The following is a 288358-nucleotide window of genomic DNA, read 5'->3' as shown; positions in this document are numbered from 1 at the left end:
TAGGTGACAGACAACGCAAGTGGTACTTCCCAGCTGCACTAGTCAGGGACGATGCTTCAAGCAAGGAATTACGGGAGGCTATTAGGGAATTTTTTGCTCTCAACCCGGTATCCGACACGTCGATATCCACCACCTGGGACGCCTTTAAGGCGTCAGTAAGGGGCACTTGCTTGGCTTGCAATGCTAACCTCAATAAGATGCGGCGAAAGGAACAAGAGAAGCTGGAGATAGAGCTTGCAGCCCTTGAGCAAGCACACAAACTAAATCCTTCAAGATTGACCCTTCGCCCCTTGATGGCGGTTAGGGGGAAACTAAGGGCCCATTACAACAATAGGATTTAGAAAAGGGGGTGGTGATGAACAGAGTGTCTGAGTTAAACAGACCACTCTTACCCAGTCCAAAGATCAGGGCTTGATCCATCACCGTTATTTATCTCACTGCCCCAACCCAGCTCAGAACCTGGCTATATGCAAATCAGTCTGTCCCTGGCCCAGTGCATCATGGGAACAGGGCAGACTAAACTACCAAGCCAATTCTTCACCAGAAAGGAGACAAGCTACCGGGGACCGGTTTCTGGCATTTCAGCCTTCTTCGGCCCGGCTTGCTTGAATCCTGATGGAGCAGTGAGAAAGGGACTCATGTCTGAGCATACCCTGCCACACCTATAGTGGCCAAAAACGATTTAGAAAAGGGGGTGGTGATGAACAGAGTGTCTGAGTTAAACAGACCACTCTTACCCAGTCCAAAGATCAGGGCTTGATCCATCACCGTTATTTATCTCACTGCCCCAACCCAGCTCAGAACCTGGCTATATGCAAATCAGTCTGTCCCTGGCCCAGTGCATCATGGGAACAGGGCAGACTAAACTACCAAGCCAATTCTTCACCAGAAAGGAGACAAGCTACCGGGGACCATTACAACAATAGAGCAGAGTTCACCTTGTTGAGGCTACTGCACCTCTCGTATTCCCAGGGGAATAAGGTGGGGAGACACCTGGCTCGTCAGCTTCGGGACAAGAGGGAAAGGGACTACATAGGAGGTATTCAGGACTCGATGGGGGATCTGCAGCACCGTGACAAGGTTAAGGCCGATCTCTTTGGCCGCTTCTATGCTGTGCTCTATGCGGGGGACACACTCAATTCTGAGGACCAGCGGGAGTATCTACGGGATCTACCCATACCGCAGGTCTCTACGGAATGGAACGATCTGCTCGCTGCCCCGTTCACTAGCAGCGAAGTGCTTGATGCCATTAAAAACCTGAAGCTTCATAAAGCTCCGGGACCAGATGGCTATACCGCCCTTTTTTACAAGACATATGCGACCGAAGTATGCGACTTTCTGGTCTCCCTTTTTAATGACATGGCTGAATCCGGCGCAACGTCGGGATCGCTGGCTGAGGCCGTAATTTCAATTATACCTAAATCGGGGAAGGACCCCACTCAATGCTCTTCGTATCGCCCGATAGCCCTCCTCAACATCGACGCCAAGCTGTACTCCTCGATCATTGCAAGTAGGCTCCAAGATCTGATGCCGGCACTCATACATCCGGACCAATCTGGTTTCATTAAGGGCTGTCAGACCCATGATAATACGAGGCGGGTTGTCCACTTGATAGAGAAGGCTAACAGATTCCAGATACCAGCAGTGCTACTAGGCTTCGAGGCTGAAAAGGCTTTCAACCGCGTGAACTGGGGCTTCCTGTTCCACACTTTAGCTGCCTTCGGCTTCTCGGATAAGTTCCTCTCGATGGTGAAAGCAAACTACAGCAACCCCTGCTCTAGAGTAGCGGTAAACGGCTACCTGTCTGCATTTTTCTCGCACTCCCGTGGCACCAGGCAGGGCTGTCCTCTTTCCCCCCTGCTCTTCGCCCTGAGCATTGAACCATTGGCGTTAGCAGTGCGGGAACATGAGGAAATACGGAGTCTTCCCTTTACCGGAGAGCAACACAACATTTCCCTATTTGCGGATGATGTTCTACTCTCTATTATGGACCCGGCACTTTCTCTACCACACTTCCAGAGGGTGTTATTGCGCTTCGAGGAGGTGGCCGGCTTCAAGGTCAATTACGAAAAAATCCTATGTTCTAAATCTCACGCTTTCACCTGCGGAGGTGGATCGAGTGCGGCCTCTCACTCCGTTAGCCTGGGCCCCCAGCTCCATCTTATACCTGGGGGTCCATTTGATATCCACGATTGGGAAGCTGTATTCCGCAAACTTCCCACCATTGCTGGCAAAGACCCGGGAGGACATGGATCGTTGGAAGCCAAAATATATATCGTGGCTGGGCAGAATTCACGCAATTAAAATGGTCCTCCTCCCCAAATACCTGTACCTCTTTCAGGCGCTCCCTATTAAACTGGACGTAGACTTCTTTCGACGCCTTAAAACCCAGATGCTCCGTTTCGTCTGGCAGGGGGGACGAGCGCGGTTCTCCTTCGCAACCTTGCGACGGCCACGGGGGGAGGGAGGTGTGGGCCTTCCTGATATGCATATGCATTACAAAGCTGCACAATTACGAGTAATGGTGGAATGATCCCAACAATCCTCAGAGAAACACTGGCTACATATGGACAGGAGTGTCGCAGGGAGATCAATCTGGGACCTGGCTTGGAAACCCAAGAAAGACAGACCCAAGAACGCCTACATTAGTACCCCCACCAGTACCACCCTGAGGGTCTGGGATACGTTGGCCACTGATGACCGTTGGACTACGTTCCCTTCCCCGTTCACACCTATACACTTTAACCCGGCCTTTCCACCGGCGTTGCGGGAAGGCCCTTTCAAGGTATGGAGGGAGGGGGGGCTGTAGGGCTTTAACCCACCTATTTCACGGCTATACTCCACTTTCCTTTGATAACTGTACGAGGGACTTCGGAGTCCCACCGTCAGAGCGATTCCACCACGTCCAGCTGCTCCATTGGGCCATGTCACCTGGGGTCCTCGATGCGGCTACAAGACCTCCCTCGCCCTTTGAGGCCTTCATCCTTTGGACCTCTGCCATGAAGGGTGTCGTTTCCTTTCTTTACCCCGCTATATGGGACAATGGGAGGAGCTCTTGGGGCAGGACATTTCAGACAGGGAATGGTCGGCCCTGTGGCGAGTTATTGCTACGCACAATCATTCGATGGACTTGAGGGAGGCCCACCTTAAGACGCTCATGGATTGGTACTTGTACCCAGCAAATCTCCACCGCATATTCCCGGCCTCTTCTGATAGATGCTGGAGGGGCTGTGGTCTGCTTGGGGATTTTCGCCACATTTGGTGGGACTGCCCAATTATCCGCCCATACTGGGAAGAGATTCTTTCCCATATTAAAGAAATCCTTGGTTACCCGGTAGCGGACTCTATGGCCCATGTACTACTGGGTCTCCAAGATCCCATTCTTGAACATCAGACGCGTGCGGACAAACAAATCCTGTGGCTCTGTCTCGGGGCTGCCAAACTTACTCTAGCGGCAGCCTGGAAAAAAACGGAGACCCCGGCGATCTCCCTGTGGCACGCAAAGCTATGGAAACTGCTGAGCATGGAACGAGTCGCGGACATCTTCCTGGGCAACTTCAAGATCTTTCAGTACCGCTGGGGCCCCTTGGTCCGCTTTCTCTCAAAAGGTTTACCATCTGCAGTTTGCCCATCCTCAGTACGAGCGCTCTACCTATTTCAGGTCTAGCAGAGGAGCTACAATGAATGACTGATGTGTGTTGTTGTCACCACCACTAAGGAGGGGTGGGAGGGGTGGGGGGGGGGGGGTAATGTACTTTGTTAATTACCTTTTTGAGGCACCCTCACAGATGAACGATGCCTTTCAAATCCAGACACGATAAACTATGTGTGTACATGCGGCTACTCCACCTTTGCTGCACTTTCCAACTGGGTGGGTTTCTGGTATTGAGCCCACGCCTTGAACTGCTCCATTGCCCTATGGCACTGCCCTTCTGCGCTGTCCGGTGGCAGCTTGCTATTACTTGATAACATTGCTATTTGACTCTACGTATGCCCCCTGCGTGGGAAGATGTGCGGGATTGTCGCTGTTTTCTCTCTCTGTTCTTTCTAATAAACTAAAAATAAAAATTAAAAAAAATAAAAATAAGTGTAATATCACTTTTGTTCAAGACAAGGAGCACAGTGTGTAACAGGTCGGCTAAATATGTTAGAAATTGAGAGCCTTACTACAAGAAAGAGATTCATCGCGGTGCCGCAAGCCATTTTGCTGCGCCGCACTGAGTAACTTTCAAAGCACAGGGATACGTCATATCTACAACGATATGACAGATCCTTGTGCTCCCCCTGCGTTGGCGCACAATTGGCTGCCATGCACCGAAGCAGTCAACCTTGCACCGAGGTGCAAGAGTGCATGCATTGCAGGGAGAGGTGTTTTCCTCTTTCTATGTGTGCTGCATAATGCAGCATGCATAGAAACAGAAAAATCGAGGAGAAATTAAAATATTTCTCCTCTGGCACATTCCCAGGTTTACGATTTCTCGTAAATCTGGGAATATGTCAGGTTCCATGGGTGTTGCGTGGAAACAACCACAGCAACATCCAAGGACTGCATTAAAATGGGCCGTATTTACAAGGACATGAAAAGCCATGCAGGGTGGCTTTAAGTGTCCTTTAAATATGGGGCACAAAAGTGCGCCGCCGGTGCTTCGCAATAAGTGCTGCACTGGTGGCGCACGGGGCTTGTAAATATCCCCGTGAGTTTTCAGTAGTTGTTGGATCTCAGAGGTAGAATGGGCTGTTTGAAGAGTAAATGTCTCTGCCACAGATGTCAATGGTACCTCTTCCTGAGTTAGGATTGCTATGAGCTTTTTAATTTATCACCGAGTATTCAACATGCCACTATGTGGAAAAGTAGTTCTTTAAAAGATCAGCAGCAGAAAAAGGCATGCTCTCTATCTGATCGACCGAGAAGCTATAGAATGCCTCTTCGATTTTCTTTTTAGAAATCGTTATCTGTCATGCAGTGAGATTGTAAGAAAGAAAAATAGATGCAAAGACGTGATCCCAAAAGAAAATCACTCAAATCCACATAAGATTTGTATGTTAAGCAGTGCACCCCCAGCCACAATTTTGTGTTAACAAGTCAGTAAAACCAGCCCACTTTTCCCCCCACTTCCCAAGCAACAGGGATATTCTACATCACAGGGTGCTCTGAGACAGCAGTAATCTGCTGTGTGCTGTTTACACTATATTTAATAGGGACTGTGCACTTTTTTTTGGCCAGGAGAGGGAGCAAAGTTGTATTCAAACAGTATTGTTAGAGGACAAGTTTGTTAGGTCCTTACCTGCAGAAGTCCAAAGTGTGGATTGAGCCGGTCTGTCTCCTCTGAGACTTCAGAAGAGAGCAGCAGCTTCCAACTCCCTGGCTAGCAAACCTTGTCTGAGGTAGCTGGAACCTTATATAGTCTGCTATTGTTTTGTACATGTATACACTGATTTGTGGTTGTATCTGGTGTTTCTATTGGATTAGGGTTTGTGTCCTCATTGATTGGGTATTTGAGGGCTCTGATTGGTTTCTGGGTTTGTGATTCAATCAATGTAGGGTTGGGACTAGGGCTAGGGTTAGGATTTCTGTTGGAAGTAGGGACTAGGTCTTCCTGTGTTATTGGTTATTGGGACTAGGGTGGGGCTAGGGTTAGGCCTTTAATTGGAAGTAGCGATTAGGGCTTTTGGTGTAATTGGTTGCTGAACTGGGTGTGGGACTAAGAGTAGGGTTAGGCTTTCTATTGGAAGTAGGGACTAAGGTTTCCTGTGCCATTGGTTGCTTGGACTTCGGTTGGGAGTACTAGTAGGGCTAGGGCCTCTATTGGACGTAAAGATCAGGGTTTTTCAACTGATTGGTTGCTTGGACTAGGGCTAAGATTGGCTGTAAGGTCCTGGTCTCCTACTGGTTCCAGATTTTAGGGGTAGTGTTGTGATTAGATAGTGTTACGGTTAGGGTTCCCATTGGCTGAAGGGGTCACCTGATTACTAGGGCTATAAAAGGCCAGGGTTAGGGCGTCTCAGCCCGGGTGTCGATGCTAAGGGCGGAGAGGACAAGGGCAGTTGCCAGTTTGAGCCTGTTAAGGGCGGAGAGGACAAAGGTAGTTGCCTGTTTGAGCCTGTTCGAGACTGGCCGGGACTAGGACCAAAAATGCTGGCCATGTTCACATACAGTAATACCCACCCCACACCATCCACATCCACAAACATAGTAACACACTCACGCCAAATGTTCACCACACACAACCCTATACACAAACCAATGTACCAGCATACACTACAAAACCAACAAAACCAAAACTAAACACCCTTCTATCCCAACTACCATACATACCCACCATCACCTACAAACAGTACACAACTCTACCCTATACCACTAACCAATCAACTCATCACTAACACAACTCCATTCAACACCAAACATAACTACATCCCATGCAGACACCCACTCCCTGCTCCAATTACTCCTAACAGATCACTTTTATCACTAACAAACATATAATCAGCCTTCCATCATTTGTCTTAACCAACACCCTCCTCTTCCTTCTACCATAATAACACTAACACACGACACATACACTGCACACCACCACACTTTTTAACTCTTTCAACAAACCAGTCGAAGACAAACACTCTTACCTCTATTTCATTGCCTCGAACACACAACATACACTCTACTCATAAACACATAAACACATAAACACATCACCACACCCTCTACCTTACAACCTCCTCTCACAAACAATACTATACAACCAAATCCAATGCATGAAACAAATACACCAGCACCCCTTTTTACTACTCCTCAAAAACAAAACATATCACGCACACCAACTCAAGATCCCCAAAGCGCAGCACCTCATTATACTTATCATCACCAAATAAAAAAAACATACAGGCACCTTTCAAACCACACAAAGGAACAAACTCCAATGCCAATCTTTCTCTCTTCCACCACACCTAACACAGATACAGCAACACAGCAACTATCTTCTAACTGCCTCTCATCCATTGGAAACTTTAGAACCTTACTACATGACCCACATTCTGCACCACCACCCTTGACTCATACATCTTCTGCCCTAAACACATGCAAACAATATAAACAACGTGCCGCACCTCACAACTTTGCTTCCCCATGTCTACTGCACAACAATGTAACACCACGAAAACAACACAGCACACCAACTCACTCTCAAACACCATCGCCACCACATACACACATAGATCCATCAAAATGCCTTCTTAGCATGCTGGATGAGGAAAATTATGCAGAACAGCTACACAATTGCTATCCTATTACAGCTAATGCCAGCACTAAAAAACAAACCTGCTACAAATCCACACAATACTGATCACTCTTCTACAAAACAAAGTCTCACTATCACCAAAGGCCATTCTCTAAACGGTCTACTAATAAACGCTTGATCCCTCTCTAAAAACAAACAACACTTCTACGACCTTCTCACCGATGCAAAACCAGACATACTATTCATAACTGAATCATGGTTGGGAGATAATATGGCTCCAGTCCTGCATGAAGCTGTTCCTCTTGGCTATCAAACGATCACACAAAATCGTATAGGCTAAAAAGGAGGTGGTCTAGCTGTTGTGTTCAGGCAAACATTACATATAACTAAAATTGATGACATCTCCATAAAGAAATGTGAAGCTCTTCTAACAAGATGCAATCCTACACCTCCATCCTAGACGCACTTCTAGTGTCAGTTTTTAAACCTGATAACAATACACTCCAACCTATGCGTTCTGGGTGACCTCAACATTTGGTTTGACAAAACCAATATGACCCATCCCAAAAAAATAATCACTGGCCTAGATGCACTGAACCTGCGTCAGATTGTCCACAAACCCACACACATCACTGGACATATCCTAGATGTAATTTTTGCTAATACTGAACGAGTAACCTTTCAAACTATAGGGTCGTGACTTGGGGCGCGGCAAGATGGCTGCGCTGTAGAGCAGCTTGGCCGACCGATGCCTAATATCCTGCATAATCCTACATCCCGCATGGCCATCGGGGCTCATACTGTGGTGGATTTGCCTCCCAGAGTCAGGGGGGAGCAGCTAACTGGCTTGTAGGGGCACTTCCGAGAGGTGAACGGCGAAGCCCCGTGGAGGGCCTGATGAACGATAACAGCACAAACTGGCGGTGAGCATTAAAACCCATTGCCCATGTGCCCGAGAGACCTGTGGAGACACACTTACCTAATTACACGGTTGGAGTGACAAGATGCAGGAAGGAGGGTACCTGCCTCTGTGGACGGGCTGCTGCGGGGCCACTGACGGTGGCGACTATTTCAACGGAGAGCAGACACGGCGATTTATCCCCGGTGGCATCCTGCTTGGCGACAGTGCGAGAGCCACTGTGAGTGAGGCCTGAGGAAGCTGAGAAGGCAGGTTGTGGGCGCTGGTTTTCCCATCAAGGTGGCGCACTCGATCTATACAGCCCATCACTGGCCTGGGAACACTAGTTGCACGGTGCAGGTATCGCCCACTCCCTAGCCAGGCTTCCATCCTGCTGCAGCGCCTCACCTGGGGACTATTCATTGCTGGGCACTGAGGCCTGCCCACACAGCATAACCAGTGAGGGAAGGGACTGTGCGAATTGCTCCAGTGTTGAGCCGGGCATAGTAAGACTCATTATAAATACACCACACAGAGTGTAAACGCTAACTCTACCATCTCAACAATGGGGAAACCTGATAAATCACAATCTTGGCTTACATTCGAGCAGAAGAAGCCTGGCAGATCCGGGTGGGGTGCCACCTTCGACTCAGAACTAGAAGCACCTACGGAACCTGCCTACACCATGGACAATGCGATAAGAACATGTGGTATCCCAACTGGTATTATTCAAAGGCAATTAGTAAGGATATGCATACACTATTATCCAGAAGGAAGCAAAGAGACTCTATTTGGTTATAGTATGTGCTCATGGCATAATTTATATAGATAATTGGCAAAAGGAAGCAATTAGCAGTTGTGACAGCACTGCAATATACAAATAAAACAAATGAAAACAACCCAAATTGCACTTGGTGCTCAAGGTGTGTGAGTGAAAACCACGGTAGCGACGCAGGTGACAAAGTGATCAGCGTGGACGGCGCATGGTGACTGGTGCATGCATATATACAGTGAATAGTTGACACAGTGTAGTTCCAGGTAGTTTTAGAGAGTTTGGTTCTGCTTTGGTTTGGTGTTTTGTTCGTGAACCACTTTGTGTAGAGCGCCTATGGTCGCGCTGAACGGTCGACGGCGTTTCGATCCACATAACTCGGGATCATCATCAGGACTGGGTTGGGTCAAAGGCAGTGTTGGAATAGAGGAAAAGAATGAGTGGATCCAGGGTCCTATTCTTCAGGAATGTGCAAGGAATCAGGTACATCGTGTGAATCACCGGATGTCAGGGAGCGGAATCCAAGGGATGTCGTCAAGAGCTGCGGGCAATTACGCCTCCATTGGGGGCCCAGGCGTGGATGCACTAGACACCGATCCGGCAGTGATCGGTATGGAGAGAATAAATAAAGATTTAATAAATACCAAGTGCAATTTGGGTTGTTTTCATTTGTTTTATTTGTATATTGCAGTGCTGTCACAACTGCTAATTGCTTCCTTTTGCCAATTATCTATATAAATGATGCCATGAGCACATACTATAACCAAATAGAGTCTCCTTGGTTCCTTTTGGATAATAGTGTATGCATATCCTTACTAATTGCCTTCGAATAATACCAGTTGGGATACCACATGTTCTTATCGCATTTCCTACCCCAGTCCCAACACGGTTGACGGGTTTTTGCTCCTGTTATTGACACAAAATCCACCATGGACAAGACATTGTTAGCTATACAAAATAGTCTTCAATGTATAGATGAGCAAATTGAAGCCCTTAATACCTGCATGGAGCACATGTCTGCCAAGATGGATAACCAAACCGTCAGAATCGGTGAAGCAGAACAACGCATATCAACTACGGAGCAGGGTCTTCAGCAGATGTCGTCTAAAGTACTGAACATCGACAAGGTTCTAGCAGTGATCCAAGCCAAGTACGAAGACCTCGCGGCTCGTTCGAGGCGCAATACTCTGCACATTACGGGCCTACCCGAGTCAACCAATGTGGGCCGCCTAGAGAAGTATGTAGAGAACATGCTTCGAGACACCTGTGGCGCTGAGAATCTATCGCAACTCTTAATTGTGGAAAGAGCCCATCGATCATTATCGAATTGACCGCTGCCCGGGGCTCCTCCCCGACCAATTATTGTGCGACTACTTAAAGTTAGAGACCGAGACTCAGTCCTTCGCATCACCCGACAGAAAGGCACTGTCAGGGCAACACATTGGCTTTTTTCCATGATTTCATGGCGGCCGTTCAAGCTGCCAGGAAGGAATATCAGACAGTGAAAAAGATGTTGATTGCAGAAAAGTTCCCATATGCCATGTGGTATCCCGCGCGGCTTCGCATTGGCACAGATGAAAAAGTCAAGATATTCACCTGTCCAAAGCAAGCCATGGACTTTGCTGAATCATTTCGACGTCAGAAGACGCATGTCCAGGATGACTCTGAAGAAGACATCTAAGATATACTGTTATAAACACTGTGTGTTACTGCATGTAAGGTAGTTTAGTTAGAGATGCTGGGATTCTTGTTTTATAGTTGACATGATTACTGCGGATTTATCCCACCTGACCGGTACTGATGGGTTGATCACGAGTTGGATTGCTCTTTCTATGTGTGCTATAATACAGATGCCCCCTTTGCTTCTAAGATTTGTTCAGCACTGCCACCTTGTTTATACGATGCTACTAATCGATGGTGGCGCGGGAGGAGTAAACTGAAAAGGTGGTCGTTCACCTCCCTTATCATCCGGGGACTGAGTAGCGCCACTGCGTTCCCCCTTGGGTGTCCCCCGCACTGTTCTGAAGTTATGTTTTCTCTAACTGGGAAATGTTTTTTTTAAAGGATGGCTTTAGCATGTTGGGTTTGCTGAAGTGGGTTAGGGTTGGGGGTTCAGACAGTTGGTAGATGGGTTTATTTTCATGTGCTTGTTTAGATCAGTGAATGGTAATGCTTTGACAATCACCTTGCTGGTTGGATAGAGGAAATACATGAATGTCTTTACTCAAAATGGCGATGGTAAATGACAAGTTTGCCTGTTTAACTTGGAATGTATGAGGGCTGAAATCTCCTAAGAAAATTAGACAGGTCTTTGCCTATTTAGACAGGCATACCATTCAAATAGCGCTTCTACAAGAAACGCATCTCACGAGGCAATCGGATGTGAAGATTGCGGCTTAATGGGCTGGGTATAAACATGCCTCGTCTTATGCGAGGGGGGTTCTTATTTTGATTAAACGTGGTCTACGGTTCACCCTACTTAACACCAATGTAGATGATGAGGGACGCTGTGCTATGGTGCACAGCACATTGGGTTTAACGTTGTTGATTGTTGTGAATATGTATGGTTCCATTGCTGATGACCCTGATTGTTTCACTAAAATGTTTAATGTACTGCAGGAATGGCAGGAAGCAGAGCTGTAATGGGGTGGGGACCTTAATACACATTTAGTCCCAGGAAAGGATAAATCTGGGCAGCAGGGTGCGTGTACCCCTAGAGTGGCAAAATGTATAATAGATGCAATGGTCGAAATTGGGCTGGTGGATGCATGGCGAAATCGACACTGCCAGACACGGAAGGGCATGCACGTTACACCAGCACATGGCAGTTGGTCTAGATTAGATTACTGGTTGCTGAGTGAAGGGGCAAATGCATGGGTCACTGAGATAGACTTTCTTCCCCGCACTCTATCAGATCATAATCCGAGTTGACTTGCTACCTCCATCCCCACTAACATGCATCGCCCATTTATTTGGAGATTCAGATCAGAGGCACTGTTGGATCTCGTGTATGCCGACACTGTCAGGAACGAAATTGTACAGTATTTTGACAAAAATGTGAGCACAGTAGACAGCACAGCTATGCTGTGGGAGGCCTTTAAGGTTACTATCAGGGAGGTGTGTATAGGCACTACAGCGGGCATTTTTAAAGATCTCAGAGGGCAGCTTACAGAAACCGAGCAGGAATTATCACGTCTGGAGCAGGAATATGCTGCAGCCCCCAGTACTAACACTCTTGCGTGTATCCACAAACATATAATGCAATATAGTACATTAGCTGAGACAGAAACAAGATATATCACCAGATGACACATTGCCCGCGCTTATGGTGAGGGGGGGAGGCCGGGGCGTAACCTTGCTGAGAAGCTTGGATTCCACTCACATCACCAGCACATCGCGAAAATTGTAGATGCGCAGGGGGAGGGAGTCTACATGCCTCAGGCCATTGCTGAACAATTTAGGGTATATTACGCTGATATGTACACTTCAAGGGGAACCAGAGGGGCAGCAGAACTCGCAGACTATTTATCGGAGATGGCCTGCGCATGGCTTGCAGATGGTCATCGTGAATACTTTAGTCAGCAGATAGAAGCAGCTAACATACAGGCAGCTATCAGCTCTCTACCAGATAAAAAAGCTCCAGGCTCGGATGGCCTCACAGCCGAATTTTACATGGTAAATGCAGATCTACTGACTCCTTACCTATTAGAGGTATATGGAGAGGCACACGAATCTGGTAGTTTGCCCCCATCGCTTTGACAGGCAAAGCTCATCGCTCTTCTTAAAAATTATAAGCCGCCTACTGAATGCGATTCATACTGCCCCCTCTCCATTATCAACTTTGATTCGAAAATATTAGCTAAAATACTGGCCACACGACTTCAGCCCCTGATGACTAGTCTGGTGTTGCCTGATCAATCTGGTTTCATACCGGAGCGCTCTACATCTCATAATTTGCGCACCATATTCTCTATGTTTCATGGGCTAGATCCCACATTGCATGCAGCGGCGGTCCTATTGGATGCTGCGAAAGCATTCGATTCCATTGAGTGGGGATACATGTTTAAGTTATTGCAGATTATGGGGTTCCCTGCTGTTTTAATGAACTGGATAAGGCTCCTCTACACTGACCCATCGGCGAGAGTGTGCATTGCTGGCAATACTTCCAAACTATTTACTATGGGTCGAGGCACACAGCAGAGTTGCCCCCTGTCGCCATTGCTGTTCGCTCTGGTGCTGGAGCCCCTACTCTGTATAATTCGGTAACAACATAGAGAAACAGCTTTAAACTTGCTGCATCGCCCAGTCGGTATCTCATTGTATGCCGATGACATGGTGTTGTTCATACGGGAGCCTCAACAATATCTATCTCAAATACTCTGGGAATATATTCGATTCGGTCTCTTTTCTGGGCTGTCTATTAACTGGGGGAAATCAGTGATAATTCCCCTATCAGCAGCGACCACGCTTCCATCCATGCAGTATCCTCTGATATGGTCTACTGATCCAGTTAAATACCTGGGAGTGTTGGTACATCGAGACCTGGAGATAGTGGTACGAGATAATTATGGGAAGGCAGGCACCTCACTGGAACAGAAGGTTGAGAGATGGGTGACATTACCCCTATCACTGGCAGATCGTATCGCTCTCATCAAAATGATAATTCTCCCTCATTTTTTATATTTTTTTAGTAATATCCCTATAAAACCTACCGCCCAGTTTTTTGCCACTATTCGCTTGCTTTTGTTGAAGTTGATTTGGGTCGGTAAACAAGCAAGGGTGAGCTGGGATACGTTAACACTAGACTATGCCGAGGGGGTTTTGCGCTCCAGATTTTTATATTTATTACCTCTGCGCCCAGGCACAATACGCGTACTATTGGTTTAGGCCACATGCTTTCACACCACAGGTAGCAGTAGAGGATGGGGATGCGCATCCTGTCCCACTTGCTGGCATTATCACACACTCAAAAAGAGGCCCACCACGACAAGAAATTAACTCAATTGAGACCACCGTCTCTGCGTGGCAAGACATTTGGAAACTAACAGTCGAGCACCCACTGCATGCCCCTGCACTGCAGCTGGCTCATCACGCGGAACTCTCAGTGACGCAAGAGGCGGGTCCTATGAGATCACTGAGGGAGGTGGGCATTGAGGTGATGCACGACATCTATCCAGAGGGGGAATTTATTAGACCAGAAGAGCTTCAATAAATATCCACTCCCACTATGATGTTTAACTTTGCGCTTCATAGACTAAAGAGAGCGATGAAGGCACATTACCCATGTTCCCCGCAGAGCATCCTGTTCTGCAGGCTCTGCAATTGCTATTAGTTGCACCCTCATGTCGCAAATTAGTAACAAAACTGTATAGAACAATACGGGAAGAGAAGACCTATGCTAGTGACAAAAGCCTCGCCCGGTGGAATGTTAGACTTCTTCCCCTACTCACACTGTCACAATGGGAACACATATGTAAACTCACAGGCTCCCTCTCACCCAACGGCAATTTAAGAATTATTCCCTTCAAATATATCCTCTAAATCTACCATACTCTTCTGAAGTTGCATAGACTGGGCCTATGCGACACAAGTCAATGTAAGAGGTGTGGTCAATGGGAGGCTGATTTCTGGCACTTAGCTTGGGACTACGCTGAGGTCTATAAATATTGGACTTCTGTTGTTCAACACATTCACACCATGACAGGGGTGTCCTTTCAATGCCTACTGCAAATTGGCCTATTGAGCTACGTGCCACAGTTGAAAGGGGTTATTGGAAAGTTTGTCCATATAGCACTTCTGATGGCAAAGCGGCGAGTGGCAATGACCTGGGAGAGCACGCTGGCACCACTGGTAGAACACTGGGTTAAAGATTTAGTATACTGTAGGGAAAACCTGGAGTTGTATGCGGAGGAACTCCCTACCTCCTCCAAACCGAAAGACATTTGGAAACCTCTACAACAATTCCTTATCTTGCAAACTCAGGATACTGTAAACACTGAGATGTTATTATATGTTTGTATGTACTGCTATCAACCAAAGATGTAGAAATAAGATAGGTAGTGTCTAGCTGAATGATTCAGGAACAACTGCACATATATATCATGTTTTCTTGTTGTAATTGGCGTTACCTCCACGTTGGAGGTGACGTGATGATATGTATTTAAAAAACATCAATAAAGAGATTTTTTTTTAAACAAAAACTTTCAAACTATAACTCCAGTCACATGGTCAGACCACCACTTGCTTGCTAAACAACGTAAAACAACACTAAGCGACTCACCTAAAACTACCTTTCGGCCTTGAAACAAACTCAATTTGGAACACTTAGAAACCAAACTAACATCCAGAACAAATCTGGGAACAATACATTTTGCTCAAAATCTATACGAGTTGCTACAGGAAGCTTTTGATATCCTGATACCACTCAAAACCATACAACAGAACAAAAGAAAATAAGCACCTTGCAGAAACAGGAATAAAAGACATAAAAAAACAAATTAGAAAGCTGCAACGTACCTGGCCAAACAAGACAAACTTCACCTACAGAAAATTAACAGATTATACAAGTCAGCTATCAAAAAAGCTAAGAAAAGGTACTATTCAGACAGAATACAAAATGCTAAATGTGCAAAGTAATAGACCCTTAGTAGTGAGGGTTATAATTCTAAGTAGACTGGACTACTGCAACTCGTTATTTTTGGGATCACCACAATCAGTGCTGCTGAAGTTGCAGAGGATTCAGTCTATAGCAGCCAAACTGTCATTAAATAGGCAGCATAGGTCTTCATCAATGGCAGTATTATAGGACCTCCATTGGTATGTCGTCAAGGAGAGATTTTTATTCAAATCTCTCTGTATTGTGTTTAAAGCAGTGCATGGTCTGGGCACAATATCCATGCGGGAGAAATTCACCTGGTATAAGCCCGGGAGAAATCTCAGTTTTTCCAACGTATGTTTGGTAACTACCGCCAGATTTAAGAAATCTAGGACGGGCGGTAGAGCTTTTGGGATAGCCGCCTCACGAATCTGGAATACTCTCCCCCAGCATATTAGACAGACTAAATTGTTGCTCCCATTTAGAAAGAGTTTAAAGACATGGCTCTAGGGTTGAGTAATTTGAGCTCGTGGAAACAGCGTATAGGATATCTGTTCTGCCTAGTGTCAACAGGGCAAGTTGCAGCGCCAGGATACCGGCAGGGTGACAGTTTTGCGCTATATAAATTCAGATACAATACAATACAAATAAAGAATTCTGTAAAATACTCAATGAGTTTCGCAAACCAAATTGCCTAGAAGGAACTCATCCTGTTACTCAACATTTCACAGACAAACTGGCAAATCAGTCCACGGACAAAGCAGACACATTGGACTCTTACTTAAAACAGAAACAAAGCACCAGCACTAACCCTTGTACAAAACAACAATCCAAGAATACTCTAACCCAGCCTCTCCGTTCCTTCCAACACATCTCACGCAATGAATTTATGGACCTGGTCAAAGCAAGCAGGCCTGCCGGCAACCCTTCTGACCTCTGTCCACCACAAACTTGCAAGACCATTCTTTTAACATCCTCTGCTGCCACTCCAGTAAGAAGAATCATCGATTATTCCTTAACTACCAGAATATTTCCAGAAGAACTTAAAAAGTCACACATACGCCCTTTACTGAAGAAAACAAACTTCTCCCTCGGTCCCGGTCTCGAGTTGGTTGGTAGTACCAACTCGAGACCGGGACCGAGGGAGAACGCACACGCAGTTCGTGATTGAAAACAAGATAATCACGGACACCACACAAATGGGTTGTAGATAATGAAAATAAACTTTCCTGATGGCCTATCGACTATGATGTATAGAAGGATTTGACTGCTGTCCTTTATAATAAGGCCATTCATGCCTCGTACACCTGAAGCCCTGAATATAAAAGTCTTGAGAGAAAGGATTTGACTACTGTCCTTTATAATAAGGCCACTAATGCCACGTACACCTGAAGCTCTGAATAAAAAAGTCTTGAGAGAAAACCATTTGACAAAACGTCCTCAATATCTTTGCCCTGAAGAAGTCCTTCGGACGAAACGCGTTGGCTATGTTTTTTACTTGAAGACTTTGAATAAAAGCAAGAAAGAAAACTTTAAGTCCTACTGAATTGTTTTTCTTGATTACTGTTTTGACTACTATTGTCAATTGTACACTGTGTGGGGTGCTGAACCATTGTGTTGGACTATATAAATGCAAACCTTTTTCCCTTTTCTACCCCTCCCCAACCCTTCTCAATCCAAATAACTGACTAACCTATCCACTACTCAAATTAATTTCATGTTTCACCATACTAATTCAACACTAATCCTTATGGGTTCCGGAATAGCGTGCTACTTGCAAAAAAAGCGCTTCAAAACACCATCGGGGTAGCAAGCGCTATATAAATACAAACCTCTTTCCCTCTTCTATCCCGTCACCTAACCTTCTCTATCCAAATAACTGAATAACATATCCACCACTCAATTTACTACATATTTCACTATACTAGTTTTCAACACTAATCCTTTATGGGTTGCGGAGTCGCGTGCTACTGGCCGGAAAAGCGCTTCAACACCCATCAGGGGTAACAGGTGCTACATGAATCCAAACCTTTCTTCCCCTTCTATCCCTCTGCTATCCTTCTCAATCCAAATAACTGACTAATATCCACCACTCAAATTACTTTCATATGTCACCATACTAATTCACCACTGATCCTGTATGGGTTTCCAGAGTAGCGTGCTTAAATACCCCATCATGGGCAACACATGGTATATAAATACAAACCTCTTTTCCTCATCTATCCTTCTGCTATCTTTCCGAATCCAAATAACTGACTAACCTATCCACCACTTAAAATGTACTTGCATGTTTCAATATACTAATTCAACACTAATCTTCTATGGGTCCCAGAGTAGCGTGCTACTCGCCAAAAAAAGTGATTTGACGCCTCAACAGGGGTAGTAAGAGCTATACAAATGCAATTACAATACAATACAATACATCACTTATTTTTCACATATTTATTTACCGCATTCACGCTAGATCATGTCAGCCAACTTGGACACAATTTTCCTACTCTACACTAAGTCACTGTCATAGGAGAATAAGTATTTTACCTGCCATCTGATCTGTTTGCTGCTGTACCTGTAGCTTTAGACAGGAACATTGACATACACACATATCAGTATCTTCTGGCCACAAGGCTATCCTATCCAAACCAAACAATATTAAATTGTAGGTTTCGTTCTGAATCATCTCATTTAATTCATTATCAGTAATGTTTTGTCTTCTTTTCCAATCTACACATTTTTTTAATTGATTTTCTGAAGTGATGGGTTTTTTAAATCTGAAAGGGAAAAAAATCATGCACATTGTTTGCTGAACAGTCATGTAAATGATCATTTCTCTAGGAATCATACATGCTCTAAACAATGTATCAGTGTCTGAATTGCTGCAAACTAGTTCTGCAACAATTTTCTCTTTCATTATTTATTTTGCAAATGGTGTGACCTCCGTCTAGAAACTAATCAATGAATTATGGTTAATAGAGAAATTTATTATGGGGAATCAAATCAATTTTAAAATTTTCAGTCTCTTGGAAATAATAAAATGCAAATGGGTCTGATTTGTCATCGCTTTTAAAATAGAACAATCTTTTATGAGGACTACTAGGAATGTTAACTGGAGGTGTCTCACAATGCTGCCACTTTGTGAAATTATATATTTCCCTCAGGCTGTTCAATCGATGAATGCAGTGGTGATCACAAAGGTAGGACCAAAACAGCTCCTGATGATTCTCTGAACAGAGATATGGATATTCATTGTCCAATGAAACATGCAAACTCAAGCCAGTCCAGCAGTTATTTAATAGCATTTATGTCCCATGTACTTGCAAAAGGACATGGAGTGACAATGTCATCCATTGTGATTCTCAAAACCTATGGAATCAGACTCATTTTTGTAGTGTATATCAAAAAAGAGGGAGGTAAGACAGTTGATCAATTGATCAACGGACACGATTTACCACACAGAGTGGTGGAAGGTCCAGTAACAGCTTGTGTCCGTATCTAGCACTAGGAATTCAATAGGGGGTTGCTGAACTGTTCCTATGGAGAGTTAGGGAAGAATCAACTGGCGTGACCAAAGGTGTTAGAGTAACACCCTGGGGCATCCATTTTGTTGGATGTAGTTGCCTCACACACCCAGAAGGGTGTCATGCTTCATCATCGGCGGTTGCTCCTCGTCGGGGAGGCGGTGCAATCCCCGACGGGCTCACCTCAAAGAGGGGCTCTTTGGCGGAGATCTTTTTATCCAACAGCCTTATGGTGAGGTGGGGGTGTGTGGGCAGGGCTAAGTGTAATGGTGTGAGGGATATTAAAATGTAGCAAGGGGTACCGGAATTCAGTTTATTCTGGGGGTCCCCTGGCTGCAATTAAAAAGAGGGGTTAGCTCACTAAGTGTCAGCAGGTTAGGTCGGGTGACCCTAGATGAGACTAAGAGTGAAGATGGTCGACATGTTTCTCGCTGTGGGTATAGTCACCCGCGATTCATCAGGACCTTAACAAAGTGAAGGGAAACATGCTAGTGTCATGTGTGTGATTACTGTTACCTGTTAACTGTACATCTACTCGAGCTCGGCGGAGAAGGGTAGGTCTAACAACGCGGACACAGGAGCATGGAGCTAAACCCTTGGGCTCATCCCTGATGTTTTGTCCCGCCGACCCCTCATGTGGCACATAGTCCTTGACCATTAGGCATAGGAGAACCCACAGAGGTAACAGTAATCACACACATGACACTAGCATGTTTCCCTTCACTTTGTTAAGTTCCTGATGAATCGCGGGTGACTATACCCACAGCGAGAAACATGTCGACCATCTTCACTCTTAGTCTCATCTAGGGTCACCCGACCTAACCTGCTGACACTTAGTGAGCTAACCCTTCTTTTTAATTGCAGCCAGGGGACCCCCAGAATAAACTGAATTCCGGTATCCCTTGCTACATTTTAATATCCCTCACACCATTACACTTAGCCCTGCCCACACACCCCCACCTCACCATAAGGCTGTTGGATAAAAAGATCTCCGCCAAAGAGCCCCTCTTTGAGGTGAGCCCGTCGGGGATTGCACCGCCTCCCCGACGAGGAGCAACCGCCGATGATGAAGCATGACACCCTTCTGGGTGTGTGAGGCAACTACATCCAACAAAATGGATGCCCCAGGGTGTTACTCTAACACCTTTGGTCACGCCAGTTGATTCTTCCCTAACTCTCCATAGGAACAGTTCAGCAACCCCCTATTGAATTCATTTTTGTAGTGTCCAGAATTTGAAAAGGCATATTTTCCTAGAGAACACCATCATATAGTACACAGTTATCTTGACAGCCTGGTAATCCCCTTTAGCTCTGTCAGATTAACATGGCGGCGATTCCTGAGCCAATGGTGGTAAGCTTTCAGGAAGATGGCACCATCAGTAAATTCAGCATAAGGCACAAAAATGACACTGCAGCAAAAATCCAAATTCAGCTGCGGACCATACATATGGGTGAAGGGGCTATGCTCCCTCACCCTTTTTTAGATAAGAAGAGTGTTTGTAAGGGTGAGCAAAGGTCAGCCTGACAGGCACTCTCCGTGTTCAGGTCAGGCAGCCAGGAGCTAGACATACGCTAAATACGCAGGCTCCTGGCTGCCTGAGCTGAACTTAACCAGGCTGTGGATTTCAAATCCCTGTGGGAGGGTCCACCTCAGCTTGGCAAAAGTGCCTCGAGGCCCTCCCCCATCGTGACGAGGGAGAGCATCATGATTGCCTCAGACCTGGGTCCTTTCAGGTTTAAGCCCTGAAGTGCCAAAAGTCAAGACTCAATCAGTGACACCTCGTCACAGAGTGGGGTGGGGTCAGCAGTCTCACTGACGCCTTCCCATTCTGTGACGAGTGAGGGCCTGCTGCCTTCCCTCCTTGGCCACCCAATGAGAGAAGGCAGCAGTTCCAAACCTCCTGGGACCTCCGAGGTTTTCCTCTCCCAGAGATGCAGGGCAGTTACATTTTATGTATCTGAATGTTTTAGCATGTGCATGTATGTATGTATGTATAAATTGTGTATTTGTTGTCAGTGTTGTTAATGTGAGTGCATATGTGTGCGTGTGTGGCCCACACGCCGTCCCCATCACTGCCAATTTATCAGCTGCCACTGTCCACATGTAGGAACAAAGGTGGGCAGTTGGAGTGGTGTGGCTCACTGGTTAGAGGTGGCAGACCCGGAAGCAGAGGACAGCCTGGGACCAGGGTTCAATTCCCGACGATGCAGGGATGTGGACCTGGGTCAGCGGACTCGATAATTCTCGCCTCGGTGCCTACTCTAACCAGGAATCACACTTGGCAACTCTGGGCATTAGCTTGCCACATCTCCACAACGGCCCCCCACATACGCCGGGGATGCCTGGTTTCACCTTGGAGATACCCAGTAGGGACAATCTCACAGGGACAGCCAGGACGGGTTCCCCAGCGTTCTACAGAGCGGAGATACCCCATGTGGGGTGATTCATGCGCTTTACAAGACATCATTACATTACATATCCTATCACAGCCCCGACAATAAGTAAGAATCCACCTGTAGCATCGACTTATTGCAGAAGTGGACGTTTCTGGTGCTTCTTGGAAAGATAGAAGAACAACAGCTCCTGTGTGTGTCAAGGTCTGAGCCAGGCTTGTTTCCAAATAGCACCATTTCTTGCACTGGTATCATTTCAGCCGATGTAGATTCTTTCTATGGTTCACATAAGATTGCAGTTGCAGGAGTAGCAACCTAGCTGAGGCTGCAGAAGATTCACTAGCTGAATATGATGCACGCACAACATCAGCACTTGATGATGGGGGAAAAACAGGAGATACAGTAGGCTCAACAGTCCCTGGAATGGGGCCAATTATTTCAACTAGGCTGTACTCTTGAGGCAATTACAGTATAGGGAGAGGATGTACTGGACTATTCAGGGGGTACTTCGGTGTCAGCAGTGGACCACTGAACAGAATCAGCCACATAGTTCTTTTTGATATTTTCAACAACGCATTTCACTTTTTCATTGCACTGGGAAGTAGAGACAGAATTTCAGTGTGTGTGCTTTTTACGGCCCAATAACTGGAACAGATGGTTTGTAAGATGGTCCAAAGACTTGCTTATCAGGGATGTGTTCCTGAACTAGCTCCCCCACTTTGGTGTTGGAGCAGTCCTTCTTGATTCTTTTTAGGGCTCGCCTATCCCATTCCGCAAGGAATGGATAGGGGAGAATTTTAGTGGGCAAAATAAGTTCTCAAACCATCGGGCGGATTTCCGACAGTTCGCGTGAACACAAGCAGGCGCTTTTCCCTCGCTCCCGAACCGCCTGCCTCAAGAGCTTCACTTCAAAGGGCTCCCCCGCCCACTGCTTCACACTTCACAGCCACCAGGCCGTGTCTCGCATTTCTTGTCCCCCCTCCCCACAGCAATGCCAAGAGCTTGTTTTATTTTCTTTTTCTATTTAGTCCAGTGCTTCACAGCTTTGGCAAACAGCACGGGCAAAGTCAATAGCTATGGTTGATCCAAATGTGAGACATACTGGATTTGAAAATGCTTTCTCTTTGTTTCTTCCTGTCTTTCCTTCTTTCACTTTCCCAACTTCCATTTCTGCTACCCATCCCCCCAAATTTTACCCGTCCCTCCCACACTACTCCCCTGTCGCTCCCCCTGCTTCGCCTCTTAAAAGTGACCCTCTTGCCAGTGGAGACGATGACTTCAAAGAATTCCTCGCTGGCATGTGCAGTAAAATAAGAAAGAAGTGAAGCATCTGGTGGTCGCAGCTGCTGTTCCGTGTTGTGAGTGGCAATACTGCCATTTTGCTGCAGAGGGCGCTGCTCCCATTCCGGGTTGAGGTATCCACGCACCTAGCAACAACAGCATATAACATAAACACATTCTTCCGGGCATAACTTTTCAACTGGAAGTAAAACTGGAACCTCGCGTATGAACTATGTTTAGGATACATCTAAAAAGTTTAAAAGAAACCGCACTACCCATCAAGGGTCACTCGAACCGTTTGCAAAATGAGCTTGCAGCAAGCGTCTCGGGACTGCTGGATCTGTAAAAGATTAACGTTCTGCACATGCTAACTACAGCGGTGTTTTACAATAATACATCATGCTAAATATACCAAAGGCCACCATTATTTGTTTATAATATGGATAGGAAGGTTAAGCGATTTGCCTAGAATCACAGAATGCTGAACAGCAGACGCCGAGCATCAAACCCGGCTATCTAGGTCCGAAGGCCGCAGCTTTGGTGCCAACGAAACACCCAGCCACGAGGATGAGGGAAGGAATGCTCAAGGCACTTGAAAGCTCGGCTCTCTCTGTGGCTCGAGGTTCCAACAGGACCTGGAGCTGAGCCAGAGAGATGGTTCACACAGATGTCTGAACAAGTTCCAAACTGCCGCTATTTTCAGAATGAGTCTTTTTGTTTTCGGCTATCTGCTTCGCTAAAGTGGCCAGGCGCACTTTTATTTTGCTGTACGGGCCTACTTTCAGTCTCAGGTCGACCTTGATGCCACAATTGGGAAAAGACAGCAAAAACATTTAGAAAACCGGGGGGACTTGATTTGCCTCTATACTGAGATTCTTCTCATGGGAAAAAGTGGCACAAAGCACTCTCTGGTAGCAGAGAACTGGGGTAAGAAAGAGACAAAAGGATTTTATATTTTGCATAGCGCTTCCCACACCCGACGACCTGACGAGGCATTGAAGCACTTCCGGTGGTGGGGTGCATGCTACTCCGTAAATTCTGAAGAGATGAGGGGAGAGAGGAATTAAAACAGCAGAGTTAAACACAATTAAACGGAAACGTGCTGTGAAGGGCTGAAGCGATAGCTCCTCGCGAGCGGGGGCGTCCATTGTTACATAACAGACAAAGCAGGATGTTTTCACAGAGAACGTGCATTCTGAACACCTGGTGCATCCATCTGTGCAGTTCCCGTCACTGTTCCCAGGGGCCTACCAATAGGAACCAAACTGTATGTGTTCGTCATCAGAATTGCTTTGATCCTTTCTCCACATGTGCTCTGGAAGATGGCCTGCCTATTCCTTGTTAACAATTTTGGCCATAAGAATTGTAGGCAGGCAAGGACGTTCACAATGCGCTTTACAAAAACGACCCGCTTTATGTGTTGAACTGAAACGTTAACAAAGCGCTTTATATTTTGAGTTGAAACAACGTTACAAAAGCGCTTTCTGTGTTGAGGTGAAAAACAGTTAAAAACAAACATGGATTACATTAATCTTTGGAACATAGCATTTCAACAGGAATATAATAGCAAACCTACAATTTTGAAATATTTTTTCTGCTCTAAAAAAACCCAGAGTAGATTATTCAAAACACAGGTTGTGATATCGCCCCCTGCTGCCTCCTCCTTTTTAGATTTTAGTATTACTTTTACTGTTAACACCCACCCCTCCCATCACCTCAAACAGCATAAATTTTCTTAAACACATATTGCGATTCCTGCAGAGCGATTGCAAGTGTCGCCTCCGACATTTACATATTCAAGTGGATGAAAGGGCGCAGCAATTCACTGGATCAACTGTCGCTGCCTTCCCCTCGCCTGCCGCCACATGCAACAGCCGCCCAGTGACTGGCACGTGCAGGTTTTGTGATCACGAAATCTGTACGAGGGAAGTGTGCAGTGCTGCGAGTCCCTTCACTTCACTATGTGTGTGGCCTCACTTAGCGCTCCTGCCAGCACTCACAGTTATTCCGGGGCTTTCTTTGTACTGGTGCCACACCATTTCAAATAAATGAAGACTCACATTTTTAAATCGGTACTTTAAATAAATGCATTGCCAAGAGAATTGGTAAATATTTGGATGTAAGGGGGTGGGGCCTTTTAGAAATACCTTTATAGATAAATCTTGAAATCACGCAACTGTTTATAATGTACAACATGTTAAAGTCGTCATGATCAGTCAATGCAGTAAAAAGTAAGTTTTATACAATTACAGACTGTGCTTGTATGTACAAATGTGCCCTTGTTTCTCCTTTTATCTGCATCGTTCTTCCTTTCTAATTCTCTTTTCTCAAGCAACAGACATCCACAAGCATCAGACATCCACAAGCATCAGACATCCACAAGCATCAGACATCCACAAGCATCAGACATCCACAAACATCAGACATCCACAAACATCAGACATCCACAAGCGTCAGACATCCACAAGCGTCAGACATCCACAAGCGTCAGGCATCCACAAGCAACAGACATCCACAAGCAACAGACATCCACAAGCATCAGACATCCACAAGCATCAGACATCCACAAACATCCGACATCCACAAACATCAGACATCCACAAGCATCAGGCATCCACAAGCATCAGGCATCCACAAGTGTCAGGCATCCACAAGCGTCAGGCATCCACAAGCGTCAGACATCCACAAGCGTCAGACATCCACAAGCATCAGACATCAGACAACCACAAAAGTCAGGAATCCACAAGCATCAGACATCGAAAGGCATCAGGTATCCTCAAGCATCAGACATCCAAATGCATCAGGCATCCTCAAACATCAGACATCCAAAGGCATCAGGCATCCTCAAGCGTCAGGCATCCACAAGCGTCAGGCATGCACAAGCGTCAAGCATTCACAAACGTCAGACATCCACAAGTGTCACACATCCACAAGCAACAGACATCCACAAGCAACAGACATCCACAAGCATTAGACATCCACAAGCATCAGACATCCACAAGCATCAGACATCCACAAGCATCAGGCATCCACAAGCATCAGACATCCACAAACATCAAACATCCAGAAGCATCAAACATCCACAAGCATCAGGGATCCACAAGCATCAGACATCCACAAGTGTCAGGCATCCACAAGCGTCAGGCATCCACAAGCGTCAGGTATGCACAAGCGTCAGGCATGCACAAGCGTCAGGCATGCACAAGCTTCAAGCATTCACAAACATCAGACATCCATAAGCCTCAGACATCCACAAGCGTCAGACATCCACAAGCATCAGGCATCAACAAGCAACAGACATCCACACGCAACAGACATCCACAAGCAAGCAACAGACATCCACATGTATCAGACATCCACAAGCGTCAGACATCCACAAGCGTCAGACATCCACAAACATCAGACATCCACAAGCATCAGACATCCACAAGCATCAGACATCCACAAGCATCAGACATCCACAAGCATCAGACATCCACAAACATCCACAAACATCAGACATCCACAAGCATCAGACATTCACAAGCGTTAGGCATCCACAAGCGTCAGGCATCCACAAGTGTCAGATATCCACAAGCGTCAGGCATCCACCAGCGTCAGGTATGCACAAGCGTCAGGCATGCACAAGCGTCAGGCATGCACAAGCTTCAAGCATTCACAAACATCAGACATCCATAAGCCTCAGACATCCACAAGCGTCAGACATCCACAAGCATCTACAAGCATCAGGCATCAACAAGCAACAGACATCCACAAGCAACAGACATCCACAAGCAACAGACATCCACATGTATCAGACATCCACAAGCGTCAGACATCCACAAGCAACAGACATCCACAAACATCGGACATCCACAAGCATCAGACATCCACAAGCATCAGACATCCACAAGCATCAGACATCCACAAGCATCAGACATCCACAAACATCCACAAACATCAGACATCCACAAGCATCAGGCATCAGACATTCACAAGCGTTAGGCATCCACAAGCGTCAGGCATCCACAAGTGTCAGACATCCACAAGCGTCAGGCATCCACCAGCGTCAGGTATGCACAAGCGTCAGGCATGCACAAGCGTCAGGCATGCCAAAGCTTCAAGCATTCACAAACATCAGACATCCATAAGCCTCAGACATCCACAAGCGTCAGACATCCACAAGCATCCACAAGCATCAGGCATCAACAAGCAACAGACATCCACAAGCAACAGACATCCACAAGCAACAGACATCCACATGTATCAGACATCCACAAGCGTCAGACATCCACAAGCAACAGACATCCACAAACATCGGACATCCACAAGCATCAGACATCCACAAGCATCAGACATCCACAAGCATCAGACATCCACAAGCATCAGACATCCACAAACATCCACAAACATCAGACATCCACAAGCATCAGGCATCAGACATTCACAAGCGTTAGGCATCCACAAGCGTCAGGCATCCACAAGTGTCAGACATCCACAAGCGTCAGGCATCCACAAGCGTCAGGTATGCACAAGCGTCAGGCATGCACAAGCGTCAGACATGCACAAGCTTCAAGCATTCACAAACATCAGACATCCATAAGCCTCAGACATCCACAAGTGTCAGACATCCACAAGCATCCACAAGCATCAGGCATCAACAAGCGACAGACATCCACAAGCAACAGACATCCACAAGCATCAGACATCCACAAGCTTCAGGCGTCCAAAAGCATCAAGCATCCACAAGCAACAGACATCCACAAGCATCAGACATCCACAAGCATCAGACATCCACAAGCATCAGACATCCACAAGCATCAGACATCCACAAACATCAGACATCCACAAGCATCAGGCATCAGACATCCACAAGCGTTAGGCATCCACAAGCGTCAGGCATCCACAAGCTTCAGGCATCCACAAGCGTCAGACATCCACAAGCGTCAGACATCCACAAACATCAGGCATCAGACATCCACAAACGTCAGGAATCCACAAGCATCGGACATCCAAAGGCATCAGGTATCCTCAAGCATCAGACATCCAAAGGAATCAGGCATCCTCAAGGGTCAGGCATCCACAAGCGTCAGGCATGCACAAGCGTCAAGCATTCACAAACGTCAGACATCCACAAGCGTCAGACATCCACAAGTGTCACACATCCACAAGCAACAGACATCCACAAGCATCAGACATCCACAAGCATCAGACATCCACAAGCATCAGGCATCCAGAAGCATCAGACATCCACAAACATCAAACATCCAGAAGCATCAAACATCCACAAGCATCAGACATCCACAAGCATCAGACATCCACAAGCGTCAGGCATCCACAAGCGTCAGGCATCCACAAGCGTCAGGCATCCACAAGCGTCAGGCATCCACAAGCGTCAGGTATGCACAAGCGTCAGGCATGCACAAGCGTCAGGCATGCACAAGCTTCAAGCATTCACAAACATCAGACATCCATAAGTGTCAGACATCCACAAGCGTCAGACATCCACAAGCATCCACAAGCATCAGGCATCACCAAGCGACAGACATCCACAAGCAACAGACATCCACAAGCAACAGACATCCACAAGCATCAGACATCCACAAGCGTCAGGCATCCAAAAGCATCAAGCATCCAAAAGCAACAGACATCCACAAGCATCAGACATCCACAAGCATCAGACATCCACAAGCATCAGACATCCACAAGCATCAGACATCCACAAACATCAGACATCCACAAACATCAGACATCCACAAGCATCAGGCATCAGGCATCAGACATCCACAAGCATCAGGCATCCACAAGCGTCAGGCATCCACAAGCGTCAGGCATCCACAAGTGTCAGACATCCACAAACATCAGGCATCAAACATCCACAAACGTCAGGAATCCACAAGCATCAGACATCCACAAGCGTCAGGCATGCACAAGCATCAAGAATTCACAAACGTCAGACATTCACAAGTGTCAGACATTCACAAGCGTCAGACATCCACAAGTGTCACACATCCACAAGCAACTGACATCCACAAGCAACAGACATCCACAAGCATTAGACATCCACAAGCATTAGACATCCACAAGCATCAGACATCCACAAGCATCAGGCATCCAGAAGTATCAGACATCCACAAACATCAAACATCCAGAAGCATCAGACATCCACAAGCGTCAGACATCCACAAGCGTCAGGCATCCACAAGCGTCAGGCATCCACAAGCGTCAGGCATCCAAAAGCGTCAGGTATGCACAAGCGTCAGGCATGCACAAGCGTCAGGCATGCACAAGCTTCAAGCATTCACAAACATCAGACATCCACAAGCATCAGACATCCACAAGCATCAGACATCCACAAGCATCAGACATCCACAAGCATCAGACATCCACAAACATCAGACTTCCACAAACATCAGACATCCACAAACATCAGACATCCACAAGCATCAGGCATCAACAAGCAACAGACATCCACAAGCAACAGACATCCACAAGCAACAGACATCCACAAGCAACAGACATCCACAAGCAACAGACATCCACAAGCAGCAGACATCCACAAGCATCAGACATCGACAAACATCAGACATCCACAAGCATCAGACATCCACAAGCATCAGACATCCACAAGCATCAGACATCCACAAACATCAGACTTCCACAAACATCAGACATCCACAAACATCAGACATCCACAAGCATCAGGCATCAGACATCCACAAGCGTCAGGCATCCACAAGCGTCAGGCATCCACAAGCGTCAGGCATCCACAAGCGTCAGACATCCACAAGCGTCAGACATCCACAAACATCAGGCATCAGACATCCACAAACGTAAGGCATCCACAAGCATCAGACATCCAAAGGCATCAGGCATCCTCAAGAGTCAGGCATCCACAAGCGTCAGGCATGCATAAGCGTCAAGCGTTCACAAACGTCAGACATCCATAAGCGTCAGACATCCACAAGTGTCACACATCCACACGCAACAGACATCCACAAGCAACAGACATCCACAAGCAACAGACATCCACAAGCATCAGGCATCAGACATCCAGAAGCATCAGACATCCACAAACATCCAGAAGCATCAGATGCCCACAAGCATCAGACATACACAAGCATCAGATGCCCACAAGCATCAGACATCAGACAACCAGGAGCATCAGACAACCAGGAGCATCAGACATCCACAAGCATCAGGCATCCACAAGCATCAGGCATCCACAAGCATCAGGCATCCACAAGCATCAGACATCCACAAGCATCAGACATCCACAAGCATCAGACATCCACAAGCAACAGACATCCACAAGCATCAGACATCCACAAGCATCAGACATCCACAAGCGTCAGGCATCCAAAAGAATCAAGCATCCACAAGCATCAAACATCCACAAGCAACAGACATCCACAAGCATCAGACATCCACAAGCATCAGACATCCACAAGCATCAGGCATCCACAAGCATCAGGCATTCAGAAGCATCAGACATCCAGAAGCATTAGACATTCACAAAGATCAAACATCCACAAGCATCAGACATCCACAAGCATCAGACATCCACAAGCATCAGGTATCCACAAGCATCAGGCATCCACAAGCATCAGGCATCCACAAGCATCACGCATCAGACATCCACAAGCATCAGGCATGCACAAGCATCACCCATCAGACATCCACAAGCGTCAGGCATCCAAAAAGGGTCTGGCATGCACAAGCATCAGGCATTCACAAGCTTCAGCCATCCACAAGCATCAGCCATCCACAGGCGTCAGCCATCCACAAGCGTCAGCCATCCACAAGCGTCAGCCATCCACAAGCGTCAGGCATCCACAAGCGTCAGGCATCCACAAACATCAGGCATTAGACATCCACAAGCGTCAGACATCCACAAGCATCAGACATAACAGCTTTTCTGCCGGGCCTTCCTTCCCTGTCCATTCTCGTCTCTGAGCCCACAGCAGAAGGCGTGCACTGTGTTTTATTTATTTTACTGTCCATTTCAAACTGACTTTGTTGGTCAAAAAAGGATAAGTGTCTAACTCGCCCGACTGGAATCAGACCCCAGATACTTCTTGTTGCACGCAGAAATATGTGGTGTAGTTAACTTGCTGAGGTGCCTTCACTTCATGGCTGGATAGAAAAAAAACTGTAAGGAGGCAGTCAAAACAATGAGCACACTGGTAGTCCGGCTTCTCAGCACTCACTGTGCCCGCCCGCTCAGAAAGCACAAAACTGTCAGATAAGACGCTTTGCCTATGTGCAGGAACTAAGATCTGAACTCAGGTTTTGTACCTTTGAAGCCAGAGGCCACATGTCCGCCTCCTTTTGTTTGCTTACAGTGATTAACATCTGCAAATTCATTTATATTAGTAGCATAACACAGGTGCTCGAGGGGACGCATTGAAACGTTGAATCAAAATTAAAATTGCACACAGTAAATTCCTCGAATACGGGATGTTTACTGTCACCCTCTATCTATCTATCTATCGCACTCACTCTGTCAATCTATCGCACCACCACAGCATCCCTCAGGGGCACCACAACATCACTATGCGCTACCACAGCATTACTGAACGCCACTGCATCACTCGTCGCCACCATAACATCACTCAGCGCCACCACAGCATCAATCTGAGCAATCATTCAACAACAACGGGTTCAAATATATCGTCTCAATGTTTCAAGCTTTATTACAAATGTCACAAAAAGATGTTAATATTTCACTTCTGTTCTTGGATTTTCGTCACAATAAAATACACTGAACATAATCTTCACAAAAGTTATTTAGAAAAGTTTAAGCTATTGCCATTATAAATTACGATAACTTTTAAGTATTAATTATTTTTAAAAATTAAAAGCCATTGTTATTTCTAATATCAATACATGTAAGTCATGTAAATACAACACATATTGCATTACAAATGCTATAGGCGTCACATTTTTTAGTGATGGCTGCTGCATTGGATGCACTACTCTGAGCTCCGACAGAGGTCCCTGACCCTGACAATCCAGCAAGTATCCTGCAGAGCTGACCGTCGCCTGCTGATACCTCTCTGTCCTCCCCCTGATGTGTTGGCTGTGTGAGGGGGGAATTGTAGGAGGGAATTGTGAGCCATGGTTACAAGTATGCTGCTTGCCCTTGTGAGAGGTGCAGCAGCAAGCTGAGGCGCTCAGCCTGGATTGCTGTGGCTGGCCAGCATGGTGTCTGTGTAAGTGCAGGTGCTGGCCTGATTTTTGTGGATTGCTTGGAGTCCACAGTTGCTGCCTGGGGCCCATGAGTAATGGCGGTGCTCATTGTCTTGACTAGGCTTGGATGCAGTCCTGGAGCTTGTAACACAATTGTGTCTCCCAGATCCTGCCACTGTATGGGAAGGGAGATTGCTGCTGGACCTTTACCAGATCCCTTGGTGGCACCCCTTTAAGGGAAGTGGCCTGCTGTTGAGCCAGCCAGGTGGTCTTTTGGACTTCTGCTGCCTGTGACACATCTAGGTCCCATTTGGACACAGCAAGTATGGACTCAGGGCAGCCCCCTCCTCCCTTTTGTAATACCCTCTTGTCTACCTTACCTATAGGCCAGCCCGGCCACAAACAATTTGAATTTTGACCCCCGCTGCCTGTTTTGTTATTGTGGGATATGACTGTGAGCTGGTGACCTTGATGAAGGCATTGGGCTCACACTGGTGCCCACTGAGGCGAGCCGGGATAAAGCAAATGTGTACCTAAGAACAACTGAACTGCTATTGGGCAGGCAACATGGGGTATAATAGCTGTCATCACTAATCCCGAGCCCAAAACAAATAAACCTCTACCTTCCATGGGCAAAGTGGAGAGGATTCTTGTTTGGATATTTGGATATTTGGAGGGGTATTTATAGAGCGCTGCGTTCGCTCCGGAAGGAGCATCATGGCGCTGAAGGTCCTTGAATCCAGGTCATGGAGTGGAAGGGGGGAGGTTAAATGGAAGCTTTGGTCCAATCATCGGGAAGGTTGAAAATCCATGTTTTAAGCATTTTTCTAAAAGGCTTCTCAAGTGTCTGAAGTCTTAGGTGTCTGGGCATACTATTCCAGGCTTTGATGGCCAGGGTGTTAAGGGTTTTACCGCCTTTGGATTTTAGGTTGAACTTGGTGGAGGTCATGAAATTTTCTTGGGATGATCGGAGGGAGCGACTCGGATTGTAATGAGGGAAGCGTCTTGTAAGATAAATGGGGCCTGTTTTGTTGAAGGCTCGAAAGGCAACAGTGAGGATCTTGAAGAGTATTCTCTTGTGCAGAGGAAGCCAATGTAAGGTCTTTAGGGCCGCGGAGATTGAAGATTTACGCGGTAATTTTAGGACAAGGCGGGCAGCAGTGTGTAGTACACTTTGGAGTTTGGAAAGGGTGGACTTCTTGGTGCCTGCCAGGAGGCCATTGCAGTAATCGACCCGCGAAAGAATGAGAGCTACAGTTACCGTCTTTCTAGAGTCTAGAGGGAGAAAGTTAAAGAACTTTCTCAGAGATTTGATAATGCCGAAGCATTTGCCGGCTACAGTCGTGGCATGATGATCAAAAGAGAGATCAGAGTCAAAAAGGACCCCAAGGTTTCTTGCAGTGGTGACAGTCTGTGGGGGGGCGGCAGAGTTGTCAGGCCACCAGAGGGCAGGACAGAAGGAGGCATTCTTTCCAATGGGGAGGATCTCAGTTTTGTTTGAGTTGCACCGGAGGTGATTTGAGTCCATCCATTGGAATACAGCAGTTAGGCAGTGTTTAAGGTTGAGCTCTGCCTTGTTGGACTTATCGTCTAGGGGGATGATCAACTGAGTATCATCGGCATAAGAGGTGACAGTTATGCCGAATGATTCTATCAGTGTCAAAAGAGGGATAAGGTAAATGTTAAAAAGGAGGGGACTGAGGATGGACCCCTGAGGGACTCCGGAAGAGACCGTTTTCTCAGTTGATTGAAAAGGGCCCAGAGTGACAGATTGGGACCTGTCACTAAGAAACGATCTGATCCATGATAGAACTGGGCCAGAGATGCCGATATCCTTTAATCTGTTGATCAGGATGGAGTGGGATATGGTATTGAAAGCTGCTGTGAGGTCAAGAAGGATCAAAATGGCCTTCTTCCTTTGGTCTTGTAACATTTTGATGGTATCTGTTAGTTCAATTAAGGCAGTTTCGGTTGAATGTTTAGGCCGGAAACCAGACTGTTGGGGATGAAGTATGTTGTGGGTTTCCAAAAAGGTTTTAAGTTCTTTATGAACTAGCTGTTCTGTTATTTTACCAAGGGCGGGGAGAAGGGTGATAGGACGGAGATTGGTCAAATCCACTGGGGATTTATTGATTTTTTTCATCAGTGGTTTGACAACACCTTTTTTCCATGAGCGAGGAACCGATCCAGAACTAAGAGACAGGTTGATAATGTCATTGACGATAGGATTAATCTCATCAATGATTGTGTGGAGAATCCTAGGGGGACAGGGGTCGGATGGGGAGCCGGATTTGCAAGAAAGAATTGCATCTTTGGTTTGAACCAGAGTAACCGGGGTGAAAAGTTTGAGACAATAGGTGGTTGAACTAGGTTGATCGGAATGGGGAAGTTTATGAGTAGTAGGGGGAGGGGGGAAGTTTTTCTGAATGGAGGTAATTTTTTCGTCGAAGTATTCTGAGATCTTATCACATAGCTCTTGGGATGGGGGGATTTCGGGTTGGAGAGCTTTGGGATGGGTGAAGGTTTTTACTAGCGTGAATAGAGTTTTTTGCTTTTGGCTGGCTTCTTCAATGGCCTTTACATAGAACGCTTTCTTGGCTACTTTGATGGCGGCGAGATAGTGTTTCCTCTGGAGTATATAGGCGCTGCAGTCGTCGTTATCGTAAGTTCGACACCATTTACGTTCAGCTTTCCTGCGGAGTAGGTGTGCGGTGGCTAGATCAGGTGTGAACCAGGGAGCATTGTTTTTAATTTTCTTCAAAATTCTATCTTGATGATTAGAAGGGCTCCGTTTTGCAATTTCTTGTGACAGCCAGTTGTGGAAGCGGTCAGCTTCTCTGTCGATGTTTCCAGATAAGGAGGGGGAGTAGGTTTGGGAGATGGGATTGAGAATGAGATTTTTCTCAACGATTTTCCAATTAGTAGCATGACCATGGTGGGGATTGCGTTTATTGCTGGTTGGGGGCGGCCGCTGGAGATGTGGAACGGAATCAGGCAATGATCGGTCCATATCTGGGGTAGGGGAGGCAGGGTGGTGAGAGGAGGGAAATTGGAACATACACCATCTAGGGTATGACCAAGTGAGTGGGTGGGTAGCGTGACACTTAGTTGTAGATTAAAACTTTCAAGTGTCTGAAGAAAGTTTCTTGTTTGAGAATCGGCGGAGGCCTCAAGGTGCAAATTAAAATCACCTAAAAGGGTAAAGTGTGGGTAACGAAGTAAGAAGTGTTGCTATTGCTCCTTTGCGTCATGCGGAATCCACTGTGAAGAAACACACAGGGAAATTTGATGCAAATCTACAGGCCATATTGGGAAACAAAAGCGCTCTGGAGACAAAAATAGATGCAGTGTCACTCAAAGTTAATTTACTCAGAGCTGACCCTAACAAATCAACAGAGCAAGTGGATGACACTGGATCCGCAATTACCTTGATGCGCCCCACTATGAAGGAGGTAGAAGCCTTTCTACAAACACTGAAATACGAAGTGCACAAGCTAAAGTTGAGGACTTCGAAGGATGCTTGAGTCGTAATTATATTAGGCTGGTGGGTTCCCGGAACGCTCCGAGGGTTGAAAGTGGAGTTGTTTGTTGAGGACTGGTTGAAGGAAATGGCGGAGATGGTCCAGACATTTTTCCTCAATTGAGGGAGCACATCAGGTCCCCCTCTGCCTGGGGCTGCCCCGCACCCTATCATTGTCAGATTGCTCAATTATAGAGACCGAGACCACAACTTGCAGTTATTAAGAACAAAAAGCCGATAGGTGTATAATAGCAACACTATACATGCCTACCCAGAATATACTGCAGAGGTCCAGAAGAGGCGCCATGTTTTGGACGTGAAACAACTGTGGTGCATGGGCATAAAGTATGCCCTCCTGTTTCCTGCGAAACTCAGAGTGGTCTAGGGCAATAAGACACACTTTTTCCTATCACCAAAGGAGGCCTAGTCATGGTTGCAGACGAACAGAGTGCTGATTTCGGCGATATCTGAAGGGGGCTAGCAGAAATGTTGGACTAGGGGGCATGAAGAAGGAGTGTGCGCTGCCACCCCGCAAAAGGACAAGCATCCATGGAACGGGTAGGCACAAGTGGTAGTTGATGTTCTACAGCAAAGTAAAAATGCATTTGCATCATAAAATGACACAGAGCTCAGGGCTCTGCTGATTTGGACATGAAATAGTTGTGGAGTCATAACCTCATGCCCATGGTGGCAGATATTATTTGACTCATGACTGCATTCAAGGTGAGGAAAGTCTGTGGCTTCAGGTAAAGTAGTTTCCCTAAACTCAATGTGTAGAGAATAGGGGGAACTGATCTACACTTCTGCCCGTCATACCGAGGCCTCACTAATTGGAGCATGGGGGCTCCAGAGTCATGATCCTCACAACCAGTTGAGGTACACAAATCATCACTTCAGTTGGTTTTTCTGTACTGTCTATAATGTATTGTTGAGCTTTATGATGAGTAATGTTAGTAGGACAAATGTAGTGTTTCTTACCCGGGTCTGAGAGTTGGAGATTTATCTGATAACTCAGTGGTTCTTCACTAGTGGTCCGAGACCCCCTGGGGGTCCTTGACTATCTTACAAAATGAAATATTATTAAAATGACTACATTAAAGTTAATACAGTATGTACAAATAAAGAAGCAAATTTAAAATGTGAAAGCTTTTTTCTATATTTGATTGTGAATTAAAGAAAATATTTCAATATTTGAGCATTTATTTGGTGTATACTTGTAATTGTATTTTTGTGTATTGTTTTGAAATGAACATCATAAAAAACATTTTAGGCCGGGGTCCCCAGCTTCTAATAATGACTCACTGTGGGTCCCCGGAAAGGCAAAAGGTCAAGAACCGCTGTTATAGTTTTTAAGAGTACATGTTGTATTGGAACATATGAAGCTGCTGGTACACAGGTGATGAAACATAATGGGCTCATGCACACACTGAGTAAGGAAGCCTTTATTACTGGGCTCCATGTTGGGGACTTGGGAAAATCACACATCAAATATGACCTAATTACCTGGAATGGGGGGGGGGGGAGAATCCCTTCAAGTAACATCAAATTTATACTTACTGTAGGCACAAATATAGTATTTCTTCAGGAAACATATTTATCTCTGTGGAAATGAAAAGGTTGACCAGACAATGGAGGAGGCAAGTTGTAGGTACAACTTACTTGCCATATTCTGGAGGTATTCTCATATGAATATTGCCAGACGTCTCATTTGTTGTCAATCACAAACAAATAGATATCAAAGCCACATATGTGATAAAGGAGGGGGCACTATATGCTCCCAACAGCAATCATTCCCTATTTTTAGATATAGTTATGTCTACTTTGAAGCGGGACTTCACAGCATCTGATATATGGAATAGGGACTTTAATTAAATGCTGTACTTGATACAGCCACCCCTCCCAGGTATACAAAGTGTCCAGACCTAGCGCATATTTAGGGATTGGATAATTAGCAGTTACATGAAGTGTGACGCCTCATGCACCCAACGAGTGCAGAATACTCACACTATTTCCCAGTGCATATTACATTAGATATTTCATTGCACTGAGGGGTTGGGTGACAAGATTGAGGATAAAGTACTTGGGAACAACACTTTAAGATCATAACCCATTAATGATGGTGTTAGCATGGGCAGACGACAGGACCAAATGGCAACTGCGCACATTGGCACTCTTACATGTACCATTTAGAGACACCATAGGTACGCATATTGATCAATACTTTCCGAGAATGAAGGGACAGCCACTGACTAAATACCAGCGTGGGATGCTTATACGGTTGCCCTGCAAGGGTAATGTATTACAAGACAGCGCTAAACACACATGTTATGTAGTACGCGCAGCATAGGAGAAGCAGAGTTACAGATAGGGTAACCACTGTCGAGGGATTGAATCTAGTAGGTCTGAGGAAAGAACACTTGTGACTTGGTGGATACGTTAAGAAAGCTGGACTATCGGGAATATTTTGCTTGGCAACACTCGGAGGAAGATAGAGCAGAACAAATGCTGGGCTAGTTCCTTCATGCAGAGATCTCTTGAATCCCTATTGGAGTGATACTAACACATAGGGGTGTCCTAATTAATACACAAGAGGGCATAAACAGAGCCTTCATAGATTATTACAAGACCTCATATGTGCCACTGCAATCGTGGATGAACCTATCTCTAATAATCAGATTGTATGAAATAAAATCCAAGGAACTAGCGGCTTCCCTACCAAGTTCTATACCACATATGTAATAAAGTTGGAACCGAAGCTCTTGCAAATGTATCAAGCTGCTAAAAATAATGGTAGACTGCTGGACTCAACAAGGGAGGCACTGATAATGGTGCTATCCAAGCCCGGCAGAGATACCCTTGATGTCCTATCATATAGGCCCCTACTGCAACTTAATTTGGATTATATCACAATTAAGCAAAATACTTGCAAATAGAAGAAACCTGATAATGCAACCTTTGATGCATTTGGATCAGAAAGGTTTTAATGTGGTAGGAATACATTCCTGAAATTGAGATGTCTGTTTCGACTGATGGAAGATACATCAGCTTTTCACAGATTGCAGTATTCCCTTGACATCAAAATAGCTTTCGATAAATTGAGATGGCCATATCTGATGAAGAATCTGGACCAGATGGGACTGGGGTGGAGTTCGTGAAATGGATCAGTTTACTATATATGGATCACTAGGGCTAGAGACCGCACAGGAGCACACATTTCTGGACAGTTTACTATAAATAGGGACACCAGACAGGTAGGCCCACTATCACCAAATATATTCACACTGCCTGTGGAGCTATTGGCGTGCCTGTTTAGAACACAGGGCCCAGACTCAGGTGTTCCTGCAAATTATAATTTGAGGTCATCTTGATGTATCAGGATGATGCATTGATTTACCTATGTGATTTACAGCACGATTCGCCATCAGCGATTACTTTGTTGGATGACTTTGGAGAATTGTCTGGGCTAAAAGTTAATTGGCTAAGATCAATCATATATCCCCTCCAACAGATGTTGGAAATAGAGCAAGCTGTGTTGCTGGAGTCAGGTATAGAGTGGAAATGACACTTTTAGATATCTATGGGGTTAATGAAGATCAAATTGCTGATGGCCTTATAGAAGATAATATGGGGAAAGTACTTACTAAAACGTGATGATCTATACACTTTTGAAAGTCCATTTCCTTCCCTGAGGGGTTAGGGTAGAGATGTGGGTGCTCCTGAGATTCATGTAATTTTTCTCACCATTTTCAGTGATGCTACCTGTGGGGTTCTTTAATGAACTCTGCACAATACTTTCTGAGTTTATATGAGATGCAAGTAGAAGGATGGTGGTCCTTTATAAATTGAAACTCTCAGGAGGTGGGGGATCTTGGAACCTACCAGTGCAAATTTCATTATGTGACTGCCCAATAGTTGATACAATGGTTGTCAGACTCATCAAAACTGGAGATAAAGGGAATCCTCAGTGGGCTTCAGGGTTGCTCATTGTTGGACTGGCCATTGGGATCCAAAGATGGGAAGAGAGTGAAGCTGGGTTTTAAAATCATAGTATAGAAGTTGGGATACTCACACTAATAGACATGCTGTTGTAATACTTTATTCGGTACTTGTATCATAAAAGTACAAACATAAAAAATACATACAAAAGTTTCGAGTATTACAGTTCCTCCTAAAAACATTGCATCATTACAAACAATTAAAAACTGAAAGGGAAATATCATAATTAGAGTTCATATTAAATGATGATCTGCCTAGGAACGGGACAACAGCTTTGACCGAATAATCCAGGCGCTAGACAAAAACTTGGCAACCCCACAAACAATAAACATACAGGTAGTGTTAGTTAAAATAATGCGGAGAGCTGATCTATGGTCCCTAACTCCTAGCATTCTACAGACTGGCTTCAGCCATTTATCTCTGGCCTGCTTATATGCTTTACATGCAAAAAGAAAATGGCCTAGAGATTCTTCCGGACATGAGCAACCTGGACATTTTAGATCCTCTTCCCTCCTGTCCTTCCACCCCGTCATAAAGTTTTTGAGTGGGAGAATGCCGTATCTTAGTTTCAAAAATAGGGTTCTGTCTCGAGGAGTTTGTATAAAATCCAAAAGTGGCTCTAACTTTACAAGAAGTTTGTGTTCAAAAAATGTGTCCGTTAATGGACCCCAATTTGGGTTAAGCAGAACCTTGGCCTCTACCCACTCCCAATATAGTTTTTTTACTGTTTGTTTAGGAGGGGGGATTGGGAGGCCCATGAGTCACTAAGGCCTAAAGATACCACAAGCTTCTTTAGATTGGTTAGCCACTTTATTTTGTTTGAAACGTTCAAGTTAATTAGCTCGTCCAGCACTAAGGCATATTTTGCTAACTCCGGGGTCCTTCTAAGTCGCACCCAGAATAGCAATGGTCGGAGTTGAACTATTTCAGAGATAGATCTTTTGCCCATATCAGAAAATAATGGTTTCAAAGGGGTCGAGAGAGGGAGTGAGACTAAGTCTCTCATAAACTTATTCTCTGCCACTGCCAGTGCTTTGGTGTTCTCAGCGCCCCATAATTCGGATCCGTAGACTGCAGAGGCTAACGCTTTCCCCTCATAGATTGCTAGAGCAGGGGCTATTGGTCTACTGATTAAAATTCGTTGATTCTTTAGTATTGCACCAGAGACCCTTTTAAGATTTAAAACCGTTTTACACAGATGGGAATCCCAGCTCATATTATTGCTGAGTCTAACCCCAAGATAATCAAATTCATCCACTACCTCTAGAGGGGACCCATTCAAAGAAAGATAAACCTTCCTATGATTCCTTTTTGCAGACATGACCATCAGCTTCGTTTTCGCAGTATTTACCGTTGGGGGTTTTGGACATCAGGAGGGTGTCGTCAGCAAAGAGGAGTGTAGGTGTTTTCTCCCCAGCAAGGACAGGGGCATCCGCTGGGTCTTCTCTCAAGTGGTCCACCACCCCGTTTATAAAAAGGGAAAACAGGGTCGGGCCATCACACATCCCTGCCGCACCCCTCTACTGACTGGGACCCTCCTGGTTAATTGCCCCTGGTTCCCCCATCGGATCGTTGCATAATTTCCTTCGTGAAGCTTAATAATAAACTGTAACAGGTAACTAGGGAACCCCATATCCAAGAGGACCTCCCAAAGTTTAACACGTGGGATAACGTCGAAAGCTGTTTTCAAGTCTATGAAAGCCAGATATAAACTACCCCTGGTAATAGACACTGACTTCCAATAGACTGCACAGAACCGAAAGACCTGGTCCATGGCGTCAACATTGCGCCTAAACCCCGCCTGGAAGTGGGTCAAGATGTCGTATTCCATTAGCCATATCTCTGTCCGGATTATGATCACCCTGCCAACTACTTTTTGGATGGTGTCAATTAGACTTATTGGTCTGTAGTTGCCAGGGTCCTCTCTATCACCTTTCTTAAATATGGTAATGACCTCTGCACCTTTCCATGATTCAGGTACAGGATGACCGGACTGGATTAGATTCATTAACATAGCTATAAGGTCTGCCCATAATTCGGGTTCATGCAATAATAGGTCCCCCGGCAGGCCATCAGGGCCAGCCACCTTTCCCGGGATTATTTTAAGGAGGGCGTCCTGAACTTCTCGGGGTGAAAAAGACTCCTCATTAGCGCTAGTCTCGCTCTCGATAGCCGTGAGTGGGGGTTCTGACTGACCCTCAACACTAACCTCGCAATACAGTTTTAAAAAGTGGGAGTACCATTGGTGTTCAGTTATATGATTTAAAATCTGCTCTGTTCCTCTTCTATCAAGAATATTAATCAATTTCCAAAAAAGAATGGACTTTTTCCCATAGGCTGCAACCTTAAGCTCCTGCCAATGCTCCTCCTCCCAATCCTTCTTAGCTGCTGTTATGCTTTTATGATAGTCTTGTCTAGCCATTCTCACTGCCAAAGGGTCCTTGCTTTTTATGGCCAGCGTAATGGCTTTCCTCTTGTTCCTGCAGTTTGACGTGTACCAGGGGTTGCCCTTATTAGGTTTTTGATGTGTGGATGACAACCCTGAAAGTTTTTTAGTAAAGAACTGTCCTATTTTCTCTGTTAAGTTCTTATACACAACAGGTAAAATTGATCCCGAAGGATGAGAGGCTGCTAAAGCAACAGAGGCCAAGCCACGAGTTTCAGCCATAACTAGCTCTTTAATAGTATTGAGTTTCCCCTCTTCGCACCTGACTGCATTCCACTTAAGCTTACGATTGCAGTTTGAAGGGAAAACCTCTTTAGTGATCATTTCTGGAGTTCCCCTTTTGCTGTTCCCGTTTTCCCAATGCATTTCCATGCATAAAGGATTGTGGTCACTATCTGTTGATTGCCTGACCTTCATATCCACAAGATTGACCCATGACTGAATGTCCAAAAGGATATAATCAATCCGAGATTGGCAGCCTAACCTATTAAAGGTCATCGCTCCATCGCGATCAGAGACAGTTCGCCCATTCAAGGCCCGTAGTTTATGTTCTAAAACTAGAGCATTTAACTGTATGGCTCTGGCAGTCCATTTTTTAATAGGGGTGAGGGCTAGGGGTGGTATAATCTGTCTCCAATCCTCGGAATTAAAACCTAATGACTCTTCATCGTCCAGGGGCTCAAAGGTACAGTTAAAATCCCCCCCCCCCCACTAATATTTTGGATCTCGAAGGGAGGGATGTTAACTTCCTATCTAGCAGCTCAAGTGTAGACGAAATTTGGCCACCCGGTAAACCTCTAGCGTATACACAGAAGAGTTCTAATATAATACTACCTGATGGGCTTTTTATGGAGATATGCAGAATGTTATTTGAGTTTGTATTGTGGGTAGTGGCAACACAGTTCAAATTTATCTTTACCCAGATATGTAGACCACCAGAGGGACGTCCTTTCCCAGTCGTAACTGCGGGAATATAGAAGGTTGAGTACCCATTTTTATATTGTGGCAAGGTACACTATGTTTCTTGGAACATGCATATATGGAAAGTATTTATAAAATCATTCCAATCGGGATTATCAAGATTTTTTTTTAAACCCGCTATGTTCCAGGACTGGATATTAATAGAGGTATGGGCTGCAGATGGATCCTTCGATGTATTAGGTATACTAGATTCGATTTCTACTTTGCCTGGGCTGGTGGTGACCATACTGGTTGGGCCATCCCTACTGATGTTAACTCGTACCCCCGAGGAAGTGGGCATCACTCTCTTTCCAGATTGTCCAGGGGACTGTGTTAAAGTCAGTCCACCCCTTCCAGTCCACTGTAACGATTATAGCAGGGAAATAAGGGATGATTAAGCTGTGGGCCCAACCAGTCCCCATTAAACTGTTGCTCACCCAAAATGGGTCTCCCTGCTCTTCTTCGTACTAAGTTCCAACCTTCCTCGTTATTCCCACCCCACTTAGGCAATGACTGATAGTTCGAATGCTCCCTCCTATTCCTCCCTCTCCCGATAAAGGGGGACCTCAGCCAGCTCCACCTGTTATCATGGTGTTCCGTATGCATATAAAAGTGTGACAGGGGTTTAGCCATGATCGTGGTGTTGTTGTCACATCGGGGGACAGAACAAATGTATTCCACCAATCGCGGGTCCTCAAATGTGACAACAACACAGTCTCCCTTTAAACTTTTCTTTTTCTCATCTACCCAGGGGGCTCGCTCCACCATGAGCATTTTATTATTTATTCCGGGAGGTGGAGGATCATTTCTGTCTAACCAATGACAAATTTTATTTTTAATAGCCCAGAATGGTTCATAGGTGGCAGTGGCAAGTTCAGGGACGCATGTCAAAACTATCACATACGGACAAGCGTCTGGTGGTAAACTGATGTTCCGGCGTGGGTTTAGCTTCTCACGGTGGGGTAAAGGGGATTTAGGGGCTGGGGTAATAGGGTCAGTTCCACTCTGAGAGTTAATGGAAGCAACAGAAATTGGCTGGTTAGTACTAACTTTGTTGCCCATAGGGATTGGTATTTTGGGCGGGCGGGTCTTGGGGGTGGGATTATCCCCTGCAGAGTGTTTCTTGGAGTTGGTCGGGAGGCTACGAGCAGGAGGTGGTGCAGTAGAGACCTTAAGGGCATGGTTAACTTCCTTGGGTTGCTGTGCCTGGAGAAGGGCCTCGAGCTGATGTTCTATGCCCTGCAATCTGGATTCCAAGGGCAAAAGTAGGGACTCGATAAGGTCAGATAAAGAGTTCAAGAAAGAGGCGTTCCTATCCATTAGATCCACTGAGGATTCGTCACAACTGCTGTCATCAGGGATGCTAACCAAGCTACTGTTGGAAATAGTATTGTCTGGAATACCCATTGGTAAAGGATGAGATACACGTTCGGCCCTATCACTCCCTGCATTGTCAATCGTACCTAATTGGTCCCTCCCTTCTTCGATGGTAACACTTGCACCTGTCTTACCATCGATATGTCCCAACGTCTCTTGCGAGACTGTGTTGATAGTATTAACCTTGTGAATTGTTGGTATTGTTTTGGGGATTGCACCTTCCAAACTGCCCCTTTGGGATCGATTGATCTCATGATGCACTATAACAGGTATCGATAATAGGTTGTTAACCAAAGGAGTAGTCGAGGTTGGTGCAGTCACAGGTAGAGAGTCGAGGGGAGATATTAGGGAAATAGTTGGAATATGAGGCCTAGCATCTGACTGGGTAGGTTGGGGATCAGAGCTATTTCAAGCTTTAGTCGGAGAGCGTGCTAGGTCTATATTGCCTAATGAGGACCTTTTAGCTTGAGCAAGGTCCATCGAAACCCTCCATTCCATAAGGATTATTCCCTGATCAATTAAGGAGTTGGTGCGAAGAATGAAGTTATCCAAACTACCTGTTAATTTTTTAGATTTTGCACTTGCCGCAGTCTGACTGCGGGTTTCACGGGCAGACATGATTTTTCCAAATGTGACAAATGATGGCAAAAAATTAAGTACAAATTGGTATCAAATTCAAATTAGAATAGCAGTGCCTAACATTGGTGGACATCACTAAATAACCAGGACTGAATACGCAAAAGGGATAATAGTGAAAGGATAGTACCAGTAGAAATCAATGGCGTTCAACTAGCACAACAGCGGGATGCAGGGGCGGATAAAAAGGAAACAGGAGTCCGGGCCCAGTCCAGGCTCTACAGGCCTCTGAGGGCCCGCCCTTTGTCCGGGCTTCGTCCCGGTCTTCGTCCCGCACACGCGTCCCGCTCACGCGCAGTAAGTCCACCTATAATACAGGCAACAAGCTGAAGGGGAGGAGACACGGGAAGAGGCGGCAGGTGTGCGGGATGTTGAAGACGCACTGCCTGGTGGGCCTCGCAGTCCCGGTCTCCAGCTAATGACCAAAGTTCCAAAGGCAGGTCTCCTCCAACACGATGGCAGCAAAGCAGCAGAATCCTAAAACCGACTGCGAGTGGCTCCCGCGGAGCAGGGGCTGCGAGTCGTGTTTTAAAGGGCCAGGTAGCAATGAGAGCAGAGGGGAGGAGACACGGGAAGAGGTGGCAGGTGTGCGGGATGTTGAAGACACACTGCCTGGTGGGCCTCGCAGTCCCGGTCTCCAGCTAATGACCAAAGTTCCAAAGGCAGGTCTCCTCCAACACGATGGCAGCAAAGCAGCAGAATCCTAAAACCGACTGCAAGCGGCACCCGCATAGACATGTATATATGCATCAAACCTGGTTAACATTTAAAGATATTCTTGATAACTTTGGGTTAGGCCTTGGACGTTTTCTAAAGTATTAGTAAACTCCCTAAGGCATACATGTGGGACAGACCAGGGTGGATCTCAGGTATGTGGTACTGCAGTTGCTATTAAACCATGGTAATGGGCACAAGGGGATCACAATGCTATCTAGTACATTAACACCACAATGGGAAGTCAACACGTAAGCTCAGTGATCAATGGACAGCAGCTCTTGGCCAGGAACTCAAAAACAACCAGTGATAAATCTCTGTGGAACAGATTTAGGTGGTAAGAAAGCCCAGACCAAAATTGACTCCGTTTAATTACCGGCATCGGACATACCTCATCCCCACTTAATAGTGTGATTTGTTCCCAGGTATGGAGACCAACTGCCTCAAGTACAAGGACAGAGAGGCAGCCTTTCACCAAAGCGTATAGTTATTCCCAGAGATCACAGTGTTCTGGCGCAAGGTGAAGGAAATATCTGATTTATCAAAGAAAGCGCTAGCGGTAGACCCAATCGCATGTCTGCTGAGGGTTATACCCAGAATACAACATAATAACTATGTAATGAAGTTTGTGGACTTGGTATATGTCCTAGGCAAGAGTAGCATATTCATGACATGGAAGTCGCCGAGGGTTACGGAGTGAAACATCTGCATGCAGGATTTGAAAACAAGGGTTGTTGCTGAAACAGACACATGGGCTGCTCTGCTTAAGCAGGGAGTAAATGAGCCTCCAGAGGGGATATGGGACACATATGGTGGACCATTCCTTTCCTGCGTCAATTACTATGATCTCACAGCCAAATATCTAGTGATGTATGCTATAAAAAGATATAGTCAGTATCCATGAATCCTGCTGGTAATAAGTGCTATGCTTGCAATACTATTGTAGCTTTTGCGAGAAAGGTATGATGCTTGAAAAAATTATGACATGACCCAAATGTTTAAACTTTGGATAAGTTGCACATGTTTTTGTTACATAAGAATAATATGGTAGGTCATCGATCATGGATCTATGTTTTTGTAAAACATGATGTGCCTACTCTGATCATGGTATAAAATTGAGGGATAAAACAAATATATACTGGGGGAAAAAGGCAGTCTCTCCAGCTTCTTGAATGTTCTGCAACAAATCCAGTCATGACACAGGGTCAGATGAATCAATTTTAGGCTCTTCCATTCTCCCAGGGAGATCAATGATCACATACCTACTTTGGAAAACCAAAGAATATGGTAAGCAGGTCGGCCACGTAATACTCTTTAGGCAATTTATTGAGTGCTTGCTGAATCCTACACAGCCAACACTCTACAGGCTTGGTCTACCACACTTCAATTCCAGAGAGAAAAGGTGCAGGAACAGAAGTCATACTCCCATGCTCCGGATGCTATAGACACAGCATCCGTCTTTTATGACTGCTCTTTTGTGGCCACATTCAGAAGAATCTACAGCAGGAATCAATCACAACCCAAAAATATTACCTACTGAAAATGGGCCAACATGATCAAAGAAAACAACAAAGGATTTATTGGATTTGCAGCAGAATGCTTCCTTTGTTGAGGAACTGCCCATACTTTGGATTCTTATGTAAGTAAGGTCACCAGTATCATTGTTGTAGCACTAATACTACAGCAGTGATGCCAGCATGAGCTGAATCTAAACCTTCATGAGCTGCACAAATCAGACCTGATCTCGTTTGCTCACTAAGTATTCGCTTATCCCAACACAATGCATGATAACAATAGCAAAAATTATTTTGGGTGAAGCTATAACAATATTTTTACGGGAAATCATGAAAAGACTTTTCTACTTTAATGCTTCTTGTATTGTCCCTAATATGCTGCAACAATCTTTGTCTGCGATGAGTCACATTAGCACTGCTATCTTCACAGCTAAGTCAACCGCACAGTTCTTTTTAGCGTGAATTCCTTTCCTTTAAAGGGCCATGATATGTTGTACATGATTCAAAGGGCGTTTATCCTCTAGTACAGTTACTTTTACCCAAAGCTTTTTTATCAATTTACCTTTTGAATCTCTGAATGCATTCAGATGCCGCGGACATATAGACTAGTAACGCTTTACCTTGTTTTTATTGCTTTTACAATGTGCCTCAGTTGTACGCTTTCATGATGTATTTGAGTTTTTAACGCCCAATGCTTTGAGCTGCACTTTACATTGTGTATTTTTTAAACTGCTTGGATCACGTTCCTGTACTTCCACCTCGCTCCCCGCTGCCTGTGCTTTATCGTGTTTTGCCCGCTCCTTGTTCCACTGTGGGTTTTCCCGTTTGAGTGGATAAAGCAGGCTATACTAATCAATCGTCGCTTCCAGCCGGGAGAGAAGCCACAGGGATTAGCACTCTAGCTGCTCCTTAGCTATTTAAACGGACGGCTCTCCCAGCGCGCCTAAGGGAAGCCCGTCTGCTCCCAGCCATCGCCAGGAGCTAGGACCCCTGCATCTTTCAGAACAGATACCGCTCCCTGTTTAGATATTTGGGCAAGGAACTCCTAAACATCAGAGGTCTGTACAGAACACATTGCGCAAATAGTTCCTGTGGTAGGTCAACAGTCCCTGGTAGTATGGGGTTTCTTTTTCCTGCAGATACTGCCAATTTCAAAGTGTTGAGCTAATGCAGAAATCAGGTACTCAGCCCATCCCTGACCTGACAGCTAGGAATTGTATTACTGACACCTCTTCCTCTTCTGACACTATACTATCCAGGTCTACTAAGATTTGGAAATGCTTTTGGAGTAATGTTAGAGCTTTGCCTAAACATGCTCTAGAAATTTGGGACTTACTCTCCTCAGAAACACCTGACCTTGGGTTCCTCACAGAGACGTGGCTCAAACCCAGCTCAACTCCCTCTATTACTGTGGTACTTGCTGAGAACTATCGCTTACAACGGATTGACAGGGCAAACCAAGTGGGTGGAGGTATTGCCATCATTCATAAAGACTCCATTAAGGATTCTTTACTTGAAAACTGTTCTAGTGACAAGATAGAGATCTGTGTCTTTAGAATTGATTTCTCGCCTCATCATTGCTGTAAAGGTGCCTTGCTGTACCGCCCCCTGGACCCCTCTGCAATTTTACATCCCATTTAATGGATCTGATTGCCCCCCACTCCATCTCCAGCAAAAACTTTCTTCTGTTAGATTTTAACATACATAGTGAAATGCCTCCAATGCGGATGTCTCTATATTCCTGGCTGATCTGGCTACTATAGGACGGGATAACCAGGCTGGCTTTAGGACCAGGACGATCGAGCAGGTGTTTAGGCTATTGCTTATATACTGGAAAGTCGTGGTGATTGGCAAGGGCAGTCTCTAACTTGCATTTAATGACCTAAAGACTGCCTTTGACCAGAAATAGGTTGTGGCAGATCCTTAAAGATATGGGCATGCCTCCTCTAATTCTCAAATATTGGTCCGGCTCCACGAGGGCAACTATGCTCAGGTGAGATGGGGGACCCAAGGTCAGCTAACGGAGCAGATACTCGTTGGCAGGGGAGTCTGCCAGGGCTGCGTTATGGCTCCCACCCAGTTCTCCTTATATGTAAATGGGGTGGTGTGCTTCCTTCAAGAAGATCCAGCTGATGTCCCAGCCCTGGCGGGCGACAAGGTACCGTCCCTCCTATTTGCCAACTACACCATGTTGGTGTCGAAGACCCCAGTTGGGTTACAAAAATTATTGAATAGATATAAATCTGTCTGTGACTCTCGGCGGTTAGTAATCAACACCTCTAAAACAAAGCTCAAGATATTCAACCCCCACAAATCCTTTAGGAACAACATTATGCTGAATGGTACCCTCCTGGAGAGAGTCATCAAATTTGATTATCATGGCATCCGACTCTCTGACAAAATGCTATGGAGGCCCAATATAGCCAAAATGCTTTTGAGCCATAAACGTGTGGTTGGGGCTCAAGGCAAAGAACATTGATCCTCGTACAGTAGGCCAGTCGTCCTGGCCCTCGTAGTTCATGATGCGAAGGCAGGTAGCTTAACCCTGTGTGGAGAAGCGTTTTTGAATTTTTTTTTATTATTTTCAATATAAAGCAAAATATATACTACTTATAGCAGAGTTTTGGGGGTTTGATAATGTAGATGACATCTGTAGATCCGAGCACAAGTTTCAAAGGATCTGGTGATGCTCCTCTGCAATGCCCCACTAACAACTCTAATGTATGACATGGGCAGGTGGTCGTTCAGAGGCATTGCTAAGCTGCGCACATTGCTCTTCTGGGCCCGTTTAAGGCGTACTCCTGAACTAACCAAATACGCCACAGCACTAAGTTGATGAGCTTAGATGTGGATCACAGAGTCAAATGGATTTTAAACGTTAGGCAAACCATGACACTACTGGGCCTCAAAGAATCATGGGATAGACAAAAACCCACAAAGAAGATAGAGCTTAAAAGCATATATTGGGATGGGATCGACAACCAAAGTCCAATGTGGGGAAACTAACAGAAGAATTCATTAACCACAAGCAGATCAGAAGCCTTGAGCCTTACCTGGATAGGATCCAGGTCCCATGTGACAGGGCATTATACATTCATTTGAGGCTTGGTACACTCCCAGTCCATGCATTAACATGAAGATGGGGTCTACCCAAACCCATAACAGAAGGCGGCCCTTGCTACAGGGCCTCGTTGGAGAGCGTTGCCTATCTTACGTTTGCCTGTTTAGCTAAGAACATCGCGAGGACCAAATGGCTGAAACCGATCTGCAGACAGATGGGCACCCACAACCATCTGGTTGCCCCGTGCATTTTGAAATCCGATTCAAGAGCTCTTTTTGTTTGTGGGGTGGCCACGTTTTAAAGCCATGCATGGTCAGTTAGGGAAAAAGCTTTGTGAGGGGTGCCTTCATTTTATGTTCTATTGAGAGGTCACCTCAACCCAACAAAGCTTAATTATATGCAAATGCACTGGCACTTTATACAAGCCCTCTGGTTTGTATCAACAAGTTTTTATACTTTTAATTATTCATATTTATATTATATACGATTTCAGCAAATAACTTGCAGAAAATTTTATTGTACAGCTTTGGCGATAATTATTTTATGTCTTGTGTTCAAATAACATGTTTAAATGCACCAAGTAAGCATCATTTTTAGATGAATCGTGTACCAATTGATTATTTGTACTTTCTTAATTCTCTACCTTTTGTATAGAAGTTGCATAATGTTTTTATGATGCAAGATTTCGAAGTAAAGCAATTGATGATGATTGGAATCTTTGGACAAGACTTTGCTATGGTTCTCCAACTTCCTATGCCATCGTACACAGACTATTAATCTTGGACCTTTTCGCTCTCGGACTATGAAGCTTAACAAGGGAGAGCCACAGTGATCCTGGTTTAGTCCCACTTTATTTAACATTTATGTGGCTCTGCTTGCTGAAATAATCAGAGAATTCGGATTCACTCCATTCTCATATGCTTATGACACTCAGCTTCTACTTTCATTTAACAAGTATACCCCGAATATCCAAGCTGGCAAAACCGAGAACAAGCTCTTTGGTGATGCCCTCTTGCTTTTGTCACCAGATTGGTGGCCTGCTGAGATGGGCATCGCCCCAGTAGTTAAGAACTGGGGCTTCCGTTTAGACCAGAAACTTACCATGAAGGACCAAGTGGTGGCCACCGCTGGTTCCGGTTTCCATATGCTGAGACTTTTACGCAGAATCTTTCTTCTCCTTTCTCTCTCTGTGAGTAAGACGCGTATCCAGGCACTAGTGATGAGTCGATTGGACTACCGCAATGCCCTTCAGACTGTGGCTAGAAACTCTTCTCTGAATAGGCTACAGGTAGTACAAAACACAGCTACCCGTCTTGTTAGAAATTTACCACCTAGAACTGCCTGCCTCCCTCTCCTGCGACAAATTCCCAGGTTATCAGTTTGCAAGAATCAAATTTAAGATATGTTGTATTGTACATAAAGCCTTCAATAGCAGAGGCCCTGGGTATTTAACTGAGAACCTTATTTCTTACTGGCCAAACAGATCCCTTTGTGTAGGAGATATATAACGGCTTGTTACTCCCCAGTGCAGGAAAGGTGGTAAAGCATTTTCCTATTAGGCCCCCTTTTTACTGGAATCAATTACTGACACATCTTTGAAAATGTTCAGAATATTTTTCTTTTAGAAGACTTCCTAAAACAAAACTCTTCTGAGTTATGGTTTTCTGGTCTGTATTGTCTGCTTTTACTTCCTATACCGCAGAGATATCCCTGTGGGGGTGAGACATGCACTTTATTATAACTCTTTTTATTAATAAAGAAGTGAAATTGGGTGGTCATCATGTACAAGAATCACAGATTATACAGAGTGTTCATCATATATACATTACAGGTAGATCGTGGCTAGACGAGATACCATCATATCAGAAGTCTTTACATTGTGATTAGATCGTCAATGGGTACAATAAGTGGGGTTCACATAAATTGCCACAATATTCATTCCAGGTTGACCATATGCCTACCCATTTCCGGGGGCAGACCGATCTACATAAACTGTCTTTTCTTGGCCCATGCACCAGTCCATATCCTTCTTCCAGGAGCGGCGCTTTGGAGGTGTTGCCGCTCCCCACAATCATGCTATGTTCATTTTAGCGACTGCAAACCCTAGTGTTGCCCATGTTTTACCCTTGAACGAGAGATCCGTGGGCTCCCAAATATTCAGAAGGCACCTCTTGGCTTCCGGGCGCAGTTCCACCTCCCACACACAATTGAGCACTCGCCTCCAGTAAGTTTGCAACACGGGGCATGCCCATATTATGTGAAAAAATGACCCCCTCTCCCCACATCCCCTCCTGCAAAGCCCATCTGCACTGCGACCCATCAGCATCATCCTGGTGCCAGAAATATACACTCGATGTAGTATTTTCAACTGTATCAATCTCAGTTTAGCTGAAATAACTATTTCTTTGGGGTATGAAAGTGCCTCTCTCCATTCTTCACCTTCGATTTAGAGTCCATCCGCCTCCCACTTCTCCCAAAGCGCCAGCATGGAGTCTGGGGTGTGATTAATCAGCTTCTTGTATGTAAGGGAAATAGCCCTTTCTGGGATGTGGTCATCCGAGGGGGGAGGATTCCGGGAGCTGTCTCCCCGGTGGGATGTTCACCCGAAGGGCATGCCTAACCTGCAGATATCGAAAGTGCTCCGTGTGCGCCAATTCGTAGGTGTGCTGGAGCGAAGCGAAGGGACCCACTCCATCAGGGCCCCAAAGGTCTTTTATGTGAGAAAGCCCTATTAGGTCCCAGTTATGAAAGCCTTTAGTGCGGTTCAGTGTACCCAGTCTTTCAGAAGCCCACAGCGGAGAGGCCAGTGTAAGCTGTCGGCCCATCCTAGTTTTCGGTTGGAGACATGCACGTTATAAATTTAAATAAAAATAAAAAAATGTGACAAGCTCACATTGTACACAGAATGCTGAATCGGACATGATTATTGTGGGAAGTGATGGGTCAGCCTTCTGAAGGGCATGAGGGCATTGATTTCTGTTATTTGTGCAATGAATTCCCCTCAAACTTGAATGTAACGCCTTGAAGTCGCTAACTCCAAAAACTCCCTATACTGTAGAACAAGCCGCTGAGTATTATTATTATTATTGCATTTATTGAGCGCACAGCTACCCGGAGGTTTCCCGGCGCTTGCCTTGGGAACCCGTCCTGGCTTTTCCCTGTGAGATAGCCCCTACAGGGCATCCCCAAGGTGAAAGCCAGGCATCCCGCCGCGGGGGGGGGGCGTTGTGGAGATTAAGCAAGCTTAATGCCCAGAGTTGCAGAGTGAGAACCCATGATTAGAGCAGGCACCGAAGCGAGAATTGTCGAGTCCGTGGACATTTGAGCTCAAGACCCTGCCGCGTCGGGAATTGAACCCTGGTCCCGGGTCTGACCTCAGCTTCCGGGTCTGCCTGCCCTACACCGTGAGCCACACTTCTCTTAGTGCCAATCCAGAGCAGCATAGAGCCGCAAGTATAAAACATGCTCTTGTACTCATATTTTGCTAAGATACCATAAGCAGGATTATTTATACAGTAGAAATATTTGTCACTAAAGTGTCAGATTGTAGTCTAACTTTACATCACTCACCTTTTGTGTCGCAGCCCACTGCACCCAATCTACGTGTAGTGCATGTGCATTTGGTATGCGTGCTTTACTAGCCTTCTCAAGCATATTAGAAATTCTCCAAACATGCATCACTAAGAGCATGGAAAAATTAAAACTGACATTACATGTGCCTGCCATGTATTATTTTTATATAGTATCTGTGACAATCAAGAAGCTGTGGAGACACCCTAACCGCAGTAAATGACGCAAGTGGAAAGAAGACACTTTACAAATTTTCAAGGTGCAGTTTTAGCATCTGGGAATATTCATATAAAGAATCTGAAGGAAGGAACATTGATTGGAAACAATAGTACATCCAGCTGAAACAGACAAGAGGCGAACACTGGAATGAATAGTGTCACTTGCATATATTTTTTCTAGTTTTACATAGCGCAAACGTAACCCAAAGGTATCGTGTATCAGAGCGCTTTACATTAGTACCGGTTGCGTTACACAAGGACACATTCATTTTTGTTAGGCACGGGGAGATACAGTGATTAGCCCAGAATCACAGGAGGTTGAGCATCATTGCTGAGACTTGAACCCAGTTCCCAGATTTGAGGTCAACCGTCCTAGCTGTTGGACCACATTCTCTCCCCATATATTGATTTGTACATTATATAAGGTTAACACATCAGGATGTTGGTCTCAATGTTAGGATCTAGGCAGGTGTCATTAGCAAAGGTATTTTAAATAAAAATAAAAAAAGAACAGCAAGTAGCTGCCCTTCACGTCTAGTACAGTAAATGCTCTTTCTTGAGTAGCTGGGGTGCTTTCCTCTACATTGAATGAGCATCTGCTCTGTCAGGCAATAACTTTTTTAGTATCTATTGATTTTTTTGTGTTTTATTTTTCAAACATATACAGAAGACAAATGTTCAGGATAGTGTTTGCCTGTAAACAAGCATGGTAAGGGCACTATTCGAAATACAGCACCGAATTCTGGCTACTAATTCACAGGCTGCAGGGATGAGTGCTGATTTCTTTATCTTGTGATGATAAATGCGGTTCTCTTTTAGTATCCAATGATGTTACTTATCTACTCACAATCGGTTTAGTGGAAACCAAGCCACTGCAACCAGCCCCATACAAGTCCTTAAAAACACATCATTAAGATGAAACAGATTCCTCCATAGACGCCCATTGAAGCTCACTAAACTCCTAGCTAATATTATGGTTGCAAGAAGACTCATTTTTTAGAAATGTTATAAATATGCACTGGTTTAAACATTTGGGTCGGACAATGTGTACATCTCGGGAAGTGGAAGGCATTATAAATAGGTTAAAAGGCTTTTAGGACCCTCCGGGAAATCTTTTATATAATTCAGTGCCTTTAGATGAATGTTTTCCTATGCAGTAAAGAAAGCCAAGCACACTTTAAGGGACATAAACAAAGGCAGATTTAACCAAATTATGGAGAGAAGGCAGTATTGCAACTTATCAACAGATACCCTGAACTACATGCTTCTGCAAGAAGCAGATTCAGAATATATTCCACTAAAGGATGCAAAGCTACAAGGATTTTTATTTTTGTAGTCATCTAGAAAGTTCAGATGGGATACTGCAGATAAGGAGCCATGTCTTCAAACTTGGTGACAAACAAATCTGTGTGGGCAATTGTGAAAGGCACTTATCACAAAGATATGTCCTGAACCACAGCCTCCTATGTGGTTGGGAGGTTAGATGGAGTGGGTCTAAACCCTTTGCTTGTGTCAGCCATTATGGACCACAAAGGAATCCATGGAAAAGAGGTACTGAAGGGGGCCACCTCCTCAGAGAGGCTGCAGATGTTGGCTCCTTATCATTTCATAAACGCATCGGTTACAAAGAACTGTACAGAGTTCTATGAAACTTCATGTCCTGGACCACGTGGTTCATCTCTGTTTTTCTTCTGCTTGACCCACAATGCATCGGATGGAGTAAAACAACAAACCAGGTCTACAAACCTATAATAGATAAGTGTCAGACCCCTTTAAGGATGGCAAACGACACAAAGTCAAGTCTTTATAGTGGCATCATAATGGTCTCACAAAAGCTGCAATAGCTTGCAGGCATAGCACTTGTTACCAATAGGCCTACAAAGGAGAAACATCTGACTTGGAGGATTATATTACTTACCCTGTAAGCATCTGTTTGTGGCATGTAGAGCTGTAGATTCAGATGCCGTGCATACTTCCACCATCTAGTATTGGGCTCGGACGTGAACAACCCATTTTTCTTCTAAGGAAGACTTTGTATCACAGTATCTAGTGACTATCCATTAGTGGTAATAAGCATGGGCATTTGCTCCACTGTTAAATTTTCCCTCAGCCTATGGACCACAAACAGTACAAGGGGAGAGGCAGAAAAGCACAGGAAAATATCCCAAAGTTCATCCATAGTGCCTAGATTTGGGCTGTGGTTGTCTGGTGACAAAGTTTAGTAGTTTGGGTGTGGCGAGCACGTCTATTTGCAGAACCACCTCCCCCCGCAACACAGGAAGTACAGGAGTAGGACCTTGGTGAGGGTTCCCATTTGTGGACTTGTTAATGTGTCCTGCTGAGCATGTCTGCCAGATCATGGTCTGGAATGTGTTGGATGAGACGATGTACTCTTGATTTATCGCCCACTGCCAGATGCTCTGGGCTACAGTTAACAACTGTAGCAAGTTGTGCCCCCTGGTCTTTGCAAATAAATCATGGCAGTTGTGTGGTTCTTTCTAAGACTGTTTTGTCCTGGGAGTGGATGGAAGGCCCTGAGAGCGGATTGAAGGCCCTGCGAGCGAGTTGATGATTGATGTGGAGGGATTGCTGGGCAGATGTCCACTTCCCCTGAGCGGTAAGGTAATTGATATGTGCTCCCAGTCTGTGAGCAAGCCATCCGTGGTGATCGTCTCTGCAGGACCAAGTCTAGGAAGTGCCACCCCTGCAACAGGTAGTTTGCAGTTCAACACTGTACTGAACGATGCATGCAACCCCAAACCAACACTAGATCCTTTAGACAACACTCCACTTGAAGCCATTATTCTGTTTGGCACTATTGCAACGGACATGTGCAGTCTGGCTTGAGGCACTAGGACTATGCAAGATGCCATCATTCTTAGCAGCAGCAATACAGTTCTGAATGTTATTTGGCTTAAATAGAGGTAGCAGGTTTTAAAACGCTTGCACTCAAGATGTACTGGTGTCCTGTGGCCTCAAGGAAGGGCTGCATTTGAAGGGGCCGCAGAAGGGATTTGGTCATAAAGCCTAGACTGTGCAAGGTCTAAAAGGTGTCTGGGTGTGTGCTAAACCTAGTTGCTGCATGGCGCCTATGATTAGCCAGTTGTCCAGGTAAGGAAGCATGTGGATGCTGTTCCTCCTAAGGTTACCTGCCACCATGGCCAGACATTTAGGAAAGACCCATGGGGCTGTGGTAACCTCAAAAAGAAACACTGAACTGGTAATGTTGTCCACTCAATACAAACCGCAGGTGTCTGATGCGCTGTGTGAATGGATATGTTGCAACAGGCGTCCTTCAGATCAAAGGCGATCATGAAGTTGCTTTGCTGCAGTAATGGTATGACATCTTGGAGTGTCACCACATGAAAGTGCTCCGACCGAATGCATTTCTTGAGAAGTCTGAGATCAAGGATGGGTCAGAGGGAGCCTTCCCATTTGGGGATGAGGAAGTACAAAAGATGCACCCCCTTTCTGCAGAAGCAGCTCTATACCCCCCGCAGCAAGGGCCTGTATCTCCTCTTTTTTTTTTTTAAACAATTCTTTATTGATAATTTTTTGATCATTCTTTCCCACCCAATTATAAAAACAACCCCACGCAAACAGGCAATGAATATAAACAGAAATATTTTAAATAAGGCGTTATGCAAACAATAAGAGAGACAAGCAATTAATCAGCATTACGAGTCTGATCTCCCGATCCATTGTGCAACGGGATACCATATTTCTAACCCTTTTTTTTCTTTTTAAGGCCCTTATGTTTGTATATGGCTATTTCCAAGCTATAGGTAGCAAGGTATCGTGCCCGCCATTGCTGGAATGTAGGAGGGTACGAGTCCAACCATGCAGATGTTAAGCAGATTCTAAGTACCGCCATTGAGATAAACAGTAATCCCTGCATGTTGGCGGATCTAACGTTCCTATCTACCCCCAGTATTATTTCCGCAGTGGTGATCTCAATATTACTCTCAAATATTCCTGACAGAAACGTTGATATATCTTGTCTGATAGTATTTAGGGTTTGACATGTAGCTAACATGTGTACCAGATCTGCTTCGGGCTTCGCACATCGAGGACATAATGTGCCTTTACCGGTACTCCATTTGGATATTCTAGCTGGTGTATAATAAAGTTGAAAAAACGTCTTGTAAAATTGGGCTTGAAGTTTGGTTGACATTAATAAGCAATTTGAGATTTCTAGAGCTTTTCGCGTAAGAGGTTCTGTTAATTCTAATTTGTTTTGCCAATGACCGATATGCTTGTCTAAATCATCTGGGAGACTTGCAACTAAATCTTTATACATTTCAACACTATTACTGCGCACCACTGTTTCGATTGCTGGAATTTTATTCATGGCCCTACTGCCACCCCCCTTTTTAGCAATAAAATCCCCAACTTGCAAATATTTAAAAAAGTCACGCGATTCTAGCCCAAATTTAGTTTTTAGGGATTCGAATGAGCGGAAGCCCGTACTGTCATATAACGAGCCAATCTGTGTGATTCCCGATCTTACCCATCGTGTCATACAATAATCTGTAAAGATCTCAGGGAGATTGGAATTTCTAACTAGGGTGGTATAGTGGGAGAACCTACCGAGCCCCAAGAGTTTTTGCACATGGTTCCAAACAATATAAATACCTATAAGTGTTTTAAAGCGGACCTTTTTGAAATGACAGTCATATGTTAACCTCCACAAATGATCACTTGTCTCTTTGCCTAGAATGAGTTCCTGTGGGGTTGGGACTAACATATCTATATTGGGCTCTTGCCTGGGGGTTAAGAGAGCTCTACTGTATTTAAGGATGGTTGCCCACCAATAGATTTTAAAGTTGGGAAGCGCCAGACCCCCTCTTTCCCTTGGTAGGATAATATATTTTTGAGCTCTACGTGTTCTTCCATATCCCCAGATAAAACAAGAGAATATATTATCCATATCTTTAAATATTGATGGGTCGAAATTTAAACAGATGGTCCGAAAAATGTACACGAATTTCGGAAAGAATAACATTTTAATAGGATTACATCTTCCTATGATAGATAAATATAAGTTATGCAGGCTGTTTAAACTTTTCTCAGTCTTTTTAAGAAGTGGGTTCAAATTGAGACTTACTAAATTGTTTAGATTGGAGGTGATATTGACACCAAGATATAGTGCATTCTCTACCACCCTGTCGAAAAATTGATTTGACTATTGGTTACAATCTGGGTTTTGGTTTCGTTCAATTTATACCCTGATATATCGCCAAACTTTTTCGCTTCTTCTTCCATTTGTTTTAGTGTTTCCTCTGGATCTGCAGTAACTATTGCGATGTCATCTGCAAAAGCCAAGGTCTTTGTTTCACCATTGGCTGTTTTCCTGGGTTGTATTAAGTGGTTTGATTCTAGCCTTGAAATAAATGGATCAATAAAGATGGCAAATAATAATGGGGAGCAGGGACAGCCCTGCCTCGTACCTCTAGTCACGTTGATGGCATCTGAAAAATCCCCATTAACCATTACCACTGCCTCGGGAGTGGTATACATCGCCTGAACAGCTTTAATAAACTGGTCACCAATCCCACTTTTCGACATGGCTGTCGATAGATACTGCCAGGAGACCCTATCGAATGCTTTTTCGGCATCTAGCAATATCAAGACCATAGGGTCTCCTGCCACTTCAGCCATGTCGAAAAGCGTGATCACCCTCTGAATATGATCTGTGGTTGATCTCCCTGGGGTGTTGTCTAATGGATACAATTTTATGGATTAAAGGTGACAATCTACAGGCTAATAATTTAGAGTATATTTTGGAATCATTGTTGATTAATGTGATGGTCGATATGCACCAAGTTCCATAGGATCCTTATTTTTTTTGGCAAAGACAATAATTTTCGCCCTGGCCCAGGATGCCGGAGGGAGTCCACCTTGAAAGATATGAATCATTAAGTTAGTAAGAATATCTTTCAGTTTGTTACTAAATCTGACATAGAATTCGGTAGGGATTCCATCAAGGCCTGTTGCTTTACCCGACGGAAGACTATTCATTGAGAGTACAATTTCTATCCAATCAGGAGTAACCAAGAGAATATCTTGATCCGATTGAGATAAACGGGGGCGTGTAGTCAATTCTAGATATTCATCAATACTGACCTGGCTATTACCTAGCTCAGTATAGAGATCCGAGTAATACCGCTTAAAAGCTTCTCTGATTTCTTTGGGATCATGAGTTACAGGACATTTAGTAAAGACCCATGGGGCTGTGGTAACCTCAAACAGAAACACTGAACAGGTAATGTTGTCCACTCAATACAAACCGCAGGTGTCTGATGCGCTGTGTGAATGGATATGTTGCAACAGGCGTCCTCCAGATCAAAGGCGATCACGAAGTTGCTTTGCTGCAGTAATGGTATGACATCTTGTAGTGTCACCACATGAAAGTGCTCCGACCGAATGCATTTCTTGAGAAGTCTGAGATCAAGGAAGGGTCAGAGGGAGCCTTCCCATTTGGGGATGAGGAAGTACAAAAGATGCACCCCCTTTCTGCAGTGTTTTTTTTTTTTAAAACCTTTATTGCAGCACTATAAAAGTACAAGTACGGGCCTACAACCTCAGGGGCAGGCCGCTAGTCAGAAATGTAACCAAACAACTCACAGTTCAACACAGCTCATCAGCCGACAACCCTGAGGTCCAGCAGCGATTCAGGATAACGTTTATCTTGGAGTGTACGAATAGAGTACAGAATATAATAAAGGTTTCATTTTATATTATAGAGATAGACTGATCAGGTGCCATACAATCAAGTTAAAGGAGACGGGGGACAGGTTAAGAGACAGGATATACGTAGAAACAACAATATGAGGGACCCTGGCGCCAATACCTATACAGCGAGATAAACAACAGTACGGGAAACAGTTCCATAAGCGCCAGTTCCCAGATCCTGCTCACACGGACTATCGGTTAACCTAGAAAGCACTAAATTCCAGAACACAATATACAGAATAGTTCACAGACGATACTGACCCGAAGAGAAAGAAAGGGAAGGGAGAAAAAAGGCCATAGAAAATAAAAAAGGCAAAATAAACCCCCCCCCGTCCAACCCCCCACCCTGCACCCCTGCCTATGGCTATAGCCTAACCCCACTAGCAGCGTGCTGTCGCCCTAAGAACTAAAACCCCTAAAAGAAGGAAAAGAAAGAGAAAGAACGGAGGAGGGCCTAGTAGTACTTGCCCCAGCCCCTTACTCCGCCCGCCAGAAACAGGCACCCCCTATCGCAAAGAAACGGATGTTACACAAGCCTTATAGAAGTAAATGGGGGGGAACCATGATACACCGCCCAGCCTCTGAACTCAAATCAGCATAAGTCGAACAGTCACAATAGCATTTCAATCCGCCCCGAATGAAGTAATCTCACTCCTGACCCTTCCGGACCAGCATACAAGCCCTCCCCAACGAGACCCAATGGCATATAAGCAAGTCATAGAGGAGAAGAAAGTCACTCCGTTACCACTTGCAGCGATTGAGTCCACAGGAACTTCATGTACAGAAAGCCTCCCTCTCCCAACAGGACAGTCTCGATGTTTCTTGCCCCGGGGTCGCAACATTTCCAAAATGGGAGGGGGGGGGGGCGGGGGAGACGATCACCAGATGGAAAAGGGTCCACAACACAAGTCTCCGGGGGTAGAAAGCCATTCAAGTCCTGGAAAGTCAATAACATTGGAAGGTGCAGAGGCACCCGCACTACCTCCAGGACCCCATCATCCAGGGCTACGTCCGGTGATTCCAATAATCGCGTCTCCAAGAGGTCCTCGCAGTGAGGCAAAATGGCCGCTGGTTGAATGGCTACCGGTGGTAGTACAAATAGTGGGGCAGGGTCCGGTACAATATGCAAAATCCCCGACAGGCTTGCATCCAGTTTATTCATGGAAATTGCCATTTGCGATCAAAGCACCCAGAGTTCCGCCAATAATGGCCTCAGCGATGGCTCGGACACATTTCGATCCATCCTTTCAGCAGTGTTGCTGCAGAAGCAGCTCTATGCCCCCCTGTGGCAAGGGCCTGTATCTCCTCCTGAAGGAGACGCAAATGGTAAGAGGACAGTTTGTGTGTTGGCTGGGCGAGGGGTGTTCAGTGGTCTATGTTTGAGTTCTAGTTAGTACCAATCCTGTATGATGCCCAGGAACCATCGGCTGGCGGTGATTTCGGTCCAACGGAGCAAAAATCCCTGCAACCCTCCCTTAACAGATGTTGTATGGTTGGAGGAAAGAGGAGCAGCCCCTATGCGCCTGTGCCCTTTCCTCAGACATGCCATGGTTATCCTTGTACTCTGCCCTTGGACAGGGATCCCTGCATCCACACACAGTAGCCCTGTGAAGGGGACGGCTGTGTGAGTCTTGAAAAGGAGTAAATGATTTCCAGGGTGGGATTTCTGGCTGCACTGTGGAATTGGGAGCAGCTAAATTAACCACTGGGAATGGGTGTCTGCAGAACACCCATAGTTTTGGAGGTGTCTATCTTTCACGATCTTTTCTAGCATCTTGTGGACCAGAGAGCCAAAAAGCTATTGGTGTCCATAGGGAACATTTAGAAGGTTCTCCTGGACCTCTGGGTTAAAGCCAGACACACATGGCGGCGCAAAAGAATACTCATGTTTATGCCATGAGCATCTGTGTCTGCCGCATCCAGCGCACACAGCTCATGTTGAAATGAGCCTGCCTCAGACACCAGCTCATGTCCCCTTTGCGGTACTGCTCTGGGAGATTCTGGACTATCTGATCGCAGTGGGCGTGGTAATACCAGGAGAGTAGACCTTTAGAGTTAGCGATACGCCAAGAAGTAGCATACTCCTCCACTACCATTTTGCCCCCAATATCAATTTCTTTTACTCTCCAGTTCCAGAGGGGGTGCATTTCCTGGGTTTCAGCTTGCTTTCTGCTGTATGAATGACAAGGGAGTCAGGTGGTAACTGGCCCCATATGTATGGCGAGTGAAGGGGGACGAGGGAGTGGAGGAGAAAGACTAAGAGAAGGCAATGGAGATGGGGGCCTGTGGTCTCGCTTAGGCTTCTTGGGAATGGGTGCCACAGGAATATGGAGAACGCCCTGAAACGTTTGCTTCCTCTTGTGAGGAACAGTCTAGCTCAGCACATGTAGACGCTTCGGCAAGATCCACAAAGTACCTGTCTGGATATGGACCCATTGCTGGTGTTTTTTTTTTTAAACCTTTATTGCACCTGTATAATACACAGCGGAATGCCTACAACCCTGTGGGCCGGCCGCTAACACAGTTAGGAATTCAAAATGCAGCATTTCAAAATAGTCATTGAAACCATCAGTCTTTGCATAAATCCAAATAAGGCCGCTGCGAAGGAAAGGTGCATCTCCGAGATCTGTATCGACGCTGGAAGAGGTTATGATTTTTCTTTTTTTTTTTGAAAAACAACAACATTCAACTTCAAACGTTAGGAATAGTATTACGATCTTGCTTGAATCAACACAGTGTGAGTTACAAGTACCTCTTGTGAGAGGCCTACTCGAGTCCCGTGCCCGTTTACTCGATCACTTCCCACCAATCTTACCATTACATCCACCCCCTGCCTACTCACTTAGTAATTCAAATAGGAGATCCAGTGCAGTAGCCTCGGCTTCTTTTCTCCCAGCAATTCTCACTTAGCTTTACCCCTCTTCCTCTTCCTCGTCAGAGACATCTTGATCATCTTCCAGCAAAGGGTCAAAAATGTCCCCCCTGTACATATTCCATTTCGTCCAAATCTTATTCCACTATCCCGGGCAGGCCCGGTTAGAATATACTGCCCTTTCCGTTATCACCCTGTCCATATTTAGACACCATTGTGACTTGGTCGGCACTTCTGCCACACCCCAGCGCTGTGCGATGTCTCGTTTTGCCACAATTAATCCTACTGTGACCCAGAGCTGTTCATATCTGGAGAGGTCAGTAGGCTCCCATACGTTTAGCAAGCACCTCCTTGGGTCAGGCAACAGCAACAGGTCCAACGTTTGCGAGATTGTGCGGAATATCTGTTTCCAGTATTCCCGAATCTTGGGGCATTCCCATATGGTGTGAAAAAATGTTCCTTCCTTCCCACACCCACGAAGGCAGTAAGGATGTGGTATCCTGTGGATATGGTGTAGGATGGTCCTAGTGTAGTAAACTCTGTGTAGTATCTTGAGTTGTACTAGCCGCAGTCGGGCCGAGATGCCTACTTCCTTAGGGGACCCAAGCGCCTCATTCCACTCATGCTCGTCCATTTCGTTAGTGTCACCCTCCCATTTCGCCTTTAATAGGAGTGTCGGGTCTGGGAAGTTATTGAGCAATTTCCGATACGTGAGTGATGTTGCCCTTTCCATCATAAAATCAGTGAGGAGGCGGTCCTCTAACGGCGAGGACTCGGCCAGTGTTGTGTCGGGGGGCAGGGCTGCGAGCAATGCATGTTGTATCTGGATGTACCTATAAAGTTCCCTTTCACCCAGGTCATATAATACTTTTAGCCAGTTGAAGGGTATCACCCCGTTCCTCTCCCAGAGATCACCCACCGTGGAAATCCCTATAGTGTCCCAGTATGCAAAGCCCTTACTGTTTCTCATGTTGCCCAACATCCGAGAATCCCATAGCGGGGTCATTTTGGTGATCTTCCCCTTCCAACCCAGCGCTGCTGTTGCTGTATGCCACATCTGTACCGTCAGTCTAGTGGGCCCCAGTAAGGCGCGAACTTTACGGTGATCATATAATGGACCCAACAGGCTGTTCGTGCCCAGTTGCGCCCTGTCAGACTGGAACGCTGGCTCAGTTTGAGGTGCGTGAATCCACTGGTTGATCGGCTTAAGATGTGCTGCCCAGTAGTACAGTCGTAAGTTGGGTAATGAGATGCCACCGTCGTACCAGCCTCTGTGCAGCTTGGATTGTGCAATGCGTGCAGGGAGGTTCCCCCATAGAAGGTTAGAAACCAGCGCTGCCACTTTTTGGAAAAACCTAGGGGCCACAGGATAGGGTGTATTTTCGAGGACATATAAAAAACATGGCAGCGCCATCATTTTATAGAGTGCAGCTCTACCCAGGAGTGTTAACGGAAGACCCGACCAGAACGTGACATATTGTTTAAGTCTATCCAGGTGAGGCTTCAATTCTTATCCATGAATTCCGTTGGGTCCCTAGTGACTTGAATGCCCAGATATTTGAACGACGAGCCCGCTATCGCTAGTGGGCACGCCTCGCCAAGGTTCGGGGCCTGTCCCTGCAATACATACAGTTCCGACTTATTCCAATTCAGCGTATATTCACGCTGCCGTGTGTGTCACAAATCTGCAATAAAGCCGGCACCCCGCATTCGGGGTCTGTTAGATAAATCAACATATCGTCTGCATATAAAGACAGTCGGTCCTCCCATCCCTCACTCCATGATATGCCTTTGAGAGGCGAGGTCCTTATGAGGGTCGCGAGGGGTTCCAAGGAGATAGCGAACAGCAGGGGTGACAAGGGACAACACTGCCGTGTGCCCCTCCCCAGCGGGAACGTGCGCGAGATATGTCCATTAGCTACCACGTGTGCCACCGGGTCAGTGTATAAGAGTTTGACCCACGCAATAAAACAAGGCCCGAAGCCCAATCGCTTCAGTGCCTCAAAAAGATACGCCCATTCCACCAGATCAAATGCCATCTTAGCATCAAGTGCTAAAATCACCGCTGGTGCGCTGATAGAATCTGCTCTAGCCAGCACACCGTGCAGCCTTCGCAGATTCAACGCTGTATTTCTGTGTGGCATAAATCCGGATTGATCCGGGTGTATAATCGACGACAGATGGGGTAGGATTCTGGTCGCTAGGAGTTTAGCCAAAATCTTAACTTCGGCATTTAGCAAGGATATGGGGCAATAAGAGGAACACTCATCAGGTGGTTTGCCCGGTTTAGGAATAGTTACAATGGTCGCCACTCGCTGGTACGGCAGAAGGGAACCCTTCTCTAGACATTCCCTAAACATTCCCAGTAGATGTTCACTGAGGGTTCCGGGCACTGCTTGGTACCACTCAATGGGTATGCCATTGGGTCCCATTGCTTTGCCCGGGTTTAGTGCCTGAATCGCCAGTTGGATTTCATCGGCGGTGATGTCCGCTTCCAGCTCATGTGATGCTTCCGGTGACAATGTTTGGACCTCGATCGGAGCTAGGATATCCTTGGCCATCTCAGGTATGATCACACGCTCCGGGGTGTACACCCGTTCAAAATAGGTCGCGAGTAGTTCCAAGATATGTCTTGGGTCTGTGTGTACCGCCCCTTGATCGTCTTTCAAGCGTTGGATCGTCCTGGAATTACCCTCACGTTTATCAAGCCATGCCAACATTTTCCCGGCTTTTTCACCCACCTCGTAGATTCTATTTCGAGTGTCGGTTATGTGCCGTTGTACTTGGATGCGCAGGTAATCGTTGTATAGTTGTTGTTGAAGGGTAAGTGCGTGAAGGGTTGATGGAGAGGGGTGTTTTTCATGGGCTGCGGTCCGTTCCTGTAAAGCCACCTCCAGATTAACTAACTCCTGTGACAACGGTCTTTTATGACCCGTGATGGAGTTAATGGCTTGTCCCCGCATGACCGTTTTATAGGCTTCCCAAAGTGTCTCGGGGGAATGCACTGAGTGTATGTTTTCCTGGAAGTATTGCTTTGTTGTTTTCTTAAGGGCCTTGCGAACCCGTGGAACCTTAAAGTAGGTAGCGTGAATGGGGTAAATGCGTGATCTGAGAAGAAAGTGTTAGCATGAGTGGCGAGTGGTCTGAAATCTCTCGAGGGTGAATTGCCATTGCGTCTATATGTTGGAGGCCTTCTCCCAGCGTCAGGAAGTGGTCAATGCGAGAGAGACTGCCGTGCACAGCGGAGTGAAAAGTGTACCGTTTCACACCAGGGTGCAGATGTCTCCAGATGTCAGTCAGTCCCATGGCCGTTACAAACCGCTGGAGGTAGGGGACCCCACCCGCATGAACCGGTGTAGGGTATCTATCAAGTTGTGTGTCCAGAACTGCATTAAAGTCCCCCCCCCAGGATGATCTCGCCCTCGGGGAGAGTCAGAAGGAAGTCACCTAATTTTGGGAGGTGAACCGAGTGCAATGCCGGTGGGATATATACTGAGACCAAATTAAAAAGTTTCCCTTCCCATTGCCCCTGCACGGCCGCGAAGCAGCCCTGGTCATCAGTCTTAGTCAGCAAGGGGATGAAACGTGTGTTTTTCTGTATCAGGATACCAGTCCCCCTGGAACCGGATGTGAACTCAGAGTGGACCAACATTTTATAGCCTCGTCTATCCAAGGCCTTGGTAGCCCCCCCTACCAGATGAGTTTCTTGCAGTAGTGCTATGGTGGGTTTTTGTCTTTTAATTGCAGTCAGCACCAACCCTCTTTTGACCTTGTCCCCAAGACCTCTCACGTTCCAAGACAGTAAACGTAAGGAGGGGCACTGTGACTCAGGGTCCACTACCCCCCTTACCGGGACAGAATTTTCAGCTATTAGGTACTATGGGATTCATGGTGAATTGGCCAAGAAGTGGATCAGGCATGATGGCTATGCCGGCGCATAGCGAAGGGCTGAGGGACATCATGGGGGTTTATGATCGTTGTCTATCCCACCCATCTTGCATTGACTCATACAGAAATTCAAACATTGTCCTCGACCGCATATATACATTCCTAACTGTACCAATACAACCCCCCCCCCTGCTACCCTGCCTAACGGACTTTCAACTGCCCACCCCCCCAACTGAACAGAGTGCTTAACCCATCCCGTAACCAGAGTACTTGCGTGTAGGGGGGAGAGCGTCTCCCCGAGCAGGCGGCATCCCTGCGTGCCGTTGGGGTGGTCGTGCCAGTGTCCAATTGCAGCTATAAAACAGTGTGTGAATGGTCAGCGATTGCCCTGTTCATAAGAATTGGAGTATGGGGTTCATTCTTCACCGCCGGCCCCCACGAAACCACGGGATGGAGATCCTTCCGCTCCTCCACACCCTGACGTCTGTGAGCCAGTTCTGCTGTTGCCTCTGCGATCCTGGTTAGACCTGTGTCGCCTCCGCTGCCGGTCCACAGTATGCCACCCCTCAAGCCAGTCCCGGGCCGCCTCAGGAGAATCGAAAAACCACACTTTTTTGTCGGCCACCACTCGCAGCCGGGCCGGAAAAAGCATCGAATACGGCAGTTCCTTTTCTCTCAAAGTTTTTTTTACCTCCAGGAATGTTCTGCGCTTCCTAGAGACCTCTGCCGTGTAGTTTGGGATGAAGGCAATTCTCGAGTTCTGTATTTGGATCGGCGGCGCCACCCTCGCGTCCTGCAAGATGGCGTCGCGGTCTCTGAAATTGAAAAGTCTTGCCAGTATAGGTCGAGGCTGACCACCTGTCTTTGGTTTTCCCCCTGGCACTCTGTGGGCCCGCTCCACTGAAAAAAAGTTTGAGAGGCCTTTGGGCTGAAGTCTGGTTTTAATTATTTCTTCCACATATAGGTCCATGGCACCCTTGTCTTCAGATTCCGGCACTCCTAAAATTCAAACGTTATTGCGCCGGGAGCGCCCTTCTTGGTTATCCAACTTTTCTCGGAGTTGTTTGTTATCAGTTTGTAGCCATTCCATCGCCGTTTGTAACTCGGACACGTCTTCGACTAATGATTTAGTGACAACCTCCACCTGTTTCACCCTTTCATTCATTCATTTTCTGGAGGTCTGCCCTTATCAGGGTGACCTCCGTGGCTGTCACTCCTACCGTTGCCTGCACCTGAGCCAGCGCCGCCAGAACGTCCTCTAGTGTGGCCTTCTTCGCCCCCTCGGACGTTTTCCCCGCATTCTTGTGCTGATCTTGGGGAGGAGTTTGTCTCTCGTAGGCGAATTTGTCCAATTTGGCCTGAGTAGTGCTATTCCTGGGGCCTCTGTTGGACATGGCTTTGATCTTGCGGTCTTCTCGGACCAGCGTTAGTCCGTGACCAAATCAAGGAGGGCCGGTGCTGCGTTGTCCTGCCGTCGTCTGTGGGTGGACACAGTAGTTGACCGTTTCAGTAATAGCCACCTGGGAGGTCTCCAAGACCACAGGTCTTTATCGCTCCGTCATGGCGGGCGGCTCCGCGGGGATGATTGCTGGAAGAGCCCGGGGCACGATGTGTAGCCAATGCCCAAGATGGCGGGTCTGGTTGCCCGAGACCCGGTACTGTCCACGGCGCCTCCAGGCGTGGTCACACGAGTATCTACCGCCACTGGCCGTCTCGGGGCCCCGCTTGTATCACCGGGCCGCCGGAGGATGTTTGCGGGTTGTTCTGGCAGTGCGTCCCGGACACCGGTACATCCGGCCAACCCCGCAGCCGAAAGTTTCCGGCCGGGTCCCAAGTATACGCAACTCCGCTGCCTCCAGGAGAGCGCTAGGCCCCACCTCTCGCCGATCTCTGCCAAGCGATGGCGCACTATTTCAGGGTCTTCGCCGCCGTGAAATTGGACCATCGGGTGCTGCACGGCCTCTGGGTCCGATCCACCCTTTTAAGCACCTCGAAAACCAGGATAAATATCACAGATTTCAGTGGGAAGCCGCCTCGTCACGGGAGCCTCTCTAAGCTGCGGCCGCCATCGTAGGCTGCTAGCCACGCACTCCCCCGACCCATTGCTGTTTAGCGTTGAGGTGTTCTTGTAGCAGCTGAAGAAATGGTTGTTCAAAATCCTCAAAAGCGGTGGAGGACGCAGCTGCAGATGGCGGTCTGGATGGAGCCCAAGAGGTTTGACATCCAGATGGTGCAGAGGTCAATTTCAGCTCTGAATGCCTCTGCACCTACTGCTTCAGGTCCACACATTTCTATTCAGATGGTGACTGAGCTTGCATCTTCAGATGCAGAGCTGAAGCGGGGGTAAATGTGGATGCTTCGAGGAGGACTTCAGCACAGTGTGTGGCATGTGTGTCAGGTCCAGCTTGGAATAGGGGTTGACCATGGCAGAAGGCAGTGGTACACCAGAGACCTCAGAGGTAGCCCAGCAGGTCGAGCTGGCACCACTTTGGTGAGTAGGGGAAGCGATGGCACTCACTGTGGTCTTCGGCACGCAATGGGTCCGCGGACGTTCTTCTGCAAAAACATACGCCTTGACTTCAGCTGCTTGAACATCCAACTATTCAACATCAGACTACTCTATTGCTGAAGAGTCCTGAGGTGTCTTCCACCTCCCTTTAAAGCGCACCATAGAAGCCGAAGCGATGTGACAAGCTCTTTGGTTCAGAAGGGTATTTTTGCTATGGAAGGCAAGACACACCGCACAGGAGTCTTCATGGTGTTCGGGGGACTAACACAGATTATAGACTTCGTTGAAGTCTATCCTTAAATACTTTGCGTGGCAAGCTGGGCAGAACCGAAATGGGGTCCTTTCCATCAAAGGGCCATCCTCAGTAGCATTCCAAGATGTCTAGAACTGAATCGAAGATCACCTGGTGGTGGAGACAGATGAGTTCGCATAATTGTTTCCACTAACAAAGAGGAACAGATTTGAAGACCTGGCGAGAACACCATATGGTGCCGAACTGGAGCGGACATGGACATGTCTGAACCCAATGGCAGAGGAAAAAACAATTTAATAATGAAGCCAATGCCCATGTGCATTTCCACTAATAGGTGGAGTCATTATCAAAAGACTTCCTTAGAAGAAAAGAAGTAGTACATGTCCAAGGCCAACATTAGATGGTGGAAGTATGTACAGCATGTGGATCTACAGCCACACATGCCACAAACACCGTGTCTGGTAAGTAATGAGACAATAGCTTCCCAGCTACAATGGGTTGCTAGTGGCGAAGTAATGTTCAAAGTTGGGCACCACTAGGCCACCCAGTTCGGTAGGCAGGTTTAGTTTCCCCATGGATACTCTATGGCGTGATGTTCCCCATATAAAGCCTATCACAACCCTTTCCCATTGCCTGAATGGGGGGGGGGGAGATAAGGGGTAGAGTGGCAAAATAGTAAAGAAGGTGGGAAAGAACTACGATTTTAATGAGCGCAATCTTCCCGGAAATTGCCAGAGAAAGTCTTCCAGAAACCCATTTGGGACCGAATCGCGGTGACGGCCCGCAGTACATTCCTGTCAAAAATGTCAGCTTTAATGCAGTTAACTCGCACCCCCAAATAGTGGAAAGGATCCGCACACCAGGTTACCGGGGTCCCCCCAGAACATATCCCGGATCAGGAGTCTCCGTCAAGAATGGTGAAAGTATAGATTTCGCAGCATTAACTTGAAGTCCCGAAGCACAAGCAAAATGACTGAGGGCCTGATTAAGTGTAGGGGGATGTTATGGAGGTCTTGGGCATATAACAGCAGGCCGTCCACGTATAACGAAATGGGGTGTGCGCAGTCTCCCAGCGCAATCCCCATGTCAACGCGAGTGCGAATATGAACCACCAGCGGCTCCACTGCTAACACAAACAAAAGCAGGGGGGGGGCGGGGGGATGGGGGAGCGAAGGGTTTAAGAAGTTTGTATTTTTTCTCAGATTTTTTTATGGATATAATAGAAACACAGTTAATTGACTCACGCTACATTGTTTTACCAGTTGGCCGATAACGAAATGGTTACTTACCAGTAGTAGTTTTGCAGCTTTAGGAGTTCCTGGATTCAAGTGAGACCTGTCCGCCTCCCCGGGATGAGCAACTTTTCAAAACATCTGAAGATGGCTACTGAGTATTCTAGAAGGTATGTCTGACGTCACTGAGGCTTAAAGCCAAATGGTTGACATTTATAAAAATAAAAAAAAGGAGGGGGTGAGGCAGGATTCTGAAAGTACAATAAAATGACCTCAAACTTTAACTCCATTGTTACTCTGTTTTGGTAATCCAGGGTGGAAGCGTCCCTTGAGATATTGGAAAGTAGATATCCAAACTGATGCGTGTTGGTTGCCAAGGATGTGCTACTGAGAAATTGGTGAACTCTTTACTCTGCAGCTCCCGAATAGGACTTCTCATACATTTAAACTATGAGCAATAAATGTTTCTTACATCACTTATTTTGTAGGTGTTCAGATCGGACATCTTTTGTAGTTCTAGAAGGAGCAAGATGGCAGGGGCAGGCACAGTAAGACAAGGCACAACAAGTGTTTGTACTGCTCTTGGAAAACTTGGCTTTTCAGGTTACAAAGAACTGCATAAAGTCTTCTAAAGCAGGGATGGGCTGAAGCTACTCAAGCTCAGGTTCTACATGATTTAAAGATAGTTGAAAAGTTACAATCCTCTTATACAACTTTGCTTTTGATTTTGGGTACGATCAGCTGATATCCAGGGAAGACCGAAGTCTTCCAGCACCTGTAGAGAATTCGCCAGGATCCACTAAGTGCCCAGCAAGATACTGATCTGTTGCTGCTTAGCATCGAGGTGTTCTTGTAGCAGCTGAAGGAATGTTTGTTTGAAATCCTCAGAAGGGGTGTAGAACGCAGCTGCAGGTGGCAGTCCGGGTGAAGCCAAAAATGTAGCACATCCAGACGGCGCAGCGGTCAATCTCCGCTCTGAATTCCTCAGCTCCAAATGCTTTGGGTCCATACGTTTGGCGTCGGATGGTAGCTGAGCCTGCGTCTTCAGATCCAGTGCCGGGATGGGATATCAAATCCCTGTGTGCATAGGAAAAAAAAGTAGGGTACAGTGACATCAAGAGGGAAGTATCGGAGTGCCTCAGTGTTAATTGTAAAAGAATCATTAGTGATCGAAGGAAAAACCTGGTGCTTTCAAGAAGATAATTGCAGAATGTGGGAAGATTTTTGCTCCCTTGCCCTTTTACAGGAGACTAAGAAGTGACCCACCTCAACAGGGTTTAGTTGTGTAGTCACACTTTTCCTCTGCGCCTCAGCCTTCTGAATCTCTACCTACATTGTGCACTCTTAATGAAAAGCTGAAAAAAAGACATACAAAATGGTGCCTCAAGATGATGTTTGGTGAAACAACAAAACATTTCAGTCAAATAACCTTAAACGAAACCTTTTTAATGAGGGTGAGACAGGGAGGGGGAAGGAAGGGAGGGCGGTAGAGAACACAAATTGTCTGTCTACCAATCGGGAATGAGTGGGCAGTCTTCGTTTTCATGCTCTGTTAACTATTGCATTTTTAAAAAAAGTCTGCATTATAAAAATATATATATGAAAAACAAATTTGAAAAAAATGTCTACAGACATGTTCTGTTCATTTGAAATAATAACAAAACGTGTTCTATTAACAACATATGTAGGTTATGCCATTATTTATGGACACTGGGAAGGAACCTTATGGCATGGAATCTCAGCTTACACTTAAACGATTTATTTATTTTATTTATTTATTTATTTGCTTGTATAGCGCAGGATTCGACCCCCGAAGGGGTATCTCCGCGCTTGTGTTCTTCCAGAGAGCCAGGCCAAAATCATGAAAGATGCAAAACTACGCTGTCAGAAACAGGTGTGTCTTTAAAGACTTCCTGAAGGCTTGGAGATTAGTATTTTGCCTAAGGGTGAAGGGCAACGTATTCCACAGAGTGGGACCCTTGTAGGACAATGCTCGACCGCCCTGCTTTACCCTCTTGACACGTGGGACCTGGAGCAGCAGTTGGTTACTAGAACGTAAGGAACGACAAGGTTTATAAAGATTGAATTTTTCTACCAAATATTTGGGACCTTAACCAAACAGGCATTTATGGATTATGCAGCAAACTTTAAACTTGACCTGCTGGCGAATGGGTAGCCAGTGGTGTTTGTCCAGAAGGGGGCGTGAGGAGGGGGGGGGGGCCTGGCTGGAGCATTAAGAACCAGTCTGGCCGCGGTATTCTGGGCCACCTGCAGTCTGCTAAGCTGTTCTTCATTGGCAGATATAAGAAGCCCGTTTTAGTAATCGAGTCTGCTAACCACAAGCGTCTGGACCAGCGTTTTCCTATAGTTGTCGGCCAGAAACGGGAATACGCGCCTCAGGAGTCCGATGACCCTAAAACAGGATCCAGTTACCTGATTTATGTGCACCTTTAGTAGCAACGACTGGTCAAGCCGTACCCCTAAGTTTTTCACTACCTGCTTAAGGGCAGGGAGCTGGTCCTTAATCCAGTGGCCACCATTCAGGTGACCACAGGAGAGGGGCCTCCCCAAAAAGCATGACCTCCGTTTTGCCCATGTTACATTGTAGGCAATTGGAGGCCATCCAATTGGACACTGCTCTCATACCTGCGGCAAATGCGAGTCTGGTTGCCGGTGTAAGAGTCTGTAAAGGAAACAAAAGCCGAGTATCATCAGCATATGATACTGGAGTGAACCCATATTCTCTCACAAGGTCAGCCACATTAAAGAGTTTGGGGCTTAAGCGTGAGCCTTGAGGGATCCCCTTGGTGAGCTCCCTAGAGATGGAATGATGGGAACCCAATCGAACACTTTTTGAGCGGCCAGAGAGAAAACTCTCAAGCCAGGACAGAGCCAAACTGCCTATGCCCACCTTCTGCAAACGACCGAGAAGTAGATCATGTGATATTGTGTCGAAGGCAGCGGACAAATCCAACAGCACCAGAATCATCGAGCCTCCTCTATCCTGTGCCATCCTGATGTTAAATCGGTCACGGAGAGGAGGGCTGATTCGGTGCTGTGATTAGGTCTGAACCCAGATTGCGAGTGGTCCAGACCTCCCACTGCCTCGATGAAATTAGACAGGTGGGTGTTCACATGCTTCTCGGTGATCTTACTTAAAGAAGGCAGAAGGGAGATGGGGCGGAGATTGGAAAGGTCTGACCATGGTAGGGCTGCGTTCTTCCGAATAGGGATCACCATTGCTTTTCCCCCATTCCTGAGGTACTTGCCCTTCCTTGAGGGAAAGATTGATCACAGTTTGAAAACCAGGTAATAGCAAATTACCTAGAGAAGCAATCATTTTCGCAGGCAGAGTCCGTAGGGGATCCTGTTTTAATTTGACTAAACAAAGAGGTGACATCAGATGGACTGACTTCTGGAAACGAAGTGAGTAGGGTTCTTTTATACATGGATGACAGAGGGGGAACTAATGGCATTGCTCCTGAGATTCGCGGCCTTTGTGATTTTTTCATAGATGAATTCTATTTTATTCTCGAAAAACAAGGAGATATCATCACACAGAGCTTGGGAAAAGTCATCAGGGCTCTCGCAGGCCACAGGTTTTACAAAGGACTGTACGATCTTGTAAAGTTCTCTGGAAGAGTTGCCAGCTTCAGCCAGCTGTAAGGCGAGACGGGCTTTGTTGAACTTGATTAGGCCAGACTCTACATTATCTATATCTAAGATGGTAGGTTCCTTCCATACCCTCTGTAGCTCATCCGGTGTTACTTTATGCCACTATCTACGCCATACGGCAGGGAGGAGTTTTTGGTGAGGCATGTCAAGGCCAAGAAGAGCGAATTCGACCAAATAATGGTCTGACCAACACACTTGAGTCGCTAACCGACTTAATTTTAGGACAATTAGAGAAGATAGGTCCAGGGTATGTCCGCCTATATGCGTAGGGCCACTGTTCTGTATTTCTAGCCCTAGCATAGAGAGGTCGGATAACAGGGATACCGTATCTGGATGCTGATCGACTTGGGTGTTGAAGTCTCCAAGAAGAATAAAATCTTCCTTGGCTTTCAAGTGTGGAGCCAGTAATTCCATTAAGGACAGTGAAAAACCTGCACTCTGCCCCGGGGGGCGGTAAACTAGTGCTCCTTTCCAATGAATCTTTGAAGTGGGGCTGATCTTAAAGATCATAATCTCCATCATAGAACTTCTTTGTTCAAGTAAGGAGACCTTCAGATCCTCTTTATAGACCACAGCAATACCGCCTCCAGTTTTAATTGGGCGGTCAAGTTTAAGAATCTTATATCCCATAAGGAGCCCTAGCATAGTGGCAGGAAGAGTATGGGGCTTCAACCAAGTTTCCGTAAGGAAGCAAATGTCTGGTTTTACAGTGTTTACCAAGTCCCAGAATTCAAGGTGGTGTTTAGGTAGGGAGGGAATGTTAAAGCTTTTTAACCCAAAAGGTGCTAGTTTCCCCAGTATTGCTACCAGTGATAGGAAGGGTAAGGGATGCCTGAAAGCGACAGCGAATGCAAGAAAAAGGGCCTTCAAGACACGGCCAAGAGCCTTGAGCACAACTTACCAAAGGTGCAGGCTGCAGATTTTTTAGTGACTGGGCCGAGTACTGGATAACATGTTTCCCATTGGAATCCGAATCCCTTAGGGTAAAGGCCATAGCCCCTAGCCCCGTCCTGTCACGGACAGGCGCAGACTGGCTTCTCTTCGGCTTGTCTTAGGCGCGTCCTGAGGCGCACCACAGCGCGCGACCGCTGCGCGCTCGGAATATTGGCAGGGCAAAATAGCTTTTTCTGAGGGAAGACTAGAACGCTCACCGCTAATGCAAGCGGAAGTGTCTGGCTCTTACCTGTTCGCCCTCCGCTCAACGGCTCCAATTGCCGAGTCGGACCAGGGCAGGCAGGCTGTACTATCGAGCGCAGACTTCCCTGTGCATGGATGGGCTCCTGTTACCCTTTGTGGCACCAGGAGGGCGGCGTGAGAAGCGTGAAAATTAATAAAACTGAGTGACAAGAGATTTAAAATTTATAATTGCAGCGAGATTTTTAAAATATATATTTTCTGACTTCAGGCAACCAAACGCATCAGTTCCTAAGTGTCTAGCACTCGAGAACAGCTTGCTGGCGTCAAGCGTGTCGGGGAGACTGCCACAGTCCTCTCTGCCACAGTCCTCCCTACCGCGGTCAGCCGGCAGTTCCTTGCTGTCTAAATAGCCCTTCCTGAGGGAAGACTAGAACGCTCACCGCTAATGCAAGCGGAAGTGTCTGGCTCTTACCCGTCTGCCCTCCGCTCAACAGCTCTAATTGCCGAGTCGGACCAGGGCGGGCAGGCTGCAATATCGAGCGTAGACTTCCCTGTGCATGGCTGGGCCCCTGTTACCCTTTGTGGCACCAGGAGGGCGGCGTGAGAAGCGTGAAAATTTATAAAACTGAGTGACAAGAGATTTAAAATTTACAATTGCAGCGAGATTTTTAAAATATATATTTCCTGACTTCAGGCAACCAAACGCATCAGTGAATAAGTGTCTAGCATTCGAGAACAACTTGCTGGCGTCAAGCGGGTCAGGGAGACTCGGCCACCGCCCTCTCTACCGCGGTCAGCAGGCAGTTCCTTGCTGTCTAAATAGCCCTTCCTGAGGGAAGACTAGAACGCTCACCGCTAATCCAAGCACATTCTCAGCACTGCTAGATTATTCATAGATCTCTTTTCCTTCTCTTCCACGTCTGGATTTCCTTTCTTCGATCAGCATACCCAACATATGAAACACATTTGAGATATATTGAATACAACTTTCACAATTGAGTGGCTTTACCTCAGAATTGGCTCCATGCCTAGCTTCACATTTTAGACTTCCATTTAACCCCTTCCATGCTGGTGACGAACCCCAGCCGTCATGCACTACGGTGCTCGTGTGCTGATGACGGCTGGGGTTCGTCATGGCCCGCCCGTGTTCGTCCGGCGGCCGCACACGGGAAAAATCGCGGCCGCACGGAAGGGGTTAAAGTATTTCCAACACCACTGGAAGTTCTTTTTACAGATATTGACATTACTGCTTTTTCAGAAAGAGATGCTATCAAGAGGTTAGGACAAGAAATGTATGTAATTTAACTAAACTGTCTGTTAATCTACAGCCAGCCCGAAGGTGCAGAGAGAGAGAGAGTGCACAATCCTCCAGAAAGACAGTATGTGGCACAGAACGTATGTGGAGAAAGATACAGCAGAAACCAGCAAACAAAATAATTCACTACAGGCATGGATGCCGACCAAGAAAAACAGCTACAAAGGCATGGAGTAGAATAATCTACCATCTGCTTGGAGGAGATATGAAATTTACATATTTTAAAGAAGAATTTAAAAAATCCAGAATAAGCAGCAAAAAATGATTCAAGCCAATTCAAAACCTTGCAGCACATGAGAATAGTTCAACAGATTGAAAAGCACCAGCATGGACACAAGTTACTGGAAATTGTTTTAACAAACAAAAATGTCCAATGTCAAATCACGGTGTATCTATACAGACACCACAGTTTAAGTTTTTAATTGACTCAGTCACTACAACAGATTGCATAAATGTGTTACATATTTATTGTTCTTGTCAAACAGATACCAAAAAGCACTGGTTTGTTTGACCAATCACAGCTATTTAAACACACATAATTTCAGCAGTCTGATGTTACCAACAATGATTTTTTTCCAAGAGCATTACGTGCTTATTAAACATGAAAAAATTGACATTATTATATACAAGAAATAACTATTTTAATAACATTCTGGAATGCACATCTTCATAGCTGCGGCAGTCCCATCGACATCACTCAGTGTATTTCCCAAGAATATCGGAGTCTCGAAATAGGAAATATTCCTGTAAAGGAAGATTCAGAAATCAGTTTTTCCAGGAAAACGTACACATTTAGTATTTTAAAAAAAAGGAGTAAAAAAGTAACATGCACAAACCTTGTCATCCAATACAACTTTGGTGCCTCCATATTCTGGCAGCAGAATCTTGTCACCGACTTTAACACTTACTGGTTGCATTTCCCCGCTCTAGATTGAATACAAGATTAACAATTAGCATTATGGTCCGTGCAAGAACCAAACATTTAACAAAACACATCAGACTTGCATACTGATGGTGAATAGCAATAAGAAAATTGGCAGTGTATATTTTCGTACAGCAAAACTCTTTTACCAATCCCCATCAATCCGATCAGTCGAGATAATAGTGGAAATGTCCCTAATATATCACTGAAGATTACAATGCCAGTTCAGTGATTCAATTCTACCATCATGGTTTTGCAAACGTCATCAGCGTTATTTTATGGTTCTGAGTCTGCGGATGTCCCTGAATGTTTTTACTCATTAATGCCTTCTCCATGCTCAATTTTACTTGGCTCACTGTTTACCAACACTAGACAGGTTTAACCCATCTATCCAGTTGTATAGAGAAAATAACTACGGTCAGGGTCACTGTATTTAGCAGATCCCGCAGCTGCTTCAAGAGCTGTGTAATTATGCCACTAATGAATATGACATAATGCGGTACATTTTAAAATGTAAAAAGTGTTCCTAGCACAACTGGTAAAGGGTTACTAAAAACAATGATTTTGAAATACAAGAGCTGTATCCACTTTTTAGAGAAAAGCAGTCCCTTACCTCGTGACTGCTTTTTCCAGTGACTAAGAGGCGAATATTTCAGGGGACTTGGCTTTCAAGATATACAAGTGCACATAGTGTTGTGTTGCTCCAACTCTAGTATTCACCAACTTACATTATTCTGCATGTTGGCAACCATCCTGAAATATGGACACAGTCTCAAAGAGAAGAGATTCTGCAATCGTCTATGCCTGGCTGGTGTTAGAGTTGCTGCAAAATGTTGCTAAAGGCTGTTCTGGATAGACTTACCCGAGGAGCCGAGTGAATGCTTCTGCAAAACGGCACAAGACCAGAGATTTGGTTCCTGTGACTAGACTTATCTAACAGCAGCTCCAAAACAGAAGTAATTAGAATGGAGGCCTAGGTGAGAGTGCCAGTCATAGTGCAGTCAGACATTTTAGCGATAGGAAGCAGAATGCAGATAAATCCCTGGACTGGAAGGCGGCGCAGCGCAACGGCAGAGACAATGACCCAGGGAGCTGCACACACAGGAAATACAGTAAGGGCTGAGGTCCCTGCCCGTGCACACGGGACAGGAAATCCATTTGGTGTTCGCACCAGAGGGATTTCCCTTTTTTTGGCCTCAGGAGTTGGGTGGGGGGGGAGAGGGGAGAAGAGCTCCCCCAGAAGCCAGAGACATTTTTTTCCCCTGAATGTAATGACGATTGGCGCGCATGGTGTGTTAACGTCATTACATGGACAGTGAAATTTCACTTTCACTGCTTCGGTGCAATTGTGCATATCTCCTGTGCACTGAAGCATACGGAAGAGGTATCACTGGAAAGGAGACAATCTCCCCTTTCCAATGGTACTTTTCCATAGTGAATCAATGCTTGGGGATCACCGCAGGAAGATTATCCCAAAGCAGGAACCCACTCTACTAGCCACCAGGGGGAGCAGCTTTTTGGGCAAGGGTTATTGGGGCATAATTTTTGGGGAAAAAAAACAAACATTCTCACATTTCTGTGAGGGAAATTTGTGGGATGACTGGGCAGGCACAAATTTACTAGCACTTCCCCAAGGTCTCCTGAGAAAAGATTACCTCGTTTGTGCGGGTGGGCCAAATGCCCGCGACAGGGAAGGGACCAAAACCTATTGTGGAGATATCAAAATGATCTATTACAAAAAGACCTGCTTTTGCAAGGGGAGCACCTGCATTTTCAGTCCTGCGCTTATCAGCCATCTATGGAAACATATCAAACCCAGACATTTCTGAAACCTAGACATGCGGAGGAGTTAGGGAGGTGTGGCTTGTGTGGATTCCCCAAAGCTTTCTTACCCAGAATACCCTGTAAAGATGTAACGTTGTATAAAAACACTTTCTATGCATTTCTGTTACGTAAACTACAGTAATGTGCAGGGTTCCACAAAATTCCTACTACCCAGCGTTCCCCACTTGTCTTGTGTGCCTGGCCCTAGTGCCCACGTCAGGAATGGATCACACCAGGGTCAACAATAGTCCTCATGCAAGGAACACCATTGGCTCTTGTGTGATCCACTCTTGTCATGAGCTCTAGGCCCAGGCACACAAGTGGGGGAACTCTGGGTGGTAGAAGTATGTGGATCCCTGCTTAATCCTGTACTTCACGTCAGAGAAATGTAAGGAAAATTTGTGTTTTTATTCAAAGTTTCACCTTTGCAGGGTATTCTGGGTAAGAACACAGATTGGTGGGGGGGAATCCACACAAATAACATCCCCTGGATGTATTTTCAGAAATGTCTGCGCTTTATAGGTTTCCCTACATGGTTGCCAACCCCAGGAATACTTGGGACACCTACCACAGTTACCATCACAATATGTTTTAAGCAAGTTCCTGCCACAGACTCTTGGCCCACCCATACAAGCGAGGTACCATTTTCATTGGGAGACTTCGGGGCGCATAGGTTGGACAAAATTTGTGTCAGCCTGCAGCCTGGTGATTCGACAACTTTCCCCACACAGAAATGTGAGGAAAATGCGATTTTAGCTACATTTGAGGTTTGCAGGAGATTAGAAAACATTGGGGGATCCACACACCACCACTCTTGACTTATCTGGGTGTCTAGTTTTCAGAAATGTCTGTTTGATAGGTTTCCCAAGATGGCCGCCGATCTCAAGACCAAAAATGCAGGTGTCCCATATGCAAAACGAGGCAATTTTATCAATCAACTTGACGTCACTACAATTCTTTTTGGGCCTTCCCTGTCATGGCACTTGGCCCAACCACACAAGTGAGAAACCATTTTTCTCGAGAAACTTAGGGGAACGTAGGGTGAAGTAGTGTGGCTCACTGGTTAGAGGCGGCAGACCCGAGAACAGAGGACGGCCCGGGACCAGGGTTCGATTCCCGGCGCGGCAGGTTTCTGGACCAGGGTCAGCGGACTCGATAATTCTCTCGCCTCGGTGCCCACTCTGATCAGCGATCACACTAGGCAACTCTGGGCATTAGCTTGCCTCATCTTCACTAACGGCCCCACCAGACCGCCGGGGATGCCTGGTCTCACCCTGGAGATACCCATTAAGGAACCATCTCTCAGGGAAGCCAGGAAGGGTTTCGCAGCGGTCGAAGCGCCTTGGGACCCTATGGTTAAGTAGTGCGCTATATAAATGCCAATACATACATACAACGTCGGGTGCTAGGAAATTTGTGGTTCCATGCAGATGCCAGGACTTACTCACAGAAATACAAGGAAAATGTGTTTTAAGGCAAAATTTGAGTTCTGTACAAGTTTCTGGGTAAAAAAAAAAAAAACAACCCTGGTGAGAGCCACGCAAGTCACCCCATCCATGATTTTCCCCAAGTGTCTAGTTTTTAGGTCTCGGCTATAACGCGCTTTCCGCGTTCTCGCCAGAGAACTATTGTCGGCGTCTCAGCAGTCTGAGACGCCGAAGTGAGACAAGACCTGGCCGCGCGCAGCGTTTCCCCATAGGATAACGTTGTGCGCGCGGCCAGGTCTCGTCTCCACAGCTTTGCAGGGCAGACAGGATCGCGTTGCGCGCCTCTCTGGAATGCAGGGAGAGTCTGCAGAGGGGCGCGCGGCGCTGATAAAAGCTTCGCGTCTATGGTGGGCATCTGCTGCGCACGTGTACGTCAAGAGGCTCTTCTCCCGTGCATTCATTGAATACTTTAGAACCAACGGGAAATCTTTGGTCACTTCCACATTTCTGCTCGTTTTTTACAGACCGGCGTACTCGGAACAACGCCATTTGTGCACAGAAAGTAAAAACTGCACTTGAAACCGCAATTCATGCCAATGTTTACCACCGATTTTATATGAACTGGTTTAGGAGTTGTGTGGCATGTGCTGTAAACGGCTTTTCACTAACCGCAGCTTTGATGTGGTTTGTTTGATAAATGTCTGTTGTTGAACCGCATCGTTAAAATTGCCTTCCGCACCCCGAATAAGCAGCAGCCGTTCGCCTTTGAACAGTCAACGCTGCAAATATATACACCCTATTTCTCCAGAAGCTTTTTTTTTTTTAACAGTTCCTTGCAACTTAGTTGGGCTGTGCAGCTGCGCTTTCAGAATGCTGAATCTTCAAAACCCCGCAGGGGGAAGGATGGTTTTCTAAAAAAAAAAAAAAAACATTTGCAGGTGCCTAATTTCACAATGATTACCGAAGGCATTCCAAAGCCATGGGCAGGGTAAAGATAGGGAGATAAGATTAAAGCACAGGGGAGGAGGTGCGAGCCCATGAAATGGTAGGTGCGCTCAATTATAATGCCAAAATCTGCTCTCACATATTAGCGCAATATTTGGGAATTGTACATGCCCGGCATATACGAGTGGAAACTGAATTTCGAGGGGGTTACATGGAATTCGCGGTGGCATGCTGTCCGCTCCAGAACGGAGGTGCAGAAATCAGTTCCGTGCTCAACTTCCGGTTTCCCATTGGCGTCCTACCTTTGCCTCAGGAAGGACTGCCATACACTGCTGACAGCTGGCGCACCTGCCTGTTGATGAACACGTGAGCATCATGTGGACCGGCGATTAGGGATTCTTTCTTTAGATTATAAAATCATGAGGTGTATACCACTTTCCCTTTTGCCAGGGAGGGATACTATCTGACTATCGAGTATTAAATATTGTGCTACTAAAATATAGCCAGACTGTTGACTATCAAAATATTGTAGGAGCGGAGATAAGATAATCTACATATATCAATATATACTGATTGAGTTAGAGAGATGTGGTCTGCAGCCAATAGAATTTGGGTAAAACCTTCATTTCAGAGGAGTCCTGAATTAACCAAAAAATTATAACAGATGGTCAAAATCAAGTCCAACATGTATACGAATGCACAAACTATAGGTCTGAGGCTTTGTAAGCTTATGTATAGGTTCGAGCCATCCTGACCACGTCAATTGTATGCAGGTAAGATGCATTTAATGGTGCGTCCCATTGTTCCAAAAGCCGACTCTAGTAGTAACTGTGTGGAAAAACACGTGGAGTTAACTGAAAAAAATCAGAATTTCACAATCTTGATTAAGGTCTCAGCTATGAGATCTTAGGAAAGCATGTTAACCTTCATGACTATTTCGGACCCTCATTAAAAATATTTCTCTTAGCTGGTCTCCAGGAGTGCGCACATTTAGGGCTTGCTTTGGAGAAGGGGTGTAAGAAGGTTTGTCAAAAATGGTGCATCAATCATTTCCACCTCTAGCTTTAGAACTGTCCTATGTGGAGTTGCCTACCCGACTAGCGCCCATCTGGTCAGGACACCTCTGACTCCACCACGGGAACAGTTGCGGCTTAATATTCACTTGGCAATTATTTCAAGACTGCTACCATTTTTGGTGGAATACTCAGTGTGCAATACCACAATGCCAGATGCGGCGTACTTTCACAGAAAGATGCATATTGCATCAGTAATACGCTGGATACCTCTGAGCAGGTCATGAAGACAATAAATGCAGGTACTGAAGATGTACCTCCCATTTGACACTGCATTTCTTTTGCTCCCAGGGGTCGTAAAATTGCATCATTTAACATCAGCATTGGCAGATATTCTGTCAGATTGTTTCCTAACAATGTGGCCCCTCTCCTGGCTACAACAGACCCTTTGAGGTAAAACAATCACTAGCGTTGAGGAGAAATGAAATTATGATGGAGTAACCACTATTTGTAATTCACGGGGAAACAACTGCTGTACTAGAAGATGGGAATTCCTCTACTAAAACTCTGCATCACCCTAACAACTGGGAATGGCTGGTTCATATTATGCCGGTTAAACTATTATGCCATGAATGTCAGTAAAAAAATCCAAGAATTTCTAAACAACAATAAGATCCAAAGGCAGAAATAGAGCCTGTGTGATAATTAATATAATAATGGCACTACTAAAGAAAGGCCAGTATAGCAAATTCATCGTGCATCATTTGATAGACTAGATTTCCAGTGCATATCTGAGCCTCACCGGCAAAGTTGCAAATCATATGGTTTCGTGTTCTCTGGCTACCCTGATGTCAATATAAGTGCCCCCGTATCAGTCTGAGTGTGTGCACATTTACAGCATGACAGCATAAACTGTTAGACCGAGGTGGTGTTTGACAGCATGTTTTTTTGCCCTATAACATGTATTGTTATTTACTCCATTATTATTCCCAGGGAGTATCTGACTGACAGCGTTCACTGTTGCGAACACAGAGATTCAGTAAACCTCCATTTTTATCCCACAGGGAGTAACTCACACCATGCATTGTTACCCCCAGGAGTAACTCTCAGAATACAATGTCATTTATTTAAGATTTAAAACAATAAATAAATAATGAGCAATGCCAATAGCTCTACCTTTAATGCTGCAGAGACCACTGCATTGTAAATGCTTGTTTAAAAATTTAGACGTTTGGGAGGTTTCCCTAAAGCTAGGGCCCAAAATACACAGCTAGCTAAACACTGCAAAAAAAAAAAAAAAGTCAGTTTTTAGTGGAAAAATGTAAGGTATCCATGTTGTGTTTCGGGTCGGTTTTTGTTGTTGTGGTCACTAGGCCTACCCACACAAGTGAGGGACCATTTTATCAGAAGACTAAGGTAATACTGTGTAGAAGGTAGTTTGTGACTCCCCACAGATCCTAGAAATTTCCATCCCAGCAATGTGAAGAAAACGTGTTTTTAGTCAAGTTTGCAAGGGATTCTAGGCAAGAAAAGTTGGTGGGAGGACCACAAGTCATGCACCCTGGATTCTCCTAGGTTTCTAGTTTTTTAAAAACGTACAGGTTTGCTAGCCCAAAATCCACAGGTAGGCCCAAAAAAAAAAAAAAAAAAAAGTCAGTTTTCAGTGGAAAACTTATGTATCTAGAGTTTTGGGGCCTTTCCTGTCATGGGTACTAGCCCTGACCACACGAGGTACCATTTTTATCAGGAGACTTGGGGAACATACAATTGGTAATATCTATTCTATTTCTCTGCATACGTGCCTTCCAAAAGTAAGTCAGTATGTAAGAAAGACGCCATTTTGAGAAACTTCCTCAAATTCACATGCTACTCTGGGTACCCACAAATTTGGGGTTATGCAAATGAACACTGCTTCAAAACTGTATCTTGTGCCCATTTTGGATAAACATAGGTTTCATTTTTAATTCTTTATATTTTTTCTATATGAATTGCACTACACCCGGTACAAAATAAAAAATAAAAACACAGCAAGGCGGCTTAGCAGCGAGAGGGTTAAAGTACTGGCAGAAAAGGAGCAGAATGAACAAGCACAAAAACCTACGAGTATGTTACCATGATAGATTTATAGATACTTCACTTGTATCAAAATGTAAATAAGAGTAGGGAGAAGCTTATGCACTTAGCTGTCCGAATGAAGAATGGCTGCATGAAATTGGTCTACATTCAGCCACCTTACACTGGTTCTACTAGTCTCTAAATAACAGATCTCAATCAGTGCAGAGGTCTCCTTTTACATCAAGTCCCAAAGACCTGCATTGCGGAGTCCCGCAGGGCTCTTTGAGCCCTACAATGTTCAATATATATATTTGACACCACTAGCTAATATTGTGGGGGAAAAAAAGATTTGAAGTCATCCCTTAAACCAACACTGACCGAATTGCACTGGCCAAAAACCCACACATCCAAAGAGCCAGAGCAGGTGGAAGATCCTTCTCACATTGAAGCAAAGACCTGGAACGAGCTACTGGCAGACATCAGACACGCCCCCTCCATGAACACCTTCAGGAAGACCCTCAAGACCTGGCTCTTCGGCTAAACAGATCTGCGAACCCCTCCCCCGCCTCCAAAGCACCTTGAAACCCTCACGGGTGAACTTATTTCTATTGATAAGTGAGGTGAAATAAGGAACAGTTTGGCGGAGTGCTTGTCGGAGGTAGCAGAATGGTTGCATGCTCAATGGCTGAAACAAAACGTGACAAATCTGAAGTTTTATTGTTTGGAGGTATTGAAAAACTTTGGAATGAACTATGATGGCCAGCTAAATTGGGCCTGGCACCTACACCCAAAAAGGTGGCAAAAAAATTGGGTTTTCTTACTGATAACACATAGTCCTTACCAGAACAAGTAACCAGGGTTCGAGGGATCAGTTTCAGACTATTACACATTATCAGGAAACCATTCCGATGGATCCAATTAGCTTGGAGAAGAAATATAATCCAACCTTAAATTCCGAGTAGGATTGACTATGACAATGCATTATATGTTGACAAGGCTGATTATTTGTTCTCAAGCCTCCCAGCTGTTCAAAACACAGCTTTCAGACGAATTTGTAATAAAGACACACAGTTCAGCATCACCTTGCCTTGGCCAGCTTCATTCGTTACGAGTCCACAAACTAGCCATTTTTAAGCTATTATGATAAAAAAAAAAAACGCACAGTGCACTTCATGGAATGACCCCATGATGTTACTAAACAAAGTCAACTTCTATCAACTCAACCGGAATCTTAGATCAGTCACCAAGGCATTGATAGCTTTGAATATATATATATATATATATATATATATATATATATATATATATATATATATATATATATATATATAACACTAACACCTTCGCTGCTGCGGTTATTCTGCCGCAGCGCTAAGGGGGCAGGGGGTGGGGGGGCTGCACTACGCGCACATGCTGGTGACAGAACCTCTCCGTCACCAGCCGCAGTTGAGCTGTGCTGATGACGGAGCGGTTCAGTCATGGCCCCGCCCGCTCAATAGAACGCCCAGCGCAGGCGCGGAATCCGCGCAGCGCAGGCGCGTCATGACGGAACCGCTCCGTCATCAGCACAGTGCCACCGCGGCTGATGATGGAGCGGTTCCGTCATCAGCACGGAAAGAGTTAACCTTTTAGTCTCCACCCATTGGAACAGGCTCCCTCAGGGGCTGCTTATTCAACTCAATTTTGTGGACATTCAAAACTTTTTTTCAGGACATTGCTGTATTCTTTTTATGTCTTTCAGATCTAGTAATTGACTGGATAGCACCACGATACCCCTTTGGAGAGGAGTTGTGCACTTTGTAAATTTTAAAATACAAATAGTTAGCCAGAAAGGGACAAAAATACGGTTGATGGCTAGGAATTGACTGGTCATATAGAATTTTTTCAATCCTAATTTTCTACTAACAAAAGATTGATAACAGGTCTGAACTTAACTGACAAAATGGTGAAGGATAAACCACCCAGAATAAAAAGATAATGCATTACACTTCTGCATCACGATAAAGAGAAAAGATTAAGGTGCTAGCTCTTAACCATCTTAGTTGATTTGATTGGTGTGGTGCTGCACTGGGATTTAAAACTGACAAGATCTCTATTGATAGGACTTTGCTGACAGCCAACTTGGGTAAAGTAGCTGATAGAGCGATGGTGACAGGCAGTGGAGGAGATCATAATAAAAATAATGGCAGAAATGTGTGACACTACCCTGTGACTACGGACTACAACACGGGCCCCTTCTGCTGAACAGAAAGATGGTGGAAAGGAGGGCCCGACTGAATAGAATAAGCTCTGCTGTCCAAGATTCACAAAGATGGCTGAGGTTCTTTAGGTGGAACTCTTGATAGCTGGATTCTCAATTCTCGGGAGCCTTAAGGATAGTCAATCTAATTCTCAGTTAAGAGAGCACATGGAGCCGATGCCTCAATAAAACCAGGGACGCCTGGTTTAGCTGAACCTTGGTTTGCGAAAGTGGATTGTGGATTGAGACAAGAGGCTATGAGATTCTGGTATAGTTATTTTACTGTTCTAGAAGTATTCTGTTGATGGGTTTGTTGGGTAGGGGTACTTTACAAGAAACATTTATGGAGGAAATGTTTTTTATTAAGGTCTATGGTAGAGCAGGTTGGATTATTACTTAAATATCAAGGAGACTGGTGCTTAACTGTGGCTATTAATCTCCTGATCACCCTCTATTGAGATTAGAATATAGATAGCCCTGGGATTCCCACAAAGAGTTTCACATGGATGCTCTTGAAAATACAATTCAAATCTGAAATTGCGTAAGAAATACAATCCTACTTGCAAATATATTGGGCTACAGTATTGAACCTGGCCATTGAATAGGGTTTACTGAGGGGTATAATACATGGATTTCACTTGGGAAAGCTAGCTGCATTGCATCAGCTCTTAGAAAGAAGTCAAAGAGCTGGAAAGTAGACTTGGGTAAAACAGAAACTAAGAATAGACACTTACAGGGAGGCGCAAGCCGGCTGACAGAAGCCGGCGATTGCTTATGATAGACTACATTTTTTCATATGTCTTACAGACACATTACACAGAGAAGAAAAATCTGCTAGTATTTTTGCATAAAAGGGGGTGGTGATGAACAGAGTGTCTGAATTAAGCAGACCACTCTTAGCCAGTCCAAAGATCAGGGCTTGATCCATCACCGTTATTTAGCTCACTGCACCATCCCAGCTCAGAACCTGGCTATATGCAAATCAGTCTGTCCCTGGCCCAGTGCATCAAGGGAACAGGGCAGACTAAACTACCAAGCTAATTCTTGACCAGAAAGGAGACGGGAACAAACTAATTTGGATCTAGCCCTAATCTCTTGACTGGGTGAGAGTATTCTGCTTAATTCAGAAACTCTGTCCATCACCACCCCTTGTTGTTAAATATTTGTCCACCCTAAGCGTGGAAGGGTATACTCAGATGTGAGTCCCTTGCTCATTGCACCATCAGGATTCAAGCAAGCCGGGCCGACGACGGCTGAAATGCCAGAAACTGGTCCCCGGATGCTTGTTTCCTTCCCAGTGTAAGAATTGGCTTGGTAGTTTGGTTTGCCCTGTTCCCATCATGCACTGGGACAAGAACAGACTAATTTGCATATAGCCAGGTTCTGAGCTGGGACGGTCCAGTGAGCTAAAAAACGGTGTTGGATCTAGCCCTGATCTCTTGACTGGGTGAGAGTATTCTGCTTAATTCAGAAACTCTGTCCATCACCACCCCTTGTTGTTAAATAGTATTTTTGCATAGCGTCTAAAATAAGACAAGTAGATTGCATATGGTAAATGATGTATGAAAGCAGTTGAAATAAGGGCATAAAAGACTCCTCCAATGATATGTATCTGAGATATATCCAGGATGGCTGTCTCCTACATGGGAAAGTGCTGAGAATTATTTAAGAGACCCATCCCTTTCACACTGGTCAGATGAAAACTTGCCTCTTTGGTGCCCCGCCCATGTAAAGAGAAGCTGCTAGAGGTCATTAAAGCCACAAACTGCAAGAAGACTAAAGAAATGGACAGTCCACCTGAAGTAGTATAACAAATATGCAGGTCTCCTGAGCCATAAACAACTAGAGGTCAACGAAGAGGGAGGAGGGACTTCGATAATCTTCAGTGAGGGAAGTACGGATAGTGGTTGTGACTAAGCCAGACAAGAACTTGAAACCATGCTTATCTGATTCCCCCACTCGCCCTTAAGCATAAACACAAAAATATTGAGCAAGGTATTGCCACTGTGGTTCAGGCACTGGCGTAACATGACCAGTAGGGTTTGTGCCTGGAAGCAATACCACGTTGAATCAGAGGACGTTGATCCATGTAAAACAATTTGTGGGATCAACAGACAGCGAGTTTGCATTGGCCTCCTTCACCCTGGAACTGGTATAGTGTGCTGGCTTATTGCTGAACTGTTACAACTTTAGTTCATAGACCAGGTTTTCTACACAATGTAACCATCCAGTGCATGTCTGCGGTGTGGTAAATTGGATGCAGGCTTTATACTTTTGGGATGGTGATGTCATGATGCAGAAATACCGTGAGGTGTTTGCAAGCTTATGTTTAATAGTCCGTTGAATAAGAATCGCAATTGGCTGGTTGAAGGAAGGTATCCCAGTGGTGAAAAACAGTTAGGGTATACAGCGGAATGGTCAGGTATTGAGGAACTGCACATTAAGAGTAAATATGGCTCAGTCTCTGAGGATCTAGTCACATTGATAGGACTGGTAAATTCCATGCCCACTTCACCCAATGATCTCCCAGCAGAGGCATGGCCAATTGTTTCGAATGGCAGTAACTAACAGCAGTACGGTAACTATTCTCAGACGGATGAAAAGGGAAGCAGATTGTGTGAAAGATTTACTTGACCCTTAAACTACACAAAGGTTAATATATCTATGGAGATTTTCCGTCTTGCTACATACAGCACTTCTATTCAATGGATACGATGTAACATGTTAATTTGCTATTTAGTGGAAAATAAATAAAATGTATACGTTAAGAAAGGAGACAAGAATTTCAGCAAGGTGGTGCGAGTATTCTAAAAGGTATCTACAATAGAAATCAAATTTGGTTGGAAATATTAATTCATCCATTGCAACAAACATTTTAATGCACAATCTTCATGTTTCTCTCAGAGCAGTAGTTATTTCAAAAAGGCACTCAAAATATATAATACTCCCAAATGTTTTGTGGGTTCATAAGCTTGAATCCTAAAATTGCCATTTAATGAATGTGTAAAGATTTCTTGCACAAAAGACATGTTCCAGAACACAGACTAAATTCAACACAGAGCTACAAGTGACACTAATTACAAAATAGAGGAGGGGTGCAGAATAAGTCACAACAGTTAATATTAATAAAATGGTAGATTTATAGAGCGCGCGGCTGCCCCAGCCAAGGGGCCTCCTGGCGCTAAAAGCATTGGACGGGCGACAGGCAGCAGAAAGAGCAAAGAGCAAAACAAGAACATACGAGACAGACAAAAATAAAGTGAAAGTAGCAGAAGGAGGCCTATAGTGAAGGGAAGAGGTGGGTCTTGATAGCCTTGCGAAAAGCCAGATAATTCTCCATAAAGAAGGTGAAAGCAGCAGAAGGAGACCTATAGTGAAGAGACGAGGTGGGTCTTGACAGCCTTACGAAAAGCCAGATAAGTATCCATACTCTGAATATGTAAGGGGAGAGAGTTCCAGAGTTTGGCTGCCAATGTGCGAAAGGAACGCCCACCAGCACGTACCCTCCTAACTTGGGGAACAGCAGCCAAGTGATGACCAATTGAGCGGAGTTGGCGGGTAGGGATATATGATGAAAGCAAGTTGGCCAAGTTGCCAGGAGAGGAAGAGTTTAGGATCTTGAAGGTAATACAGAGGGATTTAAACTCCACTCGTCCGGCCACCGGCAGTCAATGCAGCGGACAAATCGCCCTTGAGATGGAGCAAATTCTGGGAAGCCCAAGAGGCATTCTGGCAGCAGCGTTTTACTCCATCTGCAGTCACAGGATCTCCCTCTTACTATCCCCCAGGTAGAGTGAGCTGGCATAGTCTAGTCTCTACAAAACTGAGGTCTGGACGATCACCTGCCTGATGAATGGATCAGAAAAAAAAACCAGTGGTTTGAGCCCCCGTAATATAACAAAACACGTCGCTGCCACTTTCTGAGTTTTGAACTGAAAGCAGAGAGCCGAGTCGACCCAGACACTGAGGCGCTTCACCGCCTGTTTGGGGGCAGGAGCACAGCCCAGAGTGGGAGGCCACCAGCTTTTAAACCACAACTCTGGGTCTATCCCTACCAGCAAGACCTCAGACTTGCTGGCATTAGGCTAGAGGCAGTTGGCAACAATGGCTTCTATGCCTTACATAAGTTGTGCACCATTGCATGTTTTACATGTGGTAAACTGCTCCACACAAGAAGCTATCTACTTTATTAATGTAGGGATTTTAGTAAAGTTATACATGCTATCTTCTGGAAACTTCTGGGAGGTGATTTCACGTAGTAGGGCAATCATTGGAACAATGCAACTTTTCGGATTATAATTGAGCGTTTAAAATGTAGACTGGTACATAGCTGAGGCCGACTGGTTAATGCGGGCCTCCTTGAATGTAATATGAAAAGTCAGCCATCACTCCTCAGTTCACACTACTTTTATATTACAATCTTAGTTATATTTATGTGACCAGAGACTTCGTATTTAATTGTAATTTAACACCCTCATTAGAGAAACTAGTACCAGTCTCGCAAAAACACAACTGTATTGACTCTTTAATTTTGTGACCCAAGTGATCTAAAAAAATGCTTTTTAATCATTCGATTGGTACCGCCCAAATCATTGTTCTTTTTTTAAAATCTTTTTAGTGCCAAATTTTTCCCACTTTTACGTACATACAGGGCACGACAATGGGCTATACAGTACACATAGCAAGGCATATTAACAAAGAAAAATACAGTATTTTCAAATTACATAGATATCAAACAATATTAATGCATTCTATCCAGATCAATACAAACCATGTTAAACAAATAATTTAATTAAGCCTTTCAATCCATACTCTCTTCTTTCCAGCGAGTAATAGGGCCCCAAATCGGTCTACCAATTTTCCTTCCCTTTTTCCCTTTCCTTGCATAGATCTCAATCTCCAGATTATAAGTTGTCAGTAATTTAACCAGCCATTGATGAAATGTCGGTGGTTTAGGATCTAGTCATACCGATGCAATACAGAGTCTTAGTACCGACATAGCTAAAAATAAGAAATATTCCCCTCTATCCTTTGCCCTGGTGTTACTCTGCTGTTGTCCCTCCTCCTCTTTTTCCCCCAAAAGAATAGTTGAGGGAGTTAGAGTATCTATTCCTAACCCTCGGTTTATAAAGCCCTCAATGTCTTTTATAAGTAGCTGCAAATGAGGGCATTTTGCAAATATATGTGTTAAGTCTGCTTCTGAGCCCCCACATCTAAAGCAATTAGTTCCAGTTGTGCCGCCCCATTGGGCTATCTTAGCAGGCGTATAGTAGAGGTGATACAATGTTTTATAGTTTTGTGCCTGTAAAGGCGCTGAACATAACAATGTGTACCCCATTTCTAAAGATATATAAAAACTTTCCTCATTAATTTCCAAATTACGTTTCCACTTAGTTGCCCATTTCTCTATGTCATACTCTTTTGAGATCAATAACTCTGCATAAAATCTCTTAATGGTCCAATCCTCCCCTACTTTTATTACTTCCATAATTGCATTTTTATTAAACCCTGATGGACCACCTTTCTTACTATAGAGAAAACTCCTAATTTGTAAATACTTAAAAAAAATGTCTTTTTTTTCTAATGCAAACTTGATTTGTAGTTCAGAGAACTGGTAGACTCCTTGCTGCCCCAAGATGTCTCCCACCTTTCTAAGCCCTTTTCTTTCCCATTCTGCCAATATGGGCCCAGAAACAACTTCCGCAGATAGATTTGGGTTTCCTTTCAATCTCGTGTATGTGTTATACCGCCCCAGCCCGAATCTTTTAGTGAAAGCTTTCCACACGGTATGTGCTGCAGTGAGAGTCTTAAACCGTGTCCTTTTGTAGTAGCTGGGTTCAGTGTATTAAAAAAAATAATTCTGCTTCTGGCCCCAATAGCAAGCCATAAATTGCCAGTGATCCCAACTCGTCCCCCCCCCCCTTCGCCTTCTCCACCCTCCCACCAAGCCAACCATATTTTGTAAAGCTGCTGCCCAATAATAAAACCTTAAAACTAGCAGTGCCCACCCTCCCCTCTCTCTTGGTAATGTCATAAACCTGAGTGCTCTCCTGGTTTTTCCCTTTGCCCATATACATCTATTAATCATATTTTCTATCTTCTTAAATAGGTTGTTCTCAAATAATAAAGAAATTGCTCTGAAAAAATAAAGAAACTTAGGTAAAACCAGCATTTTTACCACGTTAGTTCATCCCACAATTGACAGGTGCAGGTTGTCTAATCTATCCAGATCCTTCCATACTTTATTTATTAAAGGAGCTATATTTGTTTCCACTAAATTATCCAAATCAGCCGATATAATCACTCCCAAATATGTTCCAGAAGTAGTAACTCTGCTATCTGCGCAGGGGGTATGCGATTTTTTAATTATCTGGGTCTTAGCAGTGTTAAGCTTATAACCCGAGATTTCTCCAAACCTCAGAGCTTCAATTTCCACTTGAGCAATAGCCTCAGTTGGAGCTGGTGTAATTACTGCAACATCATCGGCATACGCCAATATTTTACAATGCCCAATTCGTGTAGGTAATGATTTTATTAAAACGCTCATCTCTATTCTCCGGATTAGTGGGTCCATGTACATTGCAAATAACAATGGGGAACAGGGACACCCCTGCCTCGTACCTCCTTATCCCAAATTGCGTTGTAACCCCCGCAATCACACGCACCGAGGCCACGGGGTTTACATATAGCGCCTAGACTGCTTTGATAAACCCCTGTTTGACTCCTGATCTTTCCAGAGTATACCACAAGTAGTCCCAGGAGACCCGATCAAATGCCTTTTCTGCATCTAGTAACATGATCGCCATCGGGTCCCTTGAGATTGCTGCAGCATCAAACAGTGTTATCACTTTACGCGTATGATGGGTGGTGCCCCTTCCAGGTATGAAGCCGTGTTGATTTTTGCTCACCACCCTATCTATTATCTTAGCGTATCTTGTCGCTAATGCCTTGGAGAAGATTTTAGTGTCCGTATTCATCAACGTAATAGGCCTATATGACCCAGGTTCTTCTGCGGGTTTCCCTTTTTTTAATATTATAACTATTTCAGCACCTCCCCATATCTTAGGTATTGAATTACCGGCTTGCGCCTGCTGCATTGTCCTAAGCATGTCAATTTTTAGAGTATCCCAGAATATTTTATAAAACTATTGGGATCAGGTTCGGACCTGCAGCTTTTCCAGATGGGAGGTTTGATATAGCATTTTTTATTTCTTCCTCCTGAAAAATCTCTTCTAGACTGTCTGCCTCCTCTCCCGTAAATCTAGTTACCGGAATTTCCTGTAGGTATTCTCTAATTTTCCTGGCATCTCCCCTTATCGGCTCCTCATATAGCTTTACGTAAAAAGATCTAAAAACTTCCCTTATTTCCTCGGTCTCTGTGTGTATCCTACCAAAAGTGTCTTTAATCTCCCTTACAGTACCTAATGCTTCTTGTTGTCTTGTTCGAACTGCTAGAGTTCTTCCCACTGTTTCACTACACTCATGACATTTTTCTCTTTTAGTAATGTAGAGTTTTGCAGCCCTTCCGGCAATGTCTCCCTCAGCTTCACCTTTCGCTTTTAGTAGTTCCAAATACACATTTTCTAAAGGGGTTCCGCTCCTGATACACTCCTCTAGTTTCTCCTCGGCTTTAAGTACTGCCTCGGCCAATTCCGTGTTTCTCCTCTGTTCCCGTTTTCTCTTATAAGAGCTAAAGCTCAAAGTCTCCCCCCGTACCCCCGACTTGAATGCATCCCTTACCACCCCCACAGAAGAGCTATCTCTATTGTTCTCGAAGAATTCTTTAATCCATGATTTCATATGCTCCACATATTTTTCTTCCAGCAATAATCCTCTCTCAAAAGTCCATTGTCTTTGCTGTCTAGTATTTATTGATTTTTTTAATGCGAGGATTAGGGGATTATGATCGCTTAGGATCCGGGGGTCTATCAATCCTTGATTCTGTTAATATTTCATTTGAGACAAAAAAGTAGTCCAATCTCACACAGATTTTATGTGGGGCGGAGTAGTATGTGAAGCCCTTATTCCCTAACCTTTTCCCCCAAACATCAGATAAAGCATTATTTGCCACTAATTCCTGTAAGGCATGACACATTCGTCTTTTTCTACCACAATATTTACCAAATGAACCTAAGCCTAACCCATCAGCACCATTAATATTCAAATCTCCTGCCATTATAATTCTGGGAGCCCAAGTAGCTAATTCCACATCTAAGAATTGAAAAATCGCCGGGTCATCCTCGGTTGACCCATATACACTTATCAACGTTGTCCACTCCCCATCTATCATACATTCAACCATTGCCCATCTCCCCCATTGATCTTGTGCCTTTTTTCTCAAGCGTACTTTTTTTATCTCTGGATAGTATAGCTACCCCTCTTTTTTTAACATTTTGCTGTGAAGTCACTAGTACTTGAAAACCCAGCTGTTTCAGATAAAAGTCTTGTGAATTCATAACATGTGTTTCCTGGATAAAAATAAAATCCACATTCATTTGCCTTAATAACAATGAGACCTTTAGCCTTTTTTGAGCATCATTCAACCCGCACACATTCCATGTCACATATCTAGTCCCCATGGGTGGTTCCTTATATTACTGTTATGCGTACTACTATACTTATACTTCTACAATTTCCCATTGTGTCTTCTTTTCTCACCCCTATCAAGTATATTTCTCCTTCTTTTCAACCTCATATCTCTTATCTTATCTCGTTTTCCTCCCACCTCTACCCTTGCTTCTGTGAATGATTCTGTCTTTTGCTGCCGTGTCGTGCCATGTCCCCTCCCCTCCACCCCCCCCCCCCCAGACCCCTTCCCTCCCTCCCACCCTTCCCCTTCCCTACTGGCAAAGAGGTCAATGTTGACCTCTGTCTGACAGCCGAGCCCCCCCCCCAGAAGGCTTCTCCACTCCCATTCTCCCGAAGTGTCAATATCCTTTTATAAAACCTGCATCACCGGTACTATTTATCCATGCTGCTCCCACCCTTGTTACTTTGTCTTCTTTCGTTTAATTTTTTTTTTTTTTGTGTCACATACTCGGTTTGCCTTATGGCTGCAGCCCTCTCGTTTTGTGCTTTCCCATCTCTTTGTGCTTTCCCTTCTTTTAAGTAATTCAAGTATTCCTGTGCTACTACTTCCGAAAAGAAGACCCTAAATTGGCCATTATAGCCAACTTTGAGTCGGCAAGGAAACATTAGGTATACTTCACATCCCAGATTCTGAAAGGGTGTTATTAGTTGCCTCATGCGCCACCTTCTCTCCACAGTAGTGTGGCAAAAATCTGGGAGGGGTGAAAAATGTTATATCCTTATATGAACGTTTAGCCATTGGCTTTGCCTTAGTAATTACTTCCTCTCTCAGCAAGAAATTCCCCATGTATACTAGAATAGCCCTTGTTTTCAGATTTATGTTTTTTTCTGCGTTAAGGGAAACCTGTGTGCGCGCTGCACCTACTTGTCCCAATCCTAGTTATCGAGCTCTGGAAAAGCCCCCTTCAACAGTTCTACAACAAAGGCGCGTATGTCCGACCCTTCCTCAACCCCAAGCAGTCTTATGTTGTTGCGCCTTTGCCTATTTTCAAAGTCTTCGAGTTTCCACAAGACATCAGATGATGTTTTTTCTTGCTCTTCTCTGTACTCCTGCAATTTTACCATTTCGTCCTCAACTTTGCCTGTCCTCTCCTCCACTTCCGCCAACCGACTGGCCATTTCTGTATACATTTTATCAACCTTGCGGAGAGACCCTTGTATTTTTTTGTTTGCATGCTTAGCTCTTTGGCTCTCCTGACGGGCCTCTCCCTGGATCTGTTTTAAGGTCGAGAACAAAAGATCAAAGTTTGCTGCATAGCTATTTTCCTGTGTCTGTGACCGTGTCCGTGTCTGGTTTTGCGAATTGTTTGGTTGCTCAGAGCCACCAACTGCACCCTCCTGATACAACTGCGAAGTGGCTGCATAGTCCCAATCCAGTTTTTTAGCCACCCCAGATTGTATTACACTCCCCCTTTTCTTTGTTCTTCTGCGAGTCCTTCCCTTAGCTCCCTTGTTTCTACTTGGTTTAGACTCTAGGTTTCGTTTTAGTATAGTGTTATGCTCTGGATCTGACTCAGTCTCTAATTCGGAGGTATCTGTCTGAGATGTCTCTGAGTCACTTTCCGTAGATATTGATGTGACATCCATATTAGTGGATGAGTTATGACTTAAATCCGACTCTTCAGACTCTTCAGTCTCGACCTCTTCCTTATCATCATTCCCAGTAAAGAAACAGTCATCGCTGGGTGAGCCAGTAGCTGCTGGGAGGCAATCGGTATTTTTGTCAGCATACTCTTTATCTATCCCCCCCCATTATTTGTTTGAGAGCCATCTGGAATGCCCTCCGAGATATTATTGATGGCATTATTAGCTTTATCGCTTTTACGCGCTAGAATGACTGCAGGGTTATCTTTTGAAAAAACTGGGCCAATCATACATACCATCTCCTTATTGCTATTAAGTTGTTGAAGCACTTCAGAAGTGCTCTTAGTCGCTTGGGATTCCCCCCCTTGCTCCTTACCCAGTTCAGCTGGAGTCTGTAGCGTGATTACTGCAGGCAATACTGTAGGCTCTGCAAAAGCCTCTCTCATATCAGTTTTATCGTGTGTATCAGTTTCACCCGTTTCGCCTCTGACACAGCCCTGCGGTTCTATGCTTGTATTCGTTTGTGTATTCACGTTTTCCAAACCTGAGCAGGTGTTTCCAGTATGATCTTCCTTATGCGTTGCTGCAACATCGCAATCCACAATTAGCTCCTTATTTTCGGTCGTCCCTTTCTGTGGGCGGCGAGTGTCTCCTGACACACCGTCTCGTTCTTCCGCCTGACTCAGGGCGGCTGTTTCTTCAGAGTGCTCCACACTCCTTCCATCATTGACGTCATCCTCCGGTCTCATTGCGGACTCTGAGCGGTCAGCCTCTGTTATATCACTCGCTCCGGTTAGCTGCTCTGTAATCCCATCCAAGCCGTCGCAGCCACTCAGTCCGCTAACATTAGCAGTGTCTGATATGCCCTCGGTTCTCAGTCCCGGGAAGGATTGAAACAATGTCTGCTGCCGGAGGGAGGCTTACTTTGATGATTCAGAGCCGGCATCTATGCTCTTTTTTGACTGTTTCTTTCTTCTTCTTTTTTTCCGTATCTTTGTCCTGCTTTCTCTTTTCTGCAACAGATAGTTTCACTTCTTTTTTTTTTTTTTGAAAACCTTTATTCAACATTTGCACATATATACAAAACCGGGCCTACAACCCCCAGGGCTGGCCGCTAAGCAGTTCAACATAGTATCACAGTCAGTTTCAAAGCAATTGTCCCTGGGGATCATAGTAGCTCAGAATACCAAATACAGTGGTTGGGAGTGCAGTTCGATGCGAAACAGGATAGGAGGTTTTCATTTTCGATACAAAATAGAAAGGATCAGGTATCATATAGTGTCTCGGACCATGTGAATGGGGGCGAACAGGAAAACGATGCGTCCATACCAAAGTCGCTACCCTAGCAATCAGCGGCGTTTAAACATGCGACATCAGGATAAACAGCACATCATCAATATCCACACCGTCCTTGTCGTCCGCCCCCCAGCACCCAGGCCCCGGAGAGGTATAGGCACAGGTATAGAGATGAGGTTGCAAAGAGAGCCGAACCCACTACACTAACCCGGAAAAGGAAAGAAAGGCAAGAGAAGAGAAGAAGAAAAAGAGGCCATAGAACAAAGACAAAAACGAAACACCCACCCCCACACCCTGCACCCCTGCAAATGACTACGGCCACCCCCACGCAGCGTGCCTGTCGCCCAGCAACCAGAGCCCGAAATATAAAAGAAAGGGAAAGAGAAAAAAGTAAGAAAGCCCCACTCGAGAGGGGAAATCGGAGGAGGGCATAATGCTACGGACTCCCGGTCTCCTTCCCCCCAACCTAGCCAACCCTGCCCCGGAATCCGTTAGGACAGTGAAGCAATCCAGTCAACCATAAATTCACCTCGATGAGCCCAGACAAAGATCTCAACCCTGACCCCTACGATCAAATGTACTGAAGACGGTAGTTAAGGGAAGTCCCTTACACACAATGTCCCATAAGTCGGCAGAACAGGAGCGCAGAGATGTTGATTGCTGGTACCACCATCGCCCCTCCTCATCTCCGAGGCCAAGCTTCGTCTCATCCGCCATCTTGAACGACCGGTGGAGGAGGGGGATAAACAAAGTCCAAAACCGCATAGAGTACAAAGTAGAGAATACCACAGTGGGGACGTATAAATGTTCCGAAGGGTGCAGGATCGAAGGTTCCAACAGTTCAATCGGGTGTCCAGGCACACTCCAGTCTGGCAAATCCGACACAATAGGGGCAAACACTGTTTCCACCGCCGGGTCTAAATACACCTCCGAAGCACCCATTGCAAAGTGGGCTGGCTGCCGGGTCGCAAGCGTCGAGTCAGGGTCTGGTCTCGAGCCTGTGACTTCATCCATCGCAGACAACAAGGCATGAGTCCGAGCTTTGATAGTGCCCTGAAGCGCCATAAGTGCCTCCATCACCGTTAACAAAGACGGGCCAGATAAAACCCGCTCCTTTAAACTTATTCTGTCCGCAGGCATGGTGACCCCAACGGAGAGGCGCTTTCCCTGGGGCAAAGTGAAACTGAGCAGGAATATGCTAGGAGGGAACGGCGGTCAGCAAGCAGTGGTACGCGGCGAGGCGCCGATCCGGGGGGGGGGGGGGGGGGGGGAAAATCGGTGTTATGGATGCCGGATCCCCGGTCGGGGACCCTCACAAGACAGTACCTTGCGTCACTCGTCGCCTCACACGCTACAGGGCACCAGGCAGCTGATGGTAGCAAAACAATCGGTAAAAAGTTCGAATGGACCGGAGACCGGGCCCAACCGCATGCAGCAGCCCGTTGTTGTTCAGCTCGGACCCGGCAGGGCCAGCACTCGAGATCCCGGCCTCCCCAGCAGGTTAGGCCTCAGTACGTTCGACGTATCTACGCTCCACGACGGCGGAAAAACTCCGGGATTGCACCACTGGAGTGTGGGACGGATCACCCACAAGGATCCGGTTCAGGAAAGCAGGATTGTCAGCAGGATAGTGAAGCGTAGGACGGAGGTCAGCGGAGCCGGGAGACTAAGCGGCCATCTTAGTTGGTGTCGTAGCTCCTCCCCCGATAGTTTCACTTCTTCGCGTGCTTTAGCAGCCTCCCTTCGTAGTTGGGCTCTATGTCGTGTCTACGCTCTGAGTTTTACAGTTGGATTCTCAGCCTTGCTTGTTTGCGGATCCTCATCCTCTGTACCGGTCATATCCTTAACTGCTTTTATTGGTTTCAGAGCCATATGCCGCTTCCCGACTTGCCACGTACTCTGGAGTCGTTGTAGCGCCTCTTCGATCGATGTACCAAATGACTGCCACAGGACACGAGGCTCTTTCTCAAAGCTGATGAATACTTGTAATGTGGGCCACTCTATGGAAATAATCCAACTCGCTAGGGCCTTAAGCATCCTGCTATGTTGCGCCTTGAGCCTCCTTTTCTTACTCCACTAGTCACTTCCTTCTTCCACAAGTCCATTAATTCCCAGCAGATCTTGGGTAGTGTAGCTTATCTTCCCATCTTCAGATCAGTCTCCCAATCTCAGCATTTCACTTCGGGAGAGTGTTCAGGAGCTGCTGCCTCCTACGGTCCGTCGGCGGCCATCTTGCCCCACCGCTGGATCGTGTTCTAATGAGCTCCTGCGTTGCCCAAGCGCCCAAATCATTGTTCTAAGTGAGTTTACAACTGTACTGTTCGATGCCCCAACCTTGCCAATAAGTGCGCTCTACCTTTAGTTTCAGAACATACTCTACTAGGTTCTTATTATATCCCTACTCCTCTCAAGACAAAAAGGTTTTCCAATTTCCCAATACACTATATTAACTACACCGCTTATCTCACATCCATCCACGCCTCCTGCCACACAACTTAAAAACGTGTTCCTTCAATTAATTTTGCCTACAGAAGACCTGTCTATATCTGGAACAAAATTAGACACCTCCACCACTGTGCTCTAAAGAGTAGTGCAATGCTATCTCCAAGATCTGGATTGACTATAGACAAACAATGCAGAAGTCTTTCACACTGAACTTGACATTTTTCCATGCATCAATCAAAATTGGCAGAAATTGTCTGGCTCACCAACTCTATCAAGATCCCACCTACCCATACAGTACTCCCCCAGCCTAACTTTTTAACTACTACTAGATCTATCATCCATTTTATCCTCCTTGTTATAGTCAATTATCACCTATCACTAGCTATCAAGTCATTCTGTGAGGTTCTCGGTATAATCATCATTAAATCATTATCACCCTCGTCATTTCCTGGGACTTCAATCTCAACATAATTAATAAAACACTTCTCTTTTTACCACATGCACCCATCACGTAAACTCCACTTTCTCCTACAGACTTCTCATTTAAGATCTCATACAACAGAACAAGTCTAGCTAAGTTTCTGGGTGCCACTTCTCTCCAATGTCGCATGACAACTCCAAATAGTCCGCCAGCCTATGCTACCAGCATAATTAATCCGCACCTCGACACTTAAGTCATCCTGTCTTCTATCTGAGCCGACCAGTCAACAAACCGTTAAACGCATCCTTTCTTGACTTGCACCGTCTTCATAGACTTCACTCTTTACTCCTAGTTCATTCACTTACAAACAGTACTTTAAGTCAGCAGTGGGAAATGCACCACTACTACAAAAATACGTACTGCTGACTCTTGTACAACCCCCAGAAAGGCTCCAATAGACCTTTACATTTTCATGGGCTGATCACCGCACATTGTAGGAAAGTGCCCCTTTTTGACAAGGTCACCCTCACTTTGTAGTCATGCCACTGACCAACCCATACTCACAAAACAAAGACATGGCACAGGAACATAGATGACATCTTCGTGAGTTGGGAGGGAACACAGGATGCACTAAACATCTTTCTCACTGGGCTTAATGAGTGTGAATTAATCAACAACACCAGTCCTAGTTCCTATGGCAATATTCATTTACTAGACTGTATACATCCATGGTCGAAAATCGTTATCCAAGGGATCTCTTTAGTCTCAAGATAATCCTAAGATGTTTCAATCTATTGCCTCTTTAAAACAACAACCTCTCTGATCTATACAGACAGGACAGCACAAACAAAAAATGTGTGAAAAGCGAGATGGCACCTCACGGGCGCACCACCAATGGGACCCCTGGTTGGTACTCACCAGGATGGCCCTGTTCTCATCATCGGTGCCATCAAGCTAAAACCAAAAACGTGTCTCGAACCTCAAAAATAAAAAGACAGTGGATGGTGCAGTGGACACAACTTATATGTGACACAACTAACAACATGTAACATTTAACATATAAGTCACTGCGCAACTGGGACAATAAACTTTACTTTCATTCCCTTCTTTGTTGCAAAACAGTGAACACACATATACTAAAAAAGGAGAGAGTAAATACTACCTATCGATTCACTCTCTACTTACAGCCGACATGTTTCATTGCCTTGGTTTCTATCAGGCAATTTCTTCAGGGCAATACACTTTAAATGCCACTGCAAGAGACACTGAAGCTTGGGTGCCTGCATGCAGTTTTGCCTCTCATACCAGTTATGAAGTTATGATAAAATCGGATTCCAGCTCCCTTAGGTGAGCATGGTCCTTACTCCCCGTTCGAGAAAGTTACGGTGTCAGAGTAGCGGTCGGCGTCCTCTCAACCCTCGAGAGGTTGTTGTTTTAAAGAGGCAATAGATTGAAACATCTTAGGATTATCTTGAGACTAAAGAGATCCCTTGGATAACGATTTTCGACCATGGATGTATACAGTCTAGTAAATGAATATTGCCATAGGAACTAGGACTGGTGTTGTTGATTAGCTTTCAGAGTGGAGGGCGTCCTAGTTCTGTTTGTCTTTCCCTCTAGACTCCCATTTTTGTAGTGCTTAATGAGTGTGACCCTTACCTATGATTCACGTGCAACTCCAGTGCCACCGAGCTGGCCTTTCTGGATTCAACATTACAGCAGAACAAGGGACTCTGCGCACTACCACCTACTTCAACCCCACAGCTAGGAACTCGCTGTTGCAGTTTGATAGCTTCCACCCCAGACCCTTAAGAGAGAACCTACCTTTTGCGCGGATCCGCAGAAACTGCAGTCACCTAGCGGACTACAAAAGTCAATCCCGCACCTTATCACACAAACTACAGGAGCGTGGATACCACAATGCCATTATTGCCAAAACCAGCAAAAGGGCCCGCAATATAAAACAATTGTTACTGGAAATGGTGACAAAAGACCAGGAACCACCACCCATTACCTGTGTCACCACCTAGAATACAGCGTCAAATCAAGTAACTAGTATCATCCTCAAACATTGGAAGATAAATCAATTCAGGCACCAGAGAATGGGAGACCACACGCTTTGCATTTAAACGTGCTAACAACCTTAAAGACAAACTAGTGTCAACACGACCACGTGCCAGTCCTAAATCAATGGCCAATTCAGTCCTCAACTGTTGGGGCCTCCCCAAAGTCACTGGCCATTACCCATGTAACAACTGCAGTGTGTGCCAACAACTGCAGTGTGTGCCATCTTACTAAACCAACGAAAACTCTCAACCTTGAAAAACCTGGACACAATGCCAACACATGAACTGCAACTCCAGCAATCTTGTGTACCTCATTACATGCCCCTGCGGGCTTCGTTAGGTGAGCACGACGACCCGCAAAATCAGGACTAGAGTGGTTGAACACAGAAGCACAATCAGGTGTGGCAAAAAGATCAGCAGACTGACAGAGCATTACCTCACGGCACGCCACACCCCAATGACATGTCCTGGACGGTCATTGAACAATTTGACGTTAACCAAACAGACAATGACCGGATCCTCCATACAAAAGAACAGAGATGGATCTATCGCCTCTCCACCCAGCAACTGGGTTTGGGCTTGAATGACTCCATAACGTGGAGCTCGCTGAAGACATTACTTTTTTCTCCCCACATAAAACACACTCTTGATTCCTCTCCGTGCTAAATGTCCCTCTGTTCTATTAGCTAGTTATAATACACCTTGCCGCCCAACTTAACGCTACAGCGCTTTTTTTTAAGACCTTTTTTCACTGTTAGCGCTCTTTATTTCTCAACCGTTCATGCTACTATACCTGTACACTAATCTGTGTACAGCTTACAGAGCCACACCCAATGCGCAGGCGCCGAAAATTGGTACCGCGCATGCTCTAGGCAGAATACACTACTCTCCCGCAGATGGGCATGCTCACAGCAGGATACACTACTCTCCCGTACATGCTCAACATAGCCATGATTCAGCGTGTCCCCGCACATGGGCATACTCACAGCAGGATACACTACTCTCCCGCACATGTGCAGCATTGCCATGACTCAGCGTGTCCTCGCACAGTCTGTTTCCCTGTCCTTCCCCGCATAGGTGTTTCAAATGATGCAGACTGCATTTAAGCCACAAATACGGCCCAGGACAGACTTACGAGGCCGCAGAGCCAACAAGAGGTTCAACGCAGACACTGACCGAAAGTTTTGTGAGTAAACCGAGCGATTCAGCTACGAGCGGGGTAAGCTTTATCTCCCCGGGTCCCTAACCCCCTGAGGCCCCCTTTTTCTTCCCAGGGTCCACTCCTCTGCCGGACTACTCCATGGGGCTAATTTGGCAACAAGCCAACGTGAGGATAATCTTCCTTTCATGCACCTACCACCGTTTTTTGTGTTGATGTGCTTACGATGTTTAGACCACCACAAAACTTCATGTATATATGATAACTTTTACCTTAGTCATACCACCAATATGGCTACACCATTTGCCGCCTATTTATCGTCTACACAGCACAATAGATATTGGCAATTAAACTGTTTTGTGAATATGTTACCATACTAAGACTCTCCCCTGTATGTGTGTTTTGTCATACTTGTATGTCCAGTAATGCTCTAAGAGGGAACCCCCCTCACACACGTAAAGCACCTTAGTGAGTGCTACACATTTTCAAAATTACACAATCACTTAAAAATAAGTAATCTGCACCTACACACTTTGGTCCTGAGGAAATCCAGTTTTAATCATAAAGGCCTGGCTGAAACATGTAGACCACACCTGGATGTAGGAGACCCTAATTAACACTCCTATGACATCCAGCAGCCTTTTTTTTAATGCTAACAGTGACCCAGTTATTAAAATATTTTACCCTCGGGTACTGGGATCCCTGTATAGCTTTTAAACTTTCAACTTCACGTCACTACACTGCACACTCAGAAACATACCTGCTCCGCTGAATTCAGCGACAAAGCACACCCGGGACACACTCGGTGTCACTGGGTGGGGCCGATGATGAAGCACGCCACCAACCAGGTTGGTGGGTGAGTGAGTGCTTCTTGAACGAACAAACAAAAGGGTTTGTACCCGGTCTTACAGTCTATGCAAATTCACAAATAGGCTAGTCCTTATTGATTTCACACCCTCACTTTGTGCCTGGTTTTGGAAGCAATTTTGACAGAAGTGCTCTGGGTTCCTCCCACCAAGGTCCCCAGTATCAGATCTCTTTCCCTAAAACTGTGCAATTGTTCCCCCAATTGGCAATACCTTTAGCACCCCTTGTAAGTCCCTAATAAACAGACCCTCTCATACCCAGAACAAGGAGGCTAAAGAGACACCCCAAGGGCTGCAGTGTCTACTGTGACTCTAAGAATCCCCACAGCACCAACATGCAATCTGCCACTGCAGGCTGCATGCTATGGTGCACAGAAAAGTGAAGACACAACATGGTACATCTCCTGTGTGCCATGCTTGCATTCTCTGCACGCAGTATAGGTAAGTCACCCCTACAGCAGGCCTTACAGTCCTTAGGCAGGGTGCACTATACTACATCTGTGGACATACCTGCATGAGCAGATATGCCCCTGTGATGTTCAAGTCGATTCTTAGATATTACAAGTGAACGGGGAAGCCATTTTTAGTACATGTGCTGGACACTGGTATTTACAAATTCTTCAGCGACATGATGGCTTTACTCAAACATGAGAACGGTTGGTATCAAACATCTTGTAATAATAATAATCCCACACTGATTTCAGTGATGGTTTATTAATACATACATCCAAAGGGCACTGTAGAGGTGTCCCCATAAAACTTACAGACTACTAGTGTGCTGCCGACAGGTATAGCCCAGCCTGCAACCACCGACAGCTTTCTGACCCACTGCAGGTGAGAGCTTGCGCTCTGAGGGCAGCAACAATGCCAGCTCCGGCCAGAGAGGTCACCTCCTCCAAGCAGGATGGCTAAGTGATCAGCATATCAAGGCAGGAGGCTTGAAAGGCCTCTGCTACCTTTGATATGCAACCTAAGGCTTTCCCAGACATGCAAAATGCATCCCCTATCCAAGGTCCAGTTGGCACCAGGACAGGCCAGAAAATTAGCTAGTCTGGAGGCTTGTCCCCCTCTCAGGCTGGTTCCACCCCTAAGGTGGGCTACCTGATGTGGACACTACTTTTAGAATTCGACCATCTTCATTTTAGAACAGGAGATTTGCTGTGGCCTTTTGGTGCCAAACCCTGCCTGCACCAGTCTCAATAATTGTAACCAGTGACTCGTCCTGCAGCTAAACCGCTTCTTTTTTTTTTTAAAACATTTTATTGACTTCATTTTAAGGAATTACAGCAACATGGTGCATATCATATATCAACGCAAACTTCTCATGTCGGATTTATACCAATATTAGGTAACCACCACAGCATAAATGCACATAATATATACGTACATCAACTGGACAATACTATTTAACAGCAAATCCGTGCACGTCTGGTGGCTATCCCCCAACGTATTAACTCCTCTAGTCTTCCCTTACTCCCCAACCCTTTCCCACCCCGGTCTCTCTCGTACACCCACTGACTTATGCATACATAGTGAGCGGTCTAGGCCTGACACTAAAACTCTCATACCTATCCATGTACATCCTTTATGTACCCCGGGCATAGTTACAGGTGTTCCTCTGGGCGTATGGGTATTCAGCATGTGTCAAGTCTTACTCGTCCTCCACTGCCTTTAAAGATTCTAGCATTGTGTCCCACTCCAATGCTATGGATACTTTCCGTAAGCTCCTGAGATCTTCCCTACGTAACTCGGTACTCTCTGCCGTGCCCCAACGCAGCAACTCAGTGTGCCAATTTAGGACATCCGGGGGTTTCCATGACTTCCATCTCATGGTGATGTTTCTAGTAGCTAATATTAGTGCTAGACCCACGAAACGGTATCGCACTTTATACTTGGACATTTGCTCGCGTAACCCCAGAATGCACTCCTCCACCGTGTTTTGTATCTCACGGTTTGCTGCTCCTCCTATGTGTCTGACGGTGTCCCAGTACCCCCTCAGTTTCAGACAGGCCCATAACATATGAAGTAGGTTTGTTCTTTCTAACAAACATCTCGGACAATAGTGTTGTGTGTGAGGGAACATTCTATCCAGCTTGTGCGGAGTAAGGATAAGCCTTGTGTAAGACCATATTTTGTATAAACTTTAATTTCACGTTTCTCGATGTCTTCCTTGGGTGCTCCAGTACTTTTAACCATTCCTTATCGCCGAGGTCCCTATCGATGTCTCCCACCCATGTAATTCTCAGTGTATCTAGGGTGACTGAGGTATGGAATCTAAGTCCCGTATAAAGCCATTTAATAAGATGTCTGCCTCTACCCATGTAATGTACCATTTTTACCAGGGCGTTAGTGGAGGGTTCCTGTCTGTGCGGAGCCCAGTGTTTCTTTATGTATTGCACCAGTGCAGCGTGAGTTAGATAGAATTGTGCAGGAACCACAGTTTCATTTACAAAGGTGTCATGATCAAGTAACAACCTGTCTCCAAATAAATCAGACATTGTGCTTACCCCTGCCTCTGTCCACCTGCAGCTAAGCAGCTTCCAAGAACCTCGGGAGCCTGCAAGCCCTTCGCAAATTGCCAGCAATCTCCCTTGGATTAGAGAAGCTACTCCCCTGCAGTCCAGAGGCACTAAAAATGCAATATCTGGTGTACCGGGCTGCCGCTCCCCGGACAGAAGTCTCCAGGACAAGTACCCTGTGTTCCTGAAGGTCAAATCTGCCCACGCCCCAAGCCATCCCAACCAAGTGAGAGGACACCAGGACCAACCAGAGCCTCACACAACTAATACCTGGGGTACCAGACCCCTTGCGGCAAACAGAGCCTGAGAGTCCAATTCGGACTCCCATTACACCGAGCAGCAATCTAGGGACATCAGCACCAGAGAGACCTAGTCCTGGGGTTGCCCAGCTGTCCCGATTTTGCACCCTCAACCAGCGAAAACCGACAATTGCAAGACCGTAGGGCGCACAGAACCCAGTTGACCTTTCCACTCTGCACCCGAGTGGCCTGGGTACTGACAAACCAGATGTGCCCTCTTGTCCCTCGGACCCTTCTGACCAAAGCCCCCCGTTGGGAGCTCCTGGACTTGTCCCCAAGTCCCCCTCTGCAGCCTGTTTCTAGATGCCCACCCTTCATTTCACTGGCATAGCACGCACAGCTACCAACCCAACTAGCACCTCAGCATCCAGACACCCCAGAGCAGTTAACTTGTTACTGCTGGGGGTACTTTGGACCTTGGCCCCCTAGGACCCTGAACCCCAAAGGAGACCCCCATAAACTGTTTGCAAATAACGGTCTGCAACATATGCCTTTTTTCCCATAGGGAAGCACTGCTGTATGAAGACAAATTGAACAATTTCCTGACCTGTAAAACATTAATTTCTGCAAAAGTACTTACTTGATAACGAAGTTCTTGGTATCAAAATGTATATAAAATAGGACTCCTTCTAAATTTGTCTTGGGTTTATTTTTGAGTGTGTCTCATTTATTGCCTCTGTGAGTACCACAAATGTTTAGCACTACCCTCTGATAAACCTTAAGTGCTTACCCACACTACCACAAAAGAGCGTTTAGTGTTACCATTTTGCCTCTGTAAAACAATAAGGGTTGCCTGGACTCTTTACACAGTGTACCTAGTTTAGGTTCCCTATATTAAAAGCCAGCTTACTATATCTATGTCTGGAGGAGGTTATATGGATCACTAATGGTCCAAACTCAGTCTGCATGTAGGTGAACTAACAAAACTGATATACTGTGCCACCATTTCCCAAAAATTTTTTACCAGCATAAATTGTCCTATAACTAGTCTCTCAAATTCTATCTACTACGTGTTAGATATAGTTCTGTGGATCACATCTTCACCCTCAAGGAGCACTGTATTGCCTCATGCCATATACAATTAGTACCGTCTTAGTGGGTATTGTAGGAAATGGCTCTTTATAAGATATACCAAAATTAGGTATATTGTGCGTAGAGTCCAGGTATTCACTTACTATACGAAAGGGACTTCGCTCAAGCAATCCCAAGGTGCTCTTCTAGGGGGTAGTGTGGTTGAGCAGCCCTAAGCTTATCAGAGAGACATATGAAAATGACACACAATCAAATAATGCACACAACTCAATAAAGAGATCCACACCAATTTATAAAAATAACATGAATTTTTATACATATTTAGGCACCAGAATCAATACGTTTCAAAATAAAGTAGTTTGCATTTTCAAAAGTCGACACTTCGTGCAATTTTCAGTAGTTGCAATGTCATCTTATGGGTAGATAAACAAATATGGCATTAAGGTAGAGAACAGCAACTTACGAGACCAATCCCCTTGACTTAAGGTAAGTACTGGGCAAGGTCCAAGGCAGCACCAAGAGGTCACAACGGGCGGCACTTGGGCAGCCGGTTGCTGAAGAGCAACACAGCGTTGGATGCCTAATGTTTGATTATGGGGATTGGTTGTCATAAAAGGAGGCTGCAGGTTTGAACTGGAAGGCCAGTTGGGCAGAACTAACAAGTTGGCTCAGCTCTCACAGTGCTCAGGGACACCTTTGGCCCACTTCTCCACAGGCCATGGGCGATGGGTGCAGAGGTGTCCTTAGAAGTCAGGTATATAAGAGCATCATTTTTTTTCTCCCCAATGTGGGTTCTTACTCTGATGCACCGAGCGTTTTCTTTTGAGAGTCTACTGGTAATACAAATTGAACAAATGGAGTATATGTTTGATCTCTGCAGTGACAGCAAAGGCAAATACTGTTGGGTTCCACTAAAATGGCAGCACTCTGAAGATATTCTGCACCTCAAATGAAGACTGTCCTACTCTATTTGGACTACCCCTTTGCCCCGGTATGCAGACGATTGCAGATTACATAATGGTCTAACCAGCTTTCTAAAACATGCCAAGGAAAGCAAAAACATGTACAGCGTGGGGGTGGTGGTGGGACCATATCCATCTGTGCTCATCAACCGCACCTCAGAGCCTTATTACACCCATACAAATGAAAACCCAGAAATGACACTCCTAATACTAGTAAGTTACAAAATTAAAGAATCTATGTGAAGCATCACCAAAGTTGTAAAGTCAGTGTCTATGTCATAAGTGTCCTATAATCTTGTCTGTATAGTCCTTTTCTGTCAGAAATCCAATATTAATTAAAAAAAAACAAAAAAAATTGTTTTGTCATTATAGCTCACGTGGAAGATTTTTTTCCAGTACTACAGCAAAAAACAGATTATGCCAAACTTTGCACACACGCCATAACTCACGATTGCTTCCATGGTTAGTGTGCCACGTGGCCATTGTCACAGGAAAAGGGCTCTCTAACATGCTGAAAATATGGTGGGCGAGAGTGATGTGCTTGTTGTGTACCATAACTGTCAAATTTCACGTTTGGAGGGGGGGGGGGTGCTGGGGGAGGTTGTATTTGCTGAACATAACTACCCTTCACCTATGCTGTTTTCTGTGAATATACAGAAGTGTGCACTGCCAATAAAATGATGAATTCAGAAATATTTTACCTTTCCTTTAGAGCCTGTTCCAATTGCCATCACGGTTGCCTGCAATACTTTCCCTTGAGATTTTTCTGGAAGCATTATTCCTCCTTTCGTCACAGTCTCAGCAGCAAATCTCTCAACCAGAACACGATCGAAGAGTGGAAGAAATTTCTTAAATGCCTGACCTGCCTGTTGACAAAAAAAAAAATACAAAGCCGATTCATATACCCTACTCCAGTAACAAGATACTTAATGTTCAAATTAAGAGCACTGACTTTACAATAACATGATAATGCTCCTCCTCTAGGTTGGTTCAAGAAAGGTACACCACTTAGTCAGTATTTTCTACTGATATACTATGCAAGAATCAGGTGTGCAAAAGCTTACCTTAGCCTATGTTCACTTCCTAGCCCAAAGATTACGTTTCAGTCAGCTAAACAAAAATGTAAGGTTTTTAAAGCGGTAGAATATAACACAAATGTTTCTGCCAGGACACTAGGGCAGACTGTAGCAATCCATCCCACTTTTACAGTTGGATCTCAACGCATCACTGCACTGATCTTCAATGACCACCAACCATGCTTTGATCTGGCTTTTAGGTTACCATATTATGTACAGACACTCATGAACACTATATATATATATATATATATGTCAGTTACTGGAAATGCCCTCGTTTCGGGAGGAGAAAAGATTTTCTCTGAAGAGAAAACGTTGCTTTCTATCACTATTGCACGAGTTAAAACTACCTCCTGGTAAAATTCACATTTTGCGTTAAACTTTCGTAACATTTACAAATTTACTCTTTGCAAAGTTTGGTAAGAACATGTGGCGGAAACATTGCAAATTTCGGAGGGAGAACTCTGAACATCAAAGATTTTACCCTGATAGGATGTATGCTACAAATAAATACACACGATTCTGTAACAGAAAAGGAAAAATTACTAAAGCGCATAAGCAGCATCAACCTACTCATCCTCACTTTCTGCACTAACCATTATAAAGCACCTTTCTCCATAAGTCACGTACACAGAAACAGATAGAAGTGCACTTTTAAGAGGATCAGAGGAGGAAAAAAAAAATCTACAATATGCAATCCTTTGCTGCCAAAAGGCAATAGCTCCGACTATATTGCACCTACCTACACATTAACAAGGTTTAATTCAGTAGGCATAAAATATTTCTCTTACTTAAAAATAAAGTTCCTAATAAATTGTTCAAGTAAGAACAAATGTGTCCACTTCTTCTGGATAAAGCTCTGGATAGACCACCAATTACTGACCGTACTGAGCAGAGGGCACATTATTTATATGTACCACGTTTCAAGAGTCATTTCATCAGCCTCTGGCTTCACCTCTGAAGCCTACTGGTAAGCCAAATTAACGCTAATTCTTGAATTATTCTATTCGCCAGTAAGCACTTTAGTCGAATATGGATTCGTTTTCCAATTAGACAATTATATCTGGCACTACAACATGAATAGCCAAGTCATTGCAACTCAGATATGTTATGCACGACCATGAATTCTCTTACATCTGCGGTGTAGGTATTTTATGGTAGCATTTGCATAGCACTTACAATACGTATGTGGAGTGCTAAATCGATTACTAACTCGGACAGTAAGCTACACTGTGTAGGGTGTGTGGCTAGGAGGGTGTTTTCGTTTTGAGCATACATAGGAAGACTTATCATACCGATGTGGGCGAGCCACTGAAAGCTTGAACTAGGCTGAAGCCTGGCTCTGCTGAAGGTCCTTGGAAAATCGAGCCCATAACGAGCAGAGCTTTCATCCACCCTCCCTCTACCCAGGATTTGTATCGTTGTTCCGCTTTTGTCTGTCCTGATTAACTGCCTGCAGTCTGCCCCGCTTGCCGCTTTGCTTATTTTACATTTTTAAAGCGCGTTTGTCATTGTGTAAGCATTATTGTTGTATTTGCGCATTCCGCCCCAAGCGCTCCGCTCCGCTGACCCCTCCGCTGCCATTTTGATTGTTGTAGTCCTTCGTGGCCCGCCCCGCCTCCCAGCTGAGACGCCCTCGCCCCTTCCCCTCCACTATCCATATATGACAGTTGTACCCGCATGCAGCGTTCACGCTCAGCGACCGCGCCCAACCCGCGCCGAAGGTGCGCCAAAGGTAAGCCCGTCTACGCCCGTCCGCGCGCCCAGCGCCAGACCCCCTGCCCCTCGCGTTTCCCAGCCCTCCCGCATTGCCTACGATGCCACCGCCCTCCTAGCCCTTAACCCCGGTCGCGCCCCCAACTGCGTCCAAGCCGCTCCTGGTCACACCCATGGACCTTTCTCTTGCTACTCCTGCAAATTCAGCGGCACCGACAACATCTCCGCTACGATCACACCACAGACTCTCGATCCCAACCACCTACAATGCATCCTTCTCAACACCCGATCGGTCCACAGACACGCCATCGACCTATGGAATCTACTAGACACCATCTCTCCAGACGTCGCCTTCCTAACAGAAACATGGATGAACGCTTCCTCCGCCCCAGACATCACCATTGCCATCCCTGAAGATTATAAGATCACACGCAAGGACCGTACCAGCCACACAGGAGGAGGAATCGCTATCGTCCATAAAAAATCAATCCGCATCTCAACCAGCTCTGACGCCAACCTCGCCAACTCTGAACACCTTCACTTCCAGATCCACATCGACCCCAAGACCACACTCAGAGGCACCCTCCTCTACAGGCCACCAGGACCCCGCGCAAAATTCAGTGAAGACATCACGGACTTCATCACTCCACACGCGCTCCCCTCCAAAGATTACATCCTTCTGGGAGACCTCAACTTTCACCTTGAAAAGAACAACGACCGCAACACCACCACCCTCTTGGACAACCTCGCCAACCTCGGACTTAAACAACTGGTCACCTCCCCCACCCACATCGCAGGTCACACACTCGACCTCATCTTCACCTCCAGCAACCATGTCTCATTCAGCCACACTACGGATCTCCTCTGGACTGACCACAGCTGCGTTCACTTCACCTACAACAAGCCGAAACCCACCAACCACCTCCAACCAACTCTGCAAAGAAACTGGAACAAAATCACCATCGACCAGATCTCCTCATCGCTCCTTCTAAACACCCCAGCCCACTCTTCTAACCCAGACCAAGCCGCCGCCAACCTCACCCTATGGCTATCCAACACCACCGACATCCTAGCACCACTGAAAAAACGTCAAAGCAAACCTGGCAGCAAGAAGGCCTCATGGTTCAACGATGATCTTAAGAAGTCCAAGAAACTCTGCCGCTCTCTTGAGAAGGCCTGGAAAAAAGACCCAACCACTAGCACCAAGGGCGCCTTCAAAAACGCCACCCGCACACACCACCAACTAAGCCGAAAAGCCAAGAAAACAGCATTCAAGGAGCGACTAGACAACAACGCCCACAACAGCAAGGAACTTTTCAACATCGTCAAGGAATTCACCAACCCCTCGGCCAACTCCAACGACATCACCCCCTCTCAAGCCCTCTGCGACTCCCTGGCTTCATTCTTCCACAACAAAATCGCAGACATCCACAACAGCTTCGACAACCAACCCGGAGACCAACCCACCCAACCATATGCTGGACATTCTCCCCCCTTGAACACCCTCAACGAAGGGAACCCAATCTCCACTGAGGACACCATCCGCCTGATGAACTCCATCCACTCAGGATCCCCCACAGACCCATGTCCTCACCACATCTTCAACAAAGCTGACTCCGTCATAGCACCGCACCTCCGAGACGTCATCAACTGCTCCTTCAACTCCGCCACCTTCCCGGAGAGCTGGAAACACGCTGAACTCACCGCCCTTCTGAAAAAACCCACAGCGGACCCCAACGAACTCAAAAATTACCGCCCCATATCGCTCCTTCCTTTCCCGGCCAAAGTCATCGAGAAAGCTGTCAACAACCAACTCGCCGCTTTCCTCGAAGCCAACAAATCCCTCGACTCCTCACAATCTGGCTTCCGAGCAAAACACAGCACGGAGACCCCCTCATCGCAGCAACAGACGACATTCGAACTCTACTAGACAATGGAGACACAGTCGCCCTCATCCTCCTCGATCTCTCTGCAGCCTTCGACACAGTCTGCCACAGCACCCTTTTACAACGCCTCAAAAACATCGGAATACAAGGAAAAGCACTTGAATGGATCACCTCGTTCCTCACCGGAAGAACGCAGAGAGTCCGCCTTCCACCATTCAAGTCCGAGGCCACTGAAGTCATCTGTGGTGTACCACAAGGATCATCACTCAGTCCCACCCTCTTCAACGTATACATGAGCCCCCTTGCGGCCATCGCTCGCCAACACAATCTCAACATCATCTCTTACGCGGACGACACTCAACTGATCCTTTCTCTCACCAATGACCCCAGCACCGCCAAAACTAACCTACATGAAGGAATGAAAGAAGTTGCCGAATGGATGAAACACAGCCGTCTGAAACTGAACTCAGATAAAACAGAAGTCCTCATCTTAGGTACATCCCCCTCTGCATGGGATGACTCTTGGTGGCCGGAAGCCCTTGGAAAAGCACCCATCCCGACAGACCACGCTCGGAACCTAGGCGTCATCCTGGATTCTTCACTCTCAATGAACAGACAAGTCAGCGCCGTATCCTCATCCTGCTTCAACATTCTTCGCATGCTCAAAAAAACATTTCGCTGGATCCCCACCGAAACCAGAAAAACAGTCACCCATGCTCTGGTCACGAGCCGACTGGATTACGGACACACCCTCTACGCAGGTACTACCGCTAAAATCCAGAAGAAACTCCAACGAATCCAAAACGCCTCAGCCAGGATCATACTAGACATCCCGCGAAACGAACACATCTCTGGCCACCTGAAAGACCTCCACTGGCTGCCCGTCGATAAGAGGATCACTTTCCGACTGCTGACCCACGCACACAAATCACTCTACGACATCGGACCAGAATGCCTCAACTCTCGACTGTCCTTCTACACCCCCTCCCGCCAACTTCGCTCTTCCAGCCAAGCCCTCGCCACTGTACCCCGCATCAACAAGACCACTATGGGAGGAAGATCCTTCTCATACCTTGCAGCTAAAACATGGAACTCACTCCCCACTTACCTCCACCTTACCCAGAACCACCTAGCATTCAGAAAGCAACTTAAAACGTGGATATTTGACAAGTAATCCTCCTCCCTTCCCTAAGCGCCTTGAAACCCTCTGGGTATGTAGTGCGCTATATAAATTCTTTGACTTGACTTGACTTGACTAGACTGTGGAATTTGGGAGAATGGTTAGAGTCTCTGCTTCGGCTCAACATCCTATGATTCTGAGCGAATCACGTATTCTTCCAGTGCCTATAAAAAAACATGAATGTGACTTTGCGTAATGTAATTGGTGTTCATAGTAATACCTTTGGGCTGAGTTTGCACTATACGAAAACTGCAGAAAAATGCACAAAGTGGTAAAAATAAAGCTTTAACATAAAAAGCAAAGACAAAGCAATGCCCATGTAGTGGCTGATTTGTACAAACAGAAAACTGAAAAACTCGATAAATCACATCTTCCCCCACTTAAATTATGCTACCTCACGCAATAATTAAAACTACTTATTCTTTATCATTGCTTATGAAAGCCCTTCCAAATATGTGAGCTCTGTATATCAGTAGTACAAAAACCTTTTGTGTTTGCTTTTAGAGTGTATATAATGTTGCTGTATTCAACTCGGGCCACATACAGGGTTTATATGACAAATGACTTGCCCCTCAGTTAATTATTGGTTCATGATTAAAAAGGGTCATGTTAAAGGAGTAATTATTAACAGTGGCGTAGCAAGGTCAGGTGGTACCCAATGCGGAAAATTTCTGGTTACCCCCGGCTTAACAAAATAGCAAAAATGTGTGTTTAAAACACATTTTTGCCATTTTGTCGCCCCCCTCAGCACCTGGCCCGCACCTCCCCCCTTCCTATGCTACTGATTATCAATGCATTGTTATAATGTAAAGTATTAATTTCGAAGCTTCCATGTTTTAAAGAAATATGCTTTTTTATTTTGGAGAGTTAATCATATTGTATGTGATTTGTTGTAGAATTTACTTTTTCAGTGCTCTGCTCGTGCACTAAGAGCCAAGCCAGACCTTTGGCTCAGCTTTAATCTCCTTGTTAATTTGTTGGCTTGCTCACCTCTATCATGCTGTATATGATGACAACAAAGGTGCATTTGTGCTATGGGACTCAGCTCCTAGTAGTACAACGGCTGAGGATACACGAGAAAGATATGCACATTACACTATGGACTAACCAGTTACCAGAGGGGCAGTGGATGCTGGATATCCATACACCAAAAAAGGCGATAATCAGAAAAGGCAAAGTAATCCACACAGTGTCATGCGCTGGGCAAAGCTGCTTTTGAAGTAGTAAAAATATTCCAAAAGGGTAATAATGGGAACTGGCGGCACAAGCAATATACATGAATCATTTTACTTTATTTTTGGAGGAAGGGGTAATATCTATTGCTGAACAAGTGCTTCCCACGAGGTAGGAAAGATATGGAAGAATAATCAAGGCTGGCAACTGGAGCAAAAACTCTACAAACTTTAAAAGGCCCTGATTCAACCTACTCCTGCTGGGCTAAAAGAATCCAACATTTAGAGCAGGGATTCACACCCCTACCCCGGTTAGGCTCTCAAATGTGGACGAGCTAAAGTTGAAAGAGCCCTAGACGGGTTGTAGCTCAGACCCTAGCTAGAGGCGCAAAATAAGAAGGGCTTGGTAGGTTGCTGCCATGACAGCACAAAGCGAAGTGGCTTGCCTTGTGTTACCCTGCTGTCCTCATCCCTCCAGGAACACCCAATATTTTTCATAGATCTCAGAGACTCTCCTTTCCAATATACATAATGAGGAATCCTCCTGGCCTTCCAGAATTTCTTCCCAAAACAACGTTCACTTTACTACTATTGAATTACATATCAGAATCCCTCACCTCTCCCCCCAAAATAAAGAATATCGTGAAAGGAGTATTGCCCTGCTTCCACTATTTCGGTTAGGACAGTAGGTTAGCACTGATTTTGGAAGACCTCAACGTGTTCAATCTTTGCCCAGCTCTTCTTTGACCTGCAATCAATCTTGCAGTGCTTGTATAGCTCGACGTATCACTCATGATGGTATCCAGGCGCTGGGCTGCAGGTTTTGGGCAAAGAGCCAGGACTTGAGTCACTTCCTGAAGTCTGTCAATGAGGGTGCTGTTCGGAGGTGAAGGGGGTTCCTGGACTTGGAGGCAAGGTGGAAGGACAATCTTCTGGCGCAGAAGCGGCGGCTGCGCAGCGTCCATGCGAGGGCAAGGTGAGCGGAGTTTTCTGGGTGGTCAGTGGAAGTTCAGGCGGTGGTTTATGTATAAAGGTCCATGGTCATGAATGGCTGTGTAGGTGTGGGTCAGAAGCTTGAACTGGATTTTTTCTGGATAGGGAAGCCAGTGGATGTCTCAGGTGCTGGGTGTTGTGGGTCCTTTTCGACAGGTTGAGAATCAGTCTGGCGGCTGCTTTCTGGATCGTCTGGAGTCTTGTCATGATTTGCTGGTAGTGCCTGGAAAGAGTGCAATGCAAAAGTCCAGATGGCTAGTGATTTGGGCCTGCGTCATTGTCTACCTGGTGCTGATGGGTAGCCATTTGAAGATTTTATGGAGAATGCAGCGAGTGTGGAAGCAGGCTGCGGAGATGTCGTTGACCTGTTGCTTCATGGAGAGTCCAGAATGATGCAGAAGTTGCAGGTGTGGTCTTTCGGAATGGGACTAAGTCCAAGTTCCAATGGCAACCAGGAGTCGTTCCAGAGGGAGCTGTGTCTGCTAAAGATCAGAACTTCAGTTTTGTCCGTCTTGAGCTTCAGGCAGTTGTCCTTTTTCTAGGTTGATACGTTCTTCATGCAGTTGTGGAAGTTGGCTTTTGCCGTGGTGGGGTCCACTGAGAGCGAGAGGACAAGCTGGGTTTCATCAGCATATGAGATGATGTTAATGTCACTGTTTCTGACTATGTCCGCTAACAGTGTCATATAGATGTTGAAGAGGGCTGGACTGAGGAACAAACCTTGAGGGACGCCGTAGATAGTGCACTTGGTCTGCGAGGTGAAGGGCGGGAGCCGGATTTTTTGGGTGCGACCCATGACAAATGAAGCCATCCATCTAACAGGGTCGTCCTTCATTCCGATCTGGTGCAGTTGATTGAGGAGGCTACAGAGAGGTCGAGAAGGTTCAGGGCAGCTGATTCTCCTCTGTCGAGTAGTGTGATGATGTTGTCTGTTGCAGCGACCAGGGCAGTCTTGATGCTGTGGTTGGCTCTGAATCCTGATAGTAAGGGGTCGAGCAGGTTGTTTCTCCCCAGATGTTCGGCTAGTTGAAGGGGGATGGCCTTCTCCAAGACTTTGGCAGCAAATGGGAGCAGTGAGATGGGGTGTTAGTTCTGGAGATCCCTGGGGTTTGCAGTGTGAAAAAAACACTTCCTAAATGTTAAGTGCTTGGAACCTTTAAGAAGGGGTACTGAGATCAAGTCCCATCACTAGACTACTACTATGTATAAGATGATACTGATTTTACTTGTAAGTGGCGAGAACCCGTGGGAAAGATGGATCCGAGTGGGAACAAGTTGACGGGCAAGAATTTAGTATGAGAAATCTGTCAAAATAATTTTTCCGAAGAAAATGAATATTTGGTTGGATCTGGAGCAGAGGCCAGGTGATTCATTGCCAATTCTAAAAATTCCTGAATCATTTCAAGTGAGGTTTGGTAGACTTTTGCATATATATTGAGCCACATTAGTGAGCAAGGGTAACACGCCCGCCTTGCGGCATGGGAATAGTAATGCAGCCCTGCCAAGTGCCACACATCAAGAATTAGAGTAGTGCATTTTAGGGTTGTATCAATTTTTATTATTGGAGAAGAAAGAAAAAGGAGTACAGATCATTCGCCTACAACTAGTGGCCGGCGAAGGGGGGGGGGGGGGGGGGGGGGGGAGGGGGGGCGAAACAAATGTTTAACTTTAAAGAAAGAAAACATGAAACATTACAAATCATGCCCGTTTGCTATGTGAGGACGTCTGTATCGTTCCGCTCCACCCATGCTACAGTTTAAGTGTTGGGTTGTATGCCATCTTTAAGGCGTAGAATTCGTAAGTATATTAGGCAGGTGAAATCACCGAAAGTGTTGAATAAGTATTTTAAACAGGGAACCCAAGTCTTCTCAAATTTAGGGAGCAAATGATTTACTACTGCAGTTAGCTTTTCCATACTTAACAGATTACAGTGTTTGTGTATCCAGTCTGAATGGGTGGGTGTGGAGTCAGTTCCCATCTTGACAGCAAGGCTGGTTTTGCACAGTAATGTCCCTCCCTCTGGGGGATTGGAGTGGGTATGTCAAAACATCGGGGGTCTTAGTAGGATGTAGCTAGGGAAGCTGCGCAGTCCAGTCTGAAACATTTGGTCTATATCCGCAAGTATCTCTTGCCAGTACTGATGCCGTTTGGGGCAGTGTCATAGCAAGTGAGATAATGTGCCAGAGTGACCGCAGTGTCTCAACATTTGCCTTCACATCCCCGTTTCCACCTAGATAGCCAGGAAGGTGTGTAGCACCAGTAATGCACTAGCTTAAGCAGTGTTTACCTTCCGCCTGCACTACAGGCCGAAGTACGGGCCCGATGCAAGATGTCAGTCCATTCCTTATCTGTGAAGATTCACATTCTGACGCCTATCGTGTTCTGGCTGGCGAGAGTAGAAGGTGAGCAGAAATGTTTAAAAAAATTATAGACATCTCACAGCAGGCGCCAATAGCCAGCGCTAAAATGATGTATGGGGTCTGCTTGCGTGGGGGCATATCTCAGGTTGAGTCACCCAGTGGTAGTCAGCTGCATATCGCCACCGCTCCTGGTCTGTGAGCCCGAATTCTCGTTGGATTCCTTGAGAAGTCCTGCAGTTCCCGTTCATCAGAGAGGTCCCCCAATACGCTTACAATTGACCTCTTGCCACCGTGAATATGTTGAACCAAGCATAAACCGGAGGAAAATCTGCATTCCCTATGATCAGGGTAAGGGGGAGATCGGAGTAGATAGACCCTTAGGAACACTACACTTAGTTTGTCCCAGGCCCAATTTGTGGCCCTGACTATCGGGGGGAAATGTACACTCCCGATAGACTGTTCTTACACAGAATCCAGGGTATCTTACAGATATGAATACCAGCAACAGCCTGGTCCAGGAAGCACCAATGTTTCTCTGTGAATGGACGTTGCCACTCCACTAGAAATCTTAATTGTGCCACCTGATGGTGGCGCCTCAGGTGAGGTATCCCGTATGCACGCTCCATAGCCGAGCAGCGCATTTTAGTGCTGGTGGCTGCATTCCTGCATTACTATGCATTAGTCACACTTTATAGCTTCTTTGATCTCCTGCATGTGCGAGGAGGCACTGTAAGAATAATAAACACAATACAACACAACTGGTCACGCTCAGGCTTGCTTACCACGTTTTATTCTAACACAAATATACTAGTTTTCCTGCATTTGTACCTATCACTTCATATTCATGAAAAAAAAATACTTCTGCTGACTGCTGTGAGCCAAGATGGTGAGCTTGATATATTTCTTAGGTAGAAATGTGCAGCTATAGAAAGCATTATTTGGAAGAACTTACATAGTGGATAAAAAGTCACAGCTCTTTTTACTAATCAAAATGTTTTAAGTCCTGTGACAGTATGTGTCCTAGGGTGAGGAGCAGCTGGCTGAGAGTGACAAATTGGAGGGAGGAGTGCTTGAATATGGAGGTCAGCTAAACCAACGCTAAGCATAATTGACATCCTCCCAGAACAGGCCTTAACGTACTCCCTTATTCCCCACCCAAACAGAGTTGTCATCATTAAGAGGAATGAGCACAATAACACAACAGACAAGTTTCAAACATTTTTGCCAGACTCTGAAGCGTGGCAGTATAGTCTACACAACCATTTCCATTGATTATAATTTTTAATACACTACTACTAACTGCAACAGTTTCCCACTTACGCTGCTGGCCCTTAAGTTTCTGGCAAGATTTATGTGACGCAGTCCATATGACAACTTCAGTAAGTCCTAGCTTTTTTAACAATTACTTAAAATTTGAAACTGCAACTATGTGATCTATAAGCAGTGCTAAAAAAAAGGTATGAATACGGTGCCAGATGGACTGTGAAACCCACTATTAAAAACAATCATACAAATATTCACATCTTTAAAAAATACAGAAATAAAGTAGTTATCCGAGTCTAATGGGATATGGAAAAACTAGTTTCAGTACCTAGCAGCCCGTCCTTCACAGTTACTGTGCGTGCTTGGTTAATGTTAAGGGTTTCAGAGTGATCACAATTTGGGATTACATTCAGGGACCACCTCCAGATTACACATCACATATCCTATTAGTTGATAATTTTCTTAAAACAGATCAATAACAGTCAGTCTAATGTTCAGCATGGTGTTGATTGGGTCCATGGACTCCACGAGTGCATGCCTGCAGGACCTACTTCCCCGTTCAAGGAACTCCCGTCTTATTAGAACTCTTCGTTGAACCATCAACGAGGGACAAACACAGACGATGTGAAGCAGAGATTCAGGCCCCTGATGGCATAGACGGCAAGACTGGTCTTCACTTTGACCGGACATCCTTCATTTTGGCATGAGGTCTAACATGGGTATTTCTCCAAATCTTGGGGCCAAAAAAGACTGATATTTCCGGTTTTAAGGCGCAGCTAGCAGGGCTGATTCCCTTAAAGTGGAATACGATTTCAACACCAGGAACGCGTGGTGATGTTTTGACAAGGTATCTTTGTCTGCTATTCAACTTTGCAATTTTGTAGAATTATTTGCAAGCTTCTTAAATATTTGCCCAGAGATATTAGAGTTCCAAAGGTCACCCAGATCAAGCGTCGTAATGCTGTTTTATAAAAAGGTCTTGTAAGCACATTTGCAAGTTAATTTCAGTCCAGACTAGATTTGCCAGTGTTTTCTCCTGCTCGCAAGTTAAAACATAGCTTTACGAACGCCGCCGGCCTAGCAAGTGCCTGTTTTGTAAGCAGATATTCTAGCCACATTTGGCCGTCTTGTAGAGCCTAAAAATGTGTTTGTTTATCTGCTCATCGCACATAGGCACACTAAAATTCTGTAAGTGTCACACATAAGAAAGCTGAAAACTTGCCAGCTGTTGTAAGATCGTCTTGAGTGTCTCGTTGCTCTAATGGGGGTATTTTCGATTATGTTTTCCTCGTTTTCACTGCTGAATTTTGCTCATGAGAATGTGTCACTCATAGCCCAGGAACGTCACTACTAAATGCACTAAAAATTATGAAAATGTCACACATACGCAAACTGAAACCTTGGAAGCTATGTTGTTGGATCACATGACCTGAAGAACATTAACGGAGTGCCACTGCAGTCTACAGGAACGATGTAGTGAGAAGAGATCATAGGGGTGGGGACAATCCACCACGATATTTAAAATAAAAAGCCAAACATTCGACACAGTTGATCAGCCATAAAATTGTTACTTCGTCGCAGAGCACAGCACTGGAAAGGTGACTTTGGTGGTAACATTTTCAAACCTTAGACAACAGAATACAATGTGCATAAAATATTTAGGCAGCTCTTGAGAAAAGTACGCTGTTCGTCGAACCGAATTGAACAGACACACAAAACAAAATTAAAGAAAAAAGCATTAAGAACACACGAAATCAAGGACACTTACCATGGTGATGCTACAGCGTCTCGACCCCTGCACACAGTGATCAGAGTTGCGCTACAAGACAACACGTGTGTACCCACTGCGCATGCGCTCTCCTACCCGCGAGGTTAGAGGTCACGTATGCCGGTATTTAATTTACAGAAAACGGCTTGATTTTTGCTACCAATTTATGACTCCTACTACGCACACAGAGTCAGGTAGCTCGTGCTTTTTATACAGTTAATAGAGGCTCGTTTCACAAGGCGCGGTGCCACGAACTCCAAGAATTTCGCAACATCGCCTCTGACCTTGGCACACGCGAGACTTCCAGAAAATTCTCGAGTTCGAAGCCCCGGACCCGGCATAACGTATAACCTCATGGCAATGAGGAAACCTCTTTTTGACATTTACCGCAAGACAACTAGACTACGCAACAAGGTTTCCAAGAGCAGCCTTGTTTGGCTAACAATGAGTCTATGGTATACTGTTACACAATTATCACTTTACCGTATGTAACATAACGAATGCCTCTGCAATCTGTTGCTCGTGTAACGTTCTCAGTTTGTATCTTTTCTGTTCCTATTGTGAAGCGCTCTGACACCTTCGGGTAAAGTCCGCGCTATATAAAATTGCATAAATAAAATAAATAAATAAATAAATACTGTGAGAGGGTCCATTGAAGTACTATACCCAACATGGCTTGCGCCGTTAAATAAAGCTATCTGATTGACTCGTCCATTCTTCTGATGTACTAGGCCGGGCATTTGCGTCATTGGTGGGTGATGTCGAGGGCTGGCTACGCTTCCAGTACATGTAATTGTTTTGCTGTTTTATTTGACTGATTAAAGTAGATGCATTGACTACGTCTAGTGTACAAAATGTATTTGATTTTGAACAACCGCGTATTCTTTATTTTGGAAAATAAAGGAGGAATACAGACCGGGCATGGGTTTCCTGTATACGTATATTTTTAAATAAATGTAAATTTATAATTATTTGTCGCTCAGTTCACTGTTTATTTTTTACAAAGTATAATATTTTTCTCCAAGAGAGTAAAGATCTTATTTGTTTAAAAAAAATTCTTGCTATCACTTCAGCAGTACTAACTCCCACTCTAAGATGGCGATTTGGCTAGGTGGGAGGAGTGACGTTCCCCATTGGCCGAGGGCGGGCCAGATCATGCTCGTTGCCGGGTGGCACGGCACATGTGCGTTGAGCCGGGTATAGAGGTCTCTGCATTCAGCGCCACTCTACACTTCATCTTAGATTCTTACCCTGTCAGTCCGCGCCTCCAGCTAAGGTAAGTATTGACAGGCGTGTGCAGCCCTCGTTATAGATATATATTATAATTTGAGGTTAATGATAAAAACCAATTAGCAAAGGTAGAGGAAGGAATTATTAATACATAGCAGGAAAAGGCCAACGCAGTAAGTTACCCTTGGCATTTCATTAACGTTTCTTGATATTTCAAATAGTGTGTATTTGGTAACTGAGCTAGTTAAAGATGCGTTCATTTCTTAGTTTGATTGACGTGCTTGTATAACCTTTTCGTATTAAGGTACTTAGATATAACATGAGGTCCACTTTGCGGGGTATCGATAAACCTTTGAACGAAAAAGGAGAATGTTTACAGGTAATGTGCCATAGTTTAAAATCTACACTCTTACAAATTATTAAAACATTCTTGTGTCCGAGCATTTCTAAACCTCGCAGACATTAACTCGTGCGTATTTCAGGTTGGAAGGTACCGCAATTTATAAATCTGCTTGTTTTTTTGCACGGGAGGTGGTGATTCACGGGATCTTGGTTAAATCAAACCAACTACCGTTGGAGAACTTGACTGCTAAAATACCTTATGTAAATAAGATTTTTTTTTTTTTAAGCAAAACGGCGGCGCTCTCTTCAAAAAATCGCCGTTGTTGATTAGAAGCGGTCTTTCATCTGAATGGCTGTCATTGCCCCCAGTGTTACCTGCTTTGGCCACGCCCTCCTCCGTTGTATGCTGCATTAGTTTTGTTTGACCTTGTCACATGTCCTGATGGAAGGCACATGTCCATGGTCTATTGGGCGGAGCAACTCGCAATGCGAGTATTGCTGTACGTTAACCCACTCTTGCTTTTAGGCCCTAGTCATAGCTCGAGTTGTAGTTTATCTGTGCAAACTTGACCAAACGCCAATGCGAAACGTTTCACTGTTTTTTCGAATGTATAGTTTCCACTTTGTATTATAGTATTAAAACTATGCAAGTAAGTAATTCCTACCGTGGACAAATACAGGTTATGGAATGATCTGCTGGTGCCGCAGTATATAAATATGATCGTAACTTTCCGACACTTCTTTAGCACGTTTTAAGATTTGAAACAGTAAAATGCTGTACAAATAAACCTTTTCATGTACGCGTGAGTAAGTTATCCCAATATCAATTTTACATTTACAGTAGATGCTCATGTCCTGTTGTAAATATGTAGTTCTTACAATATTTTTGTTAACCGTTTGCAGAAATGTTGCGTTTACCATCAGTTCTGCGCCAAATGCGCCCAGTATCCAGAGCACTGGCTCCTCACCTCACACGCTCGTATGCGAAAGATGTTAAGTTTGGTGCAGAGGCTAGAGCCTTGATGCTCCAAGGTGTGGACTTGTTGGCAGATGCTGTGGCCGTTACAATGGGACCAAAGGTATGTTTAATGTGCTTAACTTCATTTTATAATCTACTGTTTTTGAAATGTCCGTACATAGATAGCGCTTTAACGTTAAGTTTGGAATAGGTGTTTTTAGGGAAGACATTTTTAAACTTGTACAACATTTTTATTGATTTCATGGATTGTGGCCATACAGGTAACCGGCGAAAGTAAACCTGGAGACAAGCGATTACATTTGAATATGCCAAGAAAACATAATTTAAATGAGTGCAATGCACTTTAACCCATCCATTAAAGTGTTTTAAATATGCTACTGTTCTTCAGTGATAGGGCAAAAATGTATGAATGAAGCCCCTCTCCCGTTCCTCCTCCTCATCATCATTATCGCCTTAGTTTGCAGGTCACACTACTTTTCACAAGTGAAGTTTTTGTTATCTTGTTGAGATGAAATTCTTGTTCATGTCTTATAAACGCTGCAACACCAAGTTCAAGTTTAGCACCTGTATAGCGCACTACTCACCCAGAGGGTCTCAAGGCGCTTGAGGGAGGGGGGTGCTTTACTTATCGAATATCCAAGTTTAGTTGTTTTCTGAAGGAGAGGTGGTTCTGTGTGAGGCGGAGGTGGGTGGGGAGAGAATTCCAGGTTGTGGCCGCTAAGTAGGAGAAGGATCCCCCCCCCCCCCCCCCCCCCCCCACCCCCATGGTGGATCTATGGATGCGTGGAATTGCGGCGAGGGCTTGATTGGACGATCATAGTTGGCGGGTGGGGGTGTAAAAGGACAGGCGCGTGTTGAGGCATTCTGGTCCTAGGTCGTAGAGGGCTTTGTGTGCGTGGGTGAGGAGACGGAACGTTATTCTTTTGCTGACGGGGAGCCAGTGGAGGTCTTTCAGGTGATCGGAAATGTGGACTTGGCGGGGGATGTCTAGTATGAGTCTGGCTGAGGCGTTTTGGATGCGTTGAAGTTTTTTCTGTAATTTGGCTGTGGTTCCGGCGTAAAGGGTGTTTCCGTAGTCCAGTTGGCTTGTGACCAGTGCGTGGGTGACTGTCTTTCTTGTTTCGGTGGGGATCCAACGGAAGATTTTTTTGAGCTTATGTAGGATGTTGAAGCATGATGATGAGACGGCGTTGACTTGACTTGTCTGGTCATAGAGAGGGAGGAGTCCAGGATGAAGCCCAGGTTACGTGCGTGGTCCGTAGGTATGGGTGCGTTTCCCAGGGCCGGTGGCCACCAAGACTCGTCCCAGGCGGAGGGGGATGAACCTAAGATGAGGACTTCCGTTTTTTCCGAGTTCAGTTTTAAACGCTGTTCTTCATCCACTCGGCTACTTCTTTCATCCCTTCGTGTAAGTTGGTTTTGGCAGTGTTTGGGTCTTTGGTGAGGGAGAGGATCAGCTGGGTGTCGTCTGCATAGGAGATGATGTTGAGGTTGTGTTGGCGCGCAATGGGGCTCATGTATACGTTAAAGAGGGTGGGACTGAGTGATGATCCTTGTGGTACGCCGCAGATGACTTCGGTGGCCTCTGATCTAAAAGGGGGGAGGCGGACTCTCTAGGTTCTTCCGTGAGGAACGAGATGATCCAGTCCAATGCTTTTCCTTGTATTCCGACGTTGCTGAGGCATTGTATAAGGGTGCTATGACAGACTTCAGTGCAGTAGGCCCTCTGTGATTCACATGTTTACAGTATTTATCAGCAAAGCATAGCCCTTAAAACAGTCACCCAGAGGGAAGCCGCAATAGTGGCTGCCTTATCCTAGCCTTTGAGGGCACTGGCAGTGGTGACTGCCTGATAGTACTCCAAACGTCGCTTCTGAAAGAATATTTACTACAATGAACATAGAAATCAAATAATTTCTATAACAACTTTAAATTGAATCAAGTAATGCATGAATTTAATAAATACTGAAAAGAAACACATGAAGAGTGGGAAGCAAACAGGACAACAAACTATTAGATTAACAGAACTCAAACATATACATAGTAACTCCACACATAGTAAAGAGTTGGTGGCACTTATTTTTTATATGGTACCAATGCTATTCTTAGCAAAATAAAGAACATTTGCAATAGTCTTGGTACTGTGTGGATGACATTTCGATACCTCTTTAGAATATGGGGGCCATCATCAGGACTTAGAATATAGGCCTGAGAGAAGAAAATGCCTGTTCAGGAAGAAAACAAGAGGAGTACAAAAAGTGGGTGTGGAGAAAAGAGCAAAACAACAAGAGAATCAATAGTAAAATAATTAAGATGAAAAACGGCGGCCTCTCATGCCATACACGTACATGGAAGAATGACGTGCATCCCAAAGATTATGAAGGTGAGAGAACTGCTCTTGCAGCGGAGGAACATGCCCAATCGTGATTAACATGCCCTGCTGTGAGCAGATTGGTGTCCGGGAGGATGGTCTGTTCAAAAAAGGCCTTGTGGGATTGAGGGGTCATGAATTAATTACGAAGGTGACGAGAAAGTGGGTCAGTAGGCAAAGGTAGCCGCATGTGGCAATTAGTCTTAACCTAGTCGGGCTGAATTCTGCAGCAGCGAAGTTCGGTACCCAAATAGCTATCATAGCTGAAGGGAGGCAACAACTGCAGTGAGTGGCTCCCTCCTCCTGCAGCTCCGGTCAGCTAAATCTACTAAAGGTCGCAGAATCGCAGGCCTGGGTCGTTTCCCACTCGATGCATTTTTTTATTTATTAAATTCATGCATTACTTGATTCTATTTAAAGTTGTTATAGAAGATATGGGGGGGGGGCAGAATGGTTCCTAAATGGAGTGAAGCTGTCCTGATCCCACAAAGACCTGCACTGGGTCTAATCTACATGGAGTACCTGACCAGAGATTCTGTGTTGATGGTTCAAAGTACCAACACTTCCCAGGAGCTGTGAGTCCCATGCAGACTGGCTGGCTTGGATAAGGAAGACCAGTAATGCATTGCTTGGGTCAAGAAACTGAAGATACATTTTGTCTCCAGTGAACTGGTTAATCCTCCATTGTCCGCATCCACCCATAGAATTCCTATATTTGCATCCCTGTGGGTCCGGGGGGGTGTCCAGCCGTCTTCAGCCCGGCTTGCTTGAATCCTGTGGCAAAGTGAGCAAGGGACTCACGTCTGAGCATACCCTGCCACACTTATGGTATCCGGGCTGAAGACGGCTGGAATGCCAGAAACCGGTCCTCGGAAGCTTGTTTCCGGTCCAGGGAAGACATGGCTTGGCAGTTCAGGCTGGACTATTCCCATGAGGCACAGGGTCAGACTGATTTGCATATAGCCATGTCTGAACTGGGGTGGCGGAGTGGGCTAAAGAACGGTGATGGATTAAACCCAGATCTTTTGACTGGGTGTGAGTGTTTGATTCAGATGCTCCGTCCATCACCACCCCCTTTTTGTATAGGAAAAAAGCTGACACCATAGTTTCCAAAGAATAACCATGGGCCACTGTTGTATAAAATCGAGTGCTTGGGTGAAATATAAGTACTCGTTATTTTCATTGCATAGCTGTGAGAAGGTGGCCTGATATGCAGTGCTCACTATTCTAGTGAACACTATGTATCAGTCCAGCAACCCTTATTGATGATTGGTTGTAAGTCAACCTTATAGACCAGCTATCCTAGTAGCGTGGATACGAGCAGTCTAAGGCTAAAGACTCGAGAGGGCGTGTTAAGCCAGCTGTTTACCACACATATACCCCTTGAATACCAAGTGAAAGGACACCACACAAGTGTTATGAAAATAAACAGTTATTTATTAAGAATCACAACAGCCCTGTACTCTTTATGAGGACAGGGTACTAAGCACAAACCAAAACTCTTACAAAAATACTTAAGTTAGCACAGTATATACAAATGCCCGAGGGGCACGGAAAACCATATACTCTGAAAGTGGAATGCGAAATTACTAGCAGGTAAGTACAGTACTAATAGGCTTTGGAATCGCTAGGACTTGACTATAGAATCGTTAGATTACTTCTAGGAGACCCAGGGGAGTCGGGTGCAGTGTGTGCACTCTCACGCGTGATGCGGGACAAAGTCTATGGTAGCTAGGAATTGCAAAGTTAGTGTTCTCGGGCGAACCCGACCTGGTAGGAGGAAAACGAAAGTGGATTCTGACCCTTGGATAGTGAGGCTATGCTGGAGCACCGAAATGCCGAAGTTACCTAGCCCAGGGGCTGCAGCTGCATAGGACTCAAAGGACGTCGGGAATCCTCGTAGACGGACCAGGAGCCTGGAAGAAAGAAGTTGCTGGCAGGCGACCAGTGAAGAAAGTTCGGTGGATCCAAGCCTGGATCGATGGAAGATGACACCTGAAAGCAGAGGGGACCAAGTTCGAGACTACTAGCCAGTAGTCAGTGGGCACCAGGAGGGCACCGGATGGTAGCCACCTCGACAAGGTGAGTGGGTGACGCTGTGACCGCAGATCTCACGGACCAGGAGGCGTTGTCGGCGACCAGGATGGAGGAGCGATCTGTCCCACGATGGATGAAGCTGTCGGCGTCGCTGGACCCAGGATTGGGCAACAACGCCTTGGCAAATTCAAGCCCACGCGGTGGACCTAAAATGGCGTCTGGAGTGGACCAGGAGGGTCCGGGGTGCCTCTCTTGAAGAAGGAAGCCAGGGCCAGTCTGGAGCAACCAGACCAGCAGCAGTGATGTCGTCGGGCGTCGTGAAGAAGGCCACAAGCCAGCCGGCTAGTAGCCACACAGCGCGGTGAGCACGCAAAAGCAGAATGGCCCCACGCAGATCGTGGAGATGCTGGAGGGCTGATCTTCGGTGCTGGAGCTGCTCAGGGTTGGGGCTTCTCGGACCCCAAAGCACTCACCAGTGGAGCACACGGTGGGCTTGTTACAAAGAAGTCGTGCAGTCTTGGCGATCGTCGGTCCCTCGAGGTCTCGTCGCACTCACGGTTCTCAGCTTGGCTGTAGAGGTCGGAGGTGCCAGGGAAGCCGGGTCTCGTCGAGCTGGGTCGTCGGATTCGTGAAGAAGGACTTGCAGCAGACCGCAGTGTTCTTAGGATGGTGCCTGCGGATGCAGGGTGACTACTCCTTAGCCACAAGGGAGAATCTTGAAGAAGAAATCTTGATGTCCTTTCGTAGAAAGTCGTGTCTTGATTCCAAAGATGATCTAATTTGAACAGGGGGCCCGCTCCCATCTTTATACTAAAAAAGGGGGCTGACCCGGTGACTAGGTCCTGCCTATGGGTGGGACTAGGAGGGGGGTGGTTACACCCCTCTGCCATGCCGGACTTTCCCCAGGCCAGGGGCTGGTGTGCCCCTGGAACTGGTTCTGACCGGCCTATGCGTAGTGAGCACAGGGGTGCCACTCAGCAGTCACCTTCCTGTAAAGCCCTGCCTACCCAGGATACACAAAACCATGTCTGGGACGGTGCTAGCACCGCCCTGGACAGGAAACCCTTTGTCCAAGCCTCCCTCGCTGGAAGGACTCCCAGCAGCAGGAGGTCAGACTCGTGTCTGTGGTGGCAGCATCCATTTTGTGGAGCTGAGGCTTTAGTTAACTTTAACCGGGGTTCACAGTTACATACATGTCGTGTCCCTCTAGAAGGGTGGAATGCTAACCCCGTCGCCAGAATTGGCGAGGGGTTAGTATTCCAATTCGTATGACACCTTACTCGACATGTTTTGATAAAGCAATACCAAAGTTAGCATTTAATCGCGAGGATTATAATGCACTTAAGAGTATATGGTATGCGATATCATGGAACAGCTATTAGGACTTGGTTCCGCAAGCTGCAGACAGGCTCAGCTCATGCCAGAGCACCATCTCACACGATTCCAAGCACTCTGCCTTCAGGATTGTCAAGGCCTGCCATAGGAGTGACTGATAGGAATCTGTGTGTCCATTTTAGGGTTAGGTATAGGTATGCTACACCTATAGCAAAGGGTGATTACACGACTTTGCCCCAGCTGTCATGCAGCCAGTTGTGTCAAATTTAGGAGACCAGCCAGGGGTGGCATAATACATGCTGCAGCCCTGGGTACACCTATGCCCTGAGTTACAGGGTCTGATAAGGTGGCCCAGTACCAATTGGAAATGCACCTAGGGTACATGGAATCCATTTTACAGAGAGAGCAGTAGGCCTGGGGTCCTGATTGGCAGGGCCCCAGGTCGACTATGTCAAAAACCAGCTAAAACACAGGGCAAAAAGTTGGGGGCAACCATAGTCAGGAGGTACCTTCCTACAATAGCATTATACCAATTCTATTTCCTTATCTCTAAATTATCACCATTTACCTTTGAAAATCTATCATCGGTTCTTACTCTGTAATACCTCATCTGAGTTGCTAACTCCTACCACCCTCTAGTGCAGAGGTATTCAAACTTTTCAAGGTTGAGCCCCCCCAGCTGAATTCCCCCAGATGTTGGGCCCCCCCACCACCCAACCAAAACCTCGGGAATCCGGCACACCACATGATCGACTGCAACGCGCACACCACGGGCCATATCCAGCAAACAATGCTCAACACAACAAGAGTGCCTAGAAAACTGCAGGCCTGTGAGTGGGTGTGGCGAAACGACAGAGGCGTACCACACAGCTCAAAACACAATCCTCCAAGGCAAAGGAAGTCATCACAACCCTCCCCATCCATCATGTACACCTTGTCATCCACCAACTCCCCCACCATTCATTCCTTCCCTCCATCTGTGCCCCATCCACATCCAAACCACTTGCAAACCCATCCACCATCCATCCATCCCTCCATCCATCATCTCACCCATCCATCCCTCCATCCACCCCTCACCCATCCTTCCATCATCCATCCATCCCTTCACCCAATCCATCCCCTCACCAATCCATCCACTCTTCCACCCATCCATCCACCCACTCATCCATCCAACCACTCACCCCTTCACCCAAGCTATCCTTCCACTCATCCATCCACTCCTCCACCCATCCATCCACTCCTCCACCCATCCATCCACTCCTCCACCCATCCATCCACTCCTCCACCCATCCATCCACTCCTCCACCCATCCATCCACTCACTCATCCATCCAACCACCCACCCTCTCACCCATCCAGCCATCCCCCCACCCACTCATCCATCCACCCAGGCACTCATCCGTCCACCCACTCAACCCCCACTCATCCATCCACCCACCCATTCATCCCTCCCGCTCTCCACCCTCCCCCCCTCATGCATGCACTCTCTGACCCATCCATCTCCATTCTCCTCTCCTCACCCATCTATGCACACGCCTGCCCATCCACTCTGCCAATCATTCATCCATGTCCTCACTCATCCATCCATCCATCCTCCCCCTCTCTCTCCATTCCCCCCTCACCCAGCCACCCATCCCTCCATCCACCCTTCACCCATCCACTTACTCATCCATCCACTCATCCACTCATAAATCCATCCATTGACCTCTCACCCACCCCTTCACTCCTCCATCCATCCATCCCCCCGTCCATCCACCCTCCTCAATCACCCATCCATCCCCACATCCACCCCTTCACTCATTCATTCATTCACCCCTTCACCCATCAATACATCAATCCATCCATCCATCACCTCTCTCATCCATCCACCCACTGACTCGTCCACCTTCCACCCCCCCATCGGTCCATCCACCATTTCACTGATCCATCCATCCCTCCACCCATCCATCTACCCTTCCAACCATACACACATCCATCCACTCCCATCCATCCCTCCACTCATGCATCCATCCTGTCTCCCACCATCCATCCACCCCTTCACCCATCCATCCATCCCCTCACTCATCCATCCACCTCCCCACCCATACATCCACCATGTCAGCCACACATCCACCATTCCACCCATCACTCCACCCCTACATCCACCACTCCACCCATACATCTATTCACCCACATGGCAACATAACAGACGTCTGGTGGCCGGCTCCACCCGACATCCCTCTCACATTTGATGATTCAAATTTGAATCTGCAGACCACCATCCCTAAATACAGACACTTCGGTGCCCCACACAAAGATCCTCATGAGTTGATGACCGCAGACCAGAGCCCACCGTCCCGATTCATGGCCCAAACCCGGATTGCAACCTCTCCCTCCCTTCCCAAAATAACTGAAGGACACCCGCCCCCACACCCTCCCCCTCACTCCCACCCCCCCTTGAAAGGCTGGGGCCCTGGGCCAGAGCCCACCCCGCCCGTGCCTCAAACCCTCTAGGGCACAGCTTTCCAAACTTTTCATGGTAGGGACACACTTTTTGGAGATGCATCATTTTGGGACACAGCAAGGCAGTATAGCGAACAAGCGTAGTGTAGCGAGCCCGAAACACAGGGGAGTTTGGGGGGTTCTCATGCACTCGGTCTCTCTCCCCCTCTCTCTCTCCCCCTCTCTCTCTCTCCCTCCCTCTGTCTCCCTCCCTCTGTCTCCCTCCCTCTGTCTCCCTCCTTCTGTCTCCCTCTGTCTGTCTACCTCCCTCTGCCTGTCTCTCCCTCCCTCTGTCTACCCTGGACTCCCTCCCTCTGTCTCCCTCCCTTCCTCTGTCTCCCTTCCTCTGTCTCCCTCTATCTGTCTCCCTCCCTCCCTCTCTGTCTCCTTCCCTCTGTCTCCTTCCCTCTGTCTCCTTCCCTCTGTCTCCTTCCCTCTGTCTCCTTCCCTCTGTCTCCTTCCCTCTGTCTCCTTCCCTCTGTCTCCTTCCCTCTGTCTCCTTCCCTCTGTCTCCTTCCCTCTGTCTCCTTCCCTCTGTCTCCGTCCCTCTGTCTCCGTCCCTCTGTCTCCGTCCCTCTGTCTCCGTCCCTCTGTCTCCGTCCCTCTGTCTCCGTCCCTCTGTCTCCGTCCCTCTGTCTCCGTCCCTCTGTCTCCGTCCCTCTGTCTCCGTCCCTCTGTCTCCGTCCCTCTGTCTCCGTCCCTCTGTCTCCGTCCCTCTGTCTCCGTCCCTCTGTCTCCGTCCCTCTGTCTCCGTCCCTCTGTCTCCGTCCCTCTGTCTCCGTCCCTCTGTCTCCGTCCCTCTGTCTCCGTCCCTCTGTCTCCGTCCCTCTGTCTCTGTCCCTCTGTCTCTGTCCCTCTGTCTCTGTCCCTCTGTCTCTGTCCCTCTGTCTCTGTCCCTCTGTCCCTCTGTCTCTGTCCCTCTGTCTCTGTCCCTCTGTCTCTGTCCCTCTGTCTCTGTCCCTCTGTCTCTGTCCCTCTGTCTCTGTCCCTCTGTCTCTGTCCCTCTGTCTCTGTCCCTCTGTCTCTGTCCCTCTGTCTCTGTCCCTCTGTCTCTGTCCCTCTGTCTCTGTCCCTCTGTCTCTGTCCCTCTGTCTCTGTCCCTCTGTCTCTGTCCCTCTGTCTCTGTCCCTCTGTCTCTGTCCCTCTGTCTCTGTCCCTCTGTCTCTGTCCCTCTGTCTCTGTCCCTCTGTCTCTGTCCCTCTGTCTCTGTCCCTCTGTCTCTGTCCCTCTGTCTCTGTCCCTCTGTCTCTGTCCCTCTGTCTCTGTCCCTCTGTCTCTGTCCCTCTGTCTCTGTCCCTCTGTCTCTGTCCCTCTGTCTCTGTCCCTCTGTCTCTGTCCCTCTGTCTCTGTCCCTCTGTCTCTGTCCCTCTGTCTCTGTCCCTCTGTCTCTGTCCCTCTGTCTCTGTCCCTCTGTCTCTGTCCCTCTGTCTCTGTCCCTCTGTCTCTGTCCCTCTGTCTCTGTCCCTCTGTCTCTGTCCCTCTGTCTCTGTCCCTCTGTCTCTGTCCCTCTGTCTCTGTCCCTCTGTCTCTGTCCCTCTGTCTCTGTCCCTCTGTCTCTGTCCCTCTGTCTCTGTCCCTCTGTCTCTGTCCCTCTGTCTCTGTCCCTCTGTCTCTGTCCCTCTGTCTCTGTCCCTCTGTCTCTGTCCCTCTGTCTCTGTCCCTCTGTCTCTGTCCCTCTGTCTCTGTCCCTCTGTCTCTGTCCCTCTGTCTCTGTCCCTCTGTCTCTGTCCCTCTGTCTCTGTCCCTCTGTCTCTGTCCCTCTGTCTCTGTCCCTCTGTCTCTGTCCCTCTGTCTCTGTCCCTCTGTCTCTGTCCCTCTGTCTCTGTCCCTCTGTCTCTGTCCCTCTGTCTCTGTCCCTCTGTCTCTGTCCCTCTGTCTCTGTCCCTCTGTCTCTGTCCCTCTGTCTCTGTCCCTCTGTCTCTGTCCCTCTGTCTCTGTCCCTCTGTCTCTGTCCCTCTGTCTCTGTCCCTCTGTCTCTGTCCCTCTGTCTCTGTCCCTCTGTCTCTGTCCCTCTGTCTCTGTCCCTCTGTCTCCGTCCTTCTCTCCCCCTCTGTGTCTCCATCTCTCTGGCTCCCTCTCGCTCTGTCTTCCTCCCTCTATCTCTCTCTGTCTCCCTCCTTCTGCCTGTCACCCTCTGTCACCTCACCCCAGCTTACAGGGCACACACACAGCCGCACCGAGTACTTTGCAGGTACTTTCACAGGGTACTTTCCTCTGTCTGACACTTGGCTGGGTCTTTGTCACACGTGTGTCTATATCACCTATTGCTCTCACCTGTCACAACTTTCACACCTGAAGTGTGGCCAATCATGAAAACACCAGCAGGTTGTTCAATGAGTAATTCTGGAGTAATTGAATAAGTATACGTTATACAGAAAATTAGCCCAGGAGTGCACATCCAGGTCCAACGACTTCAAACTTCAGGGCAACGTGGCCCGATTGCCGCCACCAAATTATCATGCCAGCCTGCATCCAAGCTGATGGGAAGGGGGGAAACATGATAGCAAAGAGTTCTGATGACCCTGATGAGGTGCACTATGAGGCACTGTCCAGGAATGGCGCGAGGTCAGGCTGTGCGGATAGTATGGGTGCCTTTGAGGGTCCCAGGAACAAGAGGACGTGGCCCTAGCGACAGACCTGCAGACTCTGGCAAAAGAGAACAAAATTGGAGTCTCTGGGCCCACACCACATCCTTGGATTTTGGCCAAATCACAATCTTCTCGTGCCTAAAAACAAGAATGTGACCTTGTGTAATATATGTTAAAGCGATCCAATGCATTCGGATCGAGTTTGCTCTATATAAAAGTGCAAAATTAGAGCAGCTCTGTACCCGTGGTCTCACAGCACGGTGCAATATGTCAGCTTATGAAAGGAAGGTGCTTGGGGGGCGGTATCCACAGACTGACTTTTCCCGGTAAATTAAAATTCACGTCCGTTTTTTCTTCAGGCAAGAAATTACACTCCGGGCGTGGAGAGACGCTTAGAAGCAGTGCGGGGCAGCTGGAATGATACAGGCAGTTGTAAAGGGAGATAGGAGTAGTGTCTGGGTAAGGGGGCAGGGCATTGGTGAAAGGCAGTACTGAAATGGCAAGAAAGCATGGGAGAGACTGGCGAGCCACTCAGAGACGGAGGGTCAGAGAAGCATGTAAATTTGGGGCAGAGCAGTTAAGACACCGCATCTCCGCAACACACCCACACATGGCAGGCGAAGAGCTAACTCTCCCAGGAGGGGGCCAATTCACGGAGTCGACAGCTTCAGCTGCAGTGGGAGGCAAGGGGTCTCCTCTGCAAAAGCTGAAAGCGTGTCTGTTTGTTTGCTTTCATTTTTAGCATAGGAGACTCCTTGCCTGCACTGCAGCCGAAGCTATTGACTCCATGAATTGGCCCCCTCCTGGGAGAATTACCCAGAGGAACGGGCACAAAGGGAAGATCGGAGTGGAGCGCGGGCCCCCCCTGGGATGATGCCACGCCCCCCCAGGGGGGCGCGCCCCACAGTTTGAAGAACCCTGCTCTAGTGTAAGCATTTAGTGCTTAACTTTGTTTCAAACTCGGGGGTACCAATACTGAACCTGAAGTAATGAATAAGTTAATAAAAACTCAAACTTCAAGATGCCAGCCTTGCAGTAAGTCATTCCTCTGATAGAGGAAGTTAACTACATGGCAATCATAAACCACAAGGGCGCCTTTCTGCACACACCAGTGAGCAAATGTCAGACAGTTTCTCAGATTTGTAGTGATCAAGACACTACCAATTCAATATGTTAACATGTGGAAAAAAATCGGCACCAAGTGTTAACGAAATGCTTAGCTGCAGTAGCAGTGCACCGAAGAGTCAGGGAGTATGTCTACTCTTACTTAGACGACTGGCTGGTGAAAGCAAAGCCAAGCTGTCAATGCAAAATGAACATAAACACGGTGATAAAGACCTTACACTCGCTACGTATTTCCATACGCTACGAGAAGTCATCTCAAACATTCTTGGGGGCAATCTTGGATTACCAAACAGCCAAAACTAGATTAGTGGACAAGAGGATCGAAGCAATCGAGTAGTCACCATTACTAGAAGGGGCAACGTCTGATGATGAGCAGTGGGGGAAATGATGGGCACGATGGTTTCCTGCAATCTCCTGGTCCCAAATGCAAGACAACACATGAGACCAATACAATAATGGGTCCAGCAGAACAGGTCGCAGTCAGCCAGGAGTTGAGCTGATCTAGCGGCTGTTACAGACCAGGTTTAAGAATAGATGCAATGGTGAAACCGCAAAACGCTAACAGTGGGGAAAACCATTCAAACCACAAACTCCCACCACAACAGATTCATACCCCATGGGATAGGGTGCTCATATGGGCAAGCTGAACTTCCCAGTTATCTGGAACCTCAAACAAGCAGTACAACATACGTGTGGAAATAAAAATGTTTTTTCTAGCATTGAAGTAGTTTAAAGAAACTTGTGACAGGATGGACATTCTTGACTCTGACAACCCAACGAGAGTGCACTACTTGAACAGGTGGGACAGGATCCTACCCGCCATCAACCATGGCTCAGGACATATGTAGAATGGCAATGGCAAACAAATTATCAATAGTAGCATTTACACCTACCAGGAAAAGAAAACACAGAAGCAGACGGATTAAGCAGGAAGGAAAAAACTTGATATAAAATTGATGAGGTGGCAACTACGCAACTCTGGCATTTTGTGTTTACCCTGGCAAACTTGGGTGCTGGGATCTTGTGGCGCCGGGGTAGTACAGGTCCGTTGCAGTGGCCTCCTGGCTGAGTCTCCAGTGATCTGTGACACTTTCTGGCAAAGTGACAATTTATCTTGGTGTACACAGTCCAGGTATTGTTGCATGCAAGCAGGTTCTTTCTTTCCCCAGTTCACAACAGCAGAACATCTTTCAAGGTTCCAGTTATAAATCTAAAGGGAGAGCAGCAACCCAACCAATTTAATCCCCTGGCAGAATATTTGTTATGATAAAGTTGACTTGTGTGTTCAAAGTTGCAAACAGTCCAGATGAGATCACTTCTTTTATAGGACCGTGACCAGCATATCCATAGAAAGAGGGTGTGGGTGGGAGAAGCCCACTCTAAATGTAAAATAGCTCCATCACCCAGAAGGGTAGAATGGTTTCAGGTAGTAGGCCATAGGAGAGGAAAGTGTCATTTTCCTTTGTTCGCAGAGCTTGATAAAGTGGCAGGAACAGTGCTGCCTTACGTAGCCCTTCATACCATCTTCAGATGAGCACCACCATTGTATTGTGTATGTATTTTGCATCTATGGAGCACGTCATACCCCTGATGATAAAGGACTAAAGAAATCACAATCGCTTATATGTTACGAAGTATACCTTAGAAGGGCCCGATAGGAAGAATTGTTTTTTTTTTACCTCTGAGGTGTTTTGCATGATTAACAGAGGGGTGCTCTCTTCTTGACATCGGTTGCTGTGCTTAAGTGGGTATGTGAAGCTGGCTCTGTATATACTATACCTAAGGTATAGTGTGAACAGAGTGCAGTGGATTCCTAAAGGTATAGCAAAGGCTTAAGTAGATAATACTTTACTCTCTCATGGTTGAGCAATAAGGTTTATCAGGGGGTAGTGTTATGCATTTGTTTTACACACCCAGGCAAGAAATGATGTCTCACACGCAGACTAAATCCAGATCAATTGTTGTAAAAAAAAAAAAAAAAAAAGTTGTTACTTTGTTGTTTTTATTACTAGAACCAAGATGTACTCTGTATTGAAAGTATCACTTATCTGCTACTACGATATTCTTTCAGATAGTCTGTACTGGTTTTGTAGGAACGTACACATTTCTTTGCGTTCAAGAAAATGGGTGGTAAGCTGTTCAGAATACTGGTAATTACTAAAGATTACTTTTTAGTTACATTTCTACTTTTGCACAGAACGAACTAATCGCACAGTTTGGGCATTGTAGTACATTAGCAAGCAGGCTATCTCATTTGAATAATCGTAAGTTACTTTTGTTGCATTACAAGATAAAATCAACAGAACAATTTTCAGAGAAAACCCCACCATGCAGCTCTATGGAATAAGTAGTGTTAAGTTTAAAGGTAAGTAAACTGTTTAATAACTTAATGTTGGGGGTGGGCAGGACCAAGGCTTCTCATGGTTCGGCACTCTAGGTGCACCACCAGGGGCACTAGAGCGACCGGGTCCAGAGCGCCGGGTGCCAATGGGGCACCCCTCTCAGTGCCTGCTCACGGGCAGGCCACATGGTTTTGGAAGGCAATAAGGGCAAAAGGGGTCCCAGGTTAGCACCAAGTCCACACCACCAGCGGTGCCGGGGCTGCTTGGTGCAGGGTGCTTAGGAGGTGTTGGGAACCCAATGGTTTCCTATAGAGGTAGCCAGTTGAGGAAAACGATTACAGGCTGGAGCCAGAAGACTGGATGAAGGGAACCAACAACTGGGGGGTAAGAGGGGGGGGTGAAGTTGGAGAGTTGCTAGACACCAGGACACAGTCTGTCAGGAAGTTCATGCCGCAGAGGTTGCTGGTGCAAGGGTGTCTTTTTGTGTCTCGTTCTGCTCACCAATTCCAGTCAAGGGGACCCTTTGGGAGAAGGCTGCAGGTGTTGAGGAGAAGGTTTGAAGAGGTAGTCTATCGCTGGATCACAGGTCTGGGTCACCAAGAAGACCGTTGTGGGGTGTTGGGCTACTTGGCCTTTGGCATTGGGTGTCGGGGTGGAGTGGTGAGGACTCTCAGTTAAAACTGTATCTGTGGTCCTGGCTTGGGTTGTTGTTGGACAGATGCGGTGTCCATGGGAGATTAGAGTCTTGGGAGGGCAGGTCCATGTGGTTCTTGGAGGCTGCTGGCTGCAGGACTATGCAGTTTCACCTTGCAGGGGTTCCAAAGCAAGAGACCGGCCAGTAGGGCTGGGGCCAAGCAGTTGTCGCCGCCTTTTTCTCTGCAGCGTGGCTTTTTGGTCCTTCTTGTCAAATCTGAATTTTGGGTTTAGGGCTGCCCCCTAAATACTGTATTTAAGTGACATTTTAGGGTTCTCTAGGTAGTAGCCAATGGGCTACTGTCCTTAGGGTGACTACACCCCTTGGGGTGCTCACCCCACGTGGGGGAGTGGACACCATCCCGAACTATGATTAGGGGGTGCCTGCCACCTGCAAGATGGTGGGCGCTAAAGAGTGGGCTTCACCTCACCACGCCTCTGCTGCCTGAGAGCTGGGGTTGGCAGAGGTGGGCCCACCCTCTGGGCTGTCATGATTTTTCCCCCCACCAATGTTCTTATCGAAAAGGGGCGAGACAGGAAGGGGGCCTGCTCCTGATAGGAGAGGCTGTAGGTCGTGTTGCAAAGAAGGCCTCAGAAGGGCCCCTGCCACAGATGGCTCTTCCTGACCTGGAGGAGGTGTGAACACCTCTGCCCAGGAAAGGCTTCGTTTCTGGGCCCATGGAGCAAAGGCTCCCACCCCAGGGGTACAGAAACTTGACTTGTGGTGGTAGGCTGGTGTTCACTAGTCGGAAACCCACAAGTTGTTGTTTTGGTTCAGGGGATCCCCCCTAGAAGGGACCCCTGAGTGCAGGGAATAATCTAACTGGAATCAGTGCAGGTTTTTTTCTCCTGAGCTGTTTGATACTGAACATCCCAGGATTCGGTAAAGCCATAGTGGTGCTGGGAAACTCGTAGTGACCAGTTTCCAGTCAATGTACTCAGTATGGCTTTACTGGGCACTTCTAATATCTAAGAATATCCATAATTATTATAGTTACCTGTCTGCTCATGCATTTAGGACCTCACATGAGATATAGGGCCCCCTGTCTTAATGGTGACTTCCCTAGGCCTCATACAGTGCTGGGCAGGCATGGCGTATCGACTCTTCACTTTTAGCTGCACCACAACACGCAGGCTACAATGGCAATGGTGCATGTTTGTTGTGAGAGAGCTCTGAGGGTGGCATTCATGCTGCAGTCCTTGGAGGCCTTTCCCTGGCTACCATTCCCTTGGTACCCTTTACAAAGGACTTACTGGTAGGCCAGAGTTGTGCCAATTGTGGAAACAATGGTACAGGTTAGGAACACAGGCTTTGGGAACCTGAATGGCGGGGACCCAGGGCACACTCAGTCAAATTTCATCTGGTATCTGGCAAAAAGTTAGTGGGCAACCATGCAGTGGGCACTTTCCTGCAGCGTGGAGTTAGAGTTTGAATGCACATTCTCTCAATTTATTTTACATTAGGTTTGAATGGTTAACTTGGTGTTCTGGTGTCTGTGGGAAATGTCTTGCTGTGTCTGCGGAGGGATGGAATTCTCGTTACACCGTGTCTAACTGTAGTTCTGCTGAGCGTGAGAGAAAGTTACGGTTTTACTTTTTTTGTGGGAATGGTCCAGAATAGTCTGATTTCATTGTTGGTGTAAGGAACTTATTGATTATTTAGGCAATTACAGTTTTTTCACATGCCCCAAGCATGAGGCAATGGTCCCCAATTATGGTGATTAGGTAAACTGTCACTGTAGAGAGAGACGTTGTGGCCTCTCTTCGTGTACAAGTAAAAAGGTCTGTATCCCTGAAGTATTGATCTCTGCCAACACAGCCAGCCCCCTCAGTCTTAAATGAGACCATTATCATAACTCTCTCTGTGTCTGTATCCTGGGTGTCTCGCTTGAATCTGAGCCAAGCTGTGATCATGAACAGTAAAGCTAAAAGCATAACTCATTAGCTAGCATGATAGGGCAGCCCTTTGTAAAATAAATTGAGGTGTAGTCCTGGAGTAAAAAAAAAAACAACAAATCAGACTGAGCTCATAACATGCATTCTAGTGCTCTCAAAAGACTTTCTCAGTCTTTAGTCCGTCCTACGCATTGTTTAGTTTTTCATCCTAAAGTCTGGATATGCCTTATAGAAAGTCTTTTATGTGCAGCATTTTTAGACCCTTAGTACCTGGGCTGAACTTTCTTTTAATTTTTTTTTAAACAGATTTTGTTGTTAAATACACAAAATATGCAGAGCCCTGCCATCCAAAGTCTACTGCTACAATCAATGTATCTGAATCATCGTCAACAGTGTGTAAAATGAGCAATAGCACCCACCACATAGAAGTAGCAGAAATAAAAGGACATGCAACCACCCCTCCCCCCAACACCCCCGCGCGCAGCCGCTGCCCCACTAGCTCTTTAGACCAGAATAGATCACTAGCCATATGCACCACACACAAAGAGTGACATTGCACAGTCCAGCACATCAGGGAGTTGGAAGGGTGGCCTCTTCAGGTGGCGGGTCCAGGTCCAGACCCCGATAGTCCGCCCACCTCTTCCATATCTTGTAATGTTTGCGAGGACAGCCCCTGGCAACAATCACGGGCTGCTCCATGCCATACTAAAGTCCAGGCCATTCTTCCAGGCGGCAAGTGACGGGGCCCGGGGCGTGGGCTGAACATTCTTGACTTTTTACATGTTTTCAATAGATCACCCCTCATATCAGATGTTTTAAATTAGCAGTTTCTGGGCCCATTTTGATACCTATTGGCCAAGCTTGGGGTCCCTTGTGAACTTTTACTGGAACTTCATTCTGAGTGCCTCTCGACTCTTGTTCCTATACATGAATGATAATGTGTTACTTTATGATGCAGAACATATGTAATTTATTCCTGGCACTCACTTTGTGTATACGGGTGTGTGTTGGATTTCAATAAAATTTTTCAAACTAGTAACCAACCTGCACTGTCTGTTCCCCCATGGCCAGTTTGAGAGTACACTCAATTTATCTTTTCTTCCCTTCTACCACACTTGGTAATTCTGTCTCCTTTTTTTGAAGGTCTACATGGCTTTTATGTTCCCAAGATCCGATACCTAATCTCAGTCTGCCAAATCCCATTTTTATCCGTTATTCCTGATGAAATGTTTTATTACATTACCAATAGTCGGGCACCCTGAATTTATGGACAACCATATCACCCCAGTTTGCTTCATGTCCCTTAACCGTGATTTATTTTCCTAAAAGGGCTGGTGATTTACCATGTCATAACCATTTCATACTATATTGGGCTAGTAGATTATTTTAACTAATTTGCAGTATAGCACAGGATGCAAAGATGTAAAAACGAATGTGTGTGTATGTGTATATATATGTGTGTGTATATATATTCACGTAAAAAAACATAGGTTTCAGGCCTTATATAGTTAGGAATTGGCATTTTAAAAACCTTGCAAAACCACTTCAAAAACCGTAGTTTTTTTTCAATAAATGTCAGAGGTTTTGTGAATGCTAATTCTATTAGCGGATAACGCTTATATGTTATTATCCTTCTGGGACCACCTGAGCAGCCATTGTTTCTCAGGAGAAGTGAGGCACGAGCGCAAAACAAGAGTGGAAAATGCGAAAAGGGGGCAGGGTAGAGACCCCCTAGCCCTTCTCAGGTGGTCCCAGAAGGACCACCAAGTGCAAAAAAAAGTGTAGTTTTTTTAAAATCGCAGGGTACGCGTACGGTGTGCGTACCCCTCTTTTTTTTTTTTTTTTGCCCTTCGGGGTCCTTCTGGGACCCCCTGAGAAGGGCCAGAGGGTTGGGGGGGTCTCTACGCTGCCCCCTTTTCGTGTTTTCCACTCTTGTTTTGGTCTCTCTTTTGCCTCAGATGGGGGTCAACACTTCCTGGTTTGGAATGTTGAGTCGACTGCCAGCCAATCAGAAACTTGCACACGTAAGGTGCACGTACGCGTACGGTGAGCGCATATAGATATATAATTTGCTCAAATTCAATTTTCTCAACAACTACTGGAGGGATTTTCACCAAATATAGAAAAGGCACTACTGCATACCTGTCCCTACCATTTTGCCAAGTTTGGTGTAATTCCGTTCAGCCGTTGGGGCTGTGGCCGTGTCTAAAGGTCCCTATAAAAATTAACATGGGGAAAACACGTTTTGGGACCCCCCTTTTTTTCTCGGCCCCCGCTTGACGAATCCCCCCGAAACTTTCAGGGAAGGAGCAAAGCAATTTTAAGGAAAATTACACGCAGATTCCTTAATCGGCGCCAAAGTTATTCCCAATAGAATGTTGGGGAATTCCTATGGTAACTAGGTCATAACTATATATACCTACTGGCGACTTTAGCACCAAGTGAAACTCAATGGGCTTCCAGAGGTTGTTCCTGTGAAGGTAAATAGTGCATAAACTAAATGGTCTGTGACAAGAACACACACAGTTCAATAATTTATTGCAAAAACAGTTATGCAACATATGTCTGATTTGGTAGGGATCAATGTTCAAGGTTCTCTTTTCCTGAACTGCGTTTAGCTGCTGAATTTAGTCACTCATAAACCTGTTCTACCCACTCTAAGTTGAGTGTATTGCCGATCTAGAGTTGCTCGGCTTACCTACGTGAGTGTTGTGTAGCATGTGGCACTACTGCACAATATGACTGGTTACCATGTTCAGCATTAGCTTTGCCACTAAAAACCGGATTTTCAAATTGGTTTGCTGCTTGTTACCAAGTAATGCAGGTTCCGCATTGCCTCTGACGTGTTTTTGAGGGCTTTGCTGAGAACTCGGGTAAATACTCTTTTCTGTACTTATTGCAGTGTGTATTTTAGTTAAGATAATGCTGTAGCGGTTTGGGCTTCTGCATCTTAGACTGGATTGTAAATATTTTTTGCATGCATATTCTTATTTTTAGGATTTTGCATAGACGTGAAATGAACAATTCAGTCTTCCCGTAAATATATCGAATAGGATTAAAAAAATGTGTTAATCTTTGCAGGGAAGGACAGTCATCATTGAACAAAGCTGGGGAAGTCCAAAGGTGACTAAAGATGGTGTCACAGTGGCCAAAGCAATCGATCTGAAAGATAAATATAAAAATATTGGTGCAAAACTAGTACAAGATGTTGCAAATAACACAAATGAAGAGGCCGGAGATGGAACAACCACTGCAACTGTACTAGCACGTTCCATTGCCAAGGAAGGATTTGAAAAAATAAGTAAAGGCGCAAACCCAGTGGAGATCAGGAGAGGTACGCACTAGTACATTTATTTTATTTATCTTTACTTTCCCTATCAATTTTATTTTGAATATATTTTATGTAAAGAAATGTGGACTAATAGAGCTTTTTACACACCCCTTTAATTGTCTATTCATGAAATGCTGCCTCATGGTGAGGGTTCTGTGAAAACATTTAACCGGAAATTACACCTGAGGCTAATGCGGAAATTGAGTCGTTCGAGTGATATAACACAAGACTGCATATGCTACTCTGGAGACGGTGTTTCTCGTAACTTTTCAGTCTAGTAGAATTAAAACTGAGTTGGTGTTGGTACTGACCCTGTTCTTGTGCCCTTTCTTCTGCCACTGGAAGGGGTGCAGAACCATTGTAAAGGAAACCTTTGGTGCTGGGGGAAGTAGCAGCTTTCTATATTCTTGTAGTAATATCTTTAATTTGTGGCTCATCCAAACCTTTCTCCTTCACACCCTTCTTTTTCATGATATAAGTAAAGTGCCTCCATATTTATTTTTCAGTTGCATGTTTAAGATTTCTTCAGCAAAATCACTTTTTATGTTGAGGTTGTGCCCAGTGAAATGGAGACTGTGAAACGTTTATAAGCAAATTAATAACTTTTGCCCTTCCCAACTCAAACACAATACCTCACTCCTGAGACATTACGAATCATCAAGTTGGTAAATAAGGGCTTTTATTTATATTGCTTAAAGTGGAGGTGTATAACGTTCTCTATAAAAGGAATTGTGTGGTTGCATTCTGACACAACTTAAATATATACGGTTTTAAGGTTCTGATTCCCAGTGATACCAGGGTGTAGTCTGTTTTCCTCCCCTTAATATATTATGTTGCTTGTAAGAAATTTCCTTAGTTAGGCTTTTCAGCCGTTGTTGAGTTTTAGAGTATCTTAGCTTACGCTCCCTGGCTCCTGGTGGTATCGTTACTCATCCATTGACTTCCGACTATCTGTGTGTCTGTAATTTAAATTGTGCATTTGTAATAGCGCTTCTGGTGATTTATCAGTCTGCTTAGTTTGTGCCACTTAATAGCGCTACAGCGTTTCTGGTGTTCTGCATTGCAGCATAGTTTGTGCCACTTAATAGCGCTACAGCGTTTCTGGTGTTCTGCATCGCAGCATAGTTTGTGCCATTTAAACAGCGTGACGGAAACGGAGCTGCGCTCTATCTGGGCACAATAACGCTGCCTGTTTAAAAGCGCTTGTAAATATTATATCAGTGCCCCAGCCTCACTCGACTTTTCTCCGCCTCTATTTTGTTTGTTGTTGTCTCCCTGAGCCCTTCCTCCTCGCCCCGCTCCCGCCTCCCTGCTGCCCCTCCCACCCCCCTCAAAGTCCTTTTAGTGACAGATGCACCCACGCGCAGCGTCCACACGCTGCGGCCGCGCCGAAGGTGCGCCAAAGGTAAGCCCGTCCGCGCCTGGACCGCGCCCAGTGCCAGACCCCCTGGTCCGTGCAATGCCCAGCCCTCCCGCATTACATACAACGCCTCCACCCTCCTATCCCTTAACCCCGGCCGACTCTCCAACTGCGCTCAAGCCGCTCCTGGACACACCCATGGACCCTTCACATGCTACTCCTGCAAGTTCGACGGCACCAAGATAAACTCCTCATCCACCTACACACAACAGATATCTGACTCCAACCACCTAAAATGCATCTTGCTCAACACCCGCTCAGTCCACAGACACGCCATCAACCTCTGGAACCTACTAGACACCATTTCTCCCGACGTCGCCTTCCTAACAGAAACATGGATGAACGCCTCATCAGCCCCAGACATCACCATTGCCATCCCGGAAGGATACAAGATCATCCGAAAGGACCGCACCGACCAAACAGGAGGAGGCATCGCTATCGTCCATAAGGACTCAATCCGCATCTCAACCAGCTCAGACGTCAACCTTGCCAGCGCCGAACACCTTCACTTCCAGATCCACACCGACCCCAAGACCACACTCAGAGGCACACTCCTCTACCGACCTCCAGGACCCCGTGCACAATTCAGCGACGCTATCACTGACTTTATCACCCCACACGCCCTCCCCTCCGAGGAATACATTCTACTGGGAAACCTCAACTTTCACCTGGAAAAGAGCAATGACAGCAACGCCACCTCCCTTCTGGACAATCTCGCCAACCTCGGACTCTAACAACTTGTCACTACGCCCACCCACATCGCATGTCACACACTCGACCCTATCTTCACCTCCAGCAAACATGTCTCCTTCAGTCACACTACTACTCTCCATTGGACGGACCACAGCTGCGTTCACTTTAGCTACAATAAGACCACAACTCACAACCATCCTCAACCTACTCTGCGAAGAAACTGGAACAAAATCACCATCGACCAGATCTCCTCATCGCTTCTTCAAAACCCACCTGCCCACTCCTCAAACGCCGACCAAGCAGCCTCTAATCTCACCCAATGGCTATCAAACAGCGTCGACATCCTAGCACCGCTGAAAAAACGTCACATCAAACTAGGCAGCAAAAACGCCTCCTGGTTCAATGATGACCTAAAGAAATCAAAGAAACTCTGTCGCTCCCTCGAAGGCCTGGAAAAAAGACCCCAGCACCAGGGACGCCTTCAAAAACGCCACCCGCACACACCACCAACTTATCCGATCTGCCAAGAAAGCCGCATTCAAAGACCGACTAGACGACAACGCCCACAACAGCAAGGAATTATTCAACATCGTCAAAGAATTTACCAACCCCAACGACCTCACCCCATCTCAAACCCTCTGCGACTCCCTAGCTTCATTCTTCCACAACAAAATCGCAGACATCCACAACAGCTTCGTCAACCAACCCGGAGACCAACCCACCCAACCATCTGCAGAACCTTCACCCCCCTTGAACATCCTTAATGACTGGAACCCAATCTCCACTGAGGACACCATCCGTCTGAACTCTATCCACTCAGGATCCCCCACAGACCCATGCCCTCACCACATCTTCAACAGCAGATTCAATCATAGCACCACACCTCCAAGACGTCAACTGCTCCTTCAACTCCGCCACCTTCCCGGAAAGCTGGAAACACGCAGAACTTAGCGCCCTTCTGAAAAAACCCACAGCGGACCCCACCGAACTAAAAAACTAACGCCCCATCTCGCTCCTTCCATTCCCGGCCAAAGTCATCGAGAAAGCCGTCAACAACCAGCTCGCCGCCTTCCTCGAAAACCAACAAATCCCTTGACTCCTCACAGTCAGGCTTCCGAGCCAAAAAAAAAAAAAAGCGATGGATTTGGGCCCAGATCTTTGGACTGGGGTGAGTGTGTGACATTGATCCACATCGGTCCATCACCTGTTGTTTTTGCATATTCCGCCCTAAGTGCGCTGGGGATGCCCAGACGTGGGTCCCAGGCACTCCACACCACTGGAGTCAAGCTAGCCGGGCTGATGAGAGGTGTTACCTCGAAACCGGTCCGGTCCTCGGATGCTTGATTCCGTTCTGGGAAGGACATGGCTTTTGTAGTTCGGACTGGACTGTTCCCATGGGGCACAGGGTCAGAGCGGATTTGCATATCGCCATTGTCTAACCCAGGGTGGTGTGGAGTGCAAATAAACGATGGATTTGGGCCCAGATCTTTGGACTGGGGTGAGTGTGTGACATTGATCCACATTCGGTCCATCACCTGTTGTTTTTGCATATTCCGAGCCAAACACAGCACGGAGACCGCCCTTATCGCGGCAACAGACATTCGAACTCTACTGGACAATGGAGACACAGTCGCCCTCATCCTCCTAGACCTCTCCGCAGCCTTCGACACAGTCTGCCATAGCACCCTTCTACAAACACCGGAATCCAAGGAAAAGCACTGGAATGGATCACCTCGTTCCTCACCGGAAGAACCCAGAGAGTCCGCCTCCCACCATTCAAATCAGAAGCTACCGAAGTCATCTGCGGTGTGCCACAAGGGTCCTCCCTCAGTCCCACCCTCTTCAACGTATACATGAGCCCCCTCGCGGCCATCGCACGCCAACACAACCTCAACATCATCTCCTAGGCGGATGACACTCAACTGATCCTATCACTCACCAAAGACCCTAACACCGCCAAAACCAACCTACATGAAGGGATGAAAGAAGTAGCCGAGTGGATGAAGCACAGCCGTCTGAAACTGAACTCAGACAAAACAGAAGTCCTTATCTTAGGTACCTCCCCCTCCGCCTGGGATGACTCCTGGTGGCCAGAGGTCCTTGGAAAAGCACCCATCCCGACGGACCACGCACGGAACCTGGGCGTCATTCTGGACTCCTCACTCTCTATGAACAGACAAGTCAACGCCGTTTCATCATCTTGCTTCAACATTCTTCGCATGCTCAAAAAAACATTTCGCTGGATCCCCACCGAAACTAGGAAAACAGTCACCCACGCACTGGTCACGAGCCGCCTGGACTACGGAAACACCCTATACGCCGGTACCACCGCAAAACTCCAGAAAACTCAAACGCATCCAGAACGCTTCAGCCAGACTCATACTAGACATCCCGCGTAAAGACCACATCTCTGGTCACCTGAAAAACCTCCACTGGCTCCCCGTCAATAAGAGGATTACTTTCCACCTCCTAACCCACGCACACCAAGCACTTTACGAACTTGGACCCGAATGCCTCAACGCACGACTTTCCTTCTACACCCCCTCTCGCCAGCTACGATCCTCCAACCAAGCCCTTGCTACCGTACCCCGCATCAACAAAACCACTATGGGAGGTAGATCCTTCTCTTACCTGGCAGCTAAAACCTGGAACTCACTTCCCACTCACCTTCGCCTCCCTCAGAACCACCTAGCATTCAGAAAGCAACTTAAAACCTGGATATTCGACAAGTAACTCCCCACCCTTCTCTAAGCGCCTTGAGGCCCTCCGGGTATGTAGCGCGCTATATAAATCTTTTTGACTTGACTTGACTTCCTTGGATGCTTCACTCCACTTAATGAAAATGGTTTCTGAACGCTTCCTAGCATCCAGCGGTGACTGGTCTGGACGTTCAGGCATTCGTGGAGACTCCAGTTATAACATGACCCAAAGTGACTTCTTTGTGAGTGTCTATTGGAGAAAGGAATGTCATGCCAACAGAAAAAAATAGCCGTGAATATCGGTCCTCTCGTAAGATGTACCTGGACTCTGTTGGAGAAGTCTTCCTTATATGTTGAAACATATTTTCATATTGCTGTTGGGTGAACCTTGCTTTTAAAAAAAAGTGTGTGTGTGTGTGTATGTGTATATATATATATATATATATATATATATGTGTGTATGTATATATATATATATATCTCCTGTTGAGGAGTGTCAATCCTCTATATAATCCAAACGAAAAATGCACTCTACCTCCTGGAATGTGTAATCGGGCCCAACCACTGTGCTTAGTTGAAAAACTCCTTTAATGTGGCCGTAGTAGTAGCATTACACTAAGTTTTAGTCGTATACAAATGTTGTATAACCACCACCTGATCTAATTTATGTCCGGTATTCAAAGAAAGTGACGAGGAACAAAGTACACACTTTCAAACGGCAATTCAAAAGGCTCAAGGTGTGACTGCAATTTATATGTAAACTTGTTCCTAGCTTAATTGAATAGTTTGTGCTGGCTCAACCATGGGATTAACATGCAAATTTTGGTTCAATTCAACATTTGCTTGAAATTTGAGGTACAGTTGAAGCCTTGGTTAACAGCAACTCTGTTTTGACTTTCAGGAATTTTAAATATATTGTGCATGTACTGTATTGATAGAGAAAATAGCAGAAGCCATCAGAATGAATCTGTATTTATTCTTTAGTAATGCGGGTTATTAAAGATGGAGGTTTTTTTAAGCCGGAAGTTGCAGCCACATGGACTTCCATGGAAGAGTTTTCGAGTCCCAAAGATGCCAACTGCAGGAGCTATTGCAGAATTTGGTGAGGCTCTGTGAGGGGTTTAATTCCTGCTGCAGAACCAACATACAGAATCTTTTCGATTTTACGTTAATGGGTTTCACAATTAGAATGTGCTTGTGCTCAAACTCGAATGGTATGTCCAAGGATCTATAAGTCTTGGCTGCAGGAGAGCCTAACAGTCTGTTGCCGTTGGTGTTGTTGCCCCTGACTGTATTCCTTAGTCGAGGTATAGGTACTTTTGGATCATGAACCGCATTAGATATATTTTCATTACTTCTGTCTGCTAGTATTTTATTGCTTGTATAGTAGCAACGAGGCTACGTGAAGGTCTTCGCTTTAAAAACAGCCCGGTAAACCGAGGAATTGGGAGAAGAGATTAAACTAATGACCTGGACCATGACTTTTAGATTTTAGCTCTCTGAAGGGGTGTGAAGTTGTTAAAATATGAAATCTCCTTAACCTGATTTCTCTCCCCCCACCCCCACCTAGTCTCTAAAAGAATTACATGAGCCATGTGAGAAAGTGCCTATTTTCCATGGTTAGCACCCCACTTTTTGCCTGGTTTTGATGTGTGTGAGAAAGTGCCCTCTTTCTGCATGGTTGCCCCCACTTTTTGCTGATGTGCTGAGGGTGCCCTGGGTTCCTGCTAACCAGGTACCCAGGGCCTTCCCTAAAACTGCATTGTAGCCTAGACCTAATTAGCATCTCTGTCCACAGGTCAGCCCCTTGTAAATGGTACCACAGGTACCCACAGCACTGTGACCAGAGAAGGACTCTAAGAGCTGCAGCACTTTTTGTGCCAACCTTAGAGGTCCTGTACCTTCACACTCTCACACTGCCTTGGCAGGCTGCATGTTTTGGTGCAGAGCAAAGTGAAGAGTCGACGTGGCACACATCCCTGTGTGCCATGCCTACAACCCACTGCTCTGGCATATATCAGTCACCCAGCTGGGTGCACTATACCAGTGGTGAGGGTACAGGTGCATGAGCTCTGTTCCCCTACAGTGTCTATGTCCATTCTTAGGCATTGTAAGTGCAGTGCTGCCATTAAGAGTACATGGTGCTGGGATGTCATTATGAACTCCACAGCACCATAATGACTACATTGAAAATTAAGAAGTTTGGTATCAAACTTCTCAGCTCATTAAACCCACACTGATGCCAGTGTGAGATGTAATGAAACATGCACACAGAGGGCTTCTTAGAGATGCCCCCTGAAAACTAACCTACCACTAGTGTCCAGGCTGAATGGCTGCTTTCAGCTGCCACCCCCAGACATGTTTCTGGACCCCTGGGTCGAGAGCCTGCTGCTCTCAGGGGGCCTGAAACCATGCACATTCTTGAACTAGGTGCCACGCCTCCTCCTCCAGGATGGACAGAGTCCACAAAGGGGAAGCTTCAAAGGTTTGCCGCCTTTGTGAGCTTCCCCAGGCCACTTGCTGCTTTCAGCAACTTTCTCACTGGTTATAACACACCCCGCCCCCAATGGGCGGGAGAACTGGTTGGAAAAACAAGGGAGGAAAAGAGGTGTGCCCACTCCTGCCAATTCCACCCCTCAGGTGGAGGAAGTAAAGCACAACGCTCAGCCCCCGCTATCTTGCAGATGGGTGGACTCTGCCAACCAGGTAAAGGCTTATTCCCCCCCTCCCATTGGAGGGTATCCACCCCAGGGAAGGGGCCCATTAGTCCCAACCTTTTACCTACCTGTAATGCCCCTAAATCTAGTTTTTAGGGGCACCCCCGAACTTTGCTTCCTCAGACCAGAAGAAACTACAAGGAAAGAAGGACTGAACAGCCGTGCTAAAGCTAACAAGAGGAAGATGCCCACTGACTTCAGGGCTTGAAAAATCCCAAAATGGTACTAGTCTTGCAGGACTAGTACCAAAAAAAAGTCCTCGACCTAACTGCAACCTACTTGACCTCTGTCTCTGAAAGCGGAGCAAATGTGACAAGATAACAAGATTTAAAGGCATCTTTATTGCTCATTAACTTTGTGAGCAATAAAAATGCCATTATATCTTGTCACATTTGCTCCGTTTTCACAGACAGAGCACAAGTTGGTTTGCTTTCCTACTCGCCAGAAAGGGCGAGTAGGACCTAAAAACAGCTCGACCTATTAAATTTAGCTCAACTATGCGAGCGGTGTAGTGGAATTTTCGAGCCCTGGACTTGGCCCCAGCCCTACCGGCCTGTCTCCACCTCGAACCTGCTCCTGCTAAATTCCGGAGTGTCCTGCAGCCAGCAACCTCAAAAACCCCGGAGAACCTGCCTGCCTTCAACCTCAAAGACTGTGTCTCCCGTAAACACCGGATTTGTTCATCTCCAACCTCTGGCTCCGCCGGACACTGTGAATCTGCACCCGCCGTCCACAACCCGAGCTAGAGTAGGCAAACACCATAAGAAGGTCTCCCCAGTGATCCTGACTTGCTTCAAGCCTCCAGCTGACGCCTGCAGCCTAAAACCTGAATGCCCCCGAACCCCTTCCTCGAATCCCCCCCACCGAGTCCAGGAGCTGGTAAGAAGATCCGACCATAAAAGGCACCCCTGCACTCTACGGCCTTGGGTGGCCAAACCGACTGTGCCTAAACTACCCCCAACTTCTCTCTCGAAGTGGTGGTCGCACCCAGAAGACCTTCATCCCCGAGCCTGCAGTGCCTTTGCAAACCGGAGGTTCCCCATTGCAAACAGGGTGCTCGATTTCGAAAGCGCACCCTTTACCCGTCCGCCCTAGTGCTGCTGAGGTGCACCTTTGGTGCTACTTTGTTTCCCTATTTGCCCTGAGCTTTGCTCGCACAACCAAGTGGCATACTCCTAAACAGTCACCACTGGAGGCCCCCTATCCCGCATTGGATAACCTTGGGCCTCAGCACTCTGCACCCGGCCGCCCGAGTGCTGCTGGGGGTGTAACAAGAGAGCATCCCTTACCCTGTGTCTACCCCCAGAACCTCAACTCCTATTACTGAATACTTACCCTAAAACCGATAACACTATTTTCCTCCATAGGATAACATTGACTGTTTTTCTTGGAAAAGTTTCTCCGTGTGGAGTTTAAAACCTAAAGAAATTGTACTAACTACCAAAAACGATTTTACTTACCTGTTTACAGGAAATGTTCCAGTGTAGTATCTAGGTATACTACACAGTGTAAGAAAATTAATCTCAAAAGTTACCTGTGCTAGGCTTGCTTAGTTCTAGGAAATAAAATAAAATCACTAAAAGAATATTTTCATACAAAAACAATTGGTCTGAAGTTGTCTGAGTGTGTGAATTCAAATGCTGACCGAGTGGGTATAACAAATGCTTAACACTGTCCTCTGATACTGCCTTACTGCTCGTCCACACTACCACAAATAGAGTGAGGTGCTATTTAACTTTACATCTGCCTACCTTTGGTGTTCCACTGGACTCTATCCACACTATACCTCACTTTGGTATAGTAAAAAATAAAGCCAGCTTCCTACAATGTGGTTTCAAATGCAGTGCACAGGTTCCTTGCCAACCAGGTCCCCTGTGCCCGTGCTCTTTCCCTAAAACAAACTCCCAATCGGTATTTCTCCAAGTAAGTTCCTAGTAATTGGTACCCTGGGTACCTAGGGCCTAGGGGTACCTTTGGACCCACCCCCCATCAATGAAACCATGATACTGTCCTTGCAGCCTGCATGCCCCTGTTAGGGAGAAAACAACAATCTCGACATAGCACCCTGGCTGGGTGCCATCCCTGCTAGCACTGCCTGGCAGCGTAGGTAAGTCACCCCTCTAGCAGGTCTCACATCCCTAAGGCAGGGTGCGCTATAGTACAGGTAAGAGAAAATATGAAGTGCCCACACCTCATGAAATGAACAATTATTCAAGGAAGCACGTGTAACTAAATGACACATGTGAAGGTACATTTATTTATACCAACGACTCATGTTGTTTTGAATTTTTCAACGAAATATTTTTTAGAAATCAGAAAAAGGGGGTAAACCCACACAATCAATACAATGATTACATGCAAATACATACAATTATTCACAATAATAAACAACAACAAATAATGAAAAACGTAGAAACACAGAGCAAAAAATATTGACACATTTGATGATTCATGGTTACATATGAATGCCTATTTTATAACCACCAAAGCGAAGTGAAAGAGGGGGGTGCAAGAGCTTATACAATGTTCATTAGCACAAATACATTTAATGTATTACTCCGCTCTTGCACAATGCCACAATGCCGACGCGTTTCAGGTTCGAGCAGAGCGTAATCGAACCCTCATCAGGGCTTTGTAAATTGTCTGTGTAAAGAAAAACATGAAAGAAATGAAAAAAAAATATTGAAAGCCAAAGGTCACATGAATCGTTTGGATTCATGAGATTATGAATAAAAGATGGGGGAAAAATAAGGTACCTGTGGTATTCAGGCTCCTGAGAACTGATCGATGGACAGGGGGCGGTACCTCAAAGGTTTTAATTCTAAAAATGAATGGAGCATATGTTTTTTAGGACGTTTAGTATGATTACAATCTCATTTGTGCCACAAATGTTTGAGAAAGTAACAAATGCGAGCCTACCTCTATGTGCACCGTCCGGCGCCCCTTAGAGGGAGGAGATCGAGGTAAAAAATCTTTGTGTCCTGTAGATTAGAAGCAAAAGCTAGTATTGTGATTTCCACCTCACATGGACAAACTTGAAATGATTTAAAAAAGAGAATCCCCATACCTTGCGTTATTAGGTGTAGAAAAGCGGTTTCCCTCTAAGATGTAATCAACATGGTGATTCTACCTGGGAAAATGAAAATCAGCGTCACGGCGGCTACACATGGCAAGTATTTGTAAAAAATCAAAAACGGGTGGACAACAGCCTACCTGGGTTCGCAGCGAAAGTCGTGGCGGCCCAGGGATCAAAAGACGGAGTGTCTCAATTAGTCTCCGTGAAAGCGGCGCGCTGCACAATGGAGAAAGAAGCACTAATGAGTAAAACGGCAAAGAGCCATCGGTTTTCACATGAATTGGAGCTCCCGTGGAGCGCAGACTTCTTACCTGTCATCAGACAATTACTCTCCAAATGCGAGGCTTCACAGAGAATGCCCGGCGTTACGTGGGGCCATTTTGGAAATGTTTTTTAAGAGAAAGTGGCGTCCCATTGAATTCTGGGATATGTAGTCCCAATTAGCGGGATACGGAATCGCGCCGAGTCAAGTAAAGTTTTACTCAGTCACGTGTGGGAGGAATGAAAGAAAAACGAGAGGCAGGAATGAGCCATTATGTGGGGGCTCATAGTGACTGAACGGTAGGGTCCACCTATGAGTACAAAAAAAGGGGATGCAAGACAGAGGGGGACAAAAAGTGATTCACAGCCAGGCCATTGTCAGAAAAAGCAGCTATATTCTTGATAACTCCGACATACTGTTAAGCCCTGTAAGGGTACTATTAAACTTGAGAATCAGGTATGCTTCCTTCTGGAGTAATACCTTGTCGACGTCTGCAGGGCGCTGTGTTGTACCAATTGTGAAAAGTACTGACCATTTGAATTCAAGTTCAGAGTGAGATTTTTCGATAAAATGTTCCACCATGGGGGCCGTGAGGACTTTCTTTCTGATCCTGGACCTGTGCTGGCTGATACGGAAGTTAACTTGCTGGTTTGTTTTACCGATGTAAATCTTAGGAGAGGGACACTGGATGACATATATGACGTTCTTGGTTTTACAGTTAGAGAAACCGGAATGCTTCCATTTAATCCCCTGGTGTTCGTATTCGTTGCCCTCGATCGTGCTAGTGCATGCTACACAATTGCCGCACCTATGGTGTCCAACAATTGGTTTCAAATTCCAACAAGACAAAATATCATGTTTGGATTTTGGCAATGACACATCAGCTCTGACAATTTGTTGTCCAATGCTTTTATTTTTCTTCTAGGCAAAAATTGGCCGGGGAAAGGGGCATTCTAAGCCGTCAAGGAGATGCCAGTTTTTTAGGATTGTTTGTCTCATTTTATGTGTGTCTGGACCGAATGTGGTCACACATACCAACCGGTCTAGTTCTTTCTTTTCTTTTATTTGCAGCAAGCACTCCCTCGGTGTGAAGCGTGCTCTTTTGTAAGAATTCTTGAGTAGCTTCTTGGGGTATCCTCTGTGCGTCATTTCCCCACAGAAGATTTCCGCATGGTGGTCAAAGTCACTAATCTCTGTGCAATTCCTGCGAATCCGCAGTAATTGCCCATACGGGAGATTGGTCTTTAAATTTCTCGGGTGGTGACTGCTATGGTGCAGAATGGTGTTTTTATCAGTAGCCTTCCTATACAGGGAGGCCTTCAAGAGTCCATCTGAGCATGTAACTTCTATGTCCAGGAAAGTCATTTTGGTTTTACTGGCTTCCATGGAGAATTTTATGTCGCTGTGTCTAGTGTTAATCCATTCATGGAAACTACTGAGTTCGGTCTGACTCCCCTGCCACAGGAGCCAGACGTCGTCAATATATGCATGAAGAACTGTATCCACGTATTTAGAAATGGGTTCTAAACACCATTTCTAAATAAGTGGATTTTTTCCTGAAGCCTTTCATTAAAAATGTCAAGTCATATCTGAGAGACACTACCGACTTTTTGAGCAAGGTAGAAGGTACCCCCTTTGATCCCTGCACACAAGTAATGGTCACAATGGACGTTACGTCCTTATATACACAGATCCCCCAAGAAGAGGCCCTTGAAGTCATCGAGCTGTACCTTGAGATGCGAGAGCGTCCCCACCGGGTGCCCACACATTTCATCTTGAAATTGGCAGAAATTGAGCTCAAGAAGAATTACTTTGTATTTGACGATCAGTTCTTCATGCAAGTGAAGGGCACTGCCATGGGGTGTCCTTATGCCCCAGAAATGGCAGTGCTCTACATGGCACAATATGAGATGAAGTTCGTTGATAATAACAATCCATTCAGTGACAACATTATCCATTGGTGGCGCTATATTGACGACGTCTGGCTCCTGTGGCAGGGGAGTCAGACCGAACTCAATAGTTTCCATGAATGGATTAACACTAGACACAGCGACATAAAATTCTCCATGGAAGCCAGTAAAACCAAAATGACTTTCCTGGACATAGAAGTTACATGCTCAGATGGACTCTTGAAGGCCTCCCTGTATAGGAAGGCTACTGATAAAAACACCATTCTGCACCATAGCAGTCACCACCCGAGAAATTTAAAGACCAATCTCCCGTATGGGCAATTACTGCGGATTCGCAGGAATTGCACAGAGATTATTGACTTTGACCACCATGCGGAAATCTTCTGTGGGGAAATGACGCACAGAGGATACCCCAAGAAGCTACTCAAGAATTCTTACAAAAGAGCACGCTTCACACCGAGGGAGTGCTTGCTGCAAATAAAAGAAAAGAAAGAACTAGACCGGTTGGTATGTGTGACCACATTCGGTCCAGACACACATAAAATGAGACAAACAATCCTAAAAAACTGGCATCTCCTTGACTGCTTAGAATGCCCCTTTCCCCGGCCAATTTTTGCCTAGAAGAAAAATAAAAGCATTGGACAACAAATTGTCAGAGCTGATGTGTCATTGCCAAAATCCAAACATGATATTTTGTCTTGTTGGAATTTGAAACCAATTGTTGGACACCATAGGTGCGGCAATTGTGTAGCATGCACTAGCACGATCGAGGGCAACGAATACGAACACCAGGGGATTAAATGGAAGCATTCCGGTTTCTCTAACTGTAAAACCAAGAACGTCATATATGTCATCCAGTGTCCCTGTCCTAAGATTTACATCGGTAAAACAAACCAGCAAGTTAACTTCCGTATCAGCCAGCACAGGTCCAGGATCAGAAAGAAAGTCCTCACGGCCCCCATGGTGGAACATTTTATCGAAAAATCTCACTCTGAACTTGAATTCAAATGGTCAGTACTTTTCACAATTGGTACAACACAGCGCCCTGCAGACGTCGACAAGGTATTACTCCAGAAGGAAGCATACCTGATTCTCAAGTTTAATAGTACCCTTACAGGGCTTAACAGTATGTCGGAGTTATCAAGAATATAGCTGCTTTTTCTGACAATGGCCTGGCTGTGAATCACTTTTTGTCCCCCTCTGCCTTGCATCCCCTTTTTTTGTACTCATAGGTGGACCCTACCGTTCAGTCACTATGAGCCCCCACATAATGGCTCATTCCTGCCTTTCTCGTTTTTCTTTCATTCCTCCCACACGTGACTGAGTAAAACTTTACTTGACTCGGCGCGATTCCGTATCCCGCTAATTGGGACTACATATCCCAGAATTCAATGGGACGCCACTTTCTCTTAAAAAACATTTCCAAAATGGCCCCACGTAACGCCGGGCATTCTCTGTGAAGTCTCGCATTTGGAGAGTAATTGTCTGATGACAGGTAAGAAGTCTGCGCTCCACGGGAGCTCCAATTCATGTGAAAACCGATGGCTCTTTGCCGTTTTACTCATTAGTGCTTCTTTCTCCATTGTGCAGCGCGCCGCTTTCACGGAGACTAATTGAGACACTCCGTCTTTTGATCCCTGGGCCGCCACGACTTTCGCTGCGAACCCAGGTAGGCTGTTGTCCACCCGTTTTTGATTTTTTACAAATACTTGCCATGTGTAGCCGCCGTGACGCTGATTTTCATTTTCCCAGGTAGAATCACCATGTTGATTACATCTTAGAGGGAAACCGCTTTTCTACACCTAATAACGCAAGGTATGGGGATTCTCTTTTTTAAAATCATTTCAAGTTTGTCCATGTGAGGTTGAAATCACAATACTAGCTTTTGCTTCTAATCTACAGGACACAAAGATTTTTTACCTCGATCTCCTCCCTCTAAGGGGCGCCGGACGGTGCACATAGAGGTAGGCTCGCATTTGTTACTTTCTCAAACATTTGTGGCACAAATGAGATTGTAATCATACTAAACGTCCTAAAAAACATATGCTCCATTCATTTTTAGAATTAAAACCTTTGAGGTACCGCCCCCTGTCCATCGATCAGTTCTCAGGAGCCTGAATACCACAGGTACCTTATTTTTCCCCCATCTTTTATTCATAATCTCATGAATCCAAACGATTCATGTGAGCTTTGGCTTTCAATATATTTTTTTCATTTCTTTCATGTTTTTCTTTACACAGACAATTTACAAAGCCCTGATGAGGGTTCGATTACGCTCTGCTCGAACCTGAAACGCGTCGGCATTGTGGCATTGTGCAAGAGCGGAGTAATACATTAAATGTATTTGTGCTAATGAACATTGTATAAGCTCTTGCCCCCCCCTCTTTCACTTCGCTTTGGTGGTTATAAAATAGGCATTCATATGTAACCATGAATCATCAAATGTGTCAATATTTTTTGCTCTGTGTTTCTACGTTTTTCATTATTTGTTGTTGTTTATTATTGTGAATAATTGTATGTATTTGCATGTAATCATTGTATTGATTGTGTGGGTTTACCCCCTTTTTCTGCTTTCTAAAAAATATTTCGTTGAAAAATTCAAAACAACATGAGTCGTTGGTATAAATAAATGTACCTTCACATGTGTCATTTAGTTACACGTGCTTCCTTGAATAATTGTTCATTTCATGAGGTGTGGGCACTTCATATTTTCTCTTCAATATAGTATGGTCCAGCCCCCCTCAGTCCCGATCAGGACCGGACTCCTCCTTTTTGCCAATAGTACAGGTAAGGGCATATCTGCATGAGCAGATATGCCCTTTCAAAATTGTGCACCATTTCCTAATATTGTACCAGTGAAACCATAGAGAGTACACGGGCTGGTAACTCAACAACTAGAGTTCCCCAGCGGCATGATGGCTTCACTGAATACAGGAGTGTTTGGTACCAAACTACTCTTTCAATAAACCCACACTGATGCCAGTGTCGGATTTTTTGTATCATGTACCCATAGGGCACCTCAGGGGTAACCTCTGAATCCCTACCAACCCTGGTGTCGTCTCTGGTCTGTAGGCTCCAATCAGTGCTAGGCCTCCACCCCATCCCACAGGAGGGTGGCATAATAGAGGGTGTAGTCACCCCCAGATAAGGTGCCAATTGGCACTACCTGCTACTCTCTTAACACCTCCTAAATTGAGTATTTAGGTGGCTGTCCAAGATCTGACCTTCAGATCTGCGGCGACTTGAGAAGAAAGAAGCCACCCTGTAGCAGAAAAAGACAACTGCCTGTCTCCAGCTTTGACAACCCTGCGACTTGTCTTGCAACAGGGGAGGACTGTTGCCTTCAATACAGACTCCAATTTCTCGAGCATAGTGGACCTGTCGGGAAGAAACTTCCTCCAAAGATTCCGGATCCAGGCGGATCCGCGTCTCCTGCCCACCCTGCACCAGATGCTCATGGCCAGAGTCAGAAAGGTTCACCTGTGCAGTGAAGTCTCCCCACTGATCCTGACTCGTGTCCACTGTTACCTGACCACACCTGCCCTCCACGACTGCGCCTGCAGTGTGAATCCAGAGGCTCACAGTGACTGGTGCCGGTAAGAAGACTGACATCAAAAGGCACCCCTGTACCTGAAGCTCCTGGGCTTTGGTGAACTGAGTGGACTGTGCCCCTACAACTCCCTCAATCCCAATTTAACTCTGCTGTCGCTAGTCTCCCTCTTGCAACCTCCAGTGCCATGCCTGCAGTCTCTTTTTCTGTCAATAAAATCTGATTGGAAAGCATTGACGCCCAGCGTCTAATTCGCACAGTGCACTCATTAGCCCCTGTGCCGCTGGTGGTGAATGTTTGGTGCTGCTCTGTGCCCACCACCCTCTCCCCTTGTGATTAAGCTAACCCCCAAACCTTGGCCCCTGCTACTGATTTACTTACCTGCTAGCAGTGTGGCGCCAGTCTCTTCCCCCCATTCCCCCCCCCCCCCCCCCCCCCCCCCCCCCGAACACTGCACCCGGCCGCCCCTGTGCCGCTGGTGGTGCAGTGTTGGTACTTTCCTGACCCCTGGCCAGTGCTGATGTTTGCCTCTGAAGACTGAGATTGTAAGATGAACATTTACCTGTATAACTGCAATATTGTTTTCACCAGAAGATAACATTGGACTGTGTGAAAAATGGACACTTGGAAACGTTTTCCAAAGTGAAGTGTTTTTAATAAAAAAACATACTTACCACATTATGAAGACCTGGGTCTTGAAATAAAGTACAAACAAGTATAATTTTATTAAAGTGGTCTGTATCTCCTCCTTGAGTCATGTGTCCATTATTGATCACGGTTATGCAATAAATGTCTTACACTCTTCTGTGTTAGGCCTAAGGCTGCTCGCCCACACTACCACTAATCGAGCACTTTGGGTTTAACATTGAGCCCAGTACACATTTAGTGTACACCTGGACTCATGGAATTACCACCTAGTGGCAGTATCATATACCCAGCCAGCTTCCTATAGTCCAGCACTAAATTTGTTTCCCCTGTTCCATGCATGTTATTGAAAGTATGTACAAGTACATGTTTGCAGCACATGGTGACGCTGCCCTGGAATACACATATATTTGTTGCTCCTACAAAATGAATGAATGAAATTATTTATAGAGCGAAATGATTTATAGAGCTTCCTATAGTCCAGCACTAAATTTGTTTCCCCTGTTCCATGCATGTTATTGAAAGTATGTACAAGTACATGTTTGCAGCACATGGTGACGCTGCCCTGGAATACACATATATTTGTTGCTCCTACAAAATGAATGAATGAAATTATTTATAGAGCGCACGATGGCCAAACGGCTTCCTGGCGCTGAGAGCTCTAGGGAACAGAACAAACAGGGCCAAGGAGGTTAGCGGAGGTAGGCCTGGGCAAACAGGAATGTTTTGAGCGCTTTACGGAAGTGTGAAAAGATAGGGATAGAACGCAGAGAGAGAGGAAGGGAATTCCAAAACCGGGGTGCAAGAACAGAGAATCTAGTTCCACCAGTGCGAGTTTTGCGGAAACGTGGAACAGTGAGGAGGGCAGAGGAAGATGATCGGAGAGTGCGGACAGGGGTGTGGGAGGAAATCAGAGTTGATGAACGCCGGTGCTGAGCGATCAAGAGCCCGATAGACAAGGCACCCTAGTTTGAACAAGGATCTCTGCAGGATGGGTAACCAGTGAAGGGATTTGAGGACAGGAGTGATGTGGTAAGTTTTGGGCAAGTGAAAGAAGAGACGGGCAGCCTGATTTTGGATTGCTTGAAGGCGGCGAGTTTCGTAGGCAGGATTCCCACGAACAAGCTATTTCCATAATCAAGGCGGGAAGTGATGAGGGCAGAAATGATGATTTTAAGAGAGTCAAGGGAAAAACGGGAAATTTTTCGGACCAACCGAAGGGAGAGGAAGCAGGAAGACACTACAGCACTGACCTGGCCATGCATGGACAGGTCCTGGCTAACCTTAATGCCCAGTGTTTTAACGGAGGAAACCGGGGTGGGAGGGGGGCCAAGAATAGGGGGCCAAAAAGCGGAGGACCAAGGGCTGGATGAGCCGCCGGTCAGGACAAGCTCAGTCTTATCTGGATTGAGCTTGAGGTGATTGGCGCTCATCCACCCAGAAATAAAAACCATGGTGGAGCGAAAAAAAGATAGGGAGTGAGAAGAAAAAGAAAGATCAAAGACGAGCTGGAGGTCGTCTGCGTAGTTATACACAGAGACCCCCAGCTCAAGGAGAGAAGAAATAAGTGGGTGGATGTAAAGGTTGAAAAGAAGAGGAGAGAGGGAGGAACCTTGGGGGACCCCACAGGGCACTGGGAGGGGAAGAGCAGAAAAGCCGGGGAGGTGGACAGCTTGTGAGCGTCCTGTTAGAAAGGATGTGATCCAGGAGAGGGCAGTGCCTCGAATGCCAACTGCGCTGACACGGTCCAAAAGAATGTTATGATCGACCGTGTCAAACGCAGCGGACAGGTCGAGAAGAACCAAAGCCTGGGCAGAGTTGGTATCAACCTTGGCTTTCAGCTCGTCTAACGGCGAGCACTACAGATTTGGTCGAATGACCCGAGCGGAAACCTGCTTGGTGAGAAGCAAGAAGATGGTTCTGCTCGATATAAGTGGAAAGACAGGAAGTGATGTAGGATTCCAGAATTTTGGCAAGATAGGGAAGGAGAGAGATGGGCCTGAAGTTGGGAGGGAGGAGTCAAGACCAGGTTGTTTAAGAATGGGGAAAACAATAGCAGACTTAAATGAAGAGGGGACCAATCCAGTGGAAAGAGAAGCATTAAGGAGGGAAAGAGGGGTAGCAGGGCAAGAAGAAAAGAGTGCTACAGTTGTCACTGTTGACTGTACAAGCATGAGATGCAGAAATAGTTCCTAAAAGCGGAGTTTTGATTTGAGAATTGTTACCATTCTGTGTTTGTATAAGACAGATCTATTGGTATAGTCTGTTACAGGGTATGATCCTTGTGGAACCAAAAAGTCCTCCCTATACTAGGACCAGCTGCTAGTTCTGAATGTGACTGCTTAACTTCTCATATTTGATTTTCTGGAAAACATGCTGGCAAGTGATTTTGGTGGTCTGGAGTGCAAAATTGTTGCAATTGGGGGTGATTATTTCACTTTGGTAGAGTGCTATTTCACTAGGATTGGAAGATGTGATATGCAAGTTGCACATTCTTGTGCATTATCCCTCATATCTAGGACAAATGTGTTTTTTTTTTGGGGGGGGGGGGGGTTGCAAGGAATATGTTACATGCAAAACGTTGACTTGGGTTCGTTAACTCCCTAAGGTGTTTCACTTTGATTACAATGAGATCTACAGAATAGTCACACACATTTCACCATTAGGTGCTCATATCCAAGTTAAGTTTTCTGGTTGATTACAACCCGTGACAGGATTAAAATGTGGTTGTCATGCTATGCATAGATCTCTGCAGTCTGTTAGTGACCGATTAGCTCGGTCATAACAATAGGAACCAGTGACCTGCCAATTGTTCACAAAACGCTGTAGGCACATTCCAAGTGGCATCTCATTTACATGTGAACCTAAAACATGTAGCTGTCGTTTCTGCTACTGTTCAGCATTGTGTTTAATTATTTTCCCTGAAGTCCTCCTTTGTCCCGCTTTTCCAGCTCCCCCATTTTTCTCCACGTATTTATATTGTTTATTTCTAATTTGTATTTCGCTATTTGTTTATGTATTTAGTTCTTGAGCCCAGAAACGCTGTCCCCTACTCCCTTCAGGCAGTCTTTGGCTAGTGGGAATCCTAGTCGACAGAGGCTTGTAAATGGTATACATCTCAACCTGGACCATCCCAGGTTGGTGTGCTGTGCTCACATCACATGGACTAGAAGGTAACTGTGATCTATGCTAAAGGGCCTTGAGTAGTTTTACTCGAGACCCGTTTAAAAACCATGACACTGATTCAGGGGAAAATATGAATAGTCTCATTTTATACAAAAGCAAAGAGCCAAATTAATTGGATAGTTAATACAACAGGCGATGAATGAAGTGAGCTATAGTTATGTGGTATTTCAGTATACCTTCCCTTATCTGACAGAAGAGGAGTATGGAACATTTGAAACTGATTGAGGAAAAAATATGAATACAGTCTCCTTTTATACAAAGCAAAGAGCCAAATGAATTGGATAGTTAAAACAACAGGCGATGAATGGAGTGAGCTATAGTTATGTGGTATTTCAGTATACCTTCCCTTATCCGACAGAAGAGAGTATGAAACATTTGTTAGTGCTTTAACAAGACAAGATGTTAAAGTGACTAAAAGTTTGACAAGAACCTGCTCTATTCTGGACCATGATAGATGTTCTGGGACCATATCAGAGTGTTAAATGTCTAGGTCGTTCATTCTCCTGCATCACATCTGTATATATTATACCAAAGTAAGTTAGTGTGCACAGTCCAGTGGATCCCCAAAGGTGGGCAGAGATTAAAGTAGATAATACCTTACTCTCTCTATTTGTGGTAGTGTTGGCGAGCAGTAGGGCTTTATCAGAGGGTAGTATTCAGCATATATTGTACACACTCTGGCAAGAAATGATGTCCCACACTTAGAGACTGAATTCTGACACATTTGTTCGTATCAATATTATTTAGTTGTATTTTATTTTGTAGAACCAGGCCTAGTGCAGGTAAGTGAAATAAAATTTGGGAAGAATAATGTTGTTGAAACGCAGTAGAATGCAATTGGTTTGTTCACAGGTAAGTCAACAGTAAAATAATAATTTTCACTGACTATTGTAATTGCTTTACAGTTGCTATTGGGATTAATGTTTCTGTTACTTTTCTTACTCTGTGTGGTATACCTATATACCACACTGGAACATTTCCTGGATAAAGGTAAGTAATACAATTTGTTATCACCACACACGTGTATGCTTTTTTTATAGAACTTCCAACTCCACACTTATAACTCTTTACAAAAAAGCGACCAATGCAGTCCTGAGAGAAGAAATTAAGTTATCGGTTTCAAATAAGTACTTTGTTAAGGGAGTTGGGTTTTCGGGTTAGACCAAGGGTTCCACCAGGGTCAAGGATGCACTCTCAAGCAACCTTAGCGGCCCTAGGGTGGCTGGGTGCAGAGTGCTGAGGCCCAATGGGGGCTACGGGGCCTCCGGTAGGTGGCTGCTCCAGAGCAGGCCACAAGATTGTGGGAGCAAAGCTCCTGGACTTAGGCTCAGGGCAAAGGGGGATCTAATTTAGCACACAAGGTGCATCCACAGGGGTGGCTGGCTACAGGGTGTTGTTTTGGCGTCTGGTGCCCTGTTTTCAATGGAGATTCTCCGGTTGCAACAAACACTGCAGGCTCTGGGACCAAGATCTTCTGGAGGCGCTCACCCGTTGGAGAGGTAAGTTGGGATGTCAAGAGATGCTGGGACACTGTTGGTTGGGCCACTCAAGGCTGTGGGGTGTCTGGGGCAGGGGTGTCTTTTGTGTTGGTTTCTTCTTACCGGCTCTGATCGGGGGTGAGAAATCCTCCAGGAAGGGGTTGCAGGTGTCTGCTGGAGACTTGAGGTAGGTCAGGGATCACCAGATTCCAGGTCAGGATCGCCAGGGAGACCTCCTCGTAGTGTTGGGCTACTTGGGCAGTGGGCGTCTGGTTCAGAATCTCCGATTCATCCAGAGCCAGAGTCTGTTGGTGAGCAAATCCAGTGCTCACGGAAGACAAAGTCTGGTTTCGGAAGGCATGGCAGGTCCTTTGAGTTCTGGGGGGCTGCGGACTGCAGGATACACCGAGATTCGCTGGAGCAGGTCGATGTATGGACAGGCCGGTAGGGCTATGGCCAAGTTTGTTGGTGTCCTCTTCTTTCAGCATGCCGCCGCCTTGTCTGAGGAGGCAAGGTTCAGGGTTGTCCCGAAATACAACATTTGGGGGCGTTTCAGGTAGGTAAAGGTTGGGACCCAACACCAGATGGCGATCTATTCATAAATGTACCATCTGCAGCCCATATGCCTCGAACAGAATATGCTACTTACCAGTATGCATCTGTTCTTGGTATAGAGGGCTGCAGAGTGGTACATGCCCTCTCAGCCTCCCCGGAAACCTGTGTCTGTTCCAACACTATCTTATTTAGATACACTTACACGGGCATTTCTATCTGTATTCTATCATACTACTCCATCTAACCCTACTATGGCAAAACAATCTAAGGATGGAGCCGATGCCCATGCGCACTAGCACCCAAAGGAGGAGTCGCCAGTCTCGAGACAACAAAAGACTTCTCCAAGAGACCTGTCCCAGGGCAATGCGCTATGGATAAATTGGTCCAACAAATTTGCTTACGCTTTTCCCCCCTCTCCCACTAATTCCATTAGTGGTTCGGAAACTGCAACAACATTCAATGACCATGATACTAGTAGTACCCACGTGGGCAAGACAGCCGTGGTTCACCACGCTACTGCAACTCTCACAGGTGCCACATCAAAAGTTTAGATTATTACCCATGCACCTTACACAGAACCATGGAGAAATAATGCACCCAGATCCCAAACAATTGAACCTAGCGATCTGGCTCCTGAGATCATAGAATTTGGATACTTAGATTTACCTCCAAACTGTATGGAAATCATTAAGCAAGCAAGATGTCCTTCCACCAGAGCATGCTATGCAGCAAAGTGGAAAAGGTTTGCTGTATACTGTAACAGTAACAACATCAACCCTCTGGACGCATCCACTAAACAGATTATTTGCTATTTACTACACTTGCAGCAATGAAACCTTGCCTACACCTCTATTAGAGTACATCTTGCAGCTATAGCAGCGTACCTACAAAACAGACAACATCTTTCCCTGTTTAAAGTACCAGCAATAAAAGCTTTCATGGAAGGCCTCAGAGTCATTCCACCAAGACTACCGCCTTCCCCAGTCTGGAATCTCAACATAGTACTTACCAGACTAATGGGACCACCTTTCGAACCTATGCATAGGTGTGAAATACAATTCCTCACATGGAAGGTGGCCTTTCTTATAGCTATTACTTCACTCAGAAGAGTAAGTGAATTGCAAGCATTTACAATACAAGAACCATTTCTGCAGTTACACCAAAATAAAGTGGTTCTTCGAACAAACCCAAAATTCTTGCCTAAAGTAATTTCAGCATTCCACATCAATCAGCCAGTGAACTACCAGTCTTCTTTCCAAAACCACAGGCGGTAGCAGAAAGGGCCCTACATACATTAGATGTCAAAAGGGCAATATTGTACTACATGGAAAGAACACAAACTTTCAGAAAGACAAAACCACTATTTGTAGCGTTTTCTCCTACACATAAGGGCAATCCTATCTCTAAAGCAGGCATTGCCAGGTGGATTGTAAAAAGTATACAAATATGCTACTTAAAAGCAAAGAGGACATTAACTGTTCCTCCTAGAGCTCACTCTACACGTAAGCTAGGAGCATCTATGGCATTCTTAGGAAACATTCCTCTAGATGACATATGCAAAGCAGCTACCTGGGTTACACCGCATACCTTCACAAAACACTACTGTGTAGATGTGCAGGCAACACAACAGGCTGGAGTGGGACAAGCTGTACTAAACTTTATTTCAGATTATTGCAACAGACACTGGTGACCACCGCTAGGGAGATAACTGCTGTATAGTCTATTCATAAATGTACCATCTGCAGCCCATATGCCTCGAACGGAATATGCTACTTACCAGTATGCATCTGTTCTTGGCATAGAGTGCTGCAGAGTGGTACCTGCCCTCCCAGCCTTCCCGGAAACCTGTGTCTGTTCCAACACTATCTTATTTAGATACACTTACATGGGCATTTCTATCTGTATTCTATCATGCTACTCCATCTAACCCAACTATGGCAAAACAATCTAAGGATGGAGCCGATGCCCATGCGCACTAGCACCCAAAGGAGGAGTCACCAGTCTTGTGACGACAAAAGACTTCTCCAAGAGAAAAACAAGTGCAATCATCCGAGTCCAACAGCAGATGGCGATCTATTCATAAATGTACCACTCTGCAGCCCTCTATGCCAAGATCAGATGCATACTGGTAAGTAGCATATTCCTTCACAGCCGATTCTCCTGCCCAAAGTGAGGGGTGGGTGGCTGGGGTGGGTGGGGGCAGGGGGGCTGGAGGGAGTTACTAGAAGCAGCAAATGGCTGGGGTGCAAGCCATTGAAGCTTTCCCTTCATGGACCCTGCCAATCCTGGAGGAGGAGGCGGCTTGTCACCTCGACCCAGGATGTGCTTTGTATCAGGACCCGAGATCTGCAGACTCTCGACTCAGGAGTCCAGAAACATGTCTTGTGGTGGCAGCTGGCGAGCAGCCACTCCACCAGGACACTAATTAAGTCGTTGTTCAGGAGGCATCCCTAAGATGCCCTCTGAGAGCATTTTTCTTAAATCCCACACTGGCATCAGTATGACTTTAACGTGTTGAGAAGTTTGAGTTCCCAGTTGTCTGTAAAGCGAATATGGTGTTGTGGAGTTCGTAATGACAAACTCCCATACCATATACTCTTTATGGCTTTACTGCAGTTATAATTTCTAAGACTGGGCTTTGACACTGTAGGGGTACAGGACTCATGCACCTATACCCTCACCACTGGTATAGTACACCCAGCTAGAGTGGTTGCTTACCTATGCCAGGGCAGTGGATTGTAGGCATGGCACACAGGAATGTTTGCCATGTTGACGCTTCACTTTGCTCTGCACCAAAACGCAGTCTGCAATAGCAGTATGTGTGTTAAGGTATAGGGCCTCTAAAGGTGACACAATAAGTACTGCAGCCCTTAGAGGCATTCCCTGGTCACAGTGCCCTTGGTACATAGGATACCTTTTACAAGGGACTTGCATGTCATAGGCCCTGGGTACCTGGTTGTCAGGAACCCAGGGCACACTCAGTCAAAAAGCACAACATTCGGCAAGAAGTGGGGTGCAACCATGCAAAAAGGGGAACTTTTCCTACACTCCTTCACATCAGACCTTCCTCCTTCTCACTTCTTGAGTTTCTCAAGAAGCTGAAGACTTAGTTCTTTGTATAAGCACCTTGGGGACCACACACCTGCTCAAGCGCCTGGATACTCTTTCAGGTGATTAGTACGCTATACAAATCAGTATAGCATAAAAGATGACTCTTGTTCTTACAAGGAAACATCCCACCCTGCCTGTACAAATTTTCAGACACCAGGTCCCATGTTCCTAGAAGGTTGTCACAAACTTTGCCTAGCAGTTCCTTGCATCATGAAATTCCCATGTATCCTCCTTGCCGTTACAATGTGCGTGCTCTGCCACCATGTCGTTTAGGTCTTGGGCTTACACAAAATCATAGGGCAACACATTAAAAGCACTACATAGAAAAAACCTATTGTTATAAGGCAAGATACAAAGACCAAAGCAGTGGCCTTTGAAGAGTGCGTTAGACCAAAGGAAAGCCTGGAAAATGACCCCCCTCAATCCCATCCTTTGCCATTGTAGTAAACATAGCTATAATTGGGGTGTAGATGGCTTCTCAGACTTCTGGGACCCACTGCTTGTGCACCAGCTGCAAGATTACGAATAACAGAAGTGATCTGTGCAGTTTCTGACAACGTAACTGTGTATGTGGCTCACAGGATTCACCAAGTCTTACCATTGATTCCATACAACCATTCCTTGCCTCAAAAGAAGAAAAACGGAGGCGGGACACTAAGAGCAGACATCGGATGGAATGCTAGTTAAGAGGATGAAGAGGAAGGTGGCTGGCACGAGATGAAATTGAACAGAAGAGGACTGAACTGGAGATCCTGGTACGGAGATGCAGTGTCTAAATGGATGTGTCTAATGTGAAGGTTTGCAGCAAGTGTGGCCGAGAAGCTGAAAAAGGAGAGAGATGAGAAAACTAGTCTTGAGTCAGACTTTGACCAGGCAATCACCGTGGTTCTTGAAGGTGGCTCTTAGTTGGTTAAAGAGCTGCACCATGCCTCCTTTGCTTTCTCCCAGTTTAGTGCTAATACTACTGACCTAATGCCAACTACTGCTCCATTGAGGGCTGAGGCGGGTGAATAAAAAGCCCCAGGGGAGGAAGCAGTTTACCGGATCATACCCGATAAGTCGCGGGATGGGAAAACTAATTTCAAACTACGGGGTCAGAGGGGAAATAAAAAAAGAACAAGGCCAGAGGGGCTGGCTGGTTAAAAGATTCAAAAGAGCTGAGATGCAGGTTTATGGGCCAGTGTGAGTATCAGCTTTAGAGCCCACAGGGAACAGAGCGAAGAGCAGAGGGGCAAAGGCAGGATCTGAAGGACAATGGGGAGAGCAAAGGCCTCCTGACGGGGAAGCATGATCGGGCCCCAAGGGCTAAGGATGGAAACTGCTCTGATGGCCTTCATGAAATGAGGAAAGCGTTCCGGCTGGGATCAGGAGTCTGGGAGTAATAGCACCCACATACTTAAGAGACATGCTGCTGGTTGGCTCTATTGCCCCTTCATGTGCAGATTGGCAACCACTCTAGGTGCCTCTGGGAAATGGCAAGGACAGGCTGCTTTTTTCAGAATTTCCTCATACAACAATCCTGTACCGCCTGGAGTCTATCCCTATCTTGTTGTTCCGTTGGAAAGGAATGTTTTCGCCTTATGGCCGGCTTAAGTGTCCATTGGCAAATTATGATTGTGATTAGTCATGGGCAGCAGGCTCGTCTGACCTTCACTCGCTGATGGGATCTAGTTCAGCCATTTAAAGTTGCTTTGAGCCCCAGGGTCCCATTTCTGTTGTGGCTTTACTTGTAGGTAAACTAGGCATTCAATTATCTGGGGGTGTGGAGGGGGAGGGGGGGATGACAAAACCTAATTCATATACTTGATCAACAATTCCTCACCCAGGCCTCTACCTTGACTCCTTATGCCCTTCATTGGTGGCTGAACCTTTGGATGCTAAGCCCTGCAGAACCACAGTACACCTTTGCTTGCTGAATGCTGCATATGCACAAGCCCTGTGCGCGTTAATGTAATTTTGAGCTTCATGCCGTATCAAAGCCTGTATTTTAATATTTAACCAAATGTTTGACTCAGACTTGCTGTATTCTAGGGTTACCATATGTTTGCTATTCCAGCAACCTTAAACTTAGATTCTATCTTCCTTTAGTTAGTGGCTCACTTTGTGTATGCAGCAAGTTTATCCTGTTTCCTGTATTTTTGAGTGTTGAATGTGATACAGGATTCATTTTGTGGTGTTTTCAAATTCTCTGCCTGCCCATCTGGAAATTACTGACATTTTGTCTTGCCACTCTTTTACCTAGCTTTTTTTTATTTAGGTTTTATTTTTATTGAATTCAAATGATTTGTATTTAATGGTTTGGAGTGATATTAGATTTCGTGTGTAGTTAATATACTATTTATCTTTTTCAGGGGTAATGCTGGCAGTTGATGCTGTTGTAGCAGAACTGAAAAAGCAGTCGAAACCTGTCACAACGCCAGAAGAAATTGCACAGGTGAGCTGAGTTTATGTTGCAGATCTATATTTTCGTCCAGATAATGTAAAAAACATCTAGATGGGCTGATGTCAGTTGATTATATCTTTTTGTGCCATGTAGTTTATTTATCCTGCAACCAGCATTTGTGTAGCATAACACTGTCGCCCCTAGGGGTATATGAGCACTTTGGGAGTGACTTCCCATCTAAGAGCCAGGTCTAGAGTTTCTTCTGGACGTCTACCAGGGAGCGTCCTGTTGGAAGATTGAGAGAGAGGTCTTCCCAGGTCTTGGTGGTGATGTAGGAGAAGGAGCGCCCTCCACTGCGACTGATGGGGGTGCATGGGCTATTGAGGAGGAGCGCAGGCAACTTGCGGGTAGGGGGGGGGGGCGTTTAGTCATTGGTTGATGTAAGCTGGTACTTAATCGTGCAGAGCTTTGTAGATAAGGCTCTTGAACTGGCATCTCTTCTAGAAGGGGAGCCTGTGGAGGTTTCTGAGGTGGGGGGCGGTATGGGTTTGTTTGGGGAGGTTCAGGATGAGTCTGTTTGTAGCATTCTGAATGGTCTGGAGTCTTTTGAGGAGCTGGGTAGAGATGCTGGCGGAGAGCATTGCTGTAGTCAAGGCGACTGGTGACCAGGGCCTGAGTGATGGTCTTTCTGATGTTGACTGGGAACCATCTGAAGATTCTTCTGAGTGTGCGAACGGCGTTGCAGTAGGAGGATGCAATTGTGTAGACTTGTTGTGTCATGGTCAGTATCTCTGTTGGGAATGATGCCAGGGTTGCGTGCATGGTCCGTAGGTGTTTGTCAGAGTTCTGCTGGTCACCATACAGGTTTTGATGTTCAAAAAGATCAGTATTTCTGACTTGGAGTTGAGTCTCTCATCCTGTTGGCTACTTTGGCCATGGTGTCGCAGAAGTTGATTCTGGTGGTGGAGGGGTCTTTGGTGAGCTAGAGGATGAGTTTGAGTGTCATCTGCATAGAGAAATATGTTGTGGGATCCGATGTCGGGGGGTGGGGGGGGAGGTAGGAAGAAACTTGGGTGTTGAACAAGGTAGGGATGATTCTTTTTGTACGTCCCATAAGATGTTCTTGGGTTTGAGGGTGAAGGGATACAGTGGGATCCTGTGTGTCTCCTCTGAGGAGAGAGGCAATCCACTTGATTTTGCCGATGTAGACTGTGTTGATGAGGGTGTGGTAGGAAAGTATTGAAAGCGGCAGAGCGGTTTAGGAGGATCAGTGCCAGTCTCCTTGCAGTCGAGGAGGATTCTGATGTCGTCTGTGGCAATTATCTGGGTGGTCTCAGTGCTGTGGTTGGCTCAGAATCCTGATTGGGTGGTGCCAAATGCATGGTTTTGTTCCAGGTATTCGGTAAGCTGTTAAACGACCTCTAGTGTGTTTGGCCCGGTAAGGGAGCAGGGAGATGTTTTTATTTTTTGTTTGTTTGCTGCGGTCGACAGTGGGTATTTTTAAGAGGGGGTCTGACCTGCCTGTTTCCATCTTTCCAGGAAGGCTACTGTGGTGATGGCGGTATAGATGATGCTGGTGAGTTCTGTGCTGATCGGATCAGCTCAGAGGTTGAAAAGACGGTGGGGGCAGGAGTCAGTGGGTACCCTGGAGTGAAGGGATGACATGGCTGTGGTGGTCTGATTGGTGAGCGGAGACCAAGTGGTGATCATTCGGCTGGTGTGTGCAGGTTGGTCAAGGCTGTTGAAAGCAGTGGGTTGGGGGTCGAAGTTGTTGTATGTAGTGGCAGTCTTGCTGTTGAAGTAGTCCGAGAGGGTGTTGCATAGTTCTTGAGAGGGGGTGGATTGTGTTTTCTGTGGCTGGTTTGGAGAACTCGTTGACTATTTCGAAGAATTCTTTTGTGGCTGCTGTATCGATGCAGGCTGTGATGGCTGTTCTCTTGGCTTCTTGGCTTCCCTACTGGTAGTTACTGAGGGTAGGTTTGTGAGCGGCTCTGTCAGAGGGGTTCCTTGTGCGCGCCACTATTTCTCATGTCGGTAACAGTCATGCTTGGTGGTTCTGAGTCCTGGGGGGTGGGGGGGTGAGGGTGTGGGGGGGGGGGGGCAGGGAGGAGGAGGAGGGGGGGGGCAGGGAGGAGGAGGAGGGGGGGTCCCAGCTGGCTTGTTTTGAGGTTTTCTTGGCTTTTGCTGGTTTGATCTGGGCGACTGTCAGTGCATTTGGTTATCCATGTGGAGAAGTTATCGAAGTCGTAGTCTAGGTCTAATAAAGCTTGGGTATGGATAGTGCCTAGGGCCTGTGCCCACTGTCTCCATTACTTTCCCCAGCTGAGGTGTGAGGAGCTGTGAAGCTTGAGGATGGTGTGCTGAGTGTCGGACATAATAAAGTGAATGATGATGTGGTCGGTCCAGGCGAATACTGTGACGTGGCTGAATTTGAATCCGTAGCTGGAGGTGTCCATGGATTTGAGTGTCCCACTTTGTGTGTGGATTTGGTAACAAGTTGGGTGAGGCTGATGTTCAGGTTCTCCAGGAGGGAAGTGTAGTTGGGGGGTCTTCTACATTGAAATTGAAGTCTCCTAGTAGGAAGTAGTGGTAGGAGTCGATGACTAGTGAAGCAATGAGGTTGTAGATGGCATTGCAAAAAGCTGTTCGGGGTCCTAGGGTCTGTATACAAGGGTGCCTCTTATCGTGGTCTTGGTCTGTAGTTGAAAGTTGAGGTGTTCCATGATGATGTTGGGTTGTCATTGGTGGCAATGCATCGGATGGGTTCCTAGAAGATAATGGCAAACCCCCGTATTTGTTTGTTTGGTCTTGAGGTATCATTTTGTCATAGTTGGATGTAGCCGTAGCGATGCCTGTGTTTGAGGAGTGGTTGAGCCATGTTTCAGTGGTTAGGGAGAGGGCCGACCTCTGGGTGATGGGAGGAGGTCAACAGTGTAGGGGGAAAGAAACGAGCAGAAAAGGTAAAACCGAGGCCAGAAAAACTAGCAGGAAAGGCAAAACTGAGCAAGAAACAAGAGGAGGCACAGACTGAAGGCAGCAGGAACACAGGCAATGAGGAGATCTGTCGCTAGGCGGAGCTGACCCGAAGACCTGCTCCTTTTTATCTGGTATAGATATGCGATCTTGACAGGTTATTTTTTTAATATATTATATATTTTCTATATTCATGCTATCTGATCGCTTGATAGTTGTGTTGTTGTAGCAAGAAAATTTGGTTTAACCACAAACTGTTGTAGCAAGGAGATTTGGGTTAACCACAAACTATCATTCCTATTTCAGTCCTTTGATAAAGGGTTATCGCCATTCCTTCCCAACCCCCCCCCTCCCCCAACCACCACCACCTAAACACTAAAGTCATGGTCAGACATTAGTGTAAAGTGTTTTTCACGTGAATGTGCAAAAGCAGAAATCTGTTTTCAGTGGCATTGCCAACCAGTATCGGGGATGTGGAATTCCTATAGCCCAACGCCAAGGACATATTGTTTGGGGTCAAGGGCAACACATTTTAATGTGTATTTTGTCCTTAGGATAAGTAGGCCCAACCCCCTGCAGCACAAACCCTTTGGCTGCCAGTTTGCAGTACCACATTGAAGGTCAGGGAAGGGCACTGTCTGCAGTTAAGTTAATATTTGTGTGCATGTTAATGCTGTTCAAATTTGTATTTATGGTTCATTAATTTAAAGCCTTTATTATTAGGGTGAACGCTCTAAATAAATGTAAATTCTGACTGCACTACTGACATTGGTTCCAGTATAAAAATGTATACACACGGTTTCAAAGTTTAGCAATGTGAGGCTATGCATAATGCTCCCAGAATGCTCTATGATTAGATGCAAATATTTGCAGAATCTTGAAAGCAAGATTAATGTTTCTTAGCTTTCAATATAAAATGTTCCTAAATGAAAGTAGGGAAAAAACATTTTGCTAAACTACTGTAAAATGTATGGTTCCATTTCTTTGCAGCATCATTTAGTATAATGTGTTGATGCATGCTAGTATTTCCCAAAGATATTCATATTGGAAAAACAGAGTAACCAGTATCAATAAGATTATGGAAAACCTAAAAATAAACAAGCATTGGCAAAGCCAGTAGGTCTGAAATTGCTGGTCAGTGTTTTAGTTTTAGAAATACGTGACTTGTTTTGGCATTGTTTTAGTAAATCCTTATTGATGTGAGAGCTGCCGGGCCCTCACCATTACAACAAACATTGCCAAAAGCAAAAAATGTTTTGGTCTCAAAAAGCACACACTGCCAAATTTTGGTATTGGCACTGAACAAAACTATGTTGTGTGGTGATATGCTCCTTGTGAAAGAGCAGAATGCTGTCACTCACAGTGAAGTCAGCCAATACACAGAGAGAGAGAGAGAGAGAATTTCAATAAACCTAAAAGGTCCTGGTTAAGGCCAGACAAAATTAGGGGCCCAATTATTAAAGAAAGTCTCAAAAGTGCACCCTTGGTATATGTACTTACATTAAGTTTAGCTATATGGTTTTCGTGAATTCACAAGAATTTACAGAAGTAGGACGAGAAACTGTAATCCTAGAAAATATTTGTGAACTGCATCTTAGCATGAGCAATATGTGCATGTGTAGATTTGCTCATGGACCTTAGGGTTTGCAAGTTCATTTTCCCTCCAACCACTTTGTTCCTAACTCTGGAAGAAGGTTTGTGTCTGCCATAATCAGGAGTACATTTCTCAATATGGGACAAGATTAGAGAAGAGTTGTTGAAAACCCTTAAACATGCAGGTTAGTAGGTTTGCACAGACTCAAAACGGCATTCGAACCCTGAAACATTGCTTACCACTACCTTCAGTCCCAGTATGTAGATCTGCCGAAACATGGCAACATAAAGGAATTGCTAATATTCAAACACTACCATGGTATGAGCCCTGGCATAATCAGAGAGGCTATATAAGAGCACTTATATAATGAGATTACTGCCATAATTTGTCGCTGCACTACATGGCACCAAAGGGACAAGTGGATTTTGTTACAGGACAAGTACATTTATGAAGCAACCTTCCCCAAGGACAAGTAGACATTTTAATAAATTCCACACCCCTGAGTATATATGATTCTATTTAACAATCTGTTTCTTGGTGCAGAATATATATTCAAATCTTTATCTTGCTGCTTTTTCAAATGTCCTTCCATTTACTTATATTTTCCTCAAACAGTTGTTAGACTCGTGGTTGTGCAGAAGAATTTGGTTTGCCTTAATCCAACCGAGTTGGGTGCATCCCTTGTGTGGAAAATTTAATTAACATGAATGTGATTTGGCTTAATTAATTTGGTTTTGAAAAACGTTTTGAAGGAAAATATGGCCCAAAAATGACAGAGGATCGGTGGGGGCGGGAGGGGGGGGGGCTGGAGGAGATGTGGGTGACGCAGAACACAATTAGGGCTGTTTGTGGGGGTCCTTCTAAAGTTCACAGCATTGAAAAACGTTTCGTGAAGCAGAAGACCAAGCGATTCCTGTGCATGGAGGTGGAGGAGGGGGTTGCCATTATCACGGTAGGCCTTGGCAGGATAGCGATATTCCACTTGCAGAGGAAAAAAACTGCTTTCGATGCTACTGTAAGGGGTGTCTTGAAATGCAAGGTAATCATAACTGGAAAAGCAATGCAAGACTAAATATAATGCAGAAATTTATGAGACATTTAGAATTGAAAGAGGGTAGGATTTCAGTGGGACAGAGGTCTCTCTGTTGGGGGACATAAGGGAAATTACAACAGAAATGTACAACAGAAATGTAAATCGAATATATTTATTTAAAGAAGGTGTTAAAGTATCCTCTAAGAAAAGTGGACCCTGACAAGAAAAATAAATAAATAATGAGACGAACCATTCTTACTTGTGTTCTTTTAATGGTCTCCAGAACTCTGGAGATGTCAGTACTCTGAGTTACTTGGTGCTTAAAAGTCAAAAACAAATGTGGTGTTCCATGATTAGTGATTTCTGAGCCCCCATATAAAGTTTTGTCGTGATTGAATTGTGCTCTGCTACATATGAGGTTTATAGCTTGCAGTACGCCACTTTAAACTGCTTCATAACACATTTGTGGCAACAGTTTTCTTTACCATAGTGGTGCTTTTAGGATTAATGAGGAGCACTGAGAGATCATTAGATGCAAGGGAGAGTTGGTCATGAAAATTTGTAATTGGTTTTAAAATTCATTGCAGGTTGCTACAATTTCGGCAAATGGCGATCCGGAAATTGGAAACTTGATATCGGATGCAATGAAGAAAGTTGGGCGTAAGGGTGTCATTACAGTGAAGGTACGTAGTTAGATTATGATTTAAACAGTGTGGCCTAATCCAGACCATCTACACCTACAATGGATTTGTACAAAATCTACAACTGACTTGAGCAACTAAACAGACTGCAGTGCTCAGTGAGCTTTTTAGGCAGTAGTACGTAAATCTGGCCCACCAAGAATATTGCGGCCCAGTTTGCCAAATTTTAGCAACATCAAAAGGTACATTTTTTCTGGCATAAAAAGCTAAATTTGCACCCATGCCATAGCCTGGATCTTTGCCTTGGCATCAGGCAGGCTGTCCAGCTTGCTCTGTTAATTAGTTAAATGAACAGAACTGCCAATGCGGTGCCTCACCTCATAGCTGGAGAAAGCTGAGAGGAGGAATGTTTTTTTCCAGAGAGAATAGATTTCAACTTAAGCTATCTCTGGCCCCATCTTGACACCTGGCTTTCACACATTCAAGCCCCAGCTTGAAATAAATGGTGCCCGAGGGAGCTGCTAGTTTAGCCCCCTCTAGAGAGGGTAACTACGGTGGCAGTAAGATGGAGTTGGCCATGCATGGGTATCGTGAAGCCTCCACTTTAGCAGTTTAATCTGGGTTGAGAGAAGGAGCTCCACTAGGTAGTGTGCATAACACAACTTTCTAAAACCGAAGCTCCTAAATATCTCTGTAATAAAGTGGCAATGCGGAGTGGAAGACCACATGCGACGAGCGCATGAAAGGAATAAATGCATGGATAGGCAGATGGATGGATAGATGGATGCATGCGGGCATGGATGCAGAGTGGGAACTGGATTGAGAGGGAGAAAGATGGAAGGGATCTTGGAGAGATGGAGGACTGGAAGGAAGTAGGAGAGATTCATGAATAGATGTAGGTAACGATGGATTGAGAAAAGAATAGATGGGCAGATGAAGAGAAAAGACTGGATGGGGAGAAGGAAGTGAGAAGACTGGATGGGGAGAAGGAAGTGAGGATGGAGGTTAGTCATTGAAGATAAGAGTAAAAGACTGCATTTGGCACAATGGTTTTAAAAATTTACCCAGGAGAGCAGCCAAATGAATGCTGGGTGTGCTTGCCTCCCTTGTTTACTCACTTTTGCTTTGGAATATGAATGTAAGTGGAGTGGAAAGGTAGTTAGTTTATGATGTGTGTGTATATATATATATATGTGTGTAAATAATGTGTGTATTTATGTATATACGCTTTGTGTGTGTGTATCCTGGCTGTATGTTTGTGTACAGAGCAGGAGATGATAGCTTGTTCCTTATTTTGGCATTCATTGCTTTTATTTTAAAAAATTTTAAATTAGGAAGTATTATGCGATTAAAATGTTGTCTTGATCAGGAATTAATATTTAGGAGAACAATTTGTTTTCAAACTTTAGAGTACCAAAGGTTTCATTGCATCATTATTGGCGTTGATGTGCATTTGCATACTCTATCTGTTGTGTTGAGTAACCACTACAATAAACTTGTCTAGTTGTCCATTTGGTAGATCGAGCATCTGAATTTGTGTCCACCCACATTTACTTTTGTTAGCTCAAAGGGGAGATTATGGCATACTCCCTTTTTGTCATCATTGAGAGTAGTGCTATTTGGGGCTAATTGAATAGAAAAAAACCTTTGTTCCCTTGTTCTATCTGATTTTCTTTTTCTGCTGCAACGTGAGGAGTTTGTCTACTTTTAGCTTTTTCACACTTTACGCCTTTTATCCCTCACCCACTTATCAATTAACTGACACTGTTTAAGTATTGATCACATTTTGTGACTGTTAGTTGCAGCGATTTTAAATCTGATTTTGAACCTTCAAAGCAGTTGATTAGGTTTTAAATGGCTAAGAAGTTTGTAACCCAGAGCTTCCAAACATTTCTTATATCTTTTGAAGGAACATCTTAACTGATTGAGTGATTGGGTTATCACCTAATGTACAGAGAGGTAGCAAAATGCAAGTTTTATTGCTGGCATCTCTGGGATGATGGTAACCTGCAATGAGTTGCTGTGGTAAGATCTACTAAATATAACAATGGGTTTTAAGTTATTGTCCAGTTAGTCCCCATGTACAAAATAATTGGAATTTCAAATTTTTGCTAAATAACATTTAATTTTCGGACTTGGCTACTTCACCATATTTGTCTGCACTGTTTTACTTGAAGACTTCGCCTGATCGCTTCATGTGAGCTTTTCCGGTAGACTACAACTCTCCAGTGTTGTTCCCACGAAACTTGTAGTTCCACTGACTTCAATTACAAGGCCTGTTGGACAGGCCCCAGGAAGGGCTTGCTCCCTCCCCGCATGACGGAGCCAGGACACAGGCTCTCCAGGTGCTACCCACAGAAGCAACCCGCAACCCGTCCCCTACGGAACGCCTGCCCCCGAACATCTCTGTATCACTGGCCCGGGCCACCGTCAGCACCATTACCCGGGCCCAGCCGCCATCTTGAACACTGCACCACGAGGCCGCGTGGCCTCAGCTCGACCCTAACCCTGGGCCTGGCCAGGCCCCGACATCCCGGCACCACCATCCACCCAGGAGGTGAACGGACCACTTGGCGGGTCAATGGGAGAGAGGAGTGTCGATGGCTCTCCCCCGCCAGGTGCCGATCGCCCCCAGCCTCCCCGGGCGCTGGCTCTACCCCCCTGCTGAGTGTCTGGACTCCCTGATCCCGGACCTCCCGACCTCCAAGTGCGAGGGTCCGGACATTAAAGGGCACCAGACCTATAACTGAGGCAGCTCCAGAGCAGGAAGGCAGTTGTATCCTGGAGTCGAGAGACACTGTGAAGAACTCATCCTTGACGGACTGCTGGCGCTCCCGCAGCCCTGCCTTGTGAACTGTCGTCCTGCCTGCTGGCGCTGCCGCGGCATTTTGCAACCTTCATCCTCGTTGGGACCTGCTGGCGCTGCCGCGGCCCCTTGCAACCACCATCTTCGTCGGGACTTGCTGGCGCTGCCGCGGCCCGTTGCTACCTTCGACCTCCTCGGGACCTGCTGGCGCTGCCGCGGCCCGACCTTCTAGAACGCCGAGCTCGAGGATTGTGAGCTACCCATCATTCCATCTCAACTACCAGATTGGTAACAAGACTGTCCCGCTACCCCCTTTCCCTTCCAGAGACTAGAATTGAGAGGACCCTAGTGTCCTGATCTCCTTGTACCGTCCTACTGTACTTCAGTACTGCTTATAAAGAGCGTTAAACCTTATCTTTGTGTGGTGTCCATCTGTGGGGGGGGGGGGAAGTTACTTGTCTGTACGATCGCTAGGAGACGGCTCTCCCCGGAGGCCTCTCCCCTTGTCCTCGGCCGACCCTCCAGGTACCGTCTAACAAGGCCCATCAGAATGACCAGGCCCCTTGTTATGAGAGGCTTTGTGTAAAGTTTCTCCGTTGGTCATATTGTCTAGATGCCAGTACAGTCCTTGACCCTAGGGTTTCTGCTCCAATTAGATGCATGCATTCTGTCATGTTAGCCGTATAACTTTCATTTATTATCTGAGAGATTGAGCAGGTTGATTATGTGCATGACTCAGACGCCCACCAAGTGATTAATATTTCGGTTGTAAAGAGCTTCTCCATCTGATGGGGTGCATGCATTTGATAGAGTAGTTATGAAAGACTGTGGTAATATAAATCCCCCTTCAACAGAAACCTAAAATGTATAAATTGTTTAACAAAAAAAATGCCTTAACTAACCCAGTGGCAATTTTACTACTGGAGACTTTAGTGCAACTTTCCATGCACTATACTCTATGGTCTTACATCTGTTGAGAAATCAACACTCATCTGACTTTTGCTTCTGTCCTCCTTCATGATGCTAATTTTATCTACTGAAGGTGTACCTTTCCTACATGTGTATTTTACCTCTGAAACAATCAGTTATTTGCCCTTTTGGTAAGAGGGAAATATGCTTTTACAGTGAGCTTTGATTGTTGCTCTACCTATCTTAAGAATGCATTAAGAATCAAGGCCCTTCTTTAAGGAAGTTAAATGTCCACCGAATTCTAGATTCGCTGTCATAACGCAGAGTGTGGATATTACCCAAAGAAGCAACGTAGAGATTAGACATAGACATAACTTGTTTCACCCTGGAAAGTAGAAACACTTCTTGACTGCAATACATGTTTGTGCTACAACATGTACTTCCGCGTATTTACATTTAAACAGTAACCTGTCCAAGAGAGGAAGTGCTGAGACAAAGTTGGACACAACTTAGGCTGAACGTGGCCATTAGTGATGTTTCTGCATCTCCCTTCCCTTCAGAACTTCTTTTTCCTTTGTGTAATTTTTGTGTCTGGTGTGGTGTATTTTTTATTTTTTTTATTCCCGCAGTAAGGAGCTGAAGCAGCTTGTTGACTGATAGAAGGCTACTTCATTAGGTGTGGTTGGTTTAAAGGGTGCTTGTTCATACAGTAGTCTGTCTGGGAGGTGTTTCAATTTGTAATGACTGTAGTTGATCTTACTGTTTGTTGATGCACTTTGCAGTGTAGTGACAACCATGTGAGATGTTTTTGGAAGGATGTACTATTACCTACGAGTAGTGTTTTGGTGAAGTGCATGATAAGCATAGGTTCCTCATGCCATGTTGGTGTCTGTGTAGTCACACTTGTCAAGGAGTGGGTGAAAAAAAGACAGTTGATTGTACATAAACTCCTGTCAATCTTGCTTTTAGGGGATTGTTTTGTTTCCAGGTGTATGGCAAGTGGCACCTTCAGTTCTGTTGTGTCCTGCTCTCGATGTCATGGTTGAATTATTTGAGTTCCTGGTTGGTGGGTTCCTTAATTAATCTGTTTAAGTGACCTACCTTTTAGCCAACTTCCTGAATGTCATTGGGCTAAGTCTGTGCCAGGTAAGGGGTGGTTGGGCAGGGGATTTCCATATTTAAATTCTACTGGGGGATTAGCTTAGTGGGCTTAACTTCTTTACAAGTTTAACTGTCACAATCTAAAAAATCCACCATCTATGACTAGTCATGACTCCATTCCATAACTAAGATGTGGAGCCCATTATCGAGGTCAATACTGTAATGCCCTGGTGTCTGGCTCACCCAATTGATTTCTCTCAAGTACCTCAGCCACCTCTTTCCTCCCCTTTGTCCGCTGTTTCTTGTTCCACTTTAATCATAATGTGTGCTGCTTACACCTTTTCAGGGAAAGTTTTGTCGGGGTCCCTTGCTGGACAAACCAAACAAAGCTTTTAGTCCCCAAGTCATTACATTTCAAGATCCTAATACAGTCTGAGAATATTTTAAGATTGTGAAGCTAAAGAAAATACTAAATCTGGAGAAATGTTAGACTGGTGAGATTTAGCAGAGAAAGCAATAAAAAGTCAGTCCAGGTGAAAAATATACACCATAGATCTGAACATTCGAATGAAATGGGTCTGTTTGTTACATGAGAATAACTTTATGGGATTTACAGTATTGTAAGTTTAGGTGCATGGGTAGATTGATATGTGGTGGCAGAACAGTGTTGAAGCACATCTGTGCTGCATTGTGGGGAGGCTGCACTGCTGGTGGTCACAGGTTACGTCTTTGTTTTAGGATGGCAAAACTCTTCATGATGAGTTGGAAATAATTGAAGGTATGAAGTTTGACCGGGGCTACATCTCACCGTACTTCATCAACACAGCAAAAGGTGAGAAAATTATCTAAATCTCTAGCTTATCTTTATTTATGGCTCACCAATTTCAGTGACCCAAAATTAAATGTTGGTGGAGACCAAAGGTGGCGTTTTCTCTTCCATACCCTAGTTCTGCCATTACCCTGTATATCATTGAACTACCTACCTTGCACCAGTGCAAACAATTAATGAAATTCTCCTTTTTAGCTACTTTACTAAGTGGTATGAGGTGCCTTGGAAAAGACTGTAGAATGTGGTGGCTTGACCATACGTTTGTTCAAAAGAATTCTGCGAACCTATTTGTACATGGCAGAGCATTTTGTTTTCTAATATTTCAATGATTTTTTTTTTTACACTTCACATGATATATACATCTTGCAATAATTTCAAGCATTACTGTTAAAACGAAGTATGAAAGCTCAGACAAGTCTTGTAGATAGTTATAGAAGATTTATTCATGTAGTAATCTTTCAGGCTCTCAGATACAATATGATATTAAGATCCTTGGTAATGCCTGGAAATGTCCCACCAGGAGCAAGGTCCACTCTGCTCAGCCCATCACACCAACGGAATCTCCTTTCATACAAAGCAACCCCAACATTCCAACTGACATCACCGCCGGCTGAGCAGGCAGAGAGAGAACCACAGTGGAGAGACAGCATTAGTAATAAGCACATTACAACAATTACCATTGAGGAGGAGACAAAAACCATCATAGATTGTTATAATGGCACTACCAATAATATTTGGGGAGTTCAAGGAACAGACATTTGAGCCAAGCAGGCTTGCAGATTTAAGGGTTTTGCGCACTTGCCTCCACAGAAGCTGTCATTTCCACAGAACTGAAATGCTTGTGGACTCAGGCAGAAACCTTGCTGGTAAGGGCAGTGTAATTTCTCATGGTGTTTTCTTCATGATAGTGCATTAAGTACTACCGGCACCTGCTAGACCGCACTGTTGCCACTCATTCCGGTTCATTAGTCCCTCCATACAATGCACATAAGCAGAAGAATGTTAACTCATTGTTTACACTGCGCCTGGGCAAGTGCGAAAAAAATAAATGCCTACTTGAGTTGTTGCTTCACAACTGTTCTATTTGGAAGCAATAAACAAGTTCTATAAAGATTCAGCTTTACTTTCTCCAGTCCAGGACTTTATTCACACCATGCCTTTCCATTATTTAACGCTGTTCAATCGTAGACCACATCTGTTTTCTTTTGTGCTTTTTTTTGTTATCTTTATTGCAGCATTTCTTGCTTTGCTTAAGTGTCCATTCAAGCAGAAGGCTACTATTGCATGTGACACTGATTCCTCTCTGCATTAATTTGGCTATTATTCACCCTCCGCCATTGGGGTACAAGTTGTGCTTCTTGAGGATTCAAAACTACAATTATGCTACAATCACAGTAGATCTTACAACTTATTCTCATAAAGTAGAGGCAAGCCATGGGTCTGCATCCTTAAAGACAATATACAAATGAAATATATTGTATATCCTCAGTGAAGCAGGTTTAAGTCTATGGAGGATGGTCAGTGAAGATACAGTTCCCTCACAAGTCCACCAGTCCCACAAATGTCTACTTTCCCGTCTGTTAAGGTTGTTTTCATGGCATTTCTTCAATATTCGCTTGTTCCTCAACAAACCTAATCCACTCTTAATTTTTCTTTTTCCAATTTGTATTAGTTTACTGTAGCTATTTGTGCTGGTTGTCCTTTGCTCTTTGTGCCTCTACACGCCTCAAGAGGTTACCTTTTCAACTTCACCCTTTTCAGTGCCTTTCATACATATATGTATATTGATTGCTGGTTGTAGTGCCATCATATCATAGGTCTATCCTGTAGATCTAGTAATTTGTGCAGCTTCCCGTATGGGATTTTGGTGTAGAAAGCCCTTGATTATAGAACCCCCTTTATCTATATATGTCACTGTAAAGACCTGGCCTAAGGTTCATCCTTGGTAATGTTGATGGTGAGTTCCTGACTGAGAAATGGAGAGCATACCCATTTTGTTGCTGCTCCGCGTCTCAAATTTGGGCTGTTTCTTTACCTCTGGCTACTAGTGCTTTAGTCCTAGTGCAATAAAAGGCTGCTGGGCATTAATGTCATTTAACACTGGTGTCCAGTAGCTGCAATATTTCACTCCCGTTTAATGACTGTGCACTCCAGGTTAATGAGGGTGCTCTCCAGTTTAATGAAGGTACAAAAAAGGTTGCTCGAGAGGCATTTTGCATAAGTTGAAGCTTATCCAATCCCGCAGGATAATTTCCTGCTATTGATTGTCACATTTCAGACTCCCTGTGCTGGCCACACTTTGGCATGTTTGGTTTGGTTCATCATGCCTGCATGGAATCCATTTAAATCCTGGCCTTACTTGTCTGTATATGCAGGCAAACTATCGCACTACTTTAAATTATCCTTCATACATATTCCAGATGTGAATTCCAGGCACTCCAGTTATGGGACTGAGTATAACGGGCATACATGTAAAAAAAAGTAGGTGCTAAACTAAAAAAACAAGCTGCCTCCATATTCTCCACATAACCTGAAGAGAAAGGATAGTAACCATTCTGTCAAGAGGAGCTACATTTTGAGTTTTCCCCTGATGTATATTAAAGAGTTGACTGGATAATCTCTAGTGGGATTCCATGATTGAAATTCTCACTGGGGCCTGAAAATGTAATGGCCGATCAGCACACCCTCCCAAAGTCATGCAGAGGACTATCCCAGCACACAAATTTAGCTTTGATCTGGAATATCAGTAATTTCCCCTTGTATGGTAGTAAGCGTCTCATTGACAATTTTCTGTCTATCTTCAAAGCACGGTGCAGGAAGTTTTTGAATAGCGTTTGCTTGTTCTGCCTTCAAAGAGAGGGAACATTCTGCTAGCCCTCGTCTTATTTGGTGCCCAAGATTGATCATACTATTGTCGTCTCGTGTTCCTGTGCCAAGCAAAACCAGTTTTCTCAAATATGAAGAGCCTATTACCGTTTCCACCTGCCGTCACATTTAATGTCCACGAGAAACTCCCAAGATTTTTAACTAGTCTGCTGTCAGACTAGAGTTACAGTATTGGTTCAAGGTCAATCAGTTAAGCATTGTTCAGGCTTTGTAGAATGTAATGCATCCACATCGATATTACTCATTATCAGTATACTTTTGTCAGATTTGATGGTGAATAAACTCTTGAAAGCTTGACTGTCACGTGTCGTGCATAAGTATGAAACTGTACACCCTGACATTTAATACATTAATGGCAAGTAGGCTTTATGCAAAGAAGGCTTGAGAAGATCCTTGAGGAAACCCATACTAAACCTCTGACCTCTCAGATTGAAAACCATCCAAGGCCACACCGCATTCTACTTTTTGCAAGAACGGGAGGGAACCCGTTCTCTGGCTTGCCTTGATTTTTTGCTTCTCCCTCATATTAACACCTTTCAATGTTATTAGGAACAACAGTTTCCATTTCCCTACTGATGCTGAAATCTGACTGTAAGTACACAAAATGGCAGCTAAATCCAAATTGTCTTTTTTACTATGTAGGTGCGCCACACATGCCTCTTTATTTAATAGAAATATGATTGTAATCCGGTAATTTGTTTGTGAACTGTTTCCTTGACCCACTGTTTTTATCTGAGCACCTTACGTGATGGAGACGTGACTATGTTGGTCAGTACAAGTACATATGTCTGAACTGCAGAATGTTTTTTTTTTTTTTTTTTTGTGGGCCTCATTCTACTAGCTTTTGCTGTTTAATAAAAAAAGCTGCTTACCCAATGAAAAAAGACCTCTGGTCTGCTTACATATATGTCCACACACCACCTGTGCTATCCATCAACTGCCAGGCAACTGCTATATATTATTGAGTACCTTCAGGCTTTCAGCACCTTTTTAGTGTTTTCAACTCACAAAAACAATGGTGACTTGTATCATATTTCTAAACTTTGTTAGCACTTTTTAAGAATAAAATGTGTAAACAGGCTCTTTAATGTAACCTCTTCTTAGGTCAAAAATGCGAGTTCCAGGATGCCTTTGTTTTGCTCAGCGAAAAGAAGATTTCCAGTGTCCAATCTATTGTTCCTGCCCTTGAAATAGCTAATTCTCATCGTAAGCCTCTGGTCATTATTGCTGAAGATGTTGATGGCGAAGCACTTAGCACTCTGGTGTTGAATCGGTAAGTTCTTAAAGTGTTTTAATGTTGTAATTTTTTTACGCCTTTGTTTAAATGTTATTGTGTAGCACATGTAAAAGTCACAAATGCAGTTATATGAGGCCAGAGGCAGATTCACATCATTGTGCAACTCCTATTGTATATATTAGCCAAGGAGTAGATTTTCATTCTTTCAGGTCTATGCATTTGACAAGGAGTAGATTTTCATTCTTTCTGGTCTATGCATCTAACAGCTATAATGATTGGGTAAAAGGTTAGTCCCATCATTAAATCTAATGTATTTGTTAAACCGACACCAAATTAAACATTTTTTTTTCCCTAATTTCTCGAATAATGGATGCAGATCATTTTTAAAGTTAATAAAGCAGCTTTTGTTTTAAAGTAATATCGACTGCCAAATGAGTTCATTTTCCTACCCCAGTGCTCTTTATCAAGGTTATGGAGTCAATTTAACCATCTTCTCCAGAACTTTGAACCTTGATTCTCAGTAAATTATCTCTGCACTGAAGACCTATATTGAATTTATTCCTGTATGAATGCTAGCAGCTCCATGAACCTAGGAGCACTTTATCCAGTAATCGATTTTTAATATTTTTTGTTTGTGAATCCTAGGACAGGTAACACACCAACGTAGGTCTTTAGTACACAGTCTTCAAATGAAGTCTCAGTCCAAGCTCCATTTACATCTAAAACTCTTCAAAATGTATAACTTAAGTCAGCGCCCCAACATTCTCCAAGTGTGTGGCGGTGGTAGCCGCTTTCCTTCGGAAGCAGAGTATTTTTATTTACCCTTACTGGGACGACTGGCTTCTGAAAAGTTTGTCCCCATCCCTACTGGAAGATCATCTTACAAGATGTCTTCATCTTCTGTACACGTTGGGTCTTCAGTTCAACTTTAAGAAGTCCATACTAAATCCAACTCAAAATAACTATCTGGGGGCCTTCTTGGACACAGAAATAGTAAACGTTTGTCCTTCGGAGGAGAGGTGGTTATCAATTTGGACAAAATGTCAGCTTCTTCTTCATACCAGTTTCCCGACAGTTCGCCAAGTGCCCTCTCTTCTGGGGTCGATGGCGTCCTGCATCTTTATAGTACCAAACGCAAGATTGCACATGCATCCTCCACAGCAGTGTTTAGAGTATCAATGGATGCAGATGTCTGGGTGCTGGAAGGATCGGATACTCCATCAGTCAGTCAAAGATTCCATTCGATGGTGGATGAAGAGGTCGTACTTAATGAAAGGAGTGCCATTTCATCAAGATCCTCAGACTCAAACTCTGATCAGACGCCTCTCTCCAGGGTTGGGCCCCTCTGCAAGTACAAGGGCTATGGTCTGAATCCGAGAGGGGCGATTTAATCAACTTACTAGAACTCAGAGCAGTCCATCTAGCTCTCAAGACCCTGTTTCCATCGTTCAAGTCTTGATCCCTCCTGATTCAAAAAGACAATACAACAACAATGTATTATTTAAACAAACAGGGGGTTACCCGGTCAAGGACTTTCTCCATGGAGGCCCAGACCATATGGAACTGGTTGCTAGCAAGGGACTTGTCGATAGTAGCTGTAAATCTGCCGGGGTCCCTCAATTCTCAAGCGGATTTCCTCAGCAGGGACTTTGTCGAGGGTCACAATTGGGTCCTCAACGACTAGGTCGCAGACGGTATTTTTCAAACATGGGGAACATCGACCTGTTTGCAGACGCGGGAAACGCGAAATGCCCTGTCTTCACATCCTGGTTTCCCCAGGTAGGATCTCATGGAATGCCCTTTTGATAGATTGGTGTCATAGTTTACTGTTCGCTTTTCCACTGACCCCATTGATAACAGTGATCAACAAGATGTACAGAACGAATTCCAGGCTGATTCTTATTGCTCCGGAGTGGCCTCGCCAGTGGTGGTTTCCAGACCTCCTTCAGTTGTTGGAAGTGCCACACAGGAGGTTGCCATGTCACCCGGATCTTCTATCCAAGCAGAAGGGGAGAGTGTTCCACCCCAACTTGTCCTCCCTATCCTTGGCAGCATGGCTCCTGAAGTCATCCAGTATGGGCACTTGCAGTTTAGTCCAGACTGTATGCATATCCTTAAAGAGGAGAAGCGACCTTCTACAAGGAAATCATATGGTTTTAAATGGAAAATATTTTTTTCTGTGGTGCGTGAACATTGGTCATGACCCTGTCCATGGTTAAGAGCAGGTGATTCTGCCTTATTTGTTACATTTGGCGAAGTCTGGCCTTTGGCAAAGTCTGGCCTTCAGTTTAATTAAAGTTCATCTTGCTGCGATCACTGCCTACAGAAAATCACCTAACCAGACTTTTTTTTCTTTAGGTTGCCAGTGGTGAAAGATTTTCTGGAAGGCCTAAGAAAGGTGTATCCTCCAGTCAGATCACCTTCTCCGCCTTGGGAACTTAATGTGGCATTGACTAAGTTAATGGATGCTCCTTTTGAGCCTATCCACAAAGCTTTCTTACAACATATAACTTGGAAGGTAGCATTCCAGGTAGCCAATACTTCTGCTCGCAGAGTGAGCGAGATCCAGACGCTGTGTTGTAAGGAACCTTTCACTGTGTTTCAAGCTAATAGAGTAGTACTCAGAACGCATCCAGCCTTTCTACCCAAGGTTGTTTTAGACTTTCACATTAATCAGACTATAACTTTGCCGACTTTTTTCCCAAATTCCTTTTCAATCACTACCTTTTTATGTCTCGCCTACGCAGCGCGCATGCTTGTTGCATAGGAGAGACCTAATGCCATTGGCACCACTTTTTCAGCAAAGAAGTGCATGTGTTGCATTGCTTGCAAAGCAAACGCGTGCACGTCTGGAGATTTCCTTGCGGGGGCGTGCAGCGCCATCTAGTGGCACCATATGGTCGCATGCTCCTGCAAGGACATTGTGCATGTCCCCTCCCCTGCTGCTGAGGCTAGCGCTTCCCACCTGCAGGAGGCTGAAAGGCAGCTAAGCAGCTCCAGCCTCCTCCCGCCCTCTAATCCTCTCTGCCACTGCCGCTGGAGGCAGTTTTCTACCCGCTGCCTCGGCAGCAGCCAGTCTTTCCCCAGTGCCCCATCCCTCCGGCAGGGCTCAGGACAGATGTCAGCTGCGGTAACAGCAGCTAGGGAGCGGCAGGGGGCGTGGGGTCTGGGGCTTAATGGCACTTCGGTGCTAAGTTGTATCTGTTTCTGCAGGGCCCCCCAACTCTTGCATCGCCTGCAGCAAGATCCAAATTCTGTCCTCCCACACCCTGGATTGCTGGGGCTGCTGCTACAGGGACCTCTCAGCTTTTAGGGTTCTTCTGCTGGAGGGATCTTGTGACTTTAGGATTTATTGCTGGAGGGCTCGTGTTACTTTGGAATATACCGCTGGGTGGATCTTTTGACTTTGGGGATCTGCCAGCGAGAGGGGTCTTAATGACCGTGGGATCGCTTGTTGCAGGATTTTCTGACTTAATGATCACCTGCTAGTGAACTACTGCTGGCTCGATCGTGTGACTTTGGCACCTGTTGCTAGAGAGATCTCCCCACTTTGAATCTGCTGTTGGGGAGAACTTGTGAGTATTTAGAACCTGCAGCTGGAGAGATCTTGGGAGTTTGGGGGGTCTGCTGCTGTAGATGTGATGTGACTTAGCGGCTTGCTGCCAGAGAGCTTGAGACTTTGGGTCTCCTGCTGGTTGGATCTTGGGACTTTGAGATTTGCAGCTGGTGCTATCTTAGACTTTAGGTTCTGTTTGCTGCACATAAATCGTGTGGCCCTTGGATGGTCTGCTGCAGGGACTTGGACCAGTTTCTTAAGCGGTTAAGGAGTTTTTTTCTCAGTTCCTGTCATTGTCATGTCACGATTGTATTCGGGCCGTGTTGCCGTGCGATTGGTGCACCTGCTGCAGGAAGTTCTGGCACTGCTGAAGCCGCGCGAGGGCTGCTAGAGGAGCCGCATAGGAGATCGACGCTGTCAGCCTGCAGCCCCGAAGCAGCGCTAGCGTTCAGTCTGGCTCTTGCAAGAGGTCTGACATGGGCAAAACCGAAGGGGGTAGAGCTCAGATCAGACACTTTTTTTTTTTTTCTGCCTCTGACCATAGAAATACATCAGCAGGTCGTGGCTAAAATTTTCAGACCAGGCACTTTTCGGCTAGGCACTTTCCTACCCAGTACTTCCGGGCCAAGGACAGGCCTGGTGTCCCTGGCTCGCCAGCGACCCAAGACACTAATGGGGAGGCAGCTCTACTGCCACGTTTGGGTACTTTTCAATGTGGCACTTTCCTGTCATGTCCAGCACTATTCACGACTGGGACAGACTTCACCAGTGGATGATAAGCAATTGACATTAACTGTCTTTTGGAGTCGTTGGCCCTGATCGCTCCTCAGACTCGCTTTTCATCTCTGACCAGGCACTTGAAGACAAGGCATTTTCTTACAGTAAACGGACTCTGCCTGACTCTGAAGAACCAACACTTTCTGGCTCCACCTGACCAGACCCTGCACAGGGCAGACCACAACGGTAACTCTGAGCAGGCACTTTGAGCACCGGCACATTGTTACTGCTGCACCTGCGTCTGATAAGATCCGGTACGGACCTCCCAAGCAGCCAAGTTCAGGCACCTTCCGGTATGCTGATACTCAGTCCAGGCACAGGCTTCGCCGTGACTGTGCCCCGACCAGATGGAGTGCAGGGATCTACCCGCAGCCCCATCCCTAGGAGGAGCTGTGCACCTCACCCAGGCACTCACTTCCTGCTGCCAGGACTCCGATGAGAATAGCCCAGTCTTGATCCCCCTCTGATGCCATTGGAACCGTCCACACACCGGGGGAAGGGCACAGGCTTCACTAGAACCCACCCGGACTGCAGGTAAGAGTTCACTGCGTTGCGGCTTCCAGTGGAGTTTGCATTCACTTTATTGGAGCTGTACATTGCGCATAGTGGTATCAGGGGGTGATGTCTAAAAACACTGCGATGGGCGGTGGGGCATTTTGCGCAATGTCTTATATAAAAAATATGCAGTTGGACCACCCAGAAAGTGCTTGTCGCTCCACAGGGGTATCAGTAAGCGCTAAAAAAATATAGTTTCCTGTGCTCATTTCAGGTGGATACATTATTAATGTGCTGGTGGAATTATCAGGTGTTGGCTGAATTAAAAACTACAAAGTTAAATCCTAAACCATGTGCGTGTAATGTACTAAATGTACTTGTATATGTATATTTAAAACGATCACGCACACAATATGCAGTGTTGTATTGTGTACTTGTATCTTGAGATTTCTTTCACATTAAATAGGAAGTCACTTTACCTCCACATCATTGTGTACATAGGTGAGACCAGACACTGCTCTTGTTTTCCTAATGCTGCTTTGAAGGGAAGGGGGTGGGTAAGCAATCTGTGTGTGTGTGTGGGGGGGGGCTTAAAAGCGCTGGATTGGTGCTTACCTTGTAAAGGGTAAAGTGTATTTAATTCCTCACAACACATCTCAAGAATACTCATGTTTTCCGCAAGATAACTGCCAGGCTGTAATTTACGGGTGATGTGTGTTTTTTAAATCCCATGTATAGCCAATAGGTCTCGCCTTTGGGACCTTATAAGTATTTAATTATGCACCACAATATCCTTGGTGCAACATCAACTTGCATGACTTGACACCTAATGTTCCAAAGGCGAGACCTATTGGCTATGCCAATGCTTGTTTAGTAAAGGAATGACCTTGGCATGTTTCCATGACTTGGGCACAGTGCCGGAAGTGAGGGATAGATTTATTAGTTCTTACCGTGGTGGGTAGAAGCAGGGGTGAGAATTGTAGAAACTGATCCGGCTTAAAGCATAAAGGCACTTTGAAGTGAACATTTACTTGCCTGTAAATAAAAAAAAACGATATTTAAATTGCTTACTTAACAAAGTTCTTAGTATCACAATTTATATAAAAATACGATTTATTTTTCTAGCTTATTTTCAGATTTATTCTGGAGTATCTCTCTCATGTATTGCTTCTGTGAGTAAAACAAATGCTCAGCACTACCCTCTGTGCCTAAACTGTTCACCCACACTACCACAAAAGAGCATTTAGTGTTCTTGTTTGCCTTTGTAAACCATTAAGGGTTGCCTGGACTCTTTACACATTGTAGCTCGTTTTGGCCCACTGTATAAAGAGTCAGCTTCTTACATTGTAAGACACACACATGGGTTTGACAGGCAGGCATTCATGCTGTCCACCCTTCCAACTATTCATTTTCAGGTGCAGTGGATTTTTGGATGAGGGGCACCTAGCCTTTGATGGGCACCTTTTAATCATTTCAGCTGAGAGGGGGAGGAGAGGGACAAAGTGGGATGCAGGAGCATTTACAAAGGGCCTCCCCTTTCATTTTCTGGAATGTGGATGTTGCCTTGGTGTAAGCAAGTACTGACATATGGCAGTTGTTTGTATTATATATTTTGGTATTTTTTTTTTAAATCCTTTATTGATAAACATGAAAATACAATAGCAGTCATATAGCCACTTCGGGTCGGCTGGCAGCAATTCCAATATCATAGCAGGATGAAAGAATACACAGCCCTTCAGCCGACAACCCTAGGGCCCGGCGGCAATTAACCAATCCTGTTATGTCATACTTCACTGTACAGGAGGAAAAGGTTTTAATTTTGTATTTTGAAAAAAAAAAAACACCAACCAAAAAATAAAGAAAATAACTGCAGAGGCTAAACGAAAGGCAGAAACATAAGTGATCCTTCTGGGGAGGGGATACCACATCCACAACTGTACATAGTCAACAGTAAGAGCATCCGGGAGGGGGAGAAAGAGGGAACAAGAGGTAGCCAGCAACACATAGACAAAATCCAGACTAGAAGTAACGTCATGCTAAAGGGATTGTAGCACCTCCGGTGGAGGCTCAAAAGGAGGGGTACAAATTTCACCACGATATTGGTTCCACTGACTCCATACCCTCCCCCATTTCTTGGGCCTGCCCCGAGCAATGTAAATAATTTTTTCACGTAACATGCACCAGTCCATGTTCCTAGACCAGGCCGACTGACTCTGTGCCCTAGCCGACCCCCACGATTGCGCAATGTCACGCTTGGCAATCATGTTACCCTAAGTGGCCCACTGCGTCTGGGCCACATTATAATCATTGGGCTCCCACACATTTAAGAGACCCCTTCGGGCCTCCGGCAAAAGCGAAACACCCGTCACCTCAGACATAACACCATGCACACGAGTCCAAAAGGACGCTACTGCAGGACATTCCCACATAATATGAAGGAACGTACCCACCATACCACAGCCACGTTTACATAAATCATCTTAAGACATACCCCATACGCAACAAGCGAGGACCCGTCATGTACACTCGGTGGAGGATTTTTAACTGCACCAATCTCAGCCGGGCCGAGATTGCCACCTCCTTCGGGGAGGATATCGCCGCCTGCCAGTCCTCATCATCAAGTTCCAGTCCATCGCCGGTCCAGGCCATGCGGAGCTGTAGAAGGTCCGCTCGGTCGTTTATCAACTTTTTGTATATAGAAGAGATCGTTCTGTCCGGGACGTGTTCATCGAGTACTCTGTCCTCCAGATGTGAGGATTCTGGAGCGGGCGTGCCAGCCGGTAAAGCAGAGGAAAGGGTGTGTCGGACTTGTAGGTATCGAAAGTATTCTCGAGGACCAAGTTTAAATTCTAGCTGCAACTCCTCAAAGGATTTTATCTTGTCCTTCCGCCAAAGGTCTCCCACCTTACTAATCCCAATAAGGTCCCATTTATCGAACCCCTTAGTAGTCCACAAATTGCCCAACCTCTCAGCAGCGTAGAGTGGAGTCACTCGAGTGAGGGTATCCGACCAGCCCATAGCAGCATTAGCGTTGTACCAGACCCGCACCGCAACTCTGGTAGGCCCAGTCAATGCCACATCGGACCGTTTTGAATAAAGCGCCCTATTATAATCTCCGCCCGGAAGCAGCCATTTATCCATAGCAAAAGCCGGGTTAGAAGCCGGACCATACATCGCATGATTAACCGAGCTCAGTTGAGAGGCCCAGTAGTATCTTCGTATATCCTGCAACGCAATACCGCCATCATACCAAGGCAAAGTAAGCTTGGCCAAGGCAATCCGGGGACGTCCGGCCCACAACAGTTTCCTTTGTAGGCACTCTATCTCGTGAAAATAGCTGGAAGGCACTAGATCTAAAGTATTCTGAAGGGCATACAAAAATCTGGGAAAAGGCTGCCCTACCCACCAGGGATAGAGGCAGTCTGCTCCAGGCTTTCACATCTGCTTTTAGGCGAGTAAGCGGGGGGATTAAGTTGAGTGGATAACTGACAGCCGAATTTATTTTGAAAGTTTTATATAGCGCGAACAAGATCTTTGCAGATATCAGAGCGCTTTACAGACTAAGGGTACAACATGTGAAAAAATAACAATTGGGGTGGGGAAGGTACATGCGGGAGCATAGTCAGACAGATACATCAATAATGATACAAGTAAAAATAAGTGATAGCGTAAACAATCAGGTAAGTCAATAACACGAGTCGTACAAAAATGCAGAAAGATCAGTAGAACTGGATGGTATAGCGTTTGTAAAAATCATCCCCAATAATAATTCAAGTGTATTTAGCCATGAGGATAGCTTTTACTTCTTTCTTAAAAAGTATGGTAGAGGAGATGAGCCTGGTTTCAGGGGGGAGTGAATTCCAGATCCTGGGTGCCATTCCTGAGAAGTAGCGTTTAAAGGTTTTTTTCCTTGCGGAGTCTTTGGGGCTTTAGCAAAAGATTGTTTGTGCCTCTAGTGTTTCTGGAGCCTCCAGAAATCGTCAGCTTCTGAGCGAGGTATCCGGGTGAGCTCAGGTGGACAGCATTGTGCGTCATGCAAGCGATTTTCAGATGTATTCTGGCTTCAAAAGGCAGCCAGTTCAGGGATTTCAGGTCAGGGGAAATGTGTGAGTTTTTTTAATCCAGTGATGAGTCTCGCTGCGGCGTTTAGAGAAGCTCTTATGGGTGCTGTAGTAGTTAGGGGGAGACCGCAGAGGGCGATGCTGCCGTAATCTATTCGAGGGATGACTAGTGCTTGTACAGCAGTTTAGAAATCTTTGGCTGGAAGGAAGGGTTTGAGTTTCCTTAAGGTATTGATCTGGTAGTTCGCACCCTTAGTTGCTTTGTTGATGTGTTCCTGCATGTTGAGGTTGGTGTCAAGTGTTATGCCTAAAGATTTTGCTGAGTCCACGAAGGTGGGCTGAACATTGAGTGCCGTTAGGTGTTTAAGCCAAGTTTGAGCGGTAGTGATCTTCGCGGGAGGTGAGATCAAGAGGAACTCTGTTTTAAGAGCATTGAGTTTGAGATTATTAGCGGCCAGCCAGGATTGGGTGCTTCTGATCGTTGAATTCAAGAGCATAATGTCTTTGGGTGATTGTAATTTGAGATAAAGTTGGGTGTCATCGGCGTACATGTGGAAGTGAACATTGGATGCTTCTAGCAAGGTGGTGAGAGGTTCCATAACCAGGTTAAACAAAGTTGGGGATAGGGAGGATCCTTGTGGGACGCCTAGGGATACAGGTATTGGCGAAGACATCAATTTGTTACTCTTGAATTTATACGTTCTGTTGTGTAGAAAGGTCGTGAACCACTTGAGCACAGTTCCAGATAGACCCATTCTTGTGTTTAATAGTTCGAGTAAATTCTCATGTTTGACGGTGTCGAATACAGAAGAGATCAAGAAGGATGAGGAGGCAGGTATCGTTTTGATCTAGGATTTGAAGGGCGTCGTCAATTATGTGAGTCCTAGCAGTTTCTGTACTGTGATCTGCTCTGAAGCCTGATTGATGAGGGTTGAGTAGATCAAACTGATTAAAGTGTTTGGTCAATTGTATTTGTGCGCATTTTTCCAACAGTTTGGCAAGAGTCAGAATATTGGTAATGGGGTGGTAATTATTTAGATCAGAGGGGTCGGCTGTAGGTTTCTTTAGTAGAGGTGTGACTTGTCCAACTTTGAGGGCGTCGGGGATGATCCCTTGTTGAAGTGAACTGTTAATAATTTTAGTCCAGAGTGGGAGGAGCAACGGGGTAAGGTCTTTGACATCGTTAGCAGGAAGGGGGTCCGTGAGGTGATTGACTGGTTTCACAGTGCTGAGCAGTCTACCAATTTCTTCTTCCGAATAGGTGACAAAGGATGACCATGTAGCATTGTTTTTTGGTTCAGTGGGTGCTGTGCAGTGGGGTTTGGGTTAAAGACGTACGTCAATGAGGAGATCGTTCTTTATGTTATCGGTTTTTTGGATAAAGAAAGAGGCGAAGTCTTCACAGTCTTCACAGTAGGGTGCTTTGCCCAAAGTGCTGAGTAGTTGGGGTTGTTCCTTGGATTGTGTTCTTATTAGCTCAAACAGCTTTCTCGGACGATTTTTGGCTTGGTCGAGTTGACGGCTGAAGAAATCTGATTTTGAGCGTTTTATTTTCCTGAAGTAGGCATTTCTCTACTTTTCTTCAGCGTTTTTAGGTGCAGTGCGGAGGGAGCTGATCTCCAGGTGCGCTCTGCCATTCGCATGGCCCGTCTATCGTCATTGAGACTCCCGTCGTACCAGGGATTGGACATTTTTGTGGAGGCTCTTTTTAGCTGCATAGGTGCAGCTCCATTAACTATTGAGGTCATAGCGTTGAGATAGTGATCAGTCAAGGATTGGACGTCCGTAACGCCGGTAGGAGGAAGTAGGAGGTTGCAGCTGTTAGGGGGGTAGAGAGTTTGGGTTGAGTTTTTTCAGAATGTCCATTATAGGTGTAGAAGATTCAGTTAGCCAGGTTTCAGTCATGATGATTAGGTCAAGGTCCAGTGTTAAGATGAGATCAGCGATTGCGGAGGAGTGCCTAGAGGCCGATCTGCAGTTGAGGAGGGTGCATTTGAGACGGGGTGTGTCGAGAGTGGAAGGGGGTTCTAGAGTGAGGGGGACTTTTCTCAGGTTACTAAGGATAGAAATTCTGTTGTTCAGTGTGGGGCGTCTAAGGGGATTTGGATGAATCGTTGGAAAGGCGCGGAGGGTGGTGGGTATGTTGTTGTGGGGAGCTGGGTCGTAGGAGCGGAGGAGGGTGACTGTGTCGAGGTCCGATAGTGGGTTGCAGAAGCAGTGGGGACGGTTTTCGCGATCGTGAACAGGGATTGAGGTCCAGTGTGAGGGGCGTTGGGTGAGAGTCAGCCGACCGGGCGAAGGTCCTGTTGGGAGGGGTGGTGAAGGTGGAGGCGGGTGAGGGGTGTCTGGGGTGTGTGCAGAGTAGTTGTTTGATGATGTGAATGTCTTCTTTGAGCTGGAGGAGGGAGGCCATAACGTACTCTAGTGTGGGATATGTGTTGGTGGTGGGGATGGGAGGGTTGGGGGTGGATGACATAGGGGGGGAGGTTGGTGGTATGGATGAGGTGGTAGGCGGTGAGTGCAGGGTGGAGGATGGGGGTATTTTAGTGGTGATGGGGGCGCATGTAGGGTAGTGGGGGTGAGAATGGGGGTGGAAGTGGGATTGTATATGGTTCTTTTTTGAGGAGGCGGAGTTGAGTTGATAGAGGCGGCGTGTTCTGTGTGATTAGTTAATGGGTGGAAGTGGGGGCTGAGAATGGGGGGGAATAAAGGGTGGGGTTTGTCTGTGTCGATCTGGTGCTGAACTAGGTTAGGCGGGTTGTGGGTGGGAGCTGTGATGTCATGGGTGAAGAGAATGGGAATGTGGGCTGGTGTATGGGGGCAGGGGGTACGGCTGGTGTATGTGGGGGGAAGATCTATGTCTGTGATTGAGGGGTGTGGGGTAGCAACAGTAGGTGGGTGCATGACTAAGGTGCCGGTGGTAGAGGAGAGGTGCGTGTCGTTTTGGGGCTGAACTAGGTTAGAGGCGTTGTGGTTGGGGGCTGTGGTGTTAGGGGTGAACGGAATGGGAGTGGTATGAATGGAGGTCAACGTGTTGGTGGGGGGGAGAGGGTGTGGCTGGTGTATGTGTGGGAGAGATCTATGTCTGTTATTGAGGAGTGTGAGGTGGCTGCAGCAGGTGGGTGAATGACTAAGGTGCCGGGGGTAGAGGGGAGGAGCGTATCGTTTTGGGGCTGAGCTAAGTTAGAATGGTTGTGGTTGGGGGCTGTGGGATCAAGGGTGATAGGACTGAGCGTGCTATGAGTTGGGGTCCGCTGCTTGGAGAGGTGCTGTATGAAAGTGGGGAACAGGTTGTCTAGTAGTTCCAGGTTCCTCTCTGTGGATTGGATTAGGACAATCCCGTTGTTATAGATAGTGATGGTGGTTCTGCCCGGGAAGAGTTGGGATGGTGTGATGGAGAGTGTTCGGCCATGAGCGGATTTCCTGGAGTTGGAGACGGTGAGTAAAGAGAGGAACGTTTTTCTCCATTGAGCTCTGCGTGTGGTGTGGAAGATATCGATGTTCACGGCACCATTGACCGGTGAGAAGTAGGTGTCTGCAAAGGGAGTTTCAGGGTGGGACCTCAGTAAGTTGTGTTTAAAGCGTTTAGCGGCTTTTTTGGTGAGTGCGGGAGGGTAGTCTATTCTATATGTGTGCTTGCCGATGAGCTCCATGTTGGGATGACGGAATTGGTAGGTGTGGGAGGGTGCCCAATAATCACCGGTTGCATGGAATAAAAGTGACACTAGTGAGCAGCCAAAGTATATGAGGTAGTAGTCAATGCAAACCGGGATAAAAATTGTAGTGGGTGCGGGTTGCACAGATGTAGGGTGCACAATAATGATATACGAGAGCAGAATACAAACTCAGACAATAACCAGTTGCATGGAACAGTGACACTAATGAGCAGCCAAGGTATATGAGGTAGTAATTGGTGCATACAGTAATGAAACTTCAAATGGGAACAGGTTGCATAAATGTAACATGTCTATATGAGCAATTAGTCGGTGCATTACAGGAATAAAAAGTGAGGTCGATGTGGGTTACAAACATGTACAGAATAAAATGTAGGTATAATACTGACGATATACTAGAATGAAATACCGATACAGACAGTAAAATACCTGAATCGAAAGTGACAATGGTGTGTAGTCAAAAAATGAGTAGTCAAAAATTCATGAAGTACATGAATCAGTAGCAAAATGGGGTTGCAACAAAAGTTATGTTATATAACAATAGTGAGTAGTCAAAAATAAATGGGGTACATGAATCAGTAGCAAAATACAGTTGCAACCAAAAACTATGAGACCAAAAGTGACACTAGTGAGCAGTCAAAAAACTATGAGGTAGCAATCGGTGCATACAGGTGAAGAACAAAGGAGATAGTTTAGAAATGTGAGCAGGCGGGTGGGGTGACATAAATACCTTATGTAAAAAATTATGAGATATAAAAAATGTAAGAAAAATAAATGAGGTACATGAGTCAGTAGCAAAAAACAATTGCAAACAAAAGTTCTATAAGACAGTGTCGGTAGTGAGCAGCCTAAAACATATAAAATAACAATCGGTGCATTACATGTGAAGAAAAAGTAGGATGTGCACGGTACAATTAGGAATATGGAAATAGAATACCACTGTGAAGGCAAAAATGCATGAGGTAGCAATCAGTGCATTACAGGTGAGTAAACAGTGAGGTGTGCTAGATACAACTAGGAATATATAAATCAAATACCACTGTAAAAGGCAGACATTTTATCATAGTCCGACATGTAGACACAGGATGTGTAAATTGTGCAGTCAATAGGCGTAGTCTAAAAAGGCCTTAAGTCAGATGGTGAGTGATGACCGTCCATGATGTTCACCAAAGATAGACATTCTAAGATGGCCGAGCCGATAGAGAAGATAGAGATTTTAGTCCTCTGTCTGCTGCTATTACTTAGCAGGGGAGATAGAGATATTAGTCCTCTGTCTGCTGCTATTACTGTGAGCATAGGGGAAGGAATTTCACTTTCTATTTGAGCAAGCAATGCTCAAAGCTAGCTGGGAGGGATTCTGATCTCTGTGTGGAGGAGTTAAGCTGAGGAGCCTCGTGGACATCAGAGGTACCGGAGGAGATTTATTGCTACAGTTTTATGGCCCAAACCATTTTGAACAAAGGAGGTAGTTTAAAAAGTGAGCAGGCGGGAATCACGCAAAATATGGATTCCTAAATATTTAAACCCGGTGGATGATATTTGTATAGGACAGTTGCGCGGTACGAGTGGTGAATCGTCCGTGAGCGAATACAAATAAGACTTGGCCCAATTGATGACCAGTCCTGAGTTCCTTCCAAAGGAATTAAGGACGTCAAACAGTACCCCCAAAGATTTCCGAGGGGAGGTGGGGGTAAAGGAGTATATCGTCCGCATAAAGTGAAATGCGATCTTCAAAACCGGGGGCCCACCTAATACCCCTGAGGGATGGCTCCCATCGCAACCAAGCTGCCAAGGGCTCGAGAGCCAAGGCAAAAAGCAGCAGAGAAAGGGGGCATCCCTGCCGCGTACCCCTTCCCAGAACAAAGGGAGCAGACACTCTACCGTTGACGACCACCTGGGCAAGGGGCTCCTCATACAGTAGTCGGACCCAGCCGATGAACACCGGTCCGAAGCCAAACTTCGCCATAGCCACCCACAGATATGGCCATTCCACAGTATCCAATGCCATGGTGGCATCTAACAAAACCAAAATGGCCGGCTCACGCAACGTCTCCGCCCTTGCCAGCACGCCATGAAGACGGCGTAAATTCAACGCGGTATTACGGGCTGCAATAAAGCCAGATTGGTCGGGGTGCACCAAATCTCCGATCACTTTAATCAGACGGTTAGCTAATATTTTCGCCAAGACTTTAGGTTCTACATTCAGAAGTGAAATAGGTCTATAGGAGGTGCAGAATTCACGGGGTTTACCCTCTGTAGGGATCACCACGATAGACGCTAAGCGCTGCTCACGAGGAAGCGAGCCCCTCTCCCTGGATTCCAAGAACATCGAGCGAAGATACAACGCCATCTTGTCCGGACACAACTTGTACAGCTCAATGGGTATGCCATTTGGGCCTCTAGCTTTTCCAGAGCGGATGGAGCGAATAGCGAGCGCTACTTCATCAGTGGAAAAATCCGCCTCCATTAGCTCTCTATCAGAATCGGACACGCAAGGCAAAGCAATATCTCTAAGCAAAAGATGGGAGTCTTCCTCTGGCAGGTCTGAGACCGGCGCGTACACAGTTTGAAAGTGACAAGCAAACTCTTCCACAATCTCCAGCGGGTCTGTCACACGTACACCATCCACTCGCTCGATCACAGGCACCACACGATTCAATCTCTCCCTTTTGTCCAACCAAGCTATCAACTTCCCCGCCTTGTCGCCCACATCATACAGACGGCCCTGTTCTCTACTCATAGCTTTCGCAGCATTCGTAACCAAAGCTTTATAATCAGACTGCTTCAGTTGCAAAACATGCACTTTTTCACGCGATACCCCACTCTCAAGATCCCTCTCTGAAGCCACTATATCAGACTCCAACTGTTCAACCTCCCCATTGTGGCGCTTCTTAGAGCTGGCGATCAGCGACAGTGTCTGGCCCCGTATCACCGTTTTAAAAGCTTCCCAAAGGGACACAGATGATGACACGGATCCCACATTGTCAGCGAAGTAGTGATCTATAGCTTTAATCACCCCCGCCCTAGTCTCTGGAACACAGAGATGCCAGGGATTAATTGGGACGACCCGGCCCCCTGCGTCCAAATGGAGATCTATATGGGTCCATAGCGGGGAGTGATCCGAAATGCCTCTAGGCAAATGTCGGGCCTCTCGCACCGTCGTGGCCTGGGCTGTGGGCACAAGGAGATAATCAAGTCTGGCCAAGCTCCCATGGGCCCCAGAGTGGAAAGTATATTGGGCCTGTCCTGGGTGAAGCATCCACCAACAGTCCACCATACCAAACATTTCCAAGAAACCACTAAGGCAGGACTGGGATGGTGTAAGAGCCCTGGGAGTATGTCGATCTACCAGGCCATCAACCACCGAGTTGAAGTCCCCACCAACCACCAGAAGCCCCTCAAGAAGCCTCAGTACCAATTTCCCCAGGTCGACAAATGTGGTGGCCTGCAAACCCGGGGGACATATACAGAGAGGATGGCTACCGTTCTCCCCTCCCACCTCCCAACTGCTGCATACCTACCCCTGTCATCCAATATAGTTTCATCAATCTCCAAGGGAAGGGAACTACGGATACTAACACCAGCCCCTCTAGAGCCCGAAGTGAACCCCAAGTGTGCCACCAACCTGTAGCCCCTAATAATAATAATAATAAAGGGGATCTTATCATGCGCAAACTTAGCCCAATGGGCATCAAGGCGCCTAATTCCAAATCCAGCTCATAACAAAGAACTCTGCAGCTCAGCCTGTGTAGGCTCTAGAGAAGCACCACGTTTTTAGAGCCTTTTTAAACAGCGCCAGAGAGGATAGCGTCTTCATCTCCATCGGCAGGATGTTCCAGAGCTGTGGGGCAACGACTGAGAAGGCCCTAGCTCCCCATCTGGTAAACTTAAAGCGAGGGACGACGAGTTGGAATTGTCCCGAAGAGCGCAAACACCTTGTAGGGTGATAGCGGGTAAGCAGGGAGCTGATAGCGCCTTTAGGTCCATCCTCGAGAGCTCTGTGTCAGACACAGAATTTTAAAGTGAATTCTGTGCTGGATAGGCAGCCAGTGAAGGTCTCTCCTCGCAGCAGTAGCGGAGGAAGACCTGGGAAGATCCAGGACAAAACGTGCAGCAGCGTTCTGCACTACTTGCAGTCGATGTATGAGGCCCTTGTTGGATTCCATGTAGAGAGAGTTGCAATAATCTAACCTGGAACCAACAAGGGCGACTGCAATCTGCTTGCGTGCTTGAAGAGACAAGTAGCTGCGAATTCTATTGAGTGTCCTGATCACGCCCCAGCAGGTCGCAACAGTCCGATTCACCTGTAGAGACTGAAGTATCGAACACCACACCCAGATTTTTGGCGGATTGAGAGGGAGTGGGGCAAGTACCAAGAGAGGAAGGCCACCACTCACTCGACCAGATATCTTGGTCCTTCCCAAAGACCAGGACCTCAGTCTTGTCGCCATTTAGCTTCAGGGAGTTGGTAACCATCCAATCTGCAACATGTTGCATACAGGACCTGAAGCTGGAGGCAGATGTTATGACAGAGGACTGAGTGAGTGAGATCATGATCTGGGTGTCGTTGGCGTATGATACCACCTCCATCCCCAGCGATCTTACAAGCCTAGCAAGGGGGGCCACGTAGATGTTGAATAGGGTCGGACCTAATGCCGACCCCTGTGGCACTCCACATTGCAAAGACTTTGCTGGGGAGAGGTGGTTGCCGAGCATCACTCTCTGTTCCCTATCTAGGAGAAAGGAGTTGAGGAGACTCAGGGCCGAACCAGTGACACCTGCCTCCCTAAGCCGAGATGTTAAAATGGCAGGAGACAGGGTGTCAAATGCGGCTGTGAGGTCCAATAGCACAAGAACAGTTGTTTGTCCAGCATCAACCTTGCGTCGGATGTTATCGACTACAAAGGTGAGGGCAGATTCTGTGCTGTGATGTTTTCGGAATCCATGCTGGGTAATGTCCAGGTACTCTGAAGCTTCGAGGAAAGAAGATAAATGGCGATTCAAGTGTGCTTCTAAGATTTTAGCAGGTGCAGGGAGCAGGGAAATGGGTCTTAAAATTTTTCAATAGGCCGGGATCGAGTGAAGGCTTCTTGAGGAGCGGCTTCACAATGGCCTTCTTCCATATTGATGGAAAAGTGCCTTAGGCAATTACCTTATTCAACACCTCAAGTAAGAGGGGAAGTAGGCTGTTCCTACACTCTTTTTTTAACTTTTTAAGAGGCAGTGGGTCAAGTGGGGAGGAGGATTTGGTCTTGTCTAAAAGAAGATTCAACCCCTCCAGAGACATAGGCGGAAAATCGGAAAGAAGCCGATTCATTGCATGGAACGTGTTCCCCACCAGATGCATTTCTTGCAGCAACACAATGTCGGGAGAGTGGCGCTTCCCATATTGGAGTACAATTCCCCGTTTTATTTTGTCCCCCAAGCCGTTGACGTTCCAACTCAAGACTCTCAGCCCCCTACCCCCCATCCCGAAAGTAAGTAGTCGGGTCCCCCAAACCCCACGAAGGAAACACAAAATAAGCAACAATACGTAGCCTCAAGAACAATGCAAACAAGAAAAAGAAGACCCATCCTCCATAACACCAAAACAACAACCCCCCACCCTGCACCCCTGCAATAAATCAAAACACCACCCCATTCAGCAGTGTGCCTGTCTCCCTACCCCAGATACTAAACTACAAATAGAAAAGGAAAAAAAACCCGGAGGAGGAAAAGTCCCCGAACTCCCTGCCGCCCCAGGGCTTGTCTTGAAGAAAAAAGTCATCGACCCAAAAAAGAACAATCCACCGTAGCACAATACGATGGTAGCACACACCGGTGCCCCTACTCCTGGTCCCGTTGGCTGCCTTCAGCACCTCTGGATTATTCCGCTTTGTCCCGTGGCATAGATAACGTGTCCAACCAGTCACTGACCACCTCTGGCATGTCAAAGAATAGCACCCGCTCATTATGTTTGATGCGCAATCGGGCGGGGAAAAGCATAGCATACTTCATGCCCAGATCTCTTAATCTCCGCTTCACTCCAGTAAATCCCAGTCTCTGCTTCTGCACCTAAGGGGTAAAATCAGGGTAAAAGTTGAGGGATGCATTCTCGAACCTAGTGGGACCGCTCGTCCTCGAGGCTTGCAAAATGGCGTCCCTGTCTCTGAAGTTAAAGATCCGCGAAATGATGGGTCGCGGAGCCGTCCCCTGCTTGCGTCTGCCGCCTGGAATTTTGTGGGCGCGCTCCACCGCAAATAGGTTACTCAGGCCCTTTGGGGCAAGGTGGTTGACGATCAGATCTTCAACGAGCAAGTCCGTCGATTGATCAGCTGATGACTCCGGAACTACGACTATGCGTATATTATTGCGCCTAGCGCAACTTTCGAAATCCTGAAGCCGGCGGGCAAACTGGTCACTAGAGGATCGAAGAGTCCAAATCTCAGTCTGGAGCTCTGGGACCTCCATGGTGAGACTGGCTGTCTTGATATCGACTTAACTCTCTCGTTGGTTTTGGCCAAGTCCGCCCTGATCAGGCCCACATCCACCGCCACCGTGTCCATCTTGGCTGCCAAGGTCTCGTATTGTTGGCCCATCGATGATTGTATGCTGGCGATGGCGCCCATCACATCTCGAAGTGTTGGCTCCTCTGATTCCGGGGGGGCCACCACCAAGGTTCTCCGGGGTTTTACCAGTCCCGCTGGGCGAGCCCTTATTGCACGCAAATCTATCCATAATGGTGGTTTGAGTCCCGCCACCACGAGTTGCATTCTTGAGGGACCGCTTGCCACTCTCAGACTTGGCCGTCATGGTGGGTTGCGCGCCCCTCGGGGGCTTTTGCGGCCTGGTGTAAATGGCTCCCCCGAAGGAGAACCACGTGAGGTTGAAATGTAGGGCGTCGGTGAAGATCAATCAAGTGACTGCATTCACAGGCCAGCTCGAGCACTAGGCAGCCACCTCCAGTCTTCGTAGCCAGGGAAGACTAAACCGAAAGTAGACCCCGCGTAGCCGTCCCCTACCACAGGCCGTTGTTGTTCAACTACTTTCAGGGTGCTCCTGATACCCAAGTCCCGGAATGAGCCACGGTATAGGCCTCTAGGCTTCAGGAAGGAGTAAGTCGGGCGTCCGGCATCCGATTCAAAATCTGAAAAAGGCCTTTCAGATCAGGAGAGTCATGGCTAGTAGAACCCGTCGTCAGAAACCGGATTTACGCCAGGATAGACAGTGGAGGCGGCGAGGGTTTTGGGAGCTCGCGCGACCATCTTGGATGCGCGCTATGCTCCTCTTCATATTTGGGTATTTTAAATAAATGCATTAATTTCGATTCTCTTCAGCTCTTTAATAATGAGCTGTAATGTGGTTACAAGCAGAGAAGAGCTTGTGAGTTCTGTCTTGAAGGGACCTTCTGTCTAATTATGGTTTGAACAAGAAGTATTTTTCAGTGGCATGTGTATCTAGATCAAACTGCTACTAGATTATGCCGCCATATAGCAGTGGTGGGATTACTACTTTCTTTGGTCGGGCAGTCTGTAAAAAAAATCTTTGGCAAAAGACTTGCTCAAATTACTATCTTGTCTTGCCTGTCTAGCAGATAATACACTGGGTCAGTGAAAATAGTTTTTTTAATCTAGATTTTGAGGACTGCACAAATCAATCTACACAACTACTAAAACAGCCCTCAGTGACCCTTTTTTGCAAACCTCTGCCACCCACAACCATTCCTGAACACATCGGAACGTACAACAAAAACTTCTACATTGGGTGTCAAACCGCTTTTCTTTGACCATGATTTTAATGTATGCCACTTTAGTCTTTCGGTAAACAATTTCATTCCATTCCAAACGAACACCTTATCCATTCCATCTTTGATTTAACATAGAGGGACTAGATTCAGTGCTTGTGCTGAAATTAAAACATCGAAACTGATGTCCTTTATCGGTGCAATTATTTATTTGTGTGTTTACACAAACTCCTGTAATGTCTAATAATCAACCTACCCCTTTCAAACAGATCCCCCCCCCCAAACAATCTCCTATTGTGTTCCAGCTTTGCTGTGTTTCCATTTCTTCTCTAATCCTTTCTCCCATAGATGCTAAAATTTAGGTTAATGCTGTTTTGTAAAAACCAGCGTGATGCGCATTTTTGTATGTTGCAAGTGTCTACATTTAACTAACACTATGCCTTAACTGTTCTTGGACTGGGCGTTATCCTACGGTTGGAACTTGGGAAATGCTAATTTTTATGTTCCTTGGCTGTGGAAATGCATGGTTGCTAAAAATAATTTCTTCTTTCTTGAAGACTGAAAGTTGGACTGCAAGTTGTTGCTGTAAAAGCACCAGGTTTTGGAGATAATCGAAAGAACCAGCTGAAAGACATGGCAATTGCTTCTGGTGGTGCTGTAAGTATATGCTATAATTGTGCCATTTGCACAGGTTTTCTACAGACTGGTTGAGGATAATGTATGTTTTCTTTTAGTATTCTATTGGTAAGCCAGTTCTAAGTGCAACTATCTCACCAGACATATTTATATGGTATAGATCATTGTGTCCGTTTTCCGAGGTTGTGGGGCAATTTATAATTAAATATGCCTACTCTAACAGCATTGTATGTCCCTTCCACGTGCATTGTGATAGACACTGCAACTTAAAAAATAAAACTTTTTTTAATAACATTTGTTAAATATATATATATTTTTTTTAGTTTGAGTGCTAAAATGTACCTTATCTTGGCACCAAAATGTACTGCGTGTTTGAGCTATCAATATTTCACGAAGCAAGTGTGTTGTGTCCTATGTTGAAAGACACCAGGAGCCATGATGTATATTTGTCTTCTTTATTCAGTCTCCAGTTCAGGTTACATCTGTCTTGACTCAAGCCAGCCTAGTGTGGTGCCAGCCCCACCAGGAGCAGCCTGCCTAGCTGCTCAGCCCATCTCTAACTGCCAACATTCATCCCACTCAGACACCCAGGTATTCCACGCATCACAGGCACACCAACATTCCAATGACCAACTCACACTCTGGCTGAGCAGCTAGAGGCAGCAGGGCTAGTGTACATGTTATACAAGTAAGAAGTGTGTAACATTATCCCTTTCTCCTTAAACAAAAGCAAAAAGGAAACGGGGGAATTGTACACAGAAAAAGTAATGGAATGAATCTCAAAGATGCAGCCAAAGGGACAGAGCATCAAAGAACATAGAACCATAAAAACAAGAAAGGATGGTTGCAATACAGCATCATAAGATCGAGCAACAATATCTACCATCCTCCCCATGCAAAAATATGAAAACTATTTGAAGAGTGAGCAAATAGTACAATTCTGTAAGAATAAAAAATTTAACACTCGATGTAAACGCTGTAAGCAAATGCATACAGACGCAAGGGCAACACACCCTGCAACTACAATCTCAAGAGTAAGGGAACAATAAGTAAATGGGTCGTCGCCCATCAAACCAACCGTCAAGGTATGTATTATTGTACTGCGCGCAACTGTAACAGGGATTAAAACCCACAACTAATCCCGCGTAGGAGTTTACCTAGGTACATAAGTATGGGAACTAAATCATGTCCCAAACCCCTTGTAGAGGTTACATCCCCCCCAAGTAGAAGTAACTAACAGTCTAAATTAATGGGGAAAATTCACACAACCATCCCTCAAGTAAGGCGACTGTGTGATTACCACTCACAAGGAATAAAGGAAAACCCATCCTCAAATAAGTGTGAACCTGTGGCACCACAACACACGAAACTGTTAAATAGCTAAACAGTGGAAATTAAACCCACAAGCAATAATGCAAATATATGCAACCTCTGTGTGAAAGCAAGGCATACAAACCATAGCTGTGGAGCACGCACACCATAATATATTCAACAGGCAAACAAGTATAAATAAAGAAAAACACTATTTTACCCAAACCACACTTCATTGAATGGTAAAACGCAAAGCCTGGACATTGAATAATGTAACCATAGAAGTGCAAATGCACTACCGATACATATGTAAGAAAAAAAAGACATACATGGCAACTTAAAAATAGTACAACAACGTGTTGCTTGCGAAGCCCCACCCTCGGCAAAGAACTAAATCGGCTAAATAGATTAAGTAAGGTCAATAATGTAAAAGACCAAAGTGAAAACCATAAGCTGTGGCACTTAAAGAAAGTTGCACCTTCTGTATAACCTACAATTGTGAGCAAGCCTGATTGCCAGAAAATAAAAAACGTGTAAAAAAAAAACAACACATTATTATTATTATTATTATTATTATTATTATTATTATTACAACACCTCCAACATACATGAAATGGAGGATCCCACCTAAAGAATGTCCCGAATAAGATTGCACAGCCAATTCCTTCGCATTGTCCTCGAACTCCATGCAGCCTCGTAGAAACTGAATTTGGAATCACTCGTAGATGAATATTGAGCTTTGTGAACACAAAGAACTGCGCATAGTGACCGACCTGGTTGAAACTTCATTGGTGCAATAAAAAGAAACACGTGATTGGCATTTACAAACCACATCTGAGGGACGCTGCCAGACGCAAGATGGCGTCGCGTAATAGACGTGCTGCCGGATGGCTCTCAGCATGGCCGTGCATGCTGCTTCTGGAGAGAGCAAGGCAGTGAGAGCATGAAAGAACGGCACACTGAATCCCTGGTGACCTGAAGGAACAAAGAGAGGAGGAGGTAAGGCTGTTCGTGGGCAAAAGATGTTGCGCCAAGTTTTTCAAACCGCTAAACCGGTTGAACTGAAAAAAATGCAGCACTGACAGAGAAAATTACAAATAATAAAAATATACAAAAACAAAATAAGGCTCACCACAACGTGTTACTGGCAAAGCAAAACCCCACGAAAAACACCAGTACCAGTGCTATTCATGTGCCAGAAAAACACCAAATTCACAAAGCCCCACTGCTCCGGAGTAGCACACAAGTGCGCACCCACGTAAGATCAAAAGCAAGCCAGAAACAGTGGAACATCAAGAGTTATCTGCGAGAGCAGGTGCTGCACGCAGCGTTGAAACTGCTGCACTCACCTTGGTTCCTGAAGTCACTGTAGATTTGAAGTTTGAAACTGCTGCATAATAGAACATATTACCAAGCAAAATTAGACCCTTTCGTTGTAGATCCAAGACGCACACTTTGCTTGTAGGTCCTTACATGAGCTTTCATAAGTCCTGTATGCCAAAGTCTGGTGATGCCAACCATAGTTATGTGAAGTTGGTGGATAGTGACATTGATTAAGGGACCACCACGCTGCAGATGACATTTTAACACAAAAAAATCTCCATTAGTGCAACCACCGCACGTTGTGTTTTCAAACACCTTTTTGACTAATAATCCCAAATTGTGCCTTTAACTTAAAGACCGTGTAGGTTCTGTAAAGCGATGTGGCTGGAACACCAACAGCTGGTTGTAGAGAAGCTACCCATCCAACTCACCAGACACTTTAGTAGGTAACAATGTGGCTGGAACACCAGATGTGGGAGTAATATAACGGAGACATGGCTATCTGACTACACCGATCCGGATGTCGTCACAGCCCTCCCCACAGGTTATCTCTGTCAAGCGCTAAATGGACCTAAAGGGAGAGGAGGCGGGGTAGCCATAATCCACAGGGAACAATACGTCTGTAGGATGATTAACGCTTATATCGAGGACTGTGAGTGCGGCCAGTTCTCCATCCAAATCTCTCCAGCCCTCACCATGGCAGGGCTTCTGACCTATCGTCCCCCTGGGGCCCCAGGCAATTTCACCAACTCCTTAGTTGAATCCATTTCCCAACTAGCCTCTTCCACCTCCAACTTCCTGCTACTAGGTGATCTTAATCTCCACTTCCTTGACCCGACGGATCGAGTAGCCTCGGACATTAGACACGACCTTACATATCTAGAGGTATGTCTGGTGAACAACGAGCCCACCCATGAGAAGGGCCATCTATTGGATCCCATCTTTACCAATATACCAACGATGACCACCAACCCTCCTGTGACCCTTCCATGGACTGACCATTTCCTGGTCCCGTTCTTCTGGGAAACTCCCATACCTAGTCACCTAACCCCTAAAACCCAGGTTACCGACCGCCAATGGCACAAACTGTCATCTGAGATATGGGCCCGTTCTCTTACAGATTCCACTCCCGAGCTTTCCTCTGACCCGAATGCGGCCGACAAACAATTCAGTGATTGGATCACGTCGTCTCTCGACACTTTACTTCCAAAAATCACTACTTTTAAACAGCCTAAAAGGATATCCCCTGCTTCATGGTACACTCCAGAGCTTAAAGCCCTACGGCAAGAGTGTAAAAAAACCGAACGCTCATGGAGACGTGATAAAACAGGAGCCAATAAAAATATCTACTCCATTTCTCTTCTAAATTACAAAACCGCTATCCGGAAAACCAAAAGCGTGTTTTTTCAGGAGAGAATAGAGAGAGCGGGTTGCTCCGGGAAGGAAGCATTTGCTATCCTTAAAGAGCTCTCAAAACCTCCAGAACAAGGACGGGGACCTCCTTCCGACCCCAAAGCCGACCAGGAGAAATGCCAACAATTGGCTAACTTCTTCCAGGACAAAATCCGATTAATCCTGGATTCAATTCCTCCCTTGAGCCCGAGGGGAGAAATCGCTCTCCCATGTCCGACTTCTTCTACTGGTCTGTCCACGTGGGGCCAGGTCACGATAGACGAAGTATGGACGACGCTCAACTCCATGAAGAGCGGTTCCCCCAGAGATCCTGCTCCTCTTCGGATCCTTAAAGAGGTAGCCCCTTCTATCATCCCCTCCCTCACTCAGTTGATTAATACGTCACTTCAACAGGGAGTTGTGCCCCTGAGCTGGAAGAAGGCGGTGGTGAAGGCCTTACTGAAGAAACCCACTCTTGACCCTGAAAACCTGGCGAATTACCGGCCCATTTCCTTACTCCCAGGAGTAAGTAAGATCGCGGAAAAACTTGTCAACAAGAAACTCTCGCAGTTTCTAGAGGCCAATAACAAACTGAAAAATTCCCAGACGGGCTTCCGACCAGGACAGGGCACGGACATCGCCCTCCTGGCGGCGGTAGAGGAAGCCAGAACGCTGCTGGACGGGGGAGGATCAGTGGCAGTGATCCTCCTCGACCTTAGCGCAGCGTTCGATACCGTTGACCACCAACTCCTCATCGAAAGACTGGCAAGAGCTGGACTGGAAGGCACAGCCTTATCCTGGCTTTCATCCTTCCTGACACAACGATCTTATCAGATCTGGGAGAAGAACGCCCGCTCCTCCGAAATGCCCCTCCAATGTGGTGTGCCTCAGGGCTCCTCCCTGAGCCCCACATTATTTAATATCTATATGTCCACATTGGAGGAGGTTATCACCCCATTCGGAGTGAGTGTCATCAGCTATGCTGACGACACACAATTAGTGGTGTCTCTGTCCCACCCTAAACAACAGAAAGCTGATCTCTTCAACTGCCTCACGCAGGTCCATCACTGGATGAATAGATCAGCGCTAAAACTAAACGGGACAAAAACCGAGGTCCTTTTACTCGGCTCAAAAGGAACTTCACTTCCCCTGGACATGTGGCCAACCTGTCTAGGTCCTCCCCCAGACCCAAAGACAGAGGTGAAAAGTCTGGGTGTATGGATAGATTCTGAACTCTCATTCGCCCCGCAAGCAAAGAAGGTCGTAGGGACCTGCTTCGGTCTTCTAAAATCCTTGAGGAAAGTCCTGCCCCTTCTTCCTCCTAAATCGCAAAAATTACTAGTCCAAGGTCTTATTATATCAAGACTGGACTATAGTAATGCGATTTATCTGGGCGCACCGGAAGCGACACTGAATAAACTGCAGAGAATTCAGAATACTGCTGCCCGGATTATTACCAACACCCCGGCCAGATCATCGGCCAAACCTGCCCTCAAACTCCTTCACTGGCTCCCTATAAGGGAGAGAATTAAATTTAAAGCCTTGTGTTTGGTGCACAAAACTTTGAACAACCAAGGCCCCCCAGTTCTCCGCAATTTTATCACCCCTTACATAGCCACTAGATCCCTCCGTTCCAACGCAGAAAATCTCATCAACGCCCCAAGATTTAGGAAAGCTCGTTCAGGAGGAAGACGGTTCTCGGTACAAGCGGCCCGTCTTTGGAACTCCCTTCCTCGTGATCTACGTCTCGAACCCCAATACCTGCGTTTTAGGAAGTTGTTAAAGACACATCTTTTTCCCTAGCTCCTATGTCCTCCTCGTGAACTCAGCCTCGGTCCTCAGTTTTACTGTTCTAGGGTTCTCCAGCGCTGGGATACCTCCGGGTGACTATGCGCTTTATAAAAATAAATAATAATAATAATAATAATATGGCTACTCTTCCTACTCACTATCTTTTATATAGAAAATATTTTGCCTGGAACACCAAATGTGGTTGTAGTTTAACTACTCCTCTAACTCACTGTTGCTGTAGTGTCATTTTGAGGTGACCCTGTTCGTTGGGGCTGTCCGATGGAAGGACACTGGTGGGGCTGGCGCTGGCTTGCCTGGAAATGCATTCTTTGTAGTAGTAGTAGTAGCCTTTAGGATCTCTAGGTTACTCTTGTAGTTCCTGTTTCTTTGCTGTACCAAGAGTCTCTAGGGTCCAAGTCCGCTCGTCGCCAAAACTGTTGTGCCCTACATAGAAAGACACCAGGAGCCATGATGTATATTTAAGTCTTCTTTATTCAGTCTCCAGTTCAGGTTACATCTGTCTTGACTCCAGCCAGCCTAGTGTGGTACCAGCCCCACCTGGAGCAGCCTGCCTAGCTGCTCAGCCCATCTTTAACTGCCAACATTCATCCCACTCACTCGCAGGCACACCAACATTCCAATGACCAACTCAAACTCTGGCTGAGCAGCTAGAGGCAGCAGGGCTAGATTACATGTTATACAAGTAAGTAGGGCATAACAAAGTGAAAGGCACTTAACCCCTTCCCTGAGGGGTAATTCCCCCACGGTGAGGGGGGGGAGCTCCGTGCCCGTGGTGAGACCAGCTTGTCATGAGTCCCGGTGGAGCTGTGCTCATGATGAGCTGGTCTCGTCACGACCCTGCCCACTGATTAAATCGCCCGCACAGGCGGGGAATCAATCGCGCATAGGTGGCGCGGAGCCGTTATGACGAGTCCAGCTCGTCATGAGCCCAGTTCGTCATGAGCACAGCTCCATAGTGACTCGCACCGAAGAGGTTAATAAGAATGTGCATCTCATAACTTAGCAATCGCACCAATTGGTCTACGAATTGGCCAGTTTTTACAATTGCTTTCATTTTCAAAGCCTGTAGGCTAACTATGCCTGCTCTTTTTGCAGTTTTCATGAGTTGTACTCCTTGAAAGGAGCTCAAGTAATACTTACCCTACTGTGGTTCATTTATTCATTATGTGTTTGCACAAGTATTTATCACATTGCATTGTTTAGCCTCCTATATGGGGGCTGCATTGGAATGAGAAACAAAATGATATATTACCTACTGGCGGTCGCCAGTAGGTATATATAGTTAGGACCTAGTTACCGTAGGAAATCCCCAACATTCTATTGGGAATAACTTTGGCGCCGATTGAGGAATCTGTGTGTAATTTTTGGCCAGCTCCGCTCCTGAAAGTTTAGGGGGGGTCCCAAAACGTGTTTTCCCCATGTTAATTTCCATAGGGACCTTGAGACACGGCTACAGCCCGAACGGCTGAATGGAATTACACCAAACTTGGCAAAATGGTAGGGCCTGGTATGCAGATGTGCCTTTGCCATGTTTGGTGAAAATCCCTCCAGTAGTTCTTGAGAAAATTGAATTTGAAATTTTTCAAATGGCATTTTCTATGGGACCTTTAGACACGGCAGGTGCGCGAAATATAGTTAGTGCAACTAACTAATAGGAGCAATTTCAATGGTTTTAAAAATGCTAATTCCTAACTATATAAGGCCTGAAACCTATGGTTTTTTAAGTGAATTTGCAAGGTTTTTAAAATGCGAATTCCTAACTATATAATGCCTGAAACCTATGGTTTTTTTAAGTGAATATGTATGTATATGTGTGTGTGTGTGTGTATATATATATATATATATATATATATATATATATATATATATATATATATATATATATATATATATATATATATATATACACACCTACTGGCGATAGCCAGTAGGTATATATAGTTAGGATTTTTTCTCTATGGGATTTCTGAAAATTCTATGCCTAATAACTTTGGCGTTTGTGGACGGAATTGGCTGAAATTTTCAGGAAAATGGAACATTTTGTTTCTGAGCAGCTCCTGGAAATTTGGGGGGGGGTTCGTCAAGGGGGGGCCGAGAAAAAAGGGGGGTCCCAAAACGCGTTTTTCCCATGTTAATTTCCATAGGGCGGTTGGCCTCACTTTTAGCCCGAACGGCTGAATGGATTTCCACGAAACTTGGCAAAATTGTAGGGACTGTTAGCCCGATGTGCCTTTGCTAGGTCTCAATATATGTGCTTCAGTGGATTTTGAGAAATTAACGTTTAAAACAAGATATATATCTGTAACAGCGCTCCGGGTAGCGATCCGGTTAGCGAACTTTTCGCGTATCGGAACTTTGCGAAGCGAACCTGATTGGTTCTCCGGTGTTTGTCAACATTCTAAACAGTCCGGAGCGGCCGCCATCTTGTCTCTCGGTAGGATCGAGAGACAAGAGGAGGCCAAAACAAAGGGGGAAATGAAGGAAAGGGGGCAAGGTAGACCCCTTCTGATCCCCTAGGATTGATGAGGGGGATATTATAGAGCCACGCGGGGCCCCAAAAAAAAAAAACGATTTTTCGCCGTAGAGACGCGTCTTGGTAAGCGAACCGGGCAGCTAACCGGGAAGCTAACCGGCAGTGTACGGGAGTCTGAGGAGTAGCTGATTGGCTGTCAACATTGTAAACAGTCCGGAGCGGCCGCCATCTTGTCTCTCGGTAGGATCGAGAGACAAGAGGAGACCAAAACAAAGGGGGAAATGAAGGAAAGAGGGCAAGGTAATTATAAAGCCACGCGGGGCCAAAAAAAAAAAAAAATCCGATTTTTTTCGCCGTAGAGACGCGTCTTAGTACGCGAACCGGGCAGCTAACCGGACAGCTAACCGGGAAGCTAACCGGCAGTGTAACGGGAGTCTGAGGAGTAGCTGATTGGCTGTCAACATTGTAAACAGTCCGGAGCGGCCGCCATCTTGTCTCTCGGTAGGATCGAGAGACAAGAGGTGGAAAAAAAAAAGGTGTAAATGAATGAAAGGGGTAAGGCAGACCCCTCCTGAACCCCTAGGATTGATGAGGGGGCTATTAAAGTTCCCTGCGGGGCAAAAGAAAAAAAAAATTGCGATTTTTCGCGGTAAAGGTGCTTCCTGGTACGTTAACCGGGCAGCTAACCGGCAGCGTAACGGGAGTCCGACATATTGTGTTTTTTGAACGTTTGTGATATGTGCACGTGTGGATTTTGTCTAATGTTAAAAAAAAATATATATATCTTTAAGCGTGTTCTGGCGCGCTTACGTTTTGGGTTTGGTTTGCGCTGCAGAGACGATACGTCACGGTTATGCGATGCATCATGAGGCGTCTCACGGGCTACGTGATACGTCACTTAATAAAGAATATATTTTACAGCTATAGATATTAGCTTTTAAAAAACCATTGAAATTCACAGAAAAAACCATAGGTTATAGACCATATATAGTTAGGAATTTGCATTTACAAAACCTTGAATTCACTGAAAAAACCATAGGTTATAGACCATATATAGTTAGGGATTAGCATTTAAAAAACCTTATTTTATTTGCACAAAACCATTGAAATTCCATATATAGTTAGTTGCACTAACTATATATCGCGGACCCGCAATCCACTGCTAATGATGTCACATATTACATCATTCATGACATGGTCAGTGACATCACTGATGACATCACTGATGACATCTCAAATGACATCACTGATGACATCTCAAATGACATCACTGATGACATCACTGACATCTCATTTGACATTACTGATTACATCACTGATGACATCATTTATGTGATAATACATCTTCAGACTCTAATATAACCTTAGATACACTCAGTGTAAACAGGCACTCACAGACTGTCACACATCCATGGAGTTACTCACACATCTAGTCAGTCATGCAAAGAATCAATCACAGCTCCATTTCCTCAACTATACAGTTATACACACCTTACTTATTCAAACATATAGTAACACATATTTACTCTCTTATACAATCCTTGATACAAGTTCACAATGATTCATACAGCCACTCACACATTCACTGGCTCTTATGTTCAGTTATTTATATATGTCAACTCTCACATGGAGTGTGTTTTACATATGTACTTACTTTGACATGTAGCACTGAGATATCCATTCACTCACCAATATACTCATGCACACAGTCAACTGTCCATACAGCTGTTTCTACATGCACTTTTGAACCCATACACCTAGGGAATCAACTGCTCACACATCTATGCACAGTTATACACCTCCCAGCCACCCACACACATACTCAGTCTCCCATACAAATACTTGGGCAACCATTCAATAACCCATATAGTTACTGATATAGCTACTGATTTAAACATGCAGCAGTTTACAGAACAACATAAATAATGATTGCCAAATTAAGACACTTTAATCACTAACCCATACACTCAGTGAGACACATTTAATCATTCTCTCATACAGTCAGTCATGCACCTACTAAATCCTTCATCCAGACACTTATACATCCACTCATTCTTCAATATGTAAGACATATTTTAACTTTACAGAAACATACAGTCACTGGGTGATGTCATCAGTGATGTCATCAGTGATGTCATTTGAGATGTCATCAGTGATGTCATCAGTGATGTCACTGACCATGTCATGAATGATGTAATATGTGACATCATTAGCAGTGGATTGCGGGTCCGCGATATATAGTTAGTGCAACTAACTATATATGGAATTTCAATGGTTTTGTGCAAATAAAATAAGGTTTTTTAAATGCTAATCCCTAACTATATATGGTCTATAACCTATGGTTTTTTCTGTGAATATATGTATATATGAATATATGTGTGTGTATATATATATATATATATATATATATATATATATATATATATATATATATATATATATACCAACAGAAACCACAAGGTCCAAACGCTCCCGACGCCGCAACAAAAGGCGGAAACGCAAGAGGGAATTGGAGAGGCAAAGGAGGGAGAGGGAAAACACAGTAGAAGTGGAAAGAGTGGAAAATAATAACACCGTAATCAATCTCAGTGATATGAATTTGGATCTTGCAGAATTACAACTACTGTCACTGGGTCTCTCCTTCTGCCCCAAAAACGACTTCAAATACACCCAAACAAGAATAGATGTTTTTAAGTTCATCCTGAAGCTGATTAAATTTCACAAATTAAAGAAAGCCAATGACAGTGCAACTACTATCGCTGACAAAAATGCACCCAGCAAGTCCTTTCAAATTTCTGATGTTCCGGGATTAAGAGTAGTGCAATCTTTGGCATGTGATGACGAAGAGCCTGAATATGAGAACACTCAGCAAGAATTGTGCAGTATGGGCATTGCGTGTAGCAGCTCAGCCCTAAGCCCATTCAAACCTGTGTCAACTTTCATGCCAATCATGCCGCGGGATGTCATTGACATTTTTAGTGATGTGGTTGTAAATGATCTCAAGAAATTGAATAGAGAATTGGTAAATAAAAAACCTAATAGGAGTTTTAAGGAAATACAGTATACCAAACTGATTAAGAAAATCAAGGATAACAAGAGTATCATTGTCAAAAATGCAGACAAAGGCGGAAATATTGTCCTATGGCCAAGAGATCTCTACATAAACGAGGCTAATAAACACTTGGATGATGCATTGTGACAAGAAAATCACGTTCAATGAATTAAATAAAGTCAAGGAATTGGTTTTTAAAGAGTTAGCCCAGTGAAAACGGATGGGCTTGATCAGTAAGGAAGAATACAACTTCTTGAAAGTGGACCATCCTATCACCCCCACGCTATATTTTATACCAAAGGTACATAAACAAACAATTCCAGTACCCGGAAGACCGATTATATCAGCACAAGGAGGTGTAATGGAACCTATTTCCGACTTTTTTATCAGAGATTATGTGGAGAACCTGGATTCATATATAAAGGACACAGGACATTTTTTGAACAAATTGAATGAGCTAGTCTGGAATGATTCATATTGTTTAATTGTGATCGATATTTGTGCTCTATACACAAGCATAGACCATGAGATAGGTCTGACGGGAGTACAGTATTTATCCAATCGCAACATCAAATTTTATGAACATAGCAAAATGATACTTCACATGATTAGATTATGCTTGTACAATAACTTTTTCCTATTTATTACCTCTGTATATCAACAACTCCGGGGTGTGGCCATGACCTCTGACCCTAAGCTGCGCCTCACGGTCTCCACCCTTGATGTTCTTAAGTATTTTGTCTATGCCATAAAACCTCAGGCTCCCATTATTGCTTTTGTGGCTCTCTTCATAATGGCGAGCCATCGGATAATTATGGTCTTTGTTTGTAATTGCACGTAGGTGCTGCAGAATCCTTACTTTAAGTGGATGTTTAGTGCTGCCCACGTACTGGAGGCCATAAGGGCACTCCAGTACGTAGACAGCAAATTCTGTATTGCAGTTTATCTGGTGTTTGAATATTTTCACCTGGCCTGTCCCTATCTTGTAATCTTTCCGAGATTTTTCATTGCGATCACATTTACAATTACCGCAAACGGAAAAACCATTGGGGATGGGAGGCCACTTCGTTCTGGGTGGTTCATTTGGGTAGTTGTGCACTAATCTGTCTCTGAGGGATCGTGCCCTACGGTATGTTACCTGTGGTCTTGTACCTACTAATCCTCCAATAATGGGGTCAGATACCAGTAGGCTCCAATTGGCCCTCATCACTTTTTCCAGGGCCCATGCTCCCCTGCTGAAATTTGTGATCATGCGTGGTGCGTCAGGCTGGTTCTTATTCAGGATTCCCTTTCTTTTCTTATCACTGGTAGATGTTCTAAACAGGACTTCCTCATGTTTAAGACCTTCAATTTTGTTGCAGGCAATTTTTAACGTTTCGTCCCCATATCCTCTTTGGGTGAATCGTTCAATCATTGCTTTCTGTTCAGTTTCAAAGTCATTGTCTGTGCTGCAATTGTGGCGAACCCTCAACAACTCCCCATAGGGAATACTTCTCTTCAGGGGAATCGGGTGATGGTTCGCCGCATGCAGCACCGCATGGCCAGCAGTTGCCTTACGAAACAGACGTGTGGTTAGGCCACCCTCTTTCACCTCAACTGCTACATCCAGAAATTCACAATATGTATTGCTGATGGTATATGTGGAACGGAGATTCAGGTCATTGATTCCTAAATGGTTGATGTACTGTCTTGCTAATATTTCTGGGCCATTCCAAATTATGAAAAGGTAGTCAATGTACCTGACCCACATCAAAATGTGGTCAGTGTACATCTCAGACTCCTGTGACTATATAATAATTCTGTTATTATATATTGGATTATAATTTTCACAAAACGCACTGCAAAATATCTCACCTTTCACCCATCCCCAATTAATACCACTCTAACATTAGACCTGCCGCCTTACCTAGCAACATCCCAGCAGAATAGGTGGGAGCACCCACCCACAGATGGACCATCTTAGGAAAACAAAGGGAGCTCCCTTAATTATATCACACCCTCGACCTGATGTGAAGGGCAATATTGGTAAATTTGGAAGGGGAGACAATAAGTCTGACAATGGTCTAGAACCCCGCATTTAATATACCAACAGAACTTCATTTCCCGACAGTCAATGCGGCTCTGTAGTCCAGAACCGCACGGCACAGAAGGCTGCCATGAGACACTTAGTGTACTCTATTTCCCGATATGGATCAATGCGATTCTGTAGTTCATGATCGCGTAGCAGGGGGGTACTGCTAGGAGACCAACCACGAGGTTTACCTCTATGTCCAACAAAAAACCTGCTTGAAAGCCACACACAAACACAGACACTTTCACGAATACGATGCAGTCAAAATGTTGAAATGTTTAGTTTATATGCATATAGAGAAACATTGTTGCAATATGTGTTGACTTAACATCCGAGTATTTTCTTTGTGTTTATGGGTTCAGGCATGAAAGAAGGACTTATATATGTGGGAAATTCAAAATGGTGGCTACCTAAAAAAGGCTTATGCCGAAACGCGTCGGACTTGTTCTACGAGTGCACAATAAAGGATTTGTGCAAAGATCTCCTGGTGTGTCATCTCTGTGTCCTTCTAATTAGTGGGATCTGGAACCTGTGTGAAGTAAAGAGTAGCGGCTGCTACTGCCGATGGCACCAGCGTTGTTTGGCTGAGGATCGCTCGAGCAGCATTTTTGCTATGTGTGTGTGTGTATATATATATATATATATATATATATATATTTTTTTTTTTTTGCTGCACTGAACGGTCACCGCCGTTGCTCCGCCTACGTCCCGGGTGCTGGCGTCTCGCGGTGGTGTACAAATGTCCAATTTTACTTGTATAGAACATAGTCATGTGAATTTATATGCACTATAAGCTAACTCCTGACATTGTAACCAGTCTGAGACTACTTGAAAAATGTTTGCACCGTGTCTGTATGTATATATATATATATATATATATATATATATATATATATATATATATATATATATATATTTACTGTGATCATATGCAAACTTTCTAATTTTCCGAACAAGTCATACATGATATGAAAGAATCACATGGGTTTCACCCGTTGTTTTTAATTGCACGAGCACTTTATTATCGCCATTCTCCGCATATTACTGAAAGATAACGCACATTTGCACATTATAAGATGTCTGCCACAATTCTAACTAGTTTTTGGCACAGTCCTCTTTTTATGGCAATGAAGAGGTGGAGATAAAATGGCGTGTTTTGTTATGCACTTTGACACTGAGGAAGCCGTTTCACGGCGAAACACGTTTCTTTTTATGGGGTAGGGGGTCTGTCAATAAATGCAACGAAACACCATCAGCTGGAGTGCCGTATGCTTTCTTCGAAAAAGTGAGCGTGTGTATATATATATATATAATGTATGTATGTATGTATATATATGTATATGTATATCCTTGTTTCTGCTCACCACGATTACCACGGATGAAGTCACAGCACAGCAACAGGTCAGTTCACAGAGTTTTATTTACACACCATGTGCATCAAATAATGGACGGCCTACGCGTTTCGGCTACTCCTAGCCTTCCACTGGACCATATAGATAGATATATATATGTGGGGCACATATAATATAATGTTTCTGTGGTCCCGAGCATGGGCGGGAATATTCTAATGCTTATGACTTTGAGGATACCCCTCGAAGAGAACTAGGATTACAGTTAAGTAACTAATGCGTCTACGTCCTCCGCCGAGGTCCGCTAATCGCCGTAAGATGGCTGTTCGCAGTTCCACCCTGACTGTCTCGAGTCTCCCACAACGCCGTAGAATCAGCCGTCAATCAGCCAATATTTTCGAGCTAGCGTTTAGCCATCCCCATGAGACAGATCATTTAATGTGCCATGCTGCGCCAGTCTCGGTACGTATTGCACTATTGCGTATCATCTCAAGCCCACATCCCTCAAGGCGAGCCAGGGTACTTGCGTAGCCACTCTCCCTACCTCACATCTCCAGGCTGGCACAGGCGGCAGCTTGCTCTCAGAGGCCCTCACGGTGCGCAGTGCAGCGGTCCCTTCTGCGGCTAAATCCTTTACACTGTGAGCAGCACAGAGTAATCAGCTTGCATTACTCACAAGTTCAGGCGTATTATTCAGGTAGATGGCAGGATAATGGTGCTGGTCAACGGGAGCCTCACCTCTCTGCGGCCATTCCGTTCGTGTGCCACCTAGCACCCCCCAAAAATAAAATGTTTGTTTAAATAACTGCCTTATATTCCTTTGCTTGAGCACATGGTATAGCTGGAGTGTTATATTTAACAACTTAATTTCGTGTTTCTGAAATAGACAGGTAGTGCAGACTGTTTTCTTGATAGCTTGTGGAGGGGCGCCAGGAGGCGGCAAAGGGCAGGGTAGTTGGTGTGGCCAACAAGGAGTGGTAGGATGGACAAGGCCATGCGTTGTCCAGGGGCCAGTGAGGGTGCAACTAGAGCGAATTTACTTTGCGCACTCACCAGTTCCCCTATGCCGCCAAGTTTAGTCCTAGCCAGGTGTTGCAGCCTCCTGTTGCAGGGACAGCGGTCCGTCCAGGCAAATTTGGCATGGCCAAGCAGGAGGATGGCACCCCCGCAAAGTCATACCGGCGGTGCCGGCCAATCCAAGGATGAAGCTCATGCAGACTGCGGGGCGAGCTCTTATGCCTTGATTTGGGGCTTGCAGGCCCCAGGGAGAGAGCGGACCAGCGATGGCCAAGCATCACCCCTACAGCTGTCTGATGCAAAGTCTCTGGCCCCAATATCTTAGAGTACATCTCAAAGGACGCCAAGGCATCCAGGCTCCTCTCGAGCACAGGGAGGCCGCAGCGCCAAGATCCCACGCTGCAGCCCAAATCCACAAGCTGGGGCCACAGAAATGCGACCGTGTTCCTCAGCAGGGAGGTCGCGGCAAGAAGGATAATGTATTCAGTCAGCAAAGCCCTCTAGTAAGCGGATATCTTGTCACTCTGCTAGGCTCTGCTGCCTCTGGCCACATGTTTAAATCCCTTAGGAGATAGTTGTATTTCTCGCATTTAAGATTGATTTATATAAATACTGTTGAACCTTGTTTTAACTCTGAATATTGTACACATGAAAACATTGGTCTTTTATTGCAGGTATTTGGAGAAGAGGGACTGACTTTAAATCTTGAAGATATTCAACCTCATGATTTTGGCAAAGTAGGGGAGGTGATTGTGACTAAAGATGATACCATGCTGCTGAAAGGGAAGGGGGATAAAACTCAGATTGAAAAGCGTGTTCAGGAAATCTTGGACCAGTTGGAAGTTACAAATAGCGACTATGAAAAAGAAAAGTTGAATGAAAGACTTGCGAAGCTTTCTGATGGTGTGGCCGTACTGAAGGTAAGACCAACTGTGTGCTTTATAATGTGGTATAAATGTCTATATTGTAATGCCAATGCCCAGTGATTTTTGGTCTATAAAATCAAAGCATGTCTTCTTTAGAGAGTATCCTGCGCAAAATTAGTGGTTGACACTTTTATGAGTACCAAACTGCAAATGCCGGGACCTACTGAGTAGAAGAGCTCATGAAAGTCCTGAACCCAAAGCTTTCCCAGATGCAAATATATTTACTCTGCGTGCTTTTGATACTGCATGTTTTCATTGTCTGCTGTTGCTTTTGAAGTTTCATATCTCCACATAAATGCTTTGATATTCCTTTCTGACTTGAGATTTGGGAACCACTGCTAGCCATGGTCTTATTTTTCTTTAGGTGAACCTAGGGTTGCTATCTATAGCAACTCATAATAGAGCTTCTTCAGTCTTTCTCTGCAGGGGATGCCTTTTATAGCATAGCTTCAGACTGAGGCTTATTTTAATGCAAGTAGAAAGTCCACACATGCAGCATCACCTGTACACGGAGCCTTTTCTGCAAGTCATTCACTTTTCTGAGACTAGAGAATGTTTAATTCTAGGTATACAGGCACTTTTCCTTCTAAAAAGCTAATCGGGTTATTTCTTTGTTTTAGTGCGGTCTTTCTACTATACCTGAATTGCAGTCAGTTTGCTTTATCTAGCTAGGGAGATCTTCTGAAGGTGGCAGGAAATATCCCATTACTTGTGGGTGTGTTGGTGGTAGGTGATCCATTCAGACTTCCATTTGTAAGGCACACTTGTCAATCCCTCCCTTCCTGAACTCAGTGTTTGCATAGCATGTGTGTTACAAAAATGCATGCTGCACTGTCTTGCCACCTAATGTTGGTTTGGAATATTCTAACTTGTTTACTTGAAGATTTGAGTTATGTTTCGTGAAGGACTTCTGATCAAGTACCCAAAACAGTTGTTGTTCCTCAGCATGCAGATAGTACCTTAATTTATATTTTTTCCACCATTTGGGTCACCGCAAAACTTCTGTGCTCCTGTTTTGAGACTGTGACACAAATGGAAATCTTGGATTTTATTTTGCAACTAGAAGAGTATGAAGCAGAAAAAGAACATTGACAACGTGTATGATACAAATGGCTTTCAAATCTACAACCCGCTGACACTAGAATCCTGTTGCCCACCTTACAAGTCATACGAGAAGGACACCTAGGGAATTTGGGTGATGGTAAATACACCATTTTGATTTTGTCCTTGGTGTAATAAAATGTTTCCACAGTCCCATGAGGTCTGTTTTCTCTTAAGACATGTCTGAGCAAGCTGTCCAGAGTGTCCGCATACTAAGAGTAACCATCTCTGTAACCGTACCCCACCATTAATTCACTAGGCCAGGACTCCACAGCTTCAGGAGCTTATTGAAATTGCTGCTTTTCACTCTATTTATAGAACTTCTGCGCTAATGAAGTTAGTGGAAGAGGTTCGATTCTTCATAAACGAGCTGTCCGTTCTCCGTTGGTGCAGTTACCGGTTTTGTAGCTTGCACATTAAGACTCAACCTCGCTTTGCAAAAAGATCGGCATGCAAGGAAAGACACTCCAAGTGCATGTCTCAGTTGCTGAGCAAACTGGCTCCAAGTCTTGACGCCGGTCACGTGAGGATCCTCGCCACATTGCACAATGATGTTCCATCCCAGAAATTACCTTTAAAATCAAAGGTGCGCCGACCTCTAATGGCTGCCTATGAAGGTGCACCCTCAGGAAACTCCTTGCATATGGAACGGGAAAACAAAGAAGGTAATCTTTAGAGCAGCCTGTTGTAATAAAGTGATAGTGAAAGTGATGGGTGAAATCCTTGAAATCTTGGCCACTGGGATTTAGTTTGGGCCACATCCCAAAATTGTGTCTCTTGCTCCCCGTGAAATTGCATATAAGGACCTTCCATTTGCAAATCATCCTTAGTCTTGTTCTAGTGAGAGCCTCCAGTTTCAACTTCTAAGTCCCATCACATTCAGAGGGGTGCATGAACTAGAAGTGCAACTCCACATTGATTTCTGTTTTGTTGTGCTACATCCGTTAGGTGCAACTTCACTGCTGCATACAAAACATTCTTCTAATGTTTTTAAGACCACTAAGTTCCATATCTGAGATGAATGGTGCCAAAGCTTGCTTTTTCAACTTGTATCTCACAAATCTGTGGTCAGTTTGCCAAAGACCAATAATATCCTTCAAAATGAGGAGGCACTCCCAACCTCTGTAATTGAGCCCTTCATGAGGACTCTAATGTGTTCTTTCACTAGTCGTAAGATGGTTTTGTGATCAGCAGAATTTGCTCTATCTGAAACATGTGGTAGTTACTTTACTAAAACCTAGCTACCCTCGTGTGGTCTCTGACTGGCTTTAGGCAGCCTGCCACCACCAGACATGTTTCTGGACACCTGGATTGAGAGCCTCTGCTCTGTGTGGCCAGAAACCAAGCACATCCTGGGTGGAGGTGTCACACCTCCTCCCCCACGATGAGCACAGTGCTAGATAGGGAAGCTTCAAAGGCCTGCCGCCTTTCTGAGCCTCTGCTGCTAGTAGCAGATGGCAGCCCTGGAGCAAACCCCCAGGGTGGGAGGACCAGCAGGAAAACTTAGGAATAATAGGTGTGTGCCCGCCCCTCCCCCACTATCTGAAGTTCTGGAGACGAAGTAAAGCACATTTTTCAGTGTCCACCATCCTTGAAAGTTGAGGGACTTATCTAATCGGGGCTAGGGCTATGCCCCATCCCACAGGAGGATGACAGAATAGTGGCTGTAAACACTCACTCCAGGTAAGGAACCCATTGGTCCCTACCTGTTACTGTCACGACAAAATCCTAGTATTTAGGTGGCTCCCCCAGACCCTTAAATCCTATCTATGATGACCTAAGAAGCCTGGACACCGAATAGCCACTCGAGAGGACAAGTGACTGACTGTGCCAGCCTTCATGCCTGTCTGCTGCCTTTTGCCTCGTCTACAAAAAAAGGCTTGTCCTGTAGGCCCAGTGACCTCCAAAGCCCTGGGAGGAGTATCTGCCTAAGATAAAGACTCAATCTCCTGTGGACAGCAGACCTGTCCGTAAAGAACTCTGCCCTGAGGAACCACAAACTCTCCTCCGGATCCACCTCTGTACAAGACGCCCACGGCCTGAGACCAAGTGGCCCACTGGTCCTGTCCAGGTTCCCCAGCGCTTCTGAGCACACGTCCTCTGTGGGATGACACCTGCTGGACTCCACCTCGACGCCTGCAGCCTCAAATCAAAGACTCCCCCTTGACCGCGACCAGCCCTGTAACCTGCTTTCAGACACCCAAAACTCCCCTGCACCCGAAGCCCCTTGGCCTTGTGGATCCTGACCGGCTGGGTCCCTACGTCCTCTAGCATATCTGCTTACCTGGGCAGCTGTGGGGTTTCTTCATCCGGCCTCCTGGCCTGAGCCTGCAGCCTTTCTTCAACCTGGATATTCCCCATTGAATTGCATTGGGTTCCCATAGCTGTGTTTGGCACTCTTCACCTGGCTTCCCCTGTGCTGCTGAGGGTGTAAGTTTAGTGCTGCCTTTTGGCCCTCCTTATAATTACCTCCAGGAGATCGACTCCCTGACTTCGCTCTACTGTCCTGTAAGAACCCCCGGTCTTAATTGGTTGACATTGGACACCGACCCTAAATCTTACCTCTGCACCCGGTTTCCCCTGTGCCGCTGGTGGTGCAGTTTTGGTGCCAATCTGAACCTTGCCTGGTGTTAACCTGAAACACTGAAGACTGGAACTGTAAGTCATGAACTTACCTGAAAAACGCATTCATGTTTTCCTCCATAGGCGTGACATTTTCAAGCTTTGCAGTGTATTAAGTAGTTTTCCTGCAAAACGTACTTATCTTTTTGTGAACATCTTGATCTTAAGCTTATTTTTCAAAAATTGGTAACGATCTCCTTTGAAGTAGTTGTCAATTAATGATCACTGTGTGAATAACAAATGTCTTGCACTCCTCTGTTAGGCCTAAGGCTTCTCGCCACACTACCACAAATAGAGCCTTTTGGGTATACATTGAGCCCTGTACACTTCTAGGGAAATCTGTGGACTCTCTGCGCGATATAACCACTTAATGGTATACCATATACAGAGCCAGCTTCCTACAACTAGCATTTGTTTTCTCAGCATTGTCCTGCTAATTAGAAATTAATATTTAATTCCTAATGATAAAGTATACTATCTTTAGCCTCCTACCCCCACATGCAAACTGTGGGCACCCTGTGACCAGCAGGTTACTAACCAATTTGTACGGTTTTCAAAAGCTTCAACTTTAAACAAGTGTCTTAGCACATACATCAATCACTTGAATATCAGCAGGTGATACACTTCCGAAGGCAACCTTTCAGTGTTGTACCAGTTCCTTGACTGTAGCCTAGGTGGCTTGCTTTTCGCCAAAGTCCAGTCAGTTTTGCACCACCCCTCAGCTTGCTGACCCCTTGCAAGAGTTCCTTGACCAGGTGTCGCTACATCCTTACCATTCACCAGCATCTCAACTATCATTTCCTCCTACCAACTGAGTGGTCATTGCAGCTCTTGTTAATGCTAGGCTCACTAGCTCCTGTGCAAATTGAGCATCCTGTCTGACGCAGTTCTCAGATTATGTGAATGAGCAGCACTAAGATGTGCCAAAGACCTGCACCAGTTGAAAAAACTGGCGCAGGTGCAGCGGTCTTTGTCTGGGTTGAGTGTGTGAGCGAAGGCCAATGGACGAGACTTTTGCAGACTTTCCACACCTCACCTTTTGCTATTTTAAAGTAACACCTTAAGTCACTTAGTCCAAAGTAGGAGGTTCACTCACCAGTAGCTGATAACTTACCAAGCTTTCTATCATCACCTTTTTGTTCTAAGGAAAAAACAGTGCATGACTTAAAAGGAAGCCTAAAACGCATCCCCTCCATTTTCATTGTTTTACCACCTGGTTGCATATGCTGACTTGTAGAGAACAAGCCATGTGGGTGTTTCATGCAGAAATTAGGTGAAGCATTGAAGCACACATGTTGAGTGATGGTGCACTTGCGGATAAATAAATACAGGCCAGGCTCTTTGATTGAAGAAACCCACATTAGAGATCTGCACTCCTGCTGTTCTTGTGGAACAGGATATCTTTATAGCAGGAGTGGCACAGGGCGAGTGTGTTGGAGCAAAAAATACTTAGTGAACCATGGACTTATTGATGCTCTTTGGAGTCACTGTCAATTTGGCATTGATTACACATTTTGCCTGGCAGGCTACTGTAAGTGACATTGCTTGTGGCTAACTTTGTTGTAGCCTTGTAACACTCCTGCATGAATCTGTGGGGTAATTGAACCGTGGTGAAATTAGTCCAAGTAGACCTCCTCTGAAAAAGTGGTAGGGTTGCAAAAAAGGATTTTGCTAAAAGGCAAATGTTCGAGGCATACGAGCTGCAGATAACACGCTGAGCATAGATGGCTACCTAGTGTTGGGCCCGGATGTTTGCAGTTTGTTTTGTTGTAGGAAAGTCTTTGGAAGTCACGGGATAGGTGACTCCTTCTTTGAATGATACTGCGCATGAGCATCAGCTCCATCCCCAGATTGTTTTTTTCCGCCACCGGGCTCGGATGTGTTTCCAGTGCTCCGTGTTGGAACCGATTTCCTTCGGTGCTCAATCCTCACCAACTTACAAAAAATCAGTTTTGAACGCTTTCCCAGTCGACGCTACTCTTCAACAACGAAGATTTCGATTCCGGTCATCGCCAACTGCCTTCGGGCCCAACTAGGCCTCGACTCCAGCTCATGGAAAGGACGCTATTTAAAGTGTCCTCCATGTGGGTCGAAGTTTCCCCACACCGACCTTCATGAAGTGTGTAATCTTTGCTTCTCCCTGGAGCACGAGGCCATAGACTGTTCCGCTTGTACCTCTTTCCGCTCCAAAAAGACTATCCGGGACCGAAGGGCTAGGAGAACAATGGCTCGATCTTCTGCTCCGATTCCGGATGACATCTTTGAAGAAGGCGTCGACGTCTCAGAACAACACGACGTCGACAGCAACTCCGAGGCAGAAGATTCAGACGTCGAGGACCGCACTCCAGCACAGCGGGTCGTAAGTAAGACCGTCGACCCTGGCCCTTCCTCGACACATCCAAAGGCGACCCCGGTCACACCCTCGCGTGCACACCGACACACTGCTTCTACTGCCCCACCTTCGGGTGAAGCTAACTAAACCTTCAGGCGACTCGGGCTAGAGTCGGCCTTCACCCGGTGCTGGCACACACCTACCAGCACCGAAAAAGACAACATCACCGGCCCAGTCAACATCCAAACCCCAGGTGCTGCAGCCTACCACTACTCCTTAAGCACCGAAACCCAGGTCGGAACCAAGCAAACCAGTTTCGGATCCAAAAAGACCACCGGAACCGAAAAAAAACATTGGATCCCAAAAATATACCGGAGCTGAAAAAATCATCGGAGCCGAAAAAGACTCCTGCTTTTCCAGTTAAGGACATTGCCAAAAAACCAAAAGAGACCGCTTTGGTGCCGAAGCCTCCCTCCGCACCAAAAGATCGACCTCCTGCAGAGGACTTATTTCATCCAGACCCTGCACAAAATACTCTAGCTAAAGACCCAATCACTGGGCAGCTAACTTTAGCTTAAAAAAAGCGACCACTGGATACACCAGCAGATACACCGGAGTGTCATGGAAGGGCGTAGAGTAGAGGGGCATAGAGTAGATGTAATGCTTGTATTCCAGAGCCTTAGCGATTGCTGAAATTTCAGCTATAAATATCTATTTCGGAAGGTACGCTGCACATGTGAATACCATTTAGGTGGATTGTATGGACTTAATCGGAACGGATTCTGAGTTTGCAACTTCGTCGGATGCCGATGACAGAGAGTAAAAAAAAAAAAAAAATGGCAGCTGCACAACAACTAAGGCATGATGGTCCGGGACTGCGGTACTGATACCACAAACTAACGGTATCCTCCAATTTACCATCCAATCTTTGGAAATATGGTCATATCCAGTATACGACAAGGTATTTAATCCTTTTGTCAAGAGCGTTGTATGCAGCGTTATCTGTCGGGTTGCCTGACCCCGTAATGGCAGTTGTATGTGTTATGTATTTCCTACTGATATGGTTTATGCTCAGTGTCCTCAGCACAAGAGGCGAAGTACACAACTCAACGAACGCCGGAAAGCCAGTCCTGTAGAACGCTTTAACATTAACGATCAAGCACCGATCGCTGCTGTTCTGTTTTACTGCCTGTACCCAAAATGGCGACTGATTATGACGCTGAAGTGTAATTTACAGACGCTGAGATCAACACAATAGCCTTGCTGTCTGAAATAGAGCTAATCCTGATCTGATGCGCTTTAACCTGCTCTCATCTCTTCATTACACCGAGCCTTTCTTCACTGATGGCATGCTTGGAGGTGTGCACCTATAAGACGGACGGGAGTCCCGCAAAATGGCGGCCGCATCGTAGACACCGCAGACCTGAGCCGGCCGGGGTGCATAATCCCAGAGAAGGTGCCGAACTGTCTCTCTGGGCTCCCCGTAGGCTATTTCACCGGAGGACTTTGAAGTGCGGCGAAGCTGCACTCGGGGATCCGAGCAGTGGGGGGAATCGGCGTCCGCCTGCTGAAGGATCCCCACAATCTCCCCACGGCCCCCCATTGGTATAATGATTCGGAGTGAGGAACAGGCTTAAGGTGTGATGGCAGCCCAGAAACCTTTCTCATTCCAAGAGTGGCACAGAGAGGCTGCATAGCATGGAGTTCGGGCCCCCCTTCTCCACCCAATACAGGTGAGCGATTCCAGGGGGCCGATGGGGAGGGGGGGCAGCTGCAGACATGAATGAGTCAATGGAGCTGGGGAGCCACAGTGATACCTGCGCATCCTTGTCCACCAGAAGACCATTTAGGAATGCCTGACTTGAACATGGCCGCCGGGGCCTATGCCTGATACTTTGAATGTGGCACTACTGCTGGGGCTGCTCTCCCTTTACGTCTGAGCAGTGAGAAGCGGTAAAAGCAGAAGTGAGTACAACGGACCTTGCTCCCCGTACGGCGGTTCTACCCTCTGAGGCGTCTGGGCTGAGGCTCACATGGGGTTCCCCGAGAACAGCTGTCTTCCATTGGTGCCAGGGTGAAACTAATATAAGCCGCGATGCTACGCCTAGCATGCCAAGCCTGACACTCTTATAGTGGCCCGCAGTCACCTTTGGGCGCTTTCTGATACCGTCATCCCACACAGTGATCGCTCATGAAATGCTGCCTGTAGCTGCCTAAAATAACAGCCGCAACAAACCCTTCTGCGTCTCTCCTGACCTTATCTCACTCCTCCCACTAGCCCTCCCCACTCTACTCTTCTCCACTTTCCTGCTACTGACCTTTGCCCTCATCTGTCCTGGGCCTTAGTCCCCACCCTGTTTATCTGTGAATTTTCCCTCGTCAATTGAGATCTAGCTATTTTGTCCGATGCCTGATGGAGCAACATGGTTTAGCTATAGGGGAGATGGGCCGTGAATTCACTCTTTGGTCGTCACCTACCCAGTCTTTTGACAGACTTCCTTTCGTCTCTCCTTGTTGTCTCTTCCCTTATCCTCCCTTTCTCACCTCCCCTGCCCCCTCCACTACTTTTCTCTCTCCTTTCTCTCCTCTCCTAATGTATTGCCTATTTTTTTGATGTATTGTATAATTGTTGATCTTTTTCTGTTACATTGTTGATTCTCATGTAAAGCGCTCGAATACCTTCGGGTCTAGCCAGCGCTATATAAAACTCTTTAAATTAAATAAATAAGCTCCTCATTCAAAGAAAGGACATGGCTACCTCGCCTTAAAGACTTCCTTCCCCTCCCCCCTCCACATATACCATCACCACCTGCTCCCCTACCACAACATTCCCCTGCATCCTCTATCATACCAGACGATGACAATAGGGATGATAGCTCTGATGATATAGGGGCTAACATAGATGATCCATCTATTCCTCCAGGCTCATCTGACCCGTGGGATGATTATAACACCCCAGACGTCCCAAATGTCCCTCAGGATGACATATACCCCTCAAGGCCTTCACCACCAGAAGACACTATGGGTTTTAATCAGTTGATACAGAGCCGTGCAATATCCTGGAGTAGATATGCATACAGACCCTGTAGATGAAGACTTTCTAATGGATACCTTTGCACAAAGGTCCTCATCCATTTTACCAATGCTTAAAGGAGTGATTAAGCATGCACCTGAAGTCTTCAGTCAGAACTCTCGAATAGAGAAAAAGTATAAAGCTGCCCCTTCAGACCCAGCATATATTAAAGGTCCAGTACCACTAGACTCACTTGTAGTTTCCAACGCACGCAAGAGAGCAAACTCACAAACATCAGGTGAAGCTGCCCCACCAGGTAAAGAGTCTAAGCTACTTGACGCATCAGGGAAAAGAACTGCGTCTCAAGCAGCAAACATGTGGCATATTGCCAATACACAAGCATTATTGGCCAGATATGACAGGGCACATTATGACTAATTAGAATCACTAATGCGACACCTCCCGAATAGATACAAAGATAGAGCAAATGAACTTATTCAAGAAGGGAAAAATATTACAAACACCTCTATTTGGTGTGTACTTGATGCAGCGGACACCGCCTCCAGGGCAGTTAGCACCAATATTTTATTACGTAGACATACCTGGCTACCCATATCCGGGTTCATACCTGAAGTCCAAAGTGCTGTACTTAATCAGCCCTTCGATGAGCAACACTTATTCTGACCCAATGTAGATGTATCACTTGAAAAAGGATACAGATACAGCCAAATCTATGGGAGCCCTGCAGTCGCAGGCTCCCAGACGTTCATTTTGCCGCTCATCTTATCGAGGCGCCACCAGGGGATACTCCTCAGACACACCTTCTACCTCATACAAAGCCCCTACACAATCCACATATAGTAAGGGCTACCAAAAGAGAGGTTACAGGGGTAACCATAACAAAGACAGGTAAAAACAACAACTCCCGCTCTGCCTCTACCCCTGCCCAATCTCTACCCCTGCCCAATGACTCCCCTTCCCTTCCCCCGTCCCATTCCACTCCTGTCGGTGGAAGACTACAACAATACCTACCAGCCTGGAAAAATATCGCATCAGACAGGTGGGTGCTTCAAATAATTCAATCAGGTTACTGTCTAGAGCTAACATCCACCCCCCAAACATGCCACCCAAGCAGCGTCCAATGTCACAAGAACATTTAACACTGCTCAGACAGGAAGTAATATCCCTCCTGCAGAAAAATGCAATAGAAATAGTCCCAAAGCATCAGCAAAACAAAGGAGTATACTCCCTATATTTTCTAATCCCAAAGAAAGACTGATCTCTAAGACCTATCCTAGACCTCAGACCTCTAAACATTTACATACAGTCGGATCATTTTCATATGGTCCCACTCCAAGTCCTTCCACTCCTGTTACAAAACAACTTCCTTTTCACTCTAGATCTCAAGGACGCCTACTTCCACATTCCCATCCACACAGCGTACAGAAAATATCGGATTTGTGCTAGACTGGCAGCACTACCAGTTCAAAGTGCTCCCATTCGGAGTCACAACAGCGCCAAGGGTGTTGACCAAATGCCTAGCAGTAGTAGCAGCACACTTAAGAAGACAACAGATTCTTGTCTTCCCATACCTAGACGATTGGCTCATAAAAGCCAGCTCATACAGCCAGTGTACATCACACTCTCGCTACTATTCAACTGCTTCACGACTTGGGATTCACAGTAAATCACACCAAGTCACATCTGCAACCTTCACACGTACAACAATATCTCGGCGCTACAATAAACACCCCAGTAACACTAGCAAATCCCTCTTCAAACAGGGTAACAAGTGTACAAACTATCCTAACAAAATTCAAACTGCAAAACTCGTTTCCAGCTCGAGTGTTCATGCAGCTCATTGGAATGACTCCTCCTTTCATATTTATAGTACCTCACGCAAGGCTGCAAATGCGTCCACTTCAAGAGTGCCTAGCACGCCAATGGAACCAGTCTCGTGGTCAATTAACAGACCTAGTGTTGGTAGACAGTCGACTCGTCGCTCTCTGCAATGGTGGAGCACCAAAAACCTTTCAAAGGGCTGACCGTTCCTAGAGCCAGTTCCTCAGATAATCCTGACAGTGGACGCATCGCTCTCCGGCTGGGGAGCTTACCTACTGCATCACACCATACAAGGCAGGTGGACATCGCAACAAAAGTTACTCCACATCAACCACATTGAGTTACTAGCTGTTTTCCTAGCCCTAAAACAAGTATCGGGCAAAGCTGTCTTAGTCTGCACAGACAATGACAGCCATGTACTGCATAAACAAGCCAGGGGGAACACACTGTGCACCTCTGTTAGCACAGCAGATATGGAGATGGGCTATACCACTAAAAATTTTCCTCTTAGCCCAACACGTTCCAGGAGTACAAAACACCATGGCAGATCTGCTAGTGGAGTGGTGTGGCTCACCAGTTAGAGGTGGCAGACCCGGGAGCAGAAGTCTGCTGGGACCAGGGTTCAATTCCCGACGCGGCAGGGTCGTGGACTTGGGTCAGCGGACTCGATAATTCTCGCTTCGGTGCCTACTTTAATCTGGGGTCTCACTCGGCAACTCTGGGCATTAGCTTGCCTAATCTCCACAACGCCCCCCCCCCCCCCCCCCCCCCCCCCCCCCCCCCCAATGCTGGGGATGCCTGGCTCCACCCTGGGGACTCCCAGCAGGGACCATCCCACAGGGAAAGCCAGGACGGGTTCCCCAGCGTTGCACAGTGCCAGGAAACCTCCGGGTAGCAGCGCGCTTTACAAGTGCAAACATAATAATAAGTCGTTAGACACAGCAGATCCACGAGTTTGAACTTCATCCACAAGTTCTTCAACCGTTCTTTCAAATGTGGGGAGAACCTCAGACTTCTTCGCATCCTACAAACGCAAAATACCCAAACTTCGCCGCCAGATATCCACACCCGCTGTCCAAAGGCAATGCGATATGGATGAACTGGTCCGGAAAATTTGCGTACGCTTTTCCTCCTCTCCCACTACTTCCGTTAGTGATACGCAAGCTACAGCAACATTCCCTAACACTCATTCTAGTAGCTCCAACTTGGGCCAGACAACCGTGGTACACCACACTGCTGCAACTATCTGTGGTACCACACCAAAAACTGAGCCTATCTCCACGTCTCTTGACACAGAACCATGGAGAGATCAGACACCCAGACCCAGCTCAACCTAGCGATCTGGCTCCTGAAGTCATAGAGTTCGGTTACCTCAACCTTCCTCCAGAATGCATGAACATATTTCAAGAAGCCAGACGTCCCACTACGAGAGCATGTTATGCTGCTAAGTGGAGGCCATTTGTAATATACTTTCAAAACAACCACATAAATCCTTTAGATGTGTCTTCAGCACATCATAGGATACCTATTACACCTTCAAAAGTGTAATTTAGCTTACACGTCTTATCAGACTACACCTTGCTGCCATTGCAGCATATTTACAAAATAGACAACATCTATCTCTGGAGTACCTGCTATAAAAGCTTTCATGGAAGGACTCAAAAGAATAATCCCTCCCAGAACACCACCTTCACCAGTGTGGAATTTAAGCATTATTCTTACACGGTTAATGGGACCTCCCTTTGAACCGTTTCATAAATGCGAATTACAATGCCTAACTTGGAAAGTAGGGAAAAGAGGGAAAGGCTGGGTCCTGTCTCTGACCGGCTTGGACCACTCTTATGGAACAAACAAAACAAAGTGCCGGACAGTCTGGATTAATGAAAGCAAATGCACACCTAGTATAATTAATTGCTAGGCTGACAAACCATTTGTGATTAATCACTTGTATTTTATGAAAAAAAAATTGAAAAGATTTTTGGCATCAAGGGATACACACCATTTACAGAAGTTCACAAGTACATTGAAAAAACCAAATGCAATACATTAAATAACAATATACACATATAACAAATGTTATTACAGAAAAACAACTGTGCAATGCCTCAAATAATTACGTTTTACTGAGGCACCAATCCTGGATGAAAAATGAACAAGTGGACAAGCAAAATGAAACACTTGGAAAGTAGCTTTCTTCGTAGCTATTACTTCTCTCAGAAGGGTCAGTGAACTACAAGCATTTACCATTCAAGAACCATTTTTGCAAATGCATCATAACAAAGTGGTTCTACGCACTAATTCTAAATTCCTTCCAAAAGTCATTTCACCACTTCATCTAAATCAATCTGTTGAACTGCCCGTTTTTTTCACGCAGCCACAAACAGTCGCAGAAAGAGCTCTACACACCTTAGACTTCAAAAAAGCATTACTGTACTACATCGAAAGGACACAAACTTTTCGTAAGACTAAACAACTTTTTGTGTCTTTTTCACCACCACATAAAGGCAACCCCATATCAAAATCGGGGATAGCTAGGTGGATTGTTAAATGCATACAAATGTTACCAGAATGCCTGTTAACAATTCCTCCCGAAGCCCATTCTACAAGGAAAATAGGGGCTTCAATGGCATTCTTGGAGAACATTCCCCTAGATGATATATGCAACGCAGCTACATCGTCTACACTGCACACATTCACAAAACACTATTGCAAACTAAACAACAAGCCACTGTGGCCAGGATGTACTATAAACTCTGTTTAAAACTACTGCAACGGATACTGGTGGTCGCCGCTAGGTGTGGGTACTGCTATACAATCTAAGCACAGTGTGTAATCTGCAGCTCATATGCCTCGAACAGAAAATGCTACTTACCAGTATGCATCTGTTCTTGGCATGTAGAGTTGCAGAGTTGTACACGCCCACCCGCCTCACCGGCTACCTGTATCTGTTCCAGTATTATCTTAATTAGATACAAATCACATGGACATCACTACTTCTTGTACAGCTCCATTACTTCCCTAATGGGACATCACTACTTCTTGTACAGCTCCATCACTTCCCTAATGGCAAAAAACAATCTGGGGATGGGGATGGAGCTGATGCCCATGCGCAGTATCATCCAAAGGAGGAGTCACCTATCCTGTGACTTCCAAAGACTTTTTTACAACAAAACAAACTGCAAACATCCGGGCCCAACACTAGGTGGCCATCTATGCACAGTGTGTAACTCTGCAGCTCTAAATGCCAAGAACAGATGCATACTGATAAGTAGCATTTTCCTTTTCAGTCTTGTTCGAACTTGCCCTTGCGATGTGTTAGTTTTAAAATATGTGATAATGCCCGTTTTATTTGCGATGATAAACCAGGCACAGTGGTAGCGTTTGTTACTTCAGAACCATTAAGCTTCTCAAATAAGTCATTGATATTTTCAAAAATGACCTTAATCTTAATTGTTACTACTTTTTTATATTTTTTAAGATTGGTGGGACAAGTGATGTTGAGGTGAATGAGAAGAAAGACAGAGTTACTGATGCCCTGAATGCTACACGTGCTGCTGTAGAAGAAGGTATCGTTCTTGGAGGTGGTTGTGCATTGCTTCGGTGTATCCCAGCTTTGGATGCTTTGACCCCAGCAAATGAGGACCAGAAAATTGGTAAATCAACTTGTCTAGCTTTCTATGGTTAATTCTGGAAACTTTAGTGCGCTAAGTTTGCAAATCTTTCTGTAGCTTTTTCTTGCTTCACACAAGAAGCAATCGCATTTTGTTTTGGTAAACAATATTCCTGCAAATGTGGAGGCTGTACCCATGTACATTTGGCAATGTTATCCAAATAGTTTGCTCAAACATAGTCAATGTCTACCTTCTTACCCAGGGATCTTGATTTTCTATTTTTCCACTGCGTTATATTGCTGCTTTAAAAGTAATGTGAAGGTGATGTCCTTTAGAAGGTCTTTGTCATTCAATGCAATCCATTATATATGTATATTTTAATGATGTAAAATTGATAGGTAAGAGTATGGAGAAATGTTGAATCCTTTATCTAACCAGCGTTGGCACTGCGCACAATCCATGGGAATCCAGCAGTTTTTTACGAGTCGTGTAGGTTTGCCCATTTGCAAATAAAAAATTGGATTAATAGTTCTATAAATACAAAGTAAGATATTTATGAAGGTGGTCTGTAATGCCAACGATTTTCGGGTCACTCAATTTAAAACATCACGTTAAAGACCCTTCTTTATATTGGCTCCCACATCTTTAATTGATTTGAATGTTTCATTTGCCCTTTAAATCCTCCTTTTGAAGAAGGAAAGCTTAGCTGGGGCTACATGTCTGAGGTCCATCCACATGATCCTCTGTACTGCATCTTCCCCTTCTTTAACGAAACATACATTTGGGCTTATTAAAATCCATCTTTCTACTACTGGGTGTTAAATTTCTTTTGGAGAGCGTTCATAATGACTGGTTTATATTAAGTTTTTTACAATATTTTGATTTAATTTGCCCACCAGATGTTGTCTTGTCAACTTGCTCCTGGTCTCCAATTTATGCCACAAGATTAGCCACATCGCTGCTGTGGTTATTTTTCCCCTGTGCTGGAAATAGCTATTCTCCTATATTCATGACGAGCTCAGCTCGTCATCAGCACAGCTCAACTGTGCCTCATGACGAGCCGAGCTCGTCATGAGCATGGAAGGGGTTAAGGCACTTTTATTCAGTCTGTCATGTTTCACTAAACTTAATCATGAAGATGGTTGCCTGAGGTTCCAGCGGGTAATTTGTAGAATAGACAATCCTGTATCAATTTCAGTTACAGGTTACCATCTTGAATGTTTGCCAAGGCTGTACAAATGTAGCTAATAAGTACTTTTAAGGTCTCGCCTAGCGACGCAGCACATGCGCTGCTCGCTTGCAAGACTATTGTCATCGGTTTTGCTTTGTAAGCAGGGTGGAAGCTCCACCCATGCTTGTCATTGGCGCGGGTCAAAAATGCTCACCTTTCTTTGGCAGGGAGGCACGTTTGCTTCCTCCATGTCTCCTGTTTGTTGTGCCTGCCCAGACAAGAGATATGCATGCGCACTGCGTCGCTTCCCCCTTGCTGCACATGATAATAGTCTACCTTTGATCCCGGAGCCCGTAGTAGACTAGCCAGCAAAGGCAGAGAGTTCTGGCGTGACCCAGTTTCCAATACTCCCTTTACCTCGCCTTACAAATGGCTGCTTTTGTTCTGGCGTGAGCTTTTTAAAATATTTTTTTTATAGAAGGCAATCAACCGGAATCGCCTGTGTTGTATGGCGATCTTGCGGCCCCCTGTGAGAAGCGTGGCCTTCAAAACTGTGCTGTGCTTGCATGGGCACTACTTTTGGTGAAACTTGTCTGCAACTGTCACAGAAGTGTGGCTATGGCCCAGAATTAGTACCAGCGGCAGTAATAGCGGAGCATGTCTGGTATGTCATTGCACGGGCTAAGTGGTGGGTGCATCGGCATGAGAGGGGAGTACTGGCGCGCAAGAGTACATGTTGATTGTTTTCTGTGTGCAGTTTTCAGTGTTCTAAGTGGTATCACACAATTCCGTTAGATGGTCTCCGAGCACCAACCCAGGAGGCCCCCAGCTTTCACCATACACGGGAACTCACAGCCTTCTCCAGCAGGGTACAGTGGCACTCGTGAAGGGACATATGAAGCTCAATGACCTCCTGTCAGATGCTTAACAAATGTAATCAGCACGTCTTAGACTTCTTTAAAAATAGTTTACGAGCACAATGTATTGCTACAGAAATAAATAAACAGGCGCAGGGGGGTCTTGAAAACATTCTCACCAGCTCGATCGCACGCCTCTGCCCGATGTGCAAATGCTACAGTCACCTCATTGCTCCCGCTCCCCAACTACTCATACCTCACCTCTCAAAGAAAACCCACAAAAGATCTCCGCTTGTAGCCATCAAAAGAACCAAATCCCTCTTAACCTCTACTCCCGGCAATTTTTGGAATGTTCTGCAGTTTTTTAACAGTGCAGTGTTCAATCCTGCCTCGTGCCACTTTTTTCCGGACTTTTATATAGCACAAACTCGACCCGAAGGTATCCGAGCACTTTACATAAGCACCAGTTACATCAGAAACAGACACATTCATTACATTAGGCACAGGGATATTAAGTGATTTGCACAGAATGTTGAGCGCCCCTGCCGAGACTCAAACCTGGTTCCCCAGCTTCGAACTCGACCGTACCAGCTGGTAGGCCACATCCTCCGATTAAGAGACGGATAGGTGAAGTCTGGGTTGCAGGACATTAATCTTTTCCGTGGTATCAGGAACCATGAGTGGTGGGCTTTGTTCAGTGAGGGTTGGTCCTACAGTGGTGTATTTCGTAGGAGAGGGATGGATGTTATGATCCCTTCAACTGAAGCAGTGTGACCGGTATGTCATGGGTTACCCCCCTATGGTTGGTCAGCAGGGGAGGACAGTGGTTTGTTTTACAGCTCGACACGATGTTATGCTCCTTCAAAAATGTTTGCATGTCAGAGCCTTGGGGGGGTGCAGTACTTTTGGTTTTGGGTGGTTTCTTTCTTCACCTAGGTTATAACAGCCCTAATGTTGCCCTGTCCGATTCCCAACACCCTTCTAGCAGGGGTACTCCGGACCTCATCTTGCTCCTTTTCGATTGATGCTTTTAACTGCCCCACGTTCTCGTGTACGGCATTTCCCAGCATGACTTGACCGTGTCCGTCCCGCTGTCATTTGTATCCATGCTCCCAAAGGGAGAATCACTGGAACAACCAACTAACCGGCACCAAGTCTTCGCCTACTCTGATCCACTTAAGAGGCAGTAAAAACTGCCTATTCATTTGGGCCCCTTGTGCGTCCCCACCCCACCCATGCTTACCCTTAGAATTTGGGTGAGCGGTTTCTTAACATGCCGCCATTGTGCTGCTGTTCATTTTTCATGGGGTCTTGGTGAGCGCAGCTTGGAAGAGGGTGAGAGGATGTGGTGTTACGGCCAGAGCTGCTGACTGTAGCAGCTCTGTATCGGCTTATCATTGATGTTAACAAGCTGGTCTCCATGGTAATGTTGTCATATCAGCGACTGCTCCATGGTCTGTGCTTCTTTCTAAGCCACGTGTAAATTTCAAAACTTATTACGACTGCAGTGTAGCAAGCACCAGTTAAATATGAGCCCTAAATCTAAGCTACGAAATGTAAAGTACTACAACACAAATAGATTACTACTCAATCTGCATAATGCCTCCGTAATCTGTACTCACAGCTTCCACACGCCTGTAATAAATCACATTTCCCCTGCTTCTAAATTGGAAAAGGAAATGCACATTATTAATGTACACACAGAGCTCAGGTTACAGCACAAACAGTCACACATAAGATTAGTAATACAGAGGTAAAAATCGACAAGAGTCCGTGTAGGCGCGCACATGCTGACATAATGTACCAACAGATGTATACAGAATCCGAGGCGAACGAGAACTGACATAACAGTCTGACATAAAATAGACCCCAGCACACACCTTTTTGATCCTATTTACACTCCAAATAAAAATGGCGCCACAAATTACCAAATGCCTTCTCTTTAGAAACCTAAATCACACGCCTACAGCCACAAAGCATTGTCTTGCGCCTTGCGTTATCCGTGGGCATAATGCATCTAGGCCCTGAGTAGGTGAACAGATTGATCTCTGTATGCTGTTTGCACACCATGTGTTCTATGTTTGTACACTATGATGTCTCTGTATGTGCACTGCGTGCATGTTAGATGCAGTTACCTGTTGTACACTCGCACAAAAAGAAACAGAAGCCACGTCTTTTGTGTTACGGGCGTAGCTTCTAGTTCCCTGTTGCATTCTGGTACATGTACTTATTCCTCCAGTAGCCCATTTTAAATGCAAAGGCGCTCGCATGGCTTAGAACAAGCTTTTTCTTTGAATAATCGCTCCACAGCAAACAAAAAACATAATTAAAAAACATTGGCATTTACTACCACAATAGCTCTAACTTTCACAAATGCGAGACCTATTGCATTGCAAATGTTCAGTGTTGAAGCAAACTGTGTCCCCTACATAGTTTCACTTTTTTCAAAAGTATTCAGGTGTGCTTCAAAAACTTGTAGCCAGTTACTTATTGTAAGATCCGAAGTAGAAGTGAGCCTCTGCTACACATGCTGTCAAATGCAAAGTGTTGCTTGGGAGGGAAAGGCCAATCCGATCTGCAGACTAGTTTTAGTGGAATGGGATAAAGGCTGGCAGTATGGTACTATCAGGCTAGAGGACAGGTTTGGGATATCGCTTACCTGCGTTTATTTCCTTGTATGCACCTCTGTACAGTTTTGGAGTTGCCTGGCTCTGTCAGAAGTTGTGTGCCATCTTGGGGTTAGGCAGCCCTTTTTACTGATTGTTTTTAGGAGTTTAATTTTCTCTTGTTTTTTTTTGTTTCATTTACCAGTAGTTTGCACTTTGTAGGGGAGTCTACCTTCTGCAAAAGGAGTTGTTGGACCCCAGTTATTCTTTATTTGACCCACCTTGTTTTCCGGCTCGCGTTCTGCAATGCTCGTACTGCCACACCCCTAGAACTGCCCACCCTTATGGTGGGCTTTTTAAAAGCTTGTAGGGCACATGCACGTAGCATATGCGCCCAAGGCAAGCCAGTCTGCAACCATGCCCAGGACCCTCCCCCCCCCCAACCTCCCCCCCCCCCCCCCCCCCCCTAGGTCCGACCAACTGGCAGGGCACCATTAGGCTAACCTTTCAAAAAGCATGCTAGTATCACTCAGGCACCCGGGAAGAAAACAAGGCTGTCCGATGCTGATTCGGACAGTATTACAATGATTTGTCCTGTCGGTAGGGCCAAATCTGAGAGGTTATTCTTGAAGAATGGCCAAATGGGGAGACTATCCACAGGACACCTCCCAAAAGTAACCAGAAGTCCTAAAGTAAGGTGCTTGTTAATCAGTGCCAAGTCACCATCTGGAAATGGCAGATTTTGAGGCCCATCTGATTGATATAGTTTTTGTCAGGGAAACTTGGGCGGACCAAGCGGCTGGCCCAAAGATGACAACCTATCCAGAGGGTAATGCGATCTTCAGATTAGATGGACACTAAAGAAGAGGAGAGGAATAATGGTTCTCATTCAATATTCTTTTATGGCATGGCAAATTTCACACCTACCTCGTCAGGGACTCATGCAGCACTTATGCTTAGCTTTGAACTCACAAAATCTGTTGTTCAATAAGCTCTTGATCTACTGACCACTGGGACCAAAAGGCTCCTTTATTGAATTTTTAGAACCTTTTTTTGGAATCTTCTCTGAAATCAGACTTCACTCTATTAGGAGATTTCATTTTTCATCTTGAGCAACATACTGCCCCTGAGACAGAGCTACTTATAGATACAATCCCATTCTCTACTCTCGCTCAGTCGGTAATTGAGCCTACTCATTTGGCGGGCCACACCCATGATGGGTTATTTGCCAACAATAATTTCATCTCTTGTCCCAGCACGTTTCCCCTCATGTGGAGAGACCACAAGGCAGTGGGCTGGGAGATAAAACTCGCTAATAATTTCCAGGCAAAAACACAGTAAGAAAAAAAAGCAGTGATCTCCCACTCATGGCATAAGTAAAGTACAGCGACCGGACCTTAAAACCTTGATTGCGAGATCACAATCTGAAGAAGTGGACAATACGGATTCCATGTAGGAGAATTTTACAGGCTGGTTAAGTACGGCAGTCCCTTAAGTAGCCCCTGCTGGCAGCAAAAATAATCAGAAAGGTAAGCCCACTTCCTCTTGGTTTAATGATGCGCTCAGGTCTGCGAATCAAAGCTGTTGCAGACAGCGTCTAAAAGAGAGAATTACAAAGGATGTTATGCCCAGTATAAGAAGCTTATTAAAGAGTTTAAATCTGCTTTCCTTGTCGAACAAATAAAATCTGCCAGTAATTCTACCAGGACCCTCTTTCAAGTGGTCACGTATCTTTCTGCCCCAGCTTCTGGTAGTTGGGCAGAACAGTCAGGCATTCAGTGACGCTCTGGCAAAATGGTTTCAGCAGAAATTGGAGGTAATCTTCAATACATTCACCCCTAACAGGTTTATAGGTCAGGCTAGGCAAAACATCTTAGAAAGCCCTTTAAACAAATCCACTTTTGCTGAATTTGTCACATTAATGGAGGAACAAGAGCTTTCCAAATCTGTCTAGATCCCCATTTGATCCATGCCCTCCTAAGATATTTCATCGAATCCCTAAAGCAGTCACTCCATACGTGACTTAAATTTTTAATTCTATGTTTAGTTCAGGAATTTATCGTAGTCAGTGGAAAATAGCCTAGGTGCTGCAACTGCTAAAGAAACCTAACCTGAGCGAGCAGGTTCTGGAAAATACCGTAGTCTAATTTCCAGGCTTCCGCTACCTGCAAAAGTTTGTGAGAAAACCATGAATTCTCAACTGTCAGTCTTTGTGGAAGAGAATAACCTTGATGGCACCCAATGTGGCTTTCGTAGTGGTTTCAGCACGGAGTTGGCCCTTATGATGACTGAAGAGATGGGCAATGCCGCCCTCAGCCTATTAGACCTATCTGCGGTCTATGACACCGTAAGTAAGGATCTTTTGATTGAGAATCTCCAGAACTTGGGGATTCAAGGCGTATCGCCTAATCTATTGATCTTTTTTGATAATCTCGTTCAGTCAGTAGCCTTTAAGAACTTTACTTCCAAGCCTTTTAGGCTGCCTTGTGGGTTACCACAGAGCTCCTCATTGAGTCCTAATTCTTCATTCTATAAGTGACAGCCCACCAGCAACCTTAATCAAGTCATTTGGGTTGGCACTTGTATCGTGTGCCGATGACACCCTAATAATGATGACCATATCTAACAAAGGCCCGGGTATGAGTGGGACCTTTAGAAACCGCATGGGTGAAGTAAGTCTTTAGATGAACCCCAACTGTTTAAAAATTAATTCCACAAAAACTGAGGTCATTCTGTTTGGCAATAGTCCTATCTCCTGATTGGTGTAAGCCCGACCTCGGGAGTACTTCCTGTTGTCTTCCTTAAAGTATTTGGGACGCGATGATGTTTGGAATCCTTGATTTATTAATCTCATCCACTGGCAATCACTTTGGCTGCATCCCAATCCATCGTTTTTTCCCCCAACAGAGTGCCTGGTCCCAAACCCTTATTTATGCCAGTTGCTGCTTTCAGTAGCTTTTGGTACTGAGACCCGCTCTGAGAAAATTGAACATTGAGTTTGGTCTGTCGTATTCAGTATCACCAGCATTATTTTTACTCTAAAAAGGAGGGCTCCTTATGAGTGGCTTCAGCGACCCAGAGTGACTCCTGCAGGTGCAGGACTATGCGTCCCAGTACCTGCGCAAAGGCTTCGCGCAGGCCTATGCGGAGAAAGCTATGTGCCTGGCTTTAGAACTCATTCACCGCGGGCAACTTCCTTTTTTTTTCCCCCTTCCTCTTCTCGACTGGGTTTTTTATTTATTTTATTTATAAAGTTTTATATAGCGCGAACAAGATCCCGAAGGATATCGGAGCGCTTTACAAAAGGATGGAAGGAATCAGTTACCCCCCAAACTTTGCCAAGGAGCAAATACTCCCCCAAATGGGCACGTACCCCGATGAGGAGAATGCTGAACTCAAATATCTGGCCTGCATTTAATCAGCAAATGCATTCTCTGTTTGTCTATCATCCATTTCATCAAATGCACTTTAGGTAATCAGTAGCCCACACAGTTTCCAATTAAGTTTTGTTAAACGTTTGGCACACCTATTGAAATAACCTTGCTTGTTTCTTTCCCTTCTTTCATTTCAGAATATTGCCTACCTTACTTGGTGCTCGGGAAGTCTGTAGGACCGACTCTTGACAGCCAAAAAGAATTCGAATCTTCCAAACCCTATGCACCAAACTGGTGCACCATGCACTGCATCTACACTGCTTATGTTGCAATTTAGGCCTACTTCACATGGCATGATATGTGCCTGTAGTAAATATGGACATTTTAGAAATATAAACCAAGCACTGCAAGACAGCTATTTTACATGCCCGCTTCTCTCCTGGTCCATATCCCATTTTCTCTTACACAGTGTAGCCATTCCTTAGATCAGTCAGTCAGCTGTAGCGCCTTGAGCAGGCTGGCTTGAGCTAACTATAGGTGGCAACAGCGCAGTTATGGTTGAGTCTGTTTCCATAAAAAATGAATTGTCTCTTTTCCTAATAACTCTGGTGCTCTTCGATAAGTCTGCCTGAATACCCCCATAACCCCTCATCCCCCCCCAAATACCCATTCATAAAAAAAATCATATACTTTGGTTCTTTTATACTAGTTTTGTGCAGCTCTGTCAAGTGCGGGCCAGGAAAAAGAGGGGGGTCCAAAAGTGTAATTTCTCATTTGGATTGGTGTCAGTACAACGCAGATTTTTACGTCGCATTCCGTTACAACAGAATTTTTACAACGCAGGATCCATTACAACGGATGCCATTACAACGCATGGCATTACATAGCAGATGGTATTACAACGCATGGCATTACATCGTAAGTATACCTTTTTTTTTAAATGTTATTAAGTTAATATAATTAATTTAATTAATTTAAATAAAATACATTTTAAAATAGCCATTAATTTAATTTAATAAAATAATATCTATTTAATAAATGTAATTTCAATAAAAAAAAATGGGAATAATTTAATTTAATTAAAATAATAAAATTAACTTAATGTACATATTTTTATAATTGATATTAAATTAATTGAAATAATTTATTTAATTAATTTAATTTAAAAATGTAATTAATGAAATAAAATGTATTTAATTTATTAAATATATTTTAATTAATTTAAAAATGATAAATATAATTTAATTAACCCAAAACACACACCCCTGTACCCCAAAACCCAAACCCTGCCCTAAAACCTAAAAACACCCCTGTACCCCAAAACCCAAACCTTGCCCTAAAACCTAAAAACACCCCTGTACCCCAAAACCCTGCCCTAAAACCTAAAAACACCCCTGTACCTCAAACCCTGCCCTAAAACCTAAAAACACCCATGTAACCCAAAACCCTGCCCTAAAACCTAAAAACACCCCTGTACCCCAAAACCCAAACCCAGCCCTAAAACCTAAAAACACCCCTGTACCCCAAAACCCAAACCCTGCCCTAAAACCTAAAAACACCCCTGTACCCCAAAACCCAAACCCTGCCCTAAAACCTAAAAACACCCCTGTACCCCAAAACCCTGCCCTAAAACCTAAAAACACCCCTGTACCCCAAAACCCTGCCCTAAAACCTAAAAACACCCGTGTACCCCAAAACGCAAACCCTGCCCTACAACCTAAAAATACCCAAACACCCCAAAACATATACCTCAGTACCCCAAAACATATACTCCTATACTCATACTTATTTAAAAAATGACTTACATTAATATATTTAATTTATAATATTTAAAAACATAAATATTTTTATTTATTTTTATTTATAATTAATAATAATTAAATCAATTAAATAATATTAAATAAAATTATATACTTAACAATACTTACGATGTAATGGTATGCGTTGTAATACCATCTGCTATGTAATGCCATGCGTTGTAATGGCATCCGATGTAATGGATCCTGCGTTGTAATAGCTGCGTTGTAACAGCATTACGACGTAAAAGTTGCGTTGTAAGTGATACACACCTCTCATTTTTATTTCCATTGCAAGTTTTGACACAGAAAAACGGTTACCTAGAATTACACTAAATTTGGGACAAGTTGAGAAGTTTACTGGACAATGTGACTGTTAAATTGTTTTCGAATAATGAGTATTTAAAGAGGGGCGCAGGTGGACATGTAGGGGTTACATTTTAGAAAAATAGAGCACACTTTGATAGCCAAAGATCCATGGATATACTTAAATCCAAATATTTAAATAATACTCCTGTTCTATTGCGAGAGGAAGATTTTGTCAAACTGCATTCCAGAGAGCAAAACTTATCAAAAAGTAAATTGGAAAAGGGTACATTCCTATAATACACTGCATTCCAAGACTCTTTAAAATCACAGACGGGCACAGAATACTTAAAACAAACTGTTTCCCAAACCTCTTAAATGGCACACATACATTCACATACTTACTTTCCTATAAGCCAGTGATGTTTAAAGGGCGGCCCCCCAGTTCCATTCAGTCTGTGGCTGGTGCGCGCTCTGTTGGCATTTCCTGTTATCACACAGATTGCCAAAGTGTTCATTAAACTGCGTCCAAGCCGTGCCTGCCAAATCACGGACGGCTAAGGGCTGCTGGTAGCAATTTCCCACAGTGTGCGCGCGGCGCCCCTGGCACCTCATTACGGCGCACCAGGGTGCTGCGGCGCACAGTTTAGGAACCACTGCCCTAGTAGGACTCTCCGTTCTAGTCTTTCTCGTGACCTGTCAGTTCCCTCCCGCAAACTAGCAACTTGGGGAGTCAGGAGCCTGATCTGCTATTCGGCCTTAAACTGGAATAGTTTACCCTTGATCTGAAAAGGGCTACTTCAATTCTCAGATTTAGGAAGGGTTTAAAGTCTTGGCTTTTTATCCTGGTTGTGACCAATTATCTTTTAAGTTTGGTAGCTTTGTCGTACTTTCCTGTCTAGGGTAGCGCCAAGATGCCTTGGGGCAATCGTTTGCACTTTAGAAATATTTTAATCCAGTCAGGATGGTGCATAAACACCCCAGAAGCCTGATGCATAAATATTTAACCAAGTTTACGTTCCAGGTAGGGCATTTAAGAGCTTCAGGAATACCCAAATGTCTTCTATAATGCAGTGGTTCTTAACATTTGACTTCTGTGGACTCCCACTTCATAATTACTGGAATCCAGGTGCCCCTGTTGAATCATTATTGGAATCTGGGCAGACCCACCGAGTCGTTATTAGAAGCGGGTTACCCGGCGTAAGCAATTTCGATTATTTGAACTGCAAAATCAGAAATAAATCTTCATACACAAATTATTAAATATTTTATTTAATTCATAAGCGTATCAATCAGAAATCTGCATATTAATTTCAGTGGGAAAGCTGGAGATTTTCAACATTCAATTTAGTCCGCCCATCGTCTGTACTATCTCCTGTTTGGTACACTTGCGCGGGTCCCACAAATCAATCTGAGGATACCATCTTAATTTTTAGCCTCCAATTTCGTTTACATTTATAGGGTGTTTTTAACTTTTTCAGTTGTACATTTTTTGCTTTTTTTTTATTTATATACTTTATTCATTTGTTAGTATTTGATTATCTAACCAGTCATAGATTCCTACGGGTCCCCAGACCATAGGTTAAAAACAGCTGATGTAACGTTTTATCTGGGTACCTTTTTATGTTTGAGGCAAATCCGGTTAGTGAAGGCTTAGTAATATTCTCCCAATCACAAAGAGAATGTATATCACAGCCTGGCATGTGTATTCTAAACATGTTTACATACATAATATTTTACCTGAAATCAGAGGACAAGATATTTACTTTTTTCTTTTTTGGAAAATATCACTAAAATGGGGTGGACAGGCCACTAGGGCATGGACTGGACAGTGTGTCTTAGAAACCGCATACCCTTATAGCAACAACCTGCAATTGAATATCCAAGTATTGGGCTTTGTTGAGAACCTTCATTCACTCTCCCTAGAAACTGTTCTGTTCACAGGCTTTTGGCAGTGGTTTGATTACAGCATTAAACTTGTGCGAAATGCATTAAACTTAGTATCCAACCAAGAGTGAGTAGGTAAATGTTGACTAGCAGGTAGCAATTACTATTGTAAATAAGTAGTCTGGTTCTAGAGTAACGTCTTGACTTCTTTCGATTTATTTCTTATATGGATTCTCCCTGTTGTCAAGTCAAGTCAGGGACATTTGTATAGCGCACATATCGCATCTTGAGTCTCATGGCGCTTGCAGACGGCACTGACCAGAGGGGCAGGACAGCTAGTTTGCAAAAAGCCAGCTTTTTAGCTTCTTACGGAGACAGCTGTGTTCTGGGATAATGCGGAGGTGAAGGGGCATTTTATTCCACGAAGCAGGAGCTAGAAAAGAAAACGCGCGGCCGCCGTTTGTGGACGTTTGTATTCTTAGAGGTGTCAGTAGGAATTCATTGCTGGATCAGAGTTTTCATTGAGGCTGATAGCATCTTAGTTTTTTTTACCAGTATCTAGGGCCTCTTTCATACATGTGTCTGAGCCAGGCATAGAGTTTTAAAAAAGATTTGCTTTTCCACCGGAAGCCAATGGAGGCTTCTCAGGCATGTGGCTGATTAAGTTCTTCGCGGGAGGTTAAGAACTAGCCGAGCTGCCGTGTTCTGAAGAACCTGGAGACTGCTCAGATGATGTTCATTTATGGAGGCTAAGAGCACGTTCCCGTAGTCCATTCTGTTTGATTAGACCCTGAACTAGGGGTTTCCGGGCCTGAACGGGAATCCACTTCCTCAGGCTACGTATTAGTCCAAAGCAGGTACCTATGATGTAGTTGATTTGGTTTTCCATAGACCGTTTATTGTCTATGTAGAAGCCCAAATTTTGAACTGATTCCTTAAGCACTGGACAGCTGCCTAAATTAGTTGGCCACCAGTCATGAGACCAATTTTTTGCTGCTTTGCTGAAAAGCATCATTTCTGATTTGCTGCCATTTAACTGGAGGTGATTGGTATTCATCCATTCCTCAACATGAGTCAGGCAGTTTTTGAAACGTTGTTTGGTTTCATTCAGATCAGGGACCAGTGACTAAGATCTGGGTATTGTCGGCATAGGACAGAACATCAACGCCATAGGTTCTAATCACTTTGGCCAGTGGTGTCATATAGGCATTAAAAAGCGTTGGGCTCAAGATCGAGCCTTGTGGAACTCACATCTTAACAGATCTTTTGCCTGCTCTGTTTTTGGCAATCTGGACCGCTGTTGTGTGATCAGATAGGTAGCTGGAAAACCATTTTAGGGCATTTCATCTGACGCCAATCTCCCACAGCTGTTGAATTAGGATGCGGTGTAAGATGGTGTCAAAGGCCGTGGATAGGTCTAGCAGGACGAGGATGGTGACTGGCTTTTATCCAATGCCAGTCTGATATTATCAGCAACCTCGTCCAGTGCGGTTTCCGTGCTGTGTAGTGCCCTAAAACCAGATTGTGAAGGGTCCAGGAGTCCATGATTTTTAGGTGGCTCACAAGCTGTTTGTTGACAAAGTATTCGAGCATTTTTCCAAAATATGGAAGTAATGAGATGGGCCGATAGTTTAGAAGAACGTTTGGGTCAGGCGTGGGCTTTTTGAAAATAGGTCTTATTTTTGCTGCTTTCCATATTGCTGGGAAGTCTGCCTCTGCGAATGATTTATGAAAAGATTGGTGAGATGTTTTGGGCAGAGACAAGGCACCAAACAGATCTCTAGTGCATTCATGCAACTCGAAACTCTGTGTGCAAGCAGTAGGGCATACTCTGCCTCCAAGGACTCTGCATGCACAAAAACATTTTTGAATGAGTTGCAAATGCTTTTATAGGAAGTTAACTTCTATGTTCGAGGCATGTGGGCTGCTGAATTCATATCTGTGCATAGATCGCCGCCTAGTGTTGGGTCCGGATGATTGCACATTGTTGTCCTGGAAGAGTCTTCGAAGTATCACGAGATAGGTGGCTCCTCCCCTGGACTACAGTGCGCATGGGCATCGCCTCCATCCCCAGATTGTTTTTTTCCGCCATTGGGTTCGGATGTGTTTCGGTTCCCTCTGTCTGAATGGATAGTTGTTTAACTTTCCTTACTTGAGACCAAAAGGTCTTTAGGATTAGCGTCGGTATTGTCCATCGTTCGGGTTGCTTTATTCCTCAGCTCCGAACGCTTGCTGCCCTTCCGCGTGCTGTCAGCGCGGACGGGCCTACACGACGCTCCAGACTACTTCACATGGAACGAACTCCATTTAAGAGGTGCCCGGTGTGCACCTCAAAGTATTCACACCTCGACGTGCACCCAGTGTGCAACAAGTGTTTGTCGCCGGACCACAATGAGGCCAGGTGTATGGCCTGCTCCAAGTTCCGGTGTAAGAAGACTCTCAAGCTTCGTCGGGCCGCTAGACTCCAGGCCCAGTTATCAGCGCCCCCGCCAGACAACATCTTCGAGGAAGACGTTGATGACGACACCGTCTTACAAGTTTCGGACTCGAGCCCGGCGTCAGGGGATGAAAACTACGACGCGGGGGACGAGGAGTTTGAAGAAGTCGTCGGAGAGGTAGGGGACGACGATGGGCCATTGCCACCGTGGAGGATAGCTCAGAGGAGGAGCATCCTCAGACTGACTCAGGGGTCAATCCCCATTATACGGCTCAGGTCGAGGGATTGCCTTCGGGCCTTACCCAAGACCTCAATACTAGTCCCACGGCCCCGCCTCCGGGCCCTGCCACGGACATTGGTGATGCGCCACTCCCGGTGAAGAAACCGAAAGTGAAGCCATCAGGGTCCGCACCAACGGTATCGAAACCGAAAGTGAAAGTCACACTGGTGGGACAGAAGGCTCCAGAGGCCTCGGCGCCTAAAAGGTCCAAAATGGCCGCCGACATCAAGGGCCACGCCAAGATGGCCGACCCGAAGACCCCGGTGTCGAAGGCGAAGATGGTCGAGGTCAATGACCCGAAAAAAGCCTCGAAGAAGCGTCAAGACGACTCCAAAGCTCTGGCTGCGCCGATTCCGGTCGTCAAGGCCAAGGGTGGTGATGTGTCGGCTCCGAAGACCGTGCCTTTGATCGCCGACCCTATTCCGGACTCGGGGGAATCGCTCGGGCCGGGCCAGCCCTCCCCGTCCTTAACCAAAAAGGTCATGGAATCCCTTCAACGTATTCGGAAGGACGCATTGGCTCCCGAACCGAAGGATGTGGTGCCGAAGCCTCCACAGAAACCGGCAAAGGCGCAGACGCCGATCCACTTCACGCTGCCGCCGGGGTGCCCTTGAAGCTGGTGTCGACGCCTAAAGCGTCATTGGTGGTGCCGAAGCCTCTGCTCCAGCCACTCGCGGACGAGGAGCGTCGAGAGGTTGTCATCGACGCCAACACAGGCAAACTCTCTCTCCTTAAAAGGAAGATCACCCCGGAGCCAGTGTTAGAACATTTTCGTATTCCACTCAAAAAGAAGTTGGACTCTGCGGGTACTTCTGCCCCTATGGAGCCTGCATCTCCACAAAATCTAGAACTCTCACCAACTCATTCTAACGCTGGGGAAGGTGACGGAGATGAGGAGGACGAGTACAATTATCCAGCGTACTCGGATCCAGAGGAGGTCAATGAGCCTTGGTCTGCTGGAGGCGACCCTGAGGACCCTCAGTCAGGTCACGAACCGCAGCTTTTTGCAGCGAAAACCTCTCCAACAGAGGACTCTGCAGCCTTCAACGCTCTAATTGAGAGAGCTGCGGCTAATCATGATGTCGACCTCCATGCGGACCCAGTGGATGTCGATTTTCTGTTTGACACTTTCTCAGTGGCTGAAAAGTCGGTCAAGACATTGCCTATGCTCAAGGGAGTGCTGAAGTACGCGCCAGAGGTTTTCAGGGAGCCCACTCGGGCGCGAGTCATCAATCCTCGTATTGACAAAAAATACAAGGCAGCGCCCACTGATCCAACGTACATCAAGGGACACTTGCCACTGGATTCTTTGGTTGTATCCAACGCACGCAAGCGGGCAAACTCGCAGACCACGGGTGATGCTCCTCCCCCAGACAAAGAATCGAAAATCTTTGAAGCCTCAGGAAAACGTATTGCTGCGCAGGCAGCTAATATTTGGCGCATTTCAAACACGCAGGCCTTACTTGCACGCTACGATAGGGCGCACTACGACACCCTAGAAACACTTCTGCAGCACTTACCTGATCAGTACAAAGAGGGAGCTGAAATGTTAATTCAGGAGGGGAAGCTCATCACCTATGCTTCCATTAAGTGTGCACTGGACGTGGCTGATACCGCCTCCAGGGCTATAAACACTAGCGTGTTACTGCGTAGGCATGCATGGCTGAGAATATCAGGCTTCAAACCAGACATACAGACAACCATCTTAAATCAAACAGTTAATCCAGACCACCTGTTCGGCCCTGAAGTGGATGCAACCCTTGAAAAAATGAAAAAAGACACGGACACTGCTAAGTCTATGGAGGCCCTCCAGTCCCAGCAGTTTCGGGGTGGTTCCTTTCGCCGCTCCAATAACAGAGGCACCTCAAGGGGTCAGGCATCGCAATCCACGCAGTACTATAAAAGCAACACCCAGACCTCGTACACCAACAAGGGTAGAGGTGGTTACAGGGGCAACAACGTCAAAGGCAGGGGACGTGGAAACAACAGCTCCAGGTCCTCCACCACCAACAAACAGTGACGCCTTGTCACTGCCCCCCGACCACACAACACCGGTCGGGGGGAGACTCCAGCAGTTCCTGCCCGCGTGGAAATCCATCACCACGGACAGGTGGGTCAAATCTCTTATCCAGTACGGTTACTGTCTGGAACTTACTTCCACTCCACCAAACATACCTCCAAAAAACCGTCCTATGTCCGGCGAGCACTTGCACTTGTTGCAGCAGGAGGTCATAGTCATGCTGCAAAAAAGGGCAATAGAGCTCGTGCCACTGCAAGAAAGGGGAACAGGAGTTTACTCTCTGTACTTTCTAATCCCCAAAAAGGACGGATCCCTCAGGCCCATCCTGGACCTCAGGCCCCTCAACTGGTACATTCTGTCAGAACACTTCCAAATGCTCACGTTGCAGCAGGTTCTCCCTCTGCTTCAGCAAGGGGACTTCCTGGCTATGCTGGATCTCAAGGATGCATACTTTCACATTCCCCTGCATCCTTCAAACAGGAAGTACCTCAGGTTCACAATTCAAGACCAGCACTACAAGTTCAGGGTTCTGCCTTTCGGGGTCACCACAGCGCCAAGAGTTTTTACAAAGTGCCTGGCGACTGTGGCGGCGCATCTAAGACGCCAGAACATCCACGTTTATCCCTATCTGGACGACTGGCTCATTCAGGCAAAGTCAGAACAGCAGTGCGCCGACCACGTGTCTCGCACCATTCATCTCCTGCACGATCTGGGATTCTCGCTAAATTACCCAAAATCCCATCTCCAACCCCCCCATATACGGCAGTATCTGGGCGCGACAATAGACACTCTGGCAGCCACTGCGCATCCAAATTCAGTGAGAATCGCCAGTATCCAGACGCTGATCCAACGATTCAGACCTCAGCACTCTCTTCCAGCGAAGGTGTTCATGCAGTTGATAGGCATGATGGCCTCCTGCATCTCAATCGTCCCGCACGCGAGGTTACATATGCGTCCACTCCAGGAGTGCCTAGCATGTCAGTGGACTCAGGCTCACGGGCAACTAACAGACCTAGTGTTGGTGAGCGGTCGGGCGTACAACTCTCGGCATTGGTGGAATCCACAAAACCTTTGCAAGGGCCGACCGTTCCAGGAGCCTGTGCCACAGATTATCCTGACGACGGACGCTTCTCTCCAGGGATGGGGAGCGCATGTACTCCATTACACAGTGCAGGGACTATGGACACTACAGCAAAGGAGGATGCACATCAATGTATTGGAACTGATGGCGATCTTCATGGCCTTGAAGGCATTCAAAGTACATCTGTGCAACAAGGTCGTGTTGATCCGGACGGACAGCATGACGGCCATGTACTACATTCAGAAGCAGGGAGGCACACACACTCTCTGCAGCTGTCTCATCTGGCTCAGAGCATGTGGAAGTGGGCCATTCAAAGGAACATCTTCCTCATGGCGGAGCATCTCCCAGGCAAGGAAAATCAGATGGCGGACCTGCTCAGCAGGCACAGCCACCAAATGCACGAGTGGGAGATACATCCATCAGTACTCCAACCGTACTTCCAAAGGTGGGGTCATCCAGAGATAGACCTGTTCGCCACAAGGGAGAACGCAAAATGCCAAAGCTTCGCCGCCAGGTTCCCACACCCGCAATCACAGGGCAATGCGATGTGGATGAACTGGTCAGGCAGATTTGCGTACGCTTTTCCCCCAGCACCTCTGATACCGCTGGTGGCACGCAAGCTCAGGCAGCACTCGATGACTCTCATCCTGGTTGCTCCAACGTGGGCTCGCCAGCCATGGTACACCACGTTTCTGGAACTTTCCGTGGTACCGCATCAAAGGCTTCATCTCACACCCAGCCTTCTGACGCAGAGCCATGGCGACATTCAGCACCCAGATCCGCAACAGCTCAACCTGGCGATCTGGCTCCTGAAGTCCTAGAGTTTGGCTACCTCAATCTTCCCCCCCCCCGATTGCATGGACATCATTCGGGAGGCAAGGAAGCCCACTACTAGAGCATGTTATGCGGCAAAATGGAAGCGGTTTACCACGACATTGACCCGCTGGATGCTTCCATTCAAAACATCATTTGTTACCTGTCCCATCTGTACCAATGCAATTTGGCGTATTCTTCCATCCGCATTCACCTGTCTGCAATGGCCGCATACCTCCAGAATAGGCAACACCTATCACTTTTCAAGGTTCCTGCTATCAAGGCTTTTCTGGAAGGACTCAAAAGGGTCATTCCACCACGGACACCACCAGCTCCGGAATGGAACCTCATTGTGGTTCTTACAAGGCTGATGGGTCCTCCCTTTGAGCCACTGCACTCTTGTGAGCTTCAGTTTCTGACTTGGAAGGTGGCTTTCTTAGTAGCAATTACATCGCTACGGAGGGTTAGTGAATTACAGGCACTCACCATCCAAGAACCTTTTTTCCAAGTACATGCTAACAGGGTGGTGCTCCGCACTAACCCTAAATTTCTACCCAAGGTTGTATCTCAATTCCACATAAACCAGACAATTGAGTTGCCAGTGTTTTTCCAAAACCCTGAATCGCTGGCGGAGCGGATGCTCCCCACCCTTGACGTTAAAAGAGCGTTAATGTACTACATTGACAGGACAAAGGATTTTCGAAAGACCAAGCAACTTTTCGTTGCATTTGCCTCACACCACAAGGGTAACGCTATTTCCAAAGCTGGTATCGCTAGGTGGATCGTGAAATGCATTCAGATCTGTTACGCTAAGGCTAAACGCACTCTCACAATTCCACCAAGAGCCCACTCCACCAGAAAGTTGGGGGCCTCTATGGCTTTCCTTGGGAACATTCCCTTAGAGGATATTTGTAGAGCAGCCACATGGTCTACCACACATACTTTTACTAAACATTACTGTGTAGACGTGCACTCCAAACAGCAGGCAGCTGTTGGTCAGGCTGTTCTCAAGACACTTTTTCAGACTGCTGCAGCTGGCACGGGCGACCGCCGCTAATGGACTGCTATGTATTCTATGCACAGATATGAATTCAGCAGCCCACATGCCTCGAACTGCAAATGCTACTTACCAGTATGCATCTGTTCTTGGCATGTAGGGCTGCTGACATTCATATCGCCCACCCTCCTCCCCGGCGCCCGTAGCAGCTGCAGTGTTCATTCATATGTACATATATGCTCATAGCATGGTCATCACTCACATACTTTACTCCATCTCTGCCAATGGCTAAAAACAATCTGGGGATGGAGGCGATGCCCATGCGCACTGTAGTCCAGGGGAGGAGCCACCTATCTCGTGATACTTCGAAGACTCTTCCAGGACAACAATGTGCAATCATCCGGACCCAACACTAGGCGGCGATCTATGCACAGATATGAATGTCAGCAGCCCTACATGCCAAGAACAGATGCATACTGGTAAGTAGCATTTGCAGTTCTTGGCATGTAGGGCTGCTGACATTCATATCGCCCGCCCTCCTCCCCGGCGCCTGTAGCAGCTGCAGTATTCATATTTATATATGCTCATAGCATGGGCATCACTCACATAGTTCACTCCATCTCGGCCAATGGCTAAAAACAATCTGGGGATGGAGGCGATGCCCATGCGCACTGTAGTCCAGGGGAGGAGCCACCTATCTCGTGATACTTCGAAGACTCTTCCAGGACAACAATGTGCAATCATCCGGACCCAACACTAGGCGGCGATCTATGCACAGATATGAATGTCAGCAGCCCTACATGCCAAGAACAGATGCATACTGGTAAGTAGCATTTGCATTCTAGTTCAAGTTCGGGCATTTATAAAGCGCACTACTCACCCAGAGGGTCTCAAGGCGCTTGGGAAGGGGTTCAATATTTGTCGAATAGCCAGGTTTTAAGATCTTTTCTGAAGGAGATGTGGTTTTGAGTAAGGCTGAGGCGAGTGGGGAGTGAGTTCCAGGTCTTGGCCGCCAGGAAGGAGAAGGATCTGTTAAGAGATTCAGGGAACTGTTAAGGAACAGACCTCGAGCATATTTATTTACTGAGCAGAAAGTTGAAACCCCGTAAGGATCGATCATAAGAAGATGCTGCCCATAACCTGCACATGGTATAGAACTTGACAACTGCCAGGGCAAATTTAAAGAAAATATTACCTCACAAAATGTCAATACAAGATTATTTTTAATGTTTAGATATGCAAAATTCATTAGCTGCCATTCACAGATTCTCCTATTCCTCTGACTCCACATACAAAAAAGGTGTAACTTCTGAGAATTTTTCGGCTCGGGAGCTGAAGTTTATTCAATAAATGCAGTGGTAAAATCATTTTTTGTCACTTGCAGCATTGAGGACATGAAGTGGATTTGGCGGGATAGGCTGCATGGTTCCTTAACACTTACACCCCAGCCAAATCCTCCTTATACACACACACACTCACAATCTCTTGGTGTTTGAGGTCACAATTTAAAGCCTTGACAACTACTACACCACCATCTATATTGGACTCCCTCTAAGGTCCTCTGTGAATCTGAATGGCCCAATTTCTGCCTACACACCAGTTTGACTCGGACAGCAGATCACTGGCAAAAACTATTCCTGTAGAAGGCTTTAGTATTGTGGACCATTTCTGCTTTCCCATGATGTGTATCGTTGTGCTACTATCAAGTGATTGGGACTGGGTTGTCTTTGTTTTTGTTTTGTTTTTTAATATGGGTGTCTTTAACCATATGGTTTCCTGTCCATGCCCTTGTGGTGATATAGGAAGAGCTTTCACCACCTTCCTACTCCACCACCACTGCTTTCTAAAGCCGATGTATTGGTCCTCTTTAACCTACACAAAGCAAAACTTCATGAAAGAAGTGCTAGGAGGTATAAGATTGGAGTGCTATACAAATACTCAAAACACACTGTTAGACCGATGGTTTCTTATGATGTGGTGGAAGGGAAGGGACTCCTTGGGTCCCAGAAGAGAAAAAGGTGCTAGAGCTTGAGGAGAAACCTGGACAGGTGTATTGAAGTTAAGTGCATTGGTATCCCACAATATAAACTAAATGTGCACCAGTATGTACGATGGGGTATGAAGTGCCAAATTTGTGAGCTGAAGAGGGATCCTTTACTACCCTACCAAGCCAGTTACCAATAAGGCAGAGCTCAAACAGAAAATCTGACTGTATTCTCTGATATCAGAAATTCGGCCTGAAGTATGTGGGGAGTCGACAGACTTCATGTCACTTGTCTTGTATAAAAAATACAGAACCAGATCCAGCGACCTAAGCAGTGGTAACTTTGAGATTTCTTTCTTTTGATAACTGCTAGACAGCTGCTGAGTATTGTACTTCATGTCCAGAAGAGAACTAGACTCTTAAAAGGTATTTTATTTTTGTCAATGGTTGGAGTCTCTGGGTTTAGATTTGCAGATCTTACTGGACATTCATACTTCATGCTGCCCCAAGGGCTCATGTTGCTCAGAAAGGTAACATGGTTGTCTCATAACTATGCTGCGTATTAAACTGAAGCCATCTACAGGTATACCTGAGGTCCATCTGGCAAACTGGCTAGTCTGCAAATGCAGATCATTAGCAATGAGGGCATGTGCTGAAAGTATCTCCTCTCCCTTTCTTGCAATCAACAAATTGCTAATAATTCCATAATGTAAATCGAAGGAATTGAAATTGATTTATCTGATTTGCAGGGTGTTACCTGAAAACACATCATACATGAACACAGAAGGGCATGGGGCACCCTCGTCACTAATTACCTCTGCCCTAATTATTTTGTACCACAAAATTCACAAGTTGAGGTTTAAAGGGTTTCTGGCTCAATTTTCCACAATCTCCTAGGGATAATATTTAAGTGCGATCTGACAGAAGCATGGGGGGGTACTGGGGTTGGGTGGTCGGAGGTAAGTGTATTTGCTAACTTTTTTTTTTTAAGTTGTACTAAAGCAGTAACTCTTCTGTAGACATAAGTGAGGTTCATCAAACATGCTGTAGCTTTTAGGATACGATATTATAAATGTGATTGCTTTGCCGTTTTTATGCATGCAGGCCTCCATACGACATAGTAGGCCAGTACAGCAATCTTATGCTGCATGACTTGCTTATCTTTAGTTTAGGTTGATTATCCCAAACCAGGATTTACATATTGCCAAATTTAAAGTACATGCAGTGATTCACTAATCTTGACTGATACCCAAAACGGTTTGTTCTTTCTACAGGAATTGAGATAATAAAGAAGTCCCTTAAAATCCCAGCGATGACCATTGCAGTAAATGCAGGTGTTGAAGGATCATTGATTGTAGAAAAGATCATGCAGAGTCCTCTGGATATTGGTTATGATGCCATGCTTGGAGAGTTTGTAAATATGGTAGAGAAAGGAATCATTGACCCCACAAAGGTAATTATTTTGCATCTTCCATAGTCCATACATGAATCCTTTATAGTGGTATGTGCATCACACAGTTAAAGTAACTACCATCTTGCTTTTTGCAGGTTGTAAGAACTGCCCTGGTAGATGCAGCAGGAGTTGCTTCCCTTTTAACAACTGCAGAAGCTGTTGTGACGGAACTTCCGAAAGACGAAAAAGATCCTGGCATGGGTGCAATGGGTGGAATGGGCGGAATGGGCGGAGGAATGGGAGGCGGCATGTTCTAATTTCAGCATGCTCTGTGCGTAGTTTAAAACTGTGACAGTTGACACACACCTGTGTTGCAACAGAGAAATAATTCTTCAGAGAAGACAGTTGGTGGGGAGAATGGCCACAATGTGAGACTGTAACAAATAGTTGCCAGAAGCCAACTGATATTATGGAACTGTTTACTGCTGCCTTGTCCGTACCTGCAGGTAATGTATTTTTTATTTTTAAATCCTCTGTACATTCCCGAGATCCGGCTGTGAGACATTGAAATATTAATGTATTCATTGTAACTAACAGTTTACCATATTGAAGTACCCTTTTAGGGTTCCTGTCTTTGCAGAAGAGTAGGTAACTGCAGGAGTTGTCTTTTTGGAAAACGATGAGTGTATGAAGTATGCCCTAATCTGTTCTAATACAATTATGTAAAAACTTGTGTAATAAAACGGATTGTTCAAGTTGTGAAATTATTTCCGGATGTAGAACCTATACTTGCAATAATATTAATGAACATACTTTTAATGCAATGTTATGTCAGTTGTGTCTTGACTTACAAACTTGGTAAACCAGTTTCTGGTGCTACTTATCATCCAGTATTTGTATAGTTCTAAAACCCACAAAAGATGACCACGCGTGAATGCACAAATGGAATGAACCAATTAAAACTCTACGTGTCCTGCAATGCAATAAATTATTTCTACCCTGTGAACGGCTGTGCAAATTCCAATGTTGTCAAGCTTGAGCAGAAGTCTTTCACTTGATTTTTATTTATCCTGATGCCTGTACCAGCAGCTTACTTCAAACAAATAATGAATAATGTAATGTAAACCAAAGCTTCAGATAATGGGATAACTGAAAAATTACTCCTAAAGCAGACATTAGTCAAAGACAAAAGCACTCCCAGTCTAAACTGATAGGCAGACAAGTCTCTTAGAAATGGAGGGGGGTTGGGGTAGGGGGGCATTACTTGTCTTGGTCAATCTGTGACTACTCTGACTGCGTTATCCCAAAGCAATTGAATCTTGTCCTTGTTATCATTCCCATAATGGCTGTAGGAGTAGCGGTATAGTTATTTTTGGCTGAACTTAGTAGCAATTTAAAATATAACTGGAAGCAGACAGTCTTCTCAATTAGATTATCCAGTACCATAGTTTAGCAAAACTGAAGTTCTTATCTTTAAACTGATTTGGCACAAATGTGTTTTTAGGCAGCTGGATGATGTTAGTTAACCTGTCCATGAATCTGGTCAATCTGCAGATCTTTTTCCATAGGATCCATTTAAAGATCACTTGTTCCAGTAGGAAGCAGATGCATACACATGTATCCGTCCCAGGAAGCAATTACCTTCTACTCAGATGAAGAAATCATCTTAAAACAAAAGATGTCCGTTTTAATCACTTAAACCTCGTATTTTTTTCTTTATGTGGGAATAGTAATTTTAATGTTTGCCTACCCCACCTCTGTAATAAACTAAAATAAAAGGTTTAAAACGAAAAAAACTAATAGCGCGACTCCCAATTGAAACCCTACAATTAACATGTTTAAGAACGTAAACTCTGATTCTCACCATTTCTGCTACCGCCGAACTTTCAAACCGATCCCACGGTGCGGCTGCTTGGTTAGTCATCCGTGTTTAAACAAACGAGTGCACCAACTGCCTTTAATGAGGTGAACGTTAGTAACGCCCATTTAGAAACACGCGCTCCTTCACCATATGCAAGCATAGAAATAAAAAAATTTAAAGGTGGCCAGATTAAAAAAACAATGAGGATAATCAATTAATATAATATTCCCAATGCATTGGTTTATAAATGTCACGTCTTTTGTTGAATTGGTAATCTTGACATGCTGTAGAAAAGGCCTGGACTGGCACTGTACATGCATTTGAGAATTGAAATGACTATTCCTGAAACCTCAATGAAAACCACTAGGATTAAGCTATTAAAGTGGACAGCTTTTGGTCTACGAGGATTTCTTCATCTGATTAGATAGTGGTTGCATCCTGGGACTAATGCATGAGCTTCATATTGGAACGTTTTTTCGGTGCCATGGGATGGAGCACTCCGCAGGATAGCCCCCTGAAATTAATAATCGTGATGAACTTGGAGCTGAATTGGAGTGCTGGTTACCAATTGACTCTTGTAAAGACCACTTATGCGATCAGCTTAATTTTTTTTTTTTTTTTTAGTTCAAAAGATTTTTTATTAGGAGCTGCAAAGAGAATCATCAGTACAGGAATAGTTGGTTCAGTACGAATAGTTAGTCACATGAATAGGAATACAGAAAATTGTCACCAATAATGCAATTGAGTCCATAAAACATAAAACAATGAGTCCATCACGTTACATAAAATACCCTTAAAATGTCCACATACATTCCGATGATAACTGGTGTCATGTAAAGCCTGACCTTGAAGGAGATAGGCACCACCCCACTATCGCAGAGGCTACATAAGCTGTACATTTTCGTAACCCAAACCTGTAGTACATGTGGGAGCTGGAGTCATCACTCTGTGGTTAGGAATGTACAAAAACATAGATTGGCTAACAATCAGAATGAAACATTGTGTGATGACACGCTCTAGGGCCTTGTAAACAAGATTCAAGGAGGTTTGTATGTATCAAAATGAGTGTCCTGCGAGGAGCAGATTTTCCTCGATGGGGGTCTCCACGATCAGCTTAATTTTACCCACAGAGGCAGCATTTGATTAATTGATGGTACATTCATATCGAACAAATAATGTAACTGGCATGAGGCTACAGAGGCGTCGGTCAACCTGGGCTTCTGAAGATTGTCTGACTGATACAAATGCTTGTGCATCTATTTTTGAAAAAAATAGTTGAACCAACAATCTGAAACGGCCACTGCCACATCTCTAATCCCATACAATGTAATCTTATGATGAAGGGCATCTACAACTTGCACCTGTTTCAACAGCATAATCATGGCTACGGTCTCACCTCTTCCATCAATTTTGAAATGGATAACTGGTCCTCCAAGAGGGTACGTTTTACTTAAGTGAAACCATAATCTTAGACCTGAATGCCCCTGACAACCGTTTGAAAGTAAAGGGCCCTGCAATATTTTTAAGAATTTGTTTTTAAACTCTTCCATTAATATGAATGCAGCGTTACAACCTTGAGAAGTGATGGCCACCTTATAAAAGCAGGCTGTATTAACCACTGGCAAAGATGGTGATGGTAGACCTAAAGTGCCATCTGGATCCGCATTAAACCATATATTGGTGGTGGATAGTAAAAGGAGGGAGTAATATCATACATTCAGTTAACCAACCACCTATGATCAAAGGACCAGACCTCCCCTCCCCCCCCCTCTCCTTCCCTTTCTTTGCCCCCTCTCCTTCCCTTTCTTTGCCCCTCTCCTTCCCTTTCTTTGCCCCCTCTCCTTCCCTTACTTTGCCCCCTCTCCTTCCCTTACTTTGCCCCCTCTCCTTCCCTTACTTTGCCCCCTCTCCTTCCCTTACTTTGCCCCCTCTCCTTCCCTTACTTTGCCCCCTCTCCTTCCCTTACTTTGCCCCCTCTCCTTCCCTTACTTTGCCCCCTCTCCTTCCCTTACTTTGCCCCCTCTCCTTCCCTTACTTTGCCCCCTCTCCTTCCCTTACTTTGCCCCCTCTCCTTCCCTTTGCCCCCTCTCCTTCCCTTTGCCCCCTCTCCTTCCCTTTGCCCCCTCTCCTTCCCTTTCCCCCCTCTCCTTCCCTTTCCCCCCTCTCCTTCCCTTTCCCCCCTCTCCTTCCCTTTCCCCCCTCTCCTTCCCTTTCCCCCCTCTCCTTCCCTTTCCCCCCTCTCCTTCCCTTTCTTTCCCCCCCTCTCCTTACCTTTCGTTGCCCCCCTCTCCTTACCTTTCGTTGCCCCCCTCTCCTTACCTTTCGTTGCCCCCCTCTCCTTACCTTTCGTTGCCCCCCCTCTCCTTACCTTTCGTTGTCCCCCTCTCCTTACCTTTCGTTGTCCCCCTCTCCTTACCTTTCGTTGTCCCCCTCTCCTTACCTTTCGTTGGCCCCCTCTCCTTACCTTTCGTTGGCCCCCTCTCCTTACCTTTCGTTGGCCCCTCTCCTTACCTTTCGTTGCCCCCCTCTCTCCTTACCTTTCGTTGCCCCCCTCTCTCCTTACCTTTCGTTGCCCCCCTCTCTCCTTACCTTTCGTTGCCCCCCTCTCTCCTTACCTTTCGTTGCCCCCCTCTCTCCTTACCTTTCGTTGCCCCCCTCTCTCCTTACCTTTCGTTGCCCCCCTCTCTCCTTACCTTTCGTTGCCCCCCTCTCTCCTTACCTTTCGTTGCCCCCCTCTCTCCTTACCTTTCGTTGCCCTGCCCCTCCCTCTGTCCCTTTCGTTGCCCTGCCCCTCCCTCTGTCCCTTTCCCTTTCTTTGGCCTGCCCCTCCCTCTGTCCCTTTCCCTTTCTTTGGCCTGCCCCTCCCCCTCCCCCTTTCCCTTTCTTTGGCCGCCCCCTCCCTCTTTGCCCCTCTCCTTCCCATAGTGTTTAGAAGTTCTGCCGCATTATTCATAGCTCAGAATTTTTGAGAAATAAAGCAGAAGCACCCGAACCTGTTGTGCCAGAATGTTTCCCTTAAATGCAGTCAAAATCTTACTCTTTATTTTCGGGCATAAGGTCTGACAAAACTAGAATTTTTTGATCTGTGGATTTCAGGTCTGCTTTCTGATTTGCTGCTGTCAAAATGTGTTCTTTTTGTTGTATTAACCTATTCTGAATTCACCTGATCTGCTATTTAGTGGCAATGGCTGGTATTGAAAATTGTCTTTGGAATAAACAGACCTGTTTTGCTTTTCAATTTAATTGTTTTTCAACCTGTCTGTGCGTTCAGAAGCAAGGAGAGCCATTTTATTGCTTAATTTGAGGGATTGTCCTCTGCCAGATGTCATTTATTACTTTACTATTAAGGAAAGTAACGTTGAAGGACATACTAATGAAAGCACCAATGTTTTTAAGAGTCCTTTGTCTATAGGAGTTCTAAGAATGATAATGCATGTTTGAAGGGCGACTGTTTTATGGGTTCCCTTGGATTAATACATTATGCAGGTTTTTTTTTTCGAATACCAGTCCCACTCCATTAGAGGTCTTCTACTATATTAGACTGCAGGAGGGTATGAAAGCACTGCTTCCCGACTACACCAAGGAGCCGGAGTGTGTGGGAACACTGCATTGAATAGCGTTGATGGAGCACACTTAGTGTCACACATTTATAGTAGCTTGCGGTCGCACACACCGGAGATATCTGGATCGTCCAGGGGGCATTGGAGTGAGGATCTAGAGAGGGAGGTGACTGATGAACAATGGAACTACTGTTGCGATATTACGGGGAACATCATATCTAGCTGCCGCTTTAAAATTATTCACTATAAGTTCCTGCATAGGATATACTATACCCCAGCACGCAAATATAGGTTTAAATTGGCAGATAATGACTGTTGTGAACGCTGCAAGCCACCTGGAGATGGCTTCCCCCACCTATCTTGGGAATGTCCTCAAGTGGGGCAATATTTTTTATTTTATTTTAGCTGTTTTATAACGCGCTCCGTTACTACCAGAGTGTCCTGGCGCGGTAGGAAAAACAGGCATGTGGTCAAATAAGAGATTGAGAGTTAAACTATAAAGCAAACCTAAAAAGATGGGTTTTCAGGGTCTTCTTGAAAGGGACAAAATTCTGGATAGATCTCAAAGAAAGTGGTAAAGTAATCCAGGCGGAAGCGGCAAGAACGCCGATAGACCGACCACCAAGTCGTACCCGCTGAAAGCGCGGAACCTCCAGCAGACTCAGATCAGCCGATCGAAGAGCGCGATTGGGGACATAGCGTCTAAATCTTTTCTTCAGATACGAAGGCCCCAGCTCATTAACTGCCTTAAATGCCAATGTCAATATTTTAAAAGTGATTCGTTGAGAGACTGGTAGCCAGTGTAGTTGTTTCAGATGGATTCTAGCACTTTCCCTGCTAGGCACATTACAAAGTAGTCTCGCTGTAGCGTTTTGAATGACCTGCAAACGGGAAACCAAAAAAGCTGGAGTCCCACTGAAGAGAGAATTGGCATAGTCGAGCCGTGAGAGTATAAAAGCTCTCGCGATAGACTCTCTAGCTGCGGAAGGAAGATACGGAAAGAACTTCCTCATAGCCTTAAGAGACCCAAAGCACATGCCCGTAAGTTTCTTTATATGTGCTTCGAACCTCAGATCCTCCCCAAACCATACACCTAGGTTCTTTGCAGGGATGTTCACTGAGCAAGGTTGGGGAAAATCGACAGGCCACAGGAGTTCTCTAAAGTTTGGGGGGAATTGCCCATATAGCAGGATTTCAGTTTTATCTTCGTTACACTTCAGTTGCGCCGTTGCTAACCAACTGAAAACTGAAGACAAGCAAGAGCGAATGACCACCGGGCCAGGTAAATAATAATTGCGTATCATCCGCATACGTCATAATTTTGGCCCCAAGTTGTTCTGCCAACACAATGAGCGGAGTAAGGTAGACGTTCAAAAGCAGGGGGCTCAGCGTGGATCCCTGGGGTACCCCTGTCGTGAGTGGTTTGGCCAAAGAAGAGAATGGAGGAAGCCAAACCTGCTGAGATCTATCAGACGGAAAGGATCCTACCCATTTCAATGCCGGGCCCAACACACCTATCTCAGCCAAACGTGCCAGAAGAAGAGAGTGCGGGACAGTATCGAACGCGGCAGAGAGGTCCAATAATATTAGCGCCGCTCTGCCGCCACTGTCCAAACACTCTCTGATGGCCTCTGAGATCTCAACGAGGGCTATCTCCGTGCTATGGGCTGCACGAAAGCCCGACTGGGCAGGGTGAAGGGCCTCTGAGGACTCAACAAAGGCGTTCAACTGGCGAAAAGCAAGTTTCTTTCCAACTTTCGCCATTGCTGGCAGCAGGGAAATAGGGCGATAGTTGCCCGGTGTAGTTGGATCAGCACCCACTTTTTTCAGCAGGGGAAGCAGCTTTGCCTGCTTCCATTCATCGGGAACCTTAGATGTTTTAAAGGACAGATCCATTATTTGCGTAATTTCCTTCGCCACTGATTCTGCCACTGCTGCCAACACACGAGCAGGGCAGGTATCCCCGGGAGCACCGGATCTCAGTGACTTAATCGCTCCCAGAGTGTCTTCAAATGAAGGGGGAGTGAATGTCTCCATCAAATGTGTGGGAGGATTTTTTTGTAGAGCATTCTCAGCATTATCAATCCCACCCTTAATTTCTCTAAGGCTCTGCTGGATTGTGGCAATTTTATTTAGGAAAAAAGAGGAAAGAACCTCACACCACTCCGTAGAAGGCTTCACTGACACTGTTCACTATTGGGAACAGATCCACACTGCACTGGAATTAATGTTAGATACTAGCCTTACCAAAGACCCACTGACTTTGCTATTGGTATACACTGCAGATACCCAGAACCTATAGGAAATTCCTTGATGTTGCGTTGTTACTAGCCAAGCGATGACTTGCCTGTCGATGGGGGAGAGGGAGGGCCCCAAAGTTCAAAGACTGGTTACAAGAATTATTGTATTGTCAGGAACAGGGTAAGATTTATGCGGAAACTCAACCTGTTGCATCCAGGCCTATGGACATTTGGGGGCCCTTACAGAATTACATGCTGCAAAAGGGAACAACTCCAACAGGAAGAGATTCCCCTGATGAACAAGGGTGCGAGATTGTATGTGAATGCACCGCCTTCTGATGTGGACATACTGACGAGACATAACTGTACTAGCGATGCCCTGTAGACGAGTAATGATGCCTGCATATTGTATGCAAAATTAGGTACCCATTATAAGTCCTGCTGCTCTGTGATAACACTTTGTGCACTGAATGTTACCTGCCCCGATGCGCTACTGTGACTGGTTCGTATGTGACTGGTGCTTACCTGCTTTTTGCCTGTAACCATGGAATTCGTTAAACTGCTCGATAGATGTCATCCATGTACCTGACGAGCTATATGAATGTATGATATGTCTGTGTCTCTATGCATTTTGAAAATGACAAAAATAAAGTTTAAAAAAAATGTGTGTATATATATATATATATATATATATATATAAAAAATATGGCGAATAAAGATGCTTTCCTTTTCAGAGATGTATACCAGCGAATAAATGGAGGGAGTAATTATTTTTTTTCATTATTCATCAGGGTTATAGTTTCAGGTTGCATAACATGTACTTATAGGTATCCATAAACATTGATACCAGTGTTATGTATTGAACGGGGTCTATGTTCCCGACTTATTTGGCCACCTCAGTGGTGTTCGGTTGTTAAATTATTTGTTGTCCTCATTTGTATGACCCAGTCTCTCATTGGGGAATAAGCTTTCCTTAAGATAAAACTATCTCCTTAGCAGTATGCTTTCAACTCGACCTGGAAATAAAAGGTGGTCGTTGTCACTGTAAAAAAAAAAAAATACATTATGCAGGTTACTCATTTTAAAACTTACCTTGGTTTTCATCGAAAAATTACACCTGATACCAAGCATACCATTGATGATAGATGCACACTCTTACAAGCAGATGTCCTGTGATGCGTTCTTTTTATCTGAAAGAAACACGTTAGTGTTAGATTCCTTACCTTAGAATATCCCCAGGCATCAGACTGGATCCGGAAAGCTTTTGTCAGCAGTACCCCTGCGCATCGGTAGGCGTCTTGCGGCTCTGCGTCCGTCGTATGCGTCGTGATCGCTGAAATGATGTCGCTGGAGTACTTGGATTCCGCCCTCGCGTGCTGATGTCAGTTGTTTTTTTCCCGCGCAGATCTGGAAAGAGCACGTACCCGTAGTCTTTTTTTTTTTTATTTATTTATTTTTTTACTAACTTTTTGGACATTTCTGTCGATCTTTTTCGAGTTGACTCGACTCCTGGTGCCTGTAGGGATGCCCGGTTTCAAGCAGTATGATGCATGTCACCGACTGATGTCAGTTACCGACCCCCACACCCGGTGTCTGTACTGCTTAGGGGCCGATCACGATGACAAGCCGTGCGTGGACTGCCGGGCCTTTACGTCGAAGGCTAGTTGGAGCGTTCCCATAAGCTCCGGCAGTCAGCTCCGCGCCGTTCGAGGTCCCGGTCGTGGAGCCGCAGTCATCTTTGATCATCTGGATCAAAGTCCTCGCGCTCTGGTAAGTCGAGGCATGGCAAAAAGAAGCATCGCTCTTCGACTTCCCCTCACGCGACTCAGCCGAGGGTTCGGGTGGTGCCGCCCACGCTCTCCGGTCCCTGGACTCAATGCAACTCCGGAGCAGATCAGAGACTTCCTCGTGGCCATAAGGACTCTTTCTGCCGTCGAGACCCACCGGCGTGCCTTTAGGCCCCGCTGGTCCGACTGGAATCCTAGCTCTGTGTTGCTGGCAGCTTCAGCACCGCTGGCAACTTCGATCCCAGTGTTGCAGGACCTTGGGGGAATCCAGGCCTGGATCCAGGTCCACGCCAGTTGACCTTACGACTCCGATGGTGCTGACCCCCAATGCTGTCCTCCGACGATGCCGTCCCTTGTTTCAGCCCCGGCCCGGTGTCGGAGTAGCGCCGCTCGGCACCGTCTGGCGCGACTGGTGAGCTTTTCACCTGTGCCCCGGCTCAGTAATTTTGGCTTATTTATCAGGACACGGCTGAAGGGGAGGACTGGGAGAGGTCTGAGGACCCTCTGGCACAGCAGTGCCAGTTAAGTCCGGACTGGGCAGATGAGCTAGGGGATGCCAGTGGTCTAGACACTTCGCCTGACACTGGTTTTCTCTCTCCTCCTGTGGCTACGAAGGTGGGAGCAACTTATTCTGTGATGCTGCACAGGGCAGCCATGGCCTTGAGCTCCCTGCAGCGGCTGTGAGGACTAACCTCCTCACTGAGGTGCTTCAACCACCAGTAAGCTCTTGTGAGCCTCTGCTGCAGTTTGAGGCCCTCGCTGACGTTCTGATGGGCACTTGGTCTAAGCCCACCACAGTCCCTCCTGTGGATCGGAACGTGGCCTGGTGCCACCGCCTAGCTCCGGGCGACCCCTGCTTCCTGTCCCTACATCCCACCCCTGAGAGCCTGGTTATCTGGGTCTCCACGTCCCAAACCGCATTCCCTACCGCACCCCTTGACTGGGAATCCAAAAGGATGGAACAGTTTGGCAAGAAACTGTTTTTTTCGGTCAGTCTGGGACTGTGGTCCATTAATACTGCATGCATTTTCGGCCGTTACACCCACTCTGTGGGATACGGTGGTGGACGTGCTGCCCCAGTGTCCGGTCGAGGCCAAGACACTGCTCACCCAAGCTCTTGCTGAGTGCTGGAATGCAGCATGCTACTTCATTCGATGTGGACTTGACGCCACGGACTCGCTGAGCGGGGCGATTGCAACGACAGTGGTGATTCGTCGGCATGCCTGGCTGATGTCCAGCAACTTTTCGGGGGATGTCCAGAGCACTCTCATGGACATGCCTTTTGATGGCCGTCACCTCTTTGACGACAAGGCAGATGGCGCGTTGGAGTGTTTTAAGGACTTGAGGGCTATGGCCAAGTCCTTGGGCCTGTTGGCCCAGCGCCAACAACCTTCTGCCTTTTGCGGCACGTTCGTCCAGCTGCAGAACAAATCCCTACGCGGTCGTGGAAGTGCATTCTGCCGTGGCGGAGCAGGGGGGCGTGAGAGACGGTCAGTCCACATCCGCTCCCACAGCATCTGCCTCAAAGCCTTCCTAGTCCGAGCTTTCGGGCCCATTCTGTCCCAGTGGGAGGCAGTTCGCCATCACCTGCTCCACTGGCGTACCATCACTTCTAACAGGTATGTGCTGCAAATCGAGGAGACCCCTCTAGCCATGCCACAGCAGTACCACTGAATGTCGGGTATCACTTGCAACTTCAGGACGAAGTTATGGCCCTCTTGGCCAAGGGGGCCATAGAGTACGTTCCTGGGCCAAAAGATGGACGTGGTTGTTATTCCCACTACTTTCTGGTTCCCAAGAAGGGCACCTGCCCCTTAACTTGGACCTCAGGAGCGTCAATGTCTTCCTCCGGTAGGAGAAGTTCAAAATGCTGACCTTAGTTCAGATTCTGGCTGTCGTATACCCTGGAGACTGAATCGTAGCTTTGTACTTGCAGGACGCATATTTCCGTATTCTCGTCCTGCCAGCCCACCGGTGCTACTTGCTGTTCACGGTAGGCCACAAGCGTTTTCAGTTTACTGAGCTCCCTTTCGGCCTCACCAGTACCCCTCGGGTGTTCACGAAAGTGATGGCGGTGGTCGCAGCTCATCTGCGCTGATGAGTTTCCAGTCTTTCCCTATCTCGACGACTGGTTGTTGAGGGCGGGCTCGCCTCAGACAGTCGTCACCCACCTCCAGACTACGGCCGACCTCCTGCATTTGCTGGGGTTCTCCATTAACGTGGCAAAACCTGATTCCCTCTCAGAAGCTCCTCTTCATCTGCGCGGTTCTGGACTCGGCGCAGTTTTGGGCTTATCCCGAGTTACGGTCAGGACAAGCCTACGGCTTCTGGGACTGATGGCCTCCTGCATCCTTCTGGTGCATCACGCCAGGTGGCGTATGCGGGCTCTGCAGTGGGACCTGAAGTTCCAGTGGGCACAGCATTGGGGCAACCTGTCCGACCACGTCCCGATCTTGGAGGGCACTGCGAGACAGTTGCAGTGGTTGTTCAAACTGTGATTGGGTCAGTGCAGATCCCTCTTGTAGGAGAGTAGGGTCTGCAATCCTATGATCACCCCAGATTTTTGCTTTTTGCTTCACTGGTTTACAACTTCTCTGGCTGTGGGCCTGCTAATCAGACCCACAGCCTTGCTGTTCTCTCACTAAATTGACACGTGTACCTTAGGTGCATTTACCAATTGGTACTGGGCCACCTTATCAGACCCTGTAACTCAGGGCATAGGTGTACCCAGGGCCTACCAGGGGCAGCAGCATGTATTATGCCACCCCTGGCTGGCCATCTAAATCTGACACAACTGGCTGCACGGCTGGGGCAAGGTGGTGTAATCACCCTTTGCTGTAGATATAGTATACCTATATCTAACCCTAAAAGGGACACATAGATTCCTATCAGTCACTCCTATGGCAGGCCTTGACAATCCTGAAGGCAGAGTGCTTGGAATTATGTGAGATGGTGCTCTGGCATGAGCTGAGCCCGTTTGCAGCTTGCGGAACCAAGTCCTAATAGCTGTTCCATGATAACGCGTACCATATACTCTTAAGTGCATTATAATCCTTGTGGTTATATGCTAACTCTGGTATCGCTTTATCAAAACATGTCGAGTAAGGTGTCATACGAATTGGAATACTAACCCCTCGCCAATTCTGGCGACGGGGTTAGCATTCCACCCTTCTAGAGGGACACAACATGTATGTAACTGTGAACTCAAGCCTCGGCATCACAAAATGGATGCTGCCACCACAGACACAAGTCTGACCTCCTGCTGCTGGGAGTCCTTCCAGCGAGGGAGGCTTGGACAAAGGGTTTCCTGTCAGGGGCGGTGCTAGCACCATCCCAGACAGGGTTTTGTGTATCTTGGGTAGGCAGGGCTTTAGAGGAAGGTGACTGCAAGTGGCACCCCGGTGCTCACTATGCATAGGCCGGCTAGAACCAGTTCCAGGGGCACACCAGCCCCTGACCTGGGGAAAGTCCGGCATGGGAGAGGGGTGTAACCACCCCCCTTCCTGGTCCCACCCATGGGCAGGACCTAGTCGCGTGCCAGCCCCTTTTCCTAGTATAAAGATAGGAGCGGGCCCCCTTCCAAATTAGATCATCTTTGAATCCTGAAACTACTTTCTACGAAAGGAACTCAAGACTTCTTCTCAAGATTTCTCCCTTGTGGCTAAGGAGTAGTCACCCTGCACCCGCAGGCACCATCTAAGAACACTGCGGTTTGCTGCACGTCCTTCCTCAGGAATCCGACCGACCAGCACGACGAGACCCGGCTTCCCTGGCACCTCTGACCTCTACCTACATCATCAGCCCAGCTGAGATCCGTGGGTGTGACGAGACCTTGAGGGACCGGCCATCTTCAGAACTGCACGACGCTTATCCAGCACGACCGCCGAGGGATCCTCGTGTGAGTGCTTTGGGGTTCGAGAAGCCCTAACCCTGAGCAGCTCCAGCACCGAAGTCCAGCCCCCCAGCATCCACCAGATCTGCGTGGGGCCCTTCTGCTCTTTGCTGCTCACCCGTTGTCCGGCTACTTGCCTGCTGGCTTGTGGGCCTCTTGACGACGCTCCACGACGACAACACTGCTAGTCTGGTTGCTCCAGACTGGCCCTTGCTCCCCTCCAAAAGAGGAGCATCCCGGACCCTCCTGGTCCACTTCAGATGCCATTTTAAGTCCACCGTGTGGGCTTGCATTTGCCAAGACTTGTTGCCCCAATCCTGGGTCCAGCGAAGTCGACAGCAGATACCTTCGTGGGACAGCTCGCACCTCCATCCTGGTCGCCGACAACGCCTCCTGGTCCGTGAGACTGCAGAGCTCAGTCGCCCACTCACCTGGTCGAGGTGACTCCATCCGGTGCCATCCTGGTGCCCATCTGATCACTGGCTAGTGATTCAGGACTTGGTCCCCTCTGCTTACAGGTATCCTCTATCATTGATCCAGGCTTGGATCCCTCCGAATCTCTTCACTGGTCGCCTGCCAGCAACTTCTTCTTTCAGGCTCCATAGACTGCAATGAGGATTTCCGACGTCTTTCCAGACCTATGCAGCCGCAGCCCCTGGGCTAGGTAACCTCAGCATTTCGGTGCTCCAGCATAGCCTCACTATCCAAGGGTCCAGATCCTTTTTCGTTTCAGGTCTACCTAGTCGGATTCGTACGATAACACTAACTTTGTAATTTCTAGCAACCATAGACTTTGTCCCGCATCCCGCGTGAGAGTGCACACTCTGCACCCGATCCCCCTAGGCCTCCTGCTAGTAATCTGAAGGTTCAGTAGTCCAGTCCTAGCGATCCTAAAGTCTATTAGAGTAGTACTTACCTGCTAGTAATTTCGCATTCCACTTTTATAGTATATGGTTTTTCGTGCCCCTCGGGCATTTGTGTATATTGTGCGACTTTGAGTATTTTCGTAAGAGTTTTGTATTGTGCTTAGCACCCTGTCCTCATAAAGAGTCCAGGGTTGTTGTGTTTTAAATAAATATCCTTTATTTTCATAACAACTTGTGTGGTGTCCTTTCACTTGGTGTTCAAGGGGTATATGTGATGGTATAACGGCTGGCTTAACAAGCCCTCTAGAGTTTAGCCTAAAGACTGCTCTTGTCCATGCTACTAGGATAGCTGGTCTACGGTTGACTTACAACCAATCATCAATAAGGGTTGCTTGGACTGATATAAAGTGCTCACTAGAATAGTGAACATTATATATCAGGCCAACTTCCCACATTGGTGAGCAGCGGTTGGGATTTGAGCTTGCTGTTGTTTTACCACATGTATCCTAAGAATATCATTGTGAAAGATCACATAAGTACCCAGGTACATATAACTTAGCTTGGAATACTCTGAGTTCTACTGAACCAGCTGTTGTAGTTCAACAGGGCCTAGCACACCCTGACTACAACTCTTAGGAAGGGATCAGTAGGCAAACAAATAGTGTAGGTAGGTGCATCACTTACACCACACTAGAAGCATGTCAGACAAAGGAGGGAACTCAGAGGCCCCCCTTCTGTCAGTTGACCCTCCACAGGTCACTTCCAGATATGCTGCTCTTAGCTTCCAGGAGATGAGACAAATCTGTACATCCAGGAAGCTAAAACAGGGTTCTAACCCTACCATTCCCTTTCTGATAGGTCTCTTAAAAACTTATGATGCTAGGAGGACTGCTAACACAGATCCTTCTCATCCAGATGGGAACATGCCTCCCTTAGAGGGAACCACTGGTGACCCTGACCTCCAACTCAATGGAACAGTTAGTGCAGGAGAGGAGGAGGATCAGGAGTTGTCAGAGGATGAGGCAGACAAAGGTCAGGTAGAAGTCAGTAGACTAACCAGGACCAACTTAAGTAGGCATGAGAATGGATTTGGGGGACCCCCAGGGCCACTCTCAGGCAGGCTTAACATTGGTAATGGACGATTTAGATCTCTATCCAGAGGCTCTAACAGATCCATTAGAACCAATGGCTCTCAGGCCTCTTCTCACAGAGGGATGACATCCCCTCAGAGGAGAGAGCATGAGGCCAAGATGAGGGAAGTCAATCTGAGGATTGAAAGGGAAGAACTTGCCCTGGCCAAAGAGAGACTTGCCTTTGCTAGAGAGCAGAAATTGAGTGGGGTAGATCCCACTGGTGGCAGCATTCTCCCAAGAGAAAAAGACAGGAGTTTAGACACTAGACACCTGAGTAAGATAGTGCCCCCCTTTAAACAAGATTCAGAAAAGGGGGTGGTGATGAACAGTGTCTGAATTAAGCAGACCCCTCTTACCCAGTCCAAAGATCAGGGCTTGATCCATCACCGTTATTTATCTCACTGCACCATCCCAGCTCAGAACCTGGATATATGCAAATCAGTCTGTCCCTGGCCCAGTGCATCATGGGAACAGGGCAGACTAAACTACCAAGCCAATTCTTCACCAGAAAGGAGACAAGCTACCGGGGACCGGTTTCTGGCATTTCAGCCGTCTTCGGCCCGGCTTGCTTGAATCCTGATGGTGCAGTGAGAAAGGGACTCCTGTCTGAGTATACCCTGCCACACCCATAGTGGCCAAAAACGATTCAGAAAAGGGGGTGGTGATGAACAGAGTGTCTGAATTAAGCAGACCACTCTTACCCAGTCCAAAGATCAGGGCTTGATCCATCACCGTTATTTATCTCACTGCACCATCCCAGCTCAGAACCTGGCTATATGCAAATCAGTCTGTCCCTGGCCCGGTGCATCATGGGAACAGGGCAGACTAAACTACCAAGCCAATTCTTCACCAGAAAGGAGACAAGCTACCGGGGACCGGTTTCTGGCATTTCAGCCGTCTTCGGCCCGGCTTGCTTGAATCCTGATGGTGCAGTGAGAAAGGGATAAGAATTGGCTTGGTAGTTTGGTCTGCCCTGTTCCCATGATGCACTGGGCCAGGGACAGACTGATTTGCATATAGCCAGGTTCTGAGCTGGGATGGTGCAGTGAGCTAAAAAACGGTGATGGATCAAGCCCTGATCTTTGGACTGGGTAAGAGTGGTCTGCTTAATTCAGACACTCTGTTCATCACCACCCCCTTTTCTGAATCCCCTTTAAACAAGGGGATGATATCCACAAATGGATAACTGCTTTGGAGAGGGCTTGCACTGTCCAGTGCGTCCCCCAGAGTCAGTGGGCAGCTGTCTTGTGGCTCTCCTTTGAAGGCAAAGGTAGAGATAAGCTCCTCACTACTAGAGCTGAGGATGCTAACAATTACCAAGTCCTGAAAAATACACTGATAGATGGGTTTGGCCTAACCACTGAGCAGTACAGGTTGCTGTTCAGGGATACCCAGAAAACTCAGTCTCCGGATCGGTCTGATTTTGTGGATTGTGCCACTAAGGCTTTGGAGGGCTGGTTGCTGGGCAGTAAGGTTACTGATTATACAGGATTGTACAATCTGATCATGAGGGAACAGATTTTAAACAATTGTCAGAACCAGTTGTTGCATCAGCACCTTGTTGACTCGGATCTGACCTCTCCCCAAGAATTTGGAAAGAAGGCAGACAGATGGGTCAGGCAGAACCAGGGTGTTCCGAAGAAAGCAGACCAGAAGGGTAGTAATACCAAAGGTGAACAAAATGACCAGAAGTCTTCGACAGGCCCCCAACAAACCAAAGAGGGTGGGGGTCAGGCTTCCCAGAAGAAGAAGACTCGAAGGCCAGTCTAAAAGGTGGTGCCAATACTGTAAAAGTAAAACTCACTGGTTTAGTGAGTGCACCAAGAAAGGAGGGCAAACTCCTACCACTACAGCCCCTAAGGCAACTGCACCCCCTAGTACAGCCAGTAGTGGTAGTGCACCTCCCAAGGGATTAGTTGGGTTAACCTTGGGTTCTGAGGGGTATGACAACTTAGTTGGCACACTCACTCAGGCTGTCCTTGTCTGTACAGGGGATGTGGATATATCCCCTGATGCCAGTCCCAATACTTTGGCCAAATACAGACAGATACCTTTTATCAATGGCAAGATGGCTCAGGCCTACAGGGACACTTGTGCCAGTGTCACAATGGTGACACCTAACTTTGTGGACCCTGGACAGATCATGCATGGACCAGAGTACCTAGTGACCAATGCCAGCAATGTCGCTACCCACCATAGTATGGCAATTGTTGATTTCTCCTGGGGAGGAGTAAGTGGCCAAAAGAAGGTTGTTGTTAGTTCAGACCTCCCAGTTGAATGTTTGTTGGGCAATGATTTGGAGTCATCCCTATGGTCAGAATTGGAGCAGAGGACTCACATGGAAATGTTAGCTTGCCAGCACATGTGCTTGCTGTGACTAGGTCACAGGCCAGAAGATGCCCCACTGAACAGGTGCTGGATCCTGGAACAATGGACCAGACACCTTCCAAGAAGAGCAGTAGGGTTAAGGCATTGCCTTCCCCCTTGCCCCAGGTTGTGGATCAAATCTCAGAGGAGGCTGACCTCAAAGAGCTGAGGGAAACTGAGCCTAAAGAACTTGAACCTGATCAGGTTGAGTTTCTGGGTTCAGGGGGACCCTCCAGAGAAGACCTGGGGAAGGCACAGTTAGACTGCCCTTCCCTTGAACCCCTCAGACAGCAGGCCGCTGCTGAGGCTGCAGGGAACGCCACAGGTGCCCACAGGGTATACTGGGAAGATGGACTCCTGTACTCTGAGTCAAGAGACCCCAAACCTGGTGCAACCAGGAGGCTGGTCATCCCCTTGTCTCTGAGAGGTTTCCTTCTCACCTTGGCCCATGCGATTCCCCTTGCAGGACACTTAGGCCAGAATAAGACTTGGGACAGAATTGTCTCACACTTTCACTGGCCTCACATGAATGAAGATACCAAGGAGTTTTGTCGCTCCTGTGTCACTTGCCAAGCCAGTGGTAAGTCAGGTGGCACAACAAAGGCCCCCCTTATAGAGTAGGGTCTGCAATCCTATGATCACCCCAGATTTTTGCTTTTTGCTTCACTGGTTTACGACTTCTCTGGCTGTGGGCCTGCTAATCAGACCCGCAGCCTTGCTGTTCTCTCACTAAATTAACACGTGTACCTTAGGTGCATTTACCAATTGGTACTGGGCCACCTTATCAGACCCTGTAACTCAGGGCATAGGTGTACCCAGGGCATGCAGCATGTATTATGCCACCCCTGGCTGGCCATCTAAATCTGACACAACTGGCTGCACGACAGCTGGGGCAAGGTGGTGTAATCACCCTTTGCTGTAGATATAGTATACCTATATCTAACCCTAAAATGGACACATGTATTCCTATCAGTCACTCCTATGGCAGGCCTTGACAATCCTGAAGGCAGAGTGCTTGGAATTATGTGAGATGGTGCTCTGGCATGAGCTGAGCCCGTTTGCAGCTTGCGGAACCAAGTCCTAATAGCTGTTCCATGATAACGCGTACCATATACTCTTAAGTGCATTATAATCCTCGCAGTTATATGCTAACTCTGGTATCGCTTTATCAAAACATGTCGAGTAAGGTGTCATACGAATTGGAATACGAACCCCTCGCCAATTCCGGCGACGGGGTTAGCATGCCACCCTTCTAGAGGGACACAACATGTATGTAACTGTGAACTCAAGCCTCAGCATCACAAAATGGATGCTGCCACCACAGACACAAGTCTGACCTCCTGCTGCTGGGAGTCCTTCCAGCGAGGGAGGCTTGGACAAAGGGTTTCCTGTCAGGGGCGGTGCTAGCACCATCCCAGACAGGGTTTTGTGTATCCTGGGTAGGCAGGGCTTTAGAGGAAGGTGACTGCAAGTGGCACCCCAGTGCTCACTATGCATAGGCCGGCTAGAACCAGTTCCAGGGGCACACCAGCCCCTGACCTGGGGAAAGTCCGGCATGGGAGAGGGGTGTAACCACCCCCCTTCCTGGTCCAACCCATGGGCAGGACCTAGTCGCGTGCCAGCCCCTTTTCCTAGTATAAAGATAGGAGCGGGCCCCCTTCCAAATTAGATCATCTTTGAATCCTGAAACTACTTTCTACGAAAGGAACTCAAGACTTCTTCTCAAGATTTCTCCCTTGTGGCTAAGGAGTAGTCACCCTGCACCCGCAGGCACCATCTAAGAACACTGCGGTTTGCTGCACGTCCTTCCTCAGGAATCCGACCGACCAGCACGACGAGACCCGGCTTCCCTGGCACCTCTGACCTCTACCTACATCATCAGCCCAGCTGAGATCCGTGGGTGTGGCGAGACCTCGAGGGACCGGCCATCTTCAGAACTGCACGACGCTTATCCAGCACGACCGCCGAGGGATCCTCGTGTGAGTGCTTTGGGGTTCGAGAAGCCCTAACCCTGAGCAGCTCCAGCACCGAAGTCCAGCCCCCCAGCATCCACCAGATCTGCGTGGGGCCCTTCTGCTCTTTGCTGCTCACCGCGTTGTCCGGCTACTTGCCTGCTGGCTTGTGGCCCTCTTGACGACGCTCCACGATGACAACACTGCTAGTCTGGTTGCTCCAGACTGGCCCTTGCTCTCCTCCAAAAGAGGAGCACCCCAGACCCTCCTGGTCCACTCCAGACGCCATTTTAAGTCCAGCAACTTCTTCGTTCAGGCTCCATAGACTGCAATGAGGATTTCCGACATCTTTCCAGACCGATGCAGCCGCAGCCCCTGGGCTAGGTAACCTCAGCATTTCGGTGCTCCAGCATAGCCTCACTATCCAAGGGTCCAGATCCTTTTTCGTTTCAGCTCTACCTAGTCGGATTCGTCCGATAAAACTAACTTTGTAATTTCTAGCAACCATAGACTTTGTCCCGCATCCCGCGTGAGAGTGCACACTCTGCACCCGATCCCCCTAGGCCTCCTGCTAGTAATCTGAAGGTTCAGTAGTCCAGTCCTAGCGATCCTAAAGTCTATTAGAGTAGTACTTACCTGCTAGTAATTTCGCATTCCACTTTTATAGTATATGGTTTTTCGTGCCCCTCGGGCATTTGTGTATATTGTGCGACTTTGAGTATTTTCGTAAGAGTTTTGTATTGTGCTTAGCACCCTGTCCTCATAAAGAGTCCAGGGTTGTTGTGTTTTAAATAAATGTCCTTTATTTTCATAACAACTTGTGTGGTGTCCTTTCACTTGGTGTTCAAGGGGTATATGTGATGGTATAGCGGCTGGATTAACACGCCCTCTAGAGTTTAGCCTAAAGACTGCTCTTGTCCATGCTACTAGGATAGCTGGTCTACGGTTGACTTACAATCAATCATCAATAAGGGTTGCTTGGACTGATATAAAGTGCTCACTAGAATAGTGAACATTATATATCAGGCCAACTTCTCACACCTCTCCCTTACCCAACCGGAGCATACTGTGGTGACTAGTGCGTCCCTCCTAGGATGGGGTGGGCCACATGGGAGAGGCGGATATCAGAGGCCTTTGGTTGCTGGCGGAGTCCTGGCTCCATATCAACCTTCTGGAGCTGGGGGTGTTCCGACTTGCACTGAAAGCATTCCTTCCCTCTGTCTGGGGAAGTGTAGTGCAGGTGTTCACAGACAACACCATCGCCATGTGGTATTGCAACAAACCAGGCCGGGGTGGGGTCGTGGACCCTTTTTCAGGAGGCTCTGCGCCTCTGGACATGGCTGGAACATCAAGGCATTACCCTGGTGGTTCAACACCTGGCAGTTCCTTGAATGCCAGGGCGGACAAACTCAGCCGTCGGTGCATGATGATCACGATTGGCGTCTGAACTAGGACGTGTTGCAAGGTCTCTTTCGACAGTGGGATAGCCTTGGTTAGATCTATTCGCCACGGAAGAGAACACGCAATGTCATCAGTTCTGCGCGTTGGGATTTCCAAGGCGGCACTCGCTCGGAGACTCTTTTTGTCACGAGTGGAGCTGCAGTCTGTTTTACGCCTTTCAGCCTATACCACTTCTGCCGAGAGTGCTGAAGAAGGTCCAGCGTGACTGGACCCAAGTCATCCTTGTGGCTCTTGATTGGGCACGAAGATACTAGTATCCTGAGCTACTCAGTATGTCAATCAATCCCCCGATTTGTCTGCCTCTTCAGGAGGGCCTTCTGTCGCAGCAACAGGGGACGCTCCTCCACCGAACCTGTCCAGCCTCCACCTACATGCGTGGAGATTGAGTGGTGACAGTTGATGCCATTTGATTTGCCTCCTGAAGTCTCTGATGTCATTCTGGCAGACAGGCTTCCCTCCACAGAAACGGTACTTACCTGCAGGTGGGACAAATTTGTGGCATGGTGCACAGCAAAGGCTGTCGATCCCCTTAATGGCCCTCTTTCAGAGGTTCTCTTTTTTTCCCTGGCCCAGCAGGGCTCTGCTCTGGGCACTATCAAGGGCTATCTTTCGGCCATTTCAGCCTTCTTAAGGCTTCTTGATGAGCCTTCTCTTTTCAACTCCCCTGTTGTCAATAGATTCTTGAAAGGCATTATTTACATGCCTCCTCCTGTTCCCTTTGTAATGCCTCATGAATCTTGTGTTAACCTATCTGATGTGTGCTTCTTTTGAGCCGCTCATAACTGCCCTTTACGTCTGCTGACTCTAAAGACTGCTTTCCTGGTTGCTGTCACCTCTGCCAGAAGAGTGAGTGAGCTCCAGGCTCTTTCCTCTAAACTTCATTTCCTCTCTGTCCATCCGGACAAAGTTCTTCTGAGGACTCGGCCTGCTTTTCTACCCAAGGGGGTTACTGCCTTTCACATCAGACAGACCATTACCATGCTCACCTTCTTTCCGCATTCCTCAAAAGAGGAAGAGAGGCTCCACCATCTGGACCCAAAACGTGCGCTTTCTTTTTACCTG

General features: G+C 45.9%; 2 protein-coding genes across 2 annotated transcripts; one reads left to right on the top strand and one right to left on the bottom strand.

Annotated features, from left to right (window-relative positions):
* Positions 1-77930: 77930 nt before the first annotated feature.
* On the bottom strand, positions 77931-124848 carry HSPE1 (heat shock protein family E (Hsp10) member 1). Its single transcript, XM_086955426.1, has 4 exons — positions 124564-124848; positions 111851-112015; positions 78323-78412; positions 77931-78230 (listed from the first exon to the last, which is right to left on the bottom strand). Exons 1-4 carry the CDS (start codon positions 124564-124566, stop codon positions 78180-78182), a joined length of 309 nt encoding a protein of 102 aa, XP_086811552.1. The 5' UTR covers positions 124567-124848; the 3' UTR covers positions 77931-78179.
* Positions 124849-125672: 824 nt separating this feature from the next.
* Positions 125673-266930, top strand: HSPD1 (heat shock protein family D (Hsp60) member 1). The gene is made up of 12 exons (XM_086955424.1): positions 125673-125839; positions 127039-127214; positions 147063-147315; positions 174966-175048; positions 181185-181280; positions 186793-186886; positions 190874-191042; positions 211850-211949; positions 228403-228648; positions 243043-243217; positions 266059-266237; positions 266333-266930. The coding sequence occupies exons 2-12, from the start codon at positions 127041-127043 to the stop codon at positions 266492-266494; spliced, it is 1731 nt and encodes a 576-aa protein (XP_086811550.1). The 5' UTR covers positions 125673-125839; positions 127039-127040; the 3' UTR covers positions 266495-266930.
* Positions 266931-288358: the final 21428 nt, after the last annotated feature.

Source organism: Lissotriton vulgaris, chromosome 2_1 (genome assembly GCF_964263255.1).
Source record: "Lissotriton vulgaris chromosome 2_1, aLisVul1.2, whole genome shotgun sequence".
Lineage (NCBI taxonomy): Eukaryota > Metazoa > Chordata > Amphibia > Caudata > Salamandridae > Lissotriton > Lissotriton vulgaris.
The sequence above is the reverse complement of the archived record's forward strand: the minus strand, read 5'-3'. Positions and strand labels throughout refer to the sequence as shown.

What these genes read in the sequence shown, in the direction of transcription:
- HSPE1 (XM_086955426.1), bottom strand. An exon ending in GAACAGGCTCTAAAGGAAAG is followed by an intron (nt 78,413 to 111,850) that starts GTAAAATATTTC and finishes TATTCAATCTAG; the next exon opens with AGCGGGGAAATGCAACCAGT. An exon ending in AAGTTGTATTGGATGACAAG is followed by an intron (nt 78,231 to 78,322) that starts GTTTGTGCATGT and finishes CTTCCTTTACAG; the next exon opens with GAATATTTCCTATTTCGAGA.
- HSPD1 (XM_086955424.1), top strand. Translation starts at nt 127,041, where the DNA reads ATGTTGCGTTTACCATCAGTTCTGCGCCAAATGCGCCCAGTATCCAGA. An exon ending in AGCACTCTGGTGTTGAATCG is followed by an intron (nt 191,043 to 211,849) that starts GTAAGTTCTTAA and finishes TCTTTCTTGAAG; the next exon opens with ACTGAAAGTTGGACTGCAAG. An exon ending in AAATGAGGACCAGAAAATTG is followed by an intron (nt 243,218 to 266,058) that starts GTAAATCAACTT and finishes TTCTTTCTACAG; the next exon opens with GAATTGAGATAATAAAGAAG.